At 46.3% G+C, this 214,390-nt stretch overlaps 4 protein-coding genes, 1 long non-coding RNA gene and 1 other non-coding gene across 16 annotated transcripts; 3 read left to right on the plus strand and 3 right to left on the minus strand.

Annotated features, from left to right (window-relative positions):
• Positions 1-4,556: 4,556 nt before the first annotated feature.
• Positions 4,557-17,288, minus strand: PHYHIP (phytanoyl-CoA 2-hydroxylase interacting protein). Of its 2 annotated transcripts, XM_004046748.5 has the most exons (6): positions 16,667-17,288; positions 13,657-13,778; positions 13,062-13,255; positions 11,720-11,894; positions 9,084-9,201; positions 4,557-6,736 (listed from the first exon to the last, which is right to left on the minus strand). In XM_004046748.5, exons 3-6 carry the CDS (start codon positions 13,224-13,226, stop codon positions 6,202-6,204), a joined length of 993 nt encoding a protein of 330 aa, XP_004046796.1. In that variant the 5' UTR covers positions 13,227-13,255; positions 13,657-13,778; positions 16,667-17,288; the 3' UTR covers positions 4,557-6,201. The 2 variants fall into 2 exon arrangements, with proteins under 2 accessions (XP_004046796.1, XP_004046795.1); XM_004046747.5 differs by lacking the exon at positions 13,657-13,778 and having other exon boundaries at positions 16,667-17,276.
• A 12,194-nt stretch (positions 17,289-29,482) lies between these two features.
• MIR320A (microRNA mir-320a) lies at positions 29,483-29,593 on the minus strand. Its single transcript, NR_106293.1, has one exon. It is a non-coding gene; the product is annotated as a microRNA mir-320a (primary transcript).
• Positions 29,594-29,613: 20 nt separating this feature from the next.
• On the plus strand, positions 29,614-35,687 carry POLR3D (RNA polymerase III subunit D). The gene is made up of 9 exons (XM_019032605.4): positions 29,614-29,711; positions 29,973-30,142; positions 31,746-31,789; positions 32,378-32,529; positions 32,674-32,798; positions 33,003-33,171; positions 33,566-33,831; positions 34,595-34,747; positions 34,916-35,687. The coding sequence occupies exons 2-9, from the start codon at positions 29,978-29,980 to the stop codon at positions 35,036-35,038; spliced, it is 1,197 nt and encodes a 398-aa protein (XP_018888150.2). The 5' UTR covers positions 29,614-29,711; positions 29,973-29,977; the 3' UTR covers positions 35,039-35,687.
• Positions 35,688-39,097: 3,410 nt separating this feature from the next.
• Positions 39,098-59,655, minus strand: LOC109028067 (uncharacterized). Its single transcript, XR_002007139.2, has 2 exons — positions 59,462-59,655; positions 39,098-39,428 (listed from the first exon to the last, which is right to left on the minus strand). It is a non-coding gene; the product is annotated as an uncharacterized lncRNA (long non-coding RNA).
• PIWIL2 (piwi like RNA-mediated gene silencing 2) lies at positions 59,654-139,412 on the plus strand. Of its 6 annotated transcripts, none has more exons than XM_031014138.3 (23): positions 59,654-59,881; positions 63,828-64,071; positions 65,549-65,636; positions 65,808-65,946; positions 67,479-67,685; positions 68,606-68,716; positions 71,979-72,096; positions 72,995-73,119; positions 74,285-74,365; positions 74,671-74,784; positions 88,447-88,635; positions 89,214-89,298; positions 90,356-90,445; positions 92,350-92,490; positions 94,380-94,493; positions 95,531-95,719; positions 98,751-98,852; positions 99,453-99,569; positions 100,669-100,757; positions 102,586-102,691; positions 134,807-135,060; positions 136,114-136,221; positions 137,189-139,412. In XM_031014138.3, exons 2-23 carry the CDS (start codon positions 63,874-63,876, stop codon positions 137,343-137,345), a joined length of 2,922 nt encoding a protein of 973 aa, XP_030869998.2. In that variant the 5' UTR covers positions 59,654-59,881; positions 63,828-63,873; the 3' UTR covers positions 137,346-139,412. The 6 variants fall into 6 exon arrangements, with proteins under 6 accessions (XP_030869998.2, XP_030869999.2, XP_055204880.1 ...); XM_055348905.2 differs by having other exon boundaries at positions 59,800-59,881; positions 95,567-95,719; XM_055348904.2 differs by lacking the exon at positions 59,654-59,881 and adding an exon at positions 60,004-60,513.
• A 9,129-nt stretch (positions 139,413-148,541) lies between these two features.
• Positions 148,542-204,575, plus strand: SLC39A14 (solute carrier family 39 member 14). Of its 5 annotated transcripts, XM_019032553.4 has the most exons (10): positions 149,068-149,204; positions 172,827-172,944; positions 186,588-186,866; positions 190,205-190,391; positions 193,931-194,100; positions 196,681-196,803; positions 197,670-197,858; positions 197,974-198,181; positions 199,567-199,751; positions 201,471-204,575. In XM_019032553.4, exons 3-10 carry the CDS (start codon positions 186,603-186,605, stop codon positions 201,615-201,617), a joined length of 1,473 nt encoding a protein of 490 aa, XP_018888098.1. In that variant the 5' UTR covers positions 149,068-149,204; positions 172,827-172,944; positions 186,588-186,602; the 3' UTR covers positions 201,618-204,575. The 5 variants fall into 5 exon arrangements, with proteins under 5 accessions (XP_004046798.1, XP_004046799.1, XP_018888098.1 ...); XM_004046750.5 differs by lacking the exon at positions 172,827-172,944 and having other exon boundaries at positions 148,542-149,204; XM_004046751.5 differs by lacking the exons at positions 172,827-172,944; positions 193,931-194,100 and adding an exon at positions 191,840-192,009 and having other exon boundaries at positions 149,054-149,204.
• Positions 204,576-214,390: the final 9,815 nt, after the last annotated feature.

Genomic DNA, 214,390 nt, shown 5'->3' on the forward strand with positions numbered 1-214,390 from the left:
CCAGCTCCACCATTTGGTGGCTATGTGACCCTGGAAGAGTCACTTCTTTGAACTTCAGGTTCTTCATGGATAAGTGTGGGATGATATGGTTATGAAGGAATGAGGCCAGGCACGGTGGCTCATGCCTGTAATCCCAGTGCTTTGGGAGTCTGAGGTGGGAGGATCACTTGAGCCCAGGAGTTTGAGACTAGCCTGAGCAACATAGCGAGACCCTGTCTCTACAAAAAATGTTTAAAAAATTATCCGGGAGTGGTGATGCATGCCTGTAGTCCTAGCTATATGGGAGGCTGACGTGGGAGGACTGCTTGAGCTGGGAGGTTGAGGCTGCAGTGGGCCGAGATCACACCACTGCACTCCAGTCTGAGTGACAGGAAAAAAAGAAGGAATGAGTTAACCTTTGAAGACAGCCGGTCACGGTGCCTGGCAAAAGGGGGCTCTTAATAAATGGGCCTGCTTTTCCTTTCCTCTGCTAGCTCCCAGACGACTCCACTCCTGTATTAAAAGGAAACTTTCAGGTACAAAAGTAGTTTCCAGGTGGGCACTAGGAGCTTAGTGTAGAACTTCCCCTGCCGGAGGGGCAACGCTGAGCCCACAGCAAGGAGGGGGCTGCAGGGCAGCAAGGGACATATTTCTGGCGAGCTGGTGGCCTCCCAAGTCACACCCTGTACTCGACTGTCCCTACGCACAAGGCTGATTCTAGAATCTGAAAAGATTTGTTGCTCCAGTTTGCAAAAATAGTAATGCCTGACTTGGAGAGTCGGGGACAGGGCAGCCAGATGTCTTCCCCAGAGAACCCTGAGCCCCCAGCCCAGCCTCCCGCCAACCAGAGCTGCTGCCTCTGCTGCCCCAGCCCCCTCCATCCCACACCCTCCCTTCCCCCATCCCTTGAACATCTGGTTCCAATCTCCTCCAGATGTTGTGGCCAAGCTGTTTTATGGCCAATCACCTCAGCTCCGCTTCCTGAAGGCCTCCCTCCACTTTGGGGAATGGACCCTCCTCGTCCCTTTCCTTGGGACTCCAGCCACCTCTTTCCTAACCTGGAGAAGAGACACATACCAAAGCCAAATGAAACTGCTAGCGTCCTCAGAGCGGGTGCCTCCCCTCCCTCCACTTGGGATGCCCAGGTTAAAATGAAAGATGCTGGTCCAGGGGCAGAGGAACGGCAGGGAAGTATGGGTGCGCGCCCGAGCAGAGGAGTTTCAGTTGTGAGTTGTGTGTGTGTCGGGGACCAAGCGCGTGCCACCACGTGTTTGTGTCAGGTATGTCTGTGTGTTTGTGCCTGCACAGCGGAACCCCTCACCTGGAATCTGAAGCTTCCCCTTGTGGCCGCCACCTCATTTTCCCTGGCTGCCTGCACTGCCAGAAAGAACTAACTCGGGGCCCCTCAGCTGGACAGTGGCAGCTACGGGTTCAGGGTTGTCCCTCACCTTGCAGCTGTCTGTGGCCTTCTAGGCTGTCCTCTAAATCCAGCCCGGGGGGGGCAGTGCGTGTGTAGGCGTGTGTGTGTGCATGTGTGTGTGCACTCCCACGTGGACCTCTCTCCTTCCACCAAGTCAGAATAGGCCAGAAAGGACCCCAGGGCAGACTCCAGCGGACGCTCTGACCCAGCTCTGTCTGACTGGTGCTTCGAGCAAGTATGGCAGGGCTGGCTGTGCGCCGGGACTCACCATCTGGACAGAGGAAGGAGAAGCAGAAGGCTCTCTGAAGGAACCTGCCTGGGACTTCCCACAATCCTGTCTCCATTCTGCCTTCATGCTCCACCATGAGGGCTCTGGGAGCCAATCTCTCCTCTCCTCCCAAGAAACCCAAAAGGGTTCATAAAAGGAAGACTGGAGTCTGCCCCTCTGGAGGACTGAAACTGTCTCAGCTGGGAGTGGAGAATCCTGTGCAGGCCCGCCCAGAGGCAGAAGGGTTGGTCCCGAGTCACTCCATTCTCAGAATGCTGGATTTGAGGTACTGCCCACTACTCCCTTTGTTTTTCAAAAGCTGGGGTCTCGCTCTGTGACCCAAGCTGGACTGCAGTGGCACGCTCATAGCTTACTGTAGCCTTGAACTCCTGGGCTCAAGTGATGCTCCCACGTCAGCCTCCCAAGTAGCTGGGACTACAGGCGCGTGATACCATGTCCGGCTCTGCTCCACTATGCCTTTAAAATAAGCTTCCGTGCCCTCCGTGACTCCATAGCCTCCCCCCGCCCACCCCTGTGATATTCTGGAACTAGGCACAGACGTGCTTAACTGGTGTTGTGGAGGGGACCCCTGGGGGTGTGTCACTGTGTCTGAAACAGGACTGTCCCAGGTAGCCCCTGACATACACTAGAGGAGACAGGCACAGGGCAGAAAATGGGAAGATTCTGGTATCTCAATCAAAGCCTGGGCACTGTCACTTACAGGCTGTAAGACATGGGCAAGGCTTTGTGCCTCAGTTTCTTCTTCTGTTAAGTGGGAATAATACTCCCCAGGACCATCGTGAAGACTAAAGAAGCTGATGTGTGTGACAGCACCCAGGTGCCTGGTGCATAGTAGGCCCTCAGGAGCCATCATCTGCCCTTCTGCTTTCCTTTCTACCCCAAAAAGGCTGTGCCCTGAGCTCTGGATGACACACGTGAACATGGCCTTGAGTCAGGCAGTGTTGGTGAGGACTTTGACTTCTCTAGAGCTTTTCTACTCCAGCAGAGGACCATATCAATAAGTCCATAATAATAGATGCAGGCCAGGTGCAGTGACTCAAGCCTGTAATCCCAGCACTTTGGGAGGCAGGAGGATCACTTAAGCCCAGGAGTTTGAGACCAGCCTGGGCAACACAGGAAAACTCCATCTCTACAAAATAAAAAATGTTAAAAAAAACCTAGCTGGGCATGGTGGTGTACGCCTGTGGTCCCAACTACTCTGGAGGCTGAAGTGGGAGGATCACTTGGGCCCCAGAGGTTGAGGCTGCAGTGAACCATGATCGTGCCACTGCACTCCAGTCTGTACAACAGAGGAAGACCCTGTCTCAAGAAATAAAAATAATGGCCAGGCACAGTGGCTCGCTCATGCCTGTAATCCCAGCACTTTGGGAGGCTGAGGTGGGTGGATCACTTGAGGTCAGGAGTTCGAGACCAGCCTGGCCAACATGGTGAAAGCTCATCTCTATTAAAAATACAAAAATTATCCAGGCATGGTGGCATGTACCTGTAGTCCCAGCTACTTGGGAGGCTGAGGCTGGAGAATTGCTTGAACCTGGGAGGTGGAAGTTACGCTGAGCCGAGATCATGCCACTGCACTCCAGCCTGGGTGACAGAGCGAGGCTCCATCTCAAAAATAATAATGATAATGATAATAATAAAATGATAGATGCAGAGGTGACTCGGATCTATAAACGGGAGCTGTGTCGGGGAGCGAGGACACTCAGGCGCTTGGGACAGGGACATTTGGTGGCATCTGGTGGCATCTGGGTCTGGAGCAATGGCAAGCTGCTGTAGTAGGAAGGCTTCAAAAGCTCCAAACGGGGCCTCCAGATGCTGTAAGTCCTCTCCTAGGAGGCCCCATGTGGGAGGCCCCATATGGGAAACACTGGGTGGGACCAAAAGACTCCAAAGTCCCTTCCAAGCTGGAGACTCAGCTCTACATCCTGAGCCCCGCCTCCCACAATGGACGAGGTGCTCCCTTGGAGCTGATTTCAGGTGGCCTGTCCTGGGGGCATTCCCACCTGAGCTCCTCTGTGGTTTGCAGAACTCGCCCATACCATCACTGGCCCAAAGAGGTGGGGTGCTATGGTCTGAATGTTTGTGTCCCCGCTAAATCCTAGGTTGACTTTTTTTTTTTTTTGAGATGGAGTCTCACTCTGTAACCCAGGCTGGAGTGCAATGGCGCAATCTCGGCTTGCTGCAACCTCCACCTCCTAGGTTCAAGCAATTCTCCTGCCTCAGGCTCCTCAGTAGCTGGGATTACGGGCATGCACCACCACGCCCAGCTAATTTTGTATTTTTAGTAGAGACAGGGTTTCACTATATTGGCCAGGCTGGTCTTGAACCCCTGACCTCCACTGATCCACCTGCCTCAGCCTCCCAAAATGCTGGGATTACAGGCGTGAGCCACCTCGCCCAGCTCTAGGTGGAAATTCTAACCCCAAGGTGATAGTTTTAGGAAGCGGGGCCTTGGAAAGCGATGAGTTCATGAGGGTGGGGCCACATGAATGGGATTAGTGCCTTTATGAAAGGGGCCCAAGATGGCCCAGAGCAGTGGCTCATGCCTGTAATCCCAAGCACTTTGGGAGGCCAAGCAGGTGGGAGGATCACTTGAGGCCAGGAGTTTGAGGCCAGCCTGGGCAACAAGGTGAAATCCCCCATGTCTACAAAAAAAAAAAAAAAAAAAAGGAGGGGCAAGAGAGCTTGCTAGTCCCTTTCACCCTGTGAGGACACAGTGAAAAGAGCCATCTGTAAAGCAGGCCCTCACCAGACACCACTTCTGCCAGCACCTTGATCTTGACCTCCTGAGTCTCCAGAACTATGAGAAATGAATCTGTGGTTTCTGAGCCACCCAGTGTGTGGTATTTTGTTACAGCAGCTCAAATGGACTGAGACGAGCAGGGCCCTCAGGCCATGGTGGTTTATTGATGCACGTCGCAAGCACAGCACAGGCAGGTGGACCCCAGCCCCGGGGGTACATGAGGGCCAGGGGAGGGCAGTGGGCCACCCCCACAGCAATGCTGTCAGCACAGGGGGAAGGAAAGGGCCTGGGCCATGTTCTCTCCTTCTCCACACCTCTCCCCAAGCCTCCAGGCCTCCTGACTCATCCCAGAGAGACAGCTGGCCACACAACTGCCCCTGGCTACAGATAGGTGACCGTTGTCCACCTGTCCCTCACCGAGGTATGGCCTTGCCGGCCCGCTGCTGCTTCCGTCCTTCATCACGAAAATCCAGCCGCTCATCCATCATCTCTGTCACCTCTGAGAAAGTCACTGTGAGGCTGCACTCTCCTCTGCCTGATGTCACCTCCATCATCCCCCAAACAGCCGGCTGCTGCTGTCAGCCCCTCCCACAGGCTCTCTGTTTGCTTTGTTGATCGTAGGGAGTCCACCCTCGTGACCTGTGTGACAGTAGGGATGAGGCAAAAACACAAGGAGGCCCGGGAAGGACTTCACCAAGAACTCCCCGGGGAGGGGCTCCTGGACAGCAGGGTGGCAGGAGAGCAGACAGAGCCAGTGGGGAGGGGAGAGGCGGAGCAGCAGAGGGTCCACAGTCCAGGTCACGCATGGGCACAGTACAGTCATGGCACCGTGGCAGAGCGAGTGAGCAAAGTGCACAGCTGGGCGGGGTGCCGGGGCCCGCGGGACAGCTTACAGGTCTCACGTTCCATGCCAGGCCCCAGCAGAGTATGAGGCGGCCCACTGCCAGCTAAGGAAGGGGCACCTCTGGGTCTCAGGGGTCTCCTCCCCCTCCTCAACCCCAGTGGCTGCTGTCTCAGACCCCTGCACTCTAAGCAAGGAGAAGGTATGCTGGGGTATGGAAGGAAGGAACATCCGACAGCCTGACGCCCCCAGTGCCAAGAGAAGAAAGAGAGTTCCTTTCTAGAGAGCAGGGGGAGTGTCCCGGTGGGCAGGTGGAGAAGGAGGGACAGCTCTCCCATGCAGGAAGAGGGTTCTTTGGGGTAAGGAGCAGCCAGGGAGTCACGGTGGTGCAGGAGACTATTTATAGAAGGAAGGGATCCAGGCCTGGAGTGGGAAGCCCCAGAGACCCAGCTCAGCAGGGAGGGGGCATTCTGTGGTTGGCCCTGAGTGGGGTGAGTGGGACTAAGAAAGGTCGCCCCACAGCTCTCTGCATCTCTTCTGGAGGCAGCCAAGCTACCCATGGGCTTTGGCCCAGAGGGGCTTCCCTGGGAGAGCCCAGGAGGTGGGCAGGTCTTTGGGAGATAGAGACCTGGATGAGGCAAAGAACAGTAGGACAAGGAAACCAGAGGAAAGGGGAAGTTCTCCAGAAGTCCAGCCCAGCTGCCAACTACAGAGGCTGAGAAGCCTTTCCATGTCGACCAGGCCGGGTGTGGGCCACACTTACCAAGAGGACCACCGTCTGTTGCCTCCAATGCCAAGGGGCGAGGGGAGGGCAGCTGGGCAGAGTGGAGGGAGCAGGGGGGCAGGAGAGAGAAAGCCAGCTCCCTGAACCTGGGCTACCCACCTCCACCTTCCGCTCATCTCTCCCTCGCCCCCCAGCTCCCCAGGAGTCCCTAGCGACCCACGCTGATGTTGCAGGTCTTGCAGCTGGGGTCCTTCTTGGCATCAGCAGTAGACAGACTCATGAGCTGGTGCCCACTGATCTCCCCCAGGGTGCCCAGGGACAGGTCGACGGGCTCAGTGTAGATGATCTCCAGGATGAGGTCCTGGGCGTGGCGGAAGACCAGCTCCCCATCCTCCACACTGCAGGTCAGGAACTTGTTGCAAGCAATGTCCAGGAGGGGCAGGCGGTCACGGCAGAAGCGGTCCCCCAGGGAGCCTTTGGGCGCCAGCACCAGGATGGCGTAGTGGTAGGCCGTGTACATGCAGTAGAAGTCCGCAAAGTAGAGGTTGGTGCTGGGATTGAAGAGGCGCTGAGCTGGGATCTGGAAGCGCCAGCGGCCGTAGGGGGAGTCCTGCGGGGGCTGGCCCGTGTTGAACTCCGTGTTGCAGCTGAAGAAGACCCCGTGGAGCATACCGCTGGTGGGGGAGCCGTGGCTGCCGCTGTTGTCCTTCAGGTAAGGCTGCAGCATGTTCCCGCAGTGGGTCCTGCCCACCCCAGGGAGACACACCAAAGGGAAGAGAAGATGTGGCTGGTGAGCCGGGCTGAGGCTTGGCTGCTGCGTGTGGTCGAGGAGGGAGGAATCCAGCCCAGCTCCCAGCCCTCCCCCAGCCGCCTCCACTAGTCGCAAGTAGAACATTCCAGAATGCAAGAGCAGGGAGGGCCCTGGAGAGGGATTCAACCAGCCCACTCCTTCTCAGAGAAGAGATATGAAGCTGTCACTCCCCAGCTTGAAACCCTTTGATGGGGTGTGTGTGAAAAACACGGCGGCTCATGATCTGATCTCTGTGGTCTCCTTGCCACTCCCCACCTCCTGCCACCCCACTCACTTACCCACCCCCTGCACACACAGTCTCCTGCCTCTGTGACCCCTATGCAGGACTCTTCCCTCTGCTGCACTGACCGCCCTCTCCACCTTCCTCCGTCTGGCTTGGCAAACTTCTAATTAGCCTTCAAGCTTCAGTCAAGCATCTGCTCCCCTCTAAAACCTCCCAGGAACAGCAGACACCTGCACTTGACAAATTTTTGGCTTCCTACTATGTGCAGGACACCCAGTCTTCTCACTATGTTGCCCAGGCTGGACTTGAACTCCTGGCCTCAAGTGATCCTCCTGCCTCAGCCTCCCAAAGTGCTAGGATTGCAGGTGTGAGCCACTTCACCTGGCCAGGATACTGAACTGTGCTCAACAATTACACGTACTTTTTACATGAACTCTTTCCATACTGTCTCTCTGACTGGATTCTGAGGTTCTCAAAACAGTGAACTGTGCCTTTATCTTTACATCCTGGCACCAAGTAAGGTGCCTGGCACCCATGAGTGCTCCCTATCTCTCCCACTCTCGCTGATAAAGGAGCCCAAACTGGGCCACTGACTTGCTTTCCAGGCTGGAGTGCAGTGGTGCAATCACAGCTCACTGCAAGCTCGAACTCCTGGGCTCAAGCAATCCACACCCAGCTAATTCTTTAAATTTTTTGCAGAGACTGGGGTCTCACTATGTTGCTCAGGCTAGTCTTGAACTCTTGGGCTCAAGAGATCCCATCTCAGCCTCCCAACGTGGTGGGATTACAGGCTTGAGCCACCACCAAGCAGGCCTTGCTTCTTTAATACAAACCCCAAAGACTCCCAAGGTCTTCACTGCCCTGAGGTTAAAACTGCCCTGACTGTAAGGATAAAGACAGACAGAGGCCGGGCATGGTGGCTCATGCCTGTAATCCCAGGACCTTGGGAGGCCGAGGTGGGCGGATCACCTGAGATCAGGAGTTTGAGACCAGCCTGGCCAACATGGTGAAACCCCACTTCATTAAAAATACAAAAATTAGCCGGGCATGGTGGCGCACACCTGTGGTCCCAGCTACTCAAGAGGCTGAGGCAGGAGAATCATTTTAACCCAGAAGGCAGAGGTTGCAGTGAGCAGAGATCGCGCCCCTGCACTCCAGCCTGGGTGACAGAGAAAGGCTCCATCTCAAAAAAAAAAAAAAAAAAAAAAAAAAGGCAGAGCAGCTGCTTGCCCTGGCTGAGCCTCAGAAGGATGTGGCCTTGGAGCACTTGCCAGCAGGCCCGGGGATGGTGGGTACTCCTGGTCCTGCCTCACATTGCCTGGTCCTGGCTGTCCTCAGTAACAAGTGACTCCCTGGCTCGAATGAACAAGTGCTTCCCTCTGGGCCTCAGGCTCCTCTTCTGTAGGCCGAGGGTGTTGGATCAGATCACCAATTTTCAAACACTTTTGGACTGCAGCAACTCTCTTTTTATCCCCAAAAGAAATTATAAGTGGAAAGGTCACAGGCAAATAAAATTGAGGCTACTCTGACTGGAGGTCAGGTGTGGGGCCCACCAAGCCTCAACCTCTGGTCCCCCCAACCCCATGGCAGCATTCTAAGGGGTTCACTGACATGTCTCCCTGGAGGGAGCACCCAGTTTGAAAATCGACAAGCTGGGTGCTTCCTCGAACCCTTTGTGATCAGAACACTCATTTTGTGCACTCCCTGCCACCTTCCCTTTGGCCCCAGGGCCTGAATCGGAGAGACCTGTGGTGGTAGACCCCTGTGAAAGGAACTGTCCCAGAGTGGGAGCAAACCCAGACCTCATTCTCCCAGGCTCATTAGTACAACACTCTTGCAGAAGGCCCTGTCCCCAGAGCCCTTGATCTTCCCTGAGCCCAATCCCCAAAGTAGCAGTCTCTTCAGAGCCAGCCTGGTGACGTCAGGACATGTCAACCCTAGAGGAGGGACTGGCAGCCACGAGGGTGGGGGTGACCTCAGACAGCCAGGACAGGAGCAGGAAGGGCTGGGAGGGAGGAGAGGCCCGGCGGGTCCAGCCGGGAGCCCGCGCCCATACCTGGCATGCTGGAAGTACTCCTTGTGATGGTTGCGGTAGAAGACGGAGAAGCGGAGCATGCGGCCTGCGATCTGCTCAGCTTTCTCCTGCAGCTGAGCCAGGTGCTCCTTGGCATAATCTGCAAGATCCCAGATGCGGTGGGTGAGCCGAGGGCCAGCCGAGGAGCAGAAACACCTCCTGTCCCCACCCCACCCCATACTGTGCGTGCCGGCCAACCTCTGTCCGCCAGAGCAGCAGGGGAGACTAGACAGTCGCAGAACCTTAAACTCAGATGGGAACAGGCCAGCTGGCCTCTGCTGGAAACACAGAGCGCTGCATACTGTCTGTCCTCATCACCTCTGCAACCGCATTGCCAGAGGCTCGGGGCTCTCCGGGTCAGAAAAAGGCAGAGGGCTGCCCAGTTATCCTGCCAGGGTCCTCAGGGGCTGTGATCCCAGGCCATCCTCATGTGAAAAGAGGACCCCTGGGAAAAAGGAAGACTTGAGAGGGGAGGGCTTGAGGTCCTTTTGGGAAAGTCTCTCAAATACAGTAGATAGGAGGCTGCCCACACCAACCCCATGGAAGCCAGCTGTAATTACAGGTGACGGCTCGTGAGGGTCTAGGGAGAACTGAGCCCAGGCAATGTTTAGGCAGTCCTGGGTCTGGAGCAATGGCTCTCAGCTTGAGCATCTCAGGAGAAACAGGGAAGGCTGGAAACAGGATAGCAACATTGAACCCCGGGGCCCCAGCAAGGCTGCTGCTGGCACATACAGCTCCTTGGTACAAATTAGAAGCTGCCCTTCCCTCTTTGTGGCTGTATCCCTGGCCAGGGTGCTTGGTTTGGAGAGAGGAGTGTGGACTGGATTGCAGCCAGATCTCCAATTTGAATTAAATGCCCACTGCACATGGAGGTCTCAGGGGTAAACCAAGAAGCTTTCCCCACCAGGAGCAAGAGGCCTCCAGAGAGTGGCGTTCTGCAGCAGAGCTAAGAAAAAACACCACTCAACCAGCAGCAGTGGTTCACGCCTGTGATCCCAGCACTTTGGGATCACTTGAGCCCAGGAGTTTGAGACTAGCCTGACCAACATGGAAAAACTCCATCTCTACAAAAAAATATCAAAAATTAGCCAGGAATGGTGGCATGTGCCTGTAGTTCCAGCTACTCAGGAGGCCAGGAAGCTGAGGAGAGAGGATGGCTTGGGCTCGTGGGGAGGAGGTTGCTGAGGCTGCAGTGAGCCATGATCATGCCACTGCATTCCAACCTGGGTAACAGAGCAAGACCCTGTCTCAAAAAATAAAAATAAAAAAGGCCAGGGATGGTGGCTCATGCCTGTAATCACAGTACTTTGGGAGGCAAAGGCAGGCAGATCACCTGAGGTCAGGAGTTCAAGATCAGCCTGGCCAACATGGTGAAACCCCATCTCTACTAAAAATACAAAAAAAAAAAAAAAAAAATAGCCAGGCGTGGTGGTGGGCGTCTGTAATCCCAGCTACTCAGGAGGCTGAAGCAGGACAATCGCTTGAACCCAGGAGGTGGAGATTGCAGTGAGCCGAGATCACGCCACTGCACTCCAGCCAGGAGGCGACAAGAGCGAGACTCCATCTCAAAAAAAAAAAAAAAAAAAAAGGCAGAAGGAGAAAAAAAAAGAAAAAGCACCACTCAAAAGACAACAGCAGCTCAAGGAGACTTGGGGCATAAATCTTGGCAAAGGATAGAGCCAGCAGCCTCAGAGGCCTGGGGCTGAGAATGTTCCGTGTCCCTTCCGTGTGACAGAGAGATCTGGAGCAGCTCTCACCGTGAACACCAAAAGAATGTAATCTTGTGGGGGTAGACCCTGAGTCATGAGGGACCAAGCACACATAGGCCCACTGTTCGTTTGTGCTGGAGTCTACAAGTTAAGTTCTGCTAAGAGAGTTTGCAGGGCCATTGACCAGGGGCCATTTTCCCAGGCTGCGTGAAGGCTCAGAACAAGTGAAATGTGATTGCCTCACCAAGTGCACATTGACAAATAATTGATGAAGCAAAATGTGGTCTATCCATACAATTAAATACTATCCAGTCTCAAAAAGGAAGGAAATTTTGGTATATTCCAGTCACAAAAAGACAAATCCTATACAATTGTACTGATATGAGACACCTAGAGGAGTCATATTCATAGAAACAGAAAGTAGAATGGTAGCTAGCAGAGGGAAATGGGGGGCGGTTATTTAATGGGTATAGAGTTTTGGTTTTCCAGGAAAAAAGGTTCTGGAGACTGGCTGCACAACAATGTGAATATACTTAATACCATTGAACTGTACACTTCAAAATGGTCGAGACGGCAAATTTTACATCATGCACCTTTGACCACAATGTTTAAAAAGATGCCTGTGATCTGGTACCAAGCCAGAAAAGTAACTCCCTTTCGTAATGGAAGTGGTCTGGCCAACGTGATTAGTGGGGTTCACATTTGCCTCCAGTGAGAGAAGAGAAAGGGTGGGCTCCTGGAGGCAGGGAGGGTGTCATGCCCGTGCATCTCCCCTGTGGCCCAAGCACGCTGCCTGGTGGACAGAAGGTGTTCATCAGTGTTTGCTGGACTACGAGGAAGACCCGCCTTGACCACAGCAAAGCCAGACGTGCCAAGCAGCAGGACAGGGGTGTGATAGCAGGGCCTCACCCCCAGTGCAGAACTCCACCGTCTCGCTCCAGCCAGACACCAGGTACTCCCCGTCGCTCTGCTTCACTGCCGTCTGCACGGCCACACTGTACTCCGTGCGGGGGCTCAGGAACCAGTGGCCTCTCACCGTCATGGGCAGCGGCACTGCCTTGGCCACGAGCTTGGTGGGGACGTCCTGAGAAACAGGGTACAAACAGAGAGCTGGGCATCAAACAGGGGTTCATGCCCAATCTGGGCATCACCCCAGAATCCCCACTCCCCAGATGGCCCTGTTTCTCCTGAGCAGGACCAATCTTGAGGATCCAATGGCTCCATACCCTGGCCACCATTTTCCTGGGAAGGCCACACAGACACTCCACAGCCTTGGCCCCTCCTCGAACCCCCCTGACACCCCGTTCTCTTGGGAACGGAGGGGAAAAGCCACAAAGTTGAGGACGGCAAGGCCTTCATTTTTTAAGGAGACTTTGAGAGCTCTGCACACTGCAGTGCCGTCTCCACGGCAACGGCAAATGCTGAGAAGCCAGGGAGGAAGGGAAAATATGCCTTATTCTTTGAGGGGGAGGGTTAAGGGGGTGGTGTTGAACATTCACGTCACCGTGGCAACTGGCCTGCCAAAAGACACCCAGATCGGGAGAGCCGGTTCCAGAGAAAGAGAGCGGGTGAGTAACCCACGCCGGTGCCGTCGGCCTGGGAGCCAGCTGGCCGCCTCACTCCCCCTGCCTCTGCCAGCTTGAGAGGATGGGGGGCTTCCTCCCACCCAACCCCACACTGGCTTTTAACCCCAGGAAAGGACACACCCACGGAGGACTCTCTCCCATTCCTTTTCTAAGTCAAGCAAATGGCAGGCCAGCAGGTGAGGGGCCCGAGAGGGAGAACTGAGGCCACAGCAAAAGGGCCCCGCCCCGACCGAGGCCCGTGTGGCCCACCTAGCCAACAGCGAGGCTGTGCCCTGAGCCGGGGCTTTGTCGAGACTTGAGACGTCATCCCCATAGGCGAAGCCTGCGGCCCCACCCTATCCGGGCTCTCTGCCCCTGCCTGAAGTCTCAGTTGTGGTGCTGATAACAACGCTCCCTCTGTGCTAGGCGCCGGGCCAAGCACCACGCAAACATGACTCACTGCATCCTCTCCACGACCCCGTGAGGCTTGGCATTGTTATTCCCTCTTTACCAGGGAAGGAGCTCAGGCTCAGAGAGGTCAAGTAACTTTCCCAAAATGACACAGGAAGAAGAGTGTGGATTTTAACCAGCCTCTGACTCCAAGCCATCACTTCCAGGTGTTCCCTTATCCGGCCTCCTTCAGGAACAGAAGCTGGGGAGGGGCTCCCAGGACACCTTCTACTCACCCGGTGCTTGAACTTGTTGGAATTCTTATTCTCCTTCTTGTTAAGGTCAATGAAGTAATGGGTGACCCTCTCCAGGTCACTGTCCTCCATGGCCCAGGAGATGCGGAAGGAGTCGCAGGTGATGTTGTTGATCTCAATGCTGTGGGGCGTGGACAGCAGCTCCATGCTCCCGTCAGGGTTGTCTCCTGTGGGGACTGAGGAGGAGGGAAAGGGTCAGTACATCCCTTGACCCCAGCGAGCTTTCTGGAATGTCCTCCTCCCAATATCCCTTTCGAGGCGGAACCTCAAGGACCCCTGGAATCCACATGCCTCATGAACCAGATGGGAAAGACTGCACAGGGGAGGCTGGAGAAGGATGATGGAGGGTGGAACGGGGTGCCTGCCCGGGGGGCTCTTTGCTCTCCTCGGCGGGGTCTGCAGAGCAGACGGCACCTGACAGGTGGCAGAGGCAGTGGGAACGCTGCAAAGCCGGGCGGGGACAGATTTGCAGCAGATGGAGCCGAGGAGGGAGGGGGCCCTCAGCCAACAGGCGTGAAAAGAGAAAGGGGTGGGGGTGGAGAGGACGGGTGAGAGGCAGAGGAAACGCAGGAAGCACCTGCTGTGGAGCGGAGGTGCGAGGCTTGGGGCAGGTGACAGCCAAGAGCTCACAGGTGCCAGGGCCCTCAGATTCAGGCCTCTCTCCTCACTGGGGTCAGCAAGCGTTGCCGCGGTACATGGCTGGAAGGACAAGTGCCACGTTGGTGCATGTGGACACATTCGTGGTGGGAGGGGTACGCGGCACAGCCGGCTTCAAGCTCTTTTTCCACCCAAAACTTTTTTTGACGATCCCTCTTTCTCTTTCGGCCAATCTTCTCTTGACTCCTTTCAATCATGACTTTTAACATTAACATCTATTAGGGGCCGGCCGTGTGCTCATAATTTCACAGACATCTCATGCAACCTTGGAAGTAGGCACACACTATCATTATCTCCATTTTACAGGTGAGGCAACTGAGGTTGGGGAGGTACTAACATGCCCAAGGCCACGCAGAGAGCAAATGATTTGAACTCCGGCACCCAAGCTCTTGATCACTAAGCTAAGATAGTGTCCCCTCATGTGTGGGGGTGGAGGGGCACATGTGTGGAGTGTGTGCATGCATGGGTGCCCATGGTGTTTCCACCTGGTATTTTTCCTCCTTCCATCATTTCCTTTCAAGCAACTGCATTTTCTCTCCCCTCCTTGTCTTACTCCTTTGGTTCTCCCCTTATGTCTGCTGCTCGTCCAGGTATGAGAGGACCTCATCACCGTCACTCTCATGTGTGCTTTAGCTGGGAAGAGCTGACTCTGGCCATGACTCTGGCCTGGCTGGCCTAGCTCCGGGATGGGGAAGAGCAAAGGGAAGGGGAGTGACAGCGTCTGGGAGGGGACCGCAGATGTGGGTGGGGCATTCTCCAGGGGCATTTGGTCTCCTGCTTTCCAATCCCTTCCTCCGGCCCAGCTCCTGGCACCCCTCATTTTTCTAAATGTCACCTCCTTCTCTTCTTTCTCCCCTCTTTTTCTCCTCCCCTTGCCCAGGAGCTAGTGGTGAGGGCATCTTGTGCCTGCAAAAGTAGGTACTTTTATTTATAGCTTCCAGAGGATCCAGCCCACACCTTCCTGTCAGTTAAGCTTTCTCCAGAGCCTGGCACCTCTGTATTAACCTGTGAGTTGCCTGGATGGCAAGTACAGGGTGAAGGCTAAAGGTGATGGCCCTTACCTGCTCCAGGTGTCACTCAAGTCCTGTTTCATCTTAGCCTTCCACCCCACAGCCAAATGCCGGTGGCTTTGTGCATGGGGAATCCTATGGTAAAATAAGCATGGGGGTGCTACCAGGCCCACCCCAAAATCGGGCAGATGGGATTGAGTGTCTGGAAACAACCCTACAATAATAAACCAGTTTGTAATTCATGGGGACAGGTGTGGAGCAGTGGGGAGTTACCATCTCTTGGGAACCTGGTGAGAAGCTCCCAGGGAGACACACAAGTGCCTCTCACACACACACACACACACACGCACACGCACACGAACACAGACACACTCCTACCCAAGAGGCCCTGAGCGGCACCCACCCACACGCTCAGAGGCAGCCCACACTCGTCCCATGAGTAGGCACCTATTCCTGCCTCTCCTTGGAGTCCTAGAAATAGGGGCAGCTGTGTTTGGCAGTAGGGGTCTCCAGGACCTGGGTGTCTGCTTGTCCCTCCCTCCCTACGGTTCTGGGAAAGCTGAGATGACATCCCCCCGCTAGCTTGGGAGGGTGGCAGTGAGTGAGCTGGGGTGGACAGAGGGGTGGGTGTGAACCCAAGTTCTCTACACCCAGAAGACTGGGGAAGGGCAGGGTGTGAGGGACAGGTTGAGGCAACACCCGAGAAACACCCACACTCCTGTGTGGATCCACCCCAAGACAGGCATGTACACACCCACACACAGGCAGGCACGCACGCGCATACACACATGCGCCAAGAGTGCCCACCCACCCGCATCCCACACCTCCGCAGATGTCCTCACTCCCACACACCCATCTCCACATTCAGGTGCCTCCTGCCACCTTCCACATTCTAAGAATGCCCCACAGTTTTCCCTCTTCAAGCTGTCACCTCCATGCACACCCAGACATGTTCATGTCCACAGGCTCACGCACACACACGTCCACGCACACTGCCTCACAAGCCATATGTGGGGAAAAGAGGATGCTACAGGCACCAACATGCGTGTGTGCCACCTCCACAAGAAGGCACGCAACCCACACGCCTGCCGGCACACACATGTGTGTTCATACACACAGCAGCCCCCGCCCGAAGTCTGGTATTCTCTCTCGAATCATCTCCAGGCTCAAAGACAGACTTTGAAAATGTGTTTGCCTCTGGCCACACTCTGCCAGCCCTGAGCCTTCATGCCAACAGGTTTGTGCACCTACGTGGCTCTGCCCACAGACAATGGTTTCTGCCCCTTCTTCTCTTTACCCACTCCATCCTGCCCTGGGTCTCACCTCCCCATATAGAAAGCCCCTGTCTGCATACACTCCCACACACATGAAAAGGGACATGGTTACCCCTAAATATACTGCCTCATAGTGTCCCCACCCACGCACACCCACAGGCTACTCAAATAAGTCCCCCACACACATGTACCTCACGTGTGCCAGAAAGATATGTTTCTAGACATGCCTCACACCATTCAAAACCCACACATGAGCATGACTGCGGGCAGACGGACCTATCTGCGCCAGCAAGCCTCCAGTCAACTCGCGAGTGTGCACACACACACGCCGCGCACACCGGTGCCCCTTCCCCATGCCCATTCAGAACAGCCATCCTGCCACAGGGAATGCTTCCCCCACCCTGCTGTCCCTGTTGGCATCGCTGACTGCAGCAGAATGGTCACGGGGTGACTAACTGTGGTGCCCCAGAGACTGGATTCAGCCATTAACCACTTTGCCAAAGGCCTGGGGGCGGGGGAAGAGGGGACAAGGTCGTCAGGCCTGGCAGTCCAGGTGGGCACCCTGGGTGGTGGCAGGACCCTAGAGCCCCCAGATCCCGGCTACTCAGGATCAACAGCAGCAGGTTCCAGGGAGGAAGGTACTCACCTGGCTCCACTGGGCTCTGCAGAGGAAAAGCTGGCAGGGAGGACAGGGAGAGACCTCTGTGTGGATAAGCTCCCAGGCAGGGGACAGCAGCCGGACGCCTGGGTCACAGGCAGTGGCGTGCGCTTGCTCCTCTCCCGGCTGCCAAGGAGGCTGCTTCCATGCCCCGCAGCCAGCTCCTGTCTGGCTGTGCAGCACGTCGCTGCTGCCCCTGGTGAGACGATGTTCCCAGCTGAGCAGCGCAAGAAGAGAGGCAAGAGCGAAATCAAAGCAGCGTGGAGGAGAGAGAGGCAGAGAAGGGAGAAAGAACGAGAGAGCCAGACCGAATCTGCCTCCACCAATGGGATCAGCGGCTGCGCAGCGTCAGGTGATAATAAGCAGGCTTGGTCCCTGCTCGCCGGGCTGGTGGGAGGGGGAAAGGGCAGAGGGTCTCCCAGGGAGCTACACAGATGTCCTCAGGGACAGCAACACACGCCGCCTTTCCCCCATTCTTCCAGGACAAGCTGCCCTCAGAAGTCCCTCCAACACACCCCCTACTTGGAAATCTCTGACTTGAATGCAGCCCCCAAACTTTAGGATGCTGGGAGAGGGGTGGAGCTTAGCCAAGGGCTTGGGCCCCAAAGCAAAGACTCTGATTGGGGGAAGGGGAGGGAGGCTGTAGAGGGGAAAGGTCCAGATGGGGGGTGTGAAGCTGGGGTCGCTGTCTTCAGTCCGGAGCCTCTCCTTGGGGCCTTTTGGTGAACTGTGGTTCCATTTTCTTACCAACTCTAGAGAGAGATGGCAGACCTGCAGCTCAGGGATCCCTGTGGGTCTGGCAAGAACCCTCTGGCAGCTTGGGTGTCCGCAGGAAAAGGGGCTGGGAGAGAGGCTGTGGCACAGTGCAGGGTGCACAGGGGTAAGAAAGTGGGGGTGGGAGAACACACCAAGCTCTGAGTGTCCTCAGCCCACCCCACTCTCTGAGCACAAAGGAAGCCGGCCCTGGGCATCTTGGGGAGAGAATGTAATTCTGCTCTCACGGCAGCAGGAGGCTGTTCTGCCATCAAGAAGCAGACTCCGTGGAGGCCATCGGGAAGAACATCCAAGGAAATGTGAGTCCAGCAACAAGCAGGGACAAAGGGTTGTGCAGTGGTGAAAAGCACAGGCTTATAGTCAGATGGATGTGCTGAGAATCCCTGCTCTACTGCTACCCAACTAGGTGACCTTGGACAAGCCACTCAACCTCTCTTCATCTGTCAAATGGGATCACACAGGTTTATTGTCATCATGGAATGAAATAATTAGGTAAATCGCCCAGCCCTGGGCCTGGCACATCAGAAGTGCCAGTCACATGTCAGAACTGTTCTCGTTCCCATCATATCGACAGCATCTTCCTGCAAGGAGCCCACAGTCCTCTACGCGAGAGAAGATGGCCATTTAGAGGATGCAATTAGAGAATGAGGAGCACACAACTAAATCGTAGGGCACAGATACTCATTCAGAGAAAGAACAATGGGCGGCTCCAGGGCACATGCAGGGTGCAGGCCAGAGGAGGCTGTGGAAGCAGGAGTGTGGCTGGGGTGGGGAGGATTGGCACGGGGGCAGCTGACACCAGGCAGGCCCAGGGTGAGGTCTTGGTGAGCAGGAGAAGGTGTGAGCTGAGCCTAAGAGACACTCACCAAGAGGGAGTTGAGGCGGCAGGCCTCAGTGCAAAAGTCAGAGGAGGTAACAGCAGCAGAAAGTGAGAGTTCACAGAATGCAAAGACAAGCAGAAGCCAACCCTGCCTGAAACGGCTGTGAGAACCTCAGTGAGCCTGGCCAGGTCCTGAACTGCAGAATGTGGGGTGGTGCGTGGCACTGAGGCAGGACTAAGCACCCCCTTGGCCAAGCGTGACTACGTCCTGCTCCGACATACCCACGCTGAGCTGGTGAGCTCAGAAGAGATGCAAAACGTAACCTCCTGGTGATGGCCAGCACATGACATCTGGACTACAATTCTGTCCCAGGCCGGGCGCAGTGGCTCACAAGAATCTGAACACTTTGGGAGACTGAGGCAGGCAGATCACCTGAGAGCAGGAGTTCGAGACCAGCCTAGCTAACATGGCGAAATCCCATCTCTACTAAAAATATAAAAATTAGCTGGGTGTGGTGGTGGGCGCCTGTAATCCCAGCTACTTGGGAGGCTGAGGCACAAGAATCGCTTGAACCCAGGAGGTGGAGGTTGCAGTGAGCCGAGATTGCACCACTGCACTCCAGCCTGAGTGACAGAGTGAGATTGTGCCTCGAAAAATAAATAAATAAATAAATAAATAAATAATAAAATCCTGTCCCTAGGACCACACAGAGGGGCAGTGCAAGGAAAAAGGCAGGTTCTCTGTGACTTGGTTTCCCCTTCTGCCAAAGGAAAACTAGCCCCAGCACCATCCCTGCCTCCCACCTTCTCGGGATGTCATGAGGAGACTGCACGAGGTCCTGTGGCCCAAGCATGAGCAATAGCCATCTGAGTGCCCCTTTGTGGAGCTGAGTGCCGGCGACAGGTGAAGGCACAGCCCTTTAGGAGCTTCTGCCTCTTCTTGCCTCAGAGGACTTCTCTACAGATCACGAGAGGAAACGTGGTAAGAGCAAACCATAGTGTGCCAAGTATAACTCACCCCCTATGAAACCAAACAACCGCCAAGATGCACTTCTGCTGCATTTTTATTTTTCATAACTTTTTATGACACAAGTAGCACATGATCATTGTAGAGAGACGAGCACATTTCATTTTAAAATTTAAGAGTGAATTAAAATCTCTCATTTTCCCACCATGCAGAAATACACATTAAATACATATATAGAATTTTTTTAATTAATTTTTTTTGAGACAGGGTCTTGCTCTGTCACCCCGGCTGGAGTGCAGTGGCACAAACTTGGCTCACTGCAACCTCTGCCTTCCTGGCTTAAGTAATGCTCCCACCTCAGTCCCCTGAATAGCTGAGAGTATAGGCGCACACCACGACACCTGGCTATTTTTTTTTATTTTTTGTAGAGATGGGGTCTCACTGTGTTGCCCAGGCTGGTCCCAAACTCCTAAATGTAAGCAATCCACCTGCCTTGGCCTTCCAAAGTAGTTGGGATTACACAGGTGTGAGCCACCACACCCAGCCAATATGTGTATAGAATTTATTAACAAAAATAGAATGAAAGAATGCTGTTTTGTAACCTGCTTTTTTCACTTACCAATATCTTTTCTGTTCATCATATAACCTTTTTTTTTTTTTTTTTAAGACAGGGTCTCGCTCTGTTGTTCTGTCTCCCCGAACCTGGGAGGTGGAGGTTGCAGTGAGCCAAGACCACGCCACTGTACTCCATCCTGGGTGACAGGGTGAGACTCCATCTCAACAACAAATTTTTTTTTTTTTTTTTTGTAGAGACAGGCTCTCACTATGTTGGTCAGGCTGATCTCCAACTCCTGGCCTCAAGTAATCTTCCTGCCTCAGCCTCTCAAAGTGCTAGGATTATAGGTGTGAGCCACCATGCCCAGCTGATCCACTCCATTTTAAAAAGGTGGAGGGTGGGACAGAGGACTCTGGCCATAAGTAGTAAAACTAGTTAATGTTCAAATTCAGGTCTGTCTCAGTACCAAGGCCAGATTCCTCATGGTAGAAAGATGCATAGCAAATATAAAGTCTGACGTAATAGAGAATGAGACTATAAGCAAAACATATTTACAGTCTTAATATTGCTTATGCACTTTATAGATTTAAAATGTTTATGTGTATTTCCCTATGGCTGAACTCAGTGTGGGGATCCGGTGAGCCAATGAATGCACATACATCCAGGTAGTCCATGGAAACCACTTTTGTCATTTACATGTGTTTACAATGACAAGAGTGGGTCATGAGTATTTATAAGAACTACATGGATTTCTCAGTGCTTATTTCCTTTTCTTTTCGATATTATGTTTAGACAACCTACAACCTTCACTGGCCATCTATTTTAATGAAGAGCATTAACCTAATTCTAAAAACATTTACTAAACTAAAGAAAAAGTATTTTATGGCTGGGTGCAATGGCTCATACCTGTAATCTCAGCTCTTTAGGAGTCTGAAGTGGGCAGATCACTTGAACCCAGGAGTTCGAGACCAGTCTGGGCAACATGGTGAAACCCGGTCTTCACAAAGAGTACAAAAATTAGCTGGGCATGGTGGCATGGGCCTATAGTCCCAACTACTCTGGAGGCTGAGGCAGCAGGATTGCTTGAGCCCAGGATTTGGAGGCTGCAGTGAGGCATGATCGCTTCACTGCACTCCAGTCTGGGTGACAAAGCGAGAACCTGTCTCAAAGATACATATATTTTAGATTTTGTAGAAAACTTAAATATTTAACCACTTTAAGACATGGGAAAATGCTGAATTATATTAAAGGACTCAGACAAACTACAGAAGAGACACTGAGAGAATGTTGGAGGGATAAAAGGAACTTCAAGAGAAAAAGATCAAGAACAATGATGAAAGAGAATCGTAAGTAGAAGGACTCATATAGAACCTCAGTACTGGAATAGTCAGTAAGTTTTACCCAAAGTGGAAGAACATGATGTAGGAAATACAGAACACCACTGTGCACTGCTTGGCAAGGTACCAGGACAAGGCCAGGCGCGGTAGCTCACGCCTGTAATCTCAGGACTTAGGGAGGCTGAGGCAGCAGAAACGTCTGAGGTAGGAGTTCGAGACCAGCCTGGCCAGCATGGCAAAACCCTGTGTCTACTAAAAATACAAAAAGTAGCCAGGCGTGGTGGCGCACGCCTGTAGTCACAGCTACTCAGGAGGCTGAGGCAGGAGAATCACTTGAGCCCAGGAGGTGGAGGTTGCAGTGAGCCAAGATCTTGTCCCTGCACTCTAGCCTGAGCGACAGAGCAAGACTGCCAAAAAGAAAAAAAAGAAAAGAAAAAGAAAAAGAAAAAGAAAGAAATACCAGAAGAGTGTGACATATTGAATACAAGCAATCACCATGATGAAGCGCCTTCCCTCCATGCACCCAAAATTTGCCACACTTACTCTATTAAGAGTCACTGACAGAAGAACCTATAGAGAAGACATGAAAATACAACTCACAGATGGCTTTGACATCAATGGTGCCAAAATTCAATTACCTTCTGGAAACAATCTACTCATTTTTCTAATGCACATCCAGATTTTCTAGTTGATCTCATCACAAATTGGAATTCAATCATCCATTTAAAAAAATTCACTGAGTGCTTATGTATGCATCAGGCACTGTTTCAGGCAATGAGGATCCTGCAGTTGTAGGCAGGGAAAGGAGAACAAACAAACAAACAAAAAATCCCTGCTCTCATAGGGCTTACATTCTGGCGGGGGAAGACAGATAATTAAATAGGTAAGTGAATAAATAAACAAACTTTATAGTCTGTTGGGTGGTGATAAATGCTCTAGAGAAAAATAAGTCGGTAAGTAGAGATAGGAAACATCATGGAGAAGTCGGGAGTTATGATTTTAAATAGGGCCATCAGAGGAGGACTCTTTGAAAAGGTGACTTTGGTACACAACAAAACAAAACAAAACAAAAAACACCTGATTAAAGGATGGACGGGAGCCATGCAGAATTTTGTGGAGGAAGGGCATTCCAGGTAACAGGTGCAGGGGCCCTGAAGCAGGATGTTGCCTGATATAGTCCAGAAACAGCAGGGGGAGCCAGTGTGCAAGGAGTTGAGACTAGAGAAATGGTGCAGGGAGAGATTGTGCAGGGCCGTGGCGCAGGCCATTCTAAGGCCTCTGATTTTGACTCTGAAATGGGAAGCCATTGGGAAGTTTAGAGCAGAGATGTGACCTAATGTGAAACATGTCAGTTGCACTATGTGGATACTAGACTTGGAGGATTCAGGTGGAAGGAGGCCAATTAGGAGTCAATTATAATAATCAGCAATAAATGATGGTGGCCTGGACCAAGGTGGTGAGAAGTGGGAAGATCCCGGATGTACGTCGAAAAGCTGATATATTAGACGTAGTGCATGGGAGAGAGGAGTCAAGAGTCTCAAGGCTGGCTGCAGTGGCTCAAGCCTGTAATCCCAGCACTTTGGGAGGCTGAGGTGGGCAGATCACTTGAGACTCAGGAGCTCAAGACTAGCCTGGGCAACATGGTGAAACTCCAACTCTACAAAAAATAAAAAAAATTAGCCAGGCATGGTGCGGCATGCCTATAGTCCCAGCTACCTGAGAGGCTGAGGTGGGAGGATCACTTGAGCCCGGGAGGTTGAGGCTGCAGTGAGCCGAGATCACGCCACTGCACTCCAGCCTGGGTGACAGAATAAGAAAGATCCTGTCTCATAAAAAAAAAAAAAAAAACCTGCAAAATTTTTAATCTGAACAACTAGCAGGATGCAGTTAACATTTACTGAGATGGGGACCACTTTGGAGAAGTAGTTTGAGGAGAAAGATCAAAAAAGTGTGGATATGGCCAGGTGCAGTGGCTCACACCAGTAATCCCAAAACTTTGGGAGGTCAAGGCAGGTGGATCACTTGAGGTCAGGAGTTCGAGACCAGCCTGGCCAACATGGTGAAACCCCATCTCTACTAAAAATACAAAAATTAGCTGGGCGTGGTGGCAGGTGCCTGTAATCCCAGCTACTCAGGAGGCAGAGGCAGGAGAATTGCTTGAACCTGGGAGGCGGAGGTTGCAGTGAGTGGAAATCACGTCACTGCACTCCAGCCTGAGCGACAGGGCAAGACCCTGTCTCAAAAAAAAAAAAAAAAAAAAAAAGTTTGGATGTGCACATAGGTTTCGAGATGCCCAGCAGACATCCAGCTGGAGGTGTGGAATAGGCAGAGACACATCAGGAATTCAGGGAGCACTGGACTGGAGGTAAGCCCTTAGAAGTGATCAGCATACAGTATACTTAAAGCTGAGAAACTGAACCATTGTCATGGGAGTTAGTATAGAGAAAATAGGAAAGAATTCCAAGGATAGAATTCTTTTTTTTTTTTTTTTTTTTTTTTTTTGAGATGGAGTCTTGCTCTTGTTACCCAGGCTGGAGTGCAACGGCACAATCTTGGCTCACTGCAACCTCTGCCTCCCAGGTTCAAGCGATTCCCTGCCTCAGCCTCCCAAGTAGCTGGGACTGTAAGTGCACACGACCACACATGGCTAATTTTTTGTATTTTACTAGAGATGGGGTTTCAACATGTTGGCCAGGATGGTCTCGAGCTCCTGACCTCGTGATCCGCCCACCTCGGCCTCCCAAAGTGCTGGAATTACAGGCCTGAGCCACCGTGCCTGGCCCCAAGGACAGAATTCTGGAGTTCTCTAACATGTAAGGGTCAAGGCAATAAGGAGGAACCAGCAAATGAATGGCCTGCAAAATGATGCAAATAAACAAGGACAAATTACACAGAGAACATGTAATAGCTTGAACTTGGATAGCGTTCTCATACCTCACATTCCTTTTACTCTACCAATACATATGCAAAACAGTTTCTTATTCATTTTCAATGCCCATGAAGGATTCACAGGAGGCCGGGCGCCATGGCTCATGCCTGTAGTTCCAACACTTTGGGATGCCCGAAGGGGGCAGATCGCTTGAACCCAGGAGTTTGAGACCAGCTTGAGCAACATAGTGAGATTCCATCTCTACAAAATAATTAAAAATTAGTTGGGTATGGTGGTGCACACCTGTAGTCCCAGCTACACGGGAGGCTGAGGCAGGAGGATCCCTTGAGCCCAGGAGTTGCAGGCTGCAGTGAGCTATGATTGTAGCTGTGAATAGCCACTGTACTCCAGCCTGGACAACAGGGCAAGACCCTGTTTCAGGAAAAAAAGAAAAAAAAAAAGGGCCGGACATGGTGGCTCATGCCTGTAATCCCAGCACTTTGGGAGGCTAAGGCGGGTGGATCGCCTGTGGTCAGGAGTTCAAGATCTGCCTGGCCAACGTGGTGAAACCCCATCTCTAAAAATACAAAAATTAGCCAGGCGTAGTGGCGCACACCTGCAATCCCAGCTACTCAGGAGGCTGAGGCAGGAGAATCGCTTGAAACCGGGAGGCAGAGGTTGCTGTGAGTGGAGATTGTGCCATTGCACTACAGCCTGGGCAACAGAGCAAGACTCTGCCTCAAAAAAAAAATTCACAAGAACAGATTTTTGACAGAATCTGTTATACCTTCTAAAACCTGCATTTAGACCCAGAAAACTGTATTTGTTCTCAAGAGTTTGATTATTAAATTACAATGAGATTATTGTCTTTATTATGATATTTATGAAAATAAAATGTTATTAATAACAAACTAAGCTCAGCTGGGCACAGTGGCTCACGCCTGTAATCCCAGCACTTTGGGAGTTCGAGGCGGGCAGATCGATTGAGCCCAGGAGTTCAAGACCAGCCTGGGCAACATGGCAAAACCCTGACTCTACCAAAAATAGAAAAATTAGCCAGTCTCAAAACCCGGTCTCAAAATAAATGGATAGATAAAAATATTAAAAGAACCTGTGTAAAATATCCCAATTTAAAAAAATCTAAATGTATAGAAAAATGACTTCAAGTATGTAAAACATTTGATGGGATAATAATGGATAGCTTTTCCTTCTCAATGCTTTTTAAATTTTTCCAAATTTTCTAAAATGAATGAGTGTATTTTTAAAAATACAAAATAAGACAGGCGTGGTGGCTCATGCCCGTAATCCCAGCACTTTGGGAGGCCAAGGCGGGCGGATCACGAGGTCAGGAGATCGAGACCACCCTGGCTAACACGGTGAAACCCCGTCTCTACTAAAAATACAAAAAATTAGCCAGGCATGGTGGTGGGCGCCTGTAGTCCCAGCTACTCGGGAGGCTGAGGCGGGAGAATGGCGTGAACCCGGGAGGCGGAGCTTGCAGTGAGCCGAGATTGCACCACTGCACTCCAGCCTGGGTGACAAAGCGAGACTCCTTCTCAAAAAAAACTAAAAAAGCTACTACCTGGTGAACTTCAAAGCCCAACAGAATGAAATCAAAGCTATTTCATCCAGTGCTCTAATTAGAAGCTAAGGGCTGCTGCGTGTAGCTCTGTAGGGAACAGGAAAAGGGTATTGGTTTGGTTTGATTATTGTAAAATCAACATGAATAAAGAAGTTGAAAAGGATCTGTTTAGAAAACAACATAACAAAATAGTAATATATTAGTAAATTGGTAAACAAAGTTTTAAATTTTAAAAGCCAATACTCAAAAGGATGTGGCCAAAAAATTATATATTCTCTTTTTTGTTTTTTTGAGACAAGGTCTCCTCTGTCTCCCAAGCTGGAGTGCAGTAGCACAATCAAGGCTCACTGCAGCCTTTAACTCCTGGGCTCAATCGATCCTCTCTCCTCAGCCTCCCAAGTAGCTGGGACTACAGGTGGGTGCCACCAAGCCCTAAAATTATATATTCTTGTATACTACCTATCTCTGTGTGTGTGTGTGTTTACACACACATTAATTTCGGAGTCAATAAAAGTTGTTTTTTGTTGTTTTTTTGAGATGGAATCTTGCTCTGTCTCCCAGGCTGGAGTGTAGTGGCGCAATCGCGGCTCACTGCAACCTCCGCCTCCCGGATTCAAGCTATTCTCCTGCCTCAGCCTCCCAAGTAGCTGGGACTACAGGCACATGCCACCACGCCAGGCTAATTTTTGTATTTTTAGTAGAGACGGGTTTTCACCATGTTGGTCAGGCTAGTCTTGAACTCCTGACCTCGTGTTCCGCCCACCTTGGCCTCCCAAAGTGCTGGGATTACAGGCGTGAGCCACTGTTCCCGGCTCTTTTTTTTTTTTTTTTTTTTGAGACGGAGTTTTGTTCTTGTTGCCCAGGCTGGAGTGCAATGGCGCGATCTTGGCTCACTGCAACCTCCTTCTCCCAGGTTCAAGTGATTCTCCTGCCTCAACCTCCCGAGTAGCTGGGATTACAGATGCCCGCCACCAGGCCTGGCTAATTTTTGTAATTTTAGTAGAGACAGGGTTTCACCATGTTGGCCAGGCTGGTCTTGCACCCCTGACCTCAGGTGATCCACCCACCTCGGCCTCCCAAAGTGCTGGGACTACAGGTGTGAGCTATCACACCTGGCCAATAAAAGTTCTTTAAATTCCAACGGTAGAGCAAACTTGGTATTCAGATTCCTTCCAGGCTTTGACCAAAAGTGCATATGAGGGTCACTGCTGTGAGCCCAGGAAGGGTGGGACTGGGCACCGGTTGATCCAATGTGGCTGTTCCAAGGCTGCCCACACAGCCTCACCCAGGAGTCCTTCAAAAGCCCACAATGTGTGTGTGTGTATATAGTGTGTGTGTGTATATGCGTTTGATTATTGTATATACACACATTCTTAGTGTTGATGCATTTCAGCACAATCTTGTTTTTTTGTGGGGTTTTTTTGTTTTTGTTGTTTTGAGACAGTCTCCCTCTGTCGCCCAGGTTGGAGTGCAATGGCGTGATCTCAGCTCACTGCAACCTCCGCCTCTGCGGTTCAAGCGATTCTTGTGCCCCAGCCTCCTGAGTAGCTGGGATTATGGGTGTGTGCCATCACGCCCAGCTAATTTTTTATTTTTAGTAGAGACAGTGTTTCACCATGTTGGCAAGGCTGGTCTGGAACTCCTGACCTCAAGTGATTTGCCCACCTCGGCCTTCCAAAGTGCTGGCATTACTGGCGTGAGCCACCATGCCCGGCCACACAATCCTTTTTGAAAGCAATTTAGCAATATGAATGAAGAACCATAAAATGTGCATGTACAAAATGGTACAGCCACTGTGGAAAGCAGCTTGGCAGTTTCTTATAAAACTAAGATACAACTACCATATGACCCAATGATTGCACTCATGGGCAATTATCCCAGAGAAATAAAAACTTACGTTCACACAAAACCTCGTACATGTATTTTCACAGCAGCTTTATCCATAATAACCCCAAACGGAAAACCACCCAGATGTCTTTCAAAGGGTGAATGGTTAAACAAACCATGAATACTCTGCAATAAAATGGAACGAACTATTGATACACACAACTTGGATGATCTCCGGGGAACAATGCCGAGTGAAAAAAGCAATCCCAAGAAGTCACATACTGTATGATTCCATTTATATAACACTTTTGAAATAACAAAATGGCAGAAATGGAGAACAGATTAGTGGTGGGAGGAGGTGGGGGGAGGGAGGTGTGGCTATAAAAGGGCAACTAGAGGGATCCTTGGGGTGATGGAAACTTCTTGTATCTTGACTGTACCAATGTCAATATTCTGGTGGCAAGATGTTACTACTGGGGGAAAACGAGTAAACAGTACTTGGGATCTCTCTACATTGTTTCTTACCACTCTACATGAACCTACAATGTTCTCAAAATAAAAAGTTTAATTTAAAAAATGTTTTTAGAGATAGGGTCTTGCTGTGTCACCCAGGCTGGAGTGCAAGGGCTGGATCATAGCCTACTGCAATCTCCAACTGCTGAGCCTTTCAAGCGATCCTCCCACCTCCGCCTCCCAAAGCACTGGGATTACAAGCGTAAGCCACCATGCCCATCCCAAATATTTACTTAAAAAAAAAAAAATCTTCTTTTGGCCAGTTATCCCAGGACGGGAAATCTATCCCGGGAATATAATCCAAAAGAAAACAAAAACAAAAACAAAATCGAAAAAAAGCAAGTCGAATGTTCCAGACATTCACTGCAGCATTATTTAAAACAGGGAAAAAAGAAACAATCAGGGAAATACTTAAATCATGATACAGCCACTGGAGAACTACGCAGTCTTTGATGTCGCAACAGAGAAATGTTATTTGAAAAAGGAGGATACAGGCCAGGCGCGGTGGCTGATGCCTGTAATCCCAGCACATTGGGAGGCCGAAGCGGGTGGGATCACTTGACCTCAGGAGTTCAAGACCAGCCTGGGCAACATAGTGAAACCCCGTCTCTACGAAAAATAAAAAAAAAAAAAAAACCAAAAAAAAGAAAAAATTAGCCGGGCGTGGTGGCATGCACTTGTAGTCCCAGCTACTCAGGAGGCTGAGGTGGAAGCATGGCTTGAGCCTGGGAGGCAGAGGTTGCGGTGTGTTGATCGCACCACTGCACTCCCGTCTGGGCAACAGAGAGAAACCTCGTCTCAAAAAAAAAAAAAAAAAAGAAAGAAAGAAAGAAAAGAAAAAGGACACGAAATTGTGATACGACAACTCTGTGAAGACTACAAGATACATTACAAAATTTTTAATAGTAGTACTCTACGTGGCATTCTGGTAGAAATGATTTCCTTTCCTCAAACTCCCCATAATATTGTTACATGGTTTTTATACGGTCTGGGGGATGGGGGATAACATTAAATGACACTTTTTATGTTAAATCACAAACGCTGAAGTCAACAAAAGTTCTTTAAATTCCTCCAGCAGTAGAGCAAACTTGGTATTCCAATTCCCTCCAGGCTTTGACCAAGAGCGCACACGAGGGCCACCGCCTTCGTGATCAGAAGCGGGTGTGACTGGGCACCGGTTGGTCCACTGCGGCTGTTCCAAGCTGTCCCCACAGCCTCACCCCAGGACTCCACCAGGAGCACAGGGAAGGGGTCCCCAAAAGTGGGCGAGGTCGCTGCCCGGAGGTAGTGACCACTCCAAGGTCACCATGGAGAACCGGCAGACAGGGCTGGTGTGGCCCAGGACTCCCCGACTCTTAAGTCCAGGTCTCACTCTCTGCGCCGCGCCGCGCCCCTCGCCCCATCCCGAGCAGCTACCCCCAAGCTCCCAGGGGCTCCGCCGAGGCGAATCCTCACAATGCGGCGTGGTGGCCGACAAGACCCGGGACCCTGATCTTGGCGCCTCCACGCCACCGCCCGGAGGCCAAGACCCCCGAGCGCCGCAGCATAGCGTAGCCCAGACCAGTTACCTCATCCTTTTTCGCCCTCTCAACCCAGCTTTTCCCGACTCCGGGAAGAACCGGGAAGAGAAGGCGGAGGGGAGCGAAGCGCCGCCTAATAAATACTGTGGCCCAGTCCCGCCCCCCGAACGTCACTTCCGCCACGCGCCAAGATGGCGGCGCCCAGGCCCTGCCACGCAGACTTCCGCCCGGCGCGGAGACCGAAGGCTGGCGGCGGGTCGCGCTGCAGGTGAGGTTGTGACGCGCGGTGTGGAGCCGCGGCCCGGGTGCGTCCCTGTCTGGTTCCTGGGCGGGGTTCCTGGAGAGGGCGTGTCGCGAGCCAAAGGCTCTCACCTGGGTGGTCCCGGGAGTCTCGCCACGTGGGAGGGGAGGAGCTGAGAGGCCACTGGAGGGACGCACCGACTGGGGGACCGGAAAGCAAGGGGGTGGGGTTCCGCCAGGGTTCGCGTGTCAGTCCCCTCTGGTGATCTCGTCGCCCCTTCTTTCCCAGGCAACATGTCGGAAGGAAACGCCGCCGGCGAGCCCAGCACGCCGGGAGGGCCCCGATCTCTCCTGACTGGGGCCCGGGGGCTCATCGGGCGGCGGCCGGCGCCTCCCCTCACCCCCGGCCGCCTTCCCTCCATCCGTTCCAGGGACCTCACCCTCGGGGGAGTCAAGAAGGTACCCAACGGCGCGTTTCTAAAGAAACTCAACTACCTTGAATTCCAAGCCCCATGATTCAACTAATGTTTGTGTAGGACCTACTGTGTGTCAGTACTGTCGTTGGGCCTCAAGCCTACCCCTCTTTAAATTCTAGGGAGTCTGTCCTACCTTCAAATCTAGGTACTGAGTACAAGATGTTGAAATGACTCCGAGAGGTGGTTGAAGGGCAGAGAATCCTAATAAGTTAAAGTCGTTCAAAAGCAATTTGAACAGTGTTTATTTACTTTTATTGTGTGTTTGGACATCTTTAAGAAACCCATGAAAGCCAGACAGGCATAAACTTCGCAGTCTTAGAGGGTTCAGAATTCACCATCTCTGTGTGCAAACTTTTTATCTAGAGTATGATGAATCCTAAGCATGGCATTCGAGGCTCTGTGGCCTCTCCCATGTGTATATAACTGTGGATGTCAAGAGTAGCCCAGAAAGGGGTGGGGTCAGGATGACAGAAGAACAAAGCAGGTTTTGGTTTTGGTTTTGGTTTTTTTTGAGAGGAAGTCTTGCCGTTGTCCCCCAGGCTGGAGTGCAATGGCATGATCTCAGCTCACTGCAACCTCTGCCTCCCAGGTTTGAGCGATTCTCCTGCCTCATCCTCCTGAGTAGCTGGGATTACAGGCGCCCGCCACCATGCCCAGCTGATTTTTGTATTTTTAGTAGACACAGGGTTTTGCCATGTTGGCCAGGCTGTTCTTGAACCCCTGACCTCGTGATCCGCCCGCCTGCCTCGGCCTCCCAAAGTGCTGGGATTACAGGTGTGAGCCACCGCTCCCGGCCGAATAAAGCAGTTTCTTGTTTTTTTGTTTTGTTTTTAACGGAATCTCTTTCTGTCGCCCAGGCTGGAGTGCAGAGGCACCATCTCAGCTCACTGCAACCTCCGCCTCCCGGGTTCAAGCGATTCTCCTGCCTCAGCCTCCCGAGTAGCTGGGATTACAGGGGCCCGCCACCGCGCCCAGCTAATTTTTGTAGTTTTTAGTAGAGACGGGTTTCACCATCTTGGCCAGGCTGATCTTGAACTCCTGACCTCGTGATCCACCCACCTTGGCCTCCCAAAGTGCTGGGTTTACAGGCATGAGCCACAACGCCCAGCCATAAAGCAGTTTTTAAAAACCTACTTTGCCTTGGAAAATTGTGGTGACAGTCCATAGTCACCTGATTGAGAGTGTTGGCAGATCTATGGCCTTCCCTACTTAGGCCTTGCTGCTAGAGCTGTTCCCCCATGATACTGACTGGTCTCTATAGCAGTTTGAAGAGAAGAGGTGAGACCAGAGAAATTCCTTTGCTTTTAGAAGTCCCAGAGGATCTTCTTTCAGAGGCAGAACCTAAGGCTACTGGTTAAAAGTGGGTTTTGGTGCCCCCTTCTATGTGTAACTCCACTGCTACCACACTATGACATTCCTCCTTTTCAGGCACATGTGTATCTATAAAACTGACAGCACTGTGGAATGTGCCAACGAGAGCCATGGTGGCCTTGGTCTGTAGAAGATGCCCTGTGGGAATTTTTATTTTCCTCTGTACTTTGGGGTCAGAACCTAACACATCAGTGACTCCTGTATTTTGCTTTCAGAAAACCTTCACCCCAAATATCATCAGTCGGAAGATCAAGGAAGAGTAAGTAGCTAGGCCTTCTGAATACTTGCCCCTTATTTACTTGCTCTGAATTTGGGGCTTTGGGGGAAATAACTAGGTTTGTAGCTCCAAAATTTAAATTTATATCTTCAGTTCTTTTCACTAGTGATTTTCAACCCTGGCTCCTAGGTGATTCTGCAAGCTTTAAAAAATAAATAAATAAATAAATACTGGTGTCTAGGGTTCCATCTTTAGAAATTGTGATTTAACTTGCTGGCAGTAGAATGGAGTGATTCTCTTTGTTGCCCGAGTTGAGAGCCAATAGTTTAAACAAAGATGTATCACACTTTCCCTGAAGTTCCTTTGCATTTCTGCCTTCCTGCTTTCAGTCCCAATGCAAACAAAAATCTACATTTTTGGACAAGAAGGTAAAGTAAAGCAAACTGAAAAAATCCTTCCTCATCAAGGAAGTGAGAAAAGTGCTAGAATTAGGATTGGATTCTGCTTCTCATGGTGTAATTATTGGCTCAAACTCTCCACTGTCTTGGAGTGAAGTGGTATGGGAGAGTAAGGCCAGATTTTGGAGACACAGTGAGTGAGTGGTTTCCCTTAATCCATTCTTTTTTCCAGGCCCAAGGAAGAAGTAACTGTCAAGAAGGAGAAGCGTGAAAGGGACAGAGACCGACAACGAGAGGGGCATGGACGAGGGCGAGGCCGTCCAGAAGTGATCCAGTCTCACTCCATCTTTGAGCAGGGCCCAGCCGAAATGATGAAGAAAAAAGGTATAAGGAAGGAATCAGTGAATTTCAGTTCAGACTGCCCAAGAGAAGGGCGAGAGCAGTGGAATTTCCCCACTCCCATTTCCGTTTTCCTTGCTGTTGGCATCTTCCTTATCGATCCCTAGTGACCTGGGTGATTTCCCACAGGGAACTGGGATAAGACAGTGGATGTGTCAGACATGGGACCTTCTCATATCATCAACATCAAAAAAGAGAAGAGAGAGACAGACGAAGAAACTAAACAGATCTTGCGTATGCTGGAGAAGGACGATGTGGGTACCAGGAGGCTGGGGGGAAGGGATTTCCTTGTGGCTGTAGAACAGGGCTTCTGGGGAGCCAGGTGAGGGGTAGAAGAGCTTACTAATGTCCTGGAATCCTGGGGAGCAGCAGGAATCTTTGGTTAGAAAGGGACTAAAGCAGACTTTGATCCAGGTGCATGTGCTAGCAGGCTGGATGACCCAGACTCTCTTTGGCAGTTCCTCGATGACCCCGGCCTGAGGAACGACACTCGAAATATGCCTGTGCAGCTGCCGCTGGCTCACTCAGGATGGCTTTTTAAGGAAGAAAATGACGAACCAGATGTTAAACCTTGGCTGGCTGGCCCCAAGGAAGAGGACATGGAGGTGGACATACCTGCTGTGAAAGGTACTCTGTCGGTTAACTTCTCATCTCCAATTCCATGGCTGCTCCCCAGGAATCCCTTGCATCAGGCATCCCTTGCATGTGCCCCTGACTGCTGCTCATGAGCAGGTCCTCCCATTCCGGCTGTAAGATACATGAGCTGAACAAAGATGCTCCATTCTCCCTCGCAGAGGGTTCCTGTATTGACAGGGAGCAGTGGGCTCAGCTTCAGATGTCCCTTTTTAGATAAGTCACGCGAGACTTGAACGTGTTGTCTTTTGCCCCTCTCTATAACTGGTGCCTCCTTCCCACTCCCTGGCTGAGTGACAGTGGAGCAGACAGGGGCAAAGGACTGGTAACAGTGAGCTGGTATGGAGGGTGGTCACCTGATAGCATTCCATGTCTATCACCCGGGCAGTGAAAGAGGAGCCACGAGATGAGGAGGAAGAGGCCAAGATGAAGGCTCCTCCCAAAGCAGCCAGGAAGACTCCAGGCCTCCCGAAGGATGTATCTGTGGCAGAGCTGCTGAGGGAGCTGAGCCTCACCAAGGAAGAGGAACTGCTGTTTCTGCAGCTGCCAGACACCCTCCCTGGCCAGCCACCCACCCAGGACATCAAGCCTATCAAGACAGAGGTGCAGGGCGAGGACGGACAGGTGGTGCTCATCAAGCAGGAGAAAGACCGAGTATGCTCAGACAGAGGCCTGCGGGAATCAAGTCGGGGACTGGGAGGGGAAGTGGTGACCTGTAGTGGGAAGCAAAGCCGTGTCACCCTGGCTGAAATGGGACAATAATGGGTGGTTATTCTTGACGCCTGCAAGAGCCATGGGGCTTTGTACCTCCAACCCCAATTGTGTATGTGTTGTGGGGGTGTGTGTTCACTTCTTATAAGGAAATATTTCAAACACAAATGAGAGAACATATGGCCAGGTGCGGTGGCTCATGCCTCTAATCCCAGCACTTTGGGAGGCTGAGACAGGAGGATCACTTGAGCCCAGGAGTTCGCGACTAGCCTGGGCAACATGGTGACACCATGGCTAATACAAAAATTAGCCAGGCATGGTGGCGTGTGCCTGTAGTCCCCGCTACTTGGGAGGCTGAGGTGGGGGAATGGCTTGAGTCCAGGAGGCAGAGGTTGCAGTAAGCCTAGATCACGCCACTATACCCCAACCTTGGCGACAGAGTCAGACCTTGTCTCAAAAAAATAAGAACGTAAACCACCATGTACCAGAACTCAGCTTCAGCAGTTCCTGATATTTTGTCCGTTTATGTATTTGTTTGCTGTGGGTTTTGTATTTTAACCATAGCAGACAGCCCTAGGAGAAGGCACTCTTTGGGGAGCTCATTTTGACCTTTGCTGTGCCTTTCTCTTGGGGAGTAGAAGGGGGTTCATGAAAGATGGAGGAAAGAGCTCCTAGCCCAGTGTCCATCCTCTGGTTTTCTCCGCAGGAAGCCAGGTTGGCAGAGAATGCTTGTACCCTGGCTGACCTGACAGAGGGTCAGGTTGGCAAGCTACTCATCCGCAAGTCTGGAAGGGTGCAACTCCTCCTGGGCAAGGTGACTCTGGACGTGACCATGGGAACTGCCTGCTCCTTCCTGCAGGTAAGAGCCTCTTTAGGGCCAAGGAGGGACCCTTTCAGGAGTGAAGGAGGATTGAAGAGCCACTGCTAAATAAGGGAGGGGGTTTCTGGGAGTATCATGTCCCCATTCACAGGTCTACACGCCGGGCACGTGGTGGTGGTTCTCATCACTGTCTCTGTCAATTGGCAGGAGCTGGTGTCCGTGGGCCTTGGAGACAGTAGGACAGGGGAGATGACAGTCCTGGGACACGTGAAGCACAAACTTGTATGTTCCCCTGATTTTGAATCCCTCTTGGATCACAAACACCGGTAAAATGAGCAGATGGAGGAGGACGGCGCCTGTGCCCATGGCTGCTGCCTGCTCCAGACATTTTGTTCTTGAATCTGTGAGACCCAGAAGGGGCCCACTGAGCCCACTCACTCCAGCCTTTGGCAGCCATTGTTCCAGGTCCCCCAGGGTTTCCTCCCACAGCAGCTGTGAATGGCACAGTGACCTTCCTGCAGCGTGGAGATGGCACATCCTTGCTGCTGGGGACTTGGCCTTGCTATTTATTTTTGTATTTATGTCTTAATCTCTTCCACTGATGCATCCTCCAAGGGTAGATGGGGAGGGTCTGTGTGAAGGGGCTGGCTTCTCTTGGTGCCTGCTGGGTCACAGGGGCAGGAAGTGTGTGGACTGCAGCTTCTGCTGGTGCTCCCCCCTTCCTCCTGGAGGCAGTATAGGAGAGAGAGCAAGGATTGAGTCTGAGACTTAAGCACTCGGTCCCAGCTTGCCAGTTCCTGGTTCTGTGTCCTTGGACAAACTACCTAACCTTTCTGAGCCTCCTATACCTCATCCGACACAAATGGGGATGATACCTACCTCCAGGGTTGGCGTGAGGATTCATGGGCTATTATAGATGAAAACTGCACAAGGCCAGAACCAGCAGGCACTCAATAAACGTTCATGTCCTTTTTCTCTACCTGAGTCTATTTTCAAACAAAATAGAGATTCTAAGTCCCCCAGAAGCAGCGACTAGAGCTGCTCCCGTCCCCACTCTTGCCCCTTCCTGCTTTATATCCCGTCCTCACCCTGGGCCTGATGCCCTAAATTTATGGTGTCAGACTGTTCTATGCCTTTTTCTCCTGGCTCCTATTAGCCAGGTGCCCCCTGTGTGAGTTACTGTAATAGCTGCAGGTAATAGAAAGGAAGAAGTCAGAGACCCCTCCCAGCACCCTACAAAAGCCTTTGGGGGACATGTTGGGCCCAGGACACGTTCCCTGCACTCTTTCCTTTGCAGTTAGTACTCATGTATGAGCCGAAGTCACATATTGCTAACAAAAAAACTAAATCCTTCATAAGAGAAGTTAGGGATGTATTGAATAATGGCCTCTTTGACACTTGGCCGATGATGCCCACTTCAAAAACTTTGGGTTTCAGAGGCCTGCCTCTGTCTCCTGTCCTAGCACTGCCAGAGCCACCTACTCAGTGTTACTTTTTTGGGTCTGTGATCCTTTTCCCTTTACCAGGTCATTGTACTGTGTTGTCCCTGGAGGAACAGCTTCTCCTCTTGTCTTGACAGTAGGGCTGGGGTTTTCCCTGGTTCAGCTGGGGAGACGTTTGCAGGTTAGAAAAAGGTCTCATGCGGCAGCGTGTGTGGCTGTTAGACGCTGATGGCACAACTTTCCTTTGCTGGCGTCGTGGCACATGGCCTCTGGGACAGTATGAACCACAGGGGCTCAGGAAGAACCGCTTCCCCTCCACCCCCATCCCTGATTCCTAGTGGCCCCTTAGATTTTGGGTACATCTTCCTTCAGGCTCACTTTCCTTCTTTTCAAAGTTCCTCAAGCCTGTTACTCATTTGTCAAGGCTGGGCTTTTCCTACAAAGCCCTCAACCTGCCCAGCCAGCAGCTGTGAGGCTGACTGAATATTTGGTGACCATATCACCCTTTCTGGTGCTGAAGCTCATGTCAGCTCCATTGGATAGTGTTATTCTGGGCTCTTCTCACTGTAGAGGACTGGAGCAGAAAGGGTTCCTTGGAAATCTGTGCTGGGAAGCCCTGTTTGGTCTAAGGCTAAGCTTTGGTTAACTCTGGGCTCCAGCCCTTTCTTCCTTTAAATAGCTGATCCACGGCCAGCAGGTCTCCATTCTCATCCTCTCTTTCTATTCTGTTTCTTTGGTTCAGAAATACTCTTTTGCTTTTTTTGGACGAACTCAATGGCCCGATGTTAGATATTGGGTATTTTTCAATCTTCTGTTTTCTGACCCTTCCAAGAAAGTTTGAGGAAGAACATGTACTGCTTTCACGTTCATTTCGCCCATTCAGATGTCTTGGCTTGAACCTTATGTCTCCGTATCAAAGTCCTCACAACCTGTCTCTAGATCCCTGATGCACAAATTAGGTCTTATTAATAAGTGTGGGAAAAGAGAGGAGAGTCCACCTTCTTGGTCGGGCCCCTGAGGCATGCATTTCTACCAAGGAATATGGACAAATGACACAGGAGAAGAGCCCAAAGCCAAATTTATACATGAGTGCAAGTGGATGCAAATTTGTTGCTCCCTGCATCTGTGTATATGCTTTCTGTTAAATACAGAAAGAAGGAACAATAGGTTTGCACACTTTTCTAACTACATGTTTAAGTGGCAGAGTCCGGGCTGTCGAGTCACGGTTGGGTTTGAATCTGACTCCACCAGTAACTTTGGTTGGAAAAAATCACTTATCCTCTTTAAGCTTGATTTTATTTATTTTATTTTATGTAAGAGCGAGACAGTAGTAGCTTAATAGGGTTGCTTTTAAATTAGAGTGAACATGAGGCATTTATTCGGTGCCAGACAGATAACTGCCTGTAACAGGATGTGATCAGCACAAGTAACAGAAAATTAGCCTGACGGTGGCTTAAGCAATGGGAATGTTTATCTCACATAGCAAAAAGTCTGTAAATAGATGGTTCTAGAGTTGGGTGGAAGCCAAAATGTCATCAGGATTTCCTTGGAACCGTCTGCTTTGCCATCCTCAGTATTGCAGAATGGCTGCTCCTGCGCCAAGCATCATTCTGCAAATGATGGTGTCCACAGCCAGAGTGGACAGTAGTACAGGAGCCTTCTCATTCTGCCCTTATCCGGGAATAACCGTCAGCAGCTCCAGCAACCTCCCCCCTGTCTCTTTATAGAGTGGGGCCGCGTGCCCACTCTTGGACCAGGCCCTGGCAAAGGGGGATGGGTCGACTAGTGTATCCCCTGGCACTGAGCACACTTGCCCTTGAGCTGGGGTTTTGTTAGTAGGGAGGAAGCTGGAGTGGCAGTTGGATAGACAATTCATAGTAGCTGCTGCCATGTTCAAAAAATGCTGCAATGTAAAATCATAAAGTATTCATCTAGGCATAACTTTTTAAAATGTTCAGTCACCTTTTATTCTACTAAAATCAATTTTAACATTTTAGTGTATATTATTTTATTTTAGATTCAGCAGGTACGTGAGCATGTTAGTTTTGTTTTGTTTTGTTCTGTTTTGTTTTTTGAGATGGAGTCTCACTCTGTCGCCCAGTGGTGTGATCTTGGCTTACTGCAACTCTGTCTCCCAGGTTCAAGTGATCCTCCCGCCTCAGCCCCCTAGATAGCTGGGATTACAGGCACACGCCACCACACCTGGCTAATTTTTGTACTTTTAGTAGAGACAGGAGTTTCACTATGTTGGCCAGGCTGGTCTCAAACTCCTCACCTCAAGTGATCTACCTGCCTCAGCCTCCCAAGTGCTGGGATTACAGGCGTGAGCCACTGCGCCCAGCCACATGTGCATGTTTGTGTATATTGCGTACTGGTGGGGATTGGGCTTCTGTCATACCTGTCACCCAAATAGTGAACATTGTACTCAGGTAGCTTTTCAACCCTTGCCCCTCCTCCCACTCACCCTCTTTTGGAGTGCCCAGTGTTTGCTCTTTCCATCTTTATGTCCATAGGTACCCATTATTTAGCTCCCACTTATAAGTGAGAACATGTGCTATTTGATTTTCTGTTTCCGAGTACACTTAGGATAATAACCTCAAGCTCCATCCATGTGGCTGCAAAGCACATGATTTCATTGTATTTTATGACTGCTCATGTATATTATTTCAGCCTCCAAAATTTTGTATGTTATTTATAGTGATATAAATTATGTGGTTTTATCGTGTACTCTATCTCACTCAGAAATACATACAATTCTTTGTTCCCAGCTACTCTGGAGCTGAGGTGGGAGGATCACTTGAGCCCGGGAGTTCAAGACCAGCCTGGGCAACATGGTGAAACCTTGTCTCTGAAAAATAAATAATACACACCCACATGCACACACATCCAGTTCTTCCATGTTAATGAGTATGTTGTGTTTCACATACTTCTGAATTAGCCGAAGGAATTAAAGGTAGCATCTTTTAATCCTCAGACTGCCCTGCGTGGTCCGATTGAATTGGGCACTCAGCACTAGGCTCTTCAAAGGGAAACAGGCTTCTTTCTTAGGACGGTGCACAGTGAAAGAGTGGCACCCACGCTGTTCATCCAGTGCTCCAACCCCCAGTCCTGGTGTCAGATACTTCTACATTTGGGGCATTTCCCCTCGAGATGGCTGTGGCTAGCGACAAATGATGTGAACACCTCTCTTGGATTGTGGTTCGGCCGCACAAGGCCCCATCAGAGTTCTACAGGTGGAGTGTGGGGCCCAGAAGGGGCTCAGGTCTTAGGGGTGTCATCTGAAAAAACAGAGATGGTGATGGGACACCAGTTCTAGGAGCCCTCTGCATGGCCACTTTCTGCCTCAGCTCTTCTAAAGCATTTCTTCTGTTCCCTTCCATTGGGGTAGCCGCTGATCTGTCTCCCCAAAAACTGAGTCAGAAGTTGGACTTTGTTACTTGGCTCATCTACATTTAAGATATAGTCAGAAAAAAATGCAGTCTTTACATCTTAAGAAAGCTTACATGGGCCAGGCGTGGTGGCTCACACCTGTAATCCCAGCACTTTGGGAGGCCGAGGTGGGCGGATCACCTGAGGTCAGGAGTTCGAGACCAGCCTCAACATGGAGAAACCCCGTCTCTAGTAAAAATCCAAAACTAGCTGGGCGTGGTGGTGCATGCCTGTAATCCCAGCTACTTGGGAGGCTGAGGCAGGAGAATTGCTTGAACCTGGGAGGCGGAGGTTGCGGTGAGCCAAGATCACGCCATTGCACTCCAGCCTGGGCAACAAGAGTGAAACTCCATCTCAAAGAAAAAAAAAAAAAAATAGAAAGCTTACATGAAAGAAAAAGAAAAATGCAGTCTTGATCACTGTTGGCCTGGAGACTTTATCTTGTGTGTTTTCCAGGGCATGCATGAGGTTTCACTGGACAAGTAGAAACCATTCTAGGTATTCAGAAAGAGTTAATACAAGAAGAGAAGTTTATAGACTCGCTGGAAGGCTGGAGGAGTGAACCATAGGTTGAGCATCCAGGAATCAGCGCCCCCTAGAACAGATGGTGAGGGAGCTACACCCTCTGCCACAATCAGGAGGGTGGCGACTCAAGCTCGACTGAGTTCCGGAACACAACACACTGCCACAGCTGCCAGCCAGGGATGAGGGAATCCCACAGCCCCAGCTGCCTCTGGGGAACCATACAGCTGTAGCTGGACCCTGGCACACCTGAAGAAAGTGCCTGCTGTGTGCTAGGCACCCTGCAGGAGTTAGGAAAGCAGTGGTTAGGGGCTGTGTCCTGCTGGAGGAGCCTGCGCTCTAGTGAGGGAGACAGGATAAGCTTAAGGAAGGACGTTAAAAGGTGACAAGAGTTTGGGAACTTGCAGGGAGCAGGGGATTCTGGGTGGTGGCGGGCATGTTGCAGCAAGTAGGGTAGGCCTCCTTGAGAAGGTATTGTTTGAGGAGGTGAACCAGCGGGATCAGATGCAGGTGGGGAGAGTGCTCTGGGCTGAGTGAAGAGTAAGACAGAGACTGGCTGGAGCTGAGGGAGTGAGAGGGGTGGGACCTGGCCCTGGAGGGCTTTTAGGCCATGGTAGGGACCTTGGCTTTATTCTTTTTTTTTTTTTTTGAGACGGAGTCTCGCTATGTTGCCCAGGCTGGAGTGCAGTGGTGTGATCTTGGCTCACTGCAACCCCCACCTCCCAGGTTCAAGTGATTCTCGTGCCTCAGCCTCCTGAGTAGCTGGGATTACAGGCACCCACCACCAAGCCCAGCTAATTTTTGTATTTTTAGTAGAGACAGGGTTTCACCAGGTTGGCCAGGCTGGTCTCAAATGCCTGACCTCAGGTGATCCACCCGCCTCGGCCTCCCAAAGTGTTCGAATTATAGGCGTGAGCCACCACGCCCAGCCCGGCTTTATTCTTAAAGTGACCTGGTGAGCCAGCTGGTGTGGAGATGAGGCGGGAAGCAGGGCTGATGGAGTCCCTGGACAGTGGATGGCAGTGGCTTGGCCAGACCGCTAACAGCAGGGGCACTGGGAAGTGATTGGATTCTAGATACTGATTTCAAGGGTAGCACACACGTGATCTGCTGATAGAGTCCATGTCAGGTGTGAGAGGGAGGAGAGTCAAGCACATCCACAGCTCTGGCAGCGGAAGACAGCCAAAGTGAAGAAGGTGGCCTCAAGTTTACCTCCACCTTTCAAACCTCAACTGGTAAAACCTCATGCATGCCCAGAACGCTAGCACAAGAGATTTAGGGAAATGTGGGTATTTTGCTTTCTGGACCTGCAGTTCAGGTTCCACCTTATAAAGTGGGAGTGGTGTGGCTGGTGGGCGCCACCAGCCATATTCACGAGAGTTGGCATAAGGGTTCACAGTTTGAGTGAAGCTTCCTGAGACTGTGCCGTGCTGCCAACATAGTTCTCTCCGATTCATTCCCTCAAAACAGTATATTCCCAATGAAAGCACGACCAGTACTTAAACTAGCCATGTTCAGTGTGGCTCTCAGACCTTTCCCCAGGGCAAGATGATCACAAGAATTCCTTTAGGAACGTCTCTGAAATTGTACAACTAAAGTTTAATGGTTATATTAGAATCCGTCTTCGTACTATGAAAATTCACCCAACTGATCTCCCATTTCTGGGATATTTAGATTTTTTCTAGTTTTTCATCGTTTAAAAAATGATGCAGCCTGGGGTGGTGGCTCATGTCTATAATCCTAGCAGTTTGGGAGGCCAAGGCTGGTGGATCACTTGAGCTCAGGAGTTTGAGACCAGCCTGGGCAACATGGTGAAACCCCATCTCTACCAAAAATATAAAACTTAGCCAGGCATGGTGGCTTGCTCCTGTACTCCCAGCTACTTGGGGGGCTGAAGTGGGAGGATTGCATGAGCCCAGGAAGGGGAGGTTGCAGTGAGCTGAGACGAGATCGCACCACTGCACTCTAGCCTGGGTGACAGTGAGAACTTGTCTCAAAATAAATAAATAAATAAATAAAATCCATTAAATTGCCAGTATCCTCAATTATTTCCTTAGGAGTCTCTATTTAAAATGGTTTTCCTGACCAGACTGGGCAATGTAGCAAGACCTGGTCTCTAGAAAAAAAAAATTTTTTTTAATTAACTGGGCGTGGTGATATGAGGTTATATAGCGCCAGCTACTCTGAAGGCTGACGTGCGAGGATCAGCTGAGCCCAGGAGTTTGTTAAGTCCAATCCTATGAGATTTTTAAGGATTTTGATAGATTTTTCCCTCCAGAATGTTTGCATCTATTCACATGTGCATCAGCAGTGCATTTGTAGTTAAATGTGTAGTTAACGTTCTGTTTTTAAAACTGTACAAATGTTGGGCCAGGCGCCATGGTTCCTGCCTGTAATCCCAGCACTTTGGGAGGCCGAGGTGGGTGGATCACTTGAGGCCAGGAGTTTGAGACCAGCCTGGCCAAAATGGTGAAACCCTATCACTACAAGAAATAAAAAATTAGCTGGGCCCGTGGTGGCACGTGCCTGTAATCCCAGCTACTCAGGTAACTGAGGCCCAAGAATTGCCTGAACCAGAGAATTGCTTGAAGCCAGGAGGCGGAGGTTGCAGTGAGCTGAGATCACACCACTACACTCCAGCCTGGGGGACAGCGTGAAACTGTGTCTCAAAAAAAATATATATATATACACACACACACACACACATATGTGTGTGTGTGCATGTGTGCAAATGTTGGGCCAGGCAGCGTGGTTCCTGCCTGTAATCCCAGCACTTTGGGAGGCCAAGGTGGGTGGATCACCTGAGGTCAGGAGTTCGAGACAAGCCTAACTAACATGGAGAAACCCTGTCTGTACTAAAAATATAAAGTTAGCCGGGTGTGGTGGTGCATGCCTGTAATCCCAGCTACTCAGGAGACTGAGGCAGGAGAATCACTTTAACCTGGGAGGTGGAGGTTGCGGTGAGCCGAGATCACACCATTGCATTCCAGCCTGGGCAACAAGAGTGAAACTTTTGTCTCAAAAAAAAAAAAAAAAAGAAAAGAAAATATGGTAAATGCGTAATTTTTATTAAATATATAAACCGATACAATGTGAGCGCTGAAGAAAAAATTCTTATTTCTATGGAAACTAAGGTAAAGGCTTTGGCAAGATTAAAGATGAGGCTGAGCGCAGTGGCTCACGCCTGTAATCCCAGCACTTTGGGAGGCCGAGGCGGGTGGATCACTTGAGGTCAGGAGTTCGAGACCAGCCTGACCAACATGGTGAAACCCTGTCTCTACTAAAAATACAAAAATTAGCTAGGCATGGTGGCACAAGCCTGTAATCCCAGCTACTTGGAAGGCTGAGGCAGGAGAATCACATGAACCCAGGAAGTGGAGGGTGCAGTGAGCCGAGATCACTCCATTGCACTCCAGCCTGGGCGACAGAGGGAGACTCTCTCAAAAATAAAAATAAAAATAAAAATGATGTGATAGAGGCTGTTGGTTGTTCCTCAGTATCCAAATATCCACTCTTTCCTTCTTCCATGATAATGAGCCTTGACTTTTAGGAGGGCACGTACTCATTCAATACAAAGACCACATTCTTAGCCTCTTTTGAGAGCAGAGGTGACTCTATCATTACTTTCTGGACAATGGCATGTAATCATAAACATGGGGCAGTGCTAAGGTTTGGATGTTTGTCACCTTCCAAAATTCATGTTGAAATTTAGTCCCCAGTGCAACAGTACTAAGAGGCGGGACCATTAGGAGGTGATCTGACCGTGAGGGCTCCCACCTCGTGGATGGGATTAGTGCCCTCATAAAAGGGCTTGAGGGAATGTTTGTCCCTTTTCCACCTTCCACCATGTGAGGACATAGCAACAAGGCATCATGCTTGAAGCAGAGAGGGCAAGCCCACAACAGCCACTAAATCTGCTGGCATCTTCATCTTGGACTTCCCAGCCTCCAGAACTGTGAGAAATAAATCTCTATTTACAAATTACCCAGTCTGTGGTATTTGTAACAGCAGCCAGATGGACTAAGACAGGGAGCTCCCAGGAGCTTTCCTTAAAGGAGACATGATACATGCCTCTGTTACTTGGCAGGGGTGGGGGAATTATGAACCTTTATTTAAAGATTTATTTTTAAAAATAAAATAAATAAAACAAACTACCATTCTCCTTGTCTGTTTACTCTACCATTCCCCTTTTCCTATGTCCTCAAGCCTCCAACGCCTCTCCCCAGTTCTCACTCTCAGCTGAGAACACTGCTTCTCAATGCATTAAGAAAATAGAAGCAATCAGCCAGGCGCAGTGGCTGACGCCTGTAATCCCAGCATTTTGGGAGGCCGAGGCAGGTGGATGACCTGAGGTCAGGAGTTCCAGAGCAGCCTGGCCAACATGGTGAAACCCCGTCTCCACTAAAAATACAAAAATGAGCCAGGCATGGTGGCGGGTGCCTGTAATCTCAGCTACTCAAGAGGCTGAGGCACGAGAATTGCTTGAACCCAGGAGGCGGAGGTTGCAGTGAACCAAGATCGTGCCACTGCGCTCCAGCCTGGGTGACAGAGCAAGACTGTGTCAAAAAAAGAAAAAGAAAATAGAAGCAGTTGGAGAGGGTGTGGTTCCCACTATCACATCTTGAGTCTGCCTCCAGGTGCCTGTTCTTGCCTCCTATTCCTATGGATGAACTATCTGGCCGGGCGCAGTGGCTCACGCCTGTAATCCCAGCACTTTGGGAGGCCGAAGCAGGCAGATCACCTGAGGTCGGGAGTTTGAGACCAGCCTGACCAACAAGGAGAGACCCTGCCTTTACCAAAAATAAAAAATTAACTGGGCGTGGTGGCACATGCCTGTAATCCCAGCTACTTGGGAGGCTGAGGCAGGAGAATTGCTTGAACCTGGGAGGCAGAGGTTGCAGTGAGCCAAGATTGTGTCATTGCACTCCAGCCTGGGCAACTAGAGCAAAACTCCCATCTCAAAAAAAAAAAAAGGAAACCTATGGATGAACTATCTGCTCCTCCCTGAGACAAGACCCTTCAGTGGGCCTTAGATCCCATTCCCTCTTGTCCACTCAAAGGATACGGCTCCAGCAAACACCTCCCTCACCCACTCACCCACACATATTGATCCCCTTCACACACATATAGACCACTCCCATATTCACCCACTCCCCACACATATAGACCAGCCCCACAGAATACAAAGCAGTAGTCCCCTCCTATCTGCAGGGGACAAGTTCCAAGACCCCCAGTGGATATTTGAAACTGGAAAGCACTGAGCCCTAGATATACTATGTTTTTTCCTACTCATACATACCTATGATAAAGTTTAATTTATAATTTAGCACATTAAGAGATTAACAGCAGTAAGAAAGGAGAACAATTATAACTATGCTGTAATAAAAGTTACGTAAATGTGGTTCTCTCTCAACATCTTATTGTATTGTACTCATCCTTGTGATGATGTGAGATGGTACAATGCCTTTGTGATGAGATGAGGTGAGTGGCATGGTCATTGGGGCACAGTGTTAGGCTACTACAGACTTTTGAAGATACATCAGTAGGAGGATCATCTGCTTCAGGTGATCCTGGACCACTGAGCCATGACAATGTAGATGGTTTATGTCAGGGGCTATGTGTGTGCCTCACCTCCTTTCCTGGTACTTCCTCATCTCTCCAGCTCTAAACATGGAATGCCCAGGGCTCAGGCCTTTCAAGGTTTCTCTTGTCCGTCTACCCTGCTTCCCTCAGCAATCTCAGCCAGAATCATGGCTTTAAACTTTCTTTTTTTTTTTTTTTTAGACGGAGTCTCACTCTGTTGCCCAGGCTGGAGTGCAGTGGTGCGATCTCGGCTCACTGCAAACTCCCCTCCTGGGTTCACGCCATTCTCCCGCCTCAGCCTCGTAGCTGGGACTACAGGTGCCCACCACCACGCCCAGCCAATTTTTTTGTATTTTTAGTAGAGACGGGGTTTCACTACGTTGGCCAGGCTGGTCTTGAACTCCTGACCTCGTGATCCGCCCGCCTTGGCCTCCCAAAGTGCTGGGATGACAGGCATGAGCCACCATGCTTGGCCAGCTTTAAACTTCCTATGTCTAGTGAGCTGTGATCGCACCACTGCACTCCAGCCTGGGTGACAAAGCAAGATCCTGTCTCAAAAGGAGAAAGAGAATGGGGAGGTGGACGGCTCACTGCAGCCTCGACCTCCCAGACTCAACAATCCTCCCACGTCAGCCCCCTGAGTAGCTAGGATTATGGCTAATTAAAAAAAATAAAAATTAGAGGCAAGGTCTCACTTTGCTCCCCAGGCTGGCCTTGAACTCTTGGGATCAACAGATCCTCCCGCCTCAGCCTCCCAAAGTGCTGAGATTATAGGCATGAGCCACCACACCATGCATCTCTTTCTCCCTTTAAGAGGTCCAGTTACCTCTTTGAAAATTAGAATGGAACTCAGCTCTTTCCCCTGCTGTTAGTACTTACTAAATAAAATCTATCTTCACTGCTTTAACTGGTGTCTGGCTTTTTAATTTTTAATTTTTTTTTTTTTTTTTAGAGATGGAGTCTCACTCTATCACCCCATCTGCAATGCAGTGGTGTGGTTACTGCTCACTGCAACCTCGACCTCCCAAGTTCAAGTGATCTTCTCGCCTCAGCCTCCCGAGTAGCTGGGACTACAGGCACACACCACCATGTCCGGGTAATTTTTAAAATTTTCTGTAGAGAGAGGGGCCTCACTATGTTGCCCAGGCTGATCTCAAACTCCAGGCCTCAAGTGATTCTCCTCCCTCAGCCTCCCAAAGCACGGGGATTACAGGCATGAGAAACTGTGCCTGGCCTGGCTTTGTTTCTTTGACAATTCTAACAAACTTAAAAAAAAAAAATCCTGAGACAATTAGGGACATTTGTATATTGGCTAGATATTTGATAATATTAAACGATTGTTGTTCATTCTTTTGAGCTGTGATAATGGTGTTGTGGTTATGTTTTTCAAAATAATCCAAAGAAATTTATCCAGACTATTAGCATCTCTCCCCACTTCCAGCACTACCACTCTCGGCCAAACATCCTTTTATCAGATAACAGATTTTTACATTTGCCTCTTTTTTTCTTTCTTTTTTTTAGGCAGGCACACATCACCATGCCTATCTAATTTCTATATTTTTTGTAGAGATAGGGTTCAGCATGTTGGTTGCCCAAGCTGATCTCAAAATCCTGGGCTCAATCAATCCTCCCGCCTCAGCCTCCCAAAGTGCTGGAATTACAGGGATGAGCTACTACGCCCGGCCCCATTTGCCTCTTCAATGATACATCACCCCCTCCTACCCACCGCCAGTCTGTTCAGTCTGTTACAGAAGTTAGCATGGGACCCTCCTGGGGCCCCTGGGGCCTCATGTCCCACTCTCCTCCCAGGCCATCCCACTCCAGTCGCACAGGTCTTGCTACTTTTGTCGCGCAGCAGGCTGGTTCCAGGTGCAGAGCTTTCCCATTACGTTCCCCCCTGCCTAGAACTTGCTTTCCCCAGATAGCTGCATGTCTTGTTTCCTCCATTTCTTCGGGTCTCTGAGACTTTCCTGACCACCCTACATAAATTAGTAAACTCCCATCCCTGACACTCTTTTTTTTTTTTTTTTTTAATTTTTAAGTTGTTATTTTTGTGAGACAGAGTCTCACTCTATCACCCAGGCTGGAGTGCAGTGGCAGTATCTCGGCTCACTGCCACCTCCACCTCCTGGGTTCAGGCAGTTCTCATGTCTCAGCTCCCTCGGTAGCTGGGACTACAGGCACACGCCACCACACCTGGCTAATTTTTGTTTTTTTTTTTTTTTCAGTAGAGACGGGGTTTCGTCATGTTGGCCAGGCTGGTCTTGAACTCCTGGCCTCAAGTGATCCACCCACCTCAGCCTCCCAAAAAGTGCTGAGATTACAGGAGTGAGCCGCGCCTGGCCTCTGACAGTCTTTACACCCCTTTTCTTGTTTTCTTTTTCTTTTTCTTTGTTTTCTTTTTCTCCATAGCACTGACATACCATGTATTTCCTTTTCCTGTCGATATTCCCCCTAGAACACAAGCTATAGAGTAGAGATGGTTTTGTTCATGCCTGTATCCCCAGGACTTCTAATTTCTTGCCCATAATAGGCACCAAATAAGTGCTGGTTGAAAGAATAGAGGCATGACTATTATTGCGTGAATGCTGCAAGTATGCACTAAAGAATCTGTAACCACATTTCTGAGCATATAGAGAAAGAAAACTGATAATGGCTGGAAAGTCTCCTAGCTTCCTCCCAGCGGAAGAATGTCCCTCACTCTTCCAGGACACTGACCTTGTAGGGTAGGGCTTTGAGTCTATTCAACATACAGTCCTTGTGGCTCCCCAAGCTACGTGTACAATGGGCACTGGTGTTTTACATCAATGTCCTGTGAATGCTCATAAAGGCTGAAGGGCATTCTACCCACCAGTGAGTACTGCACATAGAGCAGTGCTAGGGTCTTTGGGATCCCACAGCGCTAATGACCCCTTTGACCTAAAAGTCCTGCTGATTGATGATTTTGCTGATCGGGGCATGTGCTAAAGGGAGGCAACCATCACCTGGAGGTGCCTCTTGGGAGATTTTGGATTTGTTGTCTTCCTGACGTAAGACATACACCCCTTTTGAAAAGCAGCTCTTAATGTGCTTTTGGGTTCTCGTCAAAACCGAGCACTCACGCCTGTAATCCCAGCCCTTTGGGAGGCCGAGGCAGGAGGATCACTTGAGGCCAGGATTTTGAGACCAGCCTGGACAACATAGCAAGACCCTCATCTCTACAAAAAAAAAATTAAAAATTATCCAGGAGTGGTGGCACTCACCTGTAGTCCCAGCTACTCGGGAGGCCGAGGCGAGAGGACTGCTTGAGCCCAGAAGTTCGAGGCTGCAGTCAGCCAGGATCACACCACTGCACTCCAGCCTGGATGACAGAGCAAGATGCTGTCTCTTAAAAAAACCCTGAGCACCTGACAAAGTGTGCACAGCACATCCTTATAAAGGCCTTGTGACTGATAGTCCCATTTTGGGGTGGCATGATTCCAACTCAAAGCTAACAATGTGGGAAGGGCCTGACAAGCCTCTCTTGTCCGATGGAAATGGTGCATTCAGTATGCAGCTGGCCTGGCCCTAGTGGCATTTTGGCTTTACATGAAGAAAAAAAAAAACACAAAATGGCAGCTATTCTTTTAGGGGAAATTTTATCCTCCACCCCACAGCCTAAGCAAAGCCACTAGCTCAACAAGGCTCACAATCCACAGAGGTTCCCCTAAATGCCTGTGCCTGGTTCACTGATGGCTTGGCTAAGCTGAAGCCAGTGCTGTCCAACTGGGCTGCTATGTGGAATGGAAAACAGATATGGTCACTCCACTTGGTAGGCAGAACTCAAAGCTGTTCTCATAGCCCAGGTCAGTACTCCTTGATGAACCTCTTTCTGTTATATTTTTACTGACTCAGGCTGCTGACAATGACCTAGCTCCTTAGTTGGGCCACTTGGAAAACTACAGACTGGCAGATTAAGTATTTCTCTAGCCTGGCATGGTGGTGCATACCTGCAATCCCAGCTACTTGGGAGACTGGGGTGGGAGAATCGCTTGAGCACAAGAGTTAGAGGCTGCAGTGAGCTATGACTGCACCTGCAAATAGTCACTGCACTCTAGCCTGGGCAATATAGTGAGACACATCTCTAAAAGTAATAATACTTTTTTAAAAAAGATTTTTGTCAGCTGGGTACAGTGGCTCAAACCTGTCATCCCAGCACTTTGGGAGGCCAAGTCAGGCGGATCACCTGAGGTCAGGAGTTCGAGACCAGCCTGGCCAACATGGTGAAATCCCATCTCTACTAAAAATACAAAAATTAGCAGGGCGTGGTGGCGGGTGCCTGTAATCCTAGCCACTTCAGAGGCTGAGGCAGGAGAATCGCTTGAACCTGGGAGGCAGAGGTTGCAGTGAGCCGAGATCGCACCATTGCGCTCCAGCCTGGACCATAAAGCAAGACTCTCTCAAAAAAAAAAAAAAAAAAAAGATTTTTGTTTTTGTCTTGTTTTGTTTTGTCTTTGGCCATGAACTGTGGAAACACATTGCAGCTGCTGATTGAACTGTCTTGGTCGATCTAGGTGCCCATGGTAAGGGTGTCTCTGATGAGACCAACTGGAATCAAGGTGCAAATTGAGTCTGCACTGCCCAGACTAACACCTTTGCTTTCTGGATCGATCGTTGTACCAGACATGGCAGCACACCCACAACAGACTGGGCACCCAGTAGAGAACTCTGCTTCAGATTCACAAGCTATCACTGCATGCCAGACTTGCATGCAGTGCAAAAGGAATAACAGGTGAGCCGTTTGTCTCCAGGGAGGAGACCGCATTGCACAGGGTGTGGCAGTTGAGTCCATCCAACCTTTGAACCCCTTTTGGGGCTCCTGGCTTACTGCTGTTGATACTTTTTCAGGTTACAGTGCTGTTATCCTGGTCCAATCAACTGATTCTGGCACATGAAACTAGAACTCCTTGAATCTTGTCATTATTAAGTGAGCCTCTTTTTCTCTAATACTACTTTTTTGCTGTAAGGTTTTCTTTGTCTGATATTGACATGGCGACTCCAGCTTGCTTGCTTTTTTGAAGGATTAGTGCTTGCTTGATTTTATTTATTTATTCTTATTTTTTATAGAGATGGGATCCCACTCTGTCACCCAGGCTGGAGTGCAATGGCAGGATCCTAGCTCACTGTAACCTCAAATTCTTCTGCTCAAGCAATCCTCTCGCCTCAGCCTTCCAAGTAGCTAGGACTACAGGCATGCACCACCACACCCAGCTAATTTTTTTTTTGGTAGAAATGGAGTCTCACCAGGTTGCCCAGGCTGGTCTTGAACACCTGGCCTTAAGTTATCTCCCACCTTCCAAAGCACTGGGCCTATGTTTTCACCATCTGAATTTCAACCTTTCTCTGTCATTATATTTTATGTCTACTTATGTCTATCTACTAAACACTATATGCTGGATTCTGTTTTTAAAATCCAATCTGATAATCTCTGGTTTTTTTATTTTTATTTATTTATTTATTTTTTGAGACAGAGTCTTGCTCTGTTGCTCATGCTGAAGTGCAGTCACATGATCTCAGCTCACTGTGACCTCCATCTCCTGGGTTCAAGCGATTCTCCTGCCTCAGCCTCCTGAGTAGCTGGGACTACAGGCACATGCCACCATGCCCAGCTAAGTTTTTTTTTTTTTTTTCTTAGTAGAGACAAGTTTTCACCATGTTGGCCAGGCTGGTCTCAAACTCCTGAGGTCAAGTGATCCACCCGCCTCAGCCTCCCAAAGTGCTGGAATTACAGGGTGAGCTACCACACCCGACCAATCTCTGCCTTTTGCCTGGAAAGTTCTACATATTTATATTGTAATTACTAACACAGTAGAATTTATTTCTGTCACTTATTTTATGTTTCCTTTTTGTCCGGATTTTTCTGTGATAAATTTTTATTCTTCTTTGCCTTTTTGTTTAGATTAATTTTTTCTCATTTGTTTTTCCTCCACTGATTGGAAATATATAGATTTTATTTCTTAAAAAAAAAAAATTGAGACAGGGTCTTGATCTGTTGCCCAGGCTGGAGTGCAGTAGCATGATCACAGTTCACTGCAGCCTCGAACTCCCGGGCTCAAGGGATCTTCCCACTTCGGCCTCCCTAGTAGCTAGGGCTACAGGCGTGTGCCACCATGCCCAGCTAATTTTTTTTTCTTTATTTTTTGCAGAGACAGGGTTTCACCATGTTGTGTAGGCTCACTGTATTTCTTTTAAAAATTTTAATGTGCATACTTAGTGCATGTAAAGTTAATTCTTATTACCCTCCTCCAGAACCTTATAATGCTTTTATTATAATTATCTCTCTCCTGACTTATATGCCTATTTTTCTTAACTTCTTGGCTCTATTTTTTTTTTTTTGGCTTTTTAAAAACTTCATTGTATTGGACATCTCTATGACCCTTTGCACATCTTCTCAGTCTTACCTGTCTCTTTATTTAGTCAGCACTGTGTTGACCAGTTCTCTGTGGGTACCCACTAGGTCTACCCAGATACAACCTGAAGTACTTAACCTCAGGCTTGCTCTGTGCATCTTCTTCCTTCTTCCCTGAGACTTTTGTGTTGATGACAAAGCATGGAAAAGGATGGGAACACCATGGTGCAACTACAAAGTACCGGGGTTTAACACTCCTTGAGGCATGTCTTTGACCAAAGGAAAGGAGAGAGTCAATAGTACAAGCATCCTCCTTGCTCCTGTAGGATAGGTGGTCTTGACATGGACTTTATATGGCTTCTCAAATGGTCCTGACGGATAGAGCAACTAGATCATTGTAGCAGTGGCCAACTTCCTAATGCATCTTTGAGTAAGCTCTCCCTCCCTCCCTGCGTCATTCCCCTGTCCCTTACTCCTAGTCCCTGGGATCACACTCTGCAGTAAAATACTTGCACTAAATCTTTGTCTTAGGCCCTGCCTTCTGAGGATATAGGCTAAGTCATCCATCTATTGGACACAATTATTACCCCTTTATTCAGTCACTTACTACACTCATGATTCCTTTTTTCTTCCCAGACTTTCCTTCTGGGGGCATTTTTTCTTTTTCTTTTTTTTCCTTTTTCTTTTTCTTTTCTTTTTTTCTTTTCTTTTTTTTTTTTTTTTAACAGAGTCTTGTTCTATTGCCCAGGCTGGAACACAAAGGCATGATTTTGACTCACTGCAAACTCCACCTTCCGAGTTCAAGCGATTCTCATGCCTCAGCCTCCCAAATAGCTGGGGTTACAAGCATGCTCCACCATGCCTGGCTAATTTTTGTATTTTTAGTAGAGACGGGGGTTCACCATGTTGCCCAGGCTGGCCTCGAACTCCTGGCATCAACTGATCTGCCTTCCTAGGCCTCCCGAAGTGCTGGGATTACAGGGTGAGCCACCTAACCTAGCCCATTTTTTCTTTATCTTCATGTTTAGAAATTTCTTTATAGAGGTTTGTTGAAGGTAAATCTGTCAGTTTATGTTTCTCTGAAAATGCTTTATTTTACCCTTGTTTTGGAAAGAAAATTTCACTGGCTATACGATTTCTAGGTTGACAGGTTTTTTTCCCTTAACCTCTCAGGCCTGTGGATATATTATACCCTGTCTTCCAGGATTTTCCTATTAATATTACTGTTACTGAATCCACTTTTCACTCATTTATAGATAATGTGTTTTTTTCTTTATGACTGCTTTTTTAGATCTTCTCTTTGCCTTTGGTATTCTGCATTACAGTGATGATGTGCTGAGTGTAGATTTCTTTTTACTTCTCTGTTTCAGAGTCACTGGTCTTCTTGAAGCTAAAGATTTGTATCTTTCATCAAATCTAAAAAGTTCATACCCATTAAATCGTTGAATATTGCCTTTCCTCTTTTTTCTGTGTTATCTCCATCTCATACTTTATTGGGCCTTTTAACTCTGTTCTCTGTGTCTCTTAGCCTCTCATGTTTCCATCTCTTTGTCTCTGTGCTACATTCTAGGTAAATATTTCAGCTGATCTTCTAATTCATGATGTCTCTCTTTAGCTGTGTATATTCTCTTGTGTAATTTTCCTTTAAGTGTTTAATTTCTATTACTTTATTCATTTTTAGAAGTTCCGTTTTGGTTCTTTTCCAAACTTGCCTCATCAATTTTGGTTACCTTTGCTTTTTTTTTGTTTGTTTTTTTTTTGAGACAGGATCTCATTCTGTTGCCCAGGCTAGAGTGCAGTGGTGCAATCAGAGCTCACTGCAGCCTCGACCTCCCAGGCTCAAGTGATCTTCCTACGTTAGCCTCCCAAGTAACTGGAACTACAGGCATGCACCACCATTCCTGGCCAATTTTTTTTTTTTTATTACTATTGTTTGTAGAGACAGGGTTTTGCCATGTTGCCCAGGCTGGTCTTGAACTCCTGAGCTAAAGAGATCTGCCCACCTCAGCCTCCCAAAGTGCTGGGGTTACAGGCATGAACCACTGCACTTGGCCTGCCTTTGCTCTTTACTCATTGTTGCAATTGCCACCTTTATTTCTTGAAACATACTGTTTCATATTTATGAAATGTGCTATTTATTTATATTCCGTGTTCAGTGACACTATTTTTTGAAATATTTCTAGATCTGGTTCTGTTCACTGTAGTTTCTGTATGTTATTTTGTGGTGTTTCTTTTCGTTTGTTGGTTTGGTTTTTTTGAGACAGAGTCTCATTTTGTCACCCAGCCTGGAGTGCAGTGGCATGATCTCAGTCACTACAACCTCCGCCTCCCAGGTTCAAGTGATTCTCCTGCCTCAGCCTCCCAAGTAGCTGGGATTACAGGCATGTGCCACCATGCCTGGCTAATTTTTGTATTTTTAGTAGAGATGAGGTTTCACCATGTTGGCCAGGCTAGTGTCGAAATCCTGACCTCAAGAGATCTACCCCACTGCAGCCTCCCAAAGTGCTCTGCTTATTTTTTAATGTGCGTTTTTTAAAAAATGCCTCTATTAAGATATATTTTAGGCTGGGCGTGGTGGCTCATGCTTTAATCCCAGCACTTTTGGAGGCCAAGGCGGGTGGATCATGAGGTTAGGAGTTCGAGACCAGTCTGGCCAACACAGTGAAACCCCGTCTCTACTAAAAATACAAAAATTAGTTGGGCGTCGTGGCGGGAGCCTGTAATCCCAGGTAATCAGGAGGCTGAGGCAGGAGAATTGCTTGAACCCGGGAGGCAGAGGTTGCAGTGAGCCAAGATCGTACCATTGTACTCCAGCTTGGGCAACAGAACTAGACTCCGTCTCAAAAAAAAGAAAAAGATATATTTTACATATCATATCATATAATTTATCCTATTCAATAATTTTTGGTAAATTTAATGAGTGGTGCAAACATTGCCATAAGTCAGTTTTTGAACATTTTTGTCACCCTAATAAAAGCCCTCATGCACATTTACAGTTCATCCTAATTCCCACCCCAGCCCCAGGTAACCATTAGTTTACATTCTGTCTCTATAGATTTATCTTTTCTAGACATTTCACATAAATGGAATCATACAATATGTGGTCTCTTATGTCTGGTTTCTTTCATTTAACATATTTTTTGGGGTTCATCCATGCCATAGCAGTTTGTTCCTTCTTATTGATGAATCCATCCATTGTGTGAATATATACCACATCTTTATTCCTTTTTTTTTTTTTTTTTTTGAGACAGAGTTTTGCTCTTGTTGCCCAGGCTGGAGTGCAGTGGCGCGATCTTGGCTCACTGCAACCTCTGCCCCCTGGGTTCAAGCGATTCTCCTAGCTCAGCCTCCTGAGTAGCTGGGATTACAGGCGCCTGCCACCACACCCAGCTAATTTTTTGTATTTTTAGTAGAGATGGGTTTTCATCATGTTGGCCAGGCTGCTTTCGAACTCCTGACCTCAGGTGATCCACCCGCCTTGGCCTCCCAAAGTGCAGGGATTACAGGCATGAGCCACTGCACTCGGCCGGGATTACAGGCATGAGCCACCGTGCCCGGCCTCCTTTTTTTTTTTTAACGCATCCCCATTGTTAAGCATACAAATTTCTGTTTATTCATTTACCAGTTGATGGACATTTAGGTGAAGTTTTTGGCAATTATCAATAATGCTGCTATGAATATTTGCATGCAAGTTTTGTGTGGACATGTTTTCATTTTTCTTAGGTAGCTACCAAGAAGTGAAATTTTGGTTCCTACAGTAATTTTTTTTCTTAACTTTTTGAGAAACTGCCAAATGTTTCCCAAAGAGGCTGCATCATTTTACATTCCCACTGGCAATGTCTGAGGGTTCCTGTTCCACCACATCCTTGCTGACTTCTGTTATTCTATTAGTCAGACAGGCCTGCCATAACAAATTGCCACAGACTGGGTGGCCTCAGCAACACACATTTGTTTTCTCACAGCTCTGGAGACTACGATTCTATGATCAAGGTGCTGGCAAATTTGATTTCTGGTGAGTACCATCTCCCTAGCTTATAGATGGCCGCCATCTTGCTGTGTCCTCACATGGCCTTGTCTCTGTGCTTCCATGAAGAGAGAGGGATAGAGGTAGAGAAAGATCTCATGTCTTTCTCTTCTGATAAGGACACAAATCCTATCAGATTAGAGCTCCTCCTTACCTCATTTATGTTAATTATCTCCCTACATACTCTATCTCCAAATACAGGGGATTAGGGCTTCAACATAGGTTTTGCAAGGAGGACACAATTCACTCCCTAACATTCCTCCCTCTGTCCCCCGCAAATTCATGTTCTTCTCACATGCAACACATTCGCCCCATCCTAACAGCCCCCAAAGTCTTACACCGTTTCAGTATCAATTGCAAGTCTAAGATCTCATCTAAATACAATAGGCCCTCCCTATCCATGGGTTCTGCATCCATGGATTAAACCAACCACAAATCAAAAATATTTGGAAAAAACAAAAAGGATGGCTGCATCAGTACTGAACAGGTGCAGACTTTTTTCTTGTAATTATTCCCTAAACAATACAGTGTAACAACTATTTATGTAGCATTTACACTGTATTTAGTATTATAATTCATCTAGAGACGATTTAAAGTATACAGGGAAATGTGCATAGGTTATATGCAAATATAAAATACACCATTTTATATAAGAGACTTGAGCATCTGTGAATTTTGGTATCCATGGAGGGAGGTCCTAAAAACCAATACTCTGCAGATACTGAAGGACAAATTCCATTAAATTTTATGGCTCCAGTCAGGGGTGGTGGCTCACACCCATAAGCCACTGAGTTCAAGACCAGCCTGGGCAATATGGTGAAACCCTGTCTCTACTAAAGGGCTTATTAGTTCCAACAAGAGCTGGTTGTTAAAAAGAACCTAGCGCCTCCCTCCCCTCTCTTGCTTCCTCTGTCTCCATGTAATCTCTGCACAGGCCGGGTCTCTTTGCCTTCTGCCATGAGTGGAAGCACCCTGAGGTCCTCACCAGGTGTACAGTCTTGAACCTTCCAGCCAGCATAACCATGAGCTCAATAAACCTCTTTTCTTTATAAATTACCCAGCCTCAGGTATTCCTTTATAGTAACACTAAAGGGACTAATGGACTGACACAGGTCCACTCACATCTTTTGGCCCCCCCCCTTTTTTTTTGAGAGAGAGTTTTGCACTTGTTGCCCAGGCTGGAGTGCAGTGGCGTGATCTCAGCTCACTGTAACCTCCGCCTCCCGGGTTCAAGTGATTCTCCTGCCTCAGCCTCACGAGTAGCTGGGATTACAGGCACACACCAACATGCCTGGCTAATTTTTATGTTTTTAGTAGAGACAGCATTTCACCATGTTGGCCAGGTTGGTCTCGAACTCCTGACCTCAGGCCATCTGCCCACATTGGCCTCCTAAAGTGCTGGGATTACAGATGTGAGCCACCATACCTTTTGCCCATTTTTTTATTAGATTGTGTGTCCTCCTGTTATTCGGCCTGATGTGTTTCGTGAGCTCATATTTATTGATACCTTTTACATGGGAGTTTTGGGAGCCTGGTGTATTTCTCCTGAAAGGATTTCTAGTTATCTCTGCCAGGAACCCAGACATACCACATAGGTCGACTTTAAATGAAATCCTTCCTATAGGTTTTAGGCCCCACTAGTAATGTAATTTTCTGCCCTTAATCTTGCTGTGGCTCTGGTGATCTTATTTTCTGAACAGCAGCAACAACAACAACAACAAACCAGAATACATGGTTGGAATAGAAATATTTATACGGACCAAGTGCCCAGGGTATTTGGAGTCATGACTGCCTAGGAAAATTCAGGTTATGTATAGTTATGGGGCCATTTTCACTCTAAATTTTAGAGACTGGCAGGTGCCAGGTGGACAGAATTTGGTGTTACGACTTTTTTGAGTTAAAAAAAAACTCTGTGATTTATCTCAAAATACTATCTCTTAGTGTGATATACGTGCTCTTTTTGCCCCTTTCATTTTTAATTAACAAATAGCAATTACATATGGTTATGTGGTACAGTATGATATTCTGATATTTATTTACATTGTGGAATGATTAAACCAAATTAACATATCCATCACCTCACATACTCATCTTTTTGTGATGAGATTATGTGTGTCCTTTTTAATCAATATCCTAGGGATGGCTAATTAACAATTAAAGTACTCTGTTAGGGAATATAATCTCCAAAAGAGGTTGATTAGCTTTTGAAAGGTCCTAAATAGATGTCCACGTTTCAGAAAGCTTCAACCATTTTTATGTCCAATCAACAGCAGGACTATATGGATTTTCCTTTGGTTAAATAAGTAGTGTTAATGATGTCTGGATTAGCTAGAAATACTGTATGAAGGCCACCTACACTTGCATGGATGGACAGGAGACAGAAATCTAGGAAACCCAATGTGCATACCCTTTGTAATGGTGCTCTTGGTTTAGGCTCCCAAATAGAAGACAGACTCAGGAAATTATCTGAGGATTATTATTCCCTTACTTCAACTAGAAGATTTGCTGAATCCTGCCCCCAAAATATTCTGTCATGCGTATAGAATAAGTGTGTCATGCAAAGTTTGGTCGGAGTTCCTAAAAGAACAAGGAGTTGGATCTTCAAGAAGGTTACAAAACAGTTTGTATAACTGTTTTTGACTGCACTTGCTACCATTAAGTATTTGCACAAGCAGGAGAATTGCTTACAACATAACATTGCAACAGCTGCAAGTTAAGAAGGTTGTGTGGTAAAGGAAGTGAAAATGTTAGATCATGGTAAACAAATACTATCTAGGAACAGTGAAGGGGCATCGTGCCAACTGGATTCCTGAGTTGAAAATCATCCTGCTCCAATAATTTTCAGACTATCCTCATTCGGGAAGGATAGGGAGGGCCCTTGTATGTGTGGATTAAAATAAGTCATGGGATATCTGAGGCCTGGAAAAGATAAGGTTAACCCTTCTCTAGTCCTATTCCATGCAGAGCCCTTGGATGTCTCTATAGCATCCGCCAAAGCCTTCAGAAGCTTGACCTCAACCACACTGTAAAACCTGGGTGTGGGAGAGGGATGCAGTTATTTGACAAAATGGTTGGGAGAGGGTCAGAAATCTTTCTTTGGGTAAAATCATTCTGTAGTTGCTGAAGTAACCATTGATAATTTAATCTGCTTCCTAGAAAGCTCTTCTTGGCTCACAGATTTAGGCATCAATAAAAATAGGCAACATTTATCGAGGGTCGTCTTCTCCTTGTGCTAAGTATTTTACATACGTTATGTCATTATGTGTGTACATTTCCATTCAACCCTATGAATGGATGTTTTTAGTTTTTATCTCTGTTTTATGTATAACGAAAGTGATGTGCAGAAATCATATGAATTAGGTGTTTGAATGCGCACTCGAGCTTACCGTTTCTTTTTCACCACCTGTATCGCTAATCCTCTTAACTGGCAGGAATGGGGCAAGTCAATTTCAACACGCGAGTCTTAGGCTAAATCTGTTTATAGGAGTTGCCCCCAGAAAGGGAGTCAGGATCTCCAAACCCTAACACATTTTAACGCTGAGGTTCACATAACTCCCAGCGCTCCTTCCGCACGAACCGCCCCTGCACAGGGAACCTGCTGGAAAGGACGAGCCTCTCTTGCAGATGGGCCAATGAGATAGCTTGCTCTTGTAAACGATAGGTCTTGTGGCCAATGGGCTCATCCCCGGAGGCCTCGAAGAGCGGAAATTGGCCCTGGAGCATGTGGGCCCTGGGGCGTGGGTTGAGCTCAGTCTTCTCCTGAGGCCGCGCGGAGCTGGGCGATTGGGGCGAGGACTCGCGCCCAGGTGAGGACTGGCCCCGGTTGCGGCGTGCCAGGCAGGCCAGGGTCGCTGGGGGGCGGGCAGGTTGGGTTTTTGCTCAAGCACGTGGGGTGAGCCGCCCTCCCGGGCCTCTCCCCTCCCACTTCGGGGAGATGCTGAGGGTTGCGGGTCGGGCGGGGGCGGGAAGTCGTTATTCGAGGCCCGGCGCCGCGGCCCCAGAGAAGGTGTCCAGGTCGGGGCGGCAGGGGAGGCCCTCCGGAGGCCCAAGTGGACCTCTTATTTGGCCTGAGAGAGGAGATAGAACCCCTGGCAGGGCTGTGGCTTTGGGGAAAGGTGCTTTTCTCGGGGTGGAAAGGGGATGGGACTCGCCTTCGGGGGCCTTGCTTCTGGTTAGGCCCGAGTCGCGAGGCCTCAGCGCGGAGCAAGCATTCAGGGATGCGAGGGAGGCAGGCCCAGCCCGTCCTGGGTTCGCTCCCCATTGAACCTTTCGGACAGCCAAGTATCTGCTACCTGATCCCAGGGGGAAACCCACACTGGGAGAGGGCCCTCTGGGGGAGCTACCTGAATCTATAGAAGTGGTGCTGGGGGTTGAGGGAAGCGTGGACAAAGAGGAAGATTCCAGATGTCCCTTAAGGGAGGCCGTCCAGCGCTTCTGAGTATGTAGCTGTTAGCATACTGATTGCTTGGGATTCTTTGGGTGGTGTTGGGGAGGTGTGAGCGGAGTCCTGGCTCACCGAAAAGGGGTGTTAGCAGTTAAATATAGCCTTCAAGAAAGGGAGTCATATCCTGCGTTTAGAGTGTGAAAGAGGATAGTTTAGTTCAATAAATTTTGCAAGTTCTTGAACTGTCTGCACTTATGCTGTGGGTTTATGAATTGTGTGTTAATATTTTCTTTAAATGTATGATTTCTCTGTAGCTAATACTTAAGACAGCTTTTTTATTTTTTTGTTTGTTTGTTTGTTTTGAGACGGAGTCTCGCTCTGTAGCCCAGGCTGGAGTGCAGTGGCGTGATCTCTGCTCACTGCAACCTCCGCCTCCCAGGTTCAAGCGATTCTCCTGCCTCTGCCTCCCGAGTAGCTGGGATTACAGGCGCAGGCCACCATGCCCAGCTAATTTTTGTATTTTTAGTAGAGATGGGGTTTCACCATTTTGGTCAGGCTGGTCTCGAACCCCTGACCTTCCACCTTGGCCTTCCAGAGTGCTGGGATTACAGGCGCGAGCCACCACCCCCGGCCAAGACAGCTTTTTGAAAGTTAAGAAGAGGCTTCTCCCAGCATTTGGGGAGGCTGAGGTGAGAGGATCATTTGAGGTCAGCAGTTTGAGACCAGCCTGGGCAACATGGCAAGATCCTGTCTCTACAAATTTCTTTTTAAAATTAGCTTGGTATGGTGGCAGGTGCCTGAAGTCCTAGCTACTTGGGAGGCTGAGACAAGAGGACTGCTTGAGCACAGGAGGTTGAGACTGCAGTGAGCTAAGATGCCACCACTTCACTGTAGCCTGGATGACAGAACAAGACCCTGTCTCTTAAAAAAAAAAAATCTTTTCCGTTAAGAAATATTTTTCAGGAATCAGGGGCAAGTCAGGACAATGAGAGGAGCCCCTTAAAGAGGGAGTCTTGAAATCTGTAGGTTATAAATTGATATATATATATATATATTTTTTTTTTTTTGAGACAGAATCTCGCACTGTCACCCAGGCTGGAGTGCCACGATCTTGACTCACTGCAACCTCCGCCTCCTGGGTTCAAGCAATTCTTGTGCCTCAGACTCCTGAGGAGGGGGGATTACAGGCATGCACCACCACGCCTGGCTAATTTTTGTATTTTTAGTAAAGACAGGGTTTCATCATGTTTGCCACGCTGCTCTTGAGCTCCTGACCTCAAGTGATCCACCCGCCTCGGCCTCCCAAAGTGCTGTGATTACAGGCATGGGCCACCACCCCCGACCTACAGGTTATGAAGTGATTTTGAAGAGACCTGATGGGCTTTAGATTTGGTAGAGAAGCCAGAGAGAGCCTCACCCCTGGTAACCTGGGAGAGAGAAGGGTGCTAAATGCAACCTGTGAGACTGAGCAAGTATTGTAGGCTCAAAGCAGAAAGACTGTGTACTCTGGAGACTTCTGATGGAGTTTGAAAGAAGAGAGTTTTTAAAATTTTTTTTTCTATTTTTTAATTATTTGTAGAGACAGGGTCTCGTTGTGTTCCTAAGGCTGGCCTCAAACTCCTGGCCTCAAGTGGTCCTCCCACCTGGGCCTCCCAGAGTGCTGGGATTACAGGCATGAACCACTGTGTGTGTGTGCTCAGCCTGAAGGAAGAATTTTGTAAAAAAGAATTGGATAGAGATCCGGAGAAGCAGCTAAACAGATCAAGGAAGAGAATTTAGTGCAATCATAGACTGGAAAAAAGTTAGGACTCTTATGTAGGAAAGAGAGGCCAAAAACAAAGCAAAAACCCATAAATATTTGTTGACAATAATTTTATGATATGGCTGTGTTAACTGTGAAATTATTTATAGGCCAGGCACAGTGGCTCACGCCTGTAATCCCAGCACTTTGGGAGGCCCAGGTGGGCTGATCGCCTGAGGTCTGGAGTTCGAGACCAGCCTGACCAACATAGAGAAACCCCATCTCTACTAAAAATACAAAATTAGCCGAGCATGGTGCTGCATGCCTGTAATCCCAGCTACTCGGGACGCTGAGGCAGGAGAATCACTTGAACCCAGGAGGCAGAGGTTGCGGTGAGCCAAGATTGCGCCATTGCACTCCAGCCCTGGCAATAAGAGTGAAACTCCGTCTAAAAAAAAAGGAGGGGGGGAGGAAAAGAAATTGTTTATAAACCAAAGTCTTCCTCATACATAAAAACTGCCTTAGCCAGGTGCAGTGGGATAAAATGCTGTTATCCCAGCATTTTGGGATGCTGAGGCAGCAGATCTCTTGAGCCCAGGTGTTTGAGACCAGCCTTGGCAACATGGCAAGACCCCGTCTGTACAAAAAATGTACAAATTAGCTGGGTGTTGTGGTGCATGCCTGTAGTCCCAGCTACTCAGGAGACTGAGATGTGAGGGTCACTTGAGCCCAGGAGGTCAACGCTGCAGTGAGCCATGATCATGCTACTGCACTCCAGCCTGGGTGACAGAAGGAGACCCTCCTAAAAAACTGCTTCCTTATACAACAGCTAGTTAACTTACAGGACTGAGTTTTGTGAGAGGCTATTTGGGTAGAAAATATAAGTAAGTTCAAGGAGGACATGGGCCTCTAAGGCAGGGGTTCCCAACCCCCAGGCCACAGGCTGGTTGGGGGGCCTGTTAGGAACTGGGCTGCACAGCAGGAGGTGAGAGATTGGCAGATGAGCAAAGCTTCATCTGTATTGACAGCTGCTCCCCATGGCTTGTAGTATCACCTGAGCTCTGCCTCCTATCGGATCACTGGTGGCATTAGATTCTCATTGTGCAAACCCTCTTGTGAACTTCGCATTGGAGGGATCTAGGTTGCATCCTCCTTATGAGAATCTAATGCCTGATGATCTGTCACTGTCTCCCATCACCCACAGATGGGACCAGCTAGTTGCAGGAAAACAAGATCAGGGCTCCCACTGATTCTACATTATGGTGAATTGTATAATTATTATATTTCATTATCTATTATAATGTAATAATAGAAATAAAGTACACAATAAATGTAATGCATTTGAGTCACTCTGAAACCACCCCCCCACCCCTGGGTCCATGGAAAAATTATCTTCCAGGAAACCAGTCTCTGGTGCCAAAAAGGTTGGGGACCACTGCTCTGAGGGATTGTTAATCAAGGATGTTTAGAATATTACAGATCAAATAGAAGCCTTTGAAGTGAATATGTTGTAGAAGGCTAGGCGTGTTACTGGACTGACTCAAAATACTATTTTAATGCTTTGTGAGTGTGTCTTGAAGGAAAAGGAAAACAATTGGGAACCTTAATCTTTTGAAAATGCTGGCAGGTAATTAACCAGAACAGGATCGACACGTGTTCTCTACAGCCCTTCCATGGATCCTTTCCGACCATCGTTCAGGGGCCAGTCTCCTATCCACCCATCCCAGTGCCAGGCTGTACGGATGCCAGGCTGTTGGCCACAAGCTTCTAAACCTTTGGACCCAGCTCTGGGCAGGGGAGCACCTGCAGGCAGAGGCCATGTATTTGGAAAGCCAGAGGAACCAAGCAGACAGAGGGGGCCAGCACAAAGGGTAAGACCACTTCCGGATGCATAGGAGTGGCATACAGCTTACCTGTGTGCCGTCAGAGGAAGTAATGGATTGCAAAGTGCTTGCAGGGCTGGGCACGGTGGCTCACGCCTGTAATCCCAGCGCTTTGGGAGGCCGAGGCAGGTGGATCATCTGAGGTCAGGAGTTCAAGACCAGCCTGGCCAACCAACATGGTGAAACCCTGTCTCTACTGAAAATACAAAAATTAGCCAGGCGTGGTGGCGGGTACCTGTAATCCCAGCTACTCAGGAAGCTAAGGCAGGATAATTGCTTGAACCGTGGAGGCGGAGGTTGCGGTGAGCTCTCGCCAGTGCACTCCAGCCTGGGCAACAGAGCGAGACTCCATCTCAAACAATGACAACAAAGTGCTTGCAAAACTGGGAAGCCCTAAACAGAAACAAGGTTGTCTTTTTTTTTTTCTTTAACAAGTAGATACATCTGGGCAAATATTTCAAATCTAGAGTTTCTAGAGGTATGAAGAAGTACCTCATAATGAGCGCTAGATGGACTTGGTAAGTACCATAGGTCCTCTAGCTTCCGATCATCCCTCCATCCCTCCATCTGTAATTGTTAGGTCTAAAGGTACAATCTCTTGTTGTTTTCTAATATTTAGATTTTCACCTGGTTTTGGCTCTATGATATTAGCAGCAGTTTCTGCCTCTGAGGTAATAATACTTTTGTTCATTTTGGAAGGCTCATTGCCCAAATCTTAAAGAAAAAGGATCTTCAGTTATTGCTGCTGCTGTGTGAACACTTAACGTGTATATGTTCTTAAACTTTTAATTATAAAGTAATTTTAAGAATAATATTTTTCTATAATTAATATGTCAAAGAGAGTTAGCAAATATAGGGAGAACCTAATGAAGTTATGATTATTTTAAGTAGCGTTTACATTTGTCAAATGTATTATTTTTATAAGGAGAAAAGTTTATGAAAGTAATCTTACATGTTGACTCAAATGAATTGCTTGAGTCTATATGTGGCTTTTATTCATGTCAAATCCAACTGGTATAACAGTAGTAGACATTCAAGACTGCCACAGGAAAACAGTAGCAGGTTACCCAAACCTCTGATACTCATAAATGACCAAGCTTTTTTGAAATTTATTAACCAGTACACTTGTTCTCTCTTGCCTTGAATATGCAGAAAATAGAAAAATGGAAAAGTTCTGTTGCATTTTGTTATACTGTTTATCAAATCAAAATGGAAAAGTTAATTCTGTTCTGTTGCATTTTGTTATACTGTACACATCAAATCATGGGCCATAACTGTAACTGTGCTTTAAGACCTAATATTACGTAGTTACAGGTATTTTTTAAAGTTTATAAAATGTTTCCCTTTATTCTTATAACATGTATAGAATTTGAAGATGATTTTTATTATATACCAAGACTAAGAAAGCCCTTGTTTCTGGGGTTTTAAACTACCTCTTAGAACTTTATTCTTTGACTTTCCACAGGAGTCTGTGGGTTTGGTCTCCATGTTCCGAGGCCTTGGCATTGAAACAGTTTCTAAGACCCCTCTGAAACGGGAAATGCTTCCATCAGGTATGTGGAAAACTAACTTGAGAAATTTGGTGGTATGTATGATTGGTTTCTTCTAAAATCCAAATGGTTTATTTTCAGAAACATAACTGTGCTTTTTTTAAAGAAAAAAAAACTATACTTTAAAACACGTTTAACTCATAGTCATTGCTGGGGTTCGGTTCTTTCTTTCAGGTAGAGGCATTTTAGGTCGAGGCTTGTCTGCTAATCTGGTACGCAAGGACAGGGAGGAACTCTCTCCCACTTTTTGGGATCCAAAAGTGTTGGCGGCTGGGGACAGCAAGATGGCAGAGGCCTCCGTTGGTTGGAGTAGGTGGGTAAAGTTACCCTCTCAGGTAACTATCAAATTCAGATGGAATATCTCTGTAAGTTCAGAGAGCAACTCTAAGAAGGGTTGTGTCATCTCATAATCAATGTCTGGTTTTATGTTAAAGAATGCATATTTCTCAAGAGTAGTCAGCAGCTGTTAACACAGCTAGGCATTGGAAAAGGGTAAGAAGTAGTTCTCCACTGGGCTGTTCAAAAATTCATTTGTCCTTTTAAAAAATTACCCTGATCATGGTGATTTTTTTTTTTTTTTTTTTTTTTTTTTTTTTTGAGATGAAGTTTTGCTCTGTCTCCCAAGCTGGAGTGCAAAGCCTCTATCTTGGCTCACTGCAACCTCCGCCTCCCAGGTTCAAGCAATTCTCCTGCCTCAGCCTCCCAAGTGTCTGGGACTACAGGCATGTGCCACCATACCCAACTAATTTTTTGTATTTTTAGTGGAGACGAGGTTTCACTGTTAGCCAGGCTGGTCTTGAGCTCCTGACCTCAGGCAGTCCACCCACCTCGGCCTCCCAAAGTGCTGAGATTACAGGCATGAGCCACTGTGCGTGGACTTTTTTTTTTTTTTTTTTTTTGGGGATGGGGTCTCACTGTGTTGACCGGGCTGGAATGCAGTGGGGCAATCTTGGCTCACTGCAACCTCCACCTCCCAGGTTCAAGCGATTCTCCTGCCTCAGTGTGCCGAGTAGCTGGGAATACAGGTGTGCACCACCACACCCGGCTATTTTTTTTTTTTTTTTTTTTTTTTTTTGAGACAGTATCACTCTGTCACCAGGCTGGAGTGCAGTGGCACGATCTTGGCTCACTGCAACCTCCGCCTCACACCCAGCTAATTTTTGTATTTTTAGTAGAGACGGGGTTTCATCTTATTAGCCAGGTTGGTCTCAAACTCCTGACATCAGGTAATCCTCCCGCCTTGGCTTCCCAGAGAGCTGGGATTATAGGCGTGAGCCCCTGCACGTAGCCGTGGTGATTCTTTAATAACGTTGAGTCAAACTTTCTCCTCTATTCTGCTATGGAAGATGGCTCTGACAGTCAATATTAATAGCAGTTGGTGAATGAGTCATGGTGGCATATGTTGTGTTTTTTTTTTTTTGAAATTGGTTCTATCTCTGTCACCCAGGCTTTAGTGCAGTGGTGTGATCTCAGCTCACTGCAGCCTCGACTTCCCAGGCTGAAGTGATCCTCCCACCTCAGCCACCCGAGTAGCTGGGACTACAGTTATGAGCCACCATACCTGGCTAATTTTTGTATTTTTTATAGTGCGGGGTCTCACTGTATTGTTTAGGCTGGTCTTGAACTCCTGGGCTCAAGCAGTCTTCCCACCTTACCTTCCCAAAGTGCTAGGGTTACAGGCGTGAGCCACTGTGCCTGGCCTTGGCATATGTAGTTTGAGAGAATTTGAAACTTGGATCCCTTTTGCTGTCTCCTCCAGGAAGAGATTGTGGAGTTGGGGGAATAATCTGGATGGGACATAGCTATTATAAAAAGCCCTGATTTGCCTCTCTCTCCACATTTCAGGACGCTTGGAAGAGGGAGTTCAGATGTGTCTTTATTACCACTGGGAAGAGCAGCAGGTAGTATCGGCAGAGGAGTGGACAAGCCTCCCTGTACCTTCAGCACACCGTCCCGGGGTCCCCTGCAGCTGTCATCACCACCTGCTCTGCCCCAGTCTCCCCTGCACTCTCCAGATCGCCCTCTGGTCCTGACTGTGGAACACAAGGAAAAGTAAGTCAGGAGCACTGCCTTCTCTACTTAGTAATGATCGTGAAAACTCTGTATTTTGGCTCGTGTGTAGTATTGTAAAATCTATTTGTGTTGGGTCCTCCCTGGGTAATAATACTGCGGAGTGTTTTGTTTTTTGCCAGTGGGAGATTGACAAAGAGATGGGACAATTTTTTTTTTCTTCTTTTTGAGACGGAGTCTCACTCTGTCGCCCAGGCTGCAGTGCAGTGGTGCAATCTTGGCTTATTGTAACCTCCGCCTCGCGGGTTCAAGCAATTCCCCTGCCTCAACCTCCCAAGTAGTTGGGATTATAGGCGCCCGCCATCACCCCCACCTAATTTTTTTGTATTTTTAGTAGAGATGGGGTCTCACCACCTTGGCCAGGCTGGTCTTGAACTCCTGACCTCGTGATCCACCTGCCTTGGCCTCCCAAGGTGCTGGGATTACAGGTGTGAGCCGCTGTGTCTGGCCAAGGTGGGACAATTTCTGAAGTTAGATGTGTTTGACAGTGGACATACAGCATGCAACTAAAGAGTGGACTCACGGCCTTTCGTTTCCTTCCCAATTGAGACAATTCTATGTCATGTTGAAGATAAGGAAATAATTTAGGAAGAATATCGTGACGCTTCATCTTTCTCCATAGAACTCATTCTTGTGTTCTTAGTTAATGGGCCTAGTTTATTTGGTAATGTTACTAGGAAAGGTAGGGTGACCTTGCTTATCTAATTAGGTCTTGCCAACGATTTGCCTTCTAGCCTTCAGAGCTTGCTTTTGTAAGTGTTGCCTCTTGATATGTGTATCTGTAGCAAAATGTGAAAAAATGTTACTTCCCCCAATCTTTTTGTTGTTGGTTGTGTGGGTTGGTTAGTTATTTTGTTTTTTGTTTTTGATATATGCAGTTGCTTTTTGTTTTTATTTTCTAGAGAGCTTATTGTGAAGCAAGGATCAAAAGGAACACCTCAGTCTTTGGGACTGAACCTCGTCAAAATACAGTGTCATAATGAAGCAGTTTATCAATATCATGTGACTTTCAGGTATTCACAGCTTTCGTTTGTATTGTTCACTTCTTAAAGGGCAGTAAAAAAAATAGTTCCCCTGAAATAACTGAATATTGTCCTGGACAGTTCTTGGTGGACGTCTCAATGCGATAATGCGTTTACTCAGATCCTTACAGGAAGTTTAAGGTTAATCTTAAACTTTGTGTATGTATTTAGCTATATTACCAATCTCGATTTTAACTTCATAGGGTGTAGAGTTATACATGAGGCTAGAAGTTAATTTAATGTGAAATTAATGAAGCTTAAGTTCAGGGCCTTTTAAAACTTGCATTAGGTGTCTTCCATGATCTTTTAACTTATTTTGTATGTGTAATTTTGTATTCTTTTTCTTAAAGAACCCTCCCCCCTCCCCCATCAGTGGTGTGAAATCCATGCCCTATGAAACCTGGATCCTTTCCTGCGTGAGCCATCATACCAACATCTGACATCTCTCTAGTGACAGTCTAGGGTTAAATTTAGGGGTGAGAAAAATGAGGGAAGACAACTTCAGTTTTATATCGATAATTTTAGGATTTATTACTATTTAAAAATAGTTTATATTAGTTTGTGTTCTCTCTTAATATCTTAGAGGAGTCATTAGCTGGAAGTTCTTAGCTGGAATTGTGAAAATGAGTGTTTTGAAATACCTGTGAAGAAAATGAGAAGATGAAGTCTCAGTTTTTTTAACTGAAAAATAATTGTGTATATGTATGCGTACAAGATGATGTTTAGGTATATGTATACATTGTAGAAAGATTAAGTCAGGCTAATTGACATATGTGTCACCTCACCTACTTACTGTTTTTTTGTGGTGAGAACATTTAAAATCTCTTTCAGGAATTTTGAAATACACACTGTTGTTAACTATGGTTACCATAGATCACTAAAACTTACTCCACCTGTCTATCTGAAACTTTGTACATTTTAACCAACATCTGCCATTTCCCCATACCCCTCAACCCCCAGCCTCTGGTAGTCACCTTCCTACTCTCTGTTCACAATGAGTTCAACTTTTTTAGATTCCATATATGAGTGAGATCAGATGGTATTTGTCTTTCTGTGCCTATCTTATTTCACTTACCATAATACTCTCCAGATCCTTTCATATTGTCACAAATGACAGGATGTACTTCTTTTTAAAGGCTATATATAGTATTCCATCGTGTATGTATACCACTTTATCCATTCAGTGGACACTTAGATTGATTCCATGTCTTGCCTGTTGTGAATAGTGCTGCAGTGAACATGGGAGTGCACATATATCTGTTTGACACACTGATTTCAATTCCTTTGGATAAATACCAAGAAGTGGGATTGTTGGATCATATTAGTACTATTTTTAGTTTTTTTAAGAAACTTCCATACTATTTCTTTTTTTTTTCTTTTGAGACAGGGTCTCAATCTGTCACCCAGGCTGGAGTGCAGTGGTGCAATCTCAGCTCACTGCAACCTCTGCCTCCAAGGTTCAGGCAATTCTCTTGCCTCAACCTCCCTAGTAGCTGGGATTATAGGCAAGCGCCCCCATGCCTGGCTAATTTTTGTATTTTTTTTAGTAGAGTCGGGGTTTTGCCATGTCGACCAGGCTGGTCTCAAACTCCTGACCTCAAGTAATCCACCTGCCTCGGCCTCCCACAGTGCTGGGATTACCGGCATGAGCCACCATGCCTGGCCAGAAACTTCTATACGATTTCTAAAGGTATCTATACTAGGAAGGCTGAATTTGTGAAGGGCAGCTGCTAGTTGATGACACAAGAGGAAGAAGTGGAGTGAAAGAGAGGAGAAAGGAACAGTTAGGGAGAAAATATTCTGAAGGTATGTTATAAAGACCAAAGGAAGGACTCTTTTGAATGAAGGTAATGAGAAGGTGGTTGACTTTGGCCACAGGAAAAAAAGCAACTGAATTTGCTTGTTGAGGGTGTTGTGATCTTCTAGCAGTTTTGTTACAGTTGTAGAGAAAAAAAAAGGAAAGATGGAAAGCACAAAGGAGGGCATAGGCCATGAGAAGTAGCCACTGACTTGGCCACTCATTTAAAAAGTTTGTAAAAGGAATGAGAAATGGAATAATTATAGAAGGCAACAGAATTGCTGTAATAGTTTCTATGAGGTAAGAAAGCGGAGCTGAGCACATACAACAGGTAGAGGGAAGTAGCCAGAAAAGGGGGGGAAATTGGATCCCAGGGAACAGGCTTGTTGTGAAACATGCAGCAAAGAGGTGAGCATTAAACAGAGGGGAGAGGGCTGCATGCAGTGGCTCACGTCTGTAATCCCAGCACTTAGGGAGGCTGAGGAGGGAGAGTTGCTTGAGGCTAGGAGTTCAAGACTGTCTTAGGTAACAACAACAAAAAATTTTATTTATTTATTTATTTTGAGAGAGAGTCTCACTCTGTTGCGCAGGCTGGAGTGCAGTGGCTTAGTCTTGCCTCAGTGCTACCTCCATCTCCCAGGCTGAAATGATTCTCATGCCTCAGCCTCCCGAGTAGCTGGGATTACAACCACATGCCACCACACCCCACTAATTTTTTTGTATTTTTAGTAGAACAGGGTTTCACCGTGATGGCCAGAGTGATCTTGAACTCCTGGCCTCAAGTGATCACGCACCTCGGCCTCCCAAAGTGCTGGGATTACAGGCATGAGCCACCGAGCCAGGGCAAAAAAAATTTTTTTTTAGTCAGGTGTGGTGGTACCCTTATAGTCCCAGTTACCTGGGGGACTGAGGCAGAAGGATCACTTGAGCCCAGGAGTTTGAGATGGCAGTGAGCTATGATCATGCCACTGTACTTCTGCCTGGGTGACAAAGGAAGACCCTATCTCAAAAAAAAAAAAAAAAAGGAGATGGGGAGAAGTCTTCCTCTTAAAATGGATTGACAAATGTTAAGGAAACAAAGGGAGAGTCACTTGAACTTGGGAGGTGGAGATTGCAGTGAGCTGAGATCGCTTCACTGCACTCCAGCCTGGGCAGCAGAGCGAGACTCCGTCTCAAAAACAAATGTGTATATATGAAAGAATATACACTGACATGCTAAGGAAGGTGTCATTTGGTGGTAGGATTTGGTGGTTTTTATTTTTTTATGACCTATGGTTTCTGATGTTTCAGCTGCGAGCAGGTCTTCTTGAGTCAAAGTTCTAGTCAGATAGATAATTTTTAATATGGCCGCTAGATGGAGCAGCAGTTACTGGGTAACTAGCACCTGTTGCACAGCTCTGGTAAAGATTGCAGTTTGAGTCAAGTTAAAGGAAAATCCTCTTCGTTATTTTCCAGCCCCAATGTGGAGTGCAAAAGCATGAGGTTCGGCATGTTGAAGGACCATCAAGCTGTCACCGGCAACGTCACTGCGTTTGATGGATCTATTCTCTATCTGCCTGTTAAGCTTCAACAAGTGAGACCAAACAGGAAATAGACTTTGAGATGAACCCTAAGAGTGCTCTGGCGTTTTTTGTTTGGTTTTGCTTTTAAGAGATTGGGTCTTGCTATGTTGCCCAGACTGGTCTCGAATTCCTAAAGCCCTGGGACTACAGGCGTGTGAGCCACTTCACCTGGCCCAGGACTGGTGTTTTGAGGGGTAGGAAACCATAGAATTCCTGTATATTCGAGTTGTGCTTTTCTGTTCATAGAGGGGAAGACAGATTTCTGCAGGACATAACAGCACATTTTAGGTTTGAATTCCTCAAGAAGCACCTTCTCACATGAGAGGAATGGTTGGAAGTCTGTGACCTCAGTGATAAAGAGTAACTTAAAATTGCAAATATAGGCCGGGTGCGGTGGCTCACGCCTGTAATCCTAGTACTTTGGGAGGCTAAGTCAGGTGGATCACGAGGTCACGAGATTGAGACCATCCTGGCTAACACGGTGAAACCCTGTCTCTACTAAAAATAAAAAAAATTAGCTGGGCATGGTGGCAGGCGCCTGTAGTCCCAGCTACTCAGGAGGCTGAGGCAGGAGAATGGCGTCAACCCAGGAGGCGGGGCCTGCAGTGAGCCGAGATCACGCCACTGCACTCCAGCCTGGGTGACAGAGCTAGACTCTGTCTCAAAAAAAAAAAACAAAAAACAAATTGCAAATGTAAACTTGGTTGGAATTCTCTTACCAAATCATTTTTCTGAATCGTGGTTGTCATGGTGTGCTTTTGCTAGTGTGGGCAACAAAGTGAGGGGAAAAGTAGAAAAATGTTTTAAGATACTTTAGTGTTCTTAAGAACACAGTTGAATTAGATTAGGACTTGGTCATTAGTTCTTAGTTTTGTCATTTTGTTTTACCTGTGTGTATTTATTTGTTAGGTTCTTGAGTTAAAAAGTCAAAGGAAAACAGACAGTGCTGAAATCAGCATTAAGATTCAGATGACAAAGATCCTGGAGCCCTGCTCTGACCTGTGCATTCCCTTCTACAATGTTGTTTTCCGTCGGTAAGAAAACAGCTGAAGTTCTATTGTCCTGTAACTTCAGTCTTGTATTTACAGTAATGTTCTTCAAGATACTTGGATGGAAATATGTGACAGTATATTCTAGATGGGTTTGGAAGCATTTAATGAATAAATGGATGGTATTGAGGCTAACTTACTCAAAAATTATCTCGCAAGTGGTAGACCAGATTTGAATATATGAAATTAGGTTTGGAGGTAGCTGGATAGGGGAACGGGTTCCTCCAGTTGTGTTCAGGAACTTTGAAAGAGGCTGTTGATAGTGCATATTTAATGGTGACGGTAACAAGGGGGCTACTTAAAGAGGTTGTGTGTAAAAATATTTGCTGGAAGGATTTTTCAGTGTCTTGAATTTTTGGATTACAGACAGCTCATAATTGTTTAACTTCTTTTGAAACATCCTAGTTTTCATACAGCCGCTATTCTCTTATTTAATGAAACACAGAACCTAATTTCTTTTCTTTTTTTTTTTTGAGAGACGGAGTCTTGCTCTATCGCCAGGCTGTAGTGCAGTGGCGCAATCTCGGCTCACTGCAACCTCCGACTCCCTGGTTCAAGTGATTCTCCTGCCTCAGTCTCCTGAGTAGCTGGGATTACAGGCATGTGCCGCCACGTCTGGCTAATTTTTGTATTTTTAATAGAGATGATGTTTCATCTTGTTGGCTAGGATGGTCTCGATCTTTTGACCTCGTGATCTGTCCACCTCAGCCTCCCAAAGTGCTGGGATTAGAGGCATAAGCCACCGCACCCGGCCCATGGAACCTTATTTCTACCTAGTAAGTTGAACTGCCAGGAATAAACATAACTCCCTTTGCCACACTGTTATTCACACACTTAGCAATGGGCTGTCTTGCATTCTTCGTAGTTAGTGGTGAAAAGTAACGTAATAAAACCTGGGAAACCAACTCAGTGTTTGGTCAGCTAGTAAGTGGAAAAGACCGCTGTCATTTTGCTTTGCTTTTTCAGTCAAATGCTTTGGCAGTTTTTGGTTTTCTTTTAACAAGATTGTTCTCAATATAAAAGCTGTCTTCTGCAAAGAGCACAAACATTTCTAACCGTTCAGACTTCCAAAGGCAAATGTAGCTGAGAATAATGGAACATAATTTTATTACTCTTCTATTAGAAAACTCATACTTGCTTTTTATTTCAGGGTAATGAAACTTTTAGATATGAAGCTTGTGGGGAGAAACTTTTATGACCCTACAAGTGCTATGGTACTACAGCAACACAGGTTGGTACTTTTTTCCCTTCCCTCACTTTTGAATGTTCTGGAAAGAAAGTTTCCATTACAACCATTGTATTTAGTACTATAATGTCAGCAGTAGTTTATGGTAGTGAATACAGTTTATCAATTAAATCTCTTCCTTAGTTTGGTTTTTCAGTAAGTTTGCAATAATGTCAATTAACTTAGTTTCTTGAGGCTTTCTCATTACTATTAGGGAAGGGCAGTATCACCTCAAAGTATTGTTCACATGGGGCCGTGTAAGTATATGTGTTCTTCGAAAATCCTACAGTTGAGACCACCTCTCTCTCCAGATTGCAGATCTGGCCAGGCTATGCAGCTAGCATCCGAAGGACAGATGGAGGGCTCTTCCTGCTAGCTGATGTCTCCCATAAGGTCATTCGGAATGACTGTGTGCTGGATGTCATGTGAGTGAATGGTGGGGTCTATCTTTAACATGCTGATGATTTTCTGAAAAGTTCAGTAACAGCTGGTAATAACACACATTAGACATTGTTCTGTTTGTTTTTTCCCCCAGAGACAGGGTCTTATTTTGTCACCCTGGCTGGAGTACAGTGGTTTGATCATAGCTCGCTGTAACCCTGAACTCCTGGGTTCAAGTGATCCTACCACCTCAGCCTTCTGAGTAGCCAGGACTACGGGTGTGCTACCATGCCCAGCCAATTTTTAATTTTTTTTTTTTTTTTTTTTTTTGTAGAGATAGGGTCTTGCTATGTTTCCCAGCCTGCTATGTTTCCTGGCTTCAAGGGATCCTCCTACCTCAGCCTCTCAAGGTGTTGAGATTATAGGCATGAGTCATGGCACCCAGCCCTGTTTAGATTTTTAGTTGTAGAATAACTGAACTGAATATATGTGCCCTTGTCTCTAGTCCTCCTGAGATAAGCATCTGAATAGACATCTGCTGTGCTTTGAGAAGGAGTTTTGTTTAAATTTGTGGTTAGGAGAACTTGGTTTGATATATGCACATGCTGAGTTTGCATATAATAATATATAATGTATGTGTTACTGTAGTAAATACAGATGTGTATATATATATTTTTAAATTGAGACAGAGTCTCACTCTTATCACCCAGGCTGGAGTGCAGTGGTGCAATCTTGGCTCACTGCACCCTCTACCTCTTGGGTTCAAGTGATTCTCCTGCCTCAGCCTCCTGAGTAGCTGGAATTATAGGCGCCCGCCACCATGCCCGGCTAATTTTTTTTTCTTTTCTTTTCTTTTTTTTTTTTTCTGAGAGAGAGTCTCTCTCTGTTGCTTAGGCTGAAGTGCAGTAGTGTGATCTCAACTCACTGCAACCTCTGCCTCCTGGGTTGAAACAATTCTCTTGCTTCAGCCTCCCGAGTAGCCAGGACCACAGGTGCATGCCTCCATGTCTAGCTAATTTTTTGTATTTTAGTAGAGATAGGGTTTCACCATGTTTCCCAGGCTCGTCTTGAACTCCTGAGCTCAGGAGATCTGCCCGCCTCAGCCTCCCAAAGTGCTGGGATTACAGGCACAAGCCACCGTGCCCAGCCAGATGTGTATAATTTTTAGTGGTTGCATGAAATCTCATCTTACACATAAGTCTCTGTACATCTGATTTTTTTAGGCCATGTACTTAGAAGTAGAATTACTTAATGGAAGGGCTGAACATTCTAAATCCTTTTAATATATATCTAATATAATATGATAGTTAACTGTATCTTGACAAATTACCCTGTAGAAGATTTATTCAGTTTCTTTTCCCACCAGCTATATACAACCACTGGGTGTTATCGGGCTTGTAAATCTTTGCTCCTCTGACCATTTCATTCATTGCTTCAGTGTATACTTACTGAGCTCCAGTTATGAACCAGAGTCTTAGGACCTATCAGATAGCAAAACAAAGATCCCTCCCCTCACGGAGCCTCTGTAGTTACCAGGGGAGATGAACAGTAAATAATAAATATAATAAATAAATTGTATAGTGTAATAAAAGCGATAAGAGCCATGGAAAAAAGAAAAAGAGCACACGGTCAGGGCAATCAGAACTAGTGGGGCAGGGGGCGGAGAATTGCAGTTTTAAGTGGAGTGGTCAAGCTCATTTGAGCAAACGCTTGAAAGAGGTAAGAGGTTAGCCAGGTGAAGGGAGAAGAAGCTTTTGGCATGTGGACAGCTCAGGCACAGACCTTAAGACAGAAACAGGCCTGGTGCAGGCACATGCAGGGTGGCTAGAGCCGAGTGAGCAAGCAGGGTGCTGGAGGGGCAGAGCAAATGGAGGAGCTGATTACATAGGGCTTTGTAGGGCTTTTGTGAGGGTTTTAACTTTCACTCTGAGTGAAATGCAGGACTTTGAGCAGTACACTGGCAAGACCCAACTTGGACTGTGAAAGGATCCCTGTTGTTGCTGTGTGGAGAATAGACTTGGTTGACTGAGGATGGAAGTGGGAACACCAGTCAAGAGGCTGTGGTAATCCAGTGGAGCCATGAGGATGGTAGCGATGGAGGTGGTAAGGAGTCAGATTCTGGACATCTGTATTTTGAAAGTGGCACTTAAGTGGATTTCCTGAGTGCATGTGGGATAAGAGAAAGAGAAGCTGAAGATGCCTTGAACTTTTTTATAATTATTCTGTATCTCCTAGACTGTCAGCTCCTCTGGCAGAGGCCGTGTCTTTTTTGCTCACCCTGTACACTTAGACTTAATATAGGGCTTAGCAGTGTCAAAAGACACAATTATTGGCTTTTATTTGGAGTTCATGGATTGGGTAACACCTTGAGGGTTCTGATGAGCTGAGCAGCGGAGGTTGGCTTTATAGACAGAAAAGGGCCAGAGAATCAGAAACAGAACAAAAAGGAGATTGGTCATTTGTTACTTTCCTTGTAAAGGTTAAAGCAGAGGGGACATCTTTATCATACTAAAACTGGCCTGTTTGGGGATTTGGCTATTATGTCTCTCTCCTGATTTCTCAGAAAGTCAGATAAAGATCTTAGTTTCTATTTGGTGGCATGGAACTTCAGCATGAGTAACTCCATTTTGGTTTGCTCTTTTGGGCCTAGTGCAGGAGCCCAGTCCAAGCCAGTAGCCTCCTGTAAGTTTTATTTAATTGTATACAGTAAATGTTCAAGAATATTTATTAAATAAAAGTATATGTCTTCAAATCCTCTATTTCTTTTTTTGCAGTTTCTGCCTTTGCTTTTATGTATTTATTTTTCTTGCATGTACTTTCAGTGAATGCCTTTGCTTTTCTGCTTAGAAAGGTCTGCTTGGCCAGGGATGGTCTGGTTCATGGCTATAATCCAGCACTTTGGGAGGCCAAGGTGGGAGGATTGCTTGAGGCCAGGGGTTCAAGGCTGCAATGTGCTATGGTAGTGCTACTGTACTCCAGCCTAGGCAAGCGAGACCCTGTCTCCAAAAAAACAGAACTAGTTTTTATTTTCCATTTTTTTTTGTCTTTTTTGAGATGGAGTTTCACTCCTGTTGCCCAGGCTGGAGTGCAATGACATGATGTTGGCTCACTGCAACCTCCACCTCCCGGGTTCAAGCGATTCTCCTGCCTCAGGCCTTCTGAGTAGTTGCCACCACACCTGGCTAATTTTTGCATTTTTAGTAGAGACGGTTTCGCCATGTTGGCCAGGCTGGTCTTGAACTCCTGACTTCAGGTAATCCACCTGCCTCAGCTTCCCAAAGTGCTGGGATTACAGGCATGAACCACCACGCCAGGCCTATTTTCAGTGTTTCAAACTCTATGGATTTACCTTGATATGAAGTTGGGATTATCATGGTTGTCTCTGTACTATTATACAATTTATTGAAAAACATTCTTTTTTTCCACAGATTCAAATCACTGCCTTATATGCTAAAATACCTGGATTTATTTCTGAACTTTCAGTTTGAGCTATTGGTCCAAACTAATGTGATTCTATCTAAAATACTGTACTTTTTTTGGTTTTTGATATTTGTCAGAATTTTATTTTCAGAATTTTCATGGTGAATGTCACCCACATACTCTTTCATTTGATCCTTTGAATAATTTAGTGAAAATAAGAAAAAAGTTGTTTAGCATTTTGATGGGCATTGACTAGGGAGAATGTTCACTTAGTCTTCCTGTTGAAAAATATGGCATGTCTTTCCATTTATTGAAATTTATTTTGTTTTGGCCAGATGCGGTGGCTCACCTCTGTAATCCTGACATTTTGGGAGGCCGAGGCAGGAGGATCAGTTGAGGTCAGCAGTTCAAGACCAGCCTGGCCAACATGGTGAAACCCTGTCTCTGCTAAAAATACAAAAATTAGCCAGGCGTGGTGGCACACGCCTGTAATTCCAGCTACTTAGGAGGCTTAGGCACGAGACTTGCTTGAACCCGGGAACCCGGGAGGCAGAGGTTGCAGTGAGCCAAGATCATGCCATTACACTCCAGCCTGGGTGACGGAGTGAGACTGTATTAAAAAAAAAAAAAAAAACAAAAAGGTCCAAGCACGGTGGCTCACGCCTGTAATCCCAACACTTTGGGAGGCCGAGGCGGGCGGATCACGAAGTTAGGCGATCGAGACCATCCTGGCCAACACGGTGAAACCCCGTCTCTACTAAAAATACAAAAAATGAGCTTGGCGTGGTGGCGGGCACCTGTAGTCCCGGCTACTCAGGAGGATGAGGCAGGAGATTGGCGTGAACCCGGGAGGCGGAGCTTGCAGTGAGCCGAGATTGTGCCAGTGCACTCCAGCCTGGGCGACAGAGTGAGCAAGACTCTGTCTCAAAAAAAAAAAAAAAAAAGAAAAAGAAAAACATCAGTTGGCATTTTGATGGTCATTGACTAGGGAGACTGTTCACTGAGTCCTATTGAAAAATATGGCATGTCTTTCCATATTTATTGAAATTTATTTTGTTTTGGCCAGGCACAGTGGCTCATGCCTGTCATCCCAGGACTTTGGGAGGCCGAGGCAGGCGGATCACTTGAGGTCGGGAGGTTGAGACCAGTCTAGCCAACATGGTGAAATCCCATCTCTACTTAAAAAAAAAAAAAAAAAAAAAAAAATTGACTGGGTGTGGTGGCGCAGGGCTGTAGTCCCAGCTACTCCAGAGGCGCAGGAGAATGGCTTGAACCTGGGAGGTGGAGGTTGCAGTGAGCCGAGATCGTGCCAGTGTACTCTAGCCTGGGCAACAGAGCGAGACTTCGTCTGGGGAAAAAAAAAAAAATTTTATTTTCTCCACAGTTATCTTGGATTTTTTTTTGTTAAAAAAATTCATTCCTTTCTTTCCTTCCTTCTTTCCTCCTTTCTTCGAGACAAGATCTCATTTCATGGCCCAGACTGAAGTGCAGTGGCTATTCACAGGCATGATCATAGCTCACTGCAGCCTTGAATTCTTGGGCTCAAGTGATCTTTCTGCCTCAGCTTCCTGAGTAACTGGGGCTACAGGCTTGTGCCACTATGCTCAGCTTTTTTTTTTCTAAGTACGTAATTTTATATGTACTTAACACTAATTTAAGGTCAATTTCACACCGAGTTGTGTAATCCCTTCACTATACATTGAAAACACTAGGTATTTTGTCAGTTTCATTCCCCTCCCGTCCGAATACCACATTTTTGGGGTGATCTAGATCTAGCTTTGAGAACCTCTTCTCCAAGATAGTGAGAAGGCCTGTGTCAGGCATTACCCCGTTATGTCACACATGGACCCTCTCAGTGTAGCTGCTCAGCCCCGAGGGCATTTCCATGTCTGTCAGGGAGCTCTGCAGGCTGTCCTCCCTTGTCCCCTGCAGCTGTTACTGGCTTGGTGTTCTACCACCTTCGTTCCCTGTTCTTATGGATCACTGGAAACCACAGAAGAGCATTTATTTTCCTGGAGGTGAGAAGAGCTCGGTGTTTAAAAATGTAACAGCTTTTCTTTTCATCACCCAGGAATGGTTTGCATACTTCTAAAGGGTAGTAAGTCAACTAAGGTTTACAAAATAAGGTTACTTTCTTATGTCACTTGTAAGTTCTCAATTGATTTAATGAGCCATTCCTACTGAATTCAATACCATCTTAAAATGTCTGTTAGAACCTGATCGGCTTCAGTTCAGCTGGTTGCTCTCCCGGCTGGCTGAACCATCACTGTCTTGGGGTTCCTCTTCCCTTCTTTTTTTTTTTTTTTTTTTTTTTGTTGAGATGGAATCTTGCTCTGTTGCCCAGGCTAGAGTGCAGTGGTGCGATCTCGGCTCACTGCAACTTCCACCTCCCAGGTTCAAGCGATTCTCCTGCCTCAGCCTCCTGAGTAGCTGGGACTACAGGTGTGCGCCACCACGCCCAGCTAATTTTTGTATTTTTAATAGACACAGGGTCTCACCACGTTGATGAGGATGGTCTCAATCTCTTGACCTTGTGCTCCACCTGCCTCAGTCTCCCGAAGTGCTGGGATTACAGGCGTGAGCCACTGCGCCTGGCCCCCTCTTCCCTTCTTAAAGGGGAATCTCCTGTATGTCAGATCTCATAACTGCTGCTTTCTTGATTTATTCCCTTGTTTTAGTGTAGCATATATACTCCAGTATTTTCCAGAAGAAGTGTGCATTGGAGGAAATTATTTTGAGACCTTACATGTTTGAAAAATGTCTTTAGCTTACAAAGTAGTTGTCTAGTTTGATCGGGTATATAACTCTAGGTTATAAATCTAGTTTGGAGATACTTTACCCTGAGAATTTTGAAGGCACTACTCCATCGTCCTTGCTTTTAGATTTACTGTTGAAAGATCTAAAGCTGTTTTAATTTCTGATTCCAGAATCTTTGTATGTCTCTCCTCACCCTGTCCTGCCCCTTTGGGAGCTTTGGGAGTTTTTCTTTACTGTTGTCTTCTGAAATTTTATTTGTTCTTTATTCCTTCCTGCATCCCTCACTATTCTATATGAGATTATTTTCCCTTTGCCTGAAGAACTGCTTGTAATATGTCCTTTAGTGTGGACTCTGCTGGTGACAAATTCTTTTAATTTTTATCTAAAAATGTTTTCCAACTTGCCTTTAACTTAAAATTCTGGATTTGGCAGTTATTTTCTTTTCGCCCTTTGAGAAATATTTTCTGGCTTACATTCTTTCCTTTTTTTTTATTTTTATTTTCTGATGGAATCTCACTTGGTTACCCCAGTTGGAGTACAGTGGCACGATCACAACTCACTGCAGCCTCAAACTCCTGGGCTCAAGCAATCCTCCCACCTCAGTCTCCCAAGTAGCTGGGACTACAGGGATGCACCATCACACCTGGCTAATGTTTTAATTTTTTCATAAAGGCAGGGTCTCACTGTGTTGCCAAGGCCGGTCTCGAACTCCTGGGCTCAAGTGATTCTCCTACCTCAGCCTCCGAAAGTGCTGGTGTGAGGCACTGTGCCCAGCCTATTTTATTTTTATTTTTGTAGAGATGCAGTTTGACTGTGTTGCCAAGGCTGACCTCGAAATCCTGGCCTTAAGTTATCCTTCTCCTACATTGGCCCCCTAAAGTGCTAGGATTACAGGTGTGAGCTATTGCACCTGGCCCGTGGTTTACATTGTTCCTGTTGACAAATCAATCACCAGTGATACTGTTATCTTTTTAATTTTTTTTTATTTTTGTCTTTGGCTTTCGAAGTTTTACTGTAATGCATCTAGTTGTGATTTCTGTTAAAAAAAAATTAATGGCACTTGTTAAAGAATGATAAGGCAGACTTTATTCAGAACCAGTGCAATGGGCACAAGGACCCCTGCAGTGGGGATTTACAGTATGGGAGAGAGATTGGGCTCAACTCAGAATACAACAAGGAAAAGTGGGAATTTATAGTCTAGGAGAAGGATCGGGGTCAGTGGATGAAAAATTACTGATAGGAACCATTTGGAGTCAGGGGGTTTCACCAAATTTTTACAGTTGGGTTGCTGGTCTAACGGGCCTCCAACCATAGGCTCTCAGGAAAGGCCTAAATTGGTATGAAGCCTTATCTGGCTTCTTCTAAAGAGTACTGTTCTCTATGTTGAGCAGAAAAGACAGTCCGGAACAAACAAAAATGCCTTATATGTATAGACAGCAGTAAAAGCAAAGCAAGCAAATGAAAAACAGAATTGACTGGGTGCAGTGACTCATGCTGATAATCCCAGCATTTTGGAAGGCTGAGGAGGGTGGATTGGTTGAGCCCAAGAGTTCGAAACCAGCCTGGGCAATATGGCAAAATCCTGTCTCTACAAAAAATACAAAAATTAGCTGGGCATGGCGGCACGCATCTGTTATCCCAGCTACTCGGGAGGCCGAGGTGGGAGAATCATCTGAGCTGGAATGTCAAGGCTGCAGTGAGTGTGAGCCATAATCGCACGACTGCACTCCAGCCTGGCCAATGAAGTGAGACCCTATTTAAAAAAAAAAAAGATAATGGCAAAAATATTTTCAAATGATATACTTTCAAAACAAAAAGGCTAATGACCTCACACAAAGATCTAGGTCTGATTATATGCTGGAGGCTGTACTTCTAAACCAAAAGGTCTATTTTATGTGAGGAAGTAAGGCTGATTGGCTTACATAAAGACCTAAGGCTAATGACAAAGGCCTGTTTGATTATAAATATTGGGATTCAGCAACTAGAGCTTAATGAAACTAGTCACACCTCAGATAGTTGTTGGGATTGACTCACTTGACAGCAGATCTGAAGAACAAAGAGTTAAGCACAAGGGCCCAGTGAGTGGATTGTTGGTCTGAGAATCTGTGGAATGTTGCCTGGGAAGTTTTCAAAATTATCTTGGTTGGACCTCCAGAATTGTCAGAGGATGGTGAGACCTCTGTTCTATCGGAAATAAAAATAAAGCTGAATTTCTTGCTTACTGCAGTTAGAGACTATTGGTCTTCTATAGAATATTTGAGAAGAGTATAGTTCAGGGATTGCAGACTTGCAGATGGACAAGTAGGTCAGCATCTTCTGAGGAAGGGTGGTTACTCAGGCGAGACTCTTGTGAGTTGATTTGCCCTGAGAGGTATGCGTATTGGATTAAGTTATCAGTGATTGGCTGGCTTATAGAAACAAGGGGATGACGTTGATTAGTTGGCTTGCAAAAGTGTGTTTGCTGAATAAATTGATGTAGATTGATATAACAGGCTTAAAACCCATTCTTATGGCTACTTATTACTATGGTGGCAGAGTAATCCATCTTTTCCAGTTTGTGGGAATTTTATTTTATTCTCAGGAGTATATGAATATTTGTTTTCATTTAGTTTTATTGTTTAGTTTCTTAGATATTAATCTTAAATTCATAAAGAATTTTCTAAAATTGGCTAGCAAGCTAACCTGTTTTTTTAATGGTCTTTTTTCTTTTTTTTCTTTTTTTTTTGAGATGGAATTTCACTCTTGTTGCCCAGGCTGGAGTGCAATGGCGTGATCTCGGCTCACTGCAACCTCCGCCTCCTGGGTTCAAGCGATTCTCCTGCCTCAGCCTCCTGAGTAGCTGGGATTACAGGCATGTGCCACCACACCTGGCTAACTTTGTATTTTCAGTAGAGACAGGGTTTCTCCATGGTGGTCAGACTGGTCTTGAACTCCTGACCTCAGGTGATCCACCCACCTCGGCTTCCCAAAGTGCTGGGATTGCAGGCGTGAGCCACCGCGCCCGGTCAGTGATCTTTTTTCTTACAAATTTGATATACCACCTTATTCTACACTCAGTATTAATCTGTTTGAGTCTATTTCCAGATCTTTTATTCTGTTCCATTAATTTCTTTTTTCAGATGTGTAAAGGTACAATTGACATCCGTAAAAAACCCACACACACATTTAAAGTATACAGTTTGATGAGTTTTGATATATGTATATATATTTGATATATTTCACCTGTGAAACGTTACAGTGAAGAAAATAGACATGGCCATTGCCCCAAAATGTACTCGGGTCTCTCTGAAGCCTCTTCCCACTTCTGTTCCTCCTCTGCACGCCATGGGCAGCAAGTGCTGGTCAGCCTTCTGTCACTAGAGATTTTTCTGCATTTTCTAGAATTTTATATAAATGGAATCACTATGTTCTTGTTCTTTTTTATTGTATTTATTTTATTTTTTATTTTATTTTTTTTGGAGGGGGGACAGAATCTCTCCCTGTCACCCAGGCTGGAGTGCAATGGTGCGATCTCAGCTCCCTGCAACCTCCATCTCCCGCGTTCAGGTGATTCTCCTGCCTAGCTGGGATTACAGGTGCCTGCCACCATGCCCAGCTATATAAAAACATTTTTTTTAATAGAGATGGGACCTCACTATGTTGCCCAGGCCAGTCTCGAACTCCTGGGCCCAAGCAGTTCTCCTACCTAGCCTCAGCCTCCCAAAGTGCTGGGATTATAGGCATAAGGGGGGCGAGGAAGAAGACCCACCCAACAGCCCACCCACCCACCTGCCTGCCTGCTATTGTTTTTTGGTTGGCTTCTTTCACTTAGCGTTATTTTGAAATCATTCACATTGTTGTATGTTGCAAATGTTCATTCCTTTTAAGTACTGGGTAGTGTTCCATTTTGTGGCTCTACCACAATTTATTCACCCATTGTTTCCAGGTTCTTTCCAGCTTTTGGCTGTTACAAATAAAGTTGCTATAAATATTAGTGTACAAGTCTTTGTGTGGACATATACTTTCATTTGTCTTGGTTAGTAGATACCTGGGAGCGGAATGGCGAGTCATATGGTAGGTGTGTGTTTAATTTTATAAGAAAGTCTTTCCCAAAGTGTCTGTACTGTTTTACATTCCCACTAGCAGTGCCTGAGAATTCAGGTTGTTCCACATTCTCACGAATACTTGGTTTAGTCAGTCTTAATTTTAGAAATTTTAACCAGTGTACAGTGGTATCCAATTGTGGTTTTGATTTACATTTTCCTAGTGAATAATGATGTAGAGCATCTTTTCCTGTGTGTACTTCCCATTCATTTGTCTGCTTTGGTGAAGTATCTGTTCGTATCTTTTGCCTATTTTAAATATTTGGGTGGTTGTTTTTACTGAGTTGTGCAGTAATTCATTACATATAAGAAGTACAGATACTTTATCAGGTGAATGATATGCACGTATCATATGATATATGCATATTTTCTTCCATTTTGTAGCTTGTCTTTGCATTTTTCTTAAAGGTGACTTTTTTTTTTTTGAGACAGAGTCTTGCTCTGTTGGCTGGAGCGCAGTGGTGCAGTCACATCTCACTGCAGCCTTGGCCTCCAGGACTCAAGCAATCCTCTCACCTCACCCTCCTGAGTAGCTGTGACTACAGGCATGCACCACCATGCCCAGCTAATTAAAAAAATTTTTTTTTGTAGAGATAGAGTTTTACCACGTTGCCCAGGCTGTTCTTGAACTCCTGGGCTCAAGTGATCCTCCTAAAGTGCCGGGATTACAGATGTGAGCCATCACACCCGGCCAGTGGTCCCTTTTATTTGTTTTTTATTCTTTTATTATTTATTTTTTGAGACAGGGTATCGCTCTTTCACCCAGGATGGAGTGCAGTGGCGCCATCTCAGCTCACTGTAGCCTCTTCCTCCTGGGCTGATTCTCATGCCTTGGCCTCCTGAGTAGCTGGGACTACAGGCATGCGCCACCACACACCTGGCTGTTTTGTACTTTTAGTAGAGATGGGGTTTCACCATGTTGCCCAGGCTTGTCTCTAAATCCTGAGCTCAAGTGATCCACCCGCCTCAGCCTCCCAAAGTGCTGGGATTACAGGCATGAGCCACCGTGCCCGGCCCAGTGGTCCCTTTTAAGGAGTAGACATTTTTAATTCTGATGAAGTAGAATTTATACTTTTTCTTTCATAGGTTTTGGTTTTGTTGTCATATCCAAGAAATCATTGCCTAACTCGAGGTCGCAAAGATTTTGTTTTTTTTTTTTTTAGGTTTATAGTTTTGACTCATATTTAGATCTGCGATCCATTTTGAGTTAACTTTTACAGGTGATGTCGGGTAACGAACGGTCTGAGTTCCTTTTGTTACATGTTTAATTATCATAGCACTGTTTCTTGAAAAGATTGTCCTTCCCTACTGATTTACCTTGACACCTTTGTCAGTTATTATTTGATCATAAATGTGTAGGTTCTGTGTTTCATTCTCATGTAATTTAAGGCACAAATGTCCCTCTGAGCACTGCATTAGCTACAGTCCCTGATTTTTTTATTGTCTGATTTTTCATTTTCCTTCAGTTCAAGATATTTTCTCATTTCTCTTGTGCTTTCTTCTTTGATCTGTGGGTTATTTAGAGTGTATTATAATTTTCAAATATTTGGAGATTTCTTATTTTTCTTTCTGTTTAATACATTTTGGCAAGTCTGGATCGTTTATTTTTCTGATTTTTCTCTTTTTTTGAGATGGGGTCTCGCTCTGTCACCAGGCTAGAGTGCAGTGGTGCGATCTTGGCTCACTGCAATCACTGCTTCCCGGGTTCAAGTGATTCTCCTGTCTCAGCCTTCTGAGTAGCTGGGACTACAGGCGCGCACCCCCACGCCCAGTTAATTTTTGTATTTTTAGTAGAAATGGGTTTCATCATGTTGGCCAGGATGGTCTCGATCTCTTGACATCATGATCCGCCCACCTCGGCCTCCCAAAGTGCTGGGATTACAGGTGTGAGCCACTGCGCCCAGCCTATTTTTCTGATTTCTTTTTTTAAACTAACCTATCCATATTGAGACTAAAGACTCTGTTATTTCTGTGGCGTGCAGCTGCTGATGTCTTTGCTCGGTTTTTCCTTATTATCATATTTTAACCTGGCTTCCTAGTGATCACCCCCTTGTCTGTAGAGCTTAGTCATTCGGATAATGATTTGGAGAGCAGTTATACTCAAACCCCATGACTCCATAAGGCTTCCATCTCTGCTAATGGATTTGTGTGTAGATTGAAGAATGTATTCAAAATTAAATGTAGTTCTCCCATCTTTTTTGGCTTTTAACTCTCAGCTGAGATTTCTTGGCTCTCTTCTAAGCATAGGTGGTTTCCCAGTCAGCCAAGGATGTGTGGCCTTCTATGGCTTTCTGATTACCAGGATTTAGCCCTTAAATTTCTGGTTGATGCACTGCCCACCCCAACTTAGACGACAAATCTAGGCTAACAGAACTTTGCTTTTCTCCAATGCCACTTGTAGTTGGCTTGCCATGGGTTCCCATCCCTACCCCTAGATTAAGTTTTCTCTATCTCAAAAGGTTGTACACTTTTTGGTTCTATTTCTATAGGAGTCTCAAAATGACAAAGCTAGAGAATAGACTGGTAGTTACCAGATCTAGGGAAGGAGGGGGAGTGTGAATATAAAGGGCAGCAGGAAATAGTCCCTTGGTGGTGACATGCAACAGTTTGGTATCTGATTGTGGTAACCTACAGATGTGAGGAAACTGTATACACATACAAACACACCAGTGTATGTAAGTAACAATGAAAATAGAGTAAGATCTATAGTCTAGTTAATGATATTATAGCAATGGCAGTTTTGTACATGAGACTCTATGTCCACATTTTGCAACTTTCTATGATTTGATGAGTATTTCAAAGTACGAAATTTTAAACAATTAATTTTAATTAATTTAGGGACAGGGCCTTACTTTGTCACCCAGGATGGAGTGCAGTGATGCTATCATAGCTCACTGTAGCCTCAAACTCCTGGGTTCAAGCCATCTTCCCACCTCCCTCAGTCTCTGGAGTATCTGGGACTACAAGGTACGCCACTACACCTGGCTAATTTTTTAAGTTTTTTAGAGATGGGGTCTCGCCATGTTGCCCAGGCTGATCTCAATATCCTGGGCTCAAGCAATCCTCCCACCTTAGCCTCTCGAATAGCTGGGACTACAACTGTGAGCCATCATGCCTGGTAGGCCTATATTCTCTATTTCCTGCAGTTCAGGCCGTCTTAAGCTTTTTCCTTTTTTTTCCCCCGCCAAGGAAATAAGGTATCACTATGTTGCCCAGGCTGGTCTCCAACTTCTGGGTCCAAGCAGTCCTCCTGCCTCTGCCTCTTAAAATGCTGGGATTACAAGTGTAAGCCACTGCATCTGGCTAACAGTCCCATCTTTTAACACAACTGGAGCCTTCTGGTGCTATATAGCTGTGATTAGATTCCTCAATTACTTGATCCCCTATCCCTTTCATACTGTTCTGGATATACACTGTGATCCAAAAGTCTTTTATCTCTTTCCAAAGGCATGCCATTTATCAGCAGAATAAAGAACACTTCCAGGATGAGTGTACTAAGCTTCTGGTTGGCAATATTGTTATCACCCGATACAACAATCGTACCTATCGTATTGATGATGTGGATTGGAATAAGACTCCAAAGGATAGCTTCACGATGTCTGATGGGAAAGAGATCACATTCTTGGAATACTACAGGTAGCAAGAAGAGACTGGGTTTGGGCCTCAGGGTGGGGGTTGGATGTAGTCCACGTTCTCCAGCAGATATTGAGTTCTGCAATAGCATACCACTTGACACTTTCAAAATAATTGAATTGGTAATGTGTCTAAGACTGAATGAGCTTATTTGTGGGATTTGACTTGAGTATGCTACCATTATATCTTCAATTATTTTAGTAATTTGGAAGTTACTATATAAATTAATCTCAGGGCTTTGAATTGTTTTTCTGATTTTATTAGAAGTCTGGAGAGATTAAATTCAAGTCATTAATCATTTGACTGTCATTTCATGTTTCTATTGCCTGAGCCCTTTAGCCTGATGTTTTTAACAAAGTCTTTCTTGAACTTTTAGCCTTACTTCTCCTATATTTAATTGCAACATAATTTGAGCCTGCTTTTTCCGGTTATAAATATATTATGATCGGTTTGCAGTGGCTCCTTGACAAGAGTATTATGCAAATTATATACCTCAGTCCTGGTTAAGAGACTCAGACTATGGTGCTCTAAGAGTATTGATGCTGCTTCTGAAATTTTTTCCTGCCTCTACTCTGCTCTAGCAAAAATTATGGGATCACAGTTAAGGAAGAGGACCAGCCATTGCTGATTCACAGGCCCAGTGAGAGACAGAATAATCATGGGATGGTGAGTAGGGCTGTCAGGCTTACAATTCCAGCTTAAGTTCTTCATCCTGTCAGCTGCTTTTAGCCGTCCTCATGGCTTTGTGGGAGCTGTGGAGTAGCAATCGTAGTGTGGTTGCGGAAAGCTGTGCAAGTGTTTGTCTCATCCAGTCAGAGGCACCACTCACACTGGTAAGATCTGCTTTAGAAGTCCCCACGAGGCGGAACTAAATATCCACGTAAGCTATTAGGTTAAAGAGTTAAGGAGAATTTCCAGTGAAGGAAGATTAAAACTCTGAATCCATGAGGAAAGGTATAGATATTCATTCATTCATTCATTTATTTATTTATTTATTTATTTATTTATTCAACGGAGTCTGGCTCTGTCACCCAGGCTGTAGTGCAGCGACGCAATCTCAGCTCACTGCAAGCTCCGCCTCCCGGATTCACGTCATTCTCCTGCCTCAGCCTCCTGAGTAGCTGGGACTACAGGAGCCCGCCACCACCCCCGGCTAATTTTTTGTATTTTTAATAGAGACGGGGTTTCACCGTGTTAGCCAGGATAGTCTCGATCTCCTGACCTCGTGATTTGCCCGCCTCGGCCTCCTAAAGTGCTGGGATTACAGGCATGAGCCACTGTGCCTGGCCTAGACATTTACTTTAACAGGGCCAGAGGCTTAAGGAAGGTACCTTGTTACCTGACTCCTCTGTCTTAAATGTGAAGATTGAAGACCAGTAGGATACAGTGAGACTGAGGCACACTGCTTAGCAATAGGAGGCATTGTCTTAACCATTGTCTTGAGGCCCAAGAGGGACAGATTTTTTTTTTCTAGTTTTTACTCTCCTTTGACAGTTTCAGTATTTTTCCTTTGACCTAATACAACAGGCTGTATGTACAGTCACTGAGGGAGAAAGGATAAAATACTTCTAGCATTTCACTGCTCTCTCCTCCAGGATTTTATACTCCTTAGCGTGCAAGGTATATCACTGCAGGAGCAGCCCTGGCCATGACATGTCCTGTATGGTCAGGAACATGAGCCTCTTGTACTGCCTTATTTTCCCTCTTCGTTCTCTCTTCAAAGCTGCTAAAAGGGGAAATCCTGCTGCTGCCTGAGCTTTCTTTTATGACCGGAATCCCAGAGAAGATGAAGAAGGACTTCAGAGCCATGAAGGTTGGAGTCCTGTGTTTTCAGCCGGAAATGCCCACTTTGTGAGGCAGCCTTTTGCTTAACAGTTTGAGTTAGAACCGAGCCACGTTCCAACTCTGATGTTGGCTTGCATTGTAACCTGGGCCTGTCCATTCTTCCAGCCTCCAGTTTTCTCCTCTGTAAAACATGATCCATGTCCCTTCCCACACACGATGTGAAAAAGCATATCAGAACTTCCTTTTGAAGGTCGTTAGAACAGTAGAGGGACTGGATTATAAAATAAGAAGAAACAAACAACTCTGTCTTCATCCTCACCAGTCAGGTGGATAATTGTAAACTGGTCATATGACCATGGGTGAGGTTCTTTGAGAGCACTGAGTTATTGTAACATTTCTAAAGCCTTCAGTTTATTTGAAGGCATGGAGAAGATAATGAGGCAAAAAGCAAATAAGTCAGGAGATGAGGATGGTTTATCTTGTGGGGCCCTGAGTGTCCTGGGGGTGTTGGGCTCAGCTCCTGTGGGCAGGGCTGAGTAGCACAGATGGGTACAGCACCTAGCACCTAGGTGGCGTGAGTCCAGACCCCAGAGCCGGCCCGCCACACTCTGTCTGGGGCTGTCCACGCTTGAACTCCTCTCTGCTGCCTCACTTTCCAGTCCATGTCTGTCTTAGACCCATATGCCACATACAGTTTTTAGTAACATCATAAAGAGCTTGAAGTGAAGCTCCAAATTCCTGTGAGAGATTTTTTTCATGTTTACCTTCCAGTTCTACTTTCACCTACCTTGTAGGTCAAGGCCTTTTCTATACAACTCCCAGTTGCCTGATGACTTTATGATCACAGAGCTGTATCTACCCCTGTAGACTTACTGACCCTCATGACTACCTCAGAGGGAATAACAGCTGTGCAATTCATTCATCTCAAAAGAATAAAGAAAGAACTCACTTATGTGATTCAGAATCTTCCTGCATACCTGTTAGATTTTACTCAACAATATTTAGCAAGTACCTATAAATGAGTCAAACACCATGACAAGTTCTGGGCAAAAAAGTGACTTATGGTAACATCAAATGACTAGTATGCTATGGCATATAGTGTTAAACTGAATATGGTTTTCTATTTTGTTTGGCTGGATGCCTCACACATGGCATTTTTTACACATTTTTTCCCAAATTGTATTTCTTTTTCAATATTTGTTTTATTATACAGATGGGGTCTAGCTATGTTGCCCAGGCTGGTCTCAAATTCCTGGGCTCAAGTGATCTGCCTGTCTTGGCCTCCCAAAGTGCTGGGATTACAGGCGTGAGCCACTGTGCCAGGCCCCACATTTTAAGTAGGTGTAATCAAGCCCCTTTGTTCCTGTTTCATAGGCTCTTATAGGAATTTTAAAGTCAGAATATGCTTTGAGAAAGAAATAAGATCCATACATCATGAAAGAGAGAGTCGATGACATTTGAAATTCTTTTATTATTAAATTTTTTTTTTTTTTTTTTTGGAGATAGTATCTTGCTCTCTTGCCCAGGCTGGAGGGCAGTGGCAGAGTCATGGCTCACTGCAGCCTCAATCCCTTGGGCTCAAGTGATCCTCCTGCCTCAGCCTCCTGAGTAGCTAGGAGTACAGGGCACGCACCACCATACCTGGCTAATTTTTAAAAGTTTTTTATAGAGACAGAGTCTTGCCCATGTTGCCCATGTTGGTCTTGAACACCTGGGCTCAAGCGATCCACCCGCCTCATCCTTCCAATCAATTTTTAACCTTATATCACATTCACCTTCCTAAGAGATACATTTAATAAGTACTTGAAGATGTTTGAAATTTTCTGCTGATTTCAATGGGAAAGAGAAACATTTTAGACCTACTGGGGTTTATTTAACTTCATATTGGTGAAGTTATCTTTATAAGTTAATCTTTATTTTAATTCTGTTTAGGATTTGGCTCAGCAAATCAATCTGAGCCCCAAGCAACACCATAGTGCTTTGGAATGCTTGCTGCAAAGAATTGCAAAGAACGAGGCAGCCACCAATGAACTGATGCGTTGGGGGCTCCGTCTGCAAAAGGATGTACATAAGGTAAACCAGAAAACGTGATGGTGTATGCGCATGTACAGAGACACGTGTGCAATATTTATGTGACTTTCGTTTTGTTGTCAGTATATTTTGAATGTTTGTCCATGTCATTTAATATTTTTCTAAGGTTTTTTTTTTTTTTTTTTTGACAGAGTCTTATTGGGATTACAGGTGTGAACCTCTGTGCCTGGTCATATTTTTCTAAGTATTTCTAATGGCTGCCTGATACTTTTTATTAACGGTTTTCTATCCTTTTACATTCAAATTGAATTTAGTATTTTTCTATTATAAATAATGATGCAGGGCAGGCGTGGTGGCTCACGCCTGTAATCCCAGCACTTTGGGAGGCTGAGGCAGGTGGATCACCTTAGGTCAGGAGTTCGAGAAGAGCCTGGCCAGCATGGTAAAACCCCATCTTTACTAAAAATACAAAAATTAGCTGAGTGTCGAGGCACGAGCCTGTAATACCAGCTACTCAGGAGGCTGAGGTAGGAGAATCACTTGAACCCGGGAGGTGGAGGTTGCAGTGAGCCAAGATGGGGCCACTGCACTCTAGCCTGGGAGACAGAGGGAGAATCCATCTCAAAAAAAATTAACTAATTTAAAAAAATAACGATGCAGTGTACATCCTTATAACTGAATCTTTGTGTGTGTTATTTATTTTTTTGAGATGGATTCCAAGTGATTCTCCTGTCTCAGCCTCCCGAATAGTTGGAATTACAGGCGCACACCACCATGCCTGGCTAATTTTTGTATTTTTAGTAGAGACGGAGTTTCACCATGTTGCCATGGCTGGTCTCTCGAGCTCTTGACCTCAAGTGATCCGCCGACCTCAGCCTCCCAAAGTGTTAGGATTACAGGTGTGAGTCACCACGCTAGCCCTTGTTTATTTTCTTTTTTCTGTTTTTTTAAGACGGGGTTTCATTCTTGTTGGCCAGGCTGGAGTGTAATGGCGCAATCTCGGCTCACTGCAACCTCCACCTCCCAGGTTCAAGCGATTCTCCTGCCTCAGCTTCCCAAGTAGCTGGGATTACAAGCACGTGCCACCACATCCGGCTAATTTTTGTATTTTTAGTAGAGACAGGGTTTCACCATCTTGGCCAGGCTGGTCTTGAACTCCTGACCTCATGATCCACCCGCCTTGGCCTCCCAAAGTGCTGGGACTACAGGTGTTAGCCACCACACCCAGCCCCCTTGGATATTAAGTCCAATTTATGAAGGTAAAATAATTTAGGGACATTTATGTTTTTAATACTTATATTTTATTTATTTATTTTAAAAAGTTTTTTTGAGACAGAGTCTTGCCCTGTCACCCAGGCTGGAGTGCAGTGGTGTGATCTCAGCTCACTGCAACCTCCTCCCGGATTCAAGTAAATCTCCTGCCTCTGCCTCCCAAGTAGCTGGGGACTACAGGCATGCACCACCACACCCAGCTAATTTTTGTATTTTTAGTAGAGACAGGGTTTCACCATGTTGGCCAGGCTGGTGTCAAACTCCTGACCTCAAGTGATCTGCCCTCCTCGGCCTCCCAAAGTGCTGGGATTACAGGCGTGAGCCACGGTGCCCGGCCCCTTTAAAATGTTTTTTAAAGATTGTTTTCCTTTATTCAGTCGTTCTAAATAGACAATGTTTTCAAATCCCTTTCTTGGGATATCATGTGGAAGCTTCAGTAATGAAAGATTAGTACCTATAATAATTTTACCTATATAAATGTAGGTTTTTATTGACAGGGACTTTCACTGCTAGAAGCTTTATTATTCTGCTAGTCCCAAAAGTTCTAACAGGGACAAGTGTCTATGGTGGAGCTGAGCAGGCCTTATAGAGCAGTAGCAGTGTTTTTCTAAATAGTGTTTGAAAAGGCTCATGTCATAGATGGTTTATTTTCTGTTTAGATTGAAGGACGTGTTCTGCCAATGGAAAGAATTAACTTAAAAAATACTTCGTTTATCACATCTCAGGAACTAAACTGGGTTAAGGAAGTAACCAGAGACCCTTCCATCTTGACTGTAAGTGATTTTTGAAGTGATAAAGAGAGGACCAGTATTCCCCAAAGTGTGGGAATTAGGAAGCAGGAATGATCTAGAGTCTTCTTTTTTGAGGGAAAGTACCAATTGAATCCCCATTCTGAATTACCTACTAACCAGGGATCCTTCAAACAGAGCAGTTGATGAGTTGTTAGAGGTAAGCCCTTTGCCTGACCATAGACTTAGGGAAAGGAAATAAATTGCTGTGGTAATTCACATAGTGCCAACCTGTTACCCACTCTCCCTTCTTTCTTTCTCTTTTCCCCCTCTTTTTCCCCAGGAGTATCTAGAGGGTATTTGTATCCGTGAAAGAAGTTAGATTAAAACAGTACCTCACCTAGGGAACTAATAATACACTAGCTATTTGTATCAAAGTACAAAATGGCGTATAATTACTTCTCAGTGTTTTTGACCAACATGAACTTCATGGCCAGATATATAAAAACAGATATATAAAATGCATGTTTTTAAATGTTTTATTGAAATATAAACGAAAAGCACACTTATAAACGTGTAACTTGCTGAGTTTTTTTTTAATTAAATAGACCTGTGTAATCCACACCAAGGGTTAAGATGCAGAACTTTACCAGCACTCCAGAAGCCCCCTCCATTCTCCCAGTTCCTGCCTATCCCTTACCCCTCACACACCCAGTATAACCACTGTCCTGACTTTTCACAGCACAGATTGATTTTACCAATTTCTGTACTTTACATATACATGGAATCATAGATTATATATTCTTCTGTGTCTGGCTTCTTTTCTTAAATTTATGTTGGTGAGTTTCATCCTGTTGTTAGGCATGGTTGTTGCTCTTCCATTCTCATTACTGTATAACATTCCATTTTGAGACTATGCCACAGTTTTCTTATCATGTACGTTCATGTTAATACAGGAGTTAGATAAGACAGGATTCAAGCAATGAGAGTGAAAAGTAATTTATTCTCTAGAATGAAATCTTAAGTATGAGTTTGGGATATTTAAATTGTGAGAAATACTAAAAGCTCGTGGTTGTTCCTAGATCCCCATGCATTTCTGGGCACTTTTTTACCCAAAGAGAGCAATGGACCAGGCTCGAGAACTGGTCAACATGTTGGAGAAGATAGCCGGCCCCATTGGCATGCGTATGAGCCCACCGGCCTGGGTTGAGCTAAAGGATGACCGAATAGAGACCTATGTCAGAACCATTCAATCCACGTTAGGAGCTGAGGTAAAAATGTAATTCAAATAAATTTATAGGATGTCCATTTTAAATTACTTAAATACTTAATTTTAATGTATCATGGTTATCAGTCTGCTGTTGATGATGCCCTAGAACTTGTCTTACCCATGCGCACATGAAATACTGATTGAAAAGTGTTCTTTATGCCCTTTGGTTAATTTTGCTTCTCTCACTCTGTGTTGGCACCCTCACTTACTCTAGTCTTCTTTTTCTTACATAACTGGCTGAGAGAATAGCTGACTTAACTGTGGTTCATTATCTATAGAACATGTTGTGCTCAGAAAGCAGCAGCTTGGGTTAGGTGCCGTCTTGCACGATTCACTACTGAGCTGCCTCAGTCCGGCCTGGTTCAAGATTAAAATTACTCTGGTGATGAACTTGGCAGATGGCCCATTGATTGGGTCCTGATGACTGATCAGGAACACTAGAGCTGGCCAGGTCATAGCACTCACAACTTAGTTATTCAGGCTTTTCAGTTCTTATCTGTTTGTAAATAAAATAGAACAAGAGGAATAGGGAGAGAAAAAAGCAAGGGGAAGGCTTTTGGAAGTAATTAGCCCTTGAATTGAACTTTCTGGTAAATTGTTCTGGTGAGTTCAATCCTAGAATTCAATCATCTTGGCATCATAGAGTTCTTTTTTTAATTTTTTTTTTAAGAGATTGGGTCAGCTGGGCGCACAGTGGCTCGCGCCTGGAATTCCAGCACGTTGGGATGCTGAGGTGGGCGGGTTGCTTGAGCCCAGGAGTTTGAGACCAGCCTCGGCAACATGGCAAAACCCTGTCTCTACAAAAAATCTAAAAATTAGCTGGGTGTGGTGGCATGCACCTGTAGTACCAGCTACTCAGGAGGCTGAGGTGGGAGAATCACCTGAGCCTGGGGAGGTTGAGGCTGCAGTGAGCTATGATCATGCCACTTTACTCCAACCTGAGCAACAGAGTGAGACCTTTTCTCCAAAAAAAAAAAAAAAAAAAAAGATAGGATTTTACTCTGTCACCCATGTGGAGTACACTGGTGCGATCTTAGCTCATTGTTGCCTCAAACTCCTGGGCTCAAGCAATCCTCCCGCCTCAGCCTTCCAAGTAGCTGGAACTACAGGCGTGGGCCATCACACCTGGCTAATTAAAAAAAAAAAAATTATAGAGACAGGGTTTCATTATGTTGCCCAGGCTGGTCTCGAGCTTCCGGCCCCAAGTGATCCTGCTGCCTCAACCTCCCAAAGCAGCGAGATTACAGGCGTGAGTCACCATGCCCAGCAGCATTCTGTTTTTGATCCGGCACTCTTGGTGTACCATTCACAACAGCACACTTGTGTTCTTTCTTTGGTGTGTTTCTCTCTCTCTTTTTTTAGACACAAGGTCTTGGCTCTGTTGCTCAGGCTAAAGTACAGTGGCATGATCATAGCTGACTGTAACCTGAAACTTGAGGGCTCAAGGGATCCTCCTGCCTCAGCCTTCTGAGTAGCTGTAACTGTACACGTGCACCACCACTCCTGGCTAATTTTTAAATTTTTTGTAGAGATGGGGTCTCCTTCTGTTGCCCAGGCTGATCTCAAACTCCCAGCCTCAATCAGTCCTCCCACCTCCACCTCCCAAAGTGCTGGGATTACAGGTGTGAGCCACTGCACCCAGCCTGTGCATTCTCTATAATTCCATCCTGATCTACCATGCCTGTCATACTCTACCATGGCCTCCCTCAGACCTGATCATAGATAAGTTCTGCTCTGCTTTCAAAAGAATAACCCAGCCCAGTACATCAGCTCCCCCATTTCACAACTTGTGTTCCCTTTTTGAGAGGGTACAACTGACAGGTTTCATGTGGCATGGATGTGAATTTCATTCATATCGCTTACCAACTTATCTCATAGCGGCCTTGCTCTGTCTGTTCATCTTTAAGGCATTCCATTATCATCTCTGTGAGGAATCACAAACTCGTATGTCTCCAGGAGCCTGATAAGGAGTATAAATGAGTGAAGTGGGCCAGGAGGGGAGTGAAATGAACTAAAGAGGGTAACTCCTGTGACTGGAGATATAAACCCAGGATTGCCAAAATGATTCTTAATGTGCTTGTTTGTTGATAAAGGCCAAAAACCTGGAATTGCATATGTGTGTATCTTCCTATGTTTAAATGTTAATTTAAACAAACATAAACACTTTTAAGTCATTGTAGGGCCTGAAAAAAGGCACCTGTTTGCTGTGTCCAGTCCATAGGCTCCCAGTGTGCAGCTCTGTTCTCATGCCTTTGGAAATGCTTGGTGTCGTTGCTGAATGTGTCCTCTGAACGGTCTTAACATTATACCAATCTTGATTTGGAGCAGGGTACCACTGATTTACCATTTGTAGCAGTTTCTGGCTTAAAGGGTTGGCAACCTTCTTTCACTTGAGTGCTGCTTTTCTTTATTCAGGCTTTGAAAGGTCCTCTTTTTTCAATATTGGATTCCTTCAGCAGTGAGGAATAGACGATACTGACGTGCTGTGCTGCTGACAATATCATTCTGTCTCTTCACCAGAGTTAGGAGTGGCTGCTCATGGATTTGGCAATAGCTTCATTCCAGTTTGCATTTAGTTCTGAATGCTTTCTTGTAGTATTGCATTCCCTGCTTCCTTGGTTAAAGTTCTGTGGTATGAGTGTAATAAGTTGTTTAGTAAACCAAAGAGAGTAGTAAAAAACATTATACTGAATTGGAAGCAGCAAGTAATGTAAACCTTGCATGCATTCAAACCTGGTCCTTTTCCAGCCATCTGAGTCTTCTAATAGATAAATCTTTTGGTACTCAGGGCCAGCTCTAGGTAATTAATAGTAACATATTACCTATCTATACAGAACAGCCCTGAGCCAAAGAATGTTAATTCAGCTCCAAGGACCTTGTTCTGGTTGGAATGTCCACCCTCTTTATTTCAGTTCCCTGTCTTCCTTAAAGGTCTTATGGCTTTGCATACTCAGAATACTGCCAACTAGAGTCCTGTAAAAAGTCCCCAGAGAATTCCACAGCCTGACTTGTATATACCTTATCTCCTCAAGGGGAAGATACAGATGGTTGTTTGCATCATCATGGGCCCACGTGATGATCTCTATGGGGCCATCAAGAAGCTGTGCTGTGTGCAGTCCCCAGTGCCCTCCCAGGTGAGTGGGTGTTGGGGCAGGAGGCACAGATGGCACCTCTCGCCTCCCCTGAGGCTTGAGAAGAGGGATATATGTGTTCACAAAGACTAAAGTAGCTGTTAGAAGCCAGTATGTGCAGAGCCTTCTGGTGAAAGGTTCTCCTGATCAGAGCAACCTGGCAAAGAGTAGATTGCTCTTCATAAGCTGCCCTCATGCTTCCAAATGAACAATTTCGCTTGTTCCGAGGTTGAGTCACCAGGTGGTTTCATGTGACTGAGTTCTGAGAGTGAATATAGGCTTCATTCTGAAAGGGGAAAGCTATTTTTCCTATGGGAGTTAAAAAAGCATTCCACTCTGCATGAGATCCTTTTGAAAGTTTTCATTTGTTGGTTTTATTTTGTTTTGGGTTTGTGGTGTGTGTGTGTGTGTGTGTGTGTGTGTTGTATTTTGCCCATGTGCATGCATGCCTAGAAACCCTAGAATTAGAATTATTAATGCGAAATGTGTTGTCTTCTAACTTGAGTTTCTTAAACAAATGTAATGTTTACTTTAGAGTTCAGATTTTCTGAGAGGTTGATAGTGACCTGCTTCTCCTGACACCTTTTGGTCCCTTCATTATAGGTTGTCAATGTTCGAACCATTGGTCAGCCCACCAGGCTTCGGAGTGTGGCCCAGAAGATTTTACTTCAGATTAACTGTAAATTGGGTGGTGAGCTCTGGGGAGTGGATATTCCTCTGGTGAGTGATGCCGAGATGGTTCAGTTTGCCTCTCCAGAGAATCCTCCAAGCTGTTTTCCTGTTTTTCCTTATTCGTTATGCTTCCTCTTCTCAACACTTACTCAGTAGTCTAAATGGCTCCCTGCCTCTTCAGCCCATTATCTAAGAATGGGTTTTATGTTTGTTTGTTTTTTGTTTTTTGTGTTTTTGAGACGGATTCTTGTTCTTGTCGCCGAGGTTGGAGTGCAATGGCATGATCTTGGCTCACTGCCACCTCCGCCTCCCAGGTTCAAGCAATTCTCCTGCCTCAGCCTCCTGAGTAGCTGGGATTACAGGTGCCCACCACCATACCCAGCTAATTTTTGTATTTTTAGTACAGATGGGATTTCACCATGTTGGCCAGGCTGGTCTCAAACTCCTGACCTGGTGATCTGCCCACCTCAGCCTTCCAAAATGCTGGGATTACAGGTGTGAGCCACCATGCCCAGCCTGGTTTTTATGTTTTTAAATGGCGGAAAAAATAAAACTAAGATGATTATTCCATGACACATGAAAATTATATGAAGTGAGTTTTCAGTGTCTTTAAATAAAATTTCACTGGAATACAGCCATACTCCTTTTCGTACTGTCCATGACTGCTTTTGTGTTAATCAGATAGAATTAAATAAAGGTCAAGTATGCTTTTTCTGAAATACTTGGGACCAGAAGCATTTTGGATTTTAGATTTCTGGGGGTTTGGGTTCATTTGCTTGCATCCCAAATTCAAAAATCTGCAATCTGAAACACTCCAAAATCTGAAACTCTTTGAGTGTCATGTCGGTGCTCAAAAGCTTTTCAGATTTGGGAATGCTCAACCTGTGTTTTCTACAGAAATCATAAGGCTCACAAAGCCTAAGTTATTTACCCTTTAGTCCTTTGCTGATCCCTGATCTAGATCTTAACTGTGCTTATTGTGTTTAAAAAATGTCAAGTTGATTGTCTTTTTTTTTTCTTTCCCAGAACTTACTTTCACGTATAAACAGTAAGGGGAGGTTGCTTTGGGATTCAGACAGTAATTAAAAATGGAGGAATGCATTGCTCAGGTCTGGGGTTTGGTTTTTGTTTTTGTTTTCTAAACTAGAAACAGTTAATGGTGATCGGGATGGATGTTTACCATGACCCCAGTAGAGGCATGCGCTCCGTGGTTGGCTTCGTGGCAAGCATCAATCTGTAAGTACTGCTCACAGTGCCATCTTGTTTGATTATTTCATTTTAGTGCCTAATCTTATTATAAATCCAGCAAATCTTTTTAGCATTATGTATTACAATATAAAGATTTCTAAACATTTTCTTCCTCTATCTTCATGTGAATTTTTTTTTTGTGGGAGGGGGGGAAATGGAGTCTCCCTCTGTCACCCTGGCTGGAGTGCAGTGGTGCTCTCTTAGCTCACTGCAGCCTCCACCTTCTGGGTTCAAGTGATTCTCCTGCCTCAGCCTCCCCAGTAGCTGGGATTACAGGTGTGCACCACCATGCCAGGCTAATTTTTGTATTTTTAGTAGAGACAGCGTTTCACCATGTTGGCCAGGCTGGTGTTGAACACCTAACCTCAGGTGATCCGCCCGCCTCAGCCTCCCAAAGTGCTGGGATTACAGGCGTGAGCCATCATGCCCGGCTATGAAATTTGTTTATGCAACTTTTTTTTTTTTGAGACTGGGATTTACTCTGCACTGGAGTGCAGTGGCATGATCACAGCTCACTGCAACCTCAACCTCCCTGGGTTTTGGTGATCCTCCCACCTCAGCCTCCCGAGTAGCTGGGACCACAAGCATGTGCCACCATACCAGCTAATTTTTGTAGAGACAGGGTTTCACCATGTTGCCCAGGCTGGTCTCGAACTCCTGGGCTCAAGTGATCCACCTGCCTCAGTCTCCCAAAGTGCTGGGATTACAGGCATGAGCACTGCACCTGGCTTTGCAGCTTATTTAACAAACTTGGCACGGGTGTGAATGTGCTTCCCAGCTGAAGAGGGACCTCTTCCAAGGCTGGGGCTGTGCTGCCTTGTTGTTGGCATTTTTCCCCCAGAAATGAGGTTTTTTTGATTGTTTGTTCCAACTGTAAAAATAAGGCATGCTCATCCCAAATATCTGCAGAAATTGAGAAAGTGAGAATTCCTCATGGTCCAGCTTTTATTCATATTAACAGTTGGCAAAGGTTTGATGTATATATACTTTCAGATTCTCTTCTATGCGTATATTAACACATACATGTGATATATATCTCTGAAACACACACACACACATATATATATTTGTACAAATGGGATACTGCTAGGCATACTATTCCTTAGCTTAATATGCACTTAAACTGTACATTTTCCTGTATCATTACAAATAAATCTCCACCAACTCAACTGCTGCTCAGAATTTATTCTGTGTATCATTATTTAACCAATCCTCTCTTGGTGGATATCTTAAGTTGTTAAATTTTTTCTATTGGAGCAGTTTTTGTAGGAAATATCCACAATTACACTTTTTAAAAATTATTTATTTATTTATTTATTTTTTTGAAACAGAGTCTCGCTCTGTCGCCCAGGCTGGAATGCAATGGCACAATCTCAGCTCACTGCAAGCTCCGCCTCCCGGGTTCACGCCATTCTCCTGCCTCAGCCTCCCTAGTAGCTGGGACTACAGGTGCCCGCCACCATGCCCGGCTAATTTTTTTTGTACTTTTAGTAGAGACGGGGTTTCACCGTGTTAGCCAGGATGGTCTCGATCTCCTGACCTCGTGATCTGTCCGCTTTGGCCTCCCAAAGTGCTGAGATTACAGGCATGAGCCACCGCGCTCTGCCACAATTACACATTTTTATGTTCTGCATATGACTTAAATATGTCTTTTCTCCATGTCACTACTTGTTCTTACATATAAGTGCATTTTCTAGGTATTTGTTTTTGGATTGATTGGTAGAGAAACCTGTGTTACTGACATAAGCCATAGGCTGTCCCCTTCGAGCATTTGTTCATCTTCCTTTCTCTGTCTCTCTGCTCACCCTGACCCTAGCACCCTCACAAAATGGTATTCCCGGGTGGTGTTCCAGATGCCGCATCAGGAGATTGTGGACAGCCTGAAGCTATGCCTCGTGGGCTCCTTAAAAAAGTTTTATGAGGTGAGGAGAACAGAAATTTTCAGGCTTCTGGGGTTTTTTGTTTTTTTATTTTTATTTTTTGAGACAGAGTCTCATTCTTGTCGCCCAGGTTGGAGTGCAGTGGTGTGATCTCTGTTCACTGCAAACTCTGCCTCCTGGGTTCAAGCAGTTCTCCTGCCTCAGCCTCCCAAGTAGCTGGGATTACAGGCGTGCACCAGCACGTCCAGTTAATTTCTGTATTTTTAGTAGAGATGTGGTTTCACACCATGTTGGCCAGGCTGGTTTCGAACTCCTGACCTCAGGTGATCTGCCTGCCTGGGCCTCCCAAAGTGTTGGGATTACAGCTGTGAGCCACCGCGCCTGGCCAAGTTTCTGGGTTTTTAAGGATTACCTATGTGAACACTTTACAGGAAGTCTGATGTGGTGAGAGGGATCTCAAATCAAAGGTGAGTCTCCTAAACAGCTGCTGCTGAGCAGGCAGCTCAGAGCTCCTCCTTTCAGGCTTCAGCTTGTACAGATCAGCTTAAAGAGCTAAATGCTTTCATTTGGTTTAGTAAGTAATAATTTTTTCTCAGGTTGTCAGCCTGATGTCTCTAGACATAATCTTCATGCCCTTATCGGGGAAGTTGGGGATAAGTTTCAGCAATTAAAGCAGCTTATGAGTGTACTCAGCTTTTTATAACTTATTAGGCGCTGGCTCTTTTCATTTTGGTTCAAGACAAATGCCTCCTTATAAATCACCCCTCAAACTCTAAAGAATGCTAGCCATGGAGGATTGCTATAATTAAGCTGATACTGGATCTAGAACAGTGAGCAAGCAAGGTACTGATTTCTGCCTTGGCCAGTACATCAAAGGAAGCACTGATAAGTGCCTTTCATTTCTTAGGGTCAGGGTTAGACCTTAACCTTTGCATAGAGGCTGAGCAGCAAGAAATGTCATAATTTCATATGACTGAACTCAGTCTCTAAGGCTCCACCTTGTCTCTTTATAGAATAATGTTTCCTACAGCATCCTCCAAATACTTTAATACTATTCAGTTATTAGAGGTTATTTTTTTTTAAAGTCTGTCTCCAACAAGGTCCATATGTTATGCTACTGAGTCACCAAGTTCTACCAGACTTTCCTTTTTGTTGTTGTTCTAATTGTTTTCCTTCGAAGTTTGATCTGTCTTCTAATACCTATCTGTGAAGCCTTTTCCCTTCTTCCCTCCCTGCTCCATCCTTAAGCTGCCTTATATTTGTTATTTATCCATCCCACTGGGTTGTAAATTACTTGAACACTGGTTATGGATGGCTGTGTAACAAATTACCCTGAAACTTAGTGGCATGAAATGAGCAAGTTTGATGTTCACAATCAGGAACTGGACAAGGCACAGCCGCGGGCTCCATTTCTCCATGTGGGCCTTGTTGTATGGTCTTTTCACATGGGCTCTTTGGGCCTCCTCCTTGCATGCTGGCTGGATTCAAAGCCTGAATGTTCCACAAGACAGAGTGCCGGTGGAAGTCATGCTGCATTTTATGCCTTAACTGTGGAAGTAATGCAGTATCACTTCTGCTGCATTCTAATTGTCCAAGGAGTCACAAAGTCCCACCCAGCTTTGAGGGGAGGGCAGTTGATTCCACCTTCTAATCCAAGGGTGGCAAGGGTCTGAAAGAACATGTGGCACCAGAGATATTGCTGTGGCTATTTTCTTTTTTTGAGACAGGGTCTCACTCTGGTTGCCCAGGCTGGAGTGCAGTGGCACAATCTCGGCTCACTGCAACCTCTGCCTCCCAGGCTCAAGCGATTCTCCTGCCTCAGCCTTCTGAATAGCTGGGATTATAGGCGTGTGACACCACACCTGGCTAATTTTTGTATTTTTAGTAGAGACAGGGTTTCAGCGTCTTGGCCAGGCTGGTCTTGAACTCCTGACCTCATGATCCACCCTTCTCAGCCTCCCAAAGTGCTAGGATTACAGGTGTGAGCCGCTGCGCCCGGCTTTTTTTTTTTTTTTTTTTTTTTTGAGACGGAGTCTCACTCTGTAACCCAGGCTGGAGTACAGTGGCGCAATCTCAGCTTACCACAACCTCTGTCTGCTTCCTGGATTCAAGCAATTCAACTGCCTCAGCCTCCCGAGTAGCTGGGATTACCTGCATGTGCCACAAGACCCAGCTAATTTTTTTTTTTATTTTTAGTAGAGACGGGGTTTTGCCATGTTGGCCAGACTGGGCTGGTCTCGAACTCTTAATCTCAAGTGATCCGCCCGCCTCAGCCTCTCAAAGTGCTGAGATTATAGGTGTGAGCCACCATGCCTGGCCTGCTGTGGCTATTTTCTTTTCTTCTTTTTTTGAGACGGAATTTCACTCTTATTGCCCAGGCTGAAGTGCAGTGGCACAATCTGGGCTCACTGCAGCCTCCGCCTCCCGGGTTCAAGCAATTCTCCTGCCTCAGCCTCCCAAGTAGCTGGGATTACAGGTGCCCGCCACCACGCCTGGCTAATTTTTTTGTATTTTTAGTAGAGATGGGGTTTTGCCACGTTGGCCAGGCTGGTCTCAAACTCCTGACCTCAGGTGATCCACCCCCCTCAGCCTCTCAAAGTGCTGGGATTATAGGTGTGAGCCACCGTGCCCAGCCACTGTGGCTATTTTGTAAAAGTGCAGTCTGCTGCAAGCACAGGGAGTGTCTTGATTCCTTTTCCATCTCTTACACTACTAAGCTGACACTCCTGGTGATTTACGTTGAATTTCTAGTATCACAATTCTATTCTAAGTCAATTAACAGTTTGTTTTGGTCTCTGTTTCTTTATCTGAACTATGAACTTAAGTAGTATTTATTAAATTCTGTAGAACCAGATCAAAGAAAAAATAAATCTGTTTTTAAATCTAGAATAAAACTGGCTCATCTGAATATAAATGTTCTCTGAATCAAAAGAATTTTTTTTTTTTTGAGACAGGTTCTTGCTCTGCCTCAGCCTCCAGAGTAGCAGGGACTACAAGCATATGCCACCACGCCTGGCTAGTTGTTAAAAATTTTTAGTAGAAATGAGGTGTTGCTATTTTGCCCAGGCTGGTCTGGAACTCCTGGGCTCAAGCGATCCTCCCACCTCAGCTTCCCAAAGTGCTGGGATTATGGGCATGAGCCACTGCGCCTGGCCAAAAGGTTTCATTTCATTCAGGTCCTCATTATTGGCTTAGTCCTATGCCAGCTTTTGCCATTTCCCCAGTTGTTCTGCACCTAGTGGAAGGAATCTTTGTATTTAAACTGTTTTGCAAAATGAAGACCTCATCTCTACAAAAAAATTGAAAAAATAAGCCAGGCTTGGTGGCATGCACCTGTAGTCCCACTTCTTCAGGAGGCTGAGGTGGGAGGATCCCTTAAGCCTAGGAGTCCAGTGCTCCAGTGAACTATGATCATGCCAGCCCAGTTGACAGAGCCTGCCTCTAAAACAAATAAAATAAAAAATAAACGATTTTGATCATGCCTCTCCCAGAGCTTATCCTGACTCAGCAGCCTCAACAAATTTGCTTTGGGGTTCTAAGATTCTGACTACCTCTGGACTCCCCAGTTTTATTAATATCTTCCCCTAGGAATGGCAGTAACCACCGGAAGTTCCAACACCTCCAAACAGTTGCCGCCTTACACATTTTCAGCCCCATTTTGCATCAGGGCTTGCTAGTCCAAAGCCCATTTTCTCCATTCTAAATCTCTCACTTGTCCTCTGGACTCACATGCAATAATAAAATGCTTCCAAATACTGTTTTCGTTTTTTTTTTTTTTGTAAATAAACTTTTTATTTTGGAATAAAAGTTGCAAAATAGGTTAGAGGATAGAGTTCCCATACATCCTTCATCCAGTTTTCCCTCATTGTCAACATCTTGCCTTGCTAGCTGTGTTACATAAATGTTTCCAAATATTCTTATCCTTTTCCTTGAATAGTTGATTTTGCTCTTCTCCTTTTTCTGTAACTAGGCTTTTCCTTGATGAATACATGCCCCTCCCCCCCACCTTTTTTTTTGAGACAGGGTTGCTCTGTTGCCTGGGCTGGAGTGTGGAGTCACAGTCTCGGTTCACTGCAGCCTCAACCTCCTGGGCTCAAGGGATCCTCCCACCTCAGCCTCCCAAGTAGCTGGGACTACAGGCACATACCACCACACCCAGCTAATTTTTGTATTTTTTGTAGAGACAGAGAGTCACTATATTGCTCAGGCTGGTCTCAAACTCAGGCTGATCTCAAACTCCTGGCCTCAAGCTATCCGCCTACTCAGCGTCCCGGAGTGCTGGGATTATAGCTATGAGCCACTGAGCCCAGCTGAATACCCTGTCCTGTCCCGTCCTGTCCCGTCCCATACCATCTTGTCCTGTCCTGTCATTTCCTTTCCTTGTCCTGTCCTTTACAGGCACATGCCACCACACCCAGCTCAGTTTTGTATTTTTAGTAGACACGGGATTTCACTGTGTTGGCCAGGCTTGTCTTGAACTCCTGACCTTAAGTGATCCGCCTGCCTTGGCCTCCCAAAGTGCTGGGATTACAGACATGAGCCACTGTGCCCAGCTGAATACCGTTTTCTTAGAATTATCTCAGGTTGTGATTACTCTCATATCTCAAGAGCCAGAAACCTTCCCCAGGCCAGTTGTTGTTGTTGTTGTTGTTGTTGTTGTTGTTGTTTTTTGAGGCAGAGTCTCTCTCTGTCACCAGGCTGGAGTGCAGTGGTATGATCTCGGCTCACTGCAACTTCCGCCTCCCCGGTTCAAGCACTTCTGCCTCAGCCTTCCGAGTAGCTGGGACCACAGGCACACACCACCACGCCCAGCTAATTTTTGTATTTTCAGTAGAGACGGGGTTTCACTATGTGGGCTAGGATAGTCTTGATCTCTTGACCTCGTGACCCACCCACTTCAGCCTCCCAAAGTGCTGGGATTATAGGCGTGAGCCACAGTGCCCAGCCCAGTCATTTTTTTAAATCAGTATTACATCTTGGAGTGTCTTTAACTTAATTTCCCAATACAATTGATTATTAATATCAGCATCATCATAAGACTTGTTTACAATGAGTTAGTTGAATCTTCCCAACAATATTAGTGTTATTTCATCTCATAGTACAATAGTAGATATAACCTGAAATGTAAGAGTCAAAGATACTGGCACATTACTAGAGTCCTACTCAGTCATAAATAATTAGTCCAGATTATCATCATACTGTATGATTAAAGTGTCTCCCAGATACGTGCCACTTAGGTTTGCAGGCTTCCATTCTACATTGTCAGGTTTCAAAAGCAGGAGTCCTCTCAGTAACATGGCTTTACCCCTTTAGGCATCCCATTTAGTTGAGCTAACAAACAATATCACATCTTGCTCTAAGCCTCTCCCAAGGCACCAGTAGAATGTTGGATTTTGGGCTGGGCTTGGTGGCTCATGCCTATAATCCCAGCACTTTGGGAGTCTGAGGTGGGTGGATGGCTTGAGGTTAGGAGTTCAAGACCAGCCTGACCAACATGATGAAACCCTGTCTTTACTAAAAATACAAAAATTAGCTGGGCGTGGTGGCGGGCACCTGTAATCTCAGCTACTTGGGAGGCTGAGGCAGGAGAATCACTTGAACCCGGGAGGTGAAGGTTGTAGTGTGCCAAGATCACGCCACTGTGCTCCAGTCTGGGCGACAAAGCGAGACTTTGTCTCAAAAAAAAGGAATATTGGATTTTGCTCACTGTATAACCATTTATTCTTTCCCTAATCCTCAGATATCATTCTTCCTTCTCTCCATTTATACCCCCACCTTTCCACTTTTGAAAGGGACATTAAGTTTGGCCACTGTGCTGATCTAGACTGCCGGCAGCAATACTAGCCTAGCAAACGTCTCCCACTCAGTCTACTCCCATTCATATAGAGCAGTGTTACACAGGTACAAAACTAGTGGGTTTTCTCTACTATTAGGCAACATAACTGCATTCCCTGTGAACCCCAGTTTTGCCAGATGGAATGAAGGTACAGTTAACCCCCATCAGGTCCTTAGGAACTCTAACATGAAGGTTTAAAAGTATAGTTTCTTGCTTAGAGCTTGTTATGAGTTTGTGCTCCCAAGAAGATGAAGTCCCAATCCCCAGTACCTGTGAATGTAACCTTATTTGGAAATAAAGTCTTTGCATATGATTAAATTAAAATAAGGTCACTAGAATGGGCCCTGCTTCAATATGACTATGTTTTTATGAAGAGAGGAAATTTAGACACAGAGTCAGACACACATAGACAGAAAATAATCTGAAGACACGGAGAACACCTATCTGTAAGCCAAGAGACACCTGAGAATCCCAGAAGCTAGGAGAGAGGCATGAACAGATCTTTTTCTTTACAACCCTCAGAAGGTCTGTAAACACCTTGATTTTGAACTTCCAGCCTCCAGAACTGTGAGACAATAAGTTTCTGTTGTTTAAGCCAGCTTGTTTTGTATGACAGCCGTAGCAGACTAATACAGAAGTCATCCCAGCTTCTGGCACCTACAGTGTAGGAATACTACATCAGGTAGGAAAAAAAGACTGTTGAGGTCATGTGGGAAAGAAAGAAAGAAGTATAGTTGTACTGCATCCTGCCCCCCGGGAAGAATTATAAAGTCACAATAGCATCCTGCCCACTCCACTTCCTTCGATTCGGCGGAAAAAGGGGAGAAATCTACCTAGTGGAGACGTTTGCTAGGCTCTGGCCCTGTTGAGTGTGAGCACACACTCACGAAAGTGTGTAAGACAGCCCTTCAGGTTTTTCTTTCTTCCACTTTAGACAACAGATGTTTCAGTTGCCCATTCTAATTCTCTATCAAACCATTACTGTGAGGATGAAAGTATGTTCTTTGGTTTGAAGAAATGTGACTCCGTGGTCTAAATTGATGCATTATCTTTTGATTTAGTCCTTTTTTTTTTTTTGAGACAGTCTCATTCTGTCACCCAGGCTGGAGTGCCGAGATGTGATCTCCATTCACTGCAACCTCCACCTCCCAGGTTCAAGTGATTCTCCTGTCTCAGCCTGCCAAGTAGCTGGGATTACAAGCGTGCGCCACCACACCCAGCTAATTTTTGTATTTTTAGTAGAGATGGGATTTCACCATGTTGACCAGCCTGGTCTCAAACTCCTGATCTCAAGTGATCTCCCTGCCTCAGCCTCCCAAAGTGCTGGGATTACAGGTGTGACCCACCGCACCCAGCCTTGTTTTAGTCCTTTCATAGTATTTTGGGCGTTTGCATCTACCAGCAGGTATGCAAAATCCAGTCTGTAGTAAGTAAGTGTCTGCTCATGTCAGGCACTGTCACAGCCTCCTGGGACTACCAACTTGCCAGCCAAGTGCGGAGCCTTACTGCTGGGGAATCTGCTCCATAGCCATCCGCACTCTCTTGTTTAGAAAGAACAGTTGTTGATAGTGCTTCACAGGGTTCAAGAGGAACATGTAGAATAGATTCAGCCTATCTCTGCATTGCTGTAGTTCTCCAGTGTCTACTCATTTCATGGAGCCAGATGGACTGCCTCAAGCAAGGAAACTGGGATATCCACTCCCAGAGTTCCCCTCGCCTTCCCAGCCTGGAAGGTTTTACTGTTGGCCATTAACATGTCCTGCTTGCTTGCTTTAAAAAAAAAAAAATTGAGGTGAAATAGGTGAGGTTCAGTGGCTCGTGTCTGTAATCCCAGCACTTTGGGAGGCCAAGGCAGGTGGATTGCTTGAGCTCAGGAATATGAGACCAGCCTGGGCAACATGGTGAAACCCGCATCTCTATAAAAAATAGAAAAATTAGCTGGGTGTGGTGGTACATGCCTGTAGTCCCAGGTACTTGGGGGGCTGAGGTAAGAGGATCTCTAGTTTAAAAACATTTTCATCACCCCATAAAAACACCCCATGCCCATTAAATAATCATTCCTTATTCACACCGTCTCCTAATTGCTGGTAACATCTAATTTGCTTTTTGTCTCTACTGATTTGTCTATTTTGCCTATATTGTAGAGTAATTTTAAAATGTGTGACCTTTTGTGTTTAGCTTACTTCACTGAACATGTTTTCAAGGTTTATCTGTGTTGTAGCATATATTAATACTTTTTTTCCTTTTTGTGGCTGTATAATATTCCGTTGTATTTATTCCACGATTTGTTGATCCTTTCACTTGTTGATAAACATTTGGGCTGTTCTCACGTTTTGGCTATTGTGAATAATGCTGCTGTAAACATTCCTGAACAAGTATTTGTTTAAGTTCCCATTTTCAGTTCTTTTTGGATATATACCTAGGAGTGAAATTGCAGGGTCATATAGTAGTTCTGTGTTTAACTTTTAGAGGAACCACCAAGCTGTTTTGCCCAGTGGCCAAGCATCATTTTACATTCCTACCAGTAATGTAGAAGTTTTCAGTTTCTCCAAACAATTGCCAACAATTGCTATTTTCTGTTTTTTTACTTTTTTTTTTTTTTTTTTTTTTTTTTTTTTGAGGCAGAGTCTTGCTCTCTCACCCAGGCTGGCGTGCAGTGACACGATCTTGGCTTACTGCAGCCTCCACCTCCTAAGTTCAAGAGATTGTCCTGTCTCAGCGTCCTGAGTAGCTGGGGATTCCAGGTGCACGCCACCACGCCCAGCTAATTTTTGTTTTGTTTTGTTTTTAGTAGAGATGGGGTTTCACCATGTTGGCCAGGCTGGTCTCGAACTCCTGACCTCAGGTGATCCGCCCAGCTCAGCCTCCCAAAGTGAGGCACCACGCCTGGCCTTTTCAGTTTTTTTAAATCATCACTGTTTTTTGTGGGGTTTTTTTGTTTGGTTTTTTTTTTGAGACGGAATTTCACTCTTGTTGCCCAGGCTGGAGTGCAATGGCGCGATCTTAACTCACCACAACCTCCACCTCCCGGGTTGAAGCGATTCTCCTGTGTCAGCCTCCTGAGTAGCTGGGATTACAGGCATGCACCACCACGCCCAGCTAATTTTGTATTTTTAGTAGAGACGGGGTTTCTCCATGTTGGTCAGGCTGGTCTCAAACTCCCGACCTCAGGTGATCCACCTACCTTGGCCTCCCAAAGTGCTGGGATTACAGGCATGAATCACCATGCCCGGCTTGAATCATCACTGTTGTGAAGTATCTCATTGTGGTTTTGACTTGCGTTTCTTAATGACCAGTGATGTTGAACATCCTTCATGTGCTTGTTGCTCGTTTGTGTCATTCAAATCCTTTGCCCATTTAAATTGGGCTATTTGTCGTTTTGTTGTTGAGTCGTAGGAGTTTTAAAAATATTCTGGAAACTATACTCTTATCTGATGGATGATTTACAAATATCTCCCCCCATTCTTTAGATTTTCACTTGCTTGATAATGGTCTCTGCTGCACGAAAATTTTAAATTTTGATAACATGCAATTTATCTATTGTATCTTTTGTTCCTTATGGTTTTGGTGCTCAATCTAAGAATTCATTGCCAAATCCAAGGTCATAAAAGCTTGTCCCCTGTATTTTTTTTCTAACAATGTTACACTTTTTAACTCTTACATGTAAGTCACTGATTTGAGTTATACAAAGTGAGGTAAGGGTCCAGTTTTATTCTTTCGCATCTGGATATCTACTTGTCATAGCACCATTCATTGAGAGAATTCCCCATTGAGAAATCTTGGCACGCTACTTGAAAATTAATTGTCATAGATATTTGGGTTTATTTCTGGACTGCTAATTCTATTCCATTGGTCTGTGCATCTCATTTTATGCCAGTAACACACTGTTTTGATTATTGTTGCTTTGTAATAAGTTTTGAAATTGGAGAGTGTGAGTCTTCCAACTTTATTTTTCTTTTTCAGTATTGTTTTTGCTATTCAGTGCCCCCTTGGAATTGTATATGAATTTGAGAGAAGGCTTTTTTGTTTCTGCAAAAAAAGGCCATTGAAACTTTCATAGGGATTGTATTGAATATCTAGATTACTTTGAAGAGTATTGTCATCTTAACAATACTGTCTTCCAGCATATGGACACAGGATGTCTTTCTATTTATTTAGATCTTTTTAAATTTCTTTCAGCAGTGTTTTGTAGTTTCCATGTATAAGTCTTTTACCTGTTTGGTTGAAGTTTATTCCTAGCTATTTTATTCTTTTGGATGCTATTGTAAATGGAATAGTTTTAATTTCATTTTTGGATTGTTCATTGCTGGCATATAGAAACACAACTGTTTTTATGTGTTGATCATGTACCCTGTAACTTTGCTGAATGTGGTTATGAGCTCTAGTCGTTTTTTTTTTTTTTTAATTCTTTGGGATTTTCTAGATACAGAATAATGTCATTTGCTTATGGGAATGGAGTCTTCTTTCTTTTCAGTTTGAATTCTTTTTATTTCCTTTTCTTTCTTAATTTGCTTAGTTTATTTCCTTTTCTTCCTTAATTGTTATGGCTAGGATTTCTATTATGGTATTGAATAGCAGTGCTAAAATCAGGCATCTTTGTCTTTTTCCTGATAGTAGAGGCAAAGGTTTCTGTTTTTCACCATTGTATATGATGTTAGCTGTGAGTTTTTAATAAATTTCCTTTATCATGTTAAGAAAGTTTCTGCTCCTAATTTGCTGAGTATTTTTATAATGAAAGTATGTTGGATTTTGTCAGATGATTTTTCTGCATATTAACTTTTAACAGTCTTGTTCAGATTAATACCAAATTAATTTTAATAGTTGTGTCAGGCCATTCTTGCATTGCTGTAACAAGATACCTGAGACTGGATAATTTATAAAGAAAAGAGGTTTAATTGGCTCATGGTTCTGCAGGCTTTACACGAAGCATAATGCCGGCATCCACTCAGCTGCTAGGGAGGCCTCAGGAAGCTTACAGTCATGGTGGAAGGTGAAGCAGAAGCAGGCACTTCACATGGTGAAAGCAGGAGTAAATGAGAGAGAGAGTGAGTGAGAGAGAAGAAGAGGTGATACACATTTTAAATGACCAAATCTTTGTGTAAACTCAAAGCAAGAGCTCACTTATCACCAGGGGATGGCCCAAGCCATTCCTGAGGGATCTGCTCCTATAATCGAAACACCTCCCACCATGCCCCACCTCTGATATTGGGAATTACATGTCAACATGAGATTTGGCAGGGACACACATTCAGACTGTAGCAATAGTATATAGAAACTTTGTTTCTGTATAGTTCTATTCCCTCCCACTTTCTTGGTGCTAATTCTGTATTAGCATTCCCCAGAGAAACTGGACTGATAGGGTGTGAGCATGTGTATAGATTTATTTTAACAAATAGGCTCACACAGTTATGGAGGCTGGCAAGTTCAAAATCTGCAGGATGGACCAATAGGCTGGAGACCCAGGGGCTAGCTGATGTTGCAGGTCAGCTTTGAGTTTATCCTGCTTGGTGTCCCTTAGGCTTTGGGGATGTGTCCGTTAATGTTTTTCCTCAAATTTGGGAAATTTTTGTGTTAATTATTTACTCAGATATTCTTTTTGCCCCTTCCTCTTGTACTTCTCCTTTTGAGACAGCAAATATTTATATGATGGTGTGTTTGTTGGTATCTCCCAGGTTTCAGAGGCTGTCTTCATTTTTCTTTCTTATTTCTTTTTTCTTATACCGGATATAATCTCAACTGACATCGTTTCTGGTTTGCTGATTATTTCTTCTGCTTGTTCAAATCTGCTGTTAAGCACCCCTAGTAAATTTTTCATTGCAGTTACCATAGTTTCTCACTCCTGAATTTCTATTTGGTTCTTTCTTGTAATTTCTGTGCCTTTATTGATAGTCTTTATTTGGTGAGACACATTCTCATACTTTCGTTAAGGTCTTAAGACATGGTTTCCTTTAGTTCCTTGAACAATATTTAAAATAGTTGATATAGCCGAGTGTGGTGGCTCACGCCTATAATCCCAGTACTTTGGGAGGCTGAGGCGGGTGGATCACGAGGTCAGGGGTTCGAGACCAGCCTGACCAACATGGAGAAACCCCATCTCTACTAAAAATACACAAATTAGCTGGGCGTAGTGGCGGGCACCTGTAATCCCAGCTACTCAGGAGGGTGAAGCAGGAGAACTGCTTGAACCTGGGAGGCGGAGGTTGCAGTGAGCCGAGATCATGCCACTGCACTCCAGCCTGGGCAACAGAGCGAGACTCTGTCTCTAAATAAATAAATAAATAAATAAAATAGTTGATATAAAGACTGTCTATAGGACCACGTCTGGGCGTCCTCCAGGACAGTCTCTGTTGACTTTTTTTTCCCATGCATACGTGTCCTACTTTTCTATTTCTTGGCAAGCATCATAATTCTTTATTGAAAACTGGAAATTTAAGCTGGGCACGAGGTGGCTCACGCCTGTAATCCCGGCACTTTGGGAGGCTGAGGCAGGTGGATCGCCTGAAGTCAGGAGTTCGAGACCAGCCTGGCCAACATGGTGAAACCCCATCTCTACCAAAAATAGAAAAAATTAGCCTGGTGTGGTGGTGGACTCCTGTAATCCCAGCTACTAAGGAGGCTGAGGGAGGAGAATTGCTTGAACCCAGGAGGTGGAGGTTGCAGTGAGCCAAGATTGTGCCAATGCAATCCAGCCTAAGCTACAGAGCGAGACTCTGTCTCAAAAAAATAAAAATAAAAAATAAAAAATTCTGACCTACAGAGGATTCAGGTAATTGATCAGACACATTTAAAAGTAACTTTTAGCCAAGGTAGGAGGATAGCTTGAGGCCAGGAGTCTGCAACCAGCCTGCTCAACATAGTGAGATCTCGTCTCTACAAAAAAGAAATTAAAATTTTTAATTTTTTTTTTGTTTTCTATTTTATTTTCTTTAATTTCTAAAGCCCGAGGAGTTCAAGGTTGCAGTGAGCCATGATCGCATTACTGCACTCCCTCTTTCAACAGAGCGAGACCCTGTTGCAAATAAAAATAAAAATGACTTTTACCTAAATTCTTCAGAGAGATGAAATACAACATTAAGAATTTTAACAAAGAATTAGAAAGCATGAAAAAAATTGGAATTTTTAGAAATGAAAACTACAGTAACTGAAATTAAACTCAGTAGATGGGTGTATTAGTTTGCTACAAATGACATAACAAAGTACCAGCAACTGGCTTACACAACAGAAATTTATTTCCACACAGTTTCGGAAGTCAGAAATCCAAGCTCAAAGAATTGGCAGAGTCGGTTTCTTTTGGGGGCCTTGGTCTTCCTTGTGTCTGTGTCCTTATCTCCTCTTCTTATGAGGACATCAGTCATATTGGATTAGGGCCCACCCCCATGACCTCATTTAACCTTAAGTACCTCTTTTAAGATCTTATGTTTAAAAAACAGTCACATTCTGAGGTACTGGGGGTTAGGACTTCAACATATGAATGTTGTGGAGGGCATAATTCATCCCCTAACAATGGATAACAGTAGCTTAGATATAGCTGAGGCTGGAAAGAGTCAACTGAAAGATAGGTGAGCAGAAAATAATCAAACTAGCCTGTAATCGCAGCGTTTTGGGAGGCTGAGGCAGGTGGATCACATGAAGTCAGGTGTTCAAGACTGGCCAACATGGTGAAACCCCATCTCTACTAAAAATACAAAAATTAGCCAGGTGTGGTGCTGCGCCCCTGTAATCCCAGTTTCTCAGGAGGCTGAGTCACGAGAACAGCTTGAACCTGGGAGGCAGGCAGAGGTTATAGTGAGCTGAGATTGTGCCACTGCACTCCAGCCTGGGCTTACACAGTGAGACTCTGTCTCTCAAAAACAAAAATAAAAATAATCAAACTGTAACAGGCCAATAGATAGGAGGTTAAAATATAATATGTACATAAGAAGTGGCTCAGAAGGAGGTTAAAGAAGGCAGAAACAACATCTGAAAAGACGATGGTGAGGAATGTTCCAAAACTGTTAGAAGACCCCAAGCCATAGATTCAGAAAGCCCAACACATCTCAAGCAGGATTTATAAAAAGAAAAGCACATCTAGGCACATTATAACACTGTTGAAGGTAAAGATAAATATATATATAGTAAGAACAGTCAAGGAAAAATTAAAAAGAGGTTCCTTCAAAGGGTCAATATGGACTAATAGCTAACTTATCAGAATAAACAGCGTAAGCCACAAGATAATAATATAATAGCTACAAAGCACTAAAAGAAAGTAACTGCCAGCATAGCTTCAATCTCATAGCCACTGAAAATAACTTTCACTAGTGAAGGTGAAAAAAGACATTGCATGGCAAATAAAAAACAGACTGTCACCAGCTGACTTACACTGAAGGAAAATATAAAAAGCATTATTCAGCTAGAAGGAACATGATCCCAGATAGAAGTTTAGAAATGGTTAAAGGAATAAGTAACAATATAAGTGACCATTATGAAGGTAAATTTAAATCTATTCCATCTAAAACAAGAAAAAAATGTCATGTAGCTATATATTTGTCTGTGCATATAATTTGAAATTTATGACAGTGCATATATCAGGAAGAAGTAAATGATGTCCTGATATTCATAGGTCTTTGAATTGTTGAGGAAAAGGTAAAAGTACTCATTTATGTTACACTTTGATATGCTATAGATGTTGTACTCTCTAGGGTAACTACGAAAGGAAGAATAAAAGAGTGTATAACTATCAAGATATGAGAGGAAAAAACAAAATAAATTTAATGTAAGAAGAATACAGGTAAATAAACAGGATCAACAGCAAGCAATACCTAAGTCTTGAAAACATGCTGTGTAAATGAAGCCAGTCACAAAAGATCACATAGAAATGTTTCTGGGCCGGGCGCAGTGGCTCACGCCTGTAATCCCAGCACTTTGGGAGGCTGAGGGCAGATCACCTGAGGTCAGGAGTTCGAGACCAGCCTGACCAACATGGAGAAACCCCATCTCTACTAAAAGTAACAAAATTAGCCAGGCATGGTGGCACATGCCTGTAATCCTAGCTAGTTGGGAGGCTGAGGCAGGAGAATCGCTTGAACCCGGGAGGCAGAGGTTGCGGTGAGCCAGTATCACGCCATTCAACTCCAGCCTGGGCAACAAGAGCGAGACTCTGTCTCAAAAAACAAAAAAAAATGTTTCTGAACATTTATAAGAAAGGTTCAGAACACGAACATCTATAGAAACCAGAAGGTTAGTGGTTGACTGGGGCTGGGGTCGAGGAGGGAACTGGAGTATGGATAGGGTGATGATTACTCAAAAGTATGAGGTTTCTTTGTGAGGTGATGAAAATGTTATAAAATTGACTATGGTGGTGGTTACACATGTAGGAATATAATAAAAAACTTTAATTTGGTGAATTGTAGCATATGAATTATAGCTCAGATTCACAGAGGCAGATGATTAGTGGTTTCCAGAGAATAAGGAGGAAGGGCAAGAATGAGGAGGAACTACTAATGGGTACAGAGTTTTTTTGTGTTTTTTTTTTTGGAGACAGTTTTCAATTGTTGCCCAGGCTGGATGGAGTGCAGTGGTAGGATCTCAGCTCACTGCAACCTCCGCCTTGTGGGTTCAAGCAATTCTTGTGCCTCAGCCTCCTGAGTAGCTTGGATTACAGGCACCCACCACTACGCCTGGGTAATTTTTTGTATTTTTAGTATAGATGGGGTTTCATCATGTTGGCCAGGCTAGTCTCGAACTCCTGACCTTAGGTGATCCACCTTCCTTGGCCTCCCAAAGTGCTGGAATTACAGGCGTGAGACACCACGCCTGGCCCTGGGTACAAGGTTCTTTTTGGGGTGATTAAATACAAAATTTGGGGCGGGGTGCAGTGGCTCACACCTGTAGTGAAATCCCATCTCTACTAAAAATACAAAAATTAGCTGGGCATCATGGCGGGCGCCTATAGCCCCAGCTACTCGGGAGACTGAGGCAGGAGAATCGCTTGAACCTAGGAGGCGGAGGTTGCAGTGAGCCAAGATCTTGCCACTGCACTCCAGCCTGGGTGACAGAGTGAGAGTCCGTCTCAAAAAAAAAAAAAAGAAAAGAAAATACAAAATTTGGTAATTTTGATAGGTACATGACTTTGTCAATACTAATGTATTTTTAGTAGAGACGGGGTTTCTCCATGTTGGTCAGGCTGTTGGGTCAAGTTGGGTCAAGCCCAACTGTCTCCAACTCCTGGGCTTAGGTGATTCTCTTACCTCAGCTTCCCAAAGCACTGGGATTACAGGTATAAGCTACTGTGCCTGGCAAGATTATTGTAAATTAAGATGTTAATTTTAGCCGGGTGCGGTGGCTCACACCTGTAATCCCAGCACTTTGGGAGGCCGAGGCAGGCAGATCATGAGGTCAGGAGTTCGAGACCAGCCTGGCCAACATAGTGAAACCTCATCTCTGCTAAAAATTCAAAAATTAGGTGGGCGTGGTGGTGGGCACCTGTAATCCCAGCTACTCAGGAGGCTGACGCAGGGGAATCGCTTGAACCCAGGAGATGGAGGTTGCAGCAAGCCAACATTGTGCCACTGCACTCTAGCCTGGGTGACAGAGTGAGACTCTTGTCTCCAAAAAAAAAAAAAAAAAAAAAAATGTCAGTTTTAATCCCCAAAAGGACCACCAAGAAAATAACTCCAAGATATGTAGTAAAAAAGAGAATTATAACAGTAACTGGAAAATAGCTATTTAATACAAAATACGGAGTAATGGAAAAATAGAAGAATGACAAAGATATAAGGGATAGAAGAACAAATAGCAAAAAGGTAGATGTAAATCTCACCTTATTAATAATTACATTAAGTGTAACTGAACTCAACACTCAAAAGATAGTGGTTGACAGTACAAATTAAAAGAAAAATGTGGTAGACGTGGTGGTCATGTCTGTAGTCCTATTTATTTTTTCTTGAGACAGGGTCTCTGTTGCTCATGCTAGAGTGCAGTGGAGTGATCATAGCTCACTGCAGCCTCAAGCTCCTGGTCTCAAGCAATCTTTCTGCCTAGTATAGCTATACTGTAACCAAAAGAAATGAAATAGCTATATTAATATCAGACAAAATAGACTTTTTTTTTTTTTTTTTTGAGACGCAGTCTTGCTGTGTTGCTCAGGCTGGAGTGCAGTGGCATGATCTCGGCTCACTGCAGCGTCTGCCTCCTGGGTTCAAGCAATTCTGCTGCCTCAGCCTCCCGAATAGCTGGGATTACAGGTGTACACTACCATACCCAGCTAAATTTTTTGTTGTTGTTGTTGTATTTTTAGTAGAGGCAGTGTTTCACCATGTTGGCCAGGCTAGTCTGGAACTTCTGGCTTCAAGTGATCCACCTGCCTCTGCCTCCCAAAGTGTTGGGATTACAGGCGTGAGCCGCTGTGCCCGGCCTCAGACAAAACAGACTTTTAGATAACACTTGTAAGTAGAGACAAGGAGTGACATATTATAATAGCAAAAGACTCAATCCATGAGAAAGACATAACAATTATAATATATGCACCTAACAGTAGAGACCCAAAAATAGAGGAAACAAAAACTAATATAATTAAAGGGAGAAATAGGCAATTCAGCAATAGTTTGAGACTTCAAAACTTTATTTTCAGTCTTAGATATAATAATTAGATGTAAGATCAACAAGGAAATGGAAGATTTGCACAACACTGTAGTCTGACTATACCTAACAGACATCTATAAAACACTCCACCCAGCAACCAAATACACATTCTTCTTAATATACGTGGCACTCGTCTCCATGATAGGCTATAAAACAAGGCTCAGTACATTTAAAAATGACTTTAATCTTTCAAAATACATTCTCAACCCACAATAGAATGAAATTTGAAATAAAGGAAATTTGGGAAATTCACAAATACATGGAAATTAAACAAGACTGGCTCCAAAATAACCAGTGGCTCAAAGAAGAAATTAAAAGGAAATTAGGAAATACTTGGGAGATGACTGGAAAGAAAAATACAACATATCAAAATTTATGGATGTAAGTAAAACAGTACTTAGAGGAAAATTTATTATAAACAACGTATTTTAAAATAAGAAGAATCTAAAAACAAACCAGCTTCCACCTTAAGGAACCAGAAAAGAACAACAAACTAAACCCAAAACAAGGAGAAGGAAGGAAATAATAGACATTAGAGAGCTGGGTGCAGTGGCTCATGCTTGTAGTTACAGGTACTCCGGAGGCTGCGGTGGGAGATCACTTGAGCCCAGGAGTTCAAGACCCGCTTGGGTAACATAGTGAGACCCTGTCTCTAAAAATAATATTAGTAGACATTGGAGCATAAATAAATGAAATGGAGACTAGAAAAACAATAGAATCAATGAAGCCAAAAGTTGGTTCTTTGAGGAAATAAAGTTGACAACCTTTAGCTTAGACCATTTATGAAAAATAGAAGAATCTGATAACTAAGATCAGGAATGAGAGCGGTAACATTGCCACTGACCTAACAGAAATACAGGGATTATAAGAGAATAATGTGAACAACTGTATACCAACAAATTAGATGCCCTAAATGGACACATCCCTGGAAATACAGAAAATACTGAAATTTCAGAATTAGACCTTATATTTAAATAAGAAACCAGTTTTGTTTTGCTTTGTTTTTACAAACTTCCCCCAAAATAGGAGGAATACTTCCCTGCTTATACTATGAAGTCAGTATTACTCTGATAACAAAGCCAAACAAAGCCATCTCAAGAAAACTGCAGAAGGATCCAGACTGGAAAAGAAGTAGAACAATGAAAAGAACTTACATTAGAAAATCCTGAAGAGTACACACACACACACAATTAGAGCTAATAAATGAGGGCAGCAAGGTTGAAGATACAAGATCAGTATATAATAATCAGTTGTATTTCTGTACACTAGAATGATCAATCCAAAAATGGAATTCAGAAAACAATTTATGATTGCATAAAAATAAGCTATGTAGGAAAAATTTTTAACAAAAAAGATACTAGGCCAGGCACAGTGGCACACACCTGTAATCCCAGCACTTTGGGAGGCTGAGGCGGGTGGATCACCTGAGGTCAGGAGTTTGGACCAGCCTGACTAACATGGTGAAACCCTGTCTCTACTAAATTAAAAAAAAAAAAATAGCTGGGCGTGGTGGTGCATGCCTGTAATCCGAGGTACTTGGGAGATGAGACAGGAGAATAGCTTGTACCTGGGAGGCGGAGGTTGCAGTAAGCTGAGATTGTGCCATTGCACTCCAGCCTGGGTAATAAGAGCAAAACTCTGTCTCAAAAAAATAATAATAATAATAAATAATAATAATACTAGACATACTGGAAACGACAGAGCATTGTTAAAGAAATTGAAGATCTAGGCCAGGCTCACTGACTCGCGCCTGTAATCCTAGCACTTTGGGAGGCTGAGGCAGGTGGATCACCTGAGGCTGGAGTTCGAGACCAGCCTCGCCAACATGGCAAAACCCCGTCTCTACTAAAAGTACAAGAATTAGCAGGGTGTGGTGGTTCATGCCTGTAATCCCAACTACTCGGGAGGCTGAGGAAGGAGAATTGCTTGAACCCAGGAGATGGAGGTTGCAGTGAGCCAAGATCATGCCACTGCTACAGCCTGTGTGACAAGAGCGAGACTCCATCTCAAAAAAAAAAAGAAATTGAAGATCTAAATAAAAGGAAAGACATCTCATGTTTATGGATTGGAAGACAATATTGTTAAGATGCAATATTGAGAAGATTGGGAAGGAGAAAAGAAAACTATCCTTGCAGTTTGCGTGATTATGTAGAAAATCCCAGGGAACCAACAACAACGACAATAAAAACCTGCCAGAACTAGTAAGCAAGAATTGCAAGGTTGCAGGATACACAGTTATTACACAAAAGTCAATCACTTAAAAGTCAGTTCCTTTCCTGTGTGCTAGCAATGAACAATTGGAATTTGGAATTAAAAACATTAATGGCCAGGTGCGGTGGCTCACGCCTGTAATCTTAGCACTTTGGAAGACCAAGGTGGGCGGATCTCCTGAGGTCAAGAGTTTGAGACCAGCCTGGCCAACATGGCAAAACCCCATCTCTACTAAAAATGCAAAAGAACAGCTGGGTGTGGTGGTGCGTGCCTGTAATCCCAGCTAATAGGGAGGCTGAGACAGGAGAATCACTTGAACCCAGCTGTGAGCCAACATCACGTCACTGCACTCCAGCCTGGGTGACGGCGAGACTCCATCTCAAAAATAAATAAATAAATAAAAACAACATTTATGCATTAGCAGAAAACAATGGAGTACTTTGGGTTTAACTCTCCAAATGTGAATCTACAAATGTAACAAGATCCGTTGCAAAAGTAACATTTTTTTTGCAGGAGTGGATAAGCAGATGTTCAAATTCATATGGAAATGCAAAAACATAGAATAGTCAAGAACATCTTTAAAAAATAGACTCACAGTTTCTAATTTCAGAACTTGTTACAGAGATAAACAAGACAGTGTGGTCAGTAGCATTGAGATAGACTCAAATCAGTGAAGTAAAAATGAGAGTCCAAAAATAAACCCATGGGCCTATGGCCGGTTAACTGATTTTCAGCAAGTTTGCCATTCGGTGGGGGAAAGAGTAATGTTTTCAAGAAATGGTACTGGGACTACTGGATATCCACATACACAAGAATGACATTGAAGCTCTTCTTTACACAGTATACAAAAAGTAACTCCAAATGGATCAAAGACCTAAATGTAAGAATTAAAACTAAAACTGGCCGAGTGTGGTGGCTCATGCCTGTAATCCCAGCACTTTGGGAGGCCGAGGTGGGCAGATCACGAGATCCGGAGATGGACACCATCCTGGCCAACATGGTGAAACCCCATCTCTACTAAAAATACAAAAAAATTAGCTGGGCGTGGTGGCCCGCGCCTGTAATCCCAGCTACTCAGGAGGCTGAGGCAGGAGAATCGCTTAAACCTGGGAGGCGGAGGTTGCGGTGAGCCAGGATTGTGCCATTGCACTCCAGCCTGGGCAACAACAGCGAAACTCCATCTCAAAAAAAAAAAAAAGATTCCCAGCACGTTAGGAAAAGAGGGGAACTTCATCAATTTGATTTTTTAAATCTACAAAAAAGCTACAGCTAACATCATACTCGTGAAAAACTAGATGCTTTCCCCCTAAGATAGATGCTATAAAGATACTCTTTATCACTACTATTAATCAGCTTCGTCCTGGAAGTCCTAGCTAATGCAGTAAGAAAAGGAAATTAAAGCCTTGCAGATTGGGAAGTAGAAAACAAAACTATCTTTGTTTGCAGATAGCATGATTGTCTATGTAGAAAATCCCAAGAAACCAACAACAAAAAACCGTGCTAGAACTAGTAAGTGAGAATTGCAAGGTTGTAGGATACACAGTTATACAAAAGTCTATTGCTGTAAAAAAAAAAAAAAAAAAAAAAAAAAGTGAGTTTTGTTCCTGTGTACCAGCAATGAACAATCGGAATTTGAAATTTTAGACAATAAATATTTGTGTCAGCAGAAAAAAATGGAGTACTTTGGTTTCAGCCTAACAAATTACATACAAGATGTACACATGGAAAACTACAAAACTGATGAAAAAAATCAAAGAATATCTTAAAAATGGAGAGAGATTCTGTGTTCATTGATAAGAAGACTCAATATCGTTAGGATATCAATTCTTCCCAACTTTGATTGCTAGATTCAAAGCAGTCTTACTCAAAATCCCAGCAAGTTATTTTGTGGATATCAACAAACTTGATTTTAAGGTTTATAAGAGGTAAAGACACAGGATAGCCAACACAGTACTGCAGAGGTCTGATACTGCCTAGCTCAAAGACTTACTGTAAAAACTACGGTAATCAAGATTGTGTGGTATTGATGAAAAGACAGCCGGATAGATAAATGGAACAGAATAGAAAGCCCAGAAATAGACGCACACAAATATAGTCAAGTGATTTTTGATAAAGGAACAAAGGCAAGTCAGTGGAAAAACAACGTTTTCAAAAAATGGTGCTGGAACAAGTGGCCACCTGCATGCAAAAAACTCTATGCATAGACCATACACCTTTTGCAAAAATTAAAACAAATTATAGACCTATGTTTAAAATGCAAAACTCTAAAACTTATAGAAGATAACATAGAAAATCTAGGTGGCTTTGGGTTTGGGGATTACTTTTTAGATATGATGCGAAAAGCCCATGAAAGGAAAAATTGATAAATTTTTCGTCGAAAATTCATCGAATTTAAAAACTTCTGGGAAACACTGATAAGAGAATGAAACAACAAGCCAAGATTAGGAGGAAATATTTGCAAAACACATATCTGATAAAGGACTGTTATAAAGTATACAAAGAACTCTTAAAACTCAACAGTAAGAAAATGAACAACCCAATTAGAAAATGAGCAAAATACCTCAACAGACATCTCACCGAAGAGTATAGGTAGATAAGGCCAGGTGTGGTGGCTCACATCTGTAATCCCAGCACTCTGGGAGGCCAAAGTGGGCAGATCATGAGGCCAGGAGTTTGAGACCAGCCTGACCAATGTGGTGAAACCCCGTCTCTACTAAAAATACAAAATTTAGGCCAGGCGCAGTGGTTCACACCTGTAATCCCAGCACTTTGGGAGGGGCCGAGGTGGGCTGATCACCTGAGGTAGAGAGTCAAGACCAACCTGACCAATATGGAGAAACCCCGTCTCTACTAAAAATACAAAATTAGCCGGGTGTGGTGGCACATGACTGTAATCCTGTAATCCTGGTGGTGCATGCCTGTAATCGCAGCTACTCGGGAAGGCTGAGGCAGGAGAATCACTTGAACTTGGGAGGCAGAGGCTGTGGTGAGCCGAGATTGTGCCATTGCACTCCAGCCTGGGCAACAAGAGCGAAACTCCATCTCAAAAAAAAAAAAATTAGCTGGGCATGGTGGCACACACCTGTAATCCTAGCTACTCAGGAGGCTGAGGCAGGAGAACTGCTTGAACCAAGGAGGCAGAGGTTGCAGTGAGCTGAGATTGTACCACTGCACTTCAGCCTGGGTGACAGACCGAGACTCCGTCTCAAAAATAGGTAGATAGATAGATGGCAAATTAGCATACAAGCAGGTGTTCAATATCACTTGCCCTTAGGGAACTGCAAATTAAAACAATCAGATACCACTACACACCTATAAATGATCAGAATTCAAAAACTGATAATGCCAAATGCTGGTGAGGGTGTAGAGCCATAGGAACGCTCACTCATGGCTGGTGAGAATGGAAATGGTACAACCACTTTGCAAAACAGTTTGGCAGCTAATTACTAAACTAAATGTGCACTTACATACACATACCAACAATCACGCTCCTTGATATTTTCCCAAATAAGTTGAAAACTTAACGCCCACACAAAAACTTGCACGTGAATGTTTATGGCAACTTTATTCATTACTGCCAGAACTTGGAAACAGAGATGTCCTTCAGTAGGTGAGTGGATAAACTGTCATGCATCCAGACAATGGAATATTGTGTTAAAAGAAATAAGCCATTAAGCCATGAAAAGACATGGAGGAGTCTTAAATACATATTGCTCAGTGAAAGATGGTAATCTGAAAAGGCTTTATATGATTCCAGCTGTATGATAAATGGCATTCTAGAGAATGCATAAATGTGGTGACAGTAAAAAGTGGCTGTCAAGGGTTTGGAAGGGGGAGAAAGGAATAGGTGGCACACAGGATTTTTAGGGCAGTGAAACTAGATAACATTATGCATTTGTGAAAACCCATAGAATTGTACAACACAAATATGTAAACTGTGGACTATAGTTAACGTATGAACATTTGGTCATCAGTTGTAACAAGTGTACCATAATGCAATATGATAACAAAAGGGGAAACTGTTTATGGGTGGGGATAGGAGGTGGGAGGAGGGCATATGGGAACTCTGTTCTATTGCCTCAGGTTTTTTTATAAACTTGAAAATTCCTCTAAAAAATAGTCTCTTAATTTAAAGACATACAGACACACAATGAGGTACCATATCATATGCACGAAGATATCTAAAATTGAAAAGAGGCCAGGTATGATGGCTCATGCCTGTAATCCCAGCTCTTTGTGAGGTCAAGGTGGGAGGATTGCTTGAGCCCAGGAGTTTGAGACTGCCTGGGCCACATAGGGAGACCCCTATCTCTACAAAAATAAAAAATGAAAATAAATTATCTGGTCATGATTGTGCACATCTGTGGTCCCAGCTACTCAAGAGGCTGAAGTGGGAAGATGACTTGAGCCTGGGAGGTGAAGGCTGCAGTGAGCTGTGATTGTGCCTCTGCACTCCAGCCTTGGTGACAGAGTAAGACCCTTTTAAAGAAAAGATTAAAATAAAATTTAAAAGACAAGTAATAGAAGTCTTGTCCAGGACATGGAGAAATTGGAAACTTCATAGATTGCTAATGGGATTGTAAAATAAAATAATGCAGCTACTTTGGAAAACAGTTGGGCAGTTCCTTAAAAAGTTAAGCATGCCGGGCTTAGAGGTGCAAGCCTGTGGTCCCAGCTACTCTTAAAGATAAGGTGGAAGAGTCACTTGAACCCAGGAGTTTAAGGCTATAGTGTGTGAGGATCACACCTGTGAATAGCCACAATACTCCAGCCAGGGCAACATAGACTCCATAGGTAAAATAAAATAAAAATCAAAGTTAAACAGATTTACCACATGACCCAAGAATTCTAGTCCTAGGTGTGTACCCAAGAAAATTGAAAACATAAGTCCACACAAAAACTTATGCACAAATGTTCATAGCAACATTATTCATAATGGCCAGAAATTGAAATAATACAAATGGGCCAGGCGCAGTGGCTCACACCTATAATCCCAGCACTTTGGGAGGCTGAGGCAGGCGGATCGCTTGAGACCAGGGATTTGAGACCAGCCTGGGCAACATGGCGAAACCGCATCTCTAGTAAAAATACAAAAACAATTAGCTGGGCATGGTGGTGTGCACCTGTAATCCCAGCTACTAGGGAGGCTGAGGCAGGAGAATTGCTTGAACCCAGGAGGCAGAGGTGGCAGTGAGCTGAGATCGCACCACTGCACTCCAGCCTGGGTGACAGAGCAAGACTCTGTCTCAAAAATAAAATGAAATAATTTTAAAAACCCACAAATATCCACAAATTGATGAATGGACAAACAAAATGTGACATATGCATATAATGGAATACTATTCTGCAATAAGGAATGAAGGACTGAGACGTACTGCAACATGGATGAACTGTGAAAACGTTATGTTTAGTGAAATTAAACATAAAAAAGTTTATGATTTTATTTGTCTAGTATAGTCCAACCCATGGAGACAAAGCACATTAGTAGGTTCTAGGAGTCGAAGGAAGGAGGCACTGGGGGACTGACTGCCAGTGGGTATGGGATTAAAATCTTTTGGGGTGATCAATATGTTCTAAAATTAGATAGTGGTGATGGTTTCAAAATTCTGAAAGTATAAAAAAAAACATTGAATTGTATAGTTTAAGTGGGTGAGTTTGGCCAGGCGTGCTGGCTCACATCTGTAATCCCAGAGCTTTGGGAGCCCAAAGTGGGAGTATTGCTTGAGGCCAGGAGTTCAAGGCTGCAGTGAGCTATGATCACACCACTGCACTCAGGCCTGGGCAACGCAATGAGACCTTGTCTCTAAAAATAATAATAGTAAAGTAAATAAAAGGATGAGTTTTATGGTATTTCGAACTATATTTCAATAAAGCTGTTCAAAATAAAAAGCACTCCTCCACCTCACAGCTTTTTAGTTCCCATGGTGGAATCAGCAGCCCTGCCAGGGAAGAATGCCTTCGCATGCTTGGCTGATTCCCCTGGGCCCCATCCTTCGTCCTCTGATGCTGGGATGCATCTAAGGCCTTCACAAACTACATGTTTTCATATTTTGCCCAGCTTTTCCAGGTGTCCTGAGTTGTAGGGCTTCTCAGAATTCATGGTTCACCACCTGAAGCCTCCCAGACAATCTTAAGCTCACATGTGATTTATTTAATATCTGTATTTACATTTGTAGCTCTAGTTCAGGAGTTCTCAAAATTTTTGATATTAGGGCCCCTTTATATTCTTAAATATTATTGAAGGCCCCAAAGAGTTTTTATTTATATGGATACATATCTGTCAATAATTAGCATATTAGAAGGTAAAAATTTCAATGTTTATTAATTTACTTAGAAATAACAATAAGCCAGGCATAGTGGTGCATGCCTGTAGTCGCAGCTACTCAGGAGGCTGAGGTGGCAGGATCTTCTGAGTTCAGGTGTTTGAGACCAGCTTGGGCAACATAGCAAGATCCATCTCTAAGGAAAATTTTTAGTTGGGCATAGCCGCTCGTGGCTGTAATCCCAACACTGGGAGGACGAGGTAGGAGGAGCACTTGAGCCCAGGAGTTCAAGACCAGCCTGGACAACATAGTGAGACCTCATATGTATAAAAAAATTTTTAAGTTAGCTGGGTATGGTAGTATATGCCTGTAGTCTCAGCTACTCAGGAGGCTGAGGTAAGAGGATTGCTTGAGTTCAGGGAGTTCAGACTGCATGAGCCATCATCACACCATTTTACTCCAGCCTGGGCAACAGAGCAAGACGTTGTCTCAAAAAAAAAAAAAAAAAAAATTAGCAAATTCAGCACATTAACATAAACATAATTTTTTTTTTTTTTTTTTTTTTGATACAGAGTCTCACTCTGTCACCCAGGCTGGAGTGCAGTGGTGTGCTCTCGGCTCACTGTGCAAGCTCCCCTTCCCGGGCTCACGCCATTCTCCTGCCTCAGCCTCCCGAGTAGCTGGGACTACAGGTGCCCGCCACCACACCCAGCTAATATTTTTGTATTTTTTTAGTAGAGATGGGGCTTCACCATGTTAGCCAGGACGATCTCAATCTCCTGACCTTGTGATCTGCTCGCCTCAGCCTCCCAAAGTGCTGGGATTACAAGCGTGAGCCCCTGTGCCTGGCCTTTTTTTTTTTTTTTTTTTTTTTTTTTTTTTGAGACGGAGTCCTGCTCTGTTGCCTAGGCTGGAGTGCAGTGGCATGACCTTGGCTCACTGCAGCCTCCGCCTCTCGGGTTCAAGCTGTTCTCCTACCTCAGCCTCCTGAGTATCTGGGATTACAGGCGCCTGCCAGCATGCCCGGCTAATTTTTGTATTTTTAGTAGAGACGGAGTTTCACTGTGTTGGCCAGGCTGGTCTCAAACTCCTGACCTCAGGTGATCCGCCCACCTCGCCCTCCCAAAGTGCTGGGATTACAGGTGTGAGCCACCACTCCTGGCAGACTGATTCTTCATGCCTTTTCCTGACACATTTCTCCCTCCAGGGAGCAAATCTCTTACACTCCTCTGTTGCCATAGCATTTATATCTTTATTATGTTATTTATAATATATTGAGGACATTTATGCGTCTGCCTCCCCTTTTTAATTTGAGTTCCATGAGGATCTGGATAGTATTAAAATAATGTTTTAGCTGAGCGCAGTGGCCCACGCCTGTAATCCCAGCACTTTTGGAGGCTGAGACAGTGAGGCACATCACTTGAGGTCAGGAGTTCGAGACCAGCCTGGGCAACATGGCGAAACCCCATCTCTACTAAAAATACAAAAATTGGCCGGGCATGATGGTGGGTGTCTGTAATCCCGGCTACTCGGGGGCCGAGGCAGGAGAATCGCTTGAACCCGGGAGGCGGAGGTTGCAGTGAGCCGAGATCACACCATTGCACTCTAGCCTGGGTGACTGAGCGAGACTCCATCTCAAAAATATTAATGTTTTAATTTTCTGAGATAAGTGCAGTGGCTCATATCTAGTGGATGTGAAGTATTTGTTCCGTGAATGAATGGAGCCACACATAAAAACATGTCAAACACTCAGCAGATATTTTTTGCCTAACTGACCCTTGCCCCTCTGCGCAGTGCTAAGGGATACTAAAATTAATAAACACAGTGTTGCTTTCGAGAACATTCATTACTTACTGTTTCAAGTATCTACTGAGTACTGAAGTGGTTTTTATAACATACATTTAGGAGTTCCAACCTGGGCAACATATTGAGACTTCGTCTCTACTATAAATAAAAAAATTAGCCAGGCTTGATGGCACATCCCTGTAGTCCCAGCTATGCTTATAGTCCCAGCTGCTCAGGAGGCTGAGGCAGGAGGATCGCTTGAGCCCAGGAGGTTAAGTGACAGAGCAAGACACTGTCTCAAAAAAAAGAAAAACACATTTAAGAGTTATGTTTCAGCCTTGTGATTTGTCCTATATTCTGACTCCTCCCTCAATCATAGTTTTATAACTTACAAAATGAAGAAAATAGACTAGATGACCTAGACAGCTTAACATTGTTGATTATTTTTAGATTTTTCAGCTCCTTGATTCCTTTCGGTTCTGTTGGAGGCCTGCCTAGGGCTGAGTGTGGTGCCTTGAACTCAGTGGTTAGTTGGCAAATGTTAAAGAAGGAGGTGATGCCAGTAGTTACCAAAGTCAAATTTGATTTCTATTTTTCTTTTTTTTGAGATGGAATCTCACTCTGTCACCCAGGCTGGAGTGCAGAGGCACAAACTCCGCTCACTGCAATCTCTGCCCCCCGGGTTCAATGCACGCCACCATGCCTGGCTTATTTTTGTATTTTTAGTAGAGACGGGGTTTCACCATGTTGCCCAGGCTGGTCTCAACCTCCTGACCTCAAGTCATCCGCCTGCCTCAGCCTCCCAAAGTGCTGGGATTACGGGCGTGAGCCACACTGCACCCGGCCTTCTGTTTTTCACTCCATTGATATATTAAATCCCTTCTTTGTGCTTCGGAATATCTGTATATCCTTGATCTAGCTCGGTCTCAACTTTTGTGTACAATATATGTGTATATATATATATAAATTTTACTTTATCCCTTTTAACAACCCTGAGAAGAAGGTGAGATGATCATTTTTCTTCACTTTTCTATTGAAGAAATTGAGTCTTGAAGGTCACAGCTAAAGGAACAGCAGAGTCAGACTCAGTCCCAGGTCTCCTGACCCCAAATCCACTGTACTGTCTGTTTCCTTGTCTGTCAAATGAGGGTTTCTTCCAGATCTGAGGTCCTGGGTCACCTGCCTTTTAACACAGCGAGTTAGTTAGGAGTCTTTGGGAATTAACAGGAACTGGTAACTTGAGCAGAATAGAAATTGGCAAGATCCTACAGAGGCTCAGAGGATTGGTGAGAAGGTGGAGCCCCAGGCTGGTAAATGGGCATGATTCAGGCTAACTCCTGGGGTTTCAGAAGCAGGGGCCTGAAAAGGCACTGCCACTGAAGGGCCAAACTCCACTGTTTTGCATTATCTACTCAAGATGGAGAGCAAGGGAGGAGCAGTCTGTTGGTGTGGCTCGAGTCGTCTACACATCCTTTGGTTAGTGAAGTGGTTCTCAACTGGGAGCAATGTTGTCCTCCCAGTGGGTGATATATAAAGGCGTTTTTAGTCATAAGGGTGAGAGGTTGCTCCTGGCATTTAGTGAATAGAGGCCACGGATGATGCTAAATGTAGATTCTGCAGTGCACAGGACAGCCCTCTAGGATGAAGAATTATCCACCCACAAATGTCAGTAGTGCTGACAGGTTGGGAAACCTTGGGTTGGGTTGGGGCACGTTGACTAATAGTCCCACCAGACTATATCTTGTTGGGGGCAGAAGGAAACTCAAGTGCTATTACTGAGAAAAGATGGAGTAGATGCTGGAAAGCCAAAAAAAATTTTTTTAAAGGTACTACAGGCCAGGTATGGTATCTCACACCTGTGATCTGAGCACTTTGGGAGGCCAAGGCAGGCGAGCACTTTGGGAGGCCAAGACAGGCAGATCACTGAGTCCAGGAGTTTGAGACTAGCCCAGGCAACATGGTGAAACCTCCGTCTCTACAAAAAATACAAAAGTTAGCTAGGCATGGTGGCACAAACTTGTAGTCCCAGCTACTCAGGAGGCTGAGTCAGGAGGGATGGCTTGAGCCTGGGAGGTGGAGGTTGCAGTGAGCAGAGATGGTGCCACTGTACTCCAGCCTGGGCAAGAGCGTGAGACCCCATCTCAAAAAAATAAATAAAAAGTACCACAAACTGGTGCAATCTGAGACTGTGAAGATGAATTACATACTTGTAAATGTAGTGCTTGAGGCTTCTTAGGAAAAGGGGTCATTAATATTTGAAATTCTGGGCCAGAAGTGGTGGCTCATTCCTGTAACCTCAGCACTTTGGGAGGCTGAGGGAGGAGGATTACTTGAGGCTGAGAGTTTGACCAGCCTGGGCAACATAGTGAGACCCCGTCTCTAAAAAATGTTTTTAAATAAAATTAGTCTGGGCGCAGTGGCTAACGCTTGTAATCCCAGTACTTTGGGAGGCCAAGGTAGGCGGATGACCTGAGGTCAGGAGTTTGAGACCAGCCTGCCCTACATGGCAAAACCCCATCTCTACTAAGAATACAAAAATTAGCCAGGCATGGTGGTGCACACCTGTAGTCCCAGCTAGTCCCAGCTACTTGAGAGGCTGAGGACCAAGAATTGCATGAGCCTGGGAGGCAGAGATTTCAGTAAGTCAAGATTGCATCACTGCACTTCAGCCTGGGCAACAGAGCGAGACTCTGTTTCAAAAAAAATTAATTAACTGGCGTAGTGACAAGCACCTGTAGTTCCAGCTACTTGACAGGCTGAGGCAGGAGGATCTCTTGAGCTTAGGAGTTTGAAGCTGCAGTGGCTATGATTACACCACTGCAGTCTAACCTGAGCAACAGAGTGAGACCTCAATTCTTTAAAAAAAACAAAAAAACAAATTGAAACTCAACTTTTTAAAGGGATTCTAAGTGCTTATTTTTTTAAAGTATTCTTGGAAATCACATTTTCATGTAGGGTAACCTGTAAGGAACAGTGCATACATATATATATAATTTATATCTAAACCTAATTCATAATTTAGGTTTTTTTGGTGGTTTTTTTTTGTTTTTTGTTTTTTGTTTTGAGACGGAGTCTCGCTCTGTCACCCAGGCTGGAGTGCAGTGGTGCAATATTGGCTCACTGCAACCTCCACCTCCCAGGTTCAAGCAATTCTCCTGCCTCAGCCTCCTGAGTAGCTGGGACTACAGGTATGCACCACCACACCTGGCTAATTTTTGTATTTTTAGTAGAGACGAGGGTTTCACCATGTTGGCCAGGGTGGTCTTGAACTTCTGACCTCAGGTGATCCACCCACCTCGGCCTCTGAGAGTGCTGGGATTACAGGCGTGACCCACCGCGCCCAGCCCATAATTTAGGTTTTTGAGGGTAAGTATGAACACAAACTTAGAATGAACCACACTCCACTAGAATCAAAACTGAATTAAACTAAAGCACTTTTAAAGGGAACTTCCGTTTTAAGTTGAAGTGAACTTACCCTCTTGAATTTTGTTGCCCAGGCTGGAGTGTAGTGGCACAATCTCAGCTTGCTGCAACCTCCACCCCCTGAGTTCAAGTGATTCTCCTGCCTCAGCCTCCCAAGTAGCTGGGATTAGAGGCATGTGCCACCATGCCTGCCTAATTTTTGTATCTTTAGTAGAAACAGGATTTCAGCATGTTGGCCAGGCTGGTCTTGAACTCCTGACCTCAGGTGATCCACCCGCCTTGGCCTCCCAACATGCTGGGATTACAGGCGTGAGCCACCGTGCTTGGCCCTTCTTGAATTATTGAAGTTGAACACAACTGGAACACAATTATATTCCCTAAATGGGGGAAAAATTATTCTTCAGATTGCTTCAAGCAAGCATTTAATTTAATTTGGACCCATAGACAATTCACATAGCTAGCTGTTTGTTAATTACTTAGTTACAGTAAAAATGTTTCACACCATACCAGACTGTAGGGTAATATTTAGTAAAGGGACGTTTCACTTGTCAGCAACTTGGGATGTTTCCAGTAGGTAAAAATCTGATGGCAGCGGATCTGTGGCATATGTGGTCATATGTTAGAATTTCTCTAACACTTTACCTTATTCTTTGCCCCAACAGTTATTAGTGTTAAATCCAAGTAGAAGAAAAATTGATTCAGCCTGCGGTTTTCCCAGCATTCCTTTGAACTTTGTTTGCATTGTTTGTGGATAAGCCGTATGCATGTGACTCATAACTTGCGTGTTTTGCTTTCATGTTTTATAACACCTTTGCTGCACCAGGCGTGTTTTACTACCCCAAGGAAGTCTAGAAATGATTAGAAGCTTTTTTTCCCTGCCCTCTAGGCACAGTAGCTTTGGGACTAACTGCAAAAGGATTTGCCATGATTCCAGGTTACACAATGCGAGTGGGCCTCTCACTGACTGTGGTCCGTAGCCTGAGGGCTCTGTGAGTCACCACATCCTCGCTGTCATTTCAGGTGAACCACTGTCTACCAGAGAAGATTGTGGTGTACCGTGATGGAGTGTCTGATGGCCAACTGAAGACAGTTGCCAACTATGAGATTCCTCAACTACAGAAGTGTTTTGAAGCTTTTGAGAATTATCAACCCAAGATGGTGGTATTTGTAGTTCAGAAGAAAATCAGTACTAATCTATATCTGGCTGCTCCTCAGAACTTTGTAACTCCCACTCCTGGAACTGTGGTAGATCATACAATAACAAGCTGTGAGTGGTAAGTGAGCAAAATATGTAGTATTGGAGGAAGAATAAGTTGGAGATGTTGTCACTTTCCTGAGTATTGGAATGGGGAGGTTTCCTGGAGAGTTGTGGACTAGAATCTCAGAGAGGCTACCGTTAAAAGAATGAAGGTTTAAAAAATATTTAAGGGCCTGGCATGGTGGCTCACGCCTGTAATCCCAACGCTTTGGGAGGCTGAGGCAGGTAGATCACCTGAGGTCAGGAGTTCAATACCAGCCTGGCCAACATGGCGAAACCCTGTCTACTGAAAATAACAGAAATTAACCAGGTGTGATGGTGTGTGCCTGTAATGCCAGCTACTCAGGAGGCTGAGACAGGAGAATCGCTTGAACCTAGGAGGCGGAGGTTGCAGTAAGTCCACTGTAATCCAGCCTGGGCAACAGAGAGAGACTCTTGTCTCAAAACGAAACAAAAAAGATTTAAAAACAAGAAAGCTTTTACCTCTTAAGTGAAAAGTTGAACATACCTTGTTTTGCTAAGATAGCGTATGCTTAACTTCTACAGGAAGATAAGGGAGTTTCTACCACCTTTTTTTTTTTTTTTTTTTTTGAGGCAGGGTCTCGCTTTGTTGTCCAGGGTGGAGTGCAATGATGTGATCTCAGCTCACTGCAGCCTCAACCTGCTTAGGCCCAGGTGATCCTCCCACCTCAGCCTCCTGAGTAGCTGGAACAATAGGCGTATGCCACCATGCCCAACTAATTTTTGTATTTTTTGTAGAGACAGGGTCTTGCCATGTTGCCCAGACTGGTCTCGAACTCCTGGGCTCAAGCAGTCTGCCTGCCTCAGCCTTCCAAAGTGCTAGGATTACAGGCATGAGTCACTGCACCCAGCCTGTTACCACCATTCTTCAGTAGCCTCTTGAGTCAGGAGACCTGGGTTCTAATCCTGGTCTGGCCTCTGTGTCCTTGGTCCAGTCGTTTGAGCTCTCTGAGCTTTAGTTGAAGGAGCTAGAACGATCTCCAGGATCTTTGCCTGCTCTGTCTGGCTGAATCCGACCATATCACTGATTTATGGTTTTCCTTCCTAGGGTGGATTTCTATCTTCTTGCCCATCATGTACGGCAGGGCTGTGGCATTCCTACGCATTATGTCTGTGTTCTCAACACCGCAAACCTGAGCCCTGATCATATGCAGAGGTGGGCCCATCAGTAACTTACTCTTTCTCTTTCTTAAATAATTCTGGCCTGCTAGCTAAGATGGGCTCACTGTTCACCCCCAAATATATTTACCTCTTGACTTTCTTCATATCTTTGACAATTATGGTGTCTTTTTGAGGAGAGATTAGAAATCCTGGTTTTATATTAAAATTACTTTTACTTAAAGAGCTTTAAAAAATATTGATGCCAAGCTTCCCCCCAAATATTCTGAGGCATCTGTATTTTTTAAATCTCTTCCAGGCGATTATGACATACAGCCAGACTTGAGACCCAGTGCCGTTGAGTTCAGATTATGTAAATACTCCACTAGGGTACTTACCTTTCTCCAGCCTTTTCTTGTAAACAAGAAATATTTTCTCTTTGTGTTGTTTTCGTATAAAAACAGGAGGCTGGGTGCGGTGGCTCACGCCTATAATCCCAGCACTTTGGGAGGCTGAGGCAGGCGGATCACCTGAGGCCAGGAGTTCGAGACCAGCCTGACCAACATGGCAAAACCCTGTCTCTACTAAAAATAGAAAAATTAGCTGGGTGTGGTGGCGCATGCCTATAATCCCAGCTACTCGGGAGGCTGAGTTGGGAGAATCACTTGAATCCAGGAGGCGGAGGTTGCAGTGAGCAGAGATTGTGCCATTGCACTCCAGCCTGGGCAACAGAGCAAGACTCCATCAAAAAAAAACAAACAAAAAACAAACAAACAAAAAAAAAAAACCAGGGAAATGCCTCAATTGAGAAGATTTACCCATGTCGTCTGACTTATGAATAGTGGGAATAAAAACAAGTCCATTTAAAAATAGTGATTCTAAAAAGCTGCATCATGTATTCCTCTGCTCCCCAGTTTTCAGGAAGGTGTGCTCTGTGTCATATCCCCGCGACTATTGTATTGTATTGCATGCCACAAATTGAAGGTGGGGGATGATGAGAATTATATTTTCTTCTTGGCCTACAGGCTGACTTTCAAACTGTGCCACATGTACTGGAATTGGCCTGGCACCATCAGAGTTCCAGCTCCTTGCAAGTATGCCCACAAGCTAGCTTTCCTGTCGGGACACATCTTGCATCATGAACCAGCCATCCAGCTGTGCGAGAACCTGTTCTTCCTGTGACTGCACAGCTTGGAGATGGGCTGGTAAGAAGAAAGGCGGCCTCTAAACTCAGCTGTGACTCTTGCAGAATCAACAGAGACTGAAGTGGGCTTTTGTGTTATAATTTTCCCTTTCTCCAACCCTGTAGAATAAGATTTCTTTCTTGTCTTTTAAACCTAATATCACCAAGAAGCAAGTTTCTGAGTAACAGCTGAAAATGGCCTTGTTGCCTGTGTAGAGCAAGTTACGGTGGTACTGCCACTGCAGGTGGAGCGGGTGACTCTGGGGGACCATTAAGACCTCCAGACCGGGTGGGGTGGTTCACGCCTGTAATCCAAGCACTTTGGGAGGCTGAGGCGGGTGGATCGTGAGGTCAGGAGATCAAAACCATCCTGGCCAACATGGTGAAACCCCGTCTCTACTAAAATACAAAAAAATTAGCCGGGTGTGGTGGTGCACGCCTGTAGTCCCAGCTACTCAGGAGGCTAAGGCAGGAGAATCGCTTGAACCCGGGAGGTGGAGGTTGCAGTGAGCCGAGATCGCGCCACTGCACTCCAGCCTGTTGACAAAGCAAGACTCTGTCTCAAAAAAAAAAAAAAAAAAAAAGCCAACATGAGCTGCAGAAACCAGCAGAAGCAGCCATTATACTTCTAAGCTGTGCCAACGAAGTGGTTCCCATTTCTGGAGCCAGAGATGATAATTAAGTCATTGCAAGTTGCCTGAAGAGAATTACTCAGGCAACTGGGAAAGGCAGTGGAAGGTCTGTGAAGCAAAGTTTTCAAGTAGATATTGCTATTACTGGCAGGTGTACAAGGCATGTAGTAAAATCAGTTTGTGGCATAGGTCAGCGCTTGCTGACTAAATCCTCTCTGGGGATTGAATTGATGACGACTGTGACTTGAGTTGGATTCGAAAATGGCTTCCCTTGGCCTCTTGAAAGAGTGCAGATGAAGCCTTTTCCGTGGCTTTCAGTAACTTTCCAGCATACCATGACGATTTCTTCCCCAAATATACACATGCTCTTTTGCTCTTTGTGCCTGATCTTCAGTAATTTTTAGTTTTTTAACAGGCAGAAAAAATCTAGCAGCTAGGAAAGTTCAAGTTGGGGTGGGAGTTTTTAGTGAACTTTTCTCCCAGGTGTGTGGCCTTTATTTCTATTTATATATGTTTGTAAATGGAATTACCCCCTTTCTCTTGCAAAATAACCTCTTCCTGGCTGTTGGCTCACTTTGCTGGAATTTTTCTGAATCCAGGTTAAGATTTCCAGAAGTCAGCTTTGGAAAACGTGACACTCCTACCAAAGTCCAGATGGTTCAGAAAGTTATCACATACCATGGGTTTCAGTGTTTTTGGAAACCCGTTTTTTTCTGTTTTTTTTTCCCCCCTCTCCATTTTAGAATCTTCTCCCAGTCCCTTCGGGCCTAGTTCTGTCTCATCTTGCTTTACTGGGTTTTAGAAACCGGTCTTATTTAAGCTTTTCTAATTTGTATTTATGTACTTATTTATTTTTTGGTATGATGGCAGGGAGGGGACAAAGCAGAAATACCCCTTTTATATGACAATGTGTGAGAAAAGAAACTTTAGCTTAAAACTCCGTAAAATGTGCTCACTTCAGCAGCACATACACTAAAATTAAAATGATATAGAGAAGATTAGCATATAGAAAAAAAGAAAAAAGATTTCCTTAAAACAAGAAAACCAAGAATGTTTTTGGTTTGTTGCGGTGCCCAGCAGAGGTTGAGGAGTGATGGGTATTGTTGGTGCACTTCTGGTTTCATTTGGAGTGTGGGACATTAGGGTGAGACAAGGACCTGGAATTTAAAAACCACAGAATCAAACACTGTGAACCACTGGTCTCTGGCTAAGCAGATCAGTTTTCTGATTTTCCTTGGGAGCGTTTTGAATTTTTCTGTTGAAGTTGGATTTCCTAATACTTTTTTTCTCTTAAGATAATCAGAACAAATGGTTGAATACATTATAATACAAAAATTTCTTCACTTTTTATTCTTGGTTTTCTTGCCTCGTTTTTCGGTTTTAATGCCAAATGATTGGGTCATGGGGTGGGAAATAAAAACAACTTTGTATAAATTTGTAGTTGTGTTTGAAATAATGTTGTTTATTTATTATTATATTGATGTAACTCTTTTTCTTCAGAGAGCTGCAGCACTTCCTAGAAACACTCATTACTCTGCTTGTAAGTTGCAACTCCAGTGTTAGTAGCCAGGTAATTTCATCATCAGCTGGGTAAGAAGACTTATTGAAAAAAACAGTAGCCACCTCACTTCTCAGACAGATGAGGCATTTTGTGTGTGTGTGTGTGTGTGTCTGTGTGTGTCTGTGTGTGGTTTTTAGCTCTCTTTCTCCCATCAGACAATTTCTTTTACCCTAAGTGAGAGCCAGAGTGTCTCCACTTGCAAGGGCAGCCTCCCCACCGCTCCACTATTTTAACGCTTGCCCTTTTTTACATATACCTCACGGCGTGTCTGTCACCATTGAAATACCTTCCCTGGGTACAAAAATCCCATTAGAAGGAATAAGATCTAGTGTTCAGTGGCACAGTAGAGCAACTATAGTTAACAAAAATTTATTGTACATTTCAAAATAGAGGAGTGGAATTGGAATGTTCCTAACACAAAGAAATGATAAATGAGCCGGGTGCCGTGGCTCATACCTATAATCCCAGCACTTTGGGAGGCTGAGGTAGGTGGATCATTTGAGCTCAGGACTTCAAGACCAGCTGGGCAACATGGGAAGACCTCGACTCTACAAAATATAAAAATCGGCCAGGCTTGGTGGTGTGTGCCTATAGTCCCAGCTACTCAGGAGACTAAAGCAGGAGGATTGCTTGAACCCAGGAGGCAGAGGTTGCAGTGAGCCGAGATTGTGCCAACTCACTCCAGCCTGGGTGACAGAGCAAGATTCTGTCTCAAAAAAAAAAAAAAAAAAAAAGATAAATGTTTGAAGTGATAGCCCATTTACCCTGATTTGATTCTTACACATCATATGCTTGTATCAGAATATCACATGTATACTATAAATATGTACCACTACTATGTATCCAAAAAATTAAAAATAAAATTTTAAGTACCTTCCCAAAGCACCTAGCTGCTCACTTAAGCACTGCATTTCTTTAGAATACTACAGTTTCCCTATTTATTTAGAAACTCTGTGCTTCCTGAACTCATTCTAGAAAGAACCTCATTTCTGTGCAGTAGTCTCTTATCCATGGGGAATACATTTGAATACCCCCAGCAGTTGCCTGAAACCTCAGATAGTACTGAATCCTATACGGTACTATGTTATTTGAATCTGAAACTCAGGATGTCTATTAAGTGACTAATGTGTAGCATCACCGGTGTGGATACTCTGGACAGACATGATTCATGTTCCCGGGGGATGGAGTGAGACAACGTGAAGTTTCATCACACTACTAAGAACAGTTTGCAATTTATAACATGAATTTCTGGAATTTTCCATTTAATAGTTTTGGACTTTGGCTGACCAAGGGCAACTGAAACCTCAGAAAATGAAACCATGGAAAGGAGGGACTGCTGTACGGTGTGACAGGGTCCTTTTTACTTGGGCAGCATTTTGTTGAATTATGTGAAAAAGGAATTTTAGAAATGACTATATATTTTAAAACCTTAAAAATTTGGGCCTGAAATTAATTTCTCTAGAGGTTTGGGATTATTAGAGAAGACCCTGTTTTTTCTTTCTGGCTCTATGGCTAGCTGAGTTACTTAGTAACTTTTCCTGCCTAGAGTTTTCTTTTTTTCAAAAAATGAAGAACATCAAGAGCTTGAGAAGAAAAGCCACAGACTGAAAGAAAATATTTGCAGAATACACATCTGATCAAGGATTGTTATCCAAAATATACAAAGAACTCTTTAAACTTAATAAGGAAACTAGTCAGTTTTTTAAAAAATCGGCAATAGACCTGTACAGACATCGCCAAAGATGCACAGATGGTAAATAAGCGTATGAAAAGATGCTCCACATTATATCTCCTTAGGGAACCACAAATTAAAACAAGGCACCCATTCCATACCTGGTAGAACAGCCAAAATCCAAAACACTTAACCATGCCATATGCTGGTGAGGTTGCAGAGCCGCAGGAACTGGTACAGCCACTTAAGAAGAGAGTTCTTAATAAAAGTAAACGGGATTACAAAACAACATACATAATCTTATGATATGGAGCAGCAGTCATACTCCTTGGTGTTTACCCAAAAGGGATGAAAACTCATGTCCACACAAAAGCCTGCACACGGACATTCATAGCAGCTGTATTCATCGTTTCCAAAACTTGGAAGCATCCAAGATGTGCTTCAGTAGGTGAATGGACAAACTGCACCTGGACAGTGGAATATTATTCAGCACTAAAAGGAAATGAGCTATCAAGTCATGGAAAGACACAGAGGAACTTTATATTACTAAATTGGAAAAAGGCAATCTGGAAAGGCTATATATGACTCCAACGTATAACATTCCGGAAAAGGCAAAACTGTGGAGATAGTAAAAGGATCAGCAGTTTGGTCGGGCGCAGTGGCTCACACCTGCAGTCCCAGCACTTTGGGAGGCCGAGGTGGGTGGATCATGAGGTCAGGAGTTCGAGACCAGCCTGGCCAACATGGTAAAACCCCGTCTCTATTAAAAGTACAAAAATTAGATGGGTGTGGTGGTGGGCACCTGTAATCCCAGCTACTCGGGAAGCTGAGGCAGGAGGCAGAGGTTGTAGTGAGCTGAGATCACGCCATTGCACTCCAGCTTGGGCAACAAGAGAAAAACTCCGTCTCAGAAAAAAAAGGATCAGCAGTTGTGGAGAGAGAGAGACGAGAGATGAATGGGCAGAAACAAAGGATTTTTAGGGCAGCGGAGCTATTCACTGTGATGCTGTAATGGTGAATACATGTCATTATGAATCTGTCTGATCCCACGGAATGTACACTAAGAGTGAACCCTGATGTAAACTATGGACTCTGGGTAATATGTCAGTGTAGATTTATCAGCTATAACAAACTTACCAGGGAAGAAAGGAGAGGGGAGTGGGGGAGGGGAGAAGGTTAATATTTGTTACAAGAAGGAAAGGGAAGCTGAGTGGTACTAGCACAGCTCCCAGGATTCTGGTTTCATTCCAGGTAGGGCCAGGACATACACAGCCTGAGCCCCTGCGAAGTGCAGGATTGCTACAGCTGAGTCTCCTGCATGAAGACAGCTGGAAGCTGGAAGGGGACTAGAGAACCCCTGCCAATCATGCTGGGGCAGCCGCAGGGAAATGTGGTGTTTGACCAGGGAAATGGATAGGGCGAAAAAGACATCCATGAAAAATCCCCAAGCCTGGGCCACATACAGATAGATGTGTGTAGCCTGAATTTTTGTTACCAGCATGCTGAAGGGCCACAAGCTGACAAATTAACATAAAGATTGGCCCAGACTGGTGAAAGCTCCAGAGCCTTGTGGAAACCAATGCGGTCCATTAGACTGCAGCACAAAGAGGTATACATAGGACCTACGGAAGAGAAGAGACCAGAGAGAATGAGCAGGTCCAACATGTGTCCGAGAGAAGTTCCTGCAGGTTAAAATAGAAGGAGTGGGTGGCACACAATATGGAAGATGCAAAGACTGAGAATTTTCCAGAATGAAAGATATGTGCCAGTGTGGTGGCTTATACCTGTAATCCCAGCACTTTGGGAGGCCGAGTTGGGTGGATCACTTGAGCTCAGGAGTTTTAGACCAGCATGGGCAACATGGTGAAACCCTGTCTCTACAAAAGAAATAAAAAATTAGCCAGGCATGGTGGCACATGCATGTATCCCAGGTATTCAGGAGGCTGAGGTGGGAGGATCACTTGAGGCCAGGAGGTTGGGGATGCAGTGAGCTGTGATCGCACCACTGCACTCCAGCCTGGGTGACAGAATGAGACCTTATCTCAAAAAAAAAAAAAGAAAGGAAAAGAGTCGTCTAACTGAAGAAACGTACCGGGGATAAAGAAAATATATCTGGCCGGGCGCAGTGGCTCACGCCTGTAATCCCAGCACTTTGGGAGGCCGTGGTGGGCAGATCACCTGAGGTCAGGAGTTCGAGACCAGCCTGACCAACATGGAGAAACCCCGTCTCTACTAAAAATACAAAATTAGCCAGGCGTGGTGGCGCATGCCTGTAATCCCAGCTACTCTGGAGGCTGAAGCAGGAGAATTGCTTGAACCCGGGAGGCAGAGGTTATGGTGAGCCAAGATTGCACCATTGCACTCCAGCCCAGGCAACAAGAGCAAAACTCCATCTCAAAAAAATAAAAGAAAAGCATATCCATTGCTAGATAAACTATAGTGAAACTATAGAACATGAAAGACAGAATCGTGAAAACAAAACAGCCAGACATGATCCAGCAATTCCACTACTGGGTATATACCCGAATTGAAATCAGTATGCTGGGCGGGGCATGGTGGCTCACACCTGCAATCCCAGCACTTTGGGAGGCCCAGAAGGGTGGATCACTGGAGGCCAGGAGTTCCAAAACAGCCTGGCCAACCTGGTGAAAACCTGTCTCTACTAAAAATACAAAAATTAGCTGGGCGCGGTGTTGCACGCCTGTAATCCCAGCTATTCGGGTGGCTGAGGCATGAGAATCGCTTGAACCCTGGAGGCAGAGGTTGCAATGAGCCGAGATGGTGTCACTGCACTTCAGCCTGGGTGACAGAGCGAGTCTCTGTCTCCAAAAAGAAGAAAGAAATCAGTATGCCAAAGAGATATGTGCACTCACATGTTCATTGCAGCACTGTTCACAATAGCCAAGATATGGAAACAACCTGAGTGCCCATCAACGGATGAATGGATTTTTAAAATGTGATACATTTACACAATGGAATACTATTCAGCTTTAAATAAAAAACAGGACATTCTGTCACTCATGACAACCTGAATGAACTTAGAGAACATTATGTTAAGTGAAATAAGCCAGGCATAGAGAGACAAATACCATATGATCTCACTTGTATGTAGAATCTAAAAAAGTCAAACATAGAAGTAGAGAATAGAAAGGGAGTTGCCAGATACACGGTGGGGGTAGAGGGAGGTTGACAGGGAAAAGGGGAGACATTGGTCAATGGGTATAAAGTTACAGTTAGGAAGAATAAGTTCTAGTGTTCCATTGCACAGCATGGTGACTATAGTTAATACTGTATATTTTAAAATAGTGAAAAGAATTTTAAATGTTCCCACTACAAAGGAATGATTTTTTTAAAAAAGGAATAGCCTGACAAAGACAAGGCAAAAAAGAATATGTATATATTATACACATATATATATATTTGAGATGATAGATATGTTAATTACCCAGATCTGATCATTTCACAATGTGTACAGGTATCCAGACATCACATTGTACCCCATAAATATGTACAATTACTATTTGTCAATTAAACAAAACCAACCAGAAGTTGAAGAGATTGCTTACAAAGAAAGTCAGTCAAACCACCAGCACACACTTCCTGAACCACAATAGATGCCTTAAGACAAGAGGAATAGAAATTTTAAAATGCAATCGTAGGCCAGGCGCAGTGGCACATGCCTGTAATCCCAGCACTTTGGGAGGCCAAGGTGGGCAGATCACCTGAGGTCAGGAGTTTGAGACCAGCTTGGCCAACATGGTGAAACCCCGTCTCTACTAAAAATACAAAAATCAGCCGGGCGTGGTGGCGTGCACCTGTAATCCCAGCTATTCAGGAGGCTGAGGCAGAAGAATCACTTGAACCCAGGAGGCAGAGGTCGCAGTGAGCCGAGATTGCACCACTGCACTCCAGCCTGGGTAACACAGCGAGACTCCATCTCAAGAAAAAAAAAAAAGATGCAACTGTAAAGTTAGAATTGTATTCCCAACTAAACACTCATTCACAGGTGAGGGCAAAAATAATATTTTAAAAATAAAGATCAGGACAGAAATTAATGAAGAACAGAAAACCAATAGAGAAAATCAACAAAACAAGTTGGTTCTTTGAAAATATTAGCAAAATGGGCAAACCTTTAACTAGAATGACAGAGAAAAAAGACACAAATTACTAAAATCAGAATGAAAGAGGGCACATTACTACCAAACTTACAGGGAATAAAGAAAAGATACTGTAAGGGAATACTATGAACAGTTGTTTGCCAAAAAATTAGACAACTTAGCTAAAATGCACAGATTTCTATAGCTTACTAAACAAAGTATTTTTCCCAGTTGTCTTTTTTTGTGTGTCAAAACTATCAGATGACAACAGAAATGAACAATTGAGGCCTCTAAAGCTCTTCTCTTTCAGCTGACAATGTAGGGAGCTAGTACTTGAGTCCTCTGACATGATTTTGGGTTGAATAGAACCTTCACATTCCTTCCAATCCTCTTAAATTTGTTAAGCCATCCCAAAACAGAAAATTCATTTTTTCCCAATAAAGCACCAGAGAAACCTGGCCACTGACCTCCAGACAGACTGTAAGAAAAGTGCGCCTAAGGCCGGCATGGTGGCTCACGCCTATAATCCCAGCCCTTTGGGAGGCCGAGGTGGGTGGATTGCCTGAGGTCAGGAGTTTGAGACCAGCCTGATCAACATGGCGAAACCCCCTCTCTACTAAAAATACAAAAATTAGCCAGGCGTGGTGGCGTGCACCTGTAATCACAGCTACTCGGGAGGTTGAAGCAGGAGAATCATTTGAACCCAGGAGGTGGAGGTTGCAGTGAGCCAAGATCATGCCATTGCACTCCAGCCTGGGCAACAAGAGTGAAACTCCATCTCAAAAAAAAGAAAAATGAAAAGCTGGCCTTAAGACCTGGGGTGCAGAGGGATTTTACCTCATCTACGTGGTCAAGTTGCTTACCTTGTCACCACAAACCACACAGAGGGCTTTCATCTGGAGTCCCCAGCCGGCTGTCTGCACAATCAGGGCTAGAATCTCATTTCTCTGGCTTATTTCCCAAGGCGGTTCTATTCACCTCAGCTACGGGAAATCTGGCTATGTATCTTTTGGCAGGTAGCTGTGGTGTCTTGTCAGAAGGAAAACAGTAGCAATGAAAATGTCAGATTTTTGTGCTAAGTTCCCTTAAATATTGCCCAACATCAAACTTTTAGTGAGCCAGCCCGTTCATTCATCCAGCAAATATTTATTGAGACTCTGTTATATGTAAGATGTTACATTAGGAGATACAGGTATATAGGGAAATCTCGTGTAATCAAGGCAGATTAAGGTCTAATAAGGTTGGAGATTAAAGTGAAATAATTTTAAGGGAAAAAATATAAGTACCATAAACCATATAAAGTTTTAATTCTGTGGATCACAACCTAATAATGGTCATGAAGTCAACTTAGTGGGTTTGTTATCACTTTAAAAAAAAAAATTGAACTATAACAAAATATCATTGCAATGCATATCTTTATGGATATTTTGTGAAATTTGTTTGCTGTATTGTTATTTATATTGGAGTTGCAGTGTTAAATGTTTTTAATGTGGGTTACAGTCAAAAAATATGAAAGGGTAGTTCAAACATGCTTCAGAAAAATCCAGAAGCTTGCAGATGAGAGGTGACTTTGGAGAGTTAGAACTTTGACAAGTGAAAATGGGTAATGAGAGGAAAAAGTGGAGAGCAGAGGCCGGTCGCAGTGGCTCACGCCTGTAATCTCAGCACTTTGGGAGGCCGAGGTGGGCAGATCATTTGAGCTTGGAGTTGGAGATCAGCCTGGCCTACATGGTGAAACCTTGTCTCTAATAAAAATACAAATACTAGCCAGGCAGGGTGGCGGGCTCCTGTAATCCCAGCTACTCAGGAGGCTGTGGCAGGAGAACCACTTGAACCTGGGAGGGGGAGGTTACAGTGAACCGAGATTGCACCACTGCACTCCAGCCTGGGCTACAGAGACTCTGTCTCAAAAAAAAAAAAACAGTGGAGAGCAGAGAGAAGTGGGCCTCCAAGCCTGGCACCAGGAATGAGAAACTGAGAACTACCCAGCAACAAGGAAGGATTTAGGAGATGCCTAAAGAATTTTGTGTGTGGGTAGATATGGAGAGTTAAGGCCTTTTGTTAATAATTAATTGTATTCCCTAATGGATTACTGATAGCTTATCAGCTCTGCTTGCCTATGTGGACTTTGACAGCTCCACCTTTAGTGTGGTTGAAAACAAGTGAGAACGCCATGATAGGCCCGGTGGTGGGGTGTCTGGTCCTGCCCCCTCTCTGCCGAGCAATCTCCTTGAAGGGTGCCTAGTTCTCCTGTGGACGGTATTGACAACTTGCCTGGAAAAGCCATGGGATTGCTCTCCAGCTTTGGTTTTAAGAGATTTAACACTCCATTAGGATATGTGTTTACGGGCTTCATACCCTTCAGAGCTCTGTGTGTTGGAAGCATACTTATTTCACTTTATCTCTGGGTGGGCTTCTCACTCCTTTTCCAGTGCTTCAACAAAAGGTGTGGCGGGGACTGGCCCGTTTCTGACAGCCCACTGCAGTGGGATGAGAGTCCCAAACGGATGACATAATGTCTGGAAAGCACCGAGTTTAACCAAGAGAGAAATAGGGTTATTACAAAGATGAAGGGGCTCTGAGGGAAATTCTGCAAGAGATATCATTACTTTGAAATCACTTGGAAAATGAACGAGAGGAATATCACCCTGCCCCCATACCCACTGCAGCACTGTAATTACGGGGTGAGGATAATTGAATTTTAGAAACGCCCGGGGCCCAGCTACACTCTTCAAAAGTAATATGAAGAATCTGACCCCCTCTGGCCTGGCGAAGAGCAAGCTGCTGAGTTCTTGCTACCGGCTCCAGCGACTGTCTGCTTTCCTTTTCTCCTTTGCGCCGCCATCACGGGGGTCCTCCCCGCAAGACCTGCAGAGAGTGGGATGTTGCCCCCTTCCCTGCGCAAATTTAGAGACAGCTAGTGCCGTCTGGGGACCAGTCACTGTGCTAGGATCAGCTCGAGTACTAAGCCGCGACAGTTGGGCTAGAAAGCCCTTCCTCCGAGCCCCCCAAGGCCCAGGTGGCAGCGGGTTCAGCTCATAGAGGAAACTGTCCTGATGTCCTGCAGAACAGAACAATGGGAGTCGAAAGAGTGGTTTATTTTCTCAAGAAATCTACTACATTTCCCAGGCCTGATATACATCTCAATGGGACTGTCCCACAGAGGAAGAGTCTCCTTGGACCTTCTTCACCCCCAAATTAACATTTCTCCCAACTTTGGGTTAGTAGGGTTCTTTAGGCGTCTGATCATTGTGGGAAGCGGTGCGGCATCAAGTCTGAAAAGTGAATATAATATGGTTTATTTGGAACTCGACCAGGAAATTTTGGTTCTTTTGGCTGGTGGAAATATGCAGAAGAAACACCATCTAAGGGCGCGTACCTTTCCGAACTGGGGAGGGAAGAGAAAAGCTTTTTGGGTGAACCAGAAGTGGTAAAATCACATTCAAATAGAGTGGGTAGGACTCTCCTCCAGGGGGTGTGGGGTGGAGGCTAGGCGGTGAGAGCTTCCCGCGCCCAGGGAGCAGGTCTTCACGGGAGGTTTCCGGAGGCAGGAGGAGCCTGCGGGTCCTCGGGAGTCACGGCCAGATGAAGGATGGGAGCTGGCGCCGACCACAGCCAGGGCCGCGAGGCGCAGGAGGGCGCAGGCTGGCCAGGTCCCCAGCCTGCCGGCCCCACGTGGCAGCCCCGGGGCGAGCGGGGCGGGCCGGGGGCGGGTCCGGCCGCTGACGCGCCGGGTATATAGCCGGGCATGCGCGCGGTGCCGGGGCCCGGACGCAGTGAGGGGGGTCGGCGCGCGTGTCTACGCGGGCGCACCGGCTAAGCTGCTTCTGCCGCCGCCGGCCGCCTGGGACCTTGCGGTGAGGCTGCGCGGGGCCGAGGCCGCCTCCGAGCGCCAGGTGAGGGCGGGGAGGCCAAGGGCCGCGGGATGGGCAGCGGCGGAGGAGCCGCGCACCCCAGGCTGGGGCAGTGGGTGGGGGCGGGGACAGCCCTGCGCCGAGGACCGGGCGCCGCTCCCGGGCACCGGCACACGCCCGGACGGCTGGGTGGAGGCTGCACCTGGCCGCGGTGCCGCGCTGGCGAGGGGAGAGGTCAAGGCGCGGCCTGTCCGCCTGGAGGGTGCGGGATGCTAGAGCCGCAGAAGGGTGCCCAGAGCGTGGGTCGCCGCGCCGAAGGCTGAGCCAGGCTCCCGGAGCCCCCGCGCGGACACGGACGCAGAACGCAGACAGTAGGTGGCCAATCCGAGGGGCGGCTCTTGGGGCGGCTCTATGGGGCTCTGGGGTCTGGACTTTGCTTTTCAGGAGCTGCGTCCCCGGGCCCCCACCGGTCCATCTCCCCTCTGAAGGTACATGTACCCAATCTTCCGGCTGAGCGAATCTCCAGCCTGGCTTGCCCACGAGGATGGCTTTCTGGCTATTTTTGGTCCTTACTGACCAAGTTAGGTGGTCGGGTTCAGGCTGCCCCCTCTTGGTGGGTGAGGGCAGTGGGACAAAGTCTCCATCTGAGCAGTTTCATCATCTGATCCTGAGGTCCAGTTGAGCTGGGAAAATTTCGTCATCTCTGGACTAGGGGTTCACTTTTGAGGATCTGGTGCTTGCCAGGGCCTGGGTTCCAGAGACAGGCTTCTCTAAAGAGTTAAAGGGCTCGGCTGTACAGGAGGACTCCGGACACAATTGGGGAATGGCTAAGTGCTCTCTTGTGGCCCGAATGGAAGCGTGGGGTTAGGAGCAGCTTTGACCTGACCCTTCTTCCTGGAGCAAGCCTGGTTTGGGTTTATGTCTTTAGTGGCTCTCCCCTAGGAGCCCCAGGCCATTGGGACGGCTGTGCTCCTGCTGAGGAGTGGCCTGGGAGTTAGCCCTGGCCTCTGTCCCTGCTCTGCTCTTAACTGGCCCTGTGACCTTGGGAGAGTCAGGTCAGTACCACGGTCAGACTAGATCTCCTTAACCACAGCATATACAATTCCGTAATCCTTATCTCTTTTATTTTATTTTATTTTATTTGAGACGGAGTCTCGCTCTGTTGCCCACGCAAGAGTGCAGTGGCGCGATCTCGGCTCACTGCAGCCTCTGCCTCCCGGGTTCAAGCGACTCTCCTGCCTCAGCCTCCCGAGTAGCTGGGACTATAGGCACGTGCCACCATGCCCGGCTAATTTTTTGTATTTTTAGTAGAGACGGGGTTTCACCGTGTTAGCCAGGATGGTCTCGATCTCCTGACCTCGTGATCCGCCCACCTCAGCCTTCCAGAGTGCTGGGATTACAGGCGTGAGCCACCGTGCCTGGCCTATCCTTACCTCTTAAAACCTAAGTCCTAAATATGGACAAGAACTTGTCCATATACATCCTTGGATGCATATCCCCCGGGACGCAGCTCCTGAAAAGCGAAGTCCAGACCCCAGAGCCCCATGGAGCCACCCCAAGGATATACATCCTTGGTAAAGCAAGAGAAGGGATGTCCAGAATCATAACTTAGCAGCTGGAATTAAAAGCCACATGTTCCTTTTCCTGGTGGAGGCTCAGAGAGGTGAGTTTCCCATTACCTGTGTGGTAGCCAGGAGATAGGCTAGTGGTCCTCTTGCTGGGGTTGGTTTGCAGGTAAGACTAGAGGGCACCGGACAGTGGAAGGGGGTCTTCTGGATACTGTCTCTTCCCAAAGGGCCAGGCCAAAAGCAGGTTCTTGCTTAATTTATCATTTGTTACTCATCTGGCCTCTGGGGCCTTGAGGGAGGGCAGTGCTGAGCGGGAGATTCGATCCAGGTGTTGACTGACAGCTGGCCAGCCAGTGCAGAGGCTAGAGGAACTCACTGACCTGAGGACTTGGGGGCTGGAGCAGCTGCATCATTGGCCTTGTATTTTACGCCAGAGTAAGAATTTTGGCCTCTGGGACTCTTAGCCTGTGGATGTACATTGCCTGGTCTGTGCTGGGCTCTGCAGTGGCCACCATGGCGGGTGCACGCAGAAAGCCTGGCCCCCACCCTTCCAGTGCAGACTCTTGGGGAGAAACAGCATCCACGGATGAAGAACAAGATAGCAACACAAGAGAAGCCTCCGTACTGTGCACAGTTCAGTTCAGAGAGCGGGCATCCTTGAAAGACGGGAATAATTCTGGCCTTTTGAGATAGGTGGGTCTCTGTTCAATTCCTGGCCCCGTCACTCTCCAGCAGTGAGAAATTTCTTAACTTCTGTTCTCACCAGCTTGCAGGATGTCGTGATTTTGCCTGGAACATAGTAGAGGGCTGCTTGTCATCATTCTCATCGTCATAATTTTTGTGGGGTGGAGTGGGTTATTTAGGGGTCCCAGAGGCTGATAGTTGGGTTGGGTTGTAGGAATGGTGTGAGCCCAGGCATAGGGTTGATTCATCTCTTCCTTGGCAACATGGATGCAATTTCCCTGCCCTTCTGGGAAGGCCGCTTTTCTGTGGCCTGCCAGGGATTGTCCCACAGATCAATTGGGCAATCTTAGGGAAAACAAACTTTTTTCTACCTTTGGTTCTGGGAGCTACTCTGATTTCTTCAGAGAAGAAATGCTCCTTCTCTGGGCTGATGGTAGCCAGGAAGGAGTAACAATGCCTGTGTGTGCCTGGGTGGTGCGTGTGTGCTTGTGTGTGTGTGTGCACGTCTGTGCACATGTGCATGTGTGTGTGTGTAGGGTATATATCACTCACAGGACTGGTTCTGTTTTTAAACCCTGCTTACCTTCTTCCTCCTTCCTTACCTGCTCACACCCTGCACTATTCCAAGAGGAAACTCAATCCCTGTCCAACATTTGCAGAATCATGGGGTTTACACAGTAGTGTTGTGAATAGATTGTGCGTGCCTGGGAACCAGGACCTCCCTCTCCCCACTATCTCAGGATAATAGCCTGCCTGCACCTGACCTGGCCAAGGTAATGCTCCACCATGTTGTTGAGCTCCAGAACCATGGAATGTTGACCAGGGGACTTTGGTGATCTTGGAGTCCAGCCCCTTTATTTTACAGTGAAAGAAACTGGATCCAGGGAGGTGAACTGGTATTCCCGAGTCACATGGTTGCCAGTGGCCAAGAGACTTGATGGAGAAGACCAAAGAAGGGTTCTATTTTTGATCCTAAATGTGATTGTGAAATTGCTGACACCTCCAGTCTTTGCTTGGAAACTAGAAGAGGAAGGGGCCATTTGTCCCTGTGCTTATTGAGGGAGGGGGTGTTAGTTTCTTCTGGAGGAGTCTCTTACTCTTTCCAGACTCCCTGGAGACATGCAGGCTGGGGAGTGAGCAGGGAAGGGGCCTGCTGCTCAGCCCAGCCGGGACTCACCGGGTGTCTGCAGTGGGGCTTCTCTGACCTCCAGGCTGGTGGGCTGGTGGAATGCCAGGAGATAAGGAGTCCAGAGTCCGCCCCATCGACTGTCACCAGCCAGGGCTTCATGCCCACCTAGGGGACAGGAGGGCAGGCCCTAGAACACAGGGTCATGAAGCCCCACTATCTTGTTCCCCCCTCCCCCCACTACCATGGGCATTAAACCTCTCAGGGGGCCCCTGGTTGGGCCTGGCAGAGGCAGAGACACAGAGGCTGGGCCCTCTGACCTGCACAAAGAAAAGAGGCCGGGAAAGCCACAGAATTGGCCTGCCCAAGGGAGCCCAGAATGCCCAGCCATGGGAAACCGAATTCTCCGCCTTGGCAACTGGAGATCGGACTGTTGTTAGAACTAACCTCCCTCCAAGGGCAGGCCCCAGAGAATCTTGGGGCTTGGTGGAATGAGAAGGTGAATGCCCTACATTTATTACCACCGAGTTCCTAATGGCCCTCTTAGGCAGTGCATTCAGTATTAGTAGTTAATAAAAAAAATCAGATAAAAGTTGGATATCTAAAAAAAAATACGTGTCTTAAATAATTTTTACTTATTTATTTTCAAGACAGAGTCTCACTCTGTCGCCCAGGCTGGAGTGCAGTGGTGCGATCTCGGCTTACTGCAACCTCTGCCTCCTGGGTTCAAGCAATTCTCTGCCCCAGCCTCCCAAGTAGCCGTGATCACAGGTGCCTGCCATCACGCTTGGCTAATTTTTGTATTTTTAGTAGAGACGGGGTTTCACCATGTTGGCCAGGCTGGTTTTGAACTCCTGACCTCGTGATCTACCCACCTCGGCCTCCCAAAGTGCTGGGATTACAGGCGTGAGCCACTGTGCCCAGCCAAATCATATCTTTTATCTTTTTTTTTTTTTTTTTTTTTTTTTTTTGAGACGGAGCCTTGCCTGTGGCCCAGGCTGGAGTGCAGTGGCACGATCTCGGCTCACTGCAAACTCCGCCTCCCGGGTTCAAGCCATTCTCCTGCCTCAGCTTCCCGAGTAGCTAGGATTATAGGCGCCCGCCACCACGCCTGGCTAATTTTTGTATTTTTAGTAGAGATGAGGTTTCACCATGTTGGCCAGGCTGGTCTTCAACTCCTGACTTTGTGATCCACCCACCTCAGCCTCCCAAAGTGCTGGGATTACAGGTGTGAGCCACTTGCACCCGGCCCCTTTATTTTATCTTTAAAACATGTATGTATTTTTATTCACCAAAACTTTGATTTAGGGCCAAGCCCTTTCCTTTGAGTCTTTAGATCCCTTATTTAGACTGCTTAGAAATTGTTTGTATATAAAAATCATACTTAAACGTATTACCTGTAATTTCTCATTTCCTTCATTTTATTAATTTTTTTTTTCCTACTAGGCTCCGTATTCACATAGTTGAAAAATCAAAACGGTAAAAAACAGCAAAACCTTGTCTTCCCCCAGCTTTTCAATAAATGCTCCAAGGTAGCATTTTAAACATCATTCAGCACCTTGCTTTTTCACCTAGCAACTATATTAAGATCTTTTCCATATCAGCACATAGAATGCTTTTAGCATTCTCTGTCATAGCTGTGTAGTATTCCATAGTATGGAAGTATCATCTTTTTTAACCAACACACATATCACCCTGTCTGCACTTATGTTTGCAGAATATATCTGTGAAGTGGAATCGCTGGGTAAAAGGTTAAATCTGTTAATTAGCTTTCACTAAATAAAAAAATGAAGCGAAGACAAGAGATATTTGCAAAACAGCCATGTTCGGAATCCAGTTACTGCTTTTATGTACATACCTAGTTTAATTTCAGCTTTTTATTATTTTTCCATTTGCAACAAATCTTTCTAGATGAGTAATTCTTAAACTTTTTGATGCTGGGACCCCTTACATTGTCTTTTGTATATGTGGCTATCTGTATTGATAGTATATTAAAAATTAAAACTAAGTAAAAAAAAATTTTTTTTGAGACATGGTCTCACTATGTTACCCAAGCTAGTCTTAAACTCTGGCTTCAAGCGATCCTTCTGCCTCAGCCTCAAAACTAAGAAATTTTAAAATAGTTATTTATTCATTTAAAAAGCAAAAATAAGGCGATTACATGTTAACATTAAAAAAAAATGTTTTGAACGGGCGCAGTGACTCACACCCGTAATCCCAGCATGTTGGGAGGCCGAGGCAGGCAGATCACAAGGTCAAGAGATCCCGACCATCCTGGCCAACATGGTGAAACCTCGTCTCTACTAAAAATACAAAAAATTAGCCGAGTGTGGTGGTGCACGCCTGTAGTCCCAGCTACTCTGGAGGCTGAGGCAGGAGAATCGCTTGAACCTGGGAGGCAGAGGTTGCAGTGAGCCAAGATCACGCCACTGCACTCCAGCCTGGTGACAGAGCGAGACTCCGTCTCAACAAAAAAAAAAAGTTTCATGAAAAATAACTATATTTTCCAAAATAAAGTAGTCAAAAGAATGGCCTTGTTAGCATATTTTTAGAAATTTCAGGATTTTAAAATAATTATGGCCGGGCGCGGTGGCTCACGCCTGTAATCCCAGCACTTTGGGAGGCCGAGGCGGGCGGATCACGAGGTCAGGAGATCGAGACCATCCTGGCTAACATGGTGAAACCCCGTCTCTACTAAAAATACAAAAAATTAGCCAGGCATGGTGGCGGGCGCCTGTAGTCCCAGCTACTCGGGAGGCTGAGGCAGGAGAATGGCGTGAACCCGGGAGGCGGAGCTTGCAGTGAGCTGAGATCGTGCCACTGCACTCCAGCCTGGGCGACAGAGCCAGACTCCGTCTCAAAAAAAAAAAAAAAAAAAATTATTTATTGGATGATAATGAGATAACAGGTTATAATAGGTGTAACTTAAATTTGCTGTTAAGAAGTCAGTTAAAAGTTCTGAGAACAAATTGAGCTAATCTCTGAGACCACCTATATATTATATTATACCCTAAACTTCTACCTTAGAAATGTCTCAGAAACTCAAGATGACACAGGTACATGTCACATTTCATGTAGCTTCTGAAAAGTGAGAGTGAAAAGCTTTTAATTTTTGTATATTAGAATAAAAATAGTCTTTTACTTCAGGGACCCCAGGTGTCATATAAGACAGTAATTTCAGAATTACTGTTCGAGATCACTTAGCTTAAATTTCTCAGAAATCAGACACTTTTCTTTGCATTTATTCTTCAGGGTTTTTTGTTTTTGTTTTTGTATTTGTTTTCTCGTTTTTTTTTTTTTTTTTCGCAAGGCAGAGTCTCTCTGTGTCACCCAGGCGGGAGTGCAGTAGCGCAATCTCACCGCAACCTATACCTCCCAGGTTCAAGTGATTCTTCTGCCTCAGCCTCTCGAGTAGCTGGGATGCAGGCACGCGCCACCGCGCCCAGCTAATTTTTTGTATTTTTAGTGGACATGGGGTTTCGCCATGGTGGCCAGGCTGGTCTCGAACTCGAGCTCAAGTGATCCACCGGTCTTGGCCTCCCGAAGTGCTGGGATTGAAGTGCTGGGACTAAAGGCGTGAGCCACTGTGCCCAGCCCTCAGTTGTTATTTAAATAAATCATAACCATTTAAATAAATAGAACCGGCATAAAGAGGTTTGGGAATAGGCACGGCTGTTGGCATGGGAACCCTCAACGGTGACAGCAGGTGGTGGGGTGGGGGGGAGGTTGGCCACCCCACCTGGCGAGGGGCCTGTTGGCTGCAGGGAGGGACTGGCGACCTGGGGTCCTTGAGCAGTCCAGTGGCGCTCAGCTAAGAGAGCTGCTGAGTACCATCTCCATTCCCGAGATACTTGTGAAATGTGTGAGGAGCTGTGCATGTGTGGAAAGTCAGATGCAGGATGGCCTTCCTGAAGCTGCAGTAAGTGGAACAGAGGAGAGGTACTTGGTGAGGCCAGAGGAGGGAGTGGCAGGAGGTGACAGAGAAGGCTTCTTGGGGAGGGACTGAGCCACATCTTGAAAGCTAGGAAGGGGGAGAGAGAGCAGGGTCCTGGTAAGGGGAGCCGTGTGAATGCTGGTGGGATGGTACACGTGGCCCAGAGTGGCTGATGAGAGGGAGCAGCAAGTGAGGTGGCTGGAAATGTACGTTGGGTCTAGGAGTCTTGAATGGCTCGGGGGTCTAAGGTACGAGTGTTCTCTTGGAACTCAGAGCTGTTTCCATATCAGAGACTTGCCAGCAGCCCTCTATCTTGGGGTGCAGCCTGCCAGCCTGCTCTTTTTTTTTTTTTTTTTTTGAGACAGGGTCTCACTCTGTTGCCCAGGCTAGAGTGCAGTGGGTATGATCTCAGCTCACTGAAACCTTCCCTCCTGAGCTCAAGCGATTCTCCCATCACAGCCTCCCAGGTAGCTGGGACTCCAGGTGCACACTACCACACCTAGGTAATTTTTGTGTTTTTAGTAGAGATGGGGTTCCACCATGTTGGCCAGGCTGGTCTCGAACTCCTGACCTCAAGTGATCCACCCGCCTTGGCCTCCCAGAGTGCTGGGATTACAGGCGTGAGCCACCGCGCCTGGCCAGCCTGCTCTTATCTGGAGCAACTCCATGGCCCCATGTCCATGTCCTCTGTACCAGTCCACTTCCTCCAGCCTCCTGCCACCTTCCTTAGCCCTCAGAAGCATCTAGCAGCCTCCTTTCCAGTCTGAACACAGCCCTTAGAAGTCTCTCCCAGAAACTGTAATAGATGTGATTAACTATACACAGAATTCCCCCAAACAATTGTTTGGTATTTTTGTAGACTTTATTTCCTTCTGATTATTAAAAGTAATGCATGCATATTGTAAAGTGCAAAAAAGTATTTGGGGGAAAATCGATAATCCTGCTGCAGTCTCTGTTTACATATTGGCATATTTCCTTACAGTTGTTTTTTTTGGGGGGGCGGGGATACAATTGGCTATCTACACCCATCTTACCTTGACATCAAAATTTCTCCCTAAGCATTTATTCTGCCTTATGGCTGTATCTTTTTTTTTTTTTTTTTTTTTGAGATGGAGTCTCACTCTGTTGCCCAGGCTGGAGTGCAGTGGCACAATCTCGGCTCACTGCAACCTCCGCCTTCCAGGTTCAAGCAATTCTCCTGCCTCAGCGCCCCCTAATAATAGCTGGGATTACAGGCATGCACCACCATGCCCGGCTAATTTTTGTGTTTTTAGGAGAGGTGGGGTTTCGCCATGTTGGCCAGACTGGTCTCAAACTCGACCTCAGGTGATCTACCCGCCTTGGCTTACCAAAGTGCTGGGATTACAGGCATGAGCCACTGCACCCAGCCATGGCTGTATCTTAGTTTGCTTAACCATTTCCTTTTATTTTAAACTTTTCTTTTGAACTAATTTTAGATGTACAGAAGAGTTGCAAAAATATAGCAGAATTCCTTTATATTCCTCACCCCAGAGTATAATTATATAATCAGGAGCAGGAAATCAACATTGGCATAACACTGTTAACTAAACTGCAGGCCTTATTTAAATGTCACCAATATTTTCATTAATGTCCATTTGCTGTTTCCAGGATCTGATATGGGATCCCACACTGTTTAGTTATTTCTCCTTAGTCTGCTGCAATCTGTGGCAGTCTCTCCCTCTTTTCTTGCTAGAACGCAAAGTGATGTTGCATCCTTTAGAGGTATTCATCATGTCACAGTTTTTTGTTGTTGTTGTTAATTTTGAGACAGGGTCTCACTCAGTGCCCAGGCTGTAGGGCAGTGTTGTGATCTCGGCTCTCTGCAGCCTCCACCTCCCAGTTTCAAGCAATTCTCCTGCCTCAGCCTCCCAAGTAGCTGGGATTACAGGCATGAGCCACCACACCTAATTTTTTTTTTTTTTTTTTTTTTTGTATTTTCAGTAGAGACAGGGTTTCACCATGTTGTCCAGGCTAGTCTTGAACTCCTGAGCTCAAGTGATCCACCCACCTCAGCCTCCCAAAGTGTTGGGATTATAGGCGTGAGCCACTGCACTCGGCCATGTTGGAGTATTTTTTTACTGGTGACATTTATCTACATTGGTTGGTGTCTGCTTGATTTCCACACTGAAAAAAGGTGGGTTTTTTGTTGTTGTTTTACAAAAACTGAATGAGGCCAGGCACGGTGGCTCACACCTATAATCCTAGCATTTTGGGAGGCCGAGGCAGGCAAAGGCCGACGTCGGGAGTTCAAGACCAGCCTAGCCAACATGGTGAAACCCCATCTCCACTAAAAATACAAAAATTAGCCAGGCATGGTGACATGCACCTGTAATTGCAGCTACTCGGGAGGCTGAGACAGGAGAATCGCTTGAACCTGGGAGGTGGAGGCTGCAGTGAGCTGAGATGGAGCCACTGCACTCCAGCCTGGGCGACAGAGTGAGACAATGTCTGGGAAAAAAAAAAAATACTGAATGGATAAACTGAAAAAGTTATCTTTCTTTCCCTTTGTAGTTTCAGGAGATACTTTGAGACTATGCAAATCCTGTTTCTCCTTGTACTTTCATCCCCTAATTTTAGCATCCATCTGTAGACCCTGCTTGCAACAATGATGACTGTGATGTTTGCCTAATGATTCTCTATTTCCCTCTTGTACATTTATTTATTGGAATTCTTTGTAAGCAAGAGCTGGCCCTGCTTCCCCATTTATGTATGTATTTGGTTATTCATAATCAGATTTTGTTCTATGGGTTAAAGTTGAATAATATTTTTTGAGGCTCAAATTGTTCTAGCTTTGACCATTTTGGGAGCTCCTTCCGGTTGTCTCCTGTGTTCTTCTGGTAAGCCCCTGCCCCCTTTTTTTTTTTTTTTTTAAGTGTTTCCTTAATTTCCTTTACTACAAAATATTCCAGGCTCATCTTGTAACTTCGCTGCCCCAGCCCTAGAGTCAGGCACTTCTCCACAGAGTCCTGCTTTCCTTTATTGGAGAATGCTGTTTAGAAACCAAGGTCTGGTTGCTAGGTATGTTCATTGCTACAGCAGTTATCATTGCTTCTGGGTCCTCTCAGCAGACAAAGCTAGGAAACAGATAATTCAGCACCTATCTGTATATATGTATGCTAAAAAATATGAGTTTGTACTGATAACTCTTATTCTGATCTAACCTCACAAAGTTCGTCTTATTTTAGTCTTTCCCTTTTCATTATGACTTCTTTCTCCAACAGTGAAAAGCCCTCTCAGTCATTTTCTTAGTTGGGGTGAAGGTTATTTTCCACTGGTTTTGCTCCTATTATCGTGGCCCTGATTAACACACATTTCCACGTGTGGACGATAGATTATTTGACTCAACTCGCCTTTCAGATGATAACATCTGGAGGCAGAGGCAAGTGTTTCTGATTTTACATACTCTGTGATTCTGCACCCGGAGCTGCACTAGGATGTACTGAATGCTTGATCAGCGTCTTACCTACTGAATACCCCATTTGGATCTGTGCCTACTCGGCTACGCTCTCCCTCTCTGCAGTTCACGACTTTCCTGCCAATTGTAGTTGTCTTAAACAATACTCCTTTCCCGTTCCTAGCTTTAGAATTCTTTGTGAGATGAGAACTGTAGCCTAATGTTAGAAGCTCTAAAGCCTGCCCGGTCCAAGATCAGAAACCATTACCACTCATTTCCGTACCACCGGCTCTTGGTAGGCATGTGTCAGTAGAATGGATTAATTGGAAGTAAACTGGAATAGGACGGAGTGCAGAGACCCATACTGCCTGGCCCTGCCACCTGTGACCAGAACTTGTCACTTCACTGCTCTGGGGAGTGGAGGTCTATCAGAGCAGGCAGGTGTGTTAGTATGACACACTTAGTGGCTTGAAACAACACCCGTTTATCATTTCACAATTCTGTAGGCCAGAAGGCTGAGCATTGCATGACTGGCTTCATTGCTGGGGGTCCTAGAAGACTAAACTTAGGGTGTCAGCTGGGTTTTCAGGGCCTCTGCCAGGCTCAGATGGTTGTGGAAAATTCAGCTCCTTGTGGCTATAGGACTGAGGTCCCCTGCCCCCTCACCCCTATTTTCCATTGCTGGCTGCCAGGCAGGGGCCACTCTCAGTTCCTAGAGGCCCCCATATTTCCTTTCCATGTGGTCTCCTCCATCCCCTGTGACACAGCCTCTCTCCCACATTGAGTCCTGCTTATGCTTCAGCTCTTTTTGCCAAGAGGAGCCATCGTTGTAAGGGCTCACCAGCTTCGTTCTGGCCCACTCAAGGTAATTTCCCTTCTCAGGTCAACTGATGTGGTCGGCAAATACCTGCAGGCTCACTTTTGCCACATAATGTGCCACGATCCCAGGAGTGACATCTCATATTCATGGGTCCCGCCCATACACAGCAGTGAGGGTCACTGGAGTCACTCTTAGTGTTCTGCCAGCTGCAGCTGAACATGATCAGGTCTTAATTCTGGCACCAAAGTATTTACCCGTGGATCTGTGTCCCATGGTTCCCCTGACAAGATACCAGAAACTTGGTGGCTTAAAAACGACAGAAATGTATTCTTATAGGTCTGGAGGCCAGCAGTGTGAAATGCAGGTGTCACCAGGACCGTACTCCTTCTGACAGCTCTAGGGGAGAATGCTTCCTTCTTTTCCCAGCTTTTGGTGGCTCCTGGCATTCCTTGGCTTCTGGCTGCACCACTCCCATCTCTGCCTCTATCTTCACGTGGCCTTCCCCTGTTGGTGTGTGTCTGCATGTCCAAATCTCCCTCTCCTTTCTCTTATAAAGACATAGGTCATTGGATTTAGGGCCCATCGTAAATCCAGGACAATTTCATCTTGACATCCTTAACTAATTTTATCTGCAAAGTCTCTATTTCCAAATAAAGTCACTTTCTGAGATTTCAGGTGGACAGTTATTTGCGGGGATAGTATTCACCCCACTAGATTCAGGGTTGTGGGAAGTGTTGCTTACTAAACTCTGGTTCACGGAGCTGCCAAAGAAAAGAGATTTATTTTTAGACCTAGGAGAGAAGGCAAGCTTGGCTGCTGTGGAGGCTGGGGCCCATCCTCAGACCGTCTGCTCCCCTCATGGTGACACAGATCTGAAAACCAGGTGGGCCGAAGGCTGGCCTAGAGGCCCTGTGTCCTTAAGATCCAGACACTTTGCAGTACAGTCAGCTCGCAGTCTCTGTCTCTGTGGATTCAATCAACCACGGATGGAAAATACTTGAGAAAAGAAACAAAACTGGCCGGGCGTAATGGCTTACCCCTGTAATCCCAGCACTTTGGGAGGCCGAGGCGGGTGGATCACGAGGTCAAGAGATCGAGACCATCCCGGCCAACATGGTGAAACCCCGTCTGTACTAAAAATACAGAAATTAGCTGGGGGTGGTGGCGGGCTCCTGTAATCCCAGCTACTCAGGAGGCCGAGGCAGGAGAATCGCTTGAACCCGGGAGGCAGAGATTTCAGTGAGCCAAGGTTGTGCCACTGCACTCCAGCCTGGCGACAGAGCGAGACTCCATCTCCAAAAAAAAAAAAAAAAGAAAAGAAAAGAAACAACACTAACAATATAATGGTTAAAAAGAATACAAATAAAAAAAGTATAACAATTATTACATACCATTTACATTGTATTCAATACTATAAGTAACCTAGAGATGGTTTAAAGTCTGTAGGGAGGAAGTGTGTAGGTTATATGCAAATACTATGCTATTTTATATCAGGGACTTGAGCAATTGTAGATTTTGGTATCCTGGAGGCGGAGAGGGTGTCTTGGAACCAATCCCCTGCTGATGCCAAGGGATGACTGTACCAGCAACTTGCCTCTGTACAGAGAGCTCTGGTTGAGTGTGACACTGTCCTGTAGGATGGGCAGGGGACAGATTGTGGTACCCCTGTGGCAAAGAGGGAAAACTGAGGTCAGAGAGCTTAAGTAATTGCAGAGTGTCGTACTTAGAAGGGACAGCAGTGTTTGGTCCAGCAGTCTTGAAGTGTCAGGCCAGTTCCTGGGGCTAGAAAGAGGCTGATCCATCAGCACCTCTCTAGCCCGAGGTGGCCTGGACCTCACCCAGAAAGTTCTGATTCAGGACGGAGATGAGGCCTCAGTGGTGCCACTGGGTTAGGGACCCATGCACAGATGCAGTCCAAGACTGGAATCTGTTTAATACCTCCAAGTGAAGATCCTCAAAAAGGGAGCAAAAAGCACCATCCCTCCCTGCAGCACCCTACCCCCCGCCCAACTCACCAGTAAGCCTTTCCATTCCTGTTTTTTTTTTTAACCCCCAGAGATGGGGTCTCACTCTGTCGCCCAGGCTGGAGTGCAGTGGCTCCATAATGGCCCACTATTGACTTGACCTCCCGGGCTCAAGTGATCCTTCCACTTCAGTCTTCCAAGTAGCTGGGACTACAGGCATGTACCACCATGCCCAGCTAATTATTGTATTTTTAGTAGAGACAGGGTTTTGCCATGTGGCCTACACTAGTCTCAAACTCCTGGGCTCACACAATCCACCCCCTTGGCCTCCCAAAGTGCTGGAATTACGGGAGTGAGCCACCATGCCCGGCCTCTGAATTTTTTTTTTTTTTTATACAGAGTCTTGCTCTGTCACCCAGGCTAGAGTGCAGTGGCGCAATCTCGGCTCACCACAACTTCCGTCTCCTGGGTTCAAGCGATTCTCCTGCCTCAGCCTCCCAAGTAGCTGGGACTACAGGCGAGTGCCACCATGCCCGGCTAATTTTTGTATTTTTAGTAGAGGCGGGGTTTCACCATGCTGGCCAGGCTGGTTTCGAACTCCTAACCTCGTGATCTGCCCACCTCGGCCTCCCAACGTGCTGGGATTACAGGCATGAGCCACCGCGCCCAGCCCTACACTTTTTTTTTTTCTCCCTGAGACAGAGTCTCGCTCTGTCACCCAGACTGGAGTGCAGTGGGGCTAGGCTCACGGCAAGCTCCGCCTCCCGGGTTCACGCCATTCTCCTGCCTCAGCCTCCTAAGTAGCTGGGAATATAGGCACCCGCCACCAGGCCTGGCTAATGTTTTGTATTTTTAGTAGAGATGGGGTTTCACCGAGTTAGACAGGATGGTCTCGATCTCCTGACCTCATGATCCGCCCGCCTCGGCCTCCCAAAGTTCTGGGATTACAGGCGTGAGCCATAGCGCCCGGCCCCTAAATTTGTTTAAATGCAAGAAAACACGGCTGTATATGCCTATACTTTCAGGGCAGGAGAGGATTTTCCAAGCATGTTACTAAAAGCAGAAACTTTAAAAAGGAAAAGTATGACATATTTGACTTTACCTCTTTAAAAATTGTGTCAGTAATACCAGTTAACAAAATTAAAAGGCAAACAACTAATTAGGAAGAATATTTGTAACATGTGACAAAAGGTTAATATCTTGCCATATAATAAACCAATAAAAAAACAAATGAATATATCAGCAAAAATGGGCAAAGAAGGCTGGGCGCAGTGGCTCATGTCTGTAATCCCCTCACCTTGGGAGACCGAGGCAGGTGGATCACCTGAGATCAGGAGTCTGAGACCAGCCTGGCCGACATGGTGAAACCCCGACTCTATTAAAAATACAAAAATTAGCCAGGTGTGGTGGCACGGGTCTGTAATCGCAGCTACTTGGGAGGCTGAGGCAGGAGAATCGCCTAAACCCAGGATGGGGAGGTTGCAGTGAGCCAAGATCATGCCACTGCACTCCAGCCTGGGCAACAGAGTGAGACTCTGTCTCAAAAACAACAACCAAAAAAAACAGGCAAAGAAGAGTAACAGGCAATTTGTAAAAAGGAGTAGAAATATAAAAGTAAACCTAAAACGTTGATAATCAAAGAAATGCAGATTAAAATAATTAGAAAAATAAGTAATTTTTAACCTATCAGATTATAAAGATGGAATAATTTAATACTCAGTATTGGTGAGAATCCTATGAAATAGGCACTCATACACAGGTAGTGGGAGTATGGAACTAGTTAAATCTTGGTCAGGCACAGTGACACGTGCCTGTAGTCCCAGCTACTTGGACAGATGAGACTGGGGAGGATTGCTTGAGTTTTGGAGTTCGAGACTAGCTCGGGCAATGCAGCAAGACCCATCTCTACAAAAAAAAGTTAAAAATTAGCCCACCAGGCTTGGTGGCATGTGCCTATAGTCCTAGCTACTTGTGAGGTAGGAGGATCCCTTGAGCCCAGGAGTTGAAGGCTGTAGGGAGCTATGATCCGGGCACTGCACTACAGCCTGTGCCACAGAAGTGAGACCCTGACTCTATTTAAAAAAAAAACAAAAAAAAAAAACTTACAACCTTGAGGGTTTTGTTTTGTTCCTTTTTGAGACAGAGTCTTACTCTGCCACCCATGTTGGAGTGCAGTGTCGTAATCTCACCTCACCATAGCCTCCGCCTCCCAGGCTCAAGCAATCCTCCTGCCTCAGCCTCCTTAATAGTTGGAACCACAGAGGCATGCTACCATGCCCCACTAATTTTTTTTTTTTTTTTTTTGGTAGAGACGGGGTTTCACTATGTTGGCCAGGCTAGTCTCAAACTCCTGGGCTCAAGCCATCCACCCGCATCGGCCTCCCAAAGTGTTGGGATTACAGGCGTGAGTCACCGCGGCCGGTGGCGGTGTTTTTCTTTTAGCCTGAGGATAGGGATCCTTGTCCATGCAGGTCTTCTGCTGGCTTTGGTGGAAAGCTGGGTGTGGTATGGTATGAGCCAGAAAGGACCACTGCCTCTGCTCAGGAGGAGAGCCTCAGCAAATCATATAGTAAGTTCCTAATAAATATTTGTTGACTGTTACCGCTGAGGGCAGGGACTGCCTCCCAGCCAATTTGGTCCCTGCATCTCAGGATTCCTTTCATTCTTGGAAGATCCCTTCTGATCCTTTTCTTTGTTCCCTGCTGGGGAACAAGGATCCAGGAGAGGAGGAGGCAGCCAGCTCACCAGAAGCACCTCATCCACCCCCACAGGGATTACTGGGCTGCTGTCCTGGAGGGACAGACCTGGACCAGCTATATTGTTTCACTTATTTTACTGGAAGCCCTAAAAGTTGTATTTGTATGGGAGCAAGTGAGGTGGGGTATGGGGTGTGTATCTTATTATTTGAAAGAGCCCTGTAAGATTGAACAGTCTGCACTCTCTGTCCTTTCCTGGAAGCAGAGGGCCCCGGCCAGGCCCCAGGGACTGGGCGCTTGTTTTCTTAGAGCACAGCGTACTTGAGGCTTGGGGCCAGGTGGAGCCGTGCTGGCCTGCAGGGAGGCTGGCCCTGCTTTCCCTACCAGGAAACAGAGAGGACAAGGCTTTGAGCCCTGGAATTCTTCCCTGCCTCCGCCCTTCTCTCCTGCTCACTGAGGGCGCGTCCTGTGCCCTGTCATCCCAGGCCCATGTGACTCCGATTGGCGTATCTGTATTCCAATTCCAATGCTGACCGTTTCTCCAGGGCTGACTGTTTTCCATCTGATGGGCTGGGTAATTCTCAGGATACCAGGTCCCTGGGCAGCAAGCCACGCTGTTCCCATCTCCCTTCCCAGAAAGATGCAAAAAGTACAAAGTCACCCACTCCCCCAGGCCCAGGCTGCTGACCAAGTGCCAGCTCTCAGAACAGAAATTCCATGTCTCAGTTCCTGTTCCCAGCTCCTCGGCCGCCCCCTAACACCCAGCAGACGCTCTGTGGTGCCTCCCACGGCAGAAGCCTTGGCCGTGGGTAAACTGGTGTGTGCAGTGGCTCTGCTGGCCAGCTCCCAGCTGTGGCCATGGTGACTCTGGCATCACTCCCTCTTGGCAGCACTGGGCCCCCTCCCCCAGCATTTCAGGATGTGTGTGATGGCAGGGAAACTCAAAATTTCCATGAGCCACTGAGAAATTCTAGAAACAGCCTGTACTTGTGGACTTTCCTTTTTCTTCCTCTGCCACAGGGAAGAGTGGGAATGTTATTTTTGGTGGGATTATCAGCTGGTTGACCTTCTCAGGGATGTGGAAAGGGAGGCTGCCTGCCCGCCCGGGCCTCTCTCCCACTGCCTGCCTTTGTGTCCCCCACCCCACCTCACTTTATGTTTAAAAAAAAAAAAAAAAAAAAAAAACTCTGGCGGGCGCAGTGGCTGACACCTGTAATCCCAGCACTTTGAGAGGCCAAGGTGGACAGATCACTTGAGGTCAGGAGTTCGAGACCAGCCTGGCCAACATGGCTAAACCCTGTCTCTACAAAAAATACAAAAATTAGCCAGGCATGGTGGTGAGTGTCTGTAATCCAGCTACTCGCCAGGCTAAGGTGGAAGGATCGCTTGAACCTGGGAGGCGGAGGTTGCAGTGAGCCGAGATTGTACCACTGCACTCTAGCCTGGGCAACAGAGTGAGACTGTCTTAAAAAAAAAAAAAAACTTGGCCGGGCACGGTGGCTCATGCCTGTAATCCCAGCACTTTGGGAGGCCAAGGCAGGTGGATCACCTGAGGTCAGGAGTTTCAGACCAGCGTCACCAACAAGGTGAAACCCCGTCTCTACTAAAAATACAAAAATTAGCCTGGCATGGTAGCAGGCGCCTGTAGTCCCAGCTATTCAGGAGGCTGAGACAGGAGAATTGCTTGAACCCGGGAGGCAGAGGTTGCAGTGAGCTCAGATCGCGCCACTGCACTCTAGCCTGGGCAACAGAGTGAGACTCTTGTCTCAAAAAAAACACAAAAAAACAAAAACAAAAACAAACAAACAAAAAAACTCCACCTTAATGTTTTACATCTGTATTCCAGGCTGGCTTCTCTGGCTCTCCAGGGTCTTCAGTTCTGTTGAAACAACTGCAGGAGAGGGGTGTCCCTGCCCTTTCCCCAAGGTTGCTTGTAGTTCACCCGAGCATAAACACCAAAGAACAGTGAAAGTGAAATGTGTGGCGCCTCATGAATGGGCAGTGGGAACGTAACATGCTTTCAGTGGGTGTTGTTTGGGGATGGACACCAGGTACTACCCGGCCCTCCAGTCTCTGCCCTCCTGGAGCTGACAGTCTAGTTAGGAGGAGATGCATAATGAAAAAAGACTAATAGGGCATTAGGGTTCTCAGTGCCTGGGAGTGGGCTTTTTTGTCCACATTGAAGAGGCGACGCTTGAACTGAGACCTGTTAGGAAGATCTAGGGGAAGAGCCTTCTAGGCAGAGGGAACAGCAGGTGCAAAGGCTCTGAGGTCAGAATGAGCTTGGTGTGTTAAAGGGATGGGAAGAAGGGCCTGGGTGGCTGGAGCCCAGTGAGTGAGATGAGCCAGTTATATGGTCAGCAGGATGGGCAAAGGCCAGTTGACACAGTGGTTTATAGACCAGGAAGAGGAGATTGGATTTTATTCCATGTGGCTGGGTGTGGTGGCTCACACCCATAATCCTAGCACTTTGGGAGGATGAGGTGGGGGGATTGTTTGAGGCCAGGAGTTCAGGAGCAGCCTGGGCAACATAGCAAGACCCCCGTCTTGAAAAAAGTTAAAAAAGAAATTAGAATGAAAAAGATTTTATTCTTCATATACTGGGAAGACATTGGAGGGATTGAAGCAAGGAAAGTGATGTGATCAATTTGTACTTTATTTTATTTTATTTTTTTGAAAGACAGAGTCTCACTCTCGCCTAGGCTGGAGTGCAGTGGCTCAATCTTGGCTGACTGCAACCTCTGCCTCCTGGATTAATGTGATTCTCCTGCCTCAGCTTCCCAAGTAGTTGGAACTACAGGTGTGCACCACCACGCCTGGCTAATTTTTTGTATTTCTTTGGTAGAGACGGGGTTTCACTATATGTTGGCCAGGCTGGTCCCGAACTCCTGACCTCAGGTGATCCGCTTGCCTCAGCCTCCCAAAGTGCTGGGATTACAGGCGTGAGCCACCGCGCCTGACGAATTTGTACTTTAGAAGGATGACTTTTTTTTTTTTTTTTGAAATGGACTTTTGCTCTGTTGCCCAGGCTGGAGTGCAATGGCACGATCTCGGCTCACTGCAACCTCCGCCTCCCGGGTTCGAGGGATTCTCCTGCCTCAGCCTCCCGAGTAGCTGCGATTACAGGCATGTGCTACCACGCCTGGCTAATTTTTGTATTTTTAGTAGAGATGGGGTTTCGCCATGTTAGCCAGGCTGGTCTCGAACTTCTGACCTCAGGTGATCCACCTGCCTCGGCCTCCCGAAGTGCTAGGATTACAGGCGTAAGCCACCGTGCCCACCCCAGATGACTCTTTCATTAAGCTGTGAACTTAAGATCTGGGCACTTGATATGTGCGTATGTTAAACTTAAAAGAGGGGAGTGGGGGACTCTGACAGAACAGAGCTAGGTGCTGAGAGGAAGCTGGAAGCCCAGGTAAGAGATTTTATTTTATTTCAACATTTCCTCCATTCAAATTCCTTGTACTCCATCCACTTTGCAAGGAAGACTTGGATGATCTCTTGTCCTCAGGGAGTTTACAGTGCAGTGTCTTCAGATTCAGAGAGTCCTTCCAAATTTTCCTGGAGGGGCCTTGAAGAATGAGCAGCATTTAAAAGGCTATTGTTGGCCAATGCTGGTGGCTCATTCTTGTAATCCCAGCACTTTGGGAGGCTGGGGCGGGAGGATCTCTGAGCCAAGGAATTCAAGACCAGGCTGGGAAATAGGGTGAGACCCTGTCTCTACAAAACAATAAAAAAAGTAGCCAGGCATGGTGGTGTGAACGTCTGGTCCTAGCTGCCCGTGAGGCTGAGGTGGGAGGATCGCTTGGGTCCGGGAGGTCAAGGCTGCAGTGAGCTGTGATCATGTCAGTGCACTCCAGCTTAGGTAACAGAGCGAGACCCTGTCTTAAAAAAAAAAAAAAAAAAAAGGCAGTAGTTATTAAAACCTTGGAGTGTCCAGTTGGTGTTAAAGTCGTGATGCAGTTCACTCGTCCACTCTCTTGCTGATGGGCTTTTGGGTCCGCCCTGGTTTTTTGTTACTGTGAATAGTGCTGCCATAAGACGTCCTCGGGGTTGAAAGTCACCCAGAAAGGAGCCTGTCCGAGTTGCAAGGTAAAAGCAGAAACGCTTTGTGGCAATCGATTGCTCCCTGGGGTTGGTGTTAGCTGGAAAGGGTAAGCCTTTAAGTCTGGTTAGAATTTTGATCCCTTGTTAATAGGCAGGCAGGCAGTTTGCAGGACGTGGAGGAGTGAAAGGGCAAGTGGAAATACATAAGTGGTTATGTTGTCAGGGAAGTCACTTCTTTTGTGCCATATTATCTGGAAAGTGCCACCATACCCCCTGCCTTGACGTTTTTAAACCTGAGGATAGGGGGCCTTGTGTGAGCGGGTGTTGGATCGTCTGGCCCTGAGTGAGAGCTGGGTGTGATATGAGCCAGAAGCCTCTGTCCTGAAACCCATTTGTGTGTGTGCCCTAGGCAGCCTCTCTTCAGAGCCCTGGGCCAGGTTCCTCCTGCTTCCTTTGTGTCTCTGACAGGGAGCTTTAAGAAGACACCTGTAGCCGGGAGCATTGGCTCACGCCTGTAATCCCAGCACTTTGGGAGGCCAAGGTGGGCAGATCACCTGAGGTTGGGAGTTTGAGATCAGCTTGTCCAACATGGAGAAACCCCGTCTCTACTAAAAATAAAAAATTTAGCCGGGTGTGGTGGCGCATGCCTGTTCATGTTTGGGGGCAGGGGTGAGGATGTGTCTGTCTGTTTATATATGCGTTTGCACGGTGAGTGTGTGCATGTACACATTTAAGCAGCAGGTGCTTGTTAAGATCCTACCAACCCCACAGGACTGTTAGGAAACAACCAAAAAAACCTAAAATATAAGCCCTGTCCTTCTAGGACCGTATGACATTGAAACTAAGCAGGAGGTGAGAATGTTTCCTGGATGGGGATGGGACTGGTGCTGGAGGATTGGGGTGGATCTGAGGTGGTGCTGTGTCCTGCAGTACACCCTGTTTTCTTCATCCAGGCCCTTCACACCTCGTGGAGAGAGTGCATGGGGTGCGTGCAAACCACTGACATGAATGGGACTTCCTAGTCCTGTGGCGGGGAGGAGTGTGGAGATAGAAACGTGTAGGGATGGAGGGGTAGAACATTTCAGATGCAGCCCAGGGCAAGAGAGCAGTGGCAGGTGAGGGTGACAGTGGGTAGGACGCCAGTTGGAGAGACCCCTGACTCCCAGGCAGAAGGGCCATAGCACATTGCTGGAGGGACGGAGTGTTGGGAGGTTGTGCTTTGGGTGGGGAGGGGCGGTGATGAAGTGGGGGCAGGAGGTTCTGGAGGGGAGGGGCTGGGTGGCCAGGAGGGAACAGCAGGGGCTGGAGTGTTTCTTTCTGTTCAGGAGCCTGGAATCTCAGGGAGATGCTCTGGGTTCGTGGTGAGCCCCACAGGGAGAAAGCAGAGGATGTGGGAAGGCCTTAACTTCAGTAATGGGATGGTGGCTGCCAGTGACCTTGAGCCAGAAGAATGTGCTGTGTGGGAGGTTTGGACAGCCCGAGGGAAAATGGAGGAATTATGATTCACTTGTCTACCTTTCTAACCCAATTTGGAAATATGGGCTTTTCCTTTCTTTCTTTCTTTCAGTAACCCTCTTTCTCATGAGAATGGGGCTTTTTTATTAATCTGTTGATAAGTATTTATAGTTACTGAGAAATCAAAAGTCCAAGATGCAGCCCCTGCCTTTCTTGCTGGCGCCCTGGTCGTGCCCTCTTGAGCAGGGACGACGCAGGGGCTGGGCTGGAAGGGGCCGGCGCTGAGCAGCGGCGCTTCTTACCTGTTTTGGTTAAGAGATCTGGAGATGGAATGAAGAAGCGCTGGCTCTGCCTGTGAGACTGGTAGCCCTCCGACTTCAGTGTGCATCATGATCACCTGAGCACTTAGTCAAACCCAAGTTGCTGGTCCAACCCCAGTGTCTGATTTAGTGGGTTATGGGGGGAAGTGCTAAGAGTTTGCACTTCCAGCAAGTTCCCAGGTGTCAGTGATGCTGCTGTTCCAGCAACCGCACTTTGAGAACCCCTTTCCTGGAGAAATTACCACACAAGACTCCGCATCTCAGCTGCAGACTGGCATGGGCGGGGTCTTTGAGGAGGAGTCGGGCGTGAGCGGGCTTGAGGGCTAGGAGATCGCGCAGGGGGAGGTAGTGGTACAGGAGGACCCGGAGGAGGTGGGGTAGGCTGGGGGCAGGTGGTCTTGGCTGCAGGCCCAGCAGTGGGGTTGCCACTGGGGCTTGGCTTCTGGGGTCCACTTGCTGCCCATCCAAGCATGCCTCGCTACTGCTGCACAGGTGCTTGTCATGGGCCAGCAGATTGACGTGAGCAGAACACAAAGGCTAAAGGTCTGCCAAGGGCCCACCTCCCCTCCCCGGGGTGGTGAGGTGAGAGGCTTAGGGGGGCTATCAGTCATTTTGAGAGGTAGGGCGTGCACAGGCTTCTTGTGAGAGGCCGTTGGAGGCACATTTTGCTCAGGGTATTGCTGCCAGAGAGTTGGAGTTAGCATTTATTAGTATTTATTTTACTATTTTGCTTTCTTTTTACAGTCTAGAGGTCTTTTGGTTTTTATACCTGTTATGCCATGAATTCACAGGGAACAGGTTCCAGCAGCTCAGGCCCCTACCCTTGGTCCTCACAGTGCCTTCCTCTGGGTGGGGCAGGCTGGCCCTTCAGTTGAACCTAGGTATCTTTCTCTTGGGCTTCCTTCTTTTTCTGGTCATTTTCCTGCACGCGTTCCAGGAAGCAGTCTTGGCTCTTAGAGCGCTCACTGTGCTCAATACGCACATTAATTCTCTTGGCCAGAATCTTGCCCTTGTTTGTTTACAGCTATGCCGACAGCATGGTGGGGAACACTGCAGACGCCTCTGGTTTTGCCATGGTAACATTGGTGGGTTATTCCTTTTTTGAACAGTACCCATTCCCTTGAGGTCTAATGTCTACAGTATCACCTTATAGATTCCCTTGTATGTGGTCAAAGGAACAACTCCATGTTTCCTTTCTTTTTGACACTAGAGCATACTTTTTTTTTTTTTTTTTTTTGAGACAGAGTCTTGCTCTGTCACCCAGGCTGGAGTGCAGTGGCGCAATCTTGGCCCACTGCAACCTCCTCCTCCTGGATTCAAGTGAATCTCCTGCCTCAGCCTCCCGAATAGCTGGGACTACAGACATGCACCACCATGCCCGGCTACTTTTGGTAGAGATGGGGTTTTTCATGTTGACTGGTCTCGAGCTCCTAGCCTCAAGTGATCTGCCCACCTCGGCCTCCCAGAGTGCTGGGATTACAGGCATGAGCCCCCGTGCCTGGCCTACAACTCCATGTTTTCTAGAAGGCCCCTCTCCTCTTCCCCTTTGTGTTCGTCATTTGGGCAAATTGCTAGAAGATGGTGGTTCCAGCTGAAAGGCTTTTTAAAATTTTTAACTTTTTTTTTTTTTAACAGGGTCTCGCTCTTGTGCAGGCTGGAGTGCTGTGGTGCAATCATAGCTTGTTGCAGCCTCAAACTCCTGGGTTCAAGCAATCCTCCCACCTCAGCCTCTCATACTGCTGGGATTACAGGGGTGAGCAACCACATCCAGCCCTTGAACCAGTCTTAAGTGCGTAACAGTCCTGCGGGGAGAGCCTGGAAACCTTCCGGAGGGTGGATCCTGGGACATGCATTTCCCTGGTGTGGCACATGGCAAGGACAGTGTGGTTCTGGAGCAGGCGGCTTCTTGTGCCATAGCTATCTGATGGGAGCACAGGCAGCAGCTCCATGGCATCCCAGCTCTGCAATGTGATCTTTGCAAATAGGTAGCTCCTAGGACTTAGCCTAGAGTCTTGTTAATTCAGCTCTTCGAAGGAGCCTCTAGGCCATTTAATATCCTGTACAAAACCCCTGTCTGCCGAAATAGCCTAACTGCACCCTGATCTATACATCCCCCTTGTCATCATCATTCAGGTTAGGTTCCTTGTTGAATTGTTTGCTTTCCCTACTTTGTTGAGGGCAGGTGCTAGGTCCTTTGCATCCCCAATACCTAGCATGACTTCTGGCACATAATTGGTAAGCAGTGAGTATTTGTTGAATGGATAAACTCTTGGAGTGAGTTTTTAAAGCCAGTAGGTAATAAGCTAGCTTTTAGTTCAATTAATGTAAATGAAATTCAAGGTCAGGGAGTTGTTTACTCTAGAGAAGTGCATAATAGGTGGTCCTGACACCTGACTTCAGATGATCTGGGTTAAAGTTGGTCTGTGGGCCGAGGAGGATAGAATGTCCTTGGAAAGTGGTTCTGAGCTCCTTGTTCTTTTTTTTTTTCTTTTGAGATGGAGTCTTTGCTCTGTTGCCCAGGGTGGAGTGCAGTGGCGCGATCTCGGCTCACTGCAACTTCTGCCTCCCGGGTTCAAGCAATTCTCTGCCTCAGCCTCCCGAGTAGCTGGGATTACAGGTACCCGCCACCATGCCCTGCTAATTTTTGTATTTTTAGTAGAGACGGGGTTTCACCACTTTGGCCAGGGTGGTCTTGAACTCCTGACCTCGTTATCCGCCTGCCTCGGCCTCCCAAAGTGCTGGGATTACGGGCATGAGCCACCGCTCCCGGCCAGGGCTCCCTGTTCTTTATCAGGTTGCAGGGGCGATGCAGGCAGACTTCGGTTAGAAGGAAGGCAAAACTTCTCTGCTTCTAGCCCATTATGTGCCCAGCACTGTCCCAGGCACTGTGTTGCAGGCAGGGAGGAGAGGAGGACATAGAAGAAGTAGGAGGGAAGGATGCATTTCAGAAAGTTATCTTCAAGGAATACAAATCTAGCTGGGGAGGCTCCCTGGGAAACAAGGTAATGAGGAGTCCATAATAGCCAGAGAAAAGTGCTGGAAAAGTGATCCAAGACGGCTTCCTGGACAGGGAGGTAATTGAACAGAACCAGAATTCAGGACTAAGTAAAGCCGTTGTCCTGAGAACCCAGAAGACAGGGAACTAGGAAGGTGCCGGGCTCAGTGCTGTGCTGTGCAGCCTTTAAGCTCTGTCTTGATCAGAGTGCCTCTGCGAGCTCGGTGCTTTCACAGTTTAATTGTGCCGGACACGCTTGGGAAGTTCCTGGCAGGCCCCAAAGTTGAACCCGGGGCGTGTGGCACGTCGTGTTGTCCAGTGATTTGGCCACTAGATCATGCTTTCTATTTATTTATCTGATCCCGAATAACAAGCCGGGAAGTTCTGCTTCATGGGGGTGACGTAAGTGATGGATGTGAGTACCACGTTTCCTAAGCCACATGCCCGGCCTCATGGTCTGACAAATGGGAGTGAACTTGGACGACAGGGAGAATTTTGCAACTGTCTGGGAAGTGTTGATGGATGAATGATGAGAAGTGAGGTGACTCTGGCCCTGGCCTCGGGTGGGGAAAACACCGGCTGGCCACTGTGGGCCCTTCCCGGGTCCCTGCCCACCTGACTCAGTTGCTTTGGGAAGTCCCCTTTGCTCCAGCTCCAGCTGGGCTGGAGCAAGCCTGGCAAATGTGCTCCCTCCCTCCCTCCCTCCTCCTGGCTCCAGCGCCTGGGCCTGGCTGTCATTACACTCACTCCATGCTCAGCGTGGGGCTAAATAAGCCATTCCCTGTTTGTCTGTGCCGGCTGCCTGGGGCCCTGACCACCCGTCTCTGCCTCATAACTTCCTCCCACAGGCGCTGGCACACACAATGGGGGCTCAGTAAATATTAGTTGGTGAACAGCAGGCTCAAGGTTCTAATTTTGTTCCCTGCTTCTGGGTCACCAGAGTTTTTATTATTATTTTTCTTAGTTTTCCCATCCTGCCCCTCCCAGCAGCGCGAGGTTTCACAAGGAGAGTGAGTGGGCTCTGCTGGCCGCCCTCCTGCACTGTCTGGAAATTTCCCACCCTGGGTGGGCTTTGACTGTGCCAAGGCTTGAGGCAAAGGTCCTGGGAGCAGGAGCTGGAAGAAGATAATGCATCCTTTTAGGGTGTGGAGGAGAGCAGTAGGTGGGAGGGCAAGAGGAGGCAGGGGGAGAATGGGCTGATTAAGCCCCTGGGCAGGGCCAAGCGAGGGTTGGTTTTCCAACTGTGAGATTTGCTGTTTGCCTGAGTGAACGTGTCGGCCTAGGTCAGCTTGTCTGAGGGGAGAGTGGCTTCTCACACGGTGTTCTTTGGGTGAGTGGGGTGGGCCATGGGCTGGATGGTTTTTCTCAAAGCTCTTTCTACCCCCAGAGAAGCCTGTAGGGCAGTAATCACTTGATGACCAAGCTGGCAGATGATTGGGTTTCTGATTTCGTAAACTGGGACTTACACAGATGACTGTATCATTGTTAGTTTGACCATGAATATCCAGAGTGTATTAATCAAGCATTTGTAAAACATTTGGCAGTTTCTGTAGCCAAATGTGTTTTTTTTAATTGATTTATGTTATTTTGATGATTTTTTGAGACAAGGTCTTTCTCTGTCACCCAGGCTGGAGTGCGGTGGCACAGTCATAGCTCACTGCAGCCTCAAACTCCTGGGCTCAAGCAGTCCTCCCACCTCAGGCCTCCTCAGTAGCAGGGACTACAGGCATGCATCACCACACCTGACTAACTTTTGCATTTTTTATAGAGACAGGGTTTCACCATGTTGCCTAGGCTGGTCTTGAACTCCTGAGCTCAAGCAATCTACCTGCCTTGGCCTCCCAGAGTGCTGGGATTACAGACATGGGCCACCGCCCCCAGCCCTGTAATGATTTTTTATTATTTCTTATCTGAAGGGGTGTTTTTTTTTTTTTTTTAGACAGAGTCTCGCTCTGTTGCCAGGCTGAAGTATAGTGGCGTGATCTTGGCTCACTGCAACCTCCGCCTCCGGGGTTCAAGTGATTCTCCTGCCTCAGCCTCCCAAGCAGCTGGGACTACAGGCATGCGCCACCGCACCCAGCTAATTTTTGTATTTTTAGTAGAAGCGGGGTTTCACCATGTTGGCCAGGATTGTCTCTATCTCTTGACCTCATGATCCACCTGCCTCAGCCTCCCAAAGTGCTGGGATTGTAGGCATGAGCCACCATGCCCAGCCCTGTAATGATTTTTTATTATGTCTTTTTTTTTTTTTTTGAGTTGGAATCTCGCTCTGTCACCCAGGCTGGAGTGCAGTGATCTCGGCTCACTACAAGCTCCACCTCCCGAGTTCATGCCATTCTCCTGCCTCAACCTCCCAAGTAGCTGGTACTACAGGCGCCCACCACCACGCCCAGCTAATTTTTTGTGTTTTTAGTAGAGACGGGGTTTCATTGTGTTAGCCAGGATGGTCTCGATCTCCTGACCTTGTGATCTGCCCGCCTCGGCCGCCCGAAGTGCTGGGATTGCAGGCGTGAGCCACCGCGCCCGGCCGATTTTTTATTATTTCTTGTAGGAAGGGTTTTAATGCTCACCGTCAGTCCTCTTACCATGCTTTCTGCATTCCTGAGCTCTCCGTATTTCCATTTCTGTATTAATTACATGCATTTCATTGTTAAGTCATATTTCCCCCCTAGGAAGGTGACTATATTTTCTGACTTCTTTCATGCCCAAGAATTTCTGCCTGTTGTCTTTACCAAATTGTGTGATGTGTTGGCTGGGGATCATATTCTCGGCTCATAGTTTCTTTTGCTCTGAATTGTGGAGACTTTCTGACATTCTTGCATTCTTTTCTGATACTGAATGGTGCTATTCGGGAAAGAAGAAGGCAGTTTGAATTTTTTCCCGTTTAAAAGAAGTTTTAGTATGTTTCTCAATTTTCTTTTCTTTTTTTTTTTTTTTTTGGAGACAGAGTCTCACTCTGTCGCCAGCCTGGACTGCAGTGGTGCAATATTGGCTCACTGCAACCATCACCTCCCGGGTTCAAGCAATTCCTCTGCCCCAGCCTCCTGAGTAGCTGAGACTACAGGTGTGCGCCACCACACCAGACTAATTTTTATATTTTTAGTAGAGTTGGGGTTTCGCCATATTGACCAGGTTGGTCTTGAACTCCTGACCTCAAGTGAGCCACTGCGCCCAGCCAGGAAAATCTTGTGTTTTATCTTAGAACACATCTTCCATTTCATTCTTGGGTTCCCCTCTCGGGGAATACGAGTTATCCTTTTGTTAGTCTCTTTGTCTTCTCACTGGTTTTGGTTTAAGTTTTCTTGTCCATCTGCATTCACTGTGATTATCTCAAACTTTCCTTGAGCCATTTATGCCTAGTGTTCCATTTTTTGAACACCAAGCATATAGGAGTTAATTTATATCCTGCTCAAGGTCATCGCCAAAGTCTGATTGCAAAAATTCAAAAAATTGCAACCTCAGGCATAAATGGGTTAAATGACCGGCAGAATTTTGTTCTGTATTTGTCATAATGTATTGGTTCTTCAGTGAGGTTTTATTCCTCTTTTTTAGTAAGCCTGCATCCTCTTTTGGTCTCATGTTGGTTATAATCTCATCTTTGAGCTCTCGTCTCGTGGAACTGATGTTTTAATGAGGTTATTCCTTGGTGTGGAGCAGTGGTGAGGAACAGCTTTCTCTGGAGTTGTGGTTTACCTGTCTGTGGCTTGCTTTGCCTGCCGTTTCTTTTCCTCTTCCTCATGTGAGTGCAATTCTGCTCACATGTTCTGTTGGCTCTAAAATAAGAAAGGAACTTTCCTCTCCAGGTTTGTCCCCACCTCTCAGCTCCAGGAGTGCTAAGGGCTGGGTATTTATGACCTGTTTTCTGTAGCCTGAAGGAATGCTAACTGTGTGGTGAGGTGGGTCTGTCCTCTATTCAGGGATGTAGTCGCTGCAGTGTGGCTCAGCTCACTTCCTTGGGAGTTGTATTCCTCTTGTGTTAGAAGAGAAGGCACACTTGGCCAGGCACGGTGGTTTCTGCCTGTAATCCCAGCACTTTGGGAGACCGAGACAGGTGTGTCACCTGAGGTCAGGAGTTTGAGACCAGCTTAGCCAACATGGTGAAACCCTGTCTCTACTAAAAATACAAAAATTAGCTGAGTGTGGTGGTGCATGCATGTAATTCCAGCTACTCAGGAGGCCGAGGCAGGAGAATCGCTTGAACCCGGGAGGTGGAGGTTACGGTGAGCCGAGATCACGCCACTGCACTCCAGCCTGGGCAACAGAGCAAGACTCCGTCTTAAAAAATAAATAAATAAATAGAGAGAGAGAGAGAGAGAAAGGACTACTAACTGGAATTTGGAATTGGATCATGTCCTCAATTCAGAATGTGGCCCGGGAGCCCTTATTTCCTTCCAAGGGAGTCGGCCCATTGTTTTTGGTCCAGGTGCACCGTTTTTTTTTTTTTTTTTTTTTTGCTCTTCCCCAGTAGCTTTTCCTCCTACTACTCAACTGAAGAGGAAAAAGACTTCCTCTTGCCACATTTGGGGATGTGAGTGAGAATTCTGCTTCTGCCCTTGTCATTCATTTGGTTTGTCAGGGTTGGGCCAGGAATAGAACATGAGCCATGCGTGGTGCCTCCTTCCTTTTTCCTTGCCTCTGGTTTTGAAGTTAATATATCTCTGATTAGATCTGTTTTCTTGTTTGGTTGCATTGGTTAATTTTTTTTTTTCTTTTAAAAGTTTTACTCATTTTGTTAATTATCAGGTGTAGGAAAATTACACTTGTATTTCATTTTTTCATCTTAAGTCTTTAGTGTTTCAATATGCTTGTTTTTATAATACTCATTAAACTCTGCAAGTTTATTCTCTTCTTTTCAAACTACGGATAGGGGTTCATTGTAATAATATGTTGCTTATAGTCCTACCAAAAATTGGGCTTCAGATTCACGTCCCTGGCCCTTCCATTGCCAGGCAGCGCTTCCCAGGCCACTAGCACCCGCAGTCCTCAAGAGAAGTAGCCCTTGATTTTTTTTATTCCTTAAGACCTCCTCCTGGCCGGGCGCGGTGGCTCACGCCTGTAATCCCAGCACTCTGGGAGGCCAAGGCGGGAGGATCACGAGGTCAGGAGATCGAGACCATCCTGGCTAACACGGTGAAACCCCGTCTCTACTAAAAATGCAAAAAATTAGCTGGGCGTGGTGGTGGGCGCCTGTAGTCCCAGCTACTCGGGAGGCTGAGGCAGGAGAATGGCGTGAACCCGGGAGGCGGAGCTTGCAGTGAGCCGAGATAGCGCCGCTGCACTCCGGCCTGGGCGAAAGAGCGAGACTCCGTCCCAAAAAAAAAAGAAAGACCTCCTCCTTCCACCCTGAGGCCTGGCTTTGTCCTTTGTCTGCAACTTGTCAGGGTTTTTCCCTACGCCTGGGCTCCAGATGGCTCTTGGCTCACCCAGGGCCTTTTGCTATTGTGTGACTCACAGAGAGCTAACCTTGAGCCATGGTTATCTGCTAGCTGGAGATACATTCCTATCAGGCTCAGCGGTCACACCCCTAGAGTGGGGCAGGGAAGGAAGAGTGGAGAAAGCGCAGTCTGCTTGAAGGGCTGATGCAGAAATGAGCTGTTTTCCTGGGAGAGAACCCCAAGGGAGTGGTGGGAGCTGCCTTTGTAGTTACTGTCTTGTGGACGGTCATAAGCCTGGGTGATGTGCCAGGATCATGGGTCCCTTGGAGACCCCTTTCTCTGTCCCTGAGGAATATGTGAGAACCAGACGGCTCATTTTACATCCTTTGAGAAGACAGCTGGGGGGACGTCTTAGGATGATTCACTGAGGCCAGTCCGTGGTGGAACCAAGAGCTCTGGGGAACATAATTTCTATCAGCCTGGCTTCTACTTGGCCGCCTCCTCCACTCCCTCACCCACCCCTGCAACCCTGCGGTATTTCTTTGTGTAGACCATCAGGCTTCTCATAATTTTAAGTAAAATGCTTAATAAAACCCCGGTTTAGACTGCCTTCAAACCGACCGCCACCCCAGAGCCTGCAGCTGACTCTGACCCCACGTAAGAGCCCCACCCTGGCGATGTCCTGTGCACCCACACAGCCTGTGCTTGGCGGGGCACAGTGGGCACGAGGGGTCGGGGGCAGACACACAGCTTCTTGGCGTTGGAAATCGTCTGAGTTGGGCAAGTTTGTCTCTGGAGCATTTGAGCTTAGTTTTCATGTTTTGTTTCTGCACCCAGAATCTGAGAGTGGGAGTGGTGGGTTCCCTGGCCAGCAGAGTGGGGGTGCGGTGGGGGGTTGTCAGGAAAGGGAGGGGACAAGTGGATGCCCGGCTGCTCCGAGGCCTTGTTGGTTTCTGTTGCCTGTTCTCATATCTATGCCCAGCCTCTAGACCCAGCGTCACAGAAGTGAATGTTTGCTCCTCTCTGAGAGGGGAGGTGGGCTTAGAAAAAAATGCAGCATGCTAAACATCACAGGAGTGTCTGTGCAGGACAGAAGTGCCGCTTCTAGGCAGAGCTGCTTCTGGACCAAGTGAAGGGTGACGGTAGGTGGAATTCCAGTTATGGGCCTCCGGATGGTAAGGCAACTTCTGAGCTTCCATAGAGGGTTCCAGAACAGGTGTCTTGCTTTTTCCTATGTCTCCCTCCCGCCTCCCCAGGGGTTGGGTCTGGCGCCTTAGACACAGAAGGAGGGCACTAAAATAATTTTACTTATTTGACCCTGAGGCAAGTGCACCCTCGGGCAGAGAGACTCCAGCCCCTCTCCAGCAGGAAGAGCTGGCCTGGGGGTGCTCCCAAGCCACAGCACACTTCGTTTTGTCTCCTTCCCACTTGTCTTTCTGCCCCTGAAAGGTGTCCATCCTTACTTGAGGGCAGCTGGCCCGACACCCTGGGGGGACTGGAGTGGCTCTCCAGGGGCCACACATGGAACGGAACCTGGCGTGGGGCTTCCTCCTGCAGGTGGGGCCATGCGCGCAGACCCCTGCCCGGCCTCCCCGTTCCAGCGGCGTCAACAGCTGTGTGTGTTTCCCTCTTCTTTCTTTCCTCTCTAATACCTTTTACAAACCTTTTCCCCGCTAAGAATAACTTGTAGTTAAAAAGAAGACAAGACTCCACTGGAGCAGAAAACTCCCCTTTCATGCCTGCCAAAAGGCCGGGGTCACTTGGACTTAAGTGTCACTCGCAGCTCCTAGATCCTCCCCAACCCTTGTGGGTGAGTGCATGTCTCAAGCGCTGGCCAGGCAGGAGGGCTGTGCTCGCTGAATCTGCACACCCCATTGAGACAGGTCTAGACCTGAGCCTGGATGCTGTCTTGTGGGCGTCAATGCCCAGTGCAGCACATGTCCTGGAGGAAAGAGCAGCTGTGCCGCAGGGGAGAAAAGGTCACCTGGGAGAAGTGAAGGTGGTCCTGTGGGCTCATTCTTCTGATGGTACAACCTGAAGGTGGCTCTTCCCTAGCACTCCAGGCTGTCATAGCAGCCACCTGAGGGGCCGAGGGGCCACTGGGTCTGGGAAAAGTAAATGCTTCGTAAATGCTCACCTCTAGGTGAATGCCAGCCAGGCAAAGCTGCTAAAATCACCCTGAGTTTCCCACACCTGAAGTCTTTTGGGGTTTGTTTGCTCAGTGGTTTGAAGTTACAGCGGTTAAGTTTGAGAAATGCAGCTGAGGTAGGAACATCTGTTGGTTTATCTTGTTGAAGTAGCCCCAGAGCACGAGCACTGTGACAGTGTGTCCTCTAAAGGCTACCTGGGGCCGTCCCCTCATAGCACTGCAGAGCGTTGTAAGCCAAGATTTGGATGCTTGTTGGGGCTGTTAGACATCGGGAAAGATCTGCACAGAGACACGCAGGACTTTGTGGATCTCCGTGGGTTCCAGGACATGTAGTTTTATGTCTTTGTGCAGAGGGCATGGTGGTTAAGAAAGCACTGAATTTAACGTCATTCAGACCAGGCTTTGATTTACAAAGCAATTCAGCTTCTGGCTTTGCTGCTTGCTTCTGTGGGTCATGTTTCCTAATCGCTGAACCCCAGTGTCCTTGTCTGTTACGTGGAGTAAGTTTCCCAGCTTCTGTTAAAGGAACTGGGGAATGCCACGTGCTTAGCAGGGTCTGCACTCGGTAAATGCTAGCTGCTGTCCATCATCTCTTTGCCTTTTCTTTTCTAAATACAGGCAGACCTCCCCCTTGTTTTGACAGTACAACTCCTGCCATCGACAGTTCACAGTCTGCTCTGATGGATAACCGCTTTCTTTGTACAACAGGTTTTTAGTCATTTTTGCCTAAGATCCACCCTGCTCGCCAAAATTTAACATTTGTCTCTTGGTGGAGATTTGAGAGTTGTGAATCTCAAAGTAGCACTTTTACAAACCGTCATTGTGGCTGATGCCGAATCCATCCATGTGGACTCAAAAAGTATATATTCCACTGAAGAGTGATATTTTATGTCCCCAGATTCTGTGCGTGCCCCATATGTGGATCCTAAAGCATGTAATGTCCCTGGGTGTATCACAGTAGGGGACTTAAGTGACGTGTGTGCCCCAGGGCCTGGAGTTAAGATACTTTAGTTGGCCACAGGATATGCCTGACAGTTTCATTAGCAGCCTGATGTTTGGACTGAGAGAGTCAGAGTTGGGAACCCTGCTGATTTATAAGTCTTATAATTATTATAGCTAAATTTTATTGAGTGCTTTCTATATGGTTCAGGTACTTGGCAAGGGCCTTGCCATAGCTTATGCTGTTAGATCCTCAAAGTAATCTAATGAGGTGGATACCAATTTTATAGATGAGAAAACTGAGGGTAGAGGGAGACTGGGTTGCTTGTCTGTAGTTACTTACAAGCAGCTGTGCAGAAATTCAAGGTAGGTTTGTCTGACACTGAAGGCCATGATAAGCTGCGTCGCTGCTTTGAGTGATTCTAGAATGTTGACTCCAGTTAAATAATTCATCCAAGATCACATTGCTGGTAAGTGGCAGAGCCAGGATTCAGGCAGGCCTGCTCTCAGCCACTCTGCCGCTGTTCCTCTGTTGTGAGCAAAGCCTCAGGGCATGTGATTTACTGAGATTAGTGCCCGAGCCCTGGGTGCCTGGGTAAGAAATGGCTGCAGTGATTGGCTGCTTCTTGGTCTGGAGAAAGGAGACTCATTTTCCCCTCTTGATAATTTGTTTAGATCACTAATTAAATTATAACCATACTAAGGGAGGTGGTTAACAAAAGAAAAATCGTCATCAATCTTACTTTAAGCTTTCATTTATCTGTGTTCTTTCTTTCTGTCTTTCTCTTTCTCTTCTCTTTCTTTTCTTTTTTTTTTTGAGATGGAATCTTGCTCTGTCCCCCAGGCTGGAGTGCAGTGGCACTATCTCGGCTCACCGCAAGCTCCGCCTCCTGGGTTCAAGTGACTCTCCTGCCTCATCCTCCCGAGTAGCTGGGATTGTGTGTGCCTGGCTAATTTTTGTATTTTTACTACAGACGGGGTTTCACCGTGTTGGCCAGGCTGGTCTCGAACTCCTGAGCTCAAGTGATCTGCTGGCCTTGGTCTGCTGAAGTGCTGGGATTACAGGCGTGAGCCACTGTGCCCGGCCTCATTTGTCTGTGTTCTTTCTCAGTTCTAAACTCTGCCACATAATTGCCCTGCTTTTTAACTTGCCATTATGCCATGACTCATTTATAGCTGCATAATATTCCATGAAACTGATATGATTTACTTGACCCATAACACATCTTTCTGCATATAGCCTTTTTACTTTTGGATTACTTCTATTAAAGCAAATTAATTAATTATTAATTGTTAATTGAGGGATTTATATATTTTCCTTATCACATAACTTTTCAAGAGTCCCATTATAGGCCGGGCGCAGTGGCTCACACCTGTAATCCCAGCACTTTGGGAGGCGGAGGCACGTGGGTCACGAGGTCAGGAGATTGAGACCATCCTGGCTAACACAGTGAAACCCCGTCTCTACTAAAAATACAAAAACAAAATTAGCCGGATGTGGTGGCGGGTGCCTGTAGTCCCAGCTACTTGGGAGGCTGAGGTGGGAGAATGGTGTGAACCCAGGAGGCGGAGCTTGCAGTGAGCCAAGATCTGGCCACTGCACTCCAGCCTGGGTGACAGAGCAAGACTCCGTCTCAAAAAAAAAAAAAAAGAGTCCCATTATTTATGCAGTCAGTGGTATCTTATTCTATTGCTTAGCCTCACTAACATGATATGTTTTATCTTAAAAAAAATCTGGCCGGGCACGGTGGCATACGCCTATAATCCCAGCACTTGGGGAGCCCGAGGCAGGAGGATCATCTGAGGTCAGCAGTTCGAGAACAGCCTGACCAACATGGTAAAACCCTGTCTCTACTAAAAATACAAAATTAGCCGGGTGTGGTGGCCAGCACCTGTAATCCCAGCTACTTGGGAGGCTGAGGCAAGAGAATTGCTTGAACTCAGGAGGTGGAGGTAGCAGTGAGCCGAGATGGCACTACTGCACTCCAGCCTGGGCAACAGAGTGAGACTCCATCTCAAAAAAAAAAAAAACTATGTTGCTATTTTAATAAGTAGCAAAATGGAACCAGCGAAGTTTTAAATTTATATTCTCAATACTATAGAGAGGCTGTTTTTTATGTTTGTTTACTAATTTGTACAGTATAGAAATAAACCTATGTCATATCAAATGGTATATATTTTTGCCAGTCTGTAATTTTTCTCTTTTAGTTATGGTGTTTGTTTGTTTGTTTGTTTGTTTGTTTATTGAGACAGAGTCTTGCTCTGCCGCCCAGGCTGGAGTGCAGTGGCACAATCTTGGCTCACTGCAGGCTCTGCCTGCAGGGTTCACGCCATTCTCCTGCCTTAGCCTCCCAAGTAGCTGGGACTACAGGCGCCCACCACCACGCCCGGCTAATTTTTTCTATTTTTAGTAGAGATGGGGTTTCACTGTGTTAGCCAGGATGGTCTCGATCTCCTGACCTCGTGACCCGCCTGCCTTGGCCTCCCAAAGTGCTGGGATTACAGGCATGAGCCACTGCGCCCGGCCTATTTATTTATTTATTTTGAGACAGAGTCTCGCTGTGTCGCCCGGACTGGAGTGCAATGGCGTGATCTTGGCTCACTGCAACCTCCGCCTCCCAGGTTCAAGCGATTCTCCTGCCTCAGCCTCCTGAGTAGCTGGGATTACAGATGTGCACCACCATGCCTGGCTAATTTTTTGTATTTTTAGTAGAGATGGGATTTCACCATGTTGGCTCAGCTGGTCTCGAACTCCTGACCTTGTGATCCACCCACCTCAGCCTCCCAAAGTGCTGGGATTACAGGCATGAGCCACAGTGCCCGGCCGATGTTTATTTTTTAATAGCTTTATTTCAGAGCATTTCAAACATATATAAGTAGACAGGGCCGGGCACAGTGGCTCACACCTATAATCCCAGCAGTTTGGGAGGCCGAGGTGGGTGGATCACTTGAGCCCAGGAGTTTGAGACGAGCAGGCCAACATGGTGAAACCCCATCTCTACTAAAAATACAAAAATTAGCCAGGCGTGATGGCAAGTGCCTGTAATCCAAGCTCCTCAGGAGGCTGAGGCAGGAGAATTGCGTGAACCTGGGAGGTGGAGGTTGCAGTGAGCCGAGATCGTGCCACGGCACTTTAGCCTGGGAGACAGAAAGACTGTCTCAAAAACAAACAAACAAACAAACAAACAAACAAAAACTAGACAGAGTCTGATGAATTCCTATCTACCTGTCCCTTAGTTCCAGTGAATATCAGCTCATGCCTGATCATATCTCATCCACACCCCTGTGCTCATACCCCCTCCTTTATTATTTTGAAGCAGCCCCCAGATATAAGATGTCAAATCCATGGTTATTTCAGTACCTCTAAAACGACTTCTAAAAAATCATAACTGGCCGGGTGCAGTGGCTCACGCCTGTAATTCCAGCACTTTGGGGGGCCGAGGTGGGTGGATCACCTGAGGTCACGAGTTCGAGACCAGCCTGGCCAACATGATGAAACCCGATCTCTACTAAATATAGAAAAAAATTAGTTGGGTGTGGTGGCAGGCCCCTGTAATACCAGCTACTTGGGAGGCCTGAGGCAGGAGAATCACTTGAACCCAGGAGTCGGAGGTTGCAGTGAGCTGAGATTGTGCCACTGCACTCCAGCCTGGGCAACGAGTGAATCTCCCGTCTCAAAAAAAAAAAAATCATAACCGCATTGCTGTTTTTTTTTTTTCATTTTTTAATCTAATCAAAACTGTTGAATTTGTCCTTTTTATTCGTTTTTATTCTGTGCTTTCAAAAGAAGGGTTTTTCTCAAAGGCTAATTCAAGAAGGAGCAGAGAGGCAGAGACTGAGGGATAGTCTCAACATGTTCAATGTGTGGCGGACGGGCCTGGCGCAGTTGCTGGCACACAGGGAGAGGCCTCAGCTTCACCTGCCTTTTTCTCTCACAGGTTTATTCAGTCACCATGAAGCTGCTGCACCCGGCCTTCCAGAGCTGCCTCCTGCTGACCCTGCTTGGCTTATGGAGAACCACCCCTGAGGCTCACGCTTCATCCCCGGGTGCACCAGCTATCAGCGCTGCCTCCTTCCTGCAGGATCTAATACATCGGTATGGCGAGGGTGACAGCCTCACTCTGCAGCAGCTGAAGGCCCTGCTCAACCACCTGGATGTGGGAGTGGGCCGGGGTAATGTCACCCAGCACGTGCAGGGACACAGGAACCTCTCCACGGTAAGGCTCCCCTGTGAGCCAGCAGCTCTGCTCAGCCCCGTCTCTGGCCTCTCAGGGTTCCCTGTCTAGTTGGGCCCAGGGCAGCCTGACAGCTTGGCAGAGGTAGGATGAGGCAGATAAGTCTCGATGATAGAGTGGACAAGCTGATTCTTTCTCCCTCATTGTCTGAATCAGCAAATTCTGAGTCTTCTGCAGCACCTTCTGACCCCCTGCATAGGTGTTCTGAAGCCCTTAACAAAAGGCAGCCTGGGGCCGGGCACAGTGGCTCACGCCTGTAATCCCAGCACTTTGGGAGGCCAAGGTGGGTGGATTATCTGAGGTCAGGGGTTCGAGACCAGCCTGGCCAACATGGTGAAACCCCAACTCTACTAGAAATACAAGAATTAGCCAGGCATGGTGGCGGGTGCCTGTGATCCCAGCTACTTGGGAGGCTGAGGCAAGACAATCGCTTGAACCCAGGAGGTGGAGGTTGCAGTGAGCCAAGATCGAGCCATTGCACTCCAGCCTGGGCAACAGAGCGAGAATCTGTCTCAAAACAAAACAAAATAAAAGGCAGCCTGGAAGTGGGGTTCTCAGCCCCCCCAGAGTCTTCCTCAGGGCCGCACTTGAGTCACTCAGAAATGCTGAGAAAACACGGCTCCCAGGACGGTATTTCTCTTAGAGTTTACCATTGACAGAGCCCATTACACACTATCCCGGGTGAGCCCACAGTCCCTCAATGTGCAGGTGAGATTATCTGCATTTTATAGGAGAGGACACCGAGGGTCCCGCAGTGAGTCCCTGCAGAGACCAGGGCTGGAATGCCAGGTCTTTGGATTCTGTGTTCTTTCTTCCATATCATCTCTGCTAATCAGACTCTGGGGCTATTTGTGGCAGCCAAATATAAGTCAGCCAGCAAAATCTTTATATATCGACTTTGTTCCCTGTGCTGGTGTTGTGAGAAATAGAGAAAAATGAGTCATATTTAGGGAGTTGACTGTCACGATGGGGAGTTCAACCAACAGAGGACAAAGTCAGCAGGCACTGAAATGAAGCATTGCATTTTGTGGGTTGGACAGTAATTGTAGGATGCAGAAATGAGAGGGGGAGATGAGTGTGCTGCAGTCATCAGGGAAGGCTCGAGCGTGGGGTGTCCTCCAGCTGCCCCTTGAAAGATGAGTGCAGTGTGGGGATAAAATGGACGGGGGTGCTGGGCACTGTGGCTCATGCCTATAATCCCAGAACTTTGGGAGGCCTAGGCAGGCAGATCACTTGAGATCAGGAGTTCGAGACCAGCCTGGCCAACACAGTGAAACCCCATCTCTACTAAAAATACAAAAATTAGCTCGGTGTGGTGGTGGGTGCCTCTAATCCCAGCTACTCCGGAGGCTGAGGTGAGAGAATCACTTGAACCCAGGAGGTGGAGGCCTCAAAAGCGGGGGGGAGGGGCGGGGCCGGGCGCGGTGGCTGACGCCTGTAACCCCAGCACTTTAGGAGGCTGAGGCAGGTGGATTACGAGGTCAGGAGATCGAGACCATCCTGGCTAACACGGTGAAACTCCGTCTCTGCTAAAAATACAAAAATTATCTGGGTATGGCGGCAGATACCTGTAGTCCCAGCTACTTGGGAGGCTGAGGCAGGAGAATTGCATGAGCCCAGGAGGCAGAGGTCGCAGTGAGCGGAGATTATGCCACTGCATTCCAGCCTGGCGACAGAGCGAGACTCCATCTCAAAAAATAAAAATTAAAAAAAGGGACGGGGGAACCGCGTGGCTTGGATGCAGAACACCTGAGCACATCAGATGCTGAGCCAGAGAGGAGCACACCCCCGTGCCCCTGCGGGGTGGTGCAGCTGCGTGAGCCTCAGGACCCGCCAGGATAGCAGCAGCATCTCGGGGTGGCGGGAGTCCAGCCCTCAGCCTTAGAAGCCCAGGCACTTATTTTGGCAGCACACCGAGAGGGCTGACTCTCAGAGATAAGCCCATGTGAGACCGAACTCAGAAAAGGCCTGGCATGTAGGTGTAGACAGTATAATTAGAAGTGGAGCTGCAGATTTCACAGGAACGGCTCGTGAGAAGCGCTTACCTGCTACCTCCCAAGGTGACTGTGTGTGGCGGCTGCTGGCCGGCCATGGCCCACTTCTCTGAATCTTCAGGTTTTCCTCCCCTAACCTCTGTGAACACATATGTCTTTCAGGCTGAGGGCAGTCCTATGGTTGAGGATGTGTGGGGCTGATCGGGCAGCACCACAGTTTTGGCAGAGCCCCACCCTTAGACATTTCAGCTTCAGAGAAGTAGCTGGAACCCACATTTTAACATAATAGCTCCCTGGGCTATTGTGATGTGCAGCCAGATTTGGTACGAAGCTTGTATCTTCAGGCACACACACAGAATGGTGTTTTCTTTCTCTTTTGTTTTGTGGGGGGTGGAGTCTCGTTCTGTTGCCCAGGCTGGAGTGCAGTGGCGCGATCTCGGCTCACTGCAACCTCCGCCTCCTGGGTTCAAGTGATTCTCCTGCCTCAGCCTCCCGAGTAGCTGGGATTACAGGCGTGAGCTACCACGCCCGGCTAATTTTTGTATTTTTAGTAGAGATGGGGCTTCAACATGTTGGCCAGGCTGGTTTTGAACTCCTGACCTCAAGTGATCTGCCCATCTGAGCCTCCCAAAGTGCTGGGATTACAGGCGAGAGCCACCGCACCCGGCCCCAGAATGGTGTTTTCTAGAAACTATACCCTAGTGACAATATTTTGCTTTTTTTTTTTTTTTTTTTTTTTAAGAGACAGGGTGTTGCTCTGTCACCCAGGCTGGAGTGCAGTGGTGTGATCATAGCTCATTCACTGTAGCCTCCAACTCCCGGGCTCTAGCAGTCCCCCTGCCTCAGCCTCCTCAGTAGTTGAGAGTACAGGTATGTGCCACCACACCTCACTAATTTTTCAACTTTTTGTAAAGAAGGGGTCTCATGTTGCCCAGGCTGGTCTCCAATTTCTGTCCTCAAGTGATCCGCCTGCCTTGGCCTTCCAAAGTGCTGGGATTACAGTGTTAGCCACCGTGCCCGGCCACTTTGGTGACAATGATTGGAATCTTGTCATTCCCAAAGTTTCTCAGGCACTCATTTACCGACGGTTGTGCTTATGATGTGTAACTTTCCCGGCTGGCTGAGCCATAAGGATTAGTTACTAGTTTTTTAAGTTTAGGGAATACCTTGCCCTCATCCCTAGACTAGATGAATCTACAAATTCCCTGAAATTTGGACATTTCTGTCTTCTTTTTTTCCTCTGGGAAGGCTGAGTAGGTTGCTGTTTAGCAGGGCAAGGCCTGACCTTTGGGGTCTAAGTGGCTTCCTGCCCTTCCTGTGTTTCAGTGCTTTAGTTCTGGAGACCTCTTCACTGCCCACAATTTCAGCGAGCAGTCGCGGATTGGGAGCAACGAGCTCCAGGAGTTCTGCCCCACCATCCTCCAGCAGCTGGATTCCCGGGCCTGCACCTCGGAGAACCAGGAAAACGAGGAGAATGAGCAGACGGAGGAGGGGCGGCCAAGCGCTGTTGAAGGTGAGCCAGGCCAGGAAGGCAGGAGCCCATCTCCCATCTCGCCCTCGTCTCACAAGGACCCCTGGGCTGAGCTGCTGCTGCTCCTCACTGAATGCCTCACCAGTGATGACCAGGATGAGGTTGTCAGTGTCAGGAGCGGGAGCGATGACTGGATGGATAATTTTTGTATTTTGCAAGGATGGCCTAGCACATTGTCAGACTCCTGGGCCGTAGCTGGCGAATGTTCAGAGCGTTGGACTTTTTGAGCGGCCTATGGATCCCTTTTTGGTCCGCTTTTTGTTTTATGTTGAACCACGGGGGCCCAACCCTTTGGTTTTTTTAATCTTTTTTTTTTTTTTCTGAGATAGGATGTCGCTCTGTCTCCGAGGCTGGAGTCCAGTGGTGCAATCATAGCTCACTGCAGCCTTGACCTTCTGGCCTGAAGCGACCCTCCTGCCTCAGCCTCCTGAGTAGCTGGGACTACAGGCGTGCACCGCCATGCCCAGCTAATTTTTAAATTTTTTGTAGAGACACGGTCTCACTATGTTACCCAGGCTGGTCTCAAACTCCTGGGCTCGAGTGATCCTCCTGCCTCGGCCTCCCAAAGTGCTGGGATCACAGGCATGAGCCACCATACCTGGCCTACTTTGGTTTTATAGTTTTTCCTTTAAGACCTCCCGGAGGCTGCACTTGACCCCTGAATCCTTCTTCCCCTCCCTATCCCGGTATCCCTGATCCAGCCACAGTGGGCTTGCCACGAGCTGTCAGTGTACACCCTGATAGCCCTAAGCTCCATAGGGCTGGCGTGTGCTGCCTGAGTGTCGGCACCCGGAATATACTGTCTGTGTTACTACAAGTCCCTGTTTTCTGCTGTCATTATTTACTTGTATGGTTTTTTTTTTTGTTTTTTTTTTGTATGTTTTGAGACAGACTTTCGCTCTTGTTGCCCAGGCTGAAGTGCGGTGGTACAATTTTGGCTCACTGCAACCTCCACCTCCTGGGTTCAAGTGATTCTCCTGCCTCAGCCTCCTGAGTAGCTGGGATTTCAGGCACGCACCACCACGCCCAGCTAATTTTTTGTATTTAGTAGAGACGGGGTTTCACCATGTTAGTCAGGCTGGTCTTGAACTCCTGACCTCAGGTGATCCACCTTCCTTAGCCTCCCAAAGTGCTGGGATTACAGGCGTGCACCACCTCACCTGGCCTACTTGTATGGTTTTTAGGCTTCCATTGCTGTTTGCATCCGTCTCTCCATGGAAAAGGTGTTTCTCTTGGATAGCAATTTTGATAGTTTCCCTAGGCTTCTCCGCAGCATCTGGTGAGAGGTGGACTCAGCAAATGTTTACTGATGGGTTGGTGGATCTCGGTCTGCCCCATCACACCTGAATTCAGAACGGGGCCGCCCCAGGCAGCAGGAGTGTCCCCACCCTCAGTAATAGAGGCCCTCGTCTGTTCTTGTTCCTCCACAGTGTGGGGCTTTGGTTTTCTCAGTGTCTCACTGATTAACCTGGCCTCTCTCCTGGGAGTCCTCGTCCTGCCCTGCACAGAGAAAGCGTTTTTCAGCCGTGTGCTCACTTACTTCATCGCCCTGTCCATTGGAACGCTGCTGTCTAACGCGCTATTCCAGCTCATCCCAGAGGTGCGGTAGAACAGAAACGTGCGCGTCCTCTTTCCCTGGGGCGGCGCAGCTGAGCCAATCCCCTCCTCCCCTATCCCGGGCTCCAAGGCACCCAATGACTGCCACCTAAGAAATGAACCTGTCCCTCGCATCAAAGCCACAAACGACTTCTAACTCTGGATCTCAGGGCCCACCTCTCACTCCTCTGGCCTCTGCAGGTGCTGTCAGATGCAAGGTTCTTCCAATTTCCCTCCTCCTGGGGACTTGACAGTCTCCCCTCCCTTGTTAAGCCCCATACATAAGGCATCAAGGGAAAGCCGCAGCTATCGACTGCCGTCCATGCCTTTGGTGCTAAGTACTTGCTCTATTCTAAGGAGAAACCCTGGCAGTACTCAGGTCTGGGCACCAAGAGCTTATCCATCTGGAATGAGATGGAAGGAAAAGAGGTTACCAAGTGATATGTAGAATTGGCCTAAAAAGCGAGTGTTCTTTAATTTTGAGCAGGCCATCGTTTCTAGCATAGAGAGCCAAACACAGAACAAAGACTAAGACCAAACAAAATTAAAATGCCAAGATAAATGGAAAGGGCACTCAGCCCTTTGTACCTTGCATCTTGACTTTTTCCTGATAGGACTGACTTCCTGGTACCTTGACTTGACTATTTTGAAATGTTAATTTTGTTGTTTAATTGTTATCACAGAGGAGCTATAAAAATAAGACCCAAGTTGACAGTCTGCCCACTTTTTTAGCTCAAGCAGGGATGCTGCTGTGGAGGGTGAGGATATGCAGACATGTGGTTGACCCCATTAGGGAGTCGTGGATGCTGCCCTTCACAAAGATCCCATGTCAGCTGCTTCTCAGGCTTTCCCAGTCAAAAGACTCACCCAGAAAAGACAGCAGATGGGATGCCGTGCCTTGCCTGTTCTTCCTGGTTGAATGTGAACCATCTTGGTGCCATCTCAAAATTCTGCATGGATCTGACAAACACTTTGCAGGGGAGGCCTCAACTTGGGCTATTTTTTCAGCTCCAGCAATGGAATATATTAATTTTGTAAAGATTTGAAATGAAATGCCTTGTGACCTGCTGGAATGGAAATACTGTAATTGTGTGTGCTCCACCCCTGTGGCCTGCCAGGAAGTGTCTCATCCTGGTCTGGTTCTGTCTTGCCCTCTTTTGGGCCTGGACGGAGTGTCACAACTGGGAAATGTTCAAGGAAATATTTCTGTGACAGGGTGTTCCTGGAACTCTGTTCTCTGTGCTTGAGCCCCTCTCAGAGCACATGGAAATGAGCAAAGAAGTTGAGAGGTTAAGACACTGAATTTTATGGGCATTGGGCATGAATTAATCGTTCTCCATCCCTTCTGCCCTGCACATCTGGCTTGGTTGTATCTTGCACAAAGCAAACCAAGTGGTCGTGGTGTCGCCCGAGCCTGCGCTGTATGAATTGGACATGCAAAAGCAAACGCGGCAGCAGAGTGATCAGCCTCTTTCCACCTGCTTGCATGTCCTATAAAGAGAGCCCTCGAGTCCAAAGTCTGTCCTGGACAGCCTCTGTGATAGGTCTGGGCAGACCTCGGGTGTGTGACGAGGCAGCACCCTGCCCTGCCAGTCACACCACTGGCAGGAACGATTTGGAGCCACCAGTGGCCACAGGGGCAGAAGTCACAGGGTTCCAAGGCCACCTTGAATTCCTCTTTCTTCTGAACTGATTGAAGGAAATTTCATCAGATGTGAATCACTAACAAATTTTCTATTTCTCTCTCCCTCCCTACTTGTCTCTCTCTGATTTTTCTTTTTTGTTCCGTTAATATCCACCAAACTTTTCCTTGCGACCTCCCTATCTGCTCCACCTTCCTCCCCCTAAATGGTGGTTGCTGTGCAATGGGGCATGTGCCTTCTCTCCCTGCCCTGGGTGGGGCTGGCCCTCCCTCCGCACGGCAGTGTGGGGATACGGTCTCCTCTGTGTGACCGTCATCTCCCTCTGCTCCCTCCTGGGGGCCAGCGTGGTGCCCTTCATGAAGAAGACCTTTTACAAGAGGCTGCTGCTCTACTTCATAGCTCTGGCGATTGGAACCCTCTACTCCAACGCCCTCTTCCAGCTCATCCCGGAGGTATGGCAAGCCAGGGCCTTTACCCCGGAGCACGCCGGCGGGCACAGTGGGAGGACCTCCGTTTGGATAGAAGGCATAGAGAGGGCACCTGGAGGCCCTTTCCTTTTGGAAAGCGAAGCTAGAACTTAGGCGTGAACTAGGAGAGGCAGCCTAGCATAGGCTGAAGAGCTGGGTTCAAATCTCAGCTCTGCTATCAGTAGGTTCCGTAACCCCAGGCACACCACTGACCTCACACTGCCTCTGTTTCTTCAGATGTGAAATGGGGAGAGCAATAGACCGGCCTCAGGATGATGTTGTGAGGGTGGAATGAGCGAGTCTGTGGCAGCACTGAGTGCCTGGTGCGGAAAGTGCTGTCTGATGTGGGGTGAAGAGATGCAGTGTAGCGAGCTCACTCTGGCTTAGTTGTGGTGCTCAGATTAAGGCTTTGGGTGCAGAGAAGTTTAAAAAACATCATCAGCCGGGTGCAGTGGCTCACACCTATAATCCCAGCACTTTGGGAGGCTGAGGCAGGTGGATCGTTTGAAGTCAGGAGTTCAAGACCAGCCTGGCCAACATGGTGAAACCCCGTCTGTACTAAAAACACAAAAATTAGCCAGACATGGTAGCGCACGCCTGTAATCCCAGCTATTCGGGAGGCACAAGAATCACTTGAACCCAGGAGATGGAGGCTGCAGTGAGCCGAGATGGCACCACTGCACTCCATCCTGGGTGACGGGAGTGAGACTCCGTCTCAAAACAAACAAACAAACTCCCACATCATCAGAACCCACAGGTCTCAGTAAAAAGATTGTCCATAGGGAGTTTTGGGGCAAAGGCAATGCAAGTCAAACAACGTCTGGTTTTATATACCTTGATGGTACCTTTGCCTAATAAGTTCATGAGAAAACTTGCCACAAAAGAAGGAACTGATGGTTCATCTAATTTGGTGTAATCCCCTCAGCAGACCCATTAATTACAATAAGCACAGGACGTCTCCCCATGGGTGGTCTCGCAGGCCTGGACAGAGCCGCAGTTGAAGCAGAGATGACTGCATGTGCCTCTTACAACACTTGGTGTTTTCTGAAATGTCAGTTGGCTCCCTCCTAGTGGATCCTTAGGTTAACTCCATGGCATCGATAGAACAAGTAACGTTTTACCACGTTGGAATCTGACCTGCACAAGAACGCATATGCCTGAGTCGAGAACCCAGCTTTTGGGATTTCTGAAGCTCAACCCCATGATTTTGTATTCACCATCCTTTGTGGCTTTTTGCAGAGAAGTGTTCGTTGCCTATTTTCACTTCACTTTTCCCCCAAGATGATTCGACTCCCCTGGAAAGTCAACATGAAAGTGTTGTTTCCCTGGAGGGTGGTGATTCAATTTGGCCCCTTTAAAACATAAAGGCAACAAACAGCCTGGAGTTCCTTGAAGTTGGGATCAACTTTTATTTTGGACCAATTCATGAGAGGGCTGAAGTTTATTCAAGGCCCGTTTCCCATCAGAAAATGGAGGAACAACCTGGTAAATATATATACTTCCTATGTACCCACAAAAAAATTTAAGAATAAAATAGGAGCAAGTCGTTAGATACTTTTTTTTTGTTTTTGAGACAGTCTCACTCTGTCACCCAGACTGGAGTGCAGTGGTGCCATCTCGGCTCACTGCAATCTCTGCTTCCGGGGTTCAAGCCATTCTCCTGCCTCATACTCCCGAGTAGCTGGGATTACAGGTGTGCTACCAGGCCCAGATAATTTTTGTATTTTTTTTTTTTTTTTAGTAGAGTTGGGGTTTCGCCATGTTGGCCAGGCTGGTCTCAAAACTCCTGGCCTCAAGTGATCCACCCACCTCGGTCCTCTAAAGTGCATGAGCCACCGTGCCCGGCCAGGTCATTAGACACATTCACAAGAACCCACCATACATCAGGAGCTTACCCTAGGACAGAATTCTCTTGATTTCTACTCCTGTCCTCTTCCCAGTGGATTCTCCCCTCCCTCTTTGATAAGTGACAATTTCAGAAAGGACTCAAAACAAAACCCAAAAATTGACGCTCGCAATAACATAGTCCACTTTCTTGGTTCTGTGGTCACTGGGAGGTCTGTGGTTAGGAAAACACTGCAGTTCTTATTATTTAACTGGGAAATGGGTTTCCCGTTTTAGAAGGTATAATTACACCATCTCCCTTTGTGTTTACAGGCAGGTCAGCCAGGAACACTAGATAAGATAAGATGAAAATAAATACAAGTGTCTGCTCCTTCAATATGAAATCTATTGGCAGAGAATGCCTTCATAGCAAAGCACCAGGAGAAATCAAAAGTGGAAAACCATATCGGAGGTTTTTCTTTCTGGGATTAAAATTCTACAGATGATCAGTCTTTTGCATCAGCAAATAAGCTTGAGAAGAACCTGGCAGGTTTAGTGATGTCACATCAAGGAAACACCAAGGACTAGATTTTTGCTGGAAGGAAGATGGGTAGATGGCAGAGTTACTCCATTATGCCTCTCTCCTTTCCTAGAGTCAAGGAAGTAGTTAAGAGATAAGAGGGGGATCAGTAAAGATGCTTTATTTTCTTTAAAACTCATTTTCTTTTCCTGGGTCCACAGGCATTTGGTTTCAACCCTCTGGAAGATTATTATGTCTCCAAGTCTGCAGTGGTGTTTGGGGGCTTTTATCTTTTCTTTTTCACAGAGAAGATCTTGAAGATTCTTCTTAAGCAGAAAAATGAGGTGAGGCCCAATTGTTGCTGATGAAAGCTCTTCTAGGGAAAACACCCATCTCAAACAATGTCGACGTATTGTGGTGGTGGTGGTGATGGTCTTAGCCCAATATCACAATTTCCGTGAAACTCTAATTTCTTGAGGAGACAATCCCATTTCACCTCCTGAGGATATTAGGCCAGAAGTGAGGCCAGACCAGAAACTAGATCTGGCCAGGGTGCCTTCTACTAAGCAGTAGTTTATCCCCTTTGTTTTGTTCTAAGATTATTTCCTTAATATATTTGTATCTTTACAGGATGGGGAGAAGAGCTTGATAACATGCATTCATTCTGTATGAAGTATGAGGCTGCAGAGAAACAGGACTATTATAGTACAGTTTCAAAAAGATATCTTTAGTGGCTGGCACGCAGTTATTCCCTAAATAGCTGCTGAATTGAGTGAGATTAGCCATTGCAAAAGAGGAGCTCTAAATATTTGAGCAGTGGCTGCCTTGCTGGGATAAGCATGTACCCCGAGGAGACAGCTTTGATATCTGTCTGACACCAGGTCCTTCGCACTTGGTGCAGATTTATATATATAGATATTAGAAACAGGGTCTCGCTTCGTTGCCCAGGCTGCTCTCAAACTTCTCAGCTCAAGCAGTCCTCCCACCTCGGCCTCCCACAGTGCTGGGATTACAGGTGTGAGCCACCATGCCCGACCATGGCTTTATATAATAGCTTTTGCTATGTTTCTGGGCACGTGACCTGCTTGTGTCGTCTTCGATGGTAAGGCTGAGGTCTTCCAGTGTGTGAAGCGCTTCCTCGGAGCAGGTGCTCAATCAGGTTTGTGGTTTTGGTGAATGTCATGCTGATCCCTCCCTGTCACCCTTCCAGCATCATCATGGACACAGCCATTATGCCTCTGAGTCGCTTCCCTCCAAGAAGGACCAGGAGGAGGGGGTGATGGAGAAGCTGCAGAACGGGGACCTGGACCACATGATTCCTCAGCACTGCAGCAGTGAGCTGGATGGCAAGGCGCCCATGGTGGACGAGAAGGTCATTGTGGGCTCGCTCTCTGTGCAGGTCAGTGGGCCACCAGCTGCTTGGTGGAGCCTCTAAGAGGTTGACTCCGGCTTACCTTGAGGGCACATGGTCCAGCCTTTGACTCTGCGGGCCCTGGGGGTGTGCTTTCTCCTAGGACCTGCAGGCTTCCCAGAGTGCTTGCTACTGGCTGAAAGGTGTCCGCTACTCTGATATCGGCACTCTGGCCTGGATGATCACTCTGAGCGATGGCCTCCACAATTTCATCGACGGCCTGGCCATCGGTGCTTCCTTCACTGTGTCAGTTTTCCAAGGCATCAGCACCTCGGTGGCCATCCTCTGTGAGGAGTTCCCACATGAGCTAGGTAAGCGTGCGTCCCCCGTTCCACTGGTGCTCCCTCGGGTAGTGGTGTAGGCCCCCTTCCTGTGGCCAGTTACTTGCTCCCATCTCCCTGTCTTCACAGTGCTTATTATAACTGATTTAACACACTCCTAAAGCTTCATGGACCCTAATCACCTTTTTTTTTTTTTTTTTTTGGAGACGGAGTCTCGCACTGTTGCCCAGGCTGGAGTGCAGTGATGTGATCTCGGCTCACTGCAACCTCCACCTCCTGGGTTCAAGCGATTCTCCTGCCTCAGTCTCCCAAGTAGCTGGGATTACAGGCGCCTGCCACCACACTCGGCTAAATTTTTTTTTTTTTTTTTTTGTATTTTTAGTAGAGACAGGGTTTCACTACGTTGGCCAGGCTGGTCTTGAACTCCTTACCTCGTGATCTGCCCGCCTCAGCCTCCGAAAGTGCTGGGATTACAGGCATGAGCCACCGAACGTGGCCTAACCACCATTTCTTAACAATTAAATAGATAATTTAAAATGATGGGGTTTTTACAGGGGTGTTTGTTTCCTTTTAGCCCCATTTGCAGTGGCTCAGTTCTCACCTATACAGTGGGGTTAATAAGAGCACCTCCTTTTAGAATTATAGTGAGGATTAAAGGAAAACAAAGGGTGAGAGGGACTTCCCATGTGCCAGGTGCTATTCTGAGCACTCAGTAAAGGCTCTCTCTTCTAGCCTGTTAATCTTCCAGAGGCTCAGGTGCCTGGCAGGTGCATGGCAGGTGGATGAACCAGGGGGTAGGAGGGACTTAGTTTGATCAGAGGGAGAGTGTAAAAAGCTAGTAATTACTCCAGAGGCTTTAGGGACGACTTAGGGTCAAGTTCTGGCTTTGCCATGTATTGACTTGTGACTTTGGGCAAATCACTTCTCACAGTCTCGACACTTAACTTCTCGCAGTCTTGATTTTGTTTCCATGGTAGTTGTGAGGAAGGGGGTTCCTTCTGTTTCACTATGAATCCAGAGAGAAATGAGGAGGCCAGTGCCAGCTGGTCATCTATTTTTAAAATCCTGAGAAAGATTTTCAGCCTCTAGGCTGGGTATACGGCCAGTTTGGCAAATGGAGACGGGTCCTGAACAGGAAGTTCAAGGGCCTGTCTTGTCACTTCTGTCTTGAGTCTAGGGCTGTCTTGATTTTTTTCACCCACACTTTTGGCAGTCTGATGTCATCAGTGCCCTCTGTCTCCCACGACCTTGTATGACTGGCTGTCACTTTGTCGCCAGGCTGGATTCAAACTCCTGAGCTCAAACAATCCTCCCAGCTGAGCCTCCCGAGTAGCTGGGGATGACAGGTGTGCGTTCACCATGCCCATCTTACTCTTCCTTCCTCGTCCCTCCCTTTTTCATTCTCCCTGCTGTAGGAGACTTTGTCATCCTGCTCAACGCTGGGATGAGCATCCAACAGGCTCTCTTCTTCAACTTCCTTTCTGCCTGCTGCTGCTACCTGGGTCTGGCCTTTGGCATCCTGGCCGGCAGCCACTTCTCTGCCAACTGGATTTTTGCGCTGGCTGGAGGAATGTTCTTGTATATTTCTCTGGCTGATATGGTAAGTGTTCCACAGTTCACTGGATGAGAGGGCGGCTAAGGGGATGGATGTTAGGTAGGTAGTTTTTTTTTATTTTTATTTTTTTGAGATGGAGTCTCACTCTGTCTCCCAGGCTGGAGTGCAGTGGCATGATCTCAGCTCACTGCAACCTCCGTGTCCCGGGTTCAAGTGATTCGCCTGCCTCAGCCTCCTGAGTAGCTGGGATTATAGACTTGTGCCACCATGCCTGGCTAATTTTTGTATTTTTAGTAGAGATGGGATTTCCCCATATTGGCCAGGCTAGTCTCGAACTCCCGGCCTCAGGTGATCCACCCGCCTTGGCATCTCAAAGTGCTGAGATTACAGGCATGAACCACCGCACATGGCCGGTAGTTTGTTTTTAATAACATCTTCCTTAGCTTTCTTTCACATACCACAGAGTTTGTCTGTTTAAGGTGTACCTATCATTCAGCGGTTTTTAAGGGGGCATTAGATTTTAAAGGAGGAAAAGTTTATGTTTTTGTTAGCATATGTCATTAAAGAAAATGATTATAATTGATCTATGGTCTTTATTAATTATTATGGAATGGCTGTATATAGATAAGAGACAGAAGAAAGGAAAGAAAATTACGCATAATCATACATCATACTACCCCTAAAACAATAATAGCAATACTTTGGTTTGTTTCTTTTTTTATCTCAATGCATTGGGTGTGTCTTTTTCTTTAATTTTTTTTTTAGACAGAACCCCACTCACCTAGCCTGGAGTGCAGTGTGTGATCATAGGTCACTGCAACCTTAAACTCCAGAGCTTAAGTGATCCTCCTCCCTCAGTCTCCCAAGCAGCTAGGACTACAGGCTCCAGCCACCATGCCCCGCTAATTTTTTGAATTTTTATAGAATGGGGTATCTATGCTGCCTAGGCTGGTCTTGAACTTGTGGCCTCAAGGGATCCTCCCATCTCAGCCTCTCAAAGTGCTGGGATTATAGGTGTGAGCCACTGCATCTAGCTTGTTAATAATATCTTGGTAACAAAAAGACCTCTTCAAGTGTTTAAAGTCCACAGTAAGGCCAGGCATGGTGGCAGGCACCTGTGGAGCTACTCAGGAGGCTGAAGTGGGACAACTGCTCGAGCCCAGGAGTTTGAGGCTGCAGTGAGCTATGTTCGCACCACTGCACTCGAGCCTGGGCAAGAGCGAGTGGAAAAAAGGAAAAAAAAAAAACAGTCTATAATATAAAGTTTATTTTTTATCAGAGTACATTTATTTTTAGCCAGCCTCTAAACTCATCCAGAGCCACATACACATTGAGTACTTTGTTTTACCTAGACAGTTGTAAAGACATGGTACCTGCTATTGTTAATTTTCTTTTTTTGTTTTGTTTTGTTTTGGAGATGGAGTCTCGCTCTGTTGCCCAGGCAGGAGTGCAGTGGCGTGATCGCCATTCACTGCAGCCTTGCCTTCTGGGTTCGAGCAATTCTCCTGCCTCAGCCTCCCAAGTAGCTGGGACTACAGGCCTGCGCCACCACGCCCAGCTAATTTTTATATTTTTAGTAGAGACAGGGTTTCACCATGTTGGTCAGGCTGGTCTCGAACTCCTGACCTCTAGTGAGCCGCTGCACCTGGCCCTGATAATTTTCTTTGTCAACCAACCTGATCTATATCTCCATCACTGAATTGCCCTGGACTTACAAGATGAAGCAAGGAATTGCAGCTGTGTTGTTTCTTCCTTCTTTCCCAGTTCCCTGAGATGAATGAGGTCTGTCAAGAGGATGAAAGGAAGGGCAGCATCTTGATTCCATTTGTCATCCAGAACCTGGGCCTCCTGACTGGATTCACCATCATGGTGGTCCTCACCATGTATTCAGGACAGATCCAGATTGGGTAGGGCCCTCCCAAGAGCCTGTGGGACTGGAAGTCGGGCCCTGGGCTGCCCGATCGCCAGCCCGAGGACTTACCATCCACAATGCACCACGGAAGAGGCCGTTCTATGAAAAACTGACACAGACTATATTCCTGCATTCAAATGTCAGCCGTTTGTAAAATGCTGTATCGTAGGAATAAGCTGCCCTGGTAACCAGTCTCTAGCTAGTGCCTCTTGCCCTCTCCTCACCTCCTTTTCTCTCAGTGACTCTGGAACCTGAATGCAGCTTACAAGACAAGCCTGACTTTTTTCTCTGATTACCTTGGCCTCCTCTTGGAACCAGTGCTGAAAGGTTTTGAATCCTTTACCCAACAATGCAAAAATAGAGCCAACGGTTATAACTTGGCTAGAAATATCAAGAGTTGAATCCATAGTGAGGGGCCCATGACTCTAGCTGGGCACCTTGGACCTCCAGCTGGCCAATAGAAGAGACAGGAGACAGGAAGCCTTCCCATTTTTTCAAAGTCTGTTTAATTGCCTATTACTTCTCTCAAAGAGAACCTGAAGTCAGAACACATAAGCAGGGTGGGAGGCGAGGCAAGGTTCATCCTGAATGGGGACCACTGCTGTGTGTCTTGTCAGGATGCTCACTTGTTCCTACTGAGATGCTGCATATTGATTTTGTAACAGCACCTGGTGTTTCATGGCTGTCCGAGTGAGCTAACGTGGCGGCGTGGCTGCCTGGACCTCCTCTTTCAGGTTAACGCTGACAGAATGGAGGCTCAGGCTGTCTGCAAGAAAACAGTTGGTTTGGCTGTGATTTTGACCTCCTCTTCCCCACTGCCATCTTCTAAGAGACTTTGGAGCTGCCTCCTAGAAGCACATTCTGAGCACATTTGAGACCTCTGTGCTAGAGGGGAGACCGCACAAACTATCCTCCCCCAGGTTGAGACGTCTGCAGAGTGGCAAGCTGACTTGTAGAAACGGGGTGCCATTTATGCTCTACTTAGACAAGGGTAATCAGAAATGGAATCAGTGCAGGCAAAATTTAGGATTTGCCGCTTCCATAAATCAAAGCATGACTAATAGGGGGTCTCTGAAATGTAAGGGCACAAACTTCACGTAGGGCATCGCAGATGTTTGCAGAATGGTTGGCCTAATGATTATGCTACAGATGGGTTTTAAATGACCCGTCTAGGTTACTGCTTACTTGCAAAAAAAGTCGAATCCTGCATTGAATTGAATATGAATTTCTCTAACTCTGTCCAGAAAATGGATGGAGATAACTTGTCTGCAAAACTGTAGGCCAGCCTTAGCCACTGTGGAGCCCTTGCCTCTGAGCTCTGGCTTCAAGGGGAGCTCTTCTCCAGGTTCACTAGGTGAATTGATTTATTATTATCATATTGATAATGTGAGATTCTTTAGCCACTTTGGGGAGCCTGTCTCTCCAGAAGCCTTTCTTAGTGGTGCCCACAGTTGGAGCCCAGGGGCCATGTTTGCAAACTGATTCGTGTGCATGGCTGACAGGAGTACTGGTTCACTACCAATGCCTGAGCTTTTCTCTTACATAGAAAAACTGTCCACTCTCAGTAATCACAAGCAGCATCCGTTTTGTTTTCTCTTCTTGGGAGACATCTGTCAAACCAGGAATATTCTTGAAAAGAACGTGAGCAGGAAAACTGCTGGTAATACTTTTTTTAAGTTTTGTTTTTATCTTGCCTGTTGGCTTCAATACATTTGAGAATACGCTGAAGAGGGAAAATTTCAGTGATGGAGATTCTAGATTAAATATCGGGACTGATTTCCTGGTGGGATTATGGTCCAGTTTTACCAAAGAACCAATTCCTTGAATGTTGGAATCTGACTTTTTATATTGTCATTATTGTTGTTTTTAAACGGTTCTTTGTCTTTTCTGTTTTATTTTTCTCAAGCTGCTTTCAGGAGCTAGCAGAAAATAACTCAAAGTTGAAGACTCTGGAAGATTTTGCTTTAACCTAACTCGCATTGATGTATTAAATTTATAATTTTCGCATTCCCAATCGATCCTATCATTCCTTAAACATAATACCCTTTGTCTTGGAGTAGAATACTAAGTTAGAGTTAGTGGATTTCTAGTTTAGGAGAGGAGCTCAAAACTATAATCTTTAACAAATTGAAAAATGAAATAGGGTGTTTTCCCTTTTTGTGCACACCTATATTACCTTAAGAAATTTCCTTCCATAGACAGCTGCCTCAAAGGGAAATCCTCTTTAAACTGTAGTTGGCACAGAGGTCAGTCCTAGTCGGAGCTTAGGAGGGGTGGAGACGCTCACATCGTCTGACTTGAGTCGCCACTGATTGTGGCAACAGCTTTGCCTCATGAGTCGAAAACTGGCAATTTCTTTTGATTTTTAGTTGTTGAATTTGCTGTTTCAAGCATTTGTACATATTAGAAGTCTAAGGAGTAGTGAGTCAGTGGGAGGACTTTTTCACCCCTGGCATTAGCAGCTTCGACCTCATTTTCCAGATGCACCAGCTCCTATTAATAAGCAAGGAAAGTGTATGTCACGTGCAGGAACAGTGAGGCAGGGACAGGGGTTCTGCTCCTTCTCACTTCACCACCGGCACACAGCTTGCCCCTGTCTTTGCCCCCAAAGGTATTTTGTGTCTAGTGTAAAATTGGAGCTATTCTTCACTGGTCCTTAACCTTGGGTTTTAAAAAGAAGGCTTCTCTGTTTGGGTAGCGTAAGAGCTGAGTATAGTAAGTCCTCTTCCAAAGAGATGGCAATATGCTGGGCATCTACTTTAAAACAAAGTTGTCTGATTTTTGCAAGAGAGGTTAGGATTTTATTGTTCATATTTCCCTTTACAGTTCTGCAGTTCCATCACAGTATTTTTTTAAATAACTCAGGTGTATGAGAAGAAATTAGAAAAGAAAATTAACTTATGTGGACTGTAAATGTTTTATTTGTAAGATTCTATAAATAAAGCTATATTCTGTAATTGTTGAGAATCCCACGTGTGATCATTTGCAATAAATGTGGATGTAATGAAGGCTGTTGAACACAAGGTGGCGATGGTGTCTCACTGACGTACAAAGTTTTGTTTTACCAGGTCTGGTTTAACATTTGACTGGGATTTTAGAAGGTTTTGTTGTTGTTGTTGTTGTTATTGAGACAGAGTTTTGCTCTTGTCGCCCAGGCTGGAGTGCAGTGGTGCGATCTCGGCTCACTGCAACCTCCGCCTCCTGGGTTCAAGCAATTCTCCTGCCTCAGCCTCCCGAGTAGCTGGGATTACAGGTGCCTGCCACCGCGCCTGGCTAAATTTTGTATTTGTAGTAGAGATGGGGTTTCGCCATGTTGTCCAGGCTGGTCTCGAACTCCTGACCTCAGGTGATCTGCCCGCCTTGGCCTCCCAAAGTCTTGGGATTACAGGCTTGAGTCATTGTGCCAGGCCAAGAAGGAAACTTTTGTACTCTCTTCTCTTTTCTTTCTTTGAGACAGTCTCACTCTGTCACCCAGGCTGGAATGCAATGGCACGATCTCAGTTCACTGCAGCCTCCGCTTCCTGGGTTCAAGCGATTCTCATGCCTCAGCTTCCTGAGTAGCTTGGACTACAGGCATGCGGTACCATGCCCAGCTAATTTTTGAATTTTTTTTTTTTTTTTTTTGAGACGGAATCTCACTCTATCGCCCAGGCTGGAGTGCAGTGGCATGATCTTGGCTCACTGCAAACTCCGCCTCCCGGGTTCACGCCATTCTCCTGCTTCAGCCTCCCGAGTAGCTGGGACTACAGGTGCCCGCCACCAGGCCCAGCTAATTTTTTGTATTTTTAGTAGAGACAGGGTTTCACCGTGTTAGCCAGGATGGTCTCGACCTCCTGACCTCGTGATCCCCCTGCCTGGGCCTCCCAAAGTGCTGGGATTACAGGCGTGAGCCACCGGCCATGATTTTTGAATTTTTAATAGAGATGGGGTTGTGCCATGTTGGCCAGGCTGGTCTCAGAACTCCTGACCTCAGGTGATCAGCCTGCCTCGGCCTCCCAAAATGCTGGCTGGGATTACAGGCATGAGCCACCACGCCTGGCCTATACTCACTTTAATTGGTTTCTCTCTCTCTCTCTCTCTCTCTAATCTGTCTTCCTATATAGATAGATAACTGTATCTACAGATAAAGTTTTATATCTATCTAGAGAGAGACAGTGAGCTTGAACTCCCAGGCTCAAGCAATCTTCCTGCCTTAACCTTTTGAGTAGCTGGGACTAGAGGCGAGCACTACCATGCCTGATTAATTTTGTAATTTTTTGTTTTTTAATAGAAACATCTTGCTACGTTGCCCAAGCTAGCCTTGAACTCTTGGCCTCCCAAAGTGCTGGGATTATAGGCGCAGATCACCAAGCCTGGCCAAAATCGATTAGTTTATCTCTTTCGGAGGCTGTGATCTCACTGTGTTGCATGATAAAAGAATTGTGGTGTTTCCAAGAAGACTTTTCTATCACCCTGTTTTCTCTTACATAAACTTGAAACTTGTAACGTGTGCTTAGTTTGTTTAAGCCACATTTCTATATCTTACAGGGAAAAGTCCTCTGTCAATGAGACTTAAAATGCTAAAGCTATTCCCATTCCAATTTAGTTGTAGGGTCAGGGATCTGTTTTTCTTCGACAACAGAAATGACCAGTAAGATAAAAAAAAAGTTGGTTCAATCTTATGACTACCTCCCTTAGAGATTTTCAAATGCCTGTTAGTCCTTCCTTTGTTAAAACAAGAATAATATATGAAGTGGCTCGTGTTGGTTGTTTAATTTGCATTACCTCACTACTACGCCATTTGCCGTTCAAAATGACATTCACACTGCCCTTCAGCTCCTGACACCTCGACGTCCTTTTCTGCCTACAGTCCCTCCTGCCTTTCCAGGAGTCTGTCTCTGCATACCTCAGTAACAGGACTTGCATTGTAATTGCTGTTCTTTGCATACCAAATTCCTTCTGGGTGGAGGCCGTATCTGGTTTCTTTCTGTGATGTCAGCACTGACCATATGGAAAGAATGAATGAAAAAACTAAATGAGCCGGGTGCAATGGCTCACGCCTGTAATCCCAGCACTTTGGGAGGCCAAGGCAGGTGGATCACTTGATGTCAGGAGTTTGAGGCCAGCCTGGCCAACATGGTGTGAAACCCTATCTCTACTAAAAATACAAAATTTAGCCGGGCATGGTGGTGTGCCCCTGTAATCCCAGTTACTCAAGAGGCTGACGCAGGAGAATCACTTGAACCCGGGAGGCAGAGGTTGCAGTGAGCCAAGATCATGCTACTGCGCTCCAACCTGGGCAACAGATTGAGACTCCGTCTCACAAAAAAAAAAAAAAAAAAAAAAAAAGACTAAATGAAATGTCTTTTAAGTTCTGTGTTGGTGGAGATGCTCCCTTTCCATGGCGAGCAGTTCCTGTTGTGTCTTCCAGTCATCAGTGATGGTTTCGCTTATGCTTTATTACTCGGTCAACCTTAATTTAGAAATATAAGTTTGAGAGAGGTGTACTTGTGGCCCACGTGGAACAGAGCTAAGCAAAGTAAACAGGCCATTAAGTAGATTAAAACCTTGACCTTAGCCATCTCTTTGTAATACTCTTAATCAGCTAAGCCATCTAGGACATTTTTGGTGGAAGGTGAAATAACTGAAATTCAAAAAATGCTATAATGAGTGTTCTCTCCTACTTTCTTCCTTCTGTGCACTTTACCATTCAGTGATGCTTGGATCGGATTTGGGCAAAACCCACTTCAAGAAATAGCAAACACACTAAATGTGGACATAGTGTTTTTGATGCATGGGAAAACATTGCATTCGTGTTGGTGGCTTTCGGCTAACTTTTTTTTTTTTTTTTAATAGTGGAAAAAAAAATCAGTGGTTGGGAGCGATCCACAGGTCCTTTATTTTTATCAGCCTTCAGCTAAGTATGCTTAGAACTGCCAGCCAAAAAACAGTTGTATTTCTTTTCAGCAGATGTCTATTCTTGCCAGATGTCTTTTCAGGAGTTTTTTGTTTTTGTTTTTGTTTTTTAATGAAGGAAGGGAGTTAATGGAGTATCCTTTGTAACAGCAATCCTTGATCCAGCAGTGGGTCAGATTCCAAGATGGTAGCATCAATTATGGTTAAGGAATAATCCCAAAGTGTTCTGACCCTGGCAATCATAAGCCAAGAAATTCTTCTACTAGGCTCTAGATGTTTTTTGTTTTTTGTTTTTTGTTTTTTTTTTTGAGCAGAGTTTTGCTCTTGTTGCCCAGCCTGGAGTGCAATGGTGTGATCTCAGTTCACCGCAACCTCCACCTCCCAGATTCAAGCGATTCTCCTGTCTCAGCCTTACCAAGTAGCTGGGATTATAGGCATGCGCCACCAAGCCTGGCCAATTTTGTATTTTTAGTAGGATGAGGTTTCTCCATGTGGGTCACGTTGGTCTCGAACTCCCAACCTCAGGTGATCCGCCCACCCTGGCCTCCCAAAGTGCTGGGATTACAGGCGTGAGCCACTGCGCCCGGCTTGTTTTTATTTTATTTTGAGACAGGGTCTTGCTCTGTCACTCAGGCTAGAGTGCAGTTTCTCGATCATGGCTCACCACAGCCTCAATCTCCTGGGCTCAAGTGATTCTCCCACCTCAGCTCCCAATTAGCTGGGGGTACAGGCATGCGCCACCACACCTGGCTAATTTTGATTTTTAGTGGAAAGGAGGTCTTGTTAAGTTGCCCGGGCTGGTCCCGAACTCCAGGGCTCAAGCAATCCTCCTGCCTAGGCCTCCGAAAGTGCTGGGATGACAGGCATGAGCCATTGCACCCAGACTCTCTAGATGTTTTTCTACAACCGGTTTACTTATAGATCTGTGGAACACTGAGGTTCCCTAAGAATAAACTCAGGCAATAATCCACACAGGTTTTCACAAATCCATTCGTGTGACACAAAGCCATCAGGAATCTCCCAGAGGAGGCTCCTGAACAAGGAGTTTTTTTGATGAAGTAATTGTAAATGATATGCTCTCTCTCTTTTTTTTTTTTTTTGAGATGGAGTCTCACTCTGTTGCCCAGGCTGGAGTGCAGTGGTGTGATCTCAGCTCACTGCAACCTCCGCCTCTCAGGTTCAAGCAATTCTCTTGCCTCAGCCTCCGAAGTAGCTGGGATTTCAGGCATGTGCCACCATGCACAGCTAATTTTTGTGTTTTTAGTAGAGATGGGGTTTCGCCATGTTGGCCAGGCTGGTCTTGAATTCCTGACCTCAGGTGATCCACCCACTACGGCCTCCCAAAGTGCTGGGATTACAGGCATGAGCCACCATGATCAATGTGCTCTCTTAGAATATGGTTTGTCAGGGCCGGGTGCAGTGGCTCATGCCTGTAATCCCAGCACTTTGGGAGGCCAAGACAGGCGGATCACCTGAGGTCGGGAGTTCGAGACCAGCCTGGCCAACGTGGAGAAACCCTGTCTTTACCAAAAATACAAAATTAGTCGGGTGTGGTGGCACACCCTGTAATCCCAGCTACTCGGGAGGCTGAGGCAGGAGAATCGCTTGAACCCGGGAGGCGGAGGTTGCGGTGAGCTGAGATTATGCCATTGCACTCCAGCCTGGGCAACAAGAGAACAAGAGCGAAACTCCATCTCAAAAAGAAAAAAATAGGGCTTGTCTTCCTGCGTTTGGCTAACATTTTAAATGCATCAAAATCAAAGAATGACCCAAGCTAATTAATAGGACATTCACCCCAAAATTTGATGTCAACCTTTGGGTTTTAAGAAGGAAAACAACTAATTCAATAAAGGGAATCATTTTCTTGCTTAAAATAAAGGATTAGGTCTTTAATTATAAATGCTAGTAAGGAAAAAAAAAAAAAAACTCTTTGATCTTGAGTATCCTCCCAGAATAGGCGATTCTTTCAAGTGGCATCTTCTCTATAACTTCTTGAAGTTTATAAAAACAAGCTCTTTTGAAGCCATTGTCTGGTTGTATTCTATAGATGTGGCCCTTGAAGTGAAATATCTTACGCTGCCAAATTCACACAATTTAAGCATTTAGTGATTCTGCAAATATTGTAGGATTCTTTCCCCCTCTTGAAAATCAAGAGAACAGGAGAGAGAGATGGAATTTACATTTTTCTTTTCTGGGAAAGCTGATTTAAACAAAGGGATCATACTGATTTTTCAGTATACATGATTCAGTGAAATAGTCTAACTAAAAGGGCGGTAAAATCTAAACAGACTGGGTGTAGTGGCTCACACCTGCAATCCCAGTGCATTGGGAGGTTGAGACAGGAGGATTGCTTGAGGCCAGTATTTGAGACCAGCCCGGGCAACAGTGAGACCTGTCTCTACAAAAAATAAAAATCTGGCCTGGTGCGGTGGCTCACGCCTATAATCCTAACGCTCTGGGAGGCTGAGGCGGGTGGATCACCTGAGGTCAAGAGTTCGAGACCAGCCTGACCAACATGGGGAAACCCCTGTCTATGAAAAATACAAAATTAGCTGGGTGTGGTGGCACATGCCTGTAATCCCGGTTACTTGAGAGGCTGAGGCAGGAGAATCACTTGAACCCAGGAGGCGAAGGTTGCAGTGAGCTGAAATTGCGCCATTGCACTCCAGCCTGGGCAACAAGAGCGAAACTCTGTCTCAAAAATAAAATAAAATAAAATTCTAAACAGAGATCTCAATATCATCTTTATCTGGCTTTAAGGTATATTCCCACAAATCTGTTTTTCTAATAATGCTCAACTTAGCTTAGTAGAAAAATTTTGTGTTCCTCGGTTCATATGTTCTTTTTTTTTTTTTTGAGACTGAGTCTCACTCCGTTGCCCAGGCTGTAGTGCCGTGGTACGATCTCAGCTCACTGCAACCTCTGCCTCCCGGGTTCAAGCGATTCTCCTGCCTCACCCTCCTGAGTAGCTGGGATTACAGGCACATGCCACCACACCCACCTAATTTTCGTATTTTTGGTAGAGACAGGGTTTCACCATGTTGGCCAGGCTGGTCTTGATCTCTTGACCTTGTGATCCGCCCTGCTCGGCCTCCCAAAGTGCTGGGATTACAGGCATGAGCCACTGCACCGGGCCAGTTCATGTGTTCTTTTAACATTTTGTTTGAAATGGAGGCTGACTGCATGGAAGACTGCCTTGATCTAACTGATGATTTTGTTTTTTCACTGAAAAACTTAGAGCAGCCTTGTAAACTAGTTTAAATGGGAGAATCCTTGGAAAAGTGTTGATGTTTGGTAATTTTTGAGCAAACGAAGGTAAGAACCAATGCAAACCTACTTCCCCAGAGTTCTGCATTGTGTCTTTGTCTTGAAAAAGAACACAGAATGGCCAGGCGTGGTGGCTCACGCCTGTAATCTTAGCACTTTGGGAGGCCGAGGCGGGTGGATCGCGAGGTCAGGAGATCGAGAGCATCCTGGCTAACACGGTGAAACCCCGTCTCTACTAAAAATACAAAAAATTGGCTGGGCGTGGTGGCGGGCACCTGTGGTCCCAGCTACTCGGAAGGCTGAGGCAGGAGAATGGTGTGAACCGGGGAGGCAGAGCTTGCAGTGAGCCAAGATCTCGCCACTGCACTCCAGCCTGGGCAATAGAGCCAGACTCCGTCTCAAAAACAAACAAACAAACAAAGAACACAGGATTTTGCATCCATAAGAATGGATTCATGTCAATTTCATCATTGACTATCTGTGTGATCTCTTACATGTTTAACCTCTCTGCACCTCAATATTTTTATGAAGTAGAAATTATAATTTTATACTGCCTACCTTATAAGGTAGGTATAAGTATAATGAGAAATAAATATGCAAAATGTTTTATAAATTAAAGCTCTGTACTAGTAGTAATTAACATTTTGTTCTTTGGATTCCTTTGAGAATCTGAAAAATACATGATTGCTCATACACACTCATAGCATGTGTAAATATACTCCAACCTTTAATTTCATTTATAATTGGGAGCAGCATGGGGACGGGAGGTAGACGAGAAGGGAATGATCTCCTGAAGCCCCTGTGCCCCAGGTGAAAAACTTCTGCTGCAGACAAGAGTAAGATGAAATCCATTCATTCAACAAATTGTTGAGCTCCAACTCTGCCAAGCTTGGCATGACATAGCAGTGAAAGATCCTTCCCTTAAGGAGTGAGGGGAAATAAACAAAAACCAAGTGCTACAGATAAATTAACACAGGGGAGTGAGGTAGGGAATGGGCAGACAGGGATAGAGGTGATCAGGAAAGGGCTCTAACCAGATGACATTTGAGTTGAGCTTTGTGACTGTAGAAGAATGTTCTAAGCCAAAGGGCCGGCCAACGCAAGAATGCTGAGACAGAAATAAGCTTCATCTATTTGAGGCCAGTATGTGTAAACAGCAGAAACAAGGCCAGTCTGTCTGGACTGCAGCAGACATGAGGGAAGAAGTTTGGTGGGAGCTCAAAGTTGACAGGAGTCAGACCACTTCGGGAAAGGAGAAGACATTTGTTTTTGTTTGTTTGTTTTAGAGATGGTGTCATAGGTCACTGCAGCTTCAAACTCCTGGACTCAAGAGATCCTCCCACCTCAACCAGCCTGGCTAATTTAATTTTTTTTTAGAGACGGGGTCTCACTAAGTTGCCCAGTCTGGTCTCCAAGTCCTGGGCTCAAGTAATCCTGCTGCCTCAGCCTCCCAGAGTGCTGGGATTACAGGCGTGGGCCATCGCCCTTAGACCACAAGAGGGTTTTAACCAGAGGAATGACAAATCAGTTTTATGCTTTAAGTTTAGAAAGATCTGCTGTATAGGAAAATAGACGGTAGGGGGAGGAAGTTGACAGGATACAGTGTGTGGAAAGGCGTCCCTGATTCTAAATTTTTGGTCCAAGCAACTTGAATGCCAGTGCTGTTTACCTTGGTATCTTACCTGTGGAACCACCAACTGTGTTATGTAGTGGTTGCCACCATTTTCTCCTGTTCTGCAAAGATGCAAACAACAACAGTCACAAGCAGGAAGTGACAGCAGCTTTGGGGCTCCCAATTATTATTATTATTATTTTTTGTCTTTTTGGAGACAGGGTCTTGCTCTGTCATCCAGGCTGGAGTGCAGTGGTGTGATCTCGGCTCGCTGCAAACTCCACCTCCTGGGTTCAAGCCATTCTCTTGTTTCAGCCTCCTGTGTAGTTGGGATTACAAGCCTGTGCCATCACGCCCAGCTAATCGTTGTGTTTTTAGTAGAAACAAGGTTTTACCATGTTGGCCAGGCTGGTCTTTAACTCCTGGCCTCAAGTAATCCGCCCATCTCGGCCTCCCAAAATGCTGGGATTATAGGGGCGAGCTGCCGCAGCCGGTCTGGGACTCCCAATTCCGTTTTTTTTTTTTTTTTTGATGGAGTCTCGCTCTGTTGCCCAGGCTGGAGTGCGGTGGCATGATCTCAGCTCATTGCAACCTCTGCCTCCTGGGTTCAAACAATTCTCCTGCCTCAGCCTCCTGAGTAGCTGGGACTACAGGCACGTGCCACCACACCTGGCTAATTTTTTGTATTTTTAGTAGAGACAGGGTTTCACTGTGTTAGCCAGGATAGTCTCGATCGCCTGACCTCATGATCCACCTGCCTCAGCCTCCCAAAGTGCTGGGATTACAGGCGTGAGCCACCATGCCTGGCCTATATAGTGCTTTTCATATAAAATTGCAGATTATACATTATAATATACCTTTTGTTTCGTGTAGCTATTTTAGAAATGCTCATTTAACTCTGGTTTTTAAAATATTCTACAGTTCTCTTACCTGCATTTAACACAGAAGTTTAACATTTAATGGCTTCATATAAATAGAAACTGACGCCAGGTTACTTTCACACAACAGTGGAAACAAGGATTCCCTGTGCTTTTGTTAAATTAAAAGTGTTCATAATTATGTCTCAGAGGAGCTGGTCATTAATCAAGGTTTAGGAAGCGCTTAGGGAGTTTCATGAGGAAATACACCAAAGCTCACAAGCCCTGTAAGAAGGAAACCCAGATTTGCAGAAATGTGTAGAAATGATAGTTAAACATGAATCTTGGTTATTTCAAATATTTATGTCTTCTGACTGACCAATGCAGAAAATAAAAAAAAAAGTGGGGGGATACAAAATTCACCAAGTGGACATCTGGCCAGGTGGAGAGATCCACCAGCTGAATGAAATTGGGCTCTCCGATGATTGCTGAGAATTGTTAATGTCTAAAAACACCACCACACAAGCAATGAACTTAAACCTAATTTGTTATGGAAAACAATTGTTTGGGAAGGGAGCTCAATTAGAGCTTTCTTCTTTTTAAATTTTCATGGAGTGGCTCTAGATGTTTTGTTTGTTTTTGTTTTAATCAGAAAAGACATTGAGAAAGCAATGAATGTTTAACTCTGTTGGAACTAGGCCATTAAAAGAAAAGAGCAGCCAGCACGGTGCCTCATGCCTCTAATCCCAACACTTTGTGAGGCCAAGGTGGGAGGATCGCTTTAGTCCAGGAGTTCCAGACCAGAGTGGGCAACATAGGAAGACCCCCCATCTCTAAAAAAAGAAAAAAATAGCTGGACATGGCAGTGGCATGCCTGTGGTCCCAGCTACTTGGGAGGCTGAGGTTAGAGGATCACTTGAGCGCAGGGAGATAGAGGCTGCAGTGAGCTATGATCATGCCACTGCACTCCAGCTTGGGCAACAGAGCAAGACCCTGTCTCAAGAAATAAACATATAAATAAATAGGTGAAGATAAAGAAAAGTGCTTCCTTCTTTCTTTTTCTTTCACTCTGTCTCTCTTTCTCTCTGCTCCTTCCCTCCCTTCTCTCTCTCCTCCCTCCTTCCCTTTTCTCTCTCTCTCT

The sequence above is a fragment of the Gorilla gorilla genome, chromosome 7 (assembly GCF_029281585.2).
Source record: "Gorilla gorilla gorilla isolate KB3781 chromosome 7, NHGRI_mGorGor1-v2.1_pri, whole genome shotgun sequence".
Classification (NCBI taxonomy): Eukaryota; Metazoa; Chordata; class Mammalia; order Primates; family Hominidae; genus Gorilla; species Gorilla gorilla.

What these genes read in the sequence shown, in the direction of transcription:
- POLR3D (XM_019032605.4), top strand. Translation starts at nt 29,978, where the DNA reads ATGTCGGAAGGAAACGCCGCCGGCGAGCCCAGCACGCCGGGAGGGCCC. An exon ending in AGTCGGAAGATCAAGGAAGA is followed by an intron (nt 31,790 to 32,377) that starts GTAAGTAGCTAG and finishes TCTTTTTTCCAG; the next exon opens with GCCCAAGGAAGAAGTAACTG. An exon ending in GTATGCTGGAGAAGGACGAT is followed by an intron (nt 32,799 to 33,002) that starts GTGGGTACCAGG and finishes TCTCTTTGGCAG; the next exon opens with TTCCTCGATGACCCCGGCCT.
- SLC39A14 (XM_004046750.5), top strand. Translation starts at nt 186,603, where the DNA reads ATGAAGCTGCTGCACCCGGCCTTCCAGAGCTGCCTCCTGCTGACCCTG. An exon ending in TCTTCCAGCTCATCCCGGAG is followed by an intron (nt 194,101 to 196,680) that starts GTATGGCAAGCC and finishes CTGGGTCCACAG; the next exon opens with GCATTTGGTTTCAACCCTCT. An exon ending in ATATTTCTCTGGCTGATATG is followed by an intron (nt 199,752 to 201,470) that starts GTAAGTGTTCCA and finishes CTTCTTTCCCAG; the next exon opens with TTCCCTGAGATGAATGAGGT.
- PIWIL2 (XM_031014138.3), top strand. Translation starts at nt 63,874, where the DNA reads ATGGATCCTTTCCGACCATCGTTCAGGGGCCAGTCTCCTATCCACCCA. An exon ending in TTCGTGGCAAGCATCAATCT is followed by an intron (nt 100,758 to 102,585) that starts GTAAGTACTGCT and finishes CCCTGACCCTAG; the next exon opens with CACCCTCACAAAATGGTATT. An exon ending in CCTTAAAAAAGTTTTATGAG is followed by an intron (nt 102,692 to 134,806) that starts GTGAGGAGAACA and finishes CTGTCATTTCAG; the next exon opens with GTGAACCACTGTCTACCAGA.
- PHYHIP (XM_004046748.5), bottom strand. Translation starts at nt 13,226, where the DNA reads ATGGAGCTGCTGTCCACGCCCCACAGCATTGAGATCAACAACATCACC. An exon ending in CCAACAAGTTCAAGCACCGG is followed by an intron (nt 11,895 to 13,061) that starts GTGAGTAGAAGG and finishes CCTGTTTCTCAG; the next exon opens with GACGTCCCCACCAAGCTCGT. An exon ending in GAGTACTTCCAGCATGCCAG is followed by an intron (nt 6,737 to 9,083) that starts GTATGGGCGCGG and finishes TGGGGTGGGCAG; the next exon opens with GACCCACTGCGGGAACATGC.